Source organism: Pseudophryne corroboree, chromosome 3 (assembly GCF_028390025.1).
Source record: "Pseudophryne corroboree isolate aPseCor3 chromosome 3, aPseCor3.hap2, whole genome shotgun sequence".
Classification (NCBI taxonomy): domain Eukaryota; kingdom Metazoa; phylum Chordata; class Amphibia; order Anura; family Myobatrachidae; genus Pseudophryne; species Pseudophryne corroboree.
The window spans coordinates 805145922-805423840 of NC_086446.1; the positions used below are offsets into that span (position 1 = coordinate 805145922).

The following is a 277919-nucleotide window of genomic DNA, read 5'->3' on the forward strand; positions in this document are numbered from 1 at the left end:
CCACTGGATAAAATTCCAGCTCAAGTTCTCCACAGACCCGGACCTTTCCCTGTTTGCCATCTGGATCTTATTGCACGAGATACCTAGGAGGACTCCTTTACGGAAGCAAGTCTGGTAAAAATTTGCGTCATCAATTGACTTGTGAGCAATGTGGATTAGAGTCTTAGCCAGAAGCCGTGGACATTATATTTAGAAGGAAAATCAGTGGCACCTTACATTTTTAAACATATGAATTCTAGCAATTGCTATATTTTACCCTTTTGAGAAATGACATTACTGAAACTTGGTGGGACGAATCTCATGATTGGACAGTCAATATAGAGGGTTATACGCTGTTCAGAAGAGACATATTAAATAAACGGGGTGGAGGGGTGTGTCTTTACGTAAAGCCGTTTTTAAAACCTGATATACGGGTAGATATTCAGGAGGGGACTGTAAATTCTGTCGAGACGTTATGGATAGAAATTGCATGCGGGGATAAAGGAATAAAAAAGTTAGTATTGGGTGTATGCTATAGGCCGCCTGGTATTAATGTATCTGATGAGGAATTGTTACTGAAGCAAAGTGAAAGAGCAGCAGGAGTAGGAGACATAGTAGTGAGGGGGGACTTTAACTATCCAGAGATAAACTGGAAATTCAATTCATGTGACACTGCTAGGGGCAATAAGTTTTTAAACACACTAAATGATAACTTCTTAGTTCAACTAATCGAGGAACCAACCAGGTACAATGCAATCTTAGACCTGGTATTAACAAACAATGGGGAATTGGTATCAGATATTATAGTAGGGGAGCCCATAGGAAACAGCGACCACAATATGGTCACATTCAATATCTGTTTTCATAAGCAGTCATATACTGGCTCAACTAGGACTCTAAACTTTAGCAAAGCCAACTGTGACATGATGAAGGAAGCGTTAAGGGATATTGAATGGGAAATTTTGTTTCAAGGAAAAAATACTGCGGAGAAATGGGATGTATTAAAATCACTGTTAGTTAAAAATACTCTTAAATTTATTGCCACGAGCAGCAAAAAAAAGGAATAAAAATCCCAAACCAATGTGGCTTAACAAAAAGATAAAGGAACTTATGGGCAACAAAAAGGCGAGTATTCAAAAAATACAAATCTGAGGGGAATGCGGAGTCATTTCAGCACTATAGGGACTGTAACAAAATATGCAAAAAGAAATAAGAGCGGCTAAAGCAGAAACTGAAAAACTAGTAGCAAAGGAAAGCAAAGCGAAATCCCAAAAAATTATTTAAATACATCAACAGCAAGAGATTAAAGAAGTAGAGTATAGGCCCTTTAAAAGATAAGTTGGGAGTCTTAAAAATTATAATGACGTAGCAGACAAACTAAATGATTTTTTTTCAACTGTATTTACAAGAGAGGACCAAATTCAGGGACTAACACACAATCTTAATAATGATAATGTCCCACTGATAAGTGCTTATTTAAGTGAGAAGGTAGTCTGTGACCGATTAAAAAATGTAAAGATTAATAAGTCACCGGGTCCCGATGGAATTCACCCAAGGGTTCTTCTAATGGAGCTTCATTCTGAACTAGCAAGACCACTATTTTTGATCTTTAAAGATGCAGTTATATCAGGTATGGTTCCCAAAGACTGGCGTATAGTGGAAGTAGTGCCTACATTCAAAAAGGGAAGTAAAGTTGAACCGGGTAATTATAGACCAGTTAGTATTACGTCTATAGTGGGGAAAGTATTGGAAAGTATTCTAAGGAATAGTATTCAGAAGTTCATTGAAGCCAATAAGGTAATTAAAAGGAATCAACATGGATTTGTGAAGGACAGATATGTCAAACCAACTTACTTGGCTTTTATGAAACAGTACATGCGAACCTTGATCAGGTTAAGGAGGTGGATGTAATCTTTTTAGACTTTGCCAAAGCTTTCCACACTGTACCACACATGCAACTTATCTATAAGCTACAAGAAATAGGGCTATGGAGCACAATATGCACTTGGGTCAAAAATTGGTTAGATAATAGGGAACAGCGCGTTGTTGTTAATGGATCATTTTCAAATTGGACTGAAGTGCTAAGTGGTGTGCCGCAAGGGTCTGTACTAGGACCACTTTTGTTCAACATTTTCATTAACGACCTAACAGAAGGTCTAGAGAGTATGGTGTCAATTTTTGCAGACGATACCAAATTGTGTAAGGTTATAAATACGGAGGGGGATGCTGAGTCTCTTCAGAACGACTTAGTTAAACTAGAAGCATGGGCAGCCAAATGGACAATGCGCTTCAATACAGACAAGTGTAAGGTAATGCACTGTGGTAGCAAGAACAAAAATAACACCTACATAACAAATGGAGTAATATTAGGGTATTCTGTACTGTAAAAAGACTTAGGGGTTCACATAGATAGCAAACTAAGCAGAAGTACCCAAAGTAGGATTGCAGCAAAGAAGGCTAATAAGATATTAGCATGCATAAAACAGGGAATTGATGCAAGGGACGAGGGTGTTATACTCCCATTATATAAATCACTAGTGAGGCCACATCTTGAATACTGTGTACAATTTTGGGCACCATACTACAAAAAGTATATTCTGGATCTAGAAAAGGTTCAGAGGCGAGCGACCAAACTAATTAAGGGCATGAAAACGCTGGAATACGAGGAAAGGCTTGCAAGGCTAGGCATGTTTAAACTGGAAAAGAGGAGACTAAGAGAAGACTAAGAGGGGACACAATCAACATCCACAAATATATAAAGGGACAATATACAGAGCTTGTGTGGGACCTGTTTTTGGTAAGATCAGCATAGAGGACACGTGGACACTCGCTCAGGTTAGAGGAGAGGAGATTCCGCACAATGCGGCGTAAAGGTTTTTTCACAGTAAGGACAATACGTGTTTGGAATTCCCTGCCTGAGGGAGTTGTAATGGCCGACTCAGTCATCACCTTTAAGAATGGGTTAGATAAATTCCTAATGGATAAGGATATCTGGGGTTATGGAGCGTAGTCGCGCACTATGGTTACTATGAAAAGAGGAATAAAACACAACGGCCGACATCAGCATCAGACAAAATTTAGACCAAAATAATCCTGCATAGGAGACCACAAATAGGTTGAACTCGATGGACAAATTGTCTTTTTTCAATCTTAGATACTATGTTACTGTGTTAACACCCTATAACTCTATAACATTTTAACACCCTCTAACAAATGCAACCTATGATAAATGGGCCACTAACACTTTTGGGGGCCGATCAAGTGATGGCAGGGCGGTACCATACGCAGTGTGTGGTACCATACACTGGCGTTTCTATAATGGGTGCAGTGTGTGCGGTGCACACGGGCCCCTGAGACCAGAGGGGGCCCCCTTTGCACATGCACCCATTTTCTAAATACTCACCCCTCCGGAGTCTTGCACCGATGCTCACTGCGCCATTTTCACTGAGTTTTAGCACCACCGTAGACATTTTCAGAGTTCTGTGCATGCGCAGTACAAAAATCACTGAGAAAATGTCCGCTGCACCATTTTCCCGGAAATCTTTTCATGCGCAGTAGAGTCTGTGTGCTCTAGTGCTCAGACTCTCAGCGCTGCCGGCAAAGAGGAGGGGGTCCGAACGGAGGAGGCTGCTCCTGGGCCTCCTTCTCTCTTAAAGCTCCCCTGGTACCATACATACGGTGCAGATACACTATAGGCCCCATCCTGCTGGAGACCATGGTGGTCATTCCGAGTTGATCACTCGCTAGCAGTTTTTAGCAGCCGTGCAAACGCTAAGCCACCTCCCACTGGGAGTGTATTTTACTTATCAGAAATGCGAATGAAAGGATCACAGAGCGGCTACAAAATAATTTTGTGCAGTTTTAGAGTAGCTCTAAATAGAGATGAGCGGGTTCGGTTTCTCTGAATCCGAACCCGCACGAACTTCATGTTTTTTTCACGGGTCCGAGCAGACTCGGATCCTCCCGCCTTGCTCGGTTAACCCGAGCGCGCCCGAACGTCATCATGACGCTGTCGGATTCTCGCGAGACTCGGATTCTATATAAGGAGCCGCGCGTCGCCGCCATTTTCACACGTGCATTGAGATTGATAGGGAGAGGACGTGGCTGGCGTCCTCTCCATTTAGATTAGGGTTGAGAGAGAGAGAGAGAGATTGACCTGAGGCTGTGATACTGTAGAAGAGAGTGCAGAGTTTAGTGACTGACGACCACAGTGACCACCAGACAGTGCAGTTGTTTGTTTTATTTAATATATCCGTTCTCTGCCTGAAAAAAACGATACACACAGTGACTCAGTCACATACCATATCTGTGTGCACTGCTCAGCCCAGTGTGCTGCATCAATGTATATATATATCTGACTGTGCTCAGCTCACACAGCTTATAATTGTGGGGGAGACTGGGGAGCACTGCAGTGCCAGTTATAGGTTATAGCAGGAGCCAGGAGTACATAATATTATATTAAAATTAAACAGTGCACACTTTTGCTGCAGGAGTGCCACTGCCAGTGTGACTAGTGACCAGTGACCTGACCACCAGTATATATAATATTAGTAGTATACTATCTCTTTATCAACCAGTCTATATTAGCAGCAGACACAGTACAGTGCGGTAGTTCACGGCTGTGGCTACCTCTGTGTCGGCACTCGGCAGCCCGTCCATAATTGTATATACCACCTAACCGTGGTTTTTTTTTCTTTCTTTATAGTCATACTAGTTACGAGTATACTATCTCTTTATCAACCAGTCTATATTAGCAGCAGACACAGTACAGAGCGGTAGTTCACGGCTGTGGCTACCTCTGTGTCGGCACTCGGCAGCCCGTCCATAATTGTATATACCACCTAACCGTGGTTTTTTTTTCTTTCTTTATACATACATACTAGTTACGAGTATACTATCTCTTTATCAACCAGTCTATATTAGCAGCAGACACAGTACAGTGCGGTAGTTCACGGCTGTGGCTACCTCTGTGTCGGCACTCGGCAGCCCGTCCATAATTGTATATACCACCTAACCGTGGTTTTTTTTTCTTTCTTTATACATACATACTAGTTACGAGTATACTATCTCTTTATCAACCAGTCTATATATTAGCAGCAGACACAGTACAGTGCGGTAGTTCACGGCTGTGGCTACCTCTGTGTCGGCACTCGGCAGCCCGTCCATAATTGTATATACCACCTAACCGTGGTTTTTTTTTCTTTCTTTATAGTCATACTAGTTACGAGTATACTATCTCTTTATCAACCAGTCTATATTAGCAGCAGACACAGTACAGTGCGGTAGTTCACGGCTGTGGCTACCTCTGTGTCGGCACTCGGCAGCCCGTCCATAATTGTATATACCACCTAACCGTGGTTTTTTTTTCTTTCTTTATACATACATACTAGTTACGAGTATACTATCTCTTTATCAACCAGTCTATATATTAGCAGCAGACACAGTACAGGGCGGTAGTTCACGGCTGTGGCTACCTCTGTGTCGGCACTCGGCAGCCCGTCCATAATTGTATATACCACCTAACCGTGGTTTTTTTTTCTTTCTTTATACATACATACTAGTTACGAGTATACTATCTCTTTATCAACCAGTCTATATATTAGCAGCAGACACAGTACAGTGCGGTAGTTCACGGCTGTGGCTACCTCTGTGTCGGCACTCGGCAGCCCGTCCATAATTGTATATACCACCTAACCGTGGTTTTTTTTTCTTTCTTTATAGTCATACTAGTTACGAGTATACTATCTCTTTATCAACCAGTCTATATTAGCAGCAGACACAGTACAGTGCGGTAGTTCACGGCTGTGGCTACCTCTGTGTCGGCACTCGGCAGCCCGTCCATAATTGTATATACCACCTAACCGTGTTTTTTTTTTCTTTCTTTATACATACATACTAGTTACGAGTATACTATCTCTTTATCAACCAGTCTATATTAGCAGCAGACACAGTACAGTGCGGTAGTTCACGGCTGTGGCTACCTCTGTGTCGGCACTCGGCAGCCCGTCCATAATTGTATATACCACCTAACCGTGGTTTTTTTTTCTTTCTTTATACATACATACTAGTTACGAGTATACTATCTCTTTATCAACCAGTCTATATATTAGCAGCAGACACAGTACAGTGCGGTAGTTCACGGCTGTGGCTACCTCTGTGTCGGCACTCGGCAGCCCGTCCATAATTGTATATACCACCTAACCGTGGTTTTTTTTTCTTTCTTTATACATACATACTAGTTACGAGTATACTATCTCTTTATCAACCAGTCTATATATTAGCAGCAGACACAGTACAGTGCGGTAGTTCACGGCTGTGGCTACCTCTGTGTCGGCACTCGGCAGCCCGTCCATAATTGTATACTAGTATCCAATCCATCCATCTCCATTGTTTACCTGAGGTGCCTTTTAGTTGTGCCTATTAAAATATGGAGAACAAAAATGTTGAGGTTCCAAAATTAGGGAAAGATCAAGATCCACTTCCACCTCGTGCTGAAGCTGCTGCCACTAGTCATGGCCGAGACGATGAAATGCCAGCAACGTCGTCTGCCAAGGCCGATGCCCAATGTCATAGTACAGAGCATGTCAAATCCAAAACACCAAATATCAGTAAAAAAAGGACTCCAAAACCTAAAATAAAATTGTCGGAGGAGAAGCGTAAACTTGCCAATATGCCATTTACCACACGGAGTGGCAAGGAACGGCTGAGGCCCTGGCCTATGTTCATGGCTAGTGGTTCAGCTTCACATGAGGATGGAAGCACTCAGCCTCTCGCTAGAAAAATGAAAAGACTAAAGCTGGCAAAAGCAGTAGCACCGCAAAGAACTGTGCGTTCTTCGAAATCCCAAATCCACAAGGAGAGTCCGACTCCAATTGTGTCGGTTGCGATGCCTGACCTTCCCAACACTGGACGTGAAGAGCATGCGCCTTCCACCATTTGCACGCCCCCTGCAAGTGATGGAAGGAGCACCCGCAGTCCAGTTCCTGATAGTCAGATTGAAGATGTCAGTGTTGAAGTACACCAGGATGAGGAGGATATGGGTGTTGCTGGCGCTGGGGAGGAAATTGACCAGGAGGATTCTGATGGTGAGGTGGTTTGTTTAAGTCAGGCACCCGGGGAGACACCTGTTGTCCGTGGTAGGAATATGGCCGTTGACATGCCTGGTGAAAATACCAAAAAAATCAGCTCTTCGGTGTGGAAGTATTTCACCAGAAATGCGGACAACAGGTGTCAAGCCGTGTGTTCCCTTTGTCAAGCTGTAATAAGTAGGGGTAAGGACGTTAACCACCTCGGAACATCCTCCCTTATACGTCACCTGCAGCGCATTCATAATAAGTCAGTGACAAGTTCAAAAACTTTGGGTGACAGCGGAAGCAGTCCACTGACCAGTAAATCCCTTCCTCTTGTAACCAAGCTCACGCAAACCACCCCACCAACTCCCTCAGTGTCAATTTCCTCCTTCCCCAGGAATGCCAATAGTCCTGCAGGCAATGTCACTGGCAATTCTGACGAGTCCTCTCCTGCCTAGGATTCCTCCGATGCATCCTTGCGTGTAACGCCTACTGCTGCTGGCGCTGCTGTTGTTGCTGCTGGGAGTCGATGGTCATCCCAGAAGGGAAGTCGTAAGCACACTTTTACTACTTCCACCAAGCAATTGACTGTCCAACAGTCCTTTGCGAGGAAGATGAAATATCACAGCAGTCATCCTGTTGCAAAGCGGATAACTGAGGCCTTGACAACTATGTTGGTGTTAGACGTGCGTCCGGTATCCGCCGTTAGTTCACAGGGAACTAGACAATTTCTTGAGGTAGTGTGCCCCCGTTACCAAATACCATCTAGGTTCCACTTCTCTAGGCAGGCGATACCGAGAATGTACACGGACGTCAGAAAAAGACTCACCAGTGTCCTAAAAAATGCAGTTGTACCCAATGTCCACTTAACCACGGACATGTGGACAAGTGGAGCAGGGCAGGGTCAGGACTATATGACTGTGACAGCCCACTGGGTAGATGTATGGACTCCCGCCGCAAGAACAGCAGCGGCGGCACCAGTAGCAGCATCTCGCAAACGCCAACTCTTTCCTAGGCAGGCTACGCTTTGTATCACCGGTTTCCAGAATACGCACACAGCTGAAAACCTCTTACGGCAACTGAGGAAGATCATCGCGGAATGGCTTACCCCAATTGGACTCTCCTGTGGATTTGTGGCATCGGACAACGCCAGCAATATTGTGTGTGCATTAAATCTGGGCCAATTCCAGCACGTCCCATGTTTTGCACATACCTTGAATTTGGTGGTGCAGAATTTTTTAAAAAACGACAGGGGCGTGCATGAGATGCTGTCGGTGGCCAGAAGAATTGCGGGACACTTTCGGCGTACAGGCACCACGTACAGAAAACTGGAGCACCACCAAAAACTACTGAACCTGCCCTGCCATCATCTGAAGCAAGAAGTGGTAACGAGGTGGAATTCAACCCTGTATATGCTTCAGAGGTTGGAGGAGCAGCAAAAGGCCATTCAAGCCTATACAATTGAGCACGATATAGGAGGTGGGATGCACCTGTCTCAAGCGCAGTGGAGAATGATTTCAACGTTGTGCAAGGTTCTGATGCCCTTTGAACTTGCCACACGTGAAGTCAGTTCAGACACTGCCAGCCTGAGTCAGGTCATTCCCCTCATCAGGCTTTTGCAGAAGAAGCTGGAGACATTGAAGGAGGAGCTAACACGGAGCGATTCCGCTAGGCATGTGGGACTTGTGGATGGAGCCCTTAATTCGCTTAGCAAGGATTCACGGGTGGTCAATCTGTTGAAATCAGAGCACTACATTTTGGCCACCGTGCTCGATCCTAGATTTAAAGCCTACCTTGGATCTCTCTTTCCGGCAGACACAAGTCTGCTGGGGTTCAAACACCTGCTGGTGAGTAAATTGTCAAGTCAAGCGGAACGCGACCTGTCAACAACATCTCCTCCTTCACATTCTCCCGCAACTGGGGGTGCGAGGAAAAGGCTCAGAATTCCGAGCCCACCCGCTGGCGGTGATGCAGGGCAGTCTGGAGCGACTGCTGATGCTGACATCTGGTCCGGACTGAAGGACCTGACAACGATTACGGACATGTCGTCTACTGTCACTGCATATGATTCTCTCCCCATTGAAAGAATGGTGGAGGATTATATGAGTGACCGCATCCAAGTAGGCACGTCAGACAGTCCGTACTTATACTGGCAGGAAAAAGAGGCAATTTGGAGGCCCTTGCACAAACTGGCTTTATTCTACCTAAGTTGCCCTCCCACAAGTGTGTACTCCGAAAGAGTGTTTAGTGCCGCCGCTCACCTTGTCAGCAATCGGCGTACGAGGTTACATCCAGAAAATGTGGAGAAGATGATGTTCATTAAAATGAATTATAATCAATTCCTCCGTGGAGACATTGACCAGCAGCAATTGCCTCCACAAAGTACACAGGGAGCTGAGATGGTGGATTCCAGTGGGGACGAATTGATAATCTGTGAGGAGGGGGATGTACACGGTGATATATCGGAGGATGATGATGAGGTGGACATCTTGTCTCTGTAGAGCCAGTTTGTGCAAGGAGAGATTAATTGCTTCTTTTTTGGTGGGGGTCCAAACCAACCCGTCATATCAGTCACAGTCGTGTGGCAGACCCTGTCACTGAAATGATGGGTTGGTTAAAGTGTGCATGTCCTGTTTATACAACATAAGGGTGGGTGGGAGGGCCCAAGGACAATTCCATCTTGCACCTCTTTTTTCTTTTCTTTTTCTTTGCGTCATGTGCTGTTTGGGGAGGGTTTTTTGGAAGGGACATCCTGCGTGACACTGCAGTGCCACTCCTAGATGGGCCCGGTGTTTGTGTCGGCCACTAGGGTCGCTTATCTTACTCACACAGCTACCTCATTGCGCCTCTTTTTTTCTTTGCGTCATGTGCTGTTTGGGGAGGGTTTTTTGGAAGGGACATCCTGCGTGACACTGCAGTGACACTCCTAGATGGGCCCGGTGTTTGTGTCGGCCACTAGGGTCGCTTATCTTACTCACACAGCTACCTCATTGCGCCTCTTTTTTTCTTTGCGTCATGTGCTGTTTGGGGAGGGTTTTTTGGAAGGGACATCCTGCGTGACACTGCAGTGCCACTCCTAGATGGGCCCGGTGTTTGTGTCGGCCACTAGGGTCGCTAATCTTACTCACACAGCTACCTCATTGCGCCTCTTTTTTTCTTTGCGTCATGTGCTGTTTGGGGAGGGTTTTTTGGAAGGGCCATCCTGCGTGACACTGCAGTGCCACTCCTAGATGGGCCCGGTGTTTGTGTCGGCCACTATGGTCGCTTATCTTACTCACACAGCGACCTCGGTGCAAATTTTAGGACTAAAAATAATATTGTGAGGTGTGAGGTATTCAGAATAGACTGAAAATGAGTGGAAATTATGGTTTTTGAGGTTAATAATACTTTGGGATCAAAATGACCGCCAAATTCTATGATTTAAGCTGTTTTTTAGGTTTTTTGGAAAAAAACACCCGAATCCAAAACACACCCGAATCAGACAAAAAAAATTCGGTGAGGTTTTGCCAAAACGCGGTCGAACCCAAAACACGGCCGCGGAACCGAACCCAAAACCAAAACACAAAACCCGAAAAATTTCCGGCGCTCATCTCTAGCTCTAAACCTACTCAGCGCTTGCGATCACTTCAGACTGTTCAGTTCCTGTTTTGACGTCACGAACATGCCCTGCGTTCTCCCAGCCATGCCTGCGTTTGTCCTGGCACGCCTGCATTTTTCCGAGTTGTTCGCTCGTTATTTTTTTATCGCAACGGAGCGATTAGTCGCTAATACGCATGCGCAATGTCCGCAGTGCGACTGCGCCAAGTAAATTTTCTATGCAGTTTGGTATTTTACTCACGGCATTACGAGGTTTTTTCTTCGTTCTGATGATCGTAATGTGATTGACAGGAAGTGGGTGTTTCTGGGCGGAAACTGGCCGTTTTATGGGTGTGTGTGAAAAAACGCTACCGTTTCTGGGAAAAACGCGGGAGTGGCTGGAGAAACGGGGGAGTGTCTGAGCGAACGCTGGGTGTGTTTGTGACATCAAACCAGGAACGAAACTGACTGAACTGATCGCAGTGGCAGAGTAAGTGTCGAGCTACTCAGAAACTGCAAAGAAATTTCTAATCGCAATTTTGAGAATCTTTCGTTCGCAATTTTGATAAGCTAAGATTCACTCCCAGTAGGCGGCGGCTTAGCGTGTGCAAAGCTGCTAAAAGCAGCTTGCGAGCGAACAACTCGGAATGAGGGCCCATGTGCAGTGCAGGGGAGGCAGATGTAACATGTGCAGAGAGAGTTAGATTTGGGTGGGTTATATTGTTTCTGTGCAGGGTAAATATTGACTGCTTTATTTTTACACTGCAATTTAGATTTCAGTTTGAACACACCCCACCCAAATCTATCTCTCTCTGCACATGTTACATCTGCCCCCCCCCCCTGCAGTGCACATGGTTTTGTCCATTAGCTAACAAATTTGCTGCTGCGATCAGGTCTGAATTAGGCCCATTGACATGTATGTGTCATGCTGTGTGTCGGGCAGCGTAGTGCTCCGTTACTGGTACTGCGATGCTATTCTGACGTTTACAGCGGAGAGATATTGGTGGTCATTCCGAGTTGATCGCTCGTTATTTTTCTTCCGCAACGGAGCGATTAGTCGCTAATGCGCATGCGCAATGTCCGCAGTGCGACTGCGATAAGTACATTTGCTATGCAGTTAGGAATTTTACTCACGGCATTACAAGGTTTTTTCATCGTTCTGTTCTGGTGATCGGAGTGTGATTGACAGGAAGTGGGTGTTTCTGGGCGGAAACTGGTCGCTTTATGGGTGTGTGTGAAAAAACGCTACAGTTTCTGGGAAAAACGCGGGAGTGGTTGGAGAAACGGGGGAGTGTCTGGGCGAACGCTGGGTGTGTTTGTGACGTCAAACCAGGAACAAAACTGACTGAACTGATCGCAGATGCCGAGTAAGTCTGGAGCTACTCAGAAACTGCTAAGAAGTGTCTATTCGCAATTCTGCTAATCTTTCGTTCGCATTTTTACTATGCTAAGATTCACTCCCAGTAGGCGGCGGCTTAGCGTGTGCAAACCTGCTAAAAGCAGCTTGTGAGCGAACAACTCGGAATGAGGGCCATAGTGAAGAAGTCAAATTTATGTTCAATGTATGAAAAATACACTGATGTTTTGGGGCTCGCATGCCTCTACTTCTGGAGTGCCGCTTCTGTTTCCCCCCAGCAACGGGGGAACCACATACCTCCCTACATGAACCCTCTCCAGGAGGGAGAGTAAGCTCTGCTCCTGGACTTTTCTCTTAATTTATGATTGCTATCACCTATATATATTATACACACATAAGGAAGGCACCAGGGTAAGTATGATTCCGGCAGCACGGATAGCCACAGTGCTGGAATGATGCTGTGTGTAAAATAGGCACTACTGTGTGGCATAATGTGTGTAAGGGGCACTACTGTGTGGCATAATGTGTGTAAGGGGCACTACTGTGTGGCATAATGTGTGTAAGGGGCACTACTGTGTGGCATAATATGTGTAAGGGGCACTACTGTGTGCCATAATGTGTGTAAGGGGCACTACTGTGTGGCATAATGTGTGTAAGGGGCACTACTGTGTGGCATAATGTGTGTAAGGGGCACTACTGTGTGGCATAATGTGTGTAAGGGGCACTACTGTGTAGCATAACCTGAATAACAGACATTACTGTGCTGTGTAATGTGTGTAAGGGGCACTACTGTGTGGCATAATGTGTGTAAGGGGCACTACTGTGTGGCATAATATGTGTAAGGGGCACTACTGTGTGGCATAATGTGTGCAAGGGGCGCTACTCTGTGCCATAATGTGTGTAAGGGGCACTACTGTGTGGCATAATGTGTGTAAGGGGCACTACTGTGTGGCATAATGTGTATAAGGGGCACTACTGTGTAGCATAACCTGAATAACAGACATTACTGTGCTGTGTAATGTGAGTAAGGGACACTTCTGTGTAGTGTCATTTGAATTGAGGTACTATTGAGTGGCCACACCCCTTTTAATGACACACGCGCCTTCCCTATTTCAAATATGGGGGGATGCCGGCCCTTTACTTTGCCAGGGGCGCCAGGACCCGTAGATACACCGCTGCTCAGGAGGACTATGGCCCTCATTCCGAGTTGTTCGCTCGTTGCCGAGTTTTGCAATATTGTGATTAGTCGCTTACTGCTCATGCGCAAGGTTCGCAGAGCGCATGCGCTTAGTTATTTTACACAAAAGTTAGGTATTTTACTCACGGCATAACGAGGATTTTTCTTCGTTCTGGTGATCGTAATGTGATTGACAGGAAGTGGGTGTTTCTGGGCGGAAACTGGCCGTTTTATGGGTGTGTGCGAAAAAACGCTGCCGTTTCTGGGAAAATCGCGGGAGTGGCTGGAGAAACGGAGGAGTGTCTGGGCGAACGCTGGGTGTGTTTGTGACGTCAAACCAGGAACGACAAGCACTGAACTGAACGCACTGGAAGAGTAAGTCTCGAGCTACTCAGAAACTGCATAGAGAAGTCTTTTCGCAATATTGCGAATCTTTCGGTCGCTATTTTGATAAGCTAAGATTCACTCCCAGTAGGCGGCGGCTTAGCGTGTGCAAAGCTGCTAAAAGCAGCTTGCGAGCGAACAACTCGGAATGACCACCATTATATGAAGCAGTCGAGTTAAATAAATTCCTAAAAACTTAATATCAAATTATTGTCTGCAGGTGATGTATTTTGTATTGCACTGTGCTGTGAACTCACATTTTAGGTTATTCCTGATAACCTTTGTGACACTTAGAGACACTTAGAGCGAGCTGTAAGTGACAGAGGGATCCCGGCTTCTCCTCCTCCCCACCTGGATGTCTGGGTCCTGTGTAACTGTTATCTAATGAGGGTTTAGAGAGAGACACACACATGGGCCCTCATTCCGAGTTGTTGTCGCTGTGCAGACACAGGAGCACAGACACAGGAGCAGTGACCACAGGAGCACAGACACAGAAGCAGTGAACACAGGAGCACAGACACAGGAGCAGTGGACACAGGAGCACAGACACAGGAGCAGTGGACACAGGAGCACAGACACAGGAGCAGTGGACACAGGAGCACAGACACAGGAGCACAGACACAGGAGCACAGACACAGGAGCAGTGGACACAGGAGCACAGACACAGGAGCAGTGGACACAGGAGCACAGACACAGGAGCACAGACACAGGAGCACAGACACAGGAGCAGTGAACACAGGAGCACAGACACAGGAGCACAGACACAGGACCAGTGACCACAGGAGCACAGACACAGGAGCACAGACACAGGAGCACAGACACAGGAGCACAGACACAAGAGCACAGACACAGGAGCAGTGAACACAGGAGCACAGACACAGGAGCAGTGGACACAGAAGCACAGACACAGGAGCACAGACACAGAAGCAGTGAACACAGAGCACAGACACAGGAGCACAGACACAGGAGCAGTGGACACAGGAGCACAGACACAGGAGCACAGACACAGAAGCAGTGAACACAGGAGCACAGACACAGGAGCACAGACACAGGAGCAGTGGACACAGGAGCACAGACACAGGAGCAGTGGACACAGGAGCACAGACACAAGAGCACAGACACAGGAGCAGTGAACACAGGAGCACAGACACAGGAGCAGTGGACACAGAAGCACAGACACAGGAGCACAGACACAGAAGCAGTGAACACAGGAGCACAGACACAGGAGCACAGACACAGGAGCAGTGGACACAGGAGCACAGACACAGGAGCAGTGGACACAGAAGCACAGACACAGGAGCACAGACACAGGAGCACAGACACAGGAGCAGTGACCACAGGAGCACAGACACAGGAGCAGTGGACACAGGAGCACAGACACAGGAGCAGTGGACACAGGAACACAGACACAGGAGCACAGACACAGGAGCACAGACACAGGAGCACAGACACAGGAGCAGTGACCACAGGAGCACAGACACAGGAGCAGTGGACACAGGAGCACAGACACAGGAGCAGTGGACACAGGAACACAGACACAGGAGCACAGACACAGGAGCACAGACACAGGAGCACAGACACAGGAGCAGTGAACACAGGAGCACAGACACAGGAGCAGTGGACACAGGAACACAGACACAGGAGCACAGACACAGGAGCAGTGGACACAGGAGCATAGACACAGGAGCAGTGGACACAGGAGCACAGACACAGGAGCACAGACACAGGAGCACAGACAGGACCAGTGACCACAGGAGTACAGACACAGGAGCACAGACACAGGAGCAGTGACCACAGGAGCACAGACACAGGAGCACAGACACAAGAGCACAGACACAGGAGCAGTGAACACAGGAGCACAGACACAGGAGCAGTGGACACAGAAGCACAGACACAGGAGCACAGACACAGAAGCAGTGGACACAGGAGCACAGACACAGGAGCACAGACACAGAAGCAGTGAACACAGGAGCACAGACACAGGAGCACAGACACAGGAGCAGTGGACACAGGAGCACAGACACAGGAGCAGTGGACACAGAAGCACAGACACAGGAGCACAGACACAGGACCAGTGAACACAGGAGCACAGACACAGTAGCAGTGGACACAGGAGCAGTGGACACAGGAGCACAGACACAGGAGCACAGACACAAGAGCAGTGGACACAGGAGCACAGACACAGGAGCACAGACACAGGAGCAGTGGACACAGGAGCACAGACACAGGAGCACAGGCACAGGAGCAGTGGACACAGGAGCACAGACACAGGAGCACAGACACAGGAGCACAGACACAGGAGCAGTGACCACAGGAGCACAGACACAGGAGCACAGACACAGGAGCACAGACACAGGAGCAGTGAACACAGGAGCACAGACACAGGAGCACAGACACAGGAGTAGTGAACACAGGAGCACAGACACAGGAGCACAGACACAGGAGCACAGACACAGGAGCAGTGAACACAGGAGAACAGACACAGGAGCAGTGGACACAGGAGCACAGACACAGGAGCAGTGGACACAGAAGCACAGACACAGGAGCACAGACACAGGAGCACAGACACAGGAGCAGTGGACACAGGAGCTCAGACACAGGAGCACAGACACAGAAGCAGTGAACACAGAAGCACAGACACAGGAGCAGTGGACACAGGAGCAGTGGACACAGGAGCACAGACACAGGAGCAGTGGACACAGAAGCACAGACACAGGAGCACAGACACAGGAGCACAGACACAGGAGCAGTGAACACAGAAGCACAGACACAGGAGCAGTGGACATAGGAGCACAGACACAGGAGCACAGACACAGGAGCAGTGGACACAGGAGCACAGACACAGGAGCACAGGCACAGGAACAGTGGACACAGGAGCACAGACACAGGAGCACAGACACAGGAGCACAGGCACAGGAGCAGTGGACACAGGAGCACAGACACAGGAGCACAGACACAGGAGCAGTGACCACAGGAGCACAGACACAGGAGCACAGACACAGGTGCACAGACACAGGAGCAGTGAACACAGGAGCACAGACACAGGAGCACAGACACAGGAGCACAGACACAGGAGCACAGACACAGGAGCAGTGGACACAGGAGCAGTGGACACAGAAGCACAGACACAGGAGCACAGACACAGGAGCAAAGACACAGGAGCAGTGGACACAGGAGCACAGACACAGGAGCAGTGGACACAGGAGCACAGACACAGGAGCACAGACACAGGAGCAGTGGACACAGGAGCACAGACACAGGAGCACAGACACAGGAGCAGTGGACACAGGAGCACAGACACAGGAGCAGTGGACACAGGAGCAGTGGACACAGGAGCACAGACACAGGAGCAGTGGACACAGGAGCACAGACACAGGAGCACAGACACAGGAGCAGTGGACACAGGAGCACAGACACAGGAGCAGTGGACACAGGAGCAGTGGACACAGGAGCACAGACACAGGAGCAGTGGACACAGGAGCACAGACACAGGAGCACAGACACAGGAGCAGTGACCACAGGAGCAGTGACCACAGGAGCACAGACACAGGAGCACAGACACAGGAGCACAGACACAGGAGCAGTGAACACAGGAGCACAGACACAGGAGCACAGGCACAGGAGCAGTGGACACAGGAGCACAGACACAGGAGCACAGACACAGGAGCACAGACACAGGAGCAGTGAACACAGCAGCAGTGAGCACAGAAGCTGTGGACACAGGAGCAGTGGACACAGGAGCACAGACACAGGAGCACAGACACAGGAGCAGTAGGCACAGAAGCACAGATACAGGAGCACAGACACAGGAGCAGTGAGCACAGGAGCACAGACACAGGAGCAGTAGGCACAGAAGCACAGATACAGGAGCACAGACACAGGAGCACAGACACAGGAGCACAGACACAGGAGCAGTGAACACAGGAGCACAGACACAGGAGCAGTGGACACAGGAGCACAGACACAGGAGCAGTGGACACAGGAGCACAGACACAGGAGCAGTGGACACAGGAGCAGTGGACACAGGAGCACAGACACAGGAGCACAGGCACAGGAGCAGTGGACACAGGAGCACAGACACAGGAGCACAGACACAGGAGCAGTGAACACAGGAGCACAGACACAGGAGCACAGGCACAGGAGCAGTGGACACAGGAGCACAGACACAGGAGCACAGACACAGGAGCACAGACACAGGAGCAGTGAACACAGCAGCAGTGAGCACAGAAGCTGTGGACACAGGAGCAGTGGACACAGGAGCACAGACACAGGAGCACAGACACAGGAGCAGTAGGCACAGAAGCACAGATACAGGAGCACAGACACAGGAGCAGTGAGCACAGGAGCACAGACACAGGAGCAGTAGGCACAGAAGCACAGATACAGGAGCAGTGAGCACAGGAGCACAGACACAGGAGCACAGACACAGGAGCACAGACACAGGAGCAGTGAACACAGGAGCACAGACACAGGAGCAGTAGGCACAGAAGCACAGATACAGGAGCAGTGAGCACAGGAGCACAGACACAGGAGCACAGACACAGGAGCACAGACACAGGAGCAGTGGACACAGGAGCACAGACACAGGAGCAGTGAACACAGGAGCACAGACACAGGAACACAGACACAGGAGCACAGACACAGGAGCAGTGGACACAGGAGCACAGACACAGGAGCAGTGAACACAGGAGCACAGACACAGGAACACAGACACAGGAGCACAGACACAGGAGCACAGACACAGGAGCACAGACACAGGAGCACAGACACAGGAGCAGTGGACACAGGAGCATAGACACAGGAGCAGTGGACACAGGAGCAGTGGACACAGGAGCACAGACACAGGAGCACAGGAGCACAGACACAGGAGCACAGACACAGGAGCACAGGCACAGGAGCACAGACACAGGAGCACAGACACAGGAGCAGTGGACACAGGAGCACAGACACAGGAGCAGTAGACACAGGAGCAGTGGACACAGGAGCAGTGGACACAGGAGCAGTAGACACAGGAGCAGTGAACACAGGAGCACAGACACAGGAGCACAGACACAGGAGCAGTAGACACAGGAGCACAGACACAGGAGCACAGACACAGGAGCACAGACACAGGAGCAGTAGACACAGGAGCACAGACACAGGAGCAGTAGACACAGGAGCACAGACACAGGAGCAGTAGACACAGGAGCACAGGCACAGAAGCAGTGAACACAGGAGCACAGACACAGGAGCACAGACTCAGGAGTAGTGGACACAGGAGCACAGACACAGGAGCAGTAGACACAGGAGCACAGACACAGGAGCAGTAGACACAGGAGCACAGACACAGGAGCAGTAGACACAGGAGCACAGGCACAGAAGCAGTGAACACAGGAGCACAGACACAGGAGCACAGACTCAGGAGTAGTGGACACAGGAGCACAGACACAGGAGCACAGACACAGGAGCAGTGAACACAGGAGCACAGACACAGGAACACAGACACAGGAGCAGTAGACACAGGAGCACAGGCACAGAAGCAGTGAACACAGGTATTCCCCCTCTCCTCTTTGCCGGTTTGGTGAGTCTGCATTGTTATGGGGGAGATTTATCACACAGAGATAAAATGGACAGAGATAAACTACCAGCCAATCAGCTCCTAACTGTCCTTTTACAACACTGCCTGTAACATGGCAGTGGGGAGCTGATTGGCCTATTGGCTGTATTATCTGACCAGCAAAGCTTTGAGGAAATAATCATCTTGTCTATTTGCAGGTCATTTTACAGCGGTACGACGTGAACTGCATCTGCGTGGACTGGAGCGGGGGATCCTATGCTCTCTATACGAAGGCGGCAAACAATGTCCAAGTCGTTGGGGCAGAGATTGCACATTTTATTAACGTTACCATGGTATGTACACAGGTGATGTGTTTGTATACTGGACATAAAGATCATATATACACATTAGAGGGACCGTGCGGCCAGAGCTGACAGCTCATTCCCAGCAGAAACATGTATATATGTCAGATGATCCCTGGCGAGGGGAGGGAAGAGGAGTGCAGGCAGAAGCGTCATCTACAAGGGTGTGTTAGCGTAAGTGCAGATCAGGTAGATGTGGCCGCAGGCAGGGCCGGACTGGCCATCTGTCACTACCGGCAAATGCCAGAGGAGCCAATTCCAGCCACCCAGAGAGCTGGCCTAGCAGCGTCACCTCCTGGTGCACTACTCGGCGGGCATGCAGAGAGACCAGGTGTGCCGCGAGGCCACGCCCCCTGGCAGCCCCAGTCTATCTCTGGCCGCAGGTACAGTATGCCTGTTAGAAGGTGAATCTGCTGCAGATGCTTCACACCGGGAGCAAAGATTTGTGCTGCTGCTACTGACCATGGCCCTCATTCCAAGTTGTTCGCTCGCTAGCTGCTTTTAGCAGCATTGCACACGCTAGGCCGCCGCCCTCTGGGAGTGTATCTTAGCTTAGCAGAATTGCTAACGAAAGATTAGCAGAATTGCTATAAATAAATTTCATGCAGTTTCTGAGTAGCTCCAGACCTACTCCTAACTTGCGCTCACTGCAGTCAGTTTAGTTCCTGGTTTGACGTCACAAACACGCCCTGCGTTCGGCCAGCCACTCCCCCGTTTCTCCAGCCACTTCTGCGTTTTTCCCTGGCACGCCTGCGTTTTTTAGCACACTCCCGGAAAACGCTGAGTTGCCGCCCAGAAACACCCACTTCCTGTCAAACAACGAACACTCGAGCGACTGAAAAACATTGCTCGAGCTTCAGTAAAACGACTAAGTTTTGTGTTAAATTACTTAGCGCATGCGTGCTGCGTACCATGCGCATGCGCATTTTCCACCTGATCGCTGCGCTGAGAAAAAAACGGCAGCAAGCGAACAACTCGGAATGAGGGCCCATGAGCACTGAGATCTGCAGTGATAATAATAATAATAATAATAATAATAATGATAATAGTAATAATAATAATAATAATAATAATGATAATAGTAATAATAATAATAATGATAATAGTAATAATAATAATTATTATTATTATTAATAATAATAATGAAGAAATCCTGGTAAGACAGGTTAGTCTCCTTTCCACACCTATCTAATACAGAGCGGCCTCACTCTGGTTAGGCTGGGTGAAAGCTGCTCTGATTGGTTAGGCTGGGTGAAAGCTGCTCTGGTTAGGCTGGGTGAAAGCTGCTCTAATTGGTTAGGCTGGGTGAAAGCTGCTCTGATTGGTTAGGCTGGGTGAAAGCTGCTCTGATTGGTTAGGTTCGGAGAACAACAATAACTCTGCATGCTTACTAATTGCTTTTATGCCTGGCAAGTGAAATACCACATTGATTGTGATGTAACAAAGTGGCTAACGTTTAACATCTTTTGGATACAGACTTTCAAAGCATCACAACTGATGCTTTGATTGTTTGTAGACCCCTCATGGAAAATCTCTCTTCTCTTAAGGGAAGCGTTGACACACATCCGGCCGCCATTGTGTGCGGTTTGCCCAAGGTCCGCTGGGTATGAAATGCCGACCGTCAGGATGCCGTTGGTCACATGACCAACCACGGCATCCTGACAGTGACATCCTGACATCAGAGGGGGTAAGTATTTTACCCCTCTCCCTTACCCCTACTCTAACCCTAACCCTTCAGGGGTGTCGGCAACGACTAACTCTCCGGGGGTCGGCTAAACCCCCTGTCTTAAGCCTGAAGGGGTTTACACCCTCAGGCTGCGAGGGACATTTAACAATGTGATTAATGGTGATGGAAGGCTGACAGGCTGTGTAGACCAATCAGGTGTCTCTGTAGAGGTGGACTGTGCAGAGAGGGTATTGAACGTGCTGTGTACTGAATTGGGGCCTCCCTCATGCTGACCCTCCCTCGCGGCTATATTGGTGGCTGTGCCTCTCCCTCTCTCCCTTGTGGCTATATTGGTGGCTGTGCCTCTTCCTCTCTCCCTCATGGCTATATTGGTGGCTGTGCCTCTCCCTCTCTCCCTCATGGCTATATTGGTGGCTGTGCCTCTCCCTCTCCCTCGTGGCTATATTGGTGGCTGTGCCTCTCCCTCTCTCCCTCTCTCCCTCGTGGCTATATTGGTGGCTGTGCCTCTCCCTCTCTCCCTCATGGCTATATTGGTGGCTGTGCCTCTCCCTCTCTCCCTCCTGGCTATATTGGTAGCTGTGACTCCCTTTCTCCCTCGTGGCTGTATTGGTGGCTGTGCCTCTCCCTCTCTCCCTCCTGGCTATATTGGTGGCTATGATTCTCCCTCTCTCCCTCATGGCTGTATTGGTGGCTGTGCCTCTCCCTCTCTCCCTTGTGGCTATATTGGTGGCTGTGACTCTCCCTCTCTCCCTCGTTACTATATTGGTGGTGTGCCTCTCCCTCTCTCCCTCATGGCTATATTGGTGGCTGTGCCTCTCCCTCTCTCCCTCGCGGCTATATTGGTGGCTGTGCCTCTCCCTTTCTCCCTCATGGCTATATTGGTGGCTGTGCCTCTCCCTCTCTCCCTCATGGATATATTGGTGGCTGTGACTCTCCCTCTCTCCCTCATGGCTGTATTTGTGGCTGTGCCTCTCCCTCTCTCCCTTGTGGCTATATTAGTGGCTGTGCCTCTCCCTCATGGCTATATTGGTGGCTGTGCCTCTCCCTCTCTCCCTCCTAGCAATATTGATAGCTGTGACTCCTTCTCTCCCTCGTGGCTGTATTGGCGGCTGTGCCTCTCCCTCTCTCCTTCCTGGCTATATTGGTGGCTGTGCCTGTTTTGGTTGTTCTCTTGGCTGGTAAGATCAGCGTAGCAGTGGCACACAGGTGCAGTAGTTGGCTATACTCTCCCTCTCTCCCTCGTGGCGGTATTGGTGGCTGGTCCTGTTCTGGTTGTTCTCTTGGCTGGTAAGATCAGCAGAGCTGTGGCACACAGGTGCAGTAGTTGACTGTACTCTCCGTCACAATAAGGGCTTCACTGATAACACCCTACCGGGGGCTGCGGCCTCACCCTTCTGGGTGGAATACAAATGGCGTGAATTGTTAGAGCAGCTGAAACCATGATGACAAAGGCACCTGGGGGCGACCTGCTGCCCCCTCTCCCGCCCTATGAAAGTACCATGGCCGATAGCTGGCTCTGATTCTGGACGCCCTTTCTTTGCCAGCTTACCTTTTGCTGCTGCTCCCCTCACCTGTAAGACACTGACCATTCCCATTTTAATGTTCTATCTCTTTAGACTAACTTGAGCTGCCCCCTGAACAATACAATCCTCATCGGGCACAGCCTGGGAGCTCATGCCGTCGGGGAAGCTGGAAAGAGAAGGCCGGGTGTGCCGGTGATATTTGGTAGGTTTTATTGGGGAATAATTTCAGTATTTGAGCATAAAGACACCCTTGCTAAATGTATAACATTGTTTCTTCATCAGGGTTCATAGGTTCGACGAGGAACATCAGGGTTGTAAGTGGTGAATGACAGTTAGGCACTAAACAGTTAAAGCTTTCGCGATCAGGCATACGAAGCTTTCCTAGTCGTAGGGAGGCACACAGAGCATTTGGCGTTACCTTTAAGTGTAATACCTGCAATCATCCACCAGATGTCGCTTATTAAAATCACCATTGCGCATGTGTGTGGTCTCCATTAAAATACAATACTGAACTACAGCGTAAGAACTACTTTACTGGTGCGTCTCATTACGCTACAATATGCTACAGTATGTCATACAGTATATTACAGTGTACAGATGCAAATACAGTAGTACAGTATTTAGATGCAAACTAACGTGATAAATCCACAGTATAGTCCATTGACGTTAGGAATATGTGAGCATCCAAGTCCCGAAATCAACACCTAAAAATAGTAGTGTACACAGACGCAAATGAACGTGTTACAGGTATGGTCTATTGATGTTAGTGATATATGAGCGTCCAAATCCCGTAGCGATTACGTTACAGGACTTGGACGCTCATATTGCAGAACACGGTACATACTTTTACGTCAATAAACTACATTAGTTGGGTCTGTTTGCTTTGTCTACGCTCACATACAGTAACATGGCAATGGATACAGTAAGAGTTTTAACACGTTCGTTTGCGTCCGTATAAACTATTTTATATATATATATATATATATATTGATTCTCAGTCTAGCCATTGGTCTGTGTGTACAGTATACAGTACATTAACATTACAGTCATCACTGACCATTTGCCAGAGCTTGCACTGTACATCAATCCACCGCTATTCACTCTAAAGTACTGGATTAGTGGAGCATTAGCCACCCAGTGGTGGAGATGTGTATTGCATGCTGAGTATGTAGTCGTGCCTCAACTCGCCTGTCCGTGCATAAACTCAGCAACCTAAGCTATCGCCTAGGTGTGACTAAACCTCCATTTAGGCGGAGAAACAGCAAAGATAACGGAGACTCCATCTGTAAAGTCTACCATACTGTAACTCTCCTTTTCTAATAAATGAAACATTTGTGACAGTGATGATCTATGGCGGCTTTGGCAGGATTCTGGATATGTCTAATGAGAGATTTAATGTTTGTGATACATTTGTAATGAACCAATGAAAACCTCTAGAATAAAATTCCACTACACACAGACTTTGGGCCTGATTCAGACAGAGATGGATGAAAATGAAATGCTACTTGCAGTGGCTTTGAATTTCCATCTGATTTGAAGGAGGCACATTCAGGAGACATCTCGGTAGAACAGACGTCTCTTGAATGTAGCTGCAATGTCAGCGCTGTGGCCGATGTCGAAAGCTGGGATCCAACATTGCGCCTATCAGTAAGCCTCCGTTTACACAGCTGACCAATGGAAGGGGGATCTATGAGGCCAGGAAGTCTGACACAAAGACCGTTTGCTCTCCCATCCCAGAAGACGGGGGCAGCGCCCTCGTATACAGGAAAGCAGGTCACCCCCCCCCCCCCTTCCTTACCCAGCCCTCAGCGCCGCTGCCTTTCACTCAGGAAGTGGGGCAGGAAAATTACGAGCGACATTGCGATGTCCATTTTGTGCACATGCAGAACGGAACTTGTGCAGATGCTGATTCCCGATAATCAGAGATTTGCGTGATGCGGTATTTCTACGTTTATCTCTGAATCAGGCCCTCTGTAAGCTGTTATAGTCATGCTGTAAATTAAAGGTCTATAACGCAGTCATAAAGAGAATTTAGGATTAATCAGGGAGGCCACAACAATTTATTAGTTCATCTATTTATTAACCGTTTCTTATATAGCGCAGCAAATTCCATTGCACTTTACAACCGGACATAATTAGAAGACAAAACTGGGTAAAAACAAACAGTCATTGAGGTAGGAGGGCCCTGCTCGCAAGTTTACACTCTACAGGGAAATAGCACCTATCCTTGTGTATCCATGCCAATCTATTGCATAGTTGTCAAACAGATTGCAAAGGTTTTAGGTGAGCTTAATGATATCACATCACAGCAATGATGAACCAGGGTCAGGAGCAGGGGTTAAAGGGTTAAAGTGGGAGGGAACGAGGTGGAACTGGGTTCCATCACCTTTAATAGTAGGGGGAACTAGTTCCACCTCCTTCATTGCCTTGCACAGTAATTCCAACAGAAAAGCCTACCTCATCACCTACGTCTATAGATAATGGTGGTACTGACGAGCTGCAGCCACCTCCCCCTTCCTCAGGTCCTGGTGGCTCCATGTTCCTCCTCCATCTACAGCCCACCCCTCATGGTACTCACACACGCTGTGTCTGCTGGACAGCATTCATCCCCTCCTCAGGTCCCAGTGGCTCCCTTTTTCTGGCATGCCGTATGTGATGTCATGCTGTCACCCCTGCTGAAGTGAAGAAGAGCCATGAAGAGGAGAAGGCTGTGTGCATTTTGAAGACAAGATGAGAGTGGGCTGGAGGGACATGAGAGGTGGGAAAGCTGCTGGAGGGATACAGGACATGGAGCTGCTGGAGTGACAGAGGCAGAGATGTGCATAATGAGCACTACTGTGGGCATTATGTGTATAAGCAGCACTTCTATGGTCATTATGTGTAAGGGGCACTACTGTAGTCATTCTGTATATAAGTGACACTACTACTATGGGCATTTTGCATATAAGCGGCACTATATGTGGTCATTATGTGTAAAGCCATTACAGCTGTGGCCATTATGTGTAAGGGGCACTACTGCTGTGGGAGTAGAATATAAGGGTCACCACTGTGTGGCATAACATGTATAAAGAGTACCATTGTGTAGCACAATGTGAATAAAGGGAACTACTGAGTGGCATAACCTGAATAAGGGGTATTACTATGTTGTGTAATATGAATCACTGCTAGCAGTGTAATGTGAATAATATTGTGCTACTGTGTGGTGTAACTTGAACTGTTGTGTGACCACGCTGCTTCTTTGTGAAATCCCTTTTTAAAGTATGGGAATTAGGGCACTAATTTATAGTTTGCAGGGGGGTGCCAAAAACAGTAGCACTGGCCCTGACGCTGCTTCAGACCTGATCGCTAGCAGGCGATTTTTGCACTGTTGCGATCAGATAGTCACCGCCTACAAGGGGAGGGTATTTTCGCTTTGCAAGTGTGTTTAGCAGAGCTGTACAAACTGATATTGTGCAGTCTCTGCGCAGCCCAGGACTTACTCAGCCGCTGCCATCACATCAGCCTATCCGGGACTGGAATTGATGTCAGACACCCGCCCTGCAAACGCTTGGAGACGCCTGTGTTTTTCCAAACACTCCCAGAAAATGGTCAGTTGACACCCACAAACGCCCTCTTCCAGTCAATCTCTTTGCGATCGCCAGTGCGAATGGATCCATCACACAAACTCTTCGCTGAGCTGTGCATTCTCATCATGGTGCATACGCATGCACAGCTTGTACCTGATCGCCCGAAGGGTGAAAACGCACATCAGCAATTAGGTCTGAATTACACCCCATGTGAGTGGGGTTGGTGTGGGGTGTGGTAGGTGCCAGAGTGAGTTCCACCACCTCTGCGGGACCACTTTAAGCCCTGGTCAGGAGGAAGGGAGAGTGAAGAAAGAAAATATGTGAAGATATGTGTGGACTGTACAGAGAGGGTGTAAACGGATAGGAAAGCTTATGGAGATTATGTGGGCGGTTCTGGGATGTGATAAGCTGTCTGAAGAGGGGAGTTTTCAGGGAAGGCTCGAAGGTTTGGAGACTAGAGGTAAGTCTTATTGTGCATGGGAGGGCATTCCACAGAGTGGGTGCAGCCAGAAGAAAGTCCTGCAATCGTGCATGGGAGCGAGTAATAGGTGTGGATGAGAGACGTAGATCTTGTGTAGAGCGGAGAGGTCGGGTTGGGAGATATTATGAGATGAGAGAAGTGATGTACGTTGGTGCAGTTTGGTTAATGGCCTTGTATGTAAGTAACAGTATCTTATATGGAATACGGTAGAATACCGGTAACCAATGGAGGGACTGACAGAGCGGATCTGCAGACGATTAACGTCTAGCGAGGAAACTTACAACAAACCACGTAACTGTGATAATTTATACCTATAACTGAGGCCCCAGGTTTTTGAAAGTGGTGATCACCAAATGAATTGGTATAATTTAGATTACCGTGAGAATAATATATCAGAGGGCCTGCTGCAATATACACCACACCACAAGAGCCATACGTAGGTAGATATTTGTATCTTGAAGGTCAATTAACACATATTTTAATAGACAACATTATAATGTATTTACAACAAAATAAATACACAACACGATAAGGTTAATAATTCACTTTTAATAAACTTAATAAAAGTTATATTTTAATATATGCCACAGTCGCTAATGTGCCCCACACTTTCCTTTCCCTGATATATATTATTATAGGGTGCACTCTTCAGAAAGACTAAGATCCCAGAATAGAGAATCTCTATAGTATTGTATATCCTGGGTGACGGTGGAACAATAATATTTATATACAGTATTTCTACTAGTGTGGATAGAAACATAGAACATGACTGCAGATAAGAACCACTTGGCCCATCTAGTCTGCCCCTTTTTACCATATCCTCAAACCTTATTTGATATTTATTTCTGTGTAAGGAGATGCTTACGTCTATCCCATGCATGCTTACGTCTATCCTCTACTGTCTCAGCCTCTACCACCTCTGATGGGAGCCTATTCCACTTGTCCACTACCCTTTCTGTGAAGTAATTTTTCATCAAATTTCCACTGAACCTCCCCCCTCCAGCCTCAGTGCATGTCCTCGTGTCCTATTGTTTCTCTTCATTTGGAGAATGTTTCCCTCCTGGACTTTGTTAAAACCCTTGATATATGTGACAGTTTCTATCATGTCCCCCCTTTCCCTTCTCTGCTCCATACTATACATGTTGAGATTTCTTAGTCTTTCCGGGTAAGTTTTGTGATGTAGGCCATGCACCATTTTAGTTGCCCTCCTTTGTACAGTCTCTAATGTATTAATGTCCTTTTGAAGACATGGCCTCCAGAACTACATACAGTATTCTAGATGAGGCCGTACTAATGACCTATACAGTGGCATTATTACTTCTTTCTTTCTGCTGCTGATTCCACTCCCTATGCAGCCAAGCATCTGACTAGCCTTCCTCATTGCTGTGTTACATTGCTTACCTGCCTTTATGTCACCTGAGATAGTGACTCCTAGATCCCTTTCCTCCTCAGTAGTGTCCAGTATAGTGCCATTAATACTATATTTATCCTTTATGTCACCTGAAATAGTGATTCCTAGATCCCTTTCCTCCTCAGTAGTTTCCAGTATAGTGCCATTAATACTATATTTATCCTTTATGTAACCTGAAATAGTGACTCCTAGATCCCTTTCCTCCTCAGTAGTTTCCAGTATAGTGCCATTAATACTACATTTATCCTTTATGTCACCTGAGATAGTTACTCCTAGATCCCTTTCCTCCTCAGTAGCTCCCAGTATAGTGCCATTAATACTATATTTATCCTTTATGTCACCTGAAATAGTGACTCCTAGATCCCTTTCCTCCTCAGTAGTTTCCAGTATAGTGCCATTAATACTATATTTATCCTTTATGTCACCTGAGGTAGTGACTCCTAGATCCCTTTCCTCCTCAGTAGTTCCCAGTATAGTGCCATTAATACTATATTTATCCTTTATGTCACCTGAAATAGTGAATGCTAGATCCCTTTCCTCCTCAGTAGTTTCCAGTATAGTGCCATTAATACAATATTTATCCTTTATGTCACCTGAAATAGTGACTCCTAGATCCCTTTCCTCCTCAGTAGTTTCCAGTATAGTGCCATTAATACTAGATTTATCCTTTATGTCACCTGAAATAGTGACTCCTAGATCCCTTTCCTCCTCAGTAGTTTCCAGTATAGTACATTAATACTATATTTATTCTTAATGTCACCTGAAATAGTGACTCCTAGATCCCTTTCCTCCTCAGTAGTTCCCAGTATAGTGCCATTAATACTATATTTATCCTTTATGTCACCTGAAATAGTGACTCCTAGATCCCTTTCCTCCTCAGTAGTTTCCAGTATAGTACATTAATACTATAATTATACTTAATGTCACCAGAAATAGTGACTCCTAGATCCCTTTCCTCCTCAGTAGTTCCCAGTATAGTGCCATTAATACTACATTTATCCTTTATGTCACCTGAAATAGTGACTCCTAGATCCCTTTCATCCTCAGTAGTTTCCAGTACAGTGCCATTAATACTACATTTATCCTTTATGTCACCTGAGATAGTGACTCCTAGATCCCTTTCCTCCTCAGTAGCTCCCAGTATAGTGCCATTAATACTATATTTATCCTTTATGTCACCTGAAATAGTGAATCCTAGATCACTTTCCTCTTCAGTAGTTTCCAGTATAGTGCCATTAATACTATATTTATCCTTTATGTCACCTGAAATAGTGATTCCTAGATCCCTTTCCTCCTCAGTAGTTTCCAGTATAGTGCCATTAATACTATATTTATCCTTTATGTCACCTGAAATAGTGATTCCTAGATCCCTTTCCTCCTCAGTAGTTTCCAGTATAGTGCCATTAATACTATATTTATCCTTTGTCACCTGAAATAGTGATTCCTAGATCCCTTTCTTCCTCAGTAGTTTCCAGTAAAGTGCCATTAATACTATATGTATCCTTTATGTCACTTGAAATAGTGACTCCTAGATCCCTTTCCTCCTCAGTAGTTTCCAGTATAGTACATTAATACTATATGTATCCTTTATGTCACCTGAAATAGTGACTCCTAGATCCCTTTCCTCCTCAGTAGTTTCCAGTATAGTACATTAATACTATATTTATCCTTTATGTCACCTGAAATAGTGACTCCTAGATCCCTTTCCTCCTCAGTAGTTTCCAGTATAGTGCCATTAATACTATATTTATCCTTTATGTCTCCTGAAATAGTGACTCCTAGATCCCTTTCCTCCTCAGTAGTTTCCAGTATAGTGCCATTAATACTATATTTATCCTTTATATCACCTGAAATAGTGACTCCTAGATCCCTTTCCCCCTCAGTAGTTTCCAGTATAGTGCCATTAATACTATATTTATCCTTTATGTCACCTGAAATAGTGACTCCTAGATCCCTTTCATCCTCAGTAGTTCCCAGTATAGTACCATTAATACTATATTTATCCATTATGTCACCTGAGATAGTCACTCCTAGATCCCTTTCCTCCTCAGTAGTTTCCATTTAAGTGCCATTAATACTATATTTATCCTTTATGTCACCTGAAATAGTGATTCCTAGATCCCTTTCCTCCTCAGTAGTTTCCAGTATAGTGCCATTAATACTATATTTATCCTTTATATCACCTGAAATAGTGACTCCTAGATCCCTTTCCCCCTCAGTAGTTTCCAGTATAGTGCCATTAATACTATATTTATCCTTTATGTCACCTGAAATAGTGAATCCTAGATCCCTTTCCTCCTCAGTAGTTTCCAGTATAGTGCCATTAATACTATATTTATCCTTTATGTCACCTGAAATAGTGACTCCTAGATCCCTTTCCTCCTCAGTAGTTTCCAGTATAGTACATTAATACTATATTTATCCTTAATGTCACCTGAAATAGTGACTCCTAGATCCCTTTCCTCCTAAGTAGTTCCCAGTATAGTGCCAATAATACTGTATTTATCCTTTATGTCAACTGAAATAGTGACTCCTAGATCCCTTTCCTCCTCAGTAGTTTCCAGTATAGTGCCATTAATACTACATTTATCCTTTATGTCACCTGAGATAGTGACTCCTAGATCCATTTCCTCCTCAGTAGCTCCCAGTATAGTGCCATTAATACTATATTTATCCTTTATGTCACCTGAAATAGTGACTCCTAGATCCCTTTCCTCCTCCGTAGTTCCCAATATAGTGCCATTAATACTATATTTATCCTTTATGTCACCTGAAATAGTAATTCCTAGATCCCTTTCCTGCTCAGTAGTTTCCAGTATAGTGCCATAATTTAATACTATATTTATCCTTTATGTCACCTGACATAGTGACTCCTAGATCCCTTTCCTCCTCAGTAGTTTCCAGTATTGTGCCATTAATACTTTATTTATCCTTTGTCACCTGAAATAGTGATTCCTAGATCCCTTTCCTCCTCAGTAGTTTCCAGTATAGTGCCATTAATACTATATTTATCCTTTATGTCACCTGAAATAGTGACTCCTAGATCCCTATCCTCCTCAGTAGTTCCCAGTATAGTGCCATTAATACTGTATTTATCCTTTATGTCACCTGAAATAGTGACTCCTAGATCCCTTTCCTCCTCAGTAATTCCCAGTATAGTGCCATTAATACTGTATTTATCCTTTATATCACCTGAAATAGTGACTCCTAGATCCCTTTCCCCCTCAGTAGTTTCCAGTATAGTGCCATAATTTAATACTATATTTATCCTTTATGTCACCTGAAATAGTGACTCCTAGATCCCTTTCCTCCTCAGTAGTTTCCAGTATAGTGCCATTAATACTATATTTATCCTTTATGTCACCTGAAATAGTGATTCCTAGAACCCTTTCCTCCTCAGTAGTTTCCAGTATAGTGCCATTAATACTATATTTATCCTTTATGTCACCTGAAATAGTGACTCCTAGATCCTTTTCCTCCTCAGTAGTTTCCAGTATAGTACATTAATACTATATTTATCCTTAATGTAACCTGAAATAGTGACTCCTAAATCCCTTTTCTCCTTAGTAGTTTCCAGTATAGTGCCATTAATACTATATTTATCCTTTATGTCACTTGAAATAGTGACTCCTAGATTCCTATCCTCCTCAGTAGTTCCCAGTATAGTGCCATTAATACTGTATTTATCCTTTATGTCACCTGAAATAGTGACTCCTAGATCCCTTTCCTCCTCAGTAGTTTCCAGTATAGTGCCATTAATACTATATTTATCCTTTATGTCTCATGAAATAGTGACTACTAGATCCCTTTCCTCCTCAGTAGTTTCCAGTATAGTGCCATTAATACTATATTTATCCTTTATGTCACCTGAAATAGTGACTCCTAGATCCCTTTCCTCCTCAGTATTTTCCAGTATAGTGCCATTTATACTATATTTATCCTTTATGTCACCTGAAATAGTGACTTCTAGATCCCTTTCCTCCTCAGTATTTTCCAGTATAGTGCCATTAATACTATATTTATCCTTTATGTCACCTGAAATAGTGACTCCTAGATCCCTTTCCTCCTCAGTAGTTTCCAGTATAGTGACATTATACTATATTTATCCTTTATGCACCTGAAATAGTGACTCCTAGATCCCTATCCTCCTCAGTAGTTCCCAGTATAGTGCCATTAATACTGTATTTATCCTTTATGTCACCTGAAATAGTGACTCCTAGATCCCTTTCCTCCTCAGTAGTTTCCAGTATAGTGACATTAATACTATATTTATCCTTAATGTAACCTGAAATAGTGACTCCTAGATCCCTTTTCTCCTCAGTAGTTTCCAGTATAGTGCCATTAATACTATATTTATCCTTTATGTCACCTGAAATAGTGACTCCTAGATCCCTTTCCTCCTCAGTAGTTTCCAGTATAGTACATTAATACTATATTTATCCTTAATGTAACCTGAAATAGTGACTCCTAGATCCCTTTTCTCCTCAGTAGTTTCCAGTATAGTGCCATTAATACTATATTTATCCTTTATGTCACTTGAAATAGTGACTCCTAGATTCCTATCCTCCTCAGTTGTTCCCAGTATAGTGCCATTAATACTATATTTATCCTTTATGTCACCTGAAATAGTGACTCCTAGATCCCTTTCCTCCTCAGTAGTTCCCAGTATAGTGCCATTAATACTGTATTTATCCTTTATGTCACCTGAAATAGTGACTCCTAGATCCCTTTCCTCCTCAGTAGTTTCCAGTATAGTGCCATTAATACTATATTTATCCTTTATGTCTCCTGAAATAGTGACTCCTAGATCCCTTTCCTCCTCAGTAGTTTCCAGTGTAGTGCCATTAATACTACATTTATCCTTTATGTCACCTGAGATAGTGACTCCTAGATCCCTTTCCTCCTCAGTAGTTTCCAGTATAGTGCCATTAATACTATATTTATCCTTTATATCACCTGAAATAGTGACCCCTAGATACCTTTCCTCCTCAGTAGTTCCCAGTATAGTGCTATTAATACTATATTTATCCTTTATGTCACCTGAAATAGTGACTCCTAGATCCCTTTCCCCCTCAGTAGTTTCCAGTATAGTGCCATTAATACTATATTTATCCTTTATGTCACCTGAAATAGTGACTACTAGATCCGTTTCCTCCTCAGTAGTTTCCAGTATATTGCCATTAATACTATATTTATCCTTTATGTCACCTGAAATAGTGACTCCTAGATCCCTTTACTCCTCAGTATTTTCCAGAATAGTGCCATTTATACTATATTTATCCTTTATGTCACCTGAAATAGTGACTTCTAGATCCCTTTCCTCCTCAGTATTTTCCAGTATAGTGCCATTAATACTATATTTATCCTTTATGTCACCTGAAATAGTGACTCCTAGATCCCTTTCCTCCTCGGTAGTTCCCAGTATAGTGCCATTAATACTATATTTATCCTTTATGTCACCTGAAATAGTGACTCCTAGATCCCTTTCCTCCTCAGTAGTTTCCAGTATAGTGACATTATACTATATTTATCCTTTATGTCACCTGAAATAGTGACTCCTAGATCCCTATCCTCCTCAGAAGTTCCCATTATAGTGCCATTAATACTGTATTTATCCTTTATGTCACCTGAAATAGTGACTCCTAGATCCCTTTCCTCCTCAGTAGTTTCCAGTATAGTGACATTATACTATATTTATCCTTTATGTCACCTGAAATAGTGACTCCTAGATCCCTATCCTCCTCAGTAGTTCCCAGTATAGTGCCATTAATACTGTATTTATCCTTTATGTTACCTGAAATAGTGACTCCTAGATCCCTTTCCTCCTCAGTAGTTTCCAGTATAGTGCCATAATTTAATACTATATTTATCCTTTATGTCATCTGTAATAGTGACTCCTAGATCCCTTTCCTCCTCAGTATTTCCCAGTATAGTGCCATTTATACTATATTTATCCTTTATGTCACCTGAAATAGTGACTCCTAGATCCCGTTCCTCCTCAGTAGTATCCAGTATAGTGCCATTAATACTATATTTATCCTTTATTTCACCTGAAATAGTGACTCCTAGATCCCTTTCCTCCTCAGTTGTTCCCAGTATAGTGCCATTAATACTATATTTATCCTTTATGTCACCTGAAATAGTGACTTCTAGATCCCTTTCCTCCTCAGTAGTTTCCAGTATGGAACCATTAATACTATATTTATCCTTTATGTCACCTGAAATAGTGATTCCTAGATCCCTTTCCTCCTCAGTAGTACCCAGTATAGTGCCATTAATACTATATTTAGACTTTATGTCACCAGAAATAGTGACTCCTAGATCCCTTTCCTCCTCAGTAGTTTCCAGTATGCAACCATTAATACTATATTTATCCTTTATGTCACCTGAAATAGTGATTCCTAGATCCCTTTCCTCCTCAGTAGTACCCAGTATAGTGCCATTAATACTATATTTAGCCTTTATGTCACCTGAAATAGTGACTCCTAGATCCCTTTCCTCCTAAGTAGTTCCCAGTATAGTGCCATTAATACTATATTTATCCTTTATGTCACCTGAAATAGTGACTCCTAGATCCCTTTCCTCCTCAGTAGTACCCAGTATAGTGCCATTAATACTATATTTAGCCTTTATGTCACCTGAAATAGTGACTCCTAGATCCCTTTCCTCCTAAGTAGTTCCCAGTATAGTGCCATTAATACCATATTTATCCTTTATGTCACCTGAAGTAGTGCCTCCTAGATCCCTTTCCTCCTCAGTAGTTTCCAGTATAGTGCCATTAATACTATATTTATCCTTTATGTCACCTTAGATAGTGACTCCTAGATCCCTTTCCTCCTCAGTAGTTTCCAGTATAGTGCCATTAATACTATATTTATCCTTTATGTCACCTGAGATAGTGACTCCTAGATCCCTTTCCTCCTCAGCAGTTTCCAGTATAGTGCCATTAATACTATATTTATCCTTTATGTCACCTGAAATAGTGACTCCTAGATCCCTTTCCTCCTCAGTAGTCCCCAGTATAGTGCCATTAATACTGTATTTATCCTTTATGTCACCTGAAATAGTGACTCCTAGATCCCTTTCCTCCTCAGTAGTTCCCAGTATAGTGCCATTAATACTATATTTATCCTTTATGTCACCTGAAATAGTGACTCCTATATCCCTCTCCTCCTCAGTAGTCTCCAGTAAAGTGCCATAAATACTATATTTATCCTTTATCTCACCTGAAATAGTGACTCCTAGATCCCTTTCCTCCTCAGTAGTTTCCAGTATAGTGCCATTAATACTATATTTATCCTTTATGTCACCTGAAATAGTGACTCCTAGATCCCTTTCCTCCTCAGTAGTTTCCAGTATAGTGCCATTAATACTATATTTATCCTTTATGTCACCTAAAATAGTGACTCCTACATCCCTTTCCTCCTCAGTAGTTTCCAGTATAGTGTCATTAATACTATATTTATCCTTTATCTCACCTGAAATAGTGACTCCTAGATTCCTTTCCTCCTCAGTAGTTTCCAGTATAGTGCCATTAATACTATATTCATCCTTTATGTCACCTGAAATAGTGACTCCTAGATCCCTTTCCTCCTCAGTAGTTTCCAGTATAGTGCCATTAATACTATATTTATCCTTTATGTCACCTGAAATAGTGACTCCTAGATCCCTTTCCTCCTCAGTAGTTTTCAGTATAGTGCCATTAATACTATATTTATCCTTTATGTCACCTGAAATAGTGACTCCTAGATCCCTTTCCTCCTTAGTAGTTCCCAGTATAGTGCCATTAATACTATATTTATCCTTTGTCACCTGAAATAGTGACTCCTAGATCCCTTTCCTCCTCAGCAGTTTCCAGTATAGCGCCATTATACTATATTTATCCTTTATGTCACCTGAAATAGTGACTCCTAGATCCCTTTCCTCCTCAGTAGTCTCCAGTATAGTGCCATTAATACTAGATTTATCCTTTATGTCACCTGAAATAGAGACTCCTAGATCCCTTTCCTCCTCAGTAGTTCCCAGTATAGTGCCATTAATACTATATTATCCTTTATGTCACCTGAAATAGTGACTTCTAGATCCCTTTCCTCCTCAGTAGTTTCCAGTATAGTGCCATTAATACTATATTTATCCTTTATGTCACCTGAAATAGTGACTCCTAGATCCCTTTCCTCCTCAGTAGTTCCCAGTATAGTGCCATTAATACTATATTTATCCTTTATGTCACTTGAAATAGTGACTCCTAGATTCCTATCCTCCTCAGTAGTTCCCAGTATAGTGCCATTAATACTATATTTTACCTTTATGTCACCTGAAATAGTGACTCCTAGATCCCTTTCCTCCTCAGTAGTTCCCAGTATAGTGCCATTAATACTGTATTTATCCTTTATGTCACCTGAAATAGTGACTCCTAGATCCCTTTCCTCCTCAGTAGTTTCCAGTATAGTGCCATTAATACTATATTTATCCTTTATGTCTCCTGAAATAGTGACTCCTTGATCCCTTTCCTCCTCAGTAGTTTCCAGTGTAGTGCCATTAATACTACATTTATCCTTTATGTCACCTGAGATAGTGACTCCTAGATCCCTTTCCTCCTCAGTAGTTTCCAGTATAGTGCCATTAATACTACATTTATCCTTTATGTCACCTGAAATAGTGACTCCTAGATCCCTTTCCCCCTCAGTAGTTTCCAGTATAGTGCCATTAATACTATATTTATCCTTTATGTCACCTGAAATAGTGACTACTAGATCCCTTTCCTCCTCAGTAGTTTCCAGTATAGTGCCATTAATACTGTATTTATCCTTTATGTCACCTGAAATAGTGACTCCTAGATCCCTTTCCTCCTCAGTAGTTTCCAGTATAGTGACATTATACTATATTTATCCTTTATGTCACCTTAGATAGTGACTCCTAGATCCCTTTCCTCCTCAGTAGTTTCCAGTATAGTGCCATTAATACTATATTTATCCTTTATGTCACCTGAGATAGTGACTCCTAGATCCCTTTCCTCCTCAGTAGTACCCAGTATAGTGCCATTAATACTATATTTAGCCTTTATGTCACCTGAAATAGTGACTCCTAGATCCCTTTCCTCCTAAGTAGTTCCCAGTATAGTGCCATTAATACTATATTTATCCTTTATGTCACCTGAAATAGTGACTCCTAGATCCCTTTCCTCCTCAGTAGTTTCCAGTATAGTGCCATTAATACTATATTTATCCTTTTTGTCACCTGAAATAGTGACTCCTAGATCCCTTTCCTCCTCAGTAGTTTCCAGTATAGTGCCTTTAATACCATATTTATCCTTTATGTCACCTGAAGTAGTGCCTCCTAGATCCCTTTCCTCCTCAGTAGTTTCCAGTATAGTGCCATTAATACTATATTTATCCTTTATGTCACCTTAGATAGTGACTCCTAGATCCCTTTCCTCCTCAATAGTTTCCAGTATAGTGCCATTAATACTATATTTATCCTTTATGTCACCTGAGATAGTGACTCCTAGATCCCTTTCCTCCTCAGCAGTTTCCAGTATAGTGCCATTAATACTATATTTATCCTTTATGTCACCTGAAATAGTGACTCCTAGATCCCTTTCCTCCTCAGTAGTCCCCAGTATAGTGCCATTAATACTGTATTTATCCTTTATGTGACCTGAAATAGTGACTCCTAGATCCCTTTCCTCCTCAGTAGTTCCCAGTATAGTGCCATTAATACTATATTTATCCTTTATGTCACCTGAAATAGTGACTCCTATATCCCTTTCCTCCTCAGTAGTCTCCAGTAAAGTGCCATAAATACTATATTTATCCTTTATCTCACCTGAAATAGTGACTCCTAGATCCCTTTCCTCCTCAGTAGTTTCCAGTATAGTGCCATTAATACTATATTTATCCTTTATGTCACCTGAAATAGTGACTCCTAGATCCCTTTCCTCCTCAGTAGTTTCCAGTATAGTGCCATTAATACTATATTTATCCTTTATGTCACCTGAAATAGTGACTCCTACATCCCTTTCCTCCTCAGTAGTTTCCAGTATAGTGTCATTAATACTATATTTATCCTTTATCTCACCTGAAATAGTGACTCCTAGATTCCTTTCCTCCTCAGTAGTTTCCAGTATAGTGCCATTAATACTATATTCATCCTTTATGTCACCTGAAATAGTGACTCCTAGATCCCTTTCCTCCTCAGTAGTTTCCAGTATAGTGCCATTAATACTATATTTATCCTTTATGTCACCTGAAATAGTGACTCCTAGATCCCTTTCCTCCTCAGTAGTTTCCAGTATAGTGCCATTAATACTATATTTATCCTTTATGTCACCTGAAATAGTGACTCCTAGATCCCTTTCCTCCTCAGTAGTTCCCAGTATAGTGCCATTAATACTATATTTATCCTTTGTCACCTGAAATAGTGACTCCTAGATCCCTTTCCTCCTCAGCAGTTTCCAGTATAGCGCCATTATACTATATTTATCCTTTATGTCACCTGAAATAGTGACTCCTAGATCCCTTTCCTTCTCAGTAGTTTCCAGTATAGTGCCATTAATACTAGATTTATCCTTTATGTCACCTGAAATAGAGACTCCTAGATCCCTTTCCTCCTCAGTAGTTCCCAGTATAGTGCCATTAATACTATATTATCCTTTATGTCACCTGAAATAGTGACTTCTAGATCCCTTTCCTCCTCAGTAGTTTCCAGTATAGTGCCATTAATACTATATTTATCCTTTATGTCACCTGAAATAGTGACTCCTAGATCCCTTTCCTCCTCAGTAGTTCCCAGTATAGTGCCATTAATACTATATTTATCCTTTATGTCACTTGAAATAGTGACTCCTAGATTCCTATCCTCCTCAATAGTTCCCAGTATAGTGCCATTAATACTATATTTATCCTTTATGTCACCTGAAATAGTGACTCCTAGATCCCTTTCCTCCTCAGTAGTTCCTAGTATAGTGCCATTAATACTGTATTTATCCTTTATGTCACCTGAAATAGTGACTCCTAGATCCCTTTCCTCCTCAGTAGTTTCCAGTATAGTGCCATTAATACTATATTTATCCTTTATGTCTCCTGAAATAGTGACTCCTAGATCCCTTTCCTCCTCAGTAGTTTCCAGTGTAGTGCCATTAATACTACATTTATCCTTTATGTCACCTGAGATAGTGACTCCTAGATCCCTTTCCTCCTCAGTAGTTTCCAGTATAGTGCCATTAATACTACATTTATCCTTTATGTCACCTGAAATAGTGACTCCTAGATCCCTTTCCCCCTCAGTAGTTTCGAGTATAGTGCCATTAATACTATATTTATCCTTTATGTCACCTGAAATAGTGACTACTAGATCCCTTTCCTCCGCAGTAGTTTCCAGTATAGTGCCATTAATACTGTATTTATCCTTTATGTCACCTGAAATAGTGACTCCTAGATCCCTTTCCTCCTCAGTAGTTTCCAGTATAGTGACATTATACTATATTTATCCTTTATGTCACCTTAGATAGTGACTCCTAGATCCCTTTCCTCCTCAGTAGTTTCCAGTATAGTGCCATTAATACTATATTTATCCTTTATGTCACCTGAGATAGTGACTCCTAGATCCCTTTCCTCCTCAGTAGTACCCAGTATAGTGCCATTACTACTATATTTAGCCTTTATGTCACCTGAAATAGTGACTCCTAGATCCCTTTCCTCCTAAGTAGTTCCCAGTATAATGCCATTAATACTATATTTATCCTTTATGTCACCTGAAATAGTGACTCCTAGATCCCTTTCCTCCTCAGTAGTTTCCAGTATAGTGCGATTAATACTATATTTATCCTTTATGTCACCTGAAATAGTGACTCCTAGATCCCTTTCCTCCTCAGTAGTTTCCAGTATAGTGCCTTTAATACCATATTTATCCTTTATGTCACCTGAAGTAGTGCCTCCTAGATCCCTTTCCTCCTCAGTAGTTTCCAGTATAGTGCCATTAATACTATATTTATCCTTTATGTCACCTTAGATAGTGACTCCTAGATCCCTTTCCTCCTCAGTAGTTTCCAGTATAGTGCCATTAATACTATATTTATCCTTTATGTCACCTGAGATAGTGACTCCTAGATCCCTTTCCTCCTCAGCAGTTTCCAGTATAGTGCCATTAATACTATATTTATCCTTTATGTCACCTAAAATAGTGACTCCTAGATCCCTTTCCTCCTCAGTAGTCCCCAGTATAGTGCCATTAATACTGTATTTATCCTTTATGTCACCTGAAATAGTGACTCCTAGATCCCTTTCCTCCTCAGTAGTTCCCAGTATAGTGCCATTAATACTATATTTATCCTTTATGTCACCTGAAATAGTGACTCCTATATCCCTTTCCTTCTCAGTAGTCTCCAGTAAAGTGCCATAAATACTATATTTATCCTTTATCTCACCTGAAATAGTGACTCCTAGATCCCTTTCCTCCTCTGTAGTTTCCAGTATAGTGCCATTAATACTATATTTATCCTTTATGTCACCTGAAATAGTGACTCCTAGATCCCTTTCCTCCTCAGTAGTTTCCAGTATAGTGCCATTAATACTATATTTATCCTTTATGTCACCTGAAATAGTGACTCCTACATCCCTTTCCTCCTCAGTAGTTTCCAGTATAGTGTCATTAATACTATATTTATCCTTTATCTCACCTGAAATAGTGACTCCTAGATTCCTTTCCTCCTCAGTAGTTTCCAGTATAGTGCCATTAATACTATATTCATCCTTTATGTCACCTGAAATAGTGACTCCTAGATCCCTTTCCTCCTTAGTAGTTTCCAGTATAGTGCCATTAATACTATATTTATCCTTTATGTCACCTGAAATAGTGACTCCTAGATCCCTTTCCTCCTCAGTAGTTTCCAGTATAGTGCCATTAATACTATATTTATCCTTTATATCACCTGAAATAGTGACTCCTAGATCCCTTTCCTCCTCAGTAGTTCCCAGTATAGTGCCATTAATACTATATTTATCCTTTGTCACCTGAAATAGTGACTCCTAGATCCCTTTCCTCCTCAGCAGTTTCCAGTATAGCGCCATTATACTATATTTATCCTTTATGTCACCTGAAATAGTGACTCCTAGATCCCTTTCCTTCTCAGTAGTTTCCAGTATAGTGCCATTAATACTAGATTTATCCTTTATGTCACCTGAAATAGAGACTCCTAGATCCCTTTCCTCCTCAGTAGTTCCCAGTATAGTGCGATTAATACTATATTATCCTTTATGTCACCTGAAATAGTGACTTCTAGATCCCTTTCCTCCTCAGTAGTTTCCAGTATAGTGCCATTAATACTATATTTATCCTTTATGTCACCTGAAATAGTGACTCCTAGATCCCTTTCCTCCTCAGTAGTTCCCAGTATAGTGCCATTAATACTATATTTATCCTTTATGTCACTTGAAATAGTGACTCCTAGATTCCTATCCTCCTCAGTAGTTCCCAGTATAGTGCCATTAATACTATATTTATCCTTTATGTCACCTGAAATAGTGACTCCTAGATCCCTTTCCTCCTCAGTAGTTCCCAGTATAGTGCCATTAATACTGTATTTATCCTTTATGTCACCTGAAATAGTGACTCCTAGATCCCTTTCCTCCTCAGTAGTTTCCAGTATAGTGCCATTAATACTATATTTATCCTTTATGTCTCCTGAAATAGTGACTCCTAGATCCCTTTCCTCCTCAGTAGTTTCCAGTGTAGTGCCATTAATACTACATTTATCCTTTATGTCACCTGAGATAGTGACTCCTAGATCCCTTTCCTCCTCAGTAGTTTCCAGTATAGTGCCATTAATACTACATTTATCCTTTATCTCACCTGAAATAGTGACTCCTAGATCCCTTTCCCCCTCAGTAGTTTCCAGTATAGTGCCATTAATACTATATTTATCCTTTATGTCACCTGAAATAGTGACTACTAGATCCCTTTCCTCCTCAGTAGTTTCCAGTATAGTGCCATTAATACTGTATTTATCCTTTATGTCACCTGAAATAGTGACTCCTAGATCCCTTTCCTCCTCAGTAGTTTCCAGTATAGTGACATTATACTATATTTATCCTTTATGTCACCTGAAATAGTGACTCCTAGATCCCTTTCCTCCTCAGTAGTTTCCAGTGTAGTGCCATTAATACTACATTTATCCTTTATGTCACCTGAGATAGTGACTCCTAGATCCCTTTCCTCCTCAGTAGTTTCCAGTATAGTGCCATTAATACTATATTTATCCTTTATATCACCTGAAATAGTGACCCCTAGATACCTTTCCTCCTCAGTAGTTCCCAGTATAGTGCTATTAATACTATATTTATCCTTTATGTCACCTGAAATAGTGACTCCTAGATCCCTTTCCCCCTCAGTAGTTTCCAGTATAGTGCCATTAATACTATATTTATCCTTTATGTCACCTGAACTAGTGACTACTAGATCCCTTTCCTCCTCAGTAGTTTCCAGTATAGTGCCATTAATACTATATTTATCCTTTATGTCACCTGAAATAGTGACTCCTAGATCCCTTTACTCCTCAGTATTTTCCAGAATAGTGCCATTGATACTATATTTATCCTTTATGTCACCTGAAATAGTGACTTCTAGATCCCTTTCCTCCTCAGTATTTTCCAGTATAGTGCCATTAATACTATATTTATCCTTTATGTCACCTGAAATAGTGACTCCTAGATCCCTTTCCTCCTCGGTAGTTCCCAGTATAGTGCCATTAATACTATATTTATCCTTTATGTCACCTGAAATAGTGACTCCTAGATCCCTTTCCTCCTCAGTAGTTTCCAGTATAGTGACATTATACTATATTTATCCTTTATGTCACCTGAAATAGTGACTCCTAGATCCCTATCCTCCTCAGAAGTTTCCATTATAGTGCCATTAATACTGTATTTATCCTTTATGTCACCTGAAATAGTGACTCCTAGATCCCTTTCCTCCTCAGTAGTTTCCAGTATAGTGACATTATACTATATTTATCCTTTATGTCACCTGAAATAGTGACTCCTAGATCCCTTTCCTCCTCAGTAGTTTCCAGTATAGTGCCATTAATACTGTATTTATCCTTTATGTCACCTGAAATAGTGACTCCTAGATCCCTTTCCTCCTCAGTAGTTTCCTGTATAGTGCCATAATTTAATACTATATTTATCCTTTATGTCATCTGTAATAGTGACTCCTAGATCCCTTTCCTCCTCAGTATTTCCCAGTATAGTGCCATTTATACTATATTTATCCTTTATGTCACCTGAAATAGTGACTCCTAGATCCCTTTCCTCCTCAGTAGTTTTCAGTATAGTGCCATTAATACTATATTTATCCTTTATGTCACCTGAAATAGTGACTCCTAGATCCCTTTCCTCCTCAGTAGTTTCCAGTATAGTGCCATTAATACTATATTTATCCTTTATGTCACCTGAAATAGTGACTCCTAGATCCCTTTACTCCTCAGTATTTTCCAGAATAGTGCCATTTATACTATATTTATCCTTTATGTCACCTGAAATAGTGACTTCTAGATCCCTTTCCTCCTCAGTATTTTCCAGTATAGTGCCATTAATACTATATTTATCCTTTATGTCACCTCAAATAGTGACTCCTAGATCCCTTTCCTCCTCGGTAGTTCCCAGTATAGTGCCATTAATACTATATTTATCCTTAATGTCACCTGAAATAGTGACTCCTAGATCCCTTTCCTCCTCAGTAGTTTCCAGTATAGTGACATTATACTATATTTATCCTTTATGTCACCTGAAATAGTGACTCCTAGATCCCTATCCTCCTCAGAAGTTCCCATTATAGTGCCATTAATACTGTATTTATCCTTTATGTCACCTGAAATAGTGACTCCTAGATCCCTTTCCTCCTCAGTAGTTTCCAGTATAGTGACATTATACTATATTTATCCTTTATGTCACCTGAAATAGTGACTCCTAGATCCCTATCCTCCTCAGTAGTTCCCAGTATAGTGCCATTAATACTGTATTTATCCTTTATGTCACCTGAAATAGTGACTCCTAGATCCCTTTCCTCCTCAGTAGTTTCCAGTATAGTGCCATAATTTAATACTATATTTATCCTTTATGTCATCTGTAATAGTGACTCCTAGATCCCTTTCCTCCTCAGTATTTCCCAGTATAGTGCCATTTATACTATATTTATCCTTTATGTCACCTGAAATAGTGACTCCTAGATCCCTTTCCTCCTCAGTAGTTTCCAGTATAGTGCCATTAATACTATATTTATCCTTTATGTCACCTGAAATAGTGACTCCTAGATCCCTTTCCTCCTCAGTAGTATCCAGTATAGTGCCATTAATACTATATTTATCCTTTATGTCACCTGAAATAGTGACTCCTAGATCCCTTTCCTCCTCAGTTGTTCCCAGTATAGTGCCATTAATACTATATTTATCCTTTATGTCACCTGAAATAGTGACTTCTAGATCCCTTTCCTCCTCAGTAGTTTCCAGTATGGAACCATTAATACTATATTTATCCTTTATGTCACCTGAAATAGTGATTCCTAGATCCCTCTCCTCCTCAGTAGTACCCAGTATAGTGCCATTAATACTATATTTAGACTTTATGTCACCTGAAATAGTGACTCCTAGATCCCTTTCCTCCTCAGTAGTTTCCAGTATGCAACCATTAATACTATATTTATCCTTTATGTCACCTGAAATAGTGATTCCTAGATCCCTTTCCTCCTCAGTAGTACCCAGTATAGTGCCATTAATACTATATTTAGCCTTTATGTCACCTGAAATAGTGACTCCTAGATCCCTTTCCTCCTAAGTAGTTCCCAGTATAGTGCCATTAATACTATATTTATCCTTTATGTCACCTGAAATAGTGACTCCTAGATCCCTTTCCTCCTCAGTAGTACCCAGTATAGTGCCATTAATACTATATTTAGCCTTTATGTCACCTGAAATAGTGACTCCTAGATCCCTTTCCTCCTAAGTAGTTCCCAGTATAGTGCCATTAATACTATATTTATCCTTTATGTCACCTGAAATAGTGACTCCTAGATCCCTTTCCTCCTCAGTAGTTTCCAGTATAGTGCCATTAATACTATATTTATCCTTTATGTCACCTGAAATAGTGACTCCTAGATCCCTTTCCTCCTCAGTAGTTTCCAGTATAGTGCCTTTAATACCATATTTATCCTTTATGTCACCTGAAGTAGTGCCTCCTAGATCCCTTTCCTCCTCAGTAGTTTCCAGTATAGTGCCATTAATACTATATTTATCCTTTATGTCACCTTAGATAGTGACTCCTAGATCCCTTTCCTCCTCAGTAGTTTCCAGTATAGTGCCATTAATACTATATTTATCCTTTATGTCACCTGAGATAGTGACTCCTAGATCCCTTTCCTCCTCAGCAGTTTCCAGTATAGTGCCATTAATACTATATTTATCCTTTATGTCACCTGAAATAGTGACTCCTAGATCCCTTTCCTCCTAAGTAGTCCCCAGTATAGTGCCATTAATACTGTATTTATCCTTTATGTCACCTGAAATAGTGACTCCTAGATCCCTTTCCTCCTCAGTAGTTCCCAGTATAGTGCCATTAATACTATATTTATCCTTTATGTCACCTGAAATAGTGACTCCTATATCCCTTTCCTCCTCAGTAGTCTCCAGTAAAGTGCCATAAATACTATATTTATCCTTTATCTCACCTGAAATAGTGACTCCTAGATCCCTTTCCTCCTCAGTAGTTTCCAGTATAGTGCCATTAATACTATATTTATCCTTTATGTCACCTGAAATAGTGACTCCTAGATCCCTTTCCTCCTCAGTAGTTTCCAGTATAGTGCCATTAATACTATATTTATCCTTTATGTCACCAGAAATAGTGACTCCTACATCCCTTTCCTCCTCAGTAGTTTCCAGTATAGTGTCATTAATACTATATTTATCCTTTATCTCACCTGAAATAGTGACTCCTAGATTCCTTTCCTCCTCAGTAGTTTCAAGTATAGTGCCATTAATACTATATTCATCCTTTATGTCACCTGAAATAGTGACTCCTAGATCCGTTTCCTCCTCAGTAGTTTCCAGTATAGTGCCATTAATACTATATTTATCCTTTATGTCACCTGAAATAGTGACTCCTAGATCCCTTTCCTCCTCAGTAGTTTCCAGTATAGTGCCATTAATACTATATTTATCCTTTATGTCACCTGAAATAGTGACTCCTAGATCCCTTTCCTCCTCAGTAGTTCCCAGTATAGTGCCATTAATACTATATTTATCCTTTGTCACCTGAAATAGTGACTCCTAGATCCCTTTCCTCCTCATCAGTTTCCAGTATAGCGCCATTATACTATATTTATCCTTTATGTCACCTGAAATAGTGACTCCTAGATCCCTTTCCTTCTCAGTAGTTTCCAGTATAGTGCCATTAATACTAGATTTATCCTTTATGTCACCTGAAATAGAGACTCCTAGATCCCTTTCCTCCTCAGTAGTTCCCAGTATAGTGCCATTAATACTATATTATCCTTTATGTCACCTGAAATAGTGACTTCTAGATCCCTTTCCTCCTCAGTAGTTTCCAGTATAGTGCCATTAATACTATATTTATCCTTTATGTCACCTGAAATAGTGACTCCTAGATCCCTTTCCTCCTCAGTAGTTCCCAGTATAGTGCCATTAATACTATATTTATCCTTTATGTCACTTGAAATAGTGACTCCTAGATTCCTATCCTCCTCAGTAGTTCCCAGTATAGTGCCATTAATACTATATTTATCCTTTATGTCACCTGAAATAGTGACTCCTAGATCCCTTTCCTCCTCAGTAGTTCCCAGTATAGTGCCATTAATACTGTATTTATCCTTTATGTCACCTGAAATAGTGACTCCTAGATCCCTTTCCTCCTCAGTAGTTTCCAGTATAGTGCCATTAATACTATATTTATCCTTTATGTCTCCTGAAATAGTGACTCCTAGATCCCTTTCCTCCTCAGTAGTTTCCAGTGTAGTGCCATTAATACTACATTTATCCTTTATGTCACCTGAGATAGTGACTCCTAGATCCCTTTCCTCCTCAGTAGTTTCCAGTATAGTGCCATTAATATTACATTTATCCTTTATGTCACCTGAAATAGTGACTCCTAGATCCCTTTCCCCCTCAGTAGTTTCCAGTATAGTGCCATTAATACTATATTTATCCTTTATGTCACCTGAAATAGTGACTCCTAGATCCCTTTACTCCTCAGTATTTTCCAGAATAGTGCCATTTATACTATATTTATCCTTTATGTCACCTGAAATAGTGACTTCTAGATCCCTTTCCTCCTCAGTATTTTCCAGTATAGTGCCATTAATACTATATTTATCCTTTATGTCACCTGAAATAGTGACTCCTAGATCCCTTTCCTCCTCGGTAGTTCCCAGTATAGTGCCATTAATACTATATTTATCCTTTATGTCACCTGAAATAGTGACTCCTAGATCCCTTTCCTCCTCAGTAGTTTCCAGTATAGTGACATTATACTATATTTGTCCTTTATGTCACCTGAAATAGTGACTCCTAGATCCCTATCCTCCTCAGTAGTTCCCATTATAGTGCCATTAATACTGTATTTATCCTTTATGTCACCTGAAATAGTGACTCCTAGATCCCTTTCCTCCTCAGTAGTTTCCAGTATAGTGACATTATACTATATTTATACTTTATGTCACCTGAAATAGTGACTCCTAGATCCCTATCCTCCTCAGTAGTTCCCAGTATAGTGCCATTAATACTGTATTTATCCTTTATGTCACCTGAAATAGTGACTCCTAGATCCCTTTCCTCCTCAGTAGTTTCCAGTATAGTGCCATAATTTAATACTATATTTATCCTTTATGTCATCTGTAATAGTGACTCCTAGATCCCTTTCCTCCTCAGTATTTCCCAGTATAGTGCCATTTATACTATATTTATCCTTTATGTCACCTGAAATAGTGATTCCTAGATCCCTTTCCTCCTCAGTAGTTTCCAGTATAGTGCCATTAATACTATATTTATCCTTTATGTCACCTGAAATAGTGACTCCTAGATCCCTTTCCTCCTCAGTTGTTCCCAGTATAGTGCCATTAATACTATATTTATCCTTTATGTCACCTGAAATAGTGACTTCTAGATCACTTTCCTCCTCAGTAGTTTCCAGTATGGATCCATTAATACTATATTTATCCTTTATATCACCTGAAATAGTGATTCCTAGATCCCTTTCCTCCTCAGTAGTACCCAGTATAGTGCCATTAATACTATATTTAGACTTTATGTCACCTGAAATAGTGACTCCTAGATCCCTTTCCTCCTCAGTAGTTTCCAGTATGCAACCATTAATACTATATTTATCCTTTATGTCACCTGAAATAGTGATTCCTAGATCCCTTTCCTCCTCAGTAGTACCCAGTATAGTGCCATTAATACTATATTTAGCCTTTATGTCACCTGAAATAGTGACTCCTAGATCCCTTTCCTCCTAAGTAGTTCCCAGTATAGTGCCATTAATACTCTATTTATCCTTTATGTCACCTGAAATAGTGACTCCTAGATCCCTTTCCTCCTCAGTAGTACCCAGTATAGTGCCATTAATACTATATTTAGCCTTTATGTCACCTGAAATAGTGACTCCTAGATCCCTTTCCTCCTAAGTAGTTCCCAGTATAGTGCCATTAATACTATATTTATCCTTTATGTCACCTGAAATAGTGACTCCTAGATCCCTTTCCTCCTCAGTAGTTTCCAGTATAGTGCCATTAATACTATATTTATCCTTTATGTCACCTGAAATAGTGACTCCTAGATCCCTTTCCTCCTCAGTAGTTTCCAGTATAGTGCCTTTAATACCAAATTTATCCTTTATGTCACCTGAAGTAGTGCCTCCTAGATCCCTTTCCTCCTCAGTAGTTTCCAGTATAGTGCCATTAATACTATATTTATCCTTTATGTCACCTTAGATAGTGACTCCTAGATCCCTTTCCTCCTCAGTAGTTTCCAGTATAGTGCCATTAATACTATATTTATCCTTTATGTCACCTGAGATAGTGACTCCTAGATCCCTTTCCTCCTCAGCAGTTTCCAGTATAGTGCCATTAATACTATATTTATCCTTTATGTCACCTGAAATAGTGACTCCTAGATCCCTTTCCTCCTCAGTAGTCCCCAGTATAGTGCCATTAATACTGTATTTATCCTTTATGTCACCTGAAATAGTGACTCCTAGATCCCTTTCCTCCTCAGTAGTTCCCAGTATAGTGCCATTAATACTATATTTATCCTTTATGTCACCTGAAATAGTGACTCCTAGATCCCTTTCCTCCTCAGTAGTCTCCAGTAAAGTGCCATAAATACTATATTTATCCTTTATCTCACCTGAAATAGTGACTCCTAGATACCTCCATTAATACTGTATTTATCCTTTATGTCACCTGAAATAGTGAATCCTAGATCCCTTTCCTCCTCAGTAGTTCCCAGTATAGTGCCATTAATACTATATTTATCCTTTATGTCACCTGAAATAGTGACTCCTAGATCCCTTTCCTCCTCAGTAGTCTCCAGTAAAGTGCCATAAATACTATATTTATTTTTTATCTCACCTGAAATAGTGACTCCTAGATCCCTTTCCTCCTCAGTAGTTTCCAGTATAGTGCCATTAATACTATATTTATCCTTTATGTCACCGGAAATAGTGACTCCTAGATCCCTTTCCTCCTCAGTAGTTTCCAGTATAGTGCCATTAATACTATATTTATCCTTTATGTCACCTGAAATAGTGACTCCTACATCCCTTTCCTCCTCAGTAGTTTCCAGTATAGTGTCATTAATACTATATTTATCCTTTATCTCACCTGAAATAGTGACTCCTAGATTCCTTTCCTCCTCAGTAGTTTCCAGTATAGTGCCATTAATACTATATTCATCCTTTATGTCACCTGAAATAGTGACTCCTAGATCCCTTTCCTCCTCAGTAGTTTCCAGTATAGTGCCATTAATACTATATTTATCCTTTATGTCACCTGAAATAGTGACTCCTAGATCCCTTTCCTCCTCAGTAGTTTCCAGTATAGTGCCATTAATACTATATTTATCCTTTATGTCACCTGAAATAGTGACTCCTAGATCCCTTTCCTCCTCAGTAGTTCCCAGTATAGTGCCATTAATACTATATTTATCCTTTGTCACCTGAAATAGTGACTCCTAGATCCCTTTCCTCCTCAGCAGTTTCCAGTATAGCGCCATTATACTATATTTATCCTTTATGTCACCTGAAATAGTGACTTCTAGATCCCCTTTCTCCTCAATAGTCCCCAGTGTAGTGCCATTAATATGATATTTATCCTTTATGTCACCTGAAATAGTGACTCCTAGATCCCTTTCCTTCTCAGTAGTTTCCAGTATAGTGCCATTAATACTAGATTTATCCTTTATGTCACCTGAAATAGAGACTCCTAGATCCCTTTCCTCCTCAGTAGTTCCCAGTATAGTGCCATTAATACTATATTATCCTTTATGTCACCTGAAATAGTGACTTCTAGATCCCTTTCCTCCTCAGTAGTTTCCAGTATAGTGCCATTAATACTATATTTATCCTTTATGTCACCTGAAATAGTGACTCCTAGATCCCTTTCCTCCTCAGTAGTTCCCAGTATAGTGCCATTAATACTATATTTATCCTTTATGTCACCTGAAATAGTGACTCCTAGATCCCTTTCCTCCTCAGTAGTTTCCAGTATAGTGACATTATACTATATTTATCGTTTATGTCTCCTGAAATAGTGACTCCTAGATCCCTTTCCTCCTCAGTAGTTCCCAGTATAGTGCCATTAATACTTTATTTAACCTTTATATCCGGAGCCGGCCGTAACCAATATGATGCCCTTGGCAAGATTTTGACTGATGCCCCCTAGCAGCACCGCTGGTTCTGCCTCTGACCTTGCACCTCTTTCCGAGCACCATCACCCCTCACCCATAGCAGTCCTTATTTTGGTGTTTGTACCCCTTATATTTTAAATAGGAACAGTTTGCACATTTGGCGCACAGCCCAAGAAGGGGTGTGTTTTTGCTTGCAAGGGGCATGGCCACACAATAGTAACCCCAATTCCAATTACGCCACACAATACTGCAACTTTATTCACATTTGAATATGCGATAGTGTCCATATTTCATATTACATCCCACAGTAGTATCACTTTACCTTATAAACGTTACTCCTCACAGTAGAGCCCCTTATTCACATTACATTACACTGAATTGCTCCTTATTCACATTACACCACACCCTATTGCTCTTTATTCACATCAGACGACACAGTAATGCCCTTTCTATATGCAACACCACATAGTAGAGCAGCTTATACACATAATGCCACACATTAGTAATGCATTTATACACATAATTCCACACAGTAATGCCCCTTACACTTATGAGACACATTATTAATGTCTTTATAAAAATACTGCGCATTATACATTGACAACCTTTATTAATGCCCTTATACACATAATGTCCCTTACACATATGCCACACATTATTAATGCCTTTATACACATAATGACACACATAGTGCCCCCTACACTTTTGCTGCACATTATTAGTGCCCCTATACACATAATGACACACATACAGTAGTACCCTGTTACACATATGCCGCACATTATTAATGTCCTTATACACATAATGACACATAGTGCCCCCTACACATTATTAATGCTCTTATACACATAATGACACACATAGTGCCCCTTACACATATGTTGCACATTATTAATGCATTTTTACATGACACGCATAATGCTCCTTACATATATTCCGAATACTACTGCACAACCAACCCACTCACATGCACACAGCACTCACACTGCCACTAACACTGTGACCTCTGCCTCTGCTTGGATACAGATGTGTCCTTATAAATCTTGCCTCAATGCTAACGTCGGACAGATTTTTTTATGAAAATGCATCTTATTTGCATTGCTATGTGGCTAGGATACACAAGCAGCTTCTGCTGATTAAAATGATATGCAGCATGCCAATATACTGTGTGAGACTGTGGCTGTATCTGCATATGAAATGCTACATACAGAATATAGGCATGCCACATAGCATTTTAATCAGCAGAAGCTACTGTTGCCCCTCGGCATACCAAATGCCCTAGGCAATTGCCTAGTTTGCCTATGCCTATGGCCGGCTCTGTTTATATCACCTGTAATAGTGACTCCTAGATCCCTTTCCTCAGTAGGTTCCAGTATAGTGCCATTAATACTATTTAGCCTTTATATCACCCGTAATAGTGACTCCAAGATCCCTTACCTCCTCAGTAGTTTCCAGTATAGTGCCATTAATACTATATTTATCCTTTATGTCACCTGAAATAGTGACTCCTAGATCCCTTTCCTCCTCAGTAGTTTCCAGTATAGTGACAATAATACTATATTTATCCTTTATGTCACCTGAAATAGTGACTTCTAGATCCCCTTCCTCCTCAGTAGTTTCCAGTATGGAACCATTAATACTATATTTATCCTTTATATCACCTGAGATAGTGATTCCTAGATTCCTTTCCTCCTCAGTAGTACCCAGTATAGTGCCATTAATACTATATTTATCCTTTATGTCACCTGAAATAGTGACTCCTAGATCCCTTTCCTCCTCAGTAGTTCCCAGTATAGTGCCATTTATACTATATTTATCCTTTATGTCACCTGAAATAGTGACTCCTAGATCCCTTTCCTCCTCAGTAGCTTCCAGTATAGTGCCATTAATACTATATTTATCCTTTATGTCAAATGAGATAGTGACTCGTAGATCCCTTTCCTCCTCAGTAGTTTCCAGTATAGTGCCATTAATACTATTTAGCCTTTATATCACCCGTAATAGTGACTCCAAGATCCCTTTCCTCCTCAGTAGAGTCTAGTATAGTGCCATTAATACTATATTTATCCTTTATGTCACCTGAAATAGTGACTTCTAGATCCCCTTCCTCCTCAGTAGTTTCCAGTATGGAACCATTAATACTATATTTATCCTTTATGTCACCTGAGATAGTGATTCCTAGATACCTTTCCTCCTCAGTAGTACCCAGTATAGTGCCATTAATACTATATTTAGCCTTTATGTCACCTGAAATAGTGACTCCTAGATCCCTTTCCTCCTCTGTAGTTTCCAGTATAGTGCCATTAATACTATATTTATCCTTTATGTCACCTGAAATAGTGACTCCTAGATCCCTTTCCTCCTCAGTAGTTCCCAGTATAGTGCCATTTATACTATATTGATCATTTATGTCACCTGAAATAGTGACTCCTAGATCCCTTTCCTCCTCAGTAGTTTCCAGTATAGTGCCATTAATACTATATTTATCCTTTATGTCAAATGAGATAGTGACTCGTAGATCCCTTTCCTCCTCAGTAGTTTCCAGTATAGTGACATTAATACTATATTTATCCTTTATGTCAAATGAGATAGTGACTCGTAGATCTCTTTCCTCCTCAGTAGTTTCCAGTATAGTGCCATTAATACTATATTTATCCTTTATGTCATCTGAAATAGTGACTCCTAGATGCCTTTACTCCTCAGTAGTTTCCAGTATAGTGCCATTAATACTATATTTATCCTTTATGTCACCTGAAATAGTGACTTCTAGATCCCCTTCCTCCTCAGTAGTTTCCAGTATGGAACCATTAATACTATATTTATCCTTTATGTCACCTGAGATAGTGACTCCTATATTCCTTTCCTCCTCAGTAGTACCCAGTATAGTGCCATTAATACTATATTTAGCCTTTATGTCACCTGAAATAGTTACTCCTAGATCCCTTTCCTCCTCAGTAGTTTCCAGTATAGTGCCATTAATACTATATTTATCCTTTATGTCACCTGAAATAGTGACTCCTAGATCCCTTTCCTCCTCAGTAGTTTCCAGTATAGTGCCATTAATACTATATTTATCCTTTATGTCACCTGAGATAGTGACTACTAGATCCCTTTCCTCCTCAGTAGTTTCCAGGATAGTACCATTAATGCTATATTTATTCTTTATGCCACCTGAAATAGTGACTCCTAGATCCCTTTCCTCCTCAGTAGTTTCCAGTATAGTGCCATTAATACTATATTTAGCCTTTATGTCACCTGAAATAGTGACTCCTAGATCTCTTTCCTCCTCAATAGTTTCCAGTATAGTGCCATTAATACTATATTTATCCTTTATGTCACCTGAAATAGTGACTCCTAGATCCCTTTCCTCCTCAGTAGTTTCCAGTATAGTGCCATTAATACTGTATTTATCCTTTATGTCACCTGAAATAGTGACTCCTAGATACCTTTCCTCCTCAGTAGTTTCCTGTATAGTGCCATTAATACTATATTTATCCTTTATGTCACCTGAAATAGTGACTCCTAGATCCCTTTCCTCCTCAGTAGTTCCCAGTATAGTGCCATTAATACTATATTTATCCTTTATGTCACCTGAAATAGTGACTCCTAGATCCCTTTCCTCCTCAGTAATTTCCAGTATCGTGCCATTAATACTGTATTTATCCTTTATGTCACCTGAAATAGTGACTACTATATACCTTTCCTCCTCAGTAGTTTCCTGTATAGTGCCATTAATACTATATTTATCCTTTATGTCACCTGAAATAGTGACTCCTAGATACCTTTCCTCCTCAGTAGTTTCCAGTATAGTGCCATTAATACTATATTTAGCCTTTATGTCACCTGAAATAGTGACTCCTAGATCCCTTTCCTCCCCAGTAGTTTCCAGTAAAGTGCCATTAATACTATATTTATCCTTTATGTCACCTGAAGTAGTGACTCCTAGATCCCTTTCCTCCTCAGTAGTTTCCAGTATAGTGCCATTAGTACTGTATTCTTCCTTTATGTCACCTGAAATAGTGACTCCTAGATACCTTTCCTCCTCAGTAGTTTCCTGTACAGTGCCATTAATACTGTATTTATCCTTTATGTAACCTGAAATAGTGACTCCTAGATCCCTTTCCTTCTCAGTAGTTTCCAGTATAGTGCCATTAATACTATATTTATCCTTTATGTCACCTGAAATAGTGACTCCTAGATCCCTTTCCTCCTCAGTAGTTCCCAGTATAGTGCCATTAATGCTATATTTATCCTTTATGTCACCTGAAATAGTGACTCCTAGATCCCTTTCCTCCTCAGTAGTTTCCAGTATAGTGACATTATACTATATTTATCCTTTATGTCACCTGAAATAGTGACTCCTAGATCCTTTTCCTCCTCAGTAGTTTCCAGTATAGTGCCATTAATACTATATTTATCCTTTGTCACCTGAAATAGTGACTCCTAGATCCCTTTCCTCCTCAGTAGTTCCCAGTATAGTGCCATTTATACTATATTTATCCTTTATGTCACCTGAAATAGTGACTCCTAGATCCCTTTCCTCCTCAGTAGTTTCCAGTATAGCTCCATTATTACTATATTTAGCCTTTATGTCACCTGAAATAGTTACTCCTAGATCCCTTTCCTCCTCAGTAGTTTCCAGTATAGTGCCATTAATACTATATTTATCCTTTATGTCACCTGAAATAGTGACTCCTAGATCCCTTTCCTCCTCAGTAGTTTCCAGTATAGTGCCATTAATACTATATTTATCCTTTATGTCACCTGAGATAGTGACTACTAGATCCCTTTCCTCCTCAGTAGTTTCCAGGATAGTACCATTAATGCTATATTTATTCTTTATGCCACCTGAAATAGTGACTCCTAGATCCCTTTCCTCCTCAGTAGTTTCCAGTATAGTGCCATTAATACTATATTTAGCCTTTATGTCACCTGAAATAGTGACTCCTAGATCTCTTTCCTCCTCAATAGTTTCCAGTATAGTGCCATTAATACTATATTTATCCTTTATGTCACCTGAAATAGTGACTCCTAGATCCCTTTCCTCCTCAGTAGTTTCCAGTATAGTGCCATTAATACTGTATTTATCCTTTATGTCACCTGAAATAGTGACTCCTAGATACCTTTCCTCCTCAGTAGTTTCCTGTATAGTGCCATTAATACTATATTTATCCTTTATGTCACCTGAAATAGTGACTCCTAGATCCCTTTCCTCCTCAGTAGTTCCCAGTATAGTGCCATTAATACTATATTTATCCTTTATGTCACCTGAAATAGTGACTCCTAGATCCCTTTCCTCCTCAGTAATTTCCAGTATCGTGCCATTAATACTGTATTTATCCTTTATGTCACCTGAAATAGTGACTACTATATACCTTTCCTCCTCAGTAGTTTCCTGTATAGTGCCATTAATACTATATTTATCCTTTATGTCACCTGAAATAGTGACTCCTAGATACCTTTCCTCCTCAGTAGTTTCCAGTATAGTGCCATTAATACTATATTTAGCCTTTATGTCACCTGAAATAGTGACTCCTAGATCCCTTTCCTCCCCAGTAGTTTCCAGTAAAGTGCCATTAATACTATATTTATCCTTTATGTCACCTGAAGTAGTGACTCCTAGATCCCTTTCCTCCTCAGTAGTTTCCAGTATAGTGCCATTAGTACTGTATTCTTCCTTTATGTCACCTGAAATAGTGACTCCTAGATACCTTTCCTCCTCAGTAGTTTCCTGTACAGTGCCATTAATACTGTATTTATCCTTTATGTAACCTGAAATAGTGACTCCTAGATCCCTTTCCTTCTCAGTAGTTTCCAGTATAGTGCCATTAATACTATATTTATCCTTTATGTCACCTGAAATAGTGACTCCTAGATCCCTTTCCTCCTCAGTAGTTCCCAGTATAGTGCCATTAATGCTATATTTATCCTTTATGTCACCTGAAATAGTGACTCCTAGATCCCTTTCCTCCTCAGTAGTTTCCAGTATAGTGACATTATACTATATTTATCCTTTATGTCACCTGAAATAGTGACTCCTAGATCCTTTTCCTCCTCAGTAGTTTCCAGTATAGTGCCATTAATACTATATTTATCCTTTGTCACCTGAAATAGTGACTCCTAGATCCCTTTCCTCCTCAGTAGTTCCCAGTATAGTGCCATTTATACTATATTTATCCTTTATGTCACCTGAAATAGTGACTCCTAGATCCCTTTCCTCCTCAGTAGTTTCCAGTATAGCTCCATTATTACTATATTTAGCCTTTATGTCACCTGAAATAGTGACTCCTAGATCCCTTTCCTCCCCAGTAGTTTCCAGTAAAGTGCCATTAATACTATATTTATCCTTTATGTCACCTGAGATAGTGACTCCAAGATCCCTTTCCTCCTCAGTAGTTTCCAGTATAGTGCCATTAATACTATATTTATCCTTTATGTCACCTGAAATAGTGACTCCTAGATCCCTTTCCTCCTCAGTAGTTCCCAGTATAGTGCCATTTATACTATATTTATCATTTATGTCACCTGAAATAGTGACTCCTAGATCCCTTTCCTCCTCAGTAGTTTCCAGTATAGCTCCAATAATACTATATTTAGCCTTTATGTCACCTGAAATAGTGACTCCTAGATCCCTTTCCTCCCCAGTAGTTTCCAGTAAAGTGCCATTAATACTATATTTATCCTTTATGTCACCTGAAGTAGTGACTCCTAGATCCCTTTCCTCCCCAGTAGTTTCCAGTATAGTGCCATTAATACTGTATTCTTCCTTTATGTCACCTGAAGTAGTGACTCCTAGATCCCTTTCCTCCTCAGTAGTTTCCAGTATAGTGCCATTAATACTGTATTCTTCCTTTATGTAACCTGAAATAATGACTCCTAGATACCTTTCCTCCTCAGTAGTTTCCTGTACAGTGCCATTAATACTGTATTTATCCTTTATGTCCCCTGAAATAGTGACTCCTATATCCCTTTCCTTCTCAGTAGTTTCCAGTATAGTGCCATTAATACTATATTTATCCTTTATGTCACCTGAGATAGTGACTCCTAGATCCCTTTCTTCCTCAGTAGTTTCCAGTATAGTGCCATTAATACTATATTTATCCTTTATGTCACCTGAAAAAGTGACTCCTAGATCCCTTTCCTCCTCAGTAGTTTCCAGTATAGTGCCATTAATACTATATTTATCCTTTATGTCACCTGAAATAGTGACTCCTAGATCCCTTTCCTCCTCAGTAATTTCCAGTATAGTGCCATTAATACTGTATTTATCCTTTATGTCACCTGAAATAGTGACTACTATATACCTTTCCTCCTCAGTAGTTTCCTGTATAGTGCCATTAATACTATATTCATCCTTTATGTCACCTGAAATAGTGACTCCTAGATACCTTTCCTCCTCAGTAGTTTCCAGTATAGTGCCATTAATACTATATTTAGCCTTTATGTCACCTGAAATAGTGACTCCTAGATCCCTTTCCTCCCCAGTAGTTTCCAGTAAAGTGCCATTAATACTATATTTATCCTTTATGTCACCTGAAGTAGTGACTCCTAGATCCCTTTCCTCCCCAGTAGTTTCCAGTATAGTGCCATTAATACTGTATTCTTCCTTTATGTCACCTGAAGTAGTGACTCCTAGATCCCTTTCCTCCTCAGTAGTTTCCAGTATAGTGCCATTAATACTGTATTCTTCCTTTATGTAACCTGAAATAATGACTCCTAGATACCTTTCCTCCTCAGTAGTTTCCTGTACAGTGCCATTAATACTGTATTTATCCTTTATGTCCCCTGAAATAGTGACTCCTAGATCCCTTTCCTCCTCAGTAGTTTCCAGTATAGTGACATTAATACTATATTTATCCTTTATGTCAAATGAGATAGTGACTCGTAGATCTCTTTCCTCCTCAGTAGTTTCCAGTATAGTGCCATTAATACTATATTTATCCTTTATGTCATCTGAAATAGTGACTCCTAGATGCCTTTACTCCTCAGTAGTTTCCAGTATAGTGCCATTAATACTGTATTCTTCCTTTATGTCACCTGAAGTAGTGACTCCTAGATCCCTTTCCTCCTCAGTAGTTTCCAGTATAGTGCCATTAATACTGTATTCTTCCTTTATGTAACCTGAAATAATGACTCCTAGATACCTTTCCTCCTCAGTAGTTTCCTGTACAGTGCCATTAATACTGTATTTATCCTTTATGTCCCCTGAAATAGTGACTCCTAGATCCCTTTCCTCCTCAGTAGTTTCCAGTATAGTGACATTAATACTATATTTATCCTTTATGTCAAATGAGATAGTGACTCGTAGATCTCTTTCCTCCTCAGTAGTTTCCAGTATAGTGCCATTAATACTATATTTATCCTTTATGTCATCTGAAATAGTGACTCCTAGATGCCTTTACTCCTCAGTAGTTTCCAGTATAGTGCCATTAATACTATATTTATCCTTTATGTCACCTGAAATAGTGACTTCTAGATCCCCTTCCTCCTCAGTAGTTTCCAGTATGGAACCATTAATACTATATTTATCCTTTATGTCACCTGAGATAGTGACTCCTATATTCCTTTCCTCCTCAGTAGTACCCAGTATAGTGCCATTAATACTATATTTAGCCTTTATGTCACCTGAAATAGTTACTCCTAGATCCCTTTCCTCCTCAGTAGTTTCCAGTATAGTGCCATTAATACTATATTTATCCTTTATGTCACCTGAAATAGTGACTCCTAGATCCCTTTCCTCCTCAGTAGTTTCCAGTATAGTGCCATTAATACTATATTTATCCTTTATGTCACCTGAGATAGTGACTACTAGATCCCTTTCCTCCTCAGTAGTTTCCAGGATAGTACCATTAATGCTATATTTATTCTTTATGCCACCTGAAATAGTGACTCCTAGATCCCTTTCCTCCTCAGTAGTTTCCAGTATAGTGCCATTAATACTATATTTAGCCTTTATGTCACCTGAAATAGTGACTCCTAGATCTCTTTCCTCCTCAATAGTTTCCAGTATAGTGCCATTAATACTATATTTATCCTTTATGTCACCTGAAATAGTGACTCCTAGATCCCTTTCCTCCTCAGTAGTTTCCAGTATAGTGCCATTAATACTGTATTTATCCTTTATGTCACCTGAAATAGTGACTCCTAGATACCTTTCCTCCTCAGTAGTTTCCTGTATAGTGCCATTAATACTATATTTATCCTTTATGTCACCTGAAATAGTGACTCCTAGATCCCTTTCCTCCTCAGTAGTTCCCAGTATAGTGCCATTAATACTATATTTATCCTTTATGTCACCTGAAATAGTGACTCCTAGATCCCTTTCCTCCTCAGTAATTTCCAGTATCGTGCCATTAATACTGTATTTATCCTTTATGTCACCTGAAATAGTGACTACTATATACCTTTCCTCCTCAGTAGTTTCCTGTATAGTGCCATTAATACTATATTTATCCTTTATGTCACCTGAAATAGTGACTCCTAGATACCTTTCCTCCTCAGTAGTTTCCAGTATAGTGCCATTAATACTATATTTAGCCTTTATGTCACCTGAAATAGTGACTCCTAGATCCCTTTCCTCCCCAGTAGTTTCCAGTAAAGTGCCATTAATACTATATTTATCCTTTATGTCACCTGAAGTAGTGACTCCTAGATCCCTTTCCTCCTCAGTAGTTTCCAGTATAGTGCCATTAGTACTGTATTCTTCCTTTATGTCACCTGAAATAGTGACTCCTAGATACCTTTCCTCCTCAGTAGTTTCCTGTACAGTGCCATTAATACTGTATTTATCCTTTATGTAACCTGAAATAGTGACTCCTAGATCCCTTTCCTTCTCAGTAGTTTCCAGTATAGTGCCATTAATACTATATTTATCCTTTATGTCACCTGAAATAGTGACTCCTAGATCCCTTTCCTCCTCAGTAGTTCCCAGTATAGTGCCATTAATGCTATATTTATCCTTTATGTCACCTGAAATAGTGACTCCTAGATCCCTTTCCTCCTCAGTAGTTTCCAGTATAGTGACATTATACTATATTTATCCTTTATGTCACCTGAAATAGTGACTCCTAGATCCTTTTCCTCCTCAGTAGTTTCCAGTATAGTGCCATTAATACTATATTTATCCTTTGTCACCTGAAATAGTGACTCCTAGATCCCTTTCCTCCTCAGTAGTTCCCAGTATAGTGCCATTTATACTATATTTATCCTTTATGTCACCTGAAATAGTGACTCCTAGATCCCTTTCCTCCTCAGTAGTTTCCAGTATAGCTCCATTATTACTATATTTAGCCTTTATGTCACCTGAAATAGTGACTCCTAGATCCCTTTCCTCCCCAGTAGTTTCCAGTAAAGTGCCATTAATACTATATTTATCCTTTATGTCACCTGAGATAGTGACTCCAAGATCCCTTTCCTCCTCAGTAGTTTCCAGTATAGTGCCATTAATACTATATTTATCCTTTATGTCACCTGAAATAGTGACTCCTAGATCCCTTTCCTCCTCAGTAGTTCCCAGTATAGTGCCATTTATACTATATTTATCATTTATGTCACCTGAAATAGTGACTCCTAGATCCCTTTCCTCCTCAGTAGTTTCCAGTATAGCTCCATTAATACTATATTTAGCCTTTATGTCACCTGAAATAGTGACTCCTAGATCCCTTTCCTCCCCAGTAGTTTCCAGTAAAGTGCCATTAATACTATATTTATCCTTTATGTCACCTGAAGTAGTGACTCCTAGATCCCTTTCCTCCCCAGTAGTTTCCAGTATAGTGCCATTAATACTGTATTCTTCCTTTATGTCACCTGAAGTAGTGACTCCTAGATCCCTTTCCTCCTCAGTAGTTTCCAGTATAGTGCCATTAATACTGTATTCTTCCTTTATGTAACCTGAAATAATGACTCCTAGATACCTTTCCTCCTCAGTAGTTTCCTGTACAGTGCCATTAATACTGTATTTATCCTTTATGTCCCCTGAAATAGTGACTCCTATATCCCTTTCCTTCTCAGTAGTTTCCAGTATAGTGCCATTAATACTATATTTATCCTTTATGTCACCTGAAAAAGTGACTCCTAGATCCCTTTCCTCCTCAGTAGTTTCCAGTATAGTGCCATTAATACTATATTTATCCTTTATGTCACCTGAAATAGTGACTCCTAGATCCCTTTCCTCCTCAGTAGTTTCCTGTACAGTGCCATTAATACTGTATTTATCCTTTATGTCCCCTGAGATAGTGACTCCTAGATCCCTTTCTTCCTCAGTAGTTTCCAGTATAGTGCCATTAATACTATATTTATCCTTTATGTCACCTGAAAAAGTGACTCCTAGATCCCTTTCCTCCTCAGTAGTTTCCAGTATAGTGCCATTAATACTATATTTATCCTTTATGTCACCTGAAATAGTGACTCCTAGATCCCTTTCCTCCTCAGTAATTTCCAGTATAGTGCCATTAATACTGTATTTATCCTTTATGTCACCTGAAATAGTGACTACTATATACCTTTCCTCCTCAGTAGTTTCCTGTATAGTGCCATTAATACTATATTCATCCTTTATGTCACCTGAAATAGTGACTCCTAGATACCTTTCCTCCTCAGTAGTTTCCAGTATAGTGCCATTAATACTATATTTAGCCTTTATGTCACCTGAAATATTGACTCCTAGATCCCTTTCCTCCCCAGTAGTTTCCAGTAAAGTGCCATTAATACTATATTTATCCTTTATGTCACCTGAAGTAGTGACTCCAAGATCCCTTTCCTCCTCAGTAGTTTCCAGTATAGTGCCATTAGTACTGTATTCTTCCTTTATGTCACCTGAAATAGTGACTCCTAGATACCTTTCCTCCTCAGTAGTTTCCTGTACAGTGCCATTAATACTGTATTTATCCTTTATGTCACCTGAAATAGTGACTCCTAGATCCCTTTCCTTCTCAGTAGTTTCCAGTATAGTGCCATTAATACTATATTTATCCTTTATGTCACCTGAGATAGTAACTCCTAGATCCCTTTCTTCCTCAGTAGTTTCCAGTATAGTGCCATTAATACTATATTTATCCTTTATGTCACCTGAAATAGTGACTCCTAGATCCCTTTCCTCCTCAGTAGTTCCCAGTATAGTGCCATTAATACTATATTTATCCTTTATGTCACCTGAAATAGTGACTCCTAGATCCCTTTCCTCCTCAGTAGTTTCCAGTATAGTGACATTATACTATATTTATCCTTTATGTCACCTGAAATAGTGACTCCTAGATCCTTTTCCTCCTCAGTAGTTTCCAGTATAGTGCCATTAATACTATATTTATCCTTTATGTCACCTGAAATAGTGACTCCTAGATCCCTTTCCTCCTCAGTAGTTCCCAGTATAGTGCCATTAATACTATATTTATCCTTTATGTCACCTGAAATAGTGACTCCTAGATCCCTTTCCTCCTCAGTAGTTTCCAGTATAGCTCCATTAATACTATATTTAGCCTTTATGTCACCTGAAATAGTGACTCCTAGATCCCTTTCCTCCCCAGAAGTTTCCAGTAAAGTGCCATTAATACTATATTTATCCTTTATGTCACCTGAGATAGTGACTCCTAGATCCCTTTCCTCCTCAGTAGTTTCCAGTATAGTGCCATTAATACTATATTTATCCGTTATGTCACCTGAAATAGTGACTCCTAGATCCCTTTCCTCCTCAGTAGTTCCCAGTATAGTGCCATTTATACTATATTTATCCTTTATGTCACCTGAAATAGTGACTCCTAGATCCCTTTCCTCCTCAGTAGTTTCCAGTATAGCTCCATTAATACTATATTTAGCCTTTATGTCACCTGAAATAGTGACTCCTAGATCACTTTCCTCCCCAATAGTTTCCAGTAAAGTGCCATTAATACTATATTTATCCTTTATGTCACCTGAAGTAGTGACTCCTAGATCCCTTTCCTCCTCAGTAGTTTCCAGTATAGTGCCATTAATACTATATTTAGCCTTTATGTCACCTGAAATAGTGACTCCTAGATCTCTTTCCTCCTCAATAGTTTCCAGTATAGTGCCATTAATACTATATTTATCCTTTATGTCACCTGAAATAGTGACTCCTAGATCCCTTTCCTCCTCAGTAGTTTCCAGTATAGTGCCATTAATACTGTATTTATCCTTTATGTCACCTGAAATAGTGACTCCTAGATACCTTTCCTCCTCAGTAGTTTCCTGTATAGTGCCATTAATACTATATTTATCCTTTATGTCACCTGAAATAGTGACTCCTAGATCCCTTTCCTCCTCAGTAGTTCCCAGTATAGTGCCATTAATACTATATTTATCCTTTATGTCACCTGAAATAGTGACTCCTAGATCCCTTTCCTCCTCAGTAATTTCCAGTATAGTGCCATTAATACTGTATTTATCCTTTATGTCACCTGAAATAGTGACTACTATATACCTTTCCTCCTCAGTAGTTTCCTGTATAGTGCCATTAATACTATATTTATCCTTTATGTCACCTGAAATAGTGACTCCTAGATCCCTTTCCTCCTCAGTAGTTTCCAGTATAGTGACATTATACTATATTTATCCTTTATGTCACCTGAAATAGTGACTCCTAGATCCTTTTCCTCCTCAGTAGTTTCCAGTATAGTGCCATTAATACTATATTTATCCTTTATGTCACCTGAAATAGTGACTCCTAGATCCCTTTCCTCCTCAGTAGTTCCCAGTATAGTGCCATTTATACTATATTTATCCTTTATGTCACCTGAAATAGTGACTCCTAGATCCCTTTCCTCCTCAGTAGTTTCCAGTATAGCTCCATTAATACTATATTTAGCCTTTATGTCACCTGAAATAGTGACTCCTAGATCCCTTTCCTCCCCAATAGTTTCCAGTAAAGTGCCATTAATACTATATTTATCCTTTATGTCACCTGAAGTAGTGACTCCTAGATCCCTTTCCTCCTCAGTAGTTTCCAGTATAGTGCCATTAATACTATATTTATCCTTTATGTCACCTGAAATAGTGACTCCTAGATCCCTTTCCTCCTCAGTAGTTTCCAGTATAGTGCCATTAATACTGTATTTATCCTTTATGTCACCTGAAATAGTGACTCCTAGATACCTTTCCTCCTCAGTAGTTTCCTGTATAGTGCCATTAATACTATATTTATCCTTTATGTCACCTGAAATAGTGACTCCTAGATCCCTTTCCTCCTCAGTAGTTCCCAGTATAGTGCCATTAATACTATATTTATCCTTTATGTCACCTGAAATAGTGACTCCTAGATCCCTTTCCTCCTCAGTAATTTCCAGTATAGTGCATTTAATACTGTATTTATCCTTTATGTCACCTGAAATAGTGACTACTATATACCTTTCCTCCTCAGTAGTTTCCTGTATAGTGCCATTAATACTATATTTATCCTTTATGTCACCTCAAATAGTGACTCCTAGATACCTTTCCTCCTCAGTAGTTTCCAGTATAGTGCCATTAATACTATATTTAGCCTTTATGTCACCTGAAATAGTGACTCCTAGATCCCTTTCCTCCCCAGTAGTTTCCAGTAAAGTGCCATTAATACTATATTTATCCTTTATGTCACCTGAAGTAGTGACTCCTAGATCCCTTTCCTCCTCAGTAGTTTCCAGTATAGTGCCATTAGTACTGTATTCTTCCTTTATGTCACCTGAAATAGTGACTCCTAGATACCTTTCCTCCTCAGTAGTTTCCTGTACAGTGCCATTAATACTGTATTTATCCTTTATGTCACCTGAAATAGTGACTCCTAGATCCCTTTCCTCCTCAGTAGTTTCCAGTATAGTGCCATTAATACTATATTTATCCTTTATGTCACCTGAAATAGTGACTCCTAGATCCCTTTCCTCCTCAGTAGTTCCCAGTATAGTGCCATTAATACTATATTTATCCTTTATGTCACCTGAAATAGTGACTCCTAGATCCCTTTCCTCCTCAGTAATTTCCAGTATAGTGCCATTAATACTGTATTTATCCTTTATGTCACCTGAAATAGTGACTACTATATACCTTTCCTCCTCAGTAGTTTCCTGTATAGTGCCATTAATACTATATTTATCCTTTATGTCACCTGAAATAGTGACTCCTAGATACCTTTCCTCCTCAGTAGTTTCCAGTATAGTGCCATTAATACTATATTTAGCCTTTATGTCACCTGAAATAGTGACTCCTAGATCCCTTTCCTCCCCAGTAGTTTCCAGTAAAGTGCCATTAATACTATATTTATCCTTTATGTCACCTGAAGTAGTGACTCCTAGATCCCTTTCCTCCTCAGTAGTTTCCAGTATAGTGCCATTAGTACTGTATTCTTCCTTTATGTCACCTGAAATAGTGACTCCTAGATACCTTTCCTCCTCAGTAGTTTCCTGTACAGTGCCATTAATACTGTATTTATCCTTTATGTCACCTGAAATAGTGACTCCTAGATCCCTTTCCTTCTCAGTAGTTTCCAGTATAGTGCCATTAATACTATATTTATCCTTTATGTCACCTGAAATAGTGACTCCTAGATCCCTTTCCTCCTCAGTAGTTCCCAGTATAGTGCCATTAATGCTATATTTATCCTTTATGTCACCTGAAATAGTGACTCCTAGATCCCTTTCCTCCTCAGTAGTTTCCAGTATAGTGACATTATACTATATTTATCCTTTATGTCACCTGAAATAGTGACTCCTAGATCCTTTTCCTCCTCAGTAGTTTCCAGTATAGTGCCATTAATACTATATTTATCCTTTGTCACCTGAAATAGTGACTCCTAGATCCCTTTCCTCCTCAGTAGTTCCCAGTATAGTGCCATTTATACTATATTTATCCTTTATGTCACCTGAAATAGTGACTCCTAGATCCCTTTCCTCCTCAGTAGTTTCCAGTATAGCTCCATTATTACTATATTTAGCCTTTATGTCACCTGAAATAGTGACTCCTAGATCCCTTTCCTCCCCAGTAGTTTCCAGTAAAGTGCCATTAATACTATATTTATCCTTTATGTCACCTGAGATAGTGACTCCAAGATCCCTTTCCTCCTCAGTAGTTTCCAGTATAGTGCCATTAATACTATATTTATCCTTTATGTCACCTGAAATAGTGACTCCTAGATCCCTTTCCTCCTCAGTAGTTCCCAGTATAGTGCCATTTATACTATATTTATCATTTATGTCACCTGAAATAGTGACTCCTAGATCCCTTTCCTCCTCAGTAGTTTCCAGTATAGCTCCATTAATACTATATTTAGCCTTTATGTCACCTGAAATAGTGACTCCTAGATCCCTTTCCTCCCCAGTAGTTTCCAGTAAAGTGCCATTAATACTATATTTATCCTTTATGTCACCTGAAGTAGTGACTCCTAGATCCCTTTCCTCCTCAGTAGTTTCCAGTATAGTGCCATTAATACTGTATTCTTCCTTTATGTCACCTGAAGTAGTGACTCCTAGATCCCTTTCCTCCTCAGTAGTTTCCAGTATAGTGCCATTAATACTGTATTCTTCCTTTATGTAACCTGAAATAATGACTCCTAGATACCTTTCCTCCTCAGTAGTTTCCTGTACAGTGCCATTAATACTGTATTTATCCTTTATGTCCCCTGAAATAGTGACTCCTATATCCCTTTCCTTCTCAGTAATTTCCAGTATAGTGCCATTAATACTATATTTATCCTTTATGTCACCTGAGATAGTGACTCCTAGATCCCTTTCTTCCTCAGTAGTTTCCAGTATAGTGCCATTAATACTATATTTATCCTTTATGTCACCTGAAAAAGTGACTCCTAGATCCTTTTCCTCCTCAGTAGTTCCCAGTATAGTGCCATTAATGCTATATTTATCCTTTATGTCACCTGAAATAGTGACTCCTAGATCCCTTTCCTCCTCAGTAGTTTCCAGTATAGTGACATTATACTATATTTATCCTTTATGTCACCTGAAATAGTGACTCCTAGATCCTTTTCCTCCTCAGTAGTTTCCAGTATAGTGCCATTAATACTATATTTATCCTTTGTCACCTGAAATAGTGACTCCTAGATCCCTTTCCTCCTCAGTAGTTCCCAGTATAGTGCCATTTATACTATATTTATCCTTTATGTCACCTGAAATAGTGACTCCTAGATCCCTTTCCTCCTCAGTAGTTTCCAGTATAGCTCCATTATTACTATATTTAGCCTTTATGTCACCTGAAATAGTGACTCCTAGATCCCTTTCCTCCCCAGTAGTTTCCAGTAAAGTGCCATTAATACTATATTTATCCTTTATGTCACCTGAGATAGTGACTCCAAGATCCCTTTCCTCCTCAGTAGTTTCCAGTATAGTGCCATTAATACTATATTTATCCTTTATGTCACCTGAAATAGTGACTCCTAGATCCCTTTCCTCCTCAGTAGTTCCCAGTATAGTGCCATTTATACTATATTTATCATTTATGTCACCTGAAATAGTGACTCCTAGATCCCTTTCCTCCTCAGTAGTTTCCAGTATAGCTCCATTAATACTATATTTAGCCTTTATGTCACCTGAAATAGTGACTCCTAGATCCCTTTCCTCCCCAGTAGTTTCCAGTAAAGTGCCATTAATACTATATTTATCCTTTATGTCACCTGAAGTAGTGACTCCTAGATCCCTTTCCTCCTCAGTAGTTTCCAGTATAGTGCCATTAATACTGTATTCTTCCTTTATGTCACCTGAAGTAGTGACTCCTAGATCCCTTTCCTCCTCAGTAGTTTCCAGTATAGTGCCATTAATACTGTATTCTTCCTTTATGTAACCTGAAATAATGACTCCTAGATACCTTTCCTCCTCAGTAGTTTCCTGTACAGTGCCATTAATACTGTATTTATCCTTTATGTCCCCTGAAATAGTGACTCCTATATCCCTTTCCTTCTCAGTAATTTCCAGTATAGTGCCATTAATACTATATTTATCCTTTATGTCACCTGAGATAGTGACTCCTAGATCCCTTTCTTCCTCAGTAGTTTCCAGTATAGTGCCATTAATACTATATTTATCCTTTATGTCACCTGAAAAAGTGACTCCTAGATCCTTTTCCTCCTCAGTAGTTTCCAGTATAGTGCCATTAATACTATATTTATCCTTTATGTCACCTGAAATAGTGACTCCTAGATCCCTTTCCTCCTCAGTAATTTCCAGTATAGTGCCATTAATACTGTATTTATCCTTTATGTCACCTGAAATAGTGACTACTATATACCTTTCCTCCTCAGTAGTTTCCTGTATAGTGCCATTAATACTATATTCATCCTTTATGTCACCTGAAATAGTGACTCCTAGATACCTTTCCTCCTCAGTAGTTTCCAGTATAGTGCCATTAATACTATATTTAGCCTTTATGTCACCTGAAATATTGACTCCTAGATCCCTTTCCTCCCCAGTAGTTTCCAGTAAAGTGCCATTAATACTATATTTATCCTTTATGTCACCTGAAGTAGTGACTCCAAGATCCCTTTCCTCCTCAGTAGTTTCCAGTATAGTGCCATTAGTACTGTATTCTTCCTTTATGTCACCTGAAATAGTGACTCCTAGATACCTTTCCTCCTCAGTAGTTTCCTGTACAGTGCCATTAATACTGTATTTATCCTTTATGTCACCTGAAATAGTGACTCCTAGATCCCTTTCCTTCTCAGTAGTTTCCAGTATAGTGCCATTAATACTATATTTATCCTTTATGTCACCTGAGATAGTAACTCCTAGATCCCTTTCTTCCTCAGTAGTTTCCAGTATAGTGCCATTAATACTATATTTATCCTTTATGTCACCTGAAATAGTGACTCCTAGATCCCTTTCCTCCTCAGTAGTTCCCAGTATAGTGCCATTAATACTATATTTATCCTTTATGTCACCTGAAATAGTGACTCCTAGATCCCTTTCCTCCTCAGTAGTTTCCAGTATAGTGACATTATACTATATTTATCCTTTATGTCACCTGAAATAGTGACTCCTAGATCCTTTTCCTCCTCAGTAGTTTCCAGTATAGTGCCATTAATACTATATTTATCCTTTATGTCACCTGAAATAGTGACTCCTAGATCCCTTTCCTCCTCAGTAGTTCCCAGTATAGTGCCATTTATACTATATTTATCCTTTATGTCACCTGAAATAGTGACTCCTAGATCCCTTTCCTCCTCAGTAGTTTCCAGTATAGCTCCATTAATACTATATTTAGCCTTTATGTCACCTGAAATAGTGACTCCTAGATCCCTTTCCTCCCCAGAAGTTTCCAGTAAAGTGCCATTAATACTATATTTATCCTTTATGTCACCTGAGGTAGTGACTCCTAGATCCCTTTCCTCCTCAGTAGTTTCCAGTATAGTGCCATTTATACTATATTTATCCTTTATGTCACCTGAAATAGTGACTCCTAGATCCCTTTCCTCCTCAGTAGTTTCCAGTATAGCTCCATTAATACTATATTTAGCCTTTATGTCACCTGAAATAGTGACTCCTAGATCCCTTTCCTCCCCAATAGTTTCCAGTAAAGTGCCATTAATACTATATTTATCCTTTATGTCACCTGAAGTAGTGACTCCTAGATCCCTTTCCTCCTCAGTAGTTTCCAGTATAGTGCCATTAATACTATATTTAGCCTTTATGTCACCTGAAATAGTGACTCCTAGATCTCTTTCCTCCTCAATAGTTTCCAGTATAGTGCCATTAATACTATATTTATCCTTTATGTCACCTGAAATAGTGACTCCTAGATCCCTTTCCTCCTCAGTAGTTTCCAGTATAGTGCCATTAATACTGTATTTATCCTTTATGTCACCTGAAATAGTGACTACTATATACCTTTCCTCCTCAGTAGTTTCCTGTATAGTGCCATTAATACTATATTTATCCTTTATGTCACCTCAAATAGTGACTCCTAGATACCTTTCCTCCTCAGTAGTTTCCAGTATAGTGCCATTAATACTATATTTAGCCTTTATGTCACCTGAAATAGTGACTCCTAGATCCCTTTCCTCCCCAGTAGTTTCCAGTAAAGTGCCATTAATACTATATTTATCCTTTATGTCACCTGAAGTAGTGACTCCTAGATCCCTTTCCTCCTCAGTAGTTTCCAGTATAGTGCCATTAGTACTGTATTCTTCCTTTATGTCACCTGAAATAGTGACTCCTAGATACCTTTCCTCCTCAGTAGTTTCCTGTACAGTGCCATTAATACTGTATTTATCCTTTATGTCACCTGAAATAGTGACTCCTAGATCCCTTTCCTTCTCAGTAGTTTCCAGTATAGTGCCATTAATACTATATTTATCCTTTATGTCACCTGAAATAGTGACTCCTAGATCCCTTTCCTCCTCAGTAGTTCCCAGTATAGTGCCATTAATGCTATATTTATCCTTTATGTCACCTGAAATAGTGACTCCTAGATCCCTTTCCTCCTCAGTAGTTTCCAGTATAGTGACATTATACTATATTTATCCTTTATGTCACCTGAAATAGTGACTCCTAGATCCTTTTCCTCCTCAGTAGTTTCCAGTATAGTGCCATTAATACTATATTTATCCTTTGTCACCTGAAATAGTGACTCCTAGATCCCTTTCCTCCTCAGTAGTTCCCAGTATAGTGCCATTTATACTATATTTATCCTTTATGTCACCTGAAATAGTGACTCCTAGATCCCTTTCCTCCTCAGTAGTTTCCAGTATAGCTCCATTATTACTATATTTAGCCTTTATGTCACCTGAAATAGTGACTCCTAGATCCCTTTCCTCCCCAGTAGTTTCCAGTAAAGTGCCATTAATACTATATTTATCCTTTATGTCACCTGAGATAGTGACTCCAAGATCCCTTTCCTCCTCAGTAGTTTCCAGTATAGTGCCATTAATACTATATTTATCCTTTATGTCACCTGAAATAGTGACTCCTAGATCCCTTTCCTCCTCAGTAGTTCCCAGTATAGTGCCATTTATACTATATTTATCATTTATGTCACCTGAAATAGTGACTCCTAGATCCCTTTCCTCCTCAGTAGTTTCCAGTATAGCTCCATTAATACTATATTTAGCCTTTATGTCACCTGAAATAGTGACTCCTAGATCCCTTTCCTCCCCAGTAGTTTCCAGTAAAGTGCCATTAATACTATATTTATCCTTTATGTCACCTGAAGTAGTGACTCCTAGATCCCTTTCCTCCTCAGTAGTTTCCAGTATAGTGCCATTAATACTGTATTCTTCCTTTATGTAACCTGAAATAATGACTCCTAGATACCTTTCCTCCTCAGTAGTTTCCTGTACAGTGCCATTAATACTGTATTTATCCTTTATGTCCCCTGAAATAGTGACTCCTATATCCCTTTCCTTCTCAGTAGTTTCCAGTATAGTGCCATTAATACTATATTTATCCTTTATGTCACCTGAGATAGTGACTCCTAGATCCCTTTCTTCCTCAGTAGTTTCCAGTATAGTGCCATTAATACTATATTTATCCTTTATGTCACCTGAAAAAGTGACTCCTAGATCCTTTTCCTCCTCAGTAGTTTCCAGTATAGTGCCATTAATACTATATTTATCCTTTATGTCACCTGAAATAGTGACTCCTAGATCCCTTTCCTCCCCAGAAGTTTCCAGTAAAGTGCCATTAATACTATATTTATCCTTTATGTCACCTGAGATAGTGACTCCTAGATCCCTTTCCTCCTCAGTAGTTTCCAGTATAGTGCCATTAATACTATATTTATCCGTTATGTCACCTGAAATAGTGACTCCTAGATCCCTTTCCTCCTCAGTAGTTCCCAGTATAGTGCCATTTATACTATATTTATCCTTTATGTCACCTGAAATAGTGACTCCTAGATCCCTTTCCTCCTCAGTAGTTTCCAGTATAGCTCCATTAATACTATATTTAGCCTTTATGTCACCTGAAATAGTGACTCCTAGATCCCTTTCCTCCCCAATAGTTTCCAGTAAAGTGCCATTAATACTATATTTATCCTTTATGTCACCTGAAGTAGTGACTCCTAGATCCCTTTCCTCCTCAGTAGTTTCCAGTATAGTGCCATTAATACTATATTTAGCCTTTATGTCACCTGAAATAGTGACTCCTAGATCTCTTTCCTCCTCAATAGTTTCCAGTATAGTGCCATTAATACTATATTTATCCTTTATGTCACCTGAAATAGTGACTCCTAGATCCCTTTCCTCCTCAGTAGTTTCCAGTATAGTGCCATTAATACTGTATTTATCCTTTATGTCACCTGAAATAGTGACTCCTAGATACCTTTCCTCCTCAGTAGTTTCCTGTATAGTGCCATTAATACTATATTTATCCTTTATGTCACCTGAAATAGTGACTCCTAGATCCCTCTCCTCCTCAGTAGTTCCCAGTATAGTGCCATTAATACTATATTTATCCTTTATGTCACCTGAAATAGTGACTCCTAGATCCCTTTCCTCCTCAGTAATTTCCAGTATAGTGCCATTAATACTGTATTTATCCTTTATGTCACCTGAAATAGTGACTACTATATACCTTTCCTCCTCAGTAGTTTCCTGTATAGTGCCATTAATACTATATTTATCCTTTATGTCACCTCAAATAGTGACTCCTAGATACCTTTCCTCCTCAGTAGTTTCCAGTATAGTGCCATTAATACTATATTTAGCCTTTATGTCACCTGAAATAGTGACTCCTAGATCCCTTTCCTCCCCAGTAGTTTCCAGTAAAGTGCCATTAATACTATATTTATCCTTTATGTCACCTGAAGTAGTGACTCCTAGATCCCTTTCCTCCTCAGTAGTTTCCAGTATAGTGCCATTAGTACTGTATTCTTCCTTTATGTCACCTGAAATAGTGACTCCTAGATACCTTTCCTCCTCAGTAGTTTCCTGTACAGTGCCATTAATACTGTATTTATCCTTTATGTCACCTGAAATAGTGACTCCTAGATCCCTTTCCTTCTCAGTAGTTTCCAGTATAGTGCCATTAATACTATATTTATCCTTTATGTCACCTGAAATAGTGACTCCTAGATCCCTTTCCTCCTCAGTAGTTCCCAGTATAGTGCCATTAATACTATATTTATCCTTTATGTCACCTGAAATAGTGACTCCTAGATCCCTTTCCTCCTCAGTAATTTCCAGTATAGTGCCATTAATACTGTATTTATCCTTTATGTCACCTGAAATAGTGACTACTATATACCTTTCCTCCTCAGTAGTTTCCTGTATAGTGCCATTAATACTATATTTATCCTTTATGTCACCTGAAATAGTGACTCCTAGATACCTTTCCTCCTCAGTAGTTTCCAGTATAGTGCCATTAATACTATATTTAGCCTTTATGTCACCTGAAATAGTGACTCCTAGATCCCTTTCCTCCCCAGTAGTTTCCAGTAAAGTGCCATTAATACTATATTTATCCTTTATGTCACCTGAAGTAGTAACTCCTAGATCCCTTTCCTCCTCAGTAGTTTCCAGTATAGTGCCATTAGTACTGTATTCTTCCTTTATGTCACCTGAAATAGTGACTCCTAGATACCTTTCCTCCTCAGTAGTTTCCTGTACAGTGCCATTAATACTGTATTTATCCTTTATGTCACCTGAAATAGTGACTCCTAGATCCCTTTCCTTCTCAGTAGTTTCCAGTATAGTGCCATTGATACTATATTTATCCTTTATGTCACCTGAAATAGTGACTCCTAGATCCCTTTCCTCCTCAGTAGTTCCCAGTATAGTGCCATTAATGCTATATTTATCCTTTATGTCACCTGAAATAGTGACTCCTAGATCCCTTTCCTCCTCAGTAGTTTCCAGTATAGTGACATTATACTATATTTATCCTTTATGTCACCTGAAATAGTGACTCCTAGATCCTTTTCCTCCTCAGTAGTTTCCAGTATAGTGCCATTAATACTATATTTATCCTTTGTCACCTGAAATAGTGACTCCTAGATCCCTTTCCTCCTCAGTAGTTCCCAGTATAGTGCCATTTATACTATATTTATCCTTTATGTCACCTGAAATAGTGACTCCTAGATCCCTTTCCTCCTCAGTAGTTTCCAGTATAGCTCCATTATTACTATATTTAGCCTTTATGTCACCTGAAATAGTGACTCCTAGATCCCTTTCCTCCCCAGTAGTTTCCAGTAAAGTGCCATTAATACTATATTTATCCTTTATGTCACCTGAGATAGTGACTCCAAGATCCCTTTCCTCCTCAGTAGTTTCCAGTATAGTGCCATTAATACTATATTTATCCTTTATGTCACCTGAAATAGTGACTCCTAGATCCCTTTCCTCCTCAGTATTTCCCAGTATAGTGCCATTTATACTATATGTATCATTTATGTCACCTGAAATAGTGACTCCTAGATCCCTTTCCTCCTCAGTAGTTTCCAGTATAGCTCCATTAATACTATATTTAGCCTTTATGTCACCTGAAATAGTGACTCCTAGATCCCTTTCCTCCCCAGTAGTTTCCAGTAAAGTGCCATTAATACTATATTTATCCTTTATGTCACCTGAAGTAGTGACTCCTAGATCCCTTTCCTCCTCAGTAGTTTCCAGTATAGTGCCATTAATACTGTATTCTTCCTTTATGTCACCTGAAGTAGTGACTCCTAGATCCCTTTCCTCCTCAGTAGTTTCCAGTATAGTGCCATTAATACTGTATTCTTCCTTTATGTAACCTGAAATAATGACTCCTAGATACCTTTCCTCCTCAGTAGTTTCCTGTACAGTGCCATTAATACTGTATTTATCCTTTATGTCCCCTGAAATAGTGACTCCTATATCCCTTTCCTTCTCAGTAGTTTCCAGTATAGTGCCATTAATACTATATTTATCCTTTATGTCACCTGAGATAGTGACTCCTAGATCCCTTTCTTCCTCAGTAGTTTCCAGTATAGTGCCATTAAAACTATATTTATCCTTTATGTCACCTGAAAAAGTGACTCCTAGATCCTTTTCCTCCTCAGTAGTTTCCAGTATAGTGCCATTAATACTATATTTATCCTTTATGTCACCTGAAATAGTGACTCCTAGATCCCTTTCCTCCTCAGTAATTTCCAGTATAGTGCCATTAATACTGTATTTATCCTTTATGTCACCTGAAATAGTGACTACTATATACCTTTCCTCCTCAGTAGTTTCCTGTATAGTGCCATTAATACTATATTCATCCTTTATGTCACCTGAAATAGTGACTCCTAGATACCTTTCCTCCTCAGTAGTTTCCAGTATAGTGCCATTAATACTATATTTAGCCTTTATGTCACCTGAAATATTGACTCCTAGATCCCTTTCCTCCCCAGTAGTTTCCAGTAAAGTGCCATTAATACTATATTTATCCTTTATGTCACCTGAAGTAGTGACTCCAAGATCCCTTTCCTCCTCAGTAGTTTCCAGTATAGTGCCATTAGTACTGTATTCTTCCTTTATGTCACCTGAAATAGTGACTCCTAGATACCTTTCCTCCTCAGTAGTTTCCTGTACAGTGCCATTAATACTGTATTTATCCTTTATGTCACCTGAAATAGTGACTCCTAGATCCCTTTCCTTCTCAGTAGTTTCCAGTATAGTGCCATTAATACTATATTTATCCTTTATGTCACCTGAGATAGTAACTCCTAGATCCCTTTCTTCCTCAGTAGTTTCCAGTATAGTGCCATTAATACTATATTTATCCTTTATGTCACCTGAAATAGTGACTCCTAGATCCCTTTCCTCCTCAGTAGTTCCCAGTATAGTGCCATTAATACTATATTTATCCTTTATGTCACCTGAAATAGTGACTCCTAGATCCCTTTCCTCCTCAGTAGTTTCCAGTATAGTGACATTATACTATATTTATCCTTTATGTCACCTGAAATAGTGACTCCTAGATCCTTTTCCTCCTCAGTAGTTTCCAGTATAGTGCCATTAATACTATATTTATCCTTTATGTCACCTGAAATAGTGACTCCTAGATCCCTTTCCTCCTCAGTAGTTCCCAGTATAGTGCCATTTATACTATATTTATCCTTTATGTCACCTGAAATAGTGACTCCTAGATCCCTTTCCTCCTCAGTAGTTTCCAGTATAGCTCCATTAATACTATATTTAGCCTTTATGTCACCTGAAATAGTGACTCCTAGATCCCTTTCCTCCCCAGAAGTTTCCAGTAAAGTGCCATTAATACTATATTTATCCTTTATGTCACCTGAGATAGTGACTCCTAGATCCCTTTCCTCCTCAGTAGTTTCCAGTATAGTGCCACTAATACTATATTTATCCGTTATGTCACCTGAAATAGTGACTCCTAGATCCCTTTCCTCCTCAGTAGTTCCCAGTATAGTGCCATTTATACTATATTTATCCTTTATGTCACCTGAAATAGTGACTCCTAGATCCCTTTCCTCCTCAGTAGTTTCCAGTATAGCTCCATTAATACTATATTTAGCCTTTATGTCACCTGAAATAGTGACTCCTAGATCCCTTTCCTCCCCAATAGTTTCCAGTAAAGTGCCATTAATACTATATTTATCCTTTATGTCACCTGAAGTAGTGACTCCTAGATCCCTTTCCTCCTCAGTAGTTTCCAGTATAGTGCCATTAATACTATATTTAGCCTTTATGTCACCTGAAATAGTGACTCCTAGATCTCTTTCCTCCTCAATAGTTTCCAGTATAGTGCCATTAATACTATATTTATCCTTTATGTCACCTGAAATAGTGACTCCTAGATCCCTTTCCTCCTCAGTAGTTTCCAGTATAGTGCCATTAATACTGTATTTATCCTTTATGTCACCTGAAATAGTGACTCCTAGATACCTTTCCTCCTCAGTAGTTTCCTGTATAGTGCCATTAATACTATATTTATCCTTTATGTCACCTGAAATAGTGACTCCTAGATCCCTTTCCTCCTCAGTAGTTCCCAGTATAGTGCCATTAATACTATATTTATCCTTTATGTCACCTGAAATAGTGACTCCTAGATCCCTTTCCTCCTCAGTAATTTCCAGTATAGTGCCATTAATACTGTATTTATCCTTTATGTCACCTGAAATAGTGACTACTATATACCTTTCCTCCTCAGTAGTTTCCTGTATAGTGCCATTAATACTATATTTATCCTTTATGTCACCTCAAATAGTGACTCCTAGATACCTTTCCTCCTCAGTAGTTTCCAGTATAGTGCCATTAATACTATATTTAGCCTTTATGTCACCTGAAATAGTGACTCCTAGATCCCTTTCCTCCCCAGTAGTTTCCAGTAAAGTGCCATTAATACTATATTTATCCTTTATGTCACCTGAAGTAGTGACTCCTAGATCCCTTTCCTCCTCAGTAGTTTCCAGTATAGTGCCATTAGTACTGTATTCTTCCTTTATGTCACCTGAAATAGTGACTCCTAGATACCTTTCCTCCTCAGTAGTTTCCTGTACAGTGCCATTAATACTGTATTTATCCTTTATGTCACCTGAAATAGTGACTCCTAGATCCCTTTCCTTCTCAGTAGTTTCCAGTATAGTGCCATTAATACTATATTTATCCTTTATGTCACCTGAAATAGTGACTCCTAGATCCCTTTCCTCCTCAGTAGTTCCCAGTATAGTGCCATTAATGCTATATTTATCCTTTATGTCACCTGAAATAGTGACTCCTAGATCCCTTTCCTCCTCAGTAGTTTCCAGTATAGTGACATTATACTATATTTATCCTTTATGTCACCTGAAATAGTGACTCCTAGATCCTTTTCCTCCTCAGTAGTTTCCAGTATAGTGCCATTAATACTATATTTATCCTTTGTCACCTGAAATAGTGACTCCTAGATCCCTTTCCTCCTCAGTAGTTCCCAGTATAGTGCCATTTATACTATATTTATCCTTTATGTCACCTGAAATAGTGACTCCTAGATCCCTTTCCTCCTCAGTAGTTTCCAGTATAGCTCCATTATTACTATATTTAGCCTTTATGTCACCTGAAATAGTGACTCCTAGATCCCTTTTCTCCCCAGTAGTTTCCAGTAAAGTGCCATTAATACTATATTTATCCTTTATGTCACCTGAGATAGTGACTCCAAGATCCCTTTCCTCCTCAGTAGTTTCCAGTATAGTGCCATTAATACTATATTTATCCTTTATGTCACCTGAAATAGTGACTCCTAGATCCCTTTCCTCCTCAGTAGTTCCCAGTATAGTGCCATTTATACTATATTTATCCTTTATGTCACCTGAAATAGTGACTCCTAGATCCCTTTCCTCCTCAGTAGTTTCCAGTATAGCTCCATTAATACTATATTTAGCCTTTATGTCACCTGAAATAGTGACTCCTAGATCCCTTTCCTCCCCAGTAGTTTCCAGTAAAGTGCCATTAATACTATATTTATCCTTTATGTCACCTGAAGTAGTGACTCCTAGATCCCTTTCCTCCTCAGTAGTTTCCAGTATAGTGCCATTAATACTGTATTCTTCCTTTATGTCACCTGAAGTAGTGACTCCTAGATCCCTTTCCTCCTCAGTAGTTTCCAGTATAGTGCCATTAATACTGTATTCTTCCTTTATGTAACCTGAAATAATGACTCCTAGATACCTTTCCTCCTCAGTAGTTTCCTGTACAGTGCCATTAATACTGTATTTATCCTTTATGTCCCCTGAAATAGTGACTCCTATATCCCTTTCCTTCTCAGTAGTTTCCAGTATAGTGCCATTAATACTATATTTATCCTTTATGTCACCTGAGATAGTGACTCCTAGATCCCTTTCTTCCTCAGTAGTTTCCAGTATAGTGCCATTAATACTATATTTATCCTTTATGTCACCTGAAAAAGTGACTCCTAGATCCTTTTCCTCCTCAGTAGTTTCCAGTATAGTGCCATTAATACTATATTTATCCTTTATGTCACCTGAAATAGTGACTCCTAGATCCCTTTCCTCCTCAGTAATTTCCAGTATAGTGCCATTAATACTGTATTTATCCTTTATGTCACCTGAAATAGTGACTACTATATACCTTTCCTCCTCAGTAGTTTCCTGTATAGTGCCATTAATACTATATTCATCCTTTATGTCACCTGAAATAGTGACTCCTAGATACCTTTCCTCCTCAGTAGTTTCCAGTATAGTGCCATTAATACTATATTTAGCCTTTATGTCACCTGAAATATTGACTCCTAGATCCCTTTCCTCCCCAGTAGTTTCCAGTAAAGTGCCATTAATACTATATTTATCCTTTATGTCACCTGAAGTAGTGACTCCTAGATCCCTTTCCTCCTCAGTAGTTTCCAGTATAGTGCCATTAGTACTGTATTCTTCCTTTATGTCACCTGAAATAGTGACTCCTAGATACCTTTCCTCCTCAGTAGTTTCCTGTACAGTGCCATTAATACTGTATTTATCCTTTATGTCACCTGAAATAGTGACTCCTAGATCCCTTTCCTTCTCAGTAGTTTCCAGTATAGTGCCATTAATACTATATGTATCCTTTATGTCACCTGAGATAGTAACTCCTAGATCCCTTTCTTCCTCAGTAGTTTCCAGTATAGTGCCATTAATACTATATTTATCCTTTATGTCACCTGAAATAGTGACTCCTAGATCCCTTTCCTCCTCAGTAGTTCCCAGTATAGTGCCATTAATACTATATTTATCCTTTATGTCACCTGAAATAGTGACTCCTAGATCCCTTTCCTCCTCAGTAGTTTCCAGTATAGTGACATTATACTATATTTATACTTTATGTCACCTGAAATAGTGACTCCTAGATCCTTTTCCTCCTCAGTAGTTTCCAGTATAGTGCCATTAATACTATATTTATCCTTTATGTCACCTGAAATAGTGACTCCTAGATCCCTTTCCTCCTCAGTAGTTCCCAGTATAGTGCCATTTATACTATATTTATCCTTTATGTCACCTGAAATAGTGACTCCTAGATCCCTTTCCTCCTCAGTAGTTTCCAGTATAGCTCCATTAATACTATATTTAGCCTTTATGTCACCTGAAATAGTGACTCCTAGATCCCTTTCCTCCCCAGAAGTTTCCAGTAAAGTGCCATTAATACTATATTTATCCTTTATGTCACCTGAGATAGTGACTCCTAGATCCCTTTCCTCCTCAGTAGTTTCCAGTATAGTGCCATTAATACTATATTTATCCGTTATGTCACCTGAAATAGTGACTCCTAGATCCCTTTCCTCCTCAGTAGTTCCCAGTATAGTGCCATTTATACTATATTTATCCTTTATGTCACCTGAAATAGTGACTCCTAGATCCCTTTCCTCCTCAGTAGTTTCCAGTATAGCTCCATTAATACTATATTTAGCCTTTATGTCACCTGAAATAGTGACTCCTAGATCCCTTTCCTCCCCAATAGTTTCCAGTAAAGTGCCATTAATACTATATTTATCCTTTATGTCACCTGAAGTAGTGACTCCTAGATCCCTTTCCTCCTCAGTAGTTTCCAGTATAGTGCCATTAGTACTGTATTCTTCCTTTATGTCACCTGAAATAGTGACTCCTAGATACCTTTCCTCCTCAGTAGTTTCCTGTACAGTGCCATTAATACTGTATTTATCCTTTATGTCTCCTGAAATAGTGACTCCTAGATCCCTTTCCTTCTCAGTAGTTTCCAGTATAGTGCCATTAATACTATATTTATCCTTTATGTCACCTGAGATAGTAACTCCTAGATCCCTTTCTTCCTCAGTAGTTTCCAGTATAGTGCCATTAATACTATATTTATCCTTTATGTCACCTGAAATAGTGACTCCTAGATCCCTTTCCTCCTCAGTAGTTCCCAGTATAGTGCCATTAATACTATATTTATCCTTTATGTCACCTGAAATAGTGACTCCTAGATCCCTTTCCTCCTCAGTAGTTTCCAGTATAGTGACATTATACTATATTTATCCTTTATGTCACCTGAAATAGTGACTCCTAGATCCTTTTCCTCCTCAGTAGTTTCCAGTATAGTGCCATTAATACTATATTTATCCTTTATGTCACCTGAAATAGTGACTCCTAGATCCCTTTCCTCCTCAGTAGTTCCCAGTATAGTGCCATTTATACTATATTTATCCTTTATGTCACCTGAAATAGTGACTCCTAGATCCCTTTCCTCCTCAGTAGTTTCCAGTATAGCTCCATTAATACTATATTTAGCCTTTATGTCACCTGAAATAGTGACTCCTAGATCCCTTTCCTCCCCAGAAGTTTCCAGTAAAGTGCCATTAATACTATATTTATCCTTTATGTCACCTGAGATAGTGACTCCTAGATCCCTTTCCTCCTCAGTAGTTTCCAGTATAGTGCCATTAATACTATATTTATCCTTTATGTCACCTGAAATAGTGACTCCTAGATCCCTTTCCTCCTCAGTAGTTCCCAGTATAGTGCCATTTATAGTATATTTATCCTTTATGTCACCTGAAATAGTGACTCCTAGATCCCTTTCCTCCTCAGTAGTTTCCAGTATAGCTCCATTAATACTATATTTAGCCTTTATGTCACCTGAAATAGTGACTCCTAGATCCCTTTCCTCCCCAGTAGTTTCCAGTAAAGTGCCATTAATACTATATTTATCCTTTATGTCACCTGAAGTAGTGACTCCTAGATCCCTTTCCTCCTCAGTAGTTTCCAGTATAGTGCCATTAATACTGTATTCTTCCTTTATGTCACCTGAAGTAGTGACTCCTAGATCCCTTTCCTCCTCAGTAGTTTCCTGTATAGTGCCATTAATACTGTATTCTTCCTTTATGTCACCTGAAATAGTGACTCCTAGATACCTTTCCTCCTCAGTAGTTTCCTGTACAGTGCCATTAATACTGTATTTATCCTTTATGTCACCTGAAATAGTGACTCCTATATCCCTTTCCTTCTCAGTAGTTTCCAGTATAGTGCCATTAATACTATATTTATCCTTTATGTCACCTGAGATAGTGACTCCTAGATCCCTTTCTTCCTCAGTAGTTTCCAGTATAGTGCCATTAATACTATATTTATCCTTTATGTCACCTGAAATAGTGACTCCTAGATCCCTTTCCTCCTCAGTAGTTCCCAGTATAGTGCCATTAATACTATATTTATCCTTTATGTCACCTGAAATAGTGACTCCTAGATCCCTTTCCTCCTCAGTAGTTTCCAGTATAGTGACATTATACTATATTTATCCTTCATGTCACCTGAAATAGTGACTCCTAGATCCTTTTCCTCCTCAGTAGTTTCCAGTATAGTGCCATTAATACTATATTTATCCTTTGTCACCTGAAATAGTGACTCCTAGATCCCTTTCCTCCTCAGTAGTTTCCAGTATAGCTCCATTAATACTATATTTATCCTTTATGTCACCTGAGATAGTGACTCCTAGATCCCTTTCCTCCTCAGTAGTTTCCAGTATAGTGCCATTAATACTATATTTATCCTTTATGTCACCTGAAATAGTGACTCCTAGATCCCTTTCCTCCTCAGTAGTTCCCAGTATAGTGCAATTTATACTATATTTATCCTTTATGTCACCTGAAATAGTGACTCCTAGATCCCTTTCCTCCTCAGTAGCTTCCAGTATAGTGCCATTAATACTATATCCTTTATGTCAAATGAGATAGTGACTCGTAGATCCCTTTCCTCCTCAGTAGTTTCCAGTATAGTGCCATTAATACTATTTAGCCTTTATATCACCCGTAATAGTGACTCCAAGATCCCTTTCCTACTCAGTAGTTTCCAGTATAGTGCCATTAATACTATATTTATCCTTTATGTCACCTGAAATAGTGACTCCTAGATCCCTTTCCTCCTCAGTAGTTTCCAGTATAGTGCCATAATACTATATTTATCCTTTATGTCACCTGAAATAGTGACTTCTAGATCCCCTTCCTCCTCAGTAGTTTCCAGTATGGAACCATTAATACTATATTTATCCTTTATGTCACCTGAGATTGTGATTCCTAGATTCCTTTCCTCCTCAGTAGTACCCAGTATAGTGCCATTAATACTATATTTAGCCTTTATGTCACCTGAAATAGTGACTCCTAGATCCCTTTCCTCCTCAGTAGTTTCCAGTATAGTGCCATTAATACTATATTTATCCTTTATGTCACCTGAAATAGTGACTCCTAGATCCCTTTCCTCCTCAGTAGTTCCCAGTATAGTGCCATTTATACTATATTTATCCTTTATGTCACCTGAAATAGTGACTCCTAGATCCCTTTCCTCCTCAGTAGTTTCCAGTATAGTGCCATTAATACTATATTTATCCTTTATGTCAAATGAGATAGTGACTCGTAGATCCCTTTCCTCCTCAGTAGTTTCCAGTATAGTGCCATTAATACTATATTTATCCTTTATGTCATCTGAAATAGTGACTCCTAGATGCCTTTACTCCTCAGTAGTTTCCAGTATAGTGCCATTAATACTATATTTATCCTTTATGTCACCTGAAATAGTGACTTCTAGATCCCCTTCCTCCTCAGTCGTTTCCAGTATGGAACCATTAATACTATATTTATCCTTTATGTCACCTGAGATAGTGACTCATATATTCCTTTCCTCCTCAGTAGTACCCAGTATAGTGCCTTAATACTATATTTAGCCTTTATGTCACCTGAAATAGTGACTCCTAGATCCCTTCCCTCCTCAGTAGTTTCCAGTATAGTGCCATTAATACTATATTTATCCTTTATGTCACCTGAAATAGTTACTCCTAGATCCCTTTCCTCCTCAGAAGTTTCCAGTATAGTGCCATTAATACTATATTCATCCTTTATGTCACCTGAGATAGTGACTCCTAGATCCCTTTCCTCCTCAGTAGTTTCCAGGATAGTGCCATTAATGCTATATTTATCCTTTATGTCACCTGAAATAGTGACTCCTAGATCCCTTTCCTCCTCAGTAGTTTCCAGTATAGTGCCATTAATACTATATTTAGCCTTTATGTCACCTGAAATAGTGACTCCTAGATCTCTTTCCTCCTCAATAGTTTCCAGTATAGTGCCATTAATACTATATTTATCCTTTATGTCACCTGAAATAGTGACTCCTAGATCCCTTTCCTCCTCAGTAGTTTCCAGTATAGTGCCATTAATACTGTATTTATCCTTTATGTCACCTTAAATAGTGACTCCTAGATACCTTTCGTCCTCAGTAGTTTCCTGTATAGTGCCATTAATACTATATTTATCCTTTATGTCACCTGAAATAGTGACTCCTAGATCCCTTTCCTCCTCAGTAGTTCCCAGTATAGTGCCATTAATACTATATTTATCCTTTATGTCACCTGAAATAGTGACTCCTAGATCCCTTTCCTCCTCAGTAATTTCCAGTATAGTGCCATTAATACTGTATTTATCCTTTATGTCACCTGAAATAGTGACTTCTAGATCCCTTTCCTCCTCAGTAGTATCCAGTATAGTGCCATTAATACTATATTTATCTTTATGTCACCTGAAATAGTGACACCTAGATACCTTTCCTCCTCAGTAGTTTCCTGTATAGTGCCATTAATACTATATTTATCCTTTATGTCACCTGAAATAGTGACTCCTAGATCCCTTTCCTCCTCAGTAGTTCCCAGTATAGTGCCATTAATACTATATTTATCCTTTATGTCACCTGAAATAGTGACTCCTAGATCCCTTTCCTCCTCAGTAATTTCCAGTATAGTGCCATTAATACTGTATTTATCCTTTATGTCACCTGAAATAGTGACTACTATATACCTTTCCTCCTCAGTAGTTTCCTGTATAGTGCCATTAATACTATATTTATCCTTTATGTCACCTGAAATAGTGACTCCTAGATACCTTTCCTCCTCAGTAGTTTCCAGTATAGTGCCATTAATACTATATTTAGCCTTTATGTCACCTGAAATAGTGACTCCTAGATCCCTTTCCTCCCCAGTAGTTTCCAGTAAAGTGCCATTAATACTATATTTATCCTTTATGTCACCTGAAGTAGTGACTCCTAGATCCCTTTCCTCCTCAGTAGTTTCCAGTATAGTGCCATTAGTACTGTATTCTTCCTTTATGTCACCTGAAATAGTGACTCCTAGATACCTTTCCTCCTCAGTAGTTTCCTGTACAGTGCCATTAATACTGTATTTATCCTTTATGTCACCTGAAATAGTGACTCCTAGATCCCTTTCCTTCTCAGTAGTTTCCAGTATAGTGCCATTAATACTATATTTATCCTTTATGTCACCTGAAATAGTGACTCCTAGATCCCTTTCCTCCTCAGTAGTTCCCAGTATAGTGCCATTAATGCTATATTTATCCTTTATGTCACCTGAAATAGTGACTCCTAGATACCTTTCCTCCTCAGTAGTTTCCAGTATAGTGACATTATACTATATTTATCCTTTATGTCACCTGAAATAGTGACTCCTAGATCCTTTTCCTCCTCAGTAGTTTCCAGTATAGTGCCATTAATACTATATTTATCCTTTGTCACCTGAAATAGTGACTCCTAGATCCCTTTCCTCCTCAGTAGTTCCCAGTATAGTGCCATTTATACTATATTTATCCTTTATGTCACCTGAAATAGTGACTCCTAGATCCCTTTCCTCCTCAGTAGTTTCCAGTATAGCTCCATTATTACTATATTTAGCCTTTATGTCACCTGAAATAGTGACTCCTAGATCCCTTTCCTCCCCAGTAGTTTCCAGTAAAGTGCCATTAATACTATATTTATCCTTTATGTCACCTGAGATAGTGACTCCAAGATCCCTTTCCTCCTCAGTAGTTTCCAGTATAGTGCCATTAATACTATATTTATCCTTTATGTCACCTGAAATAGTGACTCCTAGATCCCTTTCCTCCTCAGTAGTTCCCAGTATAGTGCCATTTATACTATATTTATCCTTTATGTCACCTGAAATAGTGACTCCTAGATCCCTTTCCTCCTCAGTAGTTTCCAGTATAGCTCCATTAATACTATATTTAGCCTTTATGTCACCTGAAATAGTGACTCCTAGATCCCTTTCCTCCCCAGTAGTTTCCAGTAAAGTGCCATTAATACTATATTTATCCTTTATGTCACCTGAAGTAGTGACTCCTAGATCCCTTTCCTCCTCAGTAGTTTCCAGTATAGTGCCATTAATACTGTATTCTTCCTTTATGTCACCTGAAGTAGTGACTCCTAGATCCCTTTCCTCCTCAGTAGTTTCCAGTATAGTGCCATTAATACTGTATTCTTCCTTTATGTAACCTGAAATAATGACTCCTAGATACCTTTCCTCCTCAGTAGTTTCCTGTACAGTGCCATTAATACTGTATTTATCCTTTATGTCACCTGAAATAGTGACTCCTATATCCCTTTCCTTCTCAGTAGTTTCCAGTATAGTGCCATTAATACTATATTTATCCTTTATGTCACCTGAGATAGTGACTCCTAGATCCCTTTCTTCCTCAGTAGTTTCCAGTATAGTGCCATTAATACTATATTTATCCTTTATGTCACCTGAAAAAGTGACTCCTAGATCCTTTTCCTCCTCAGTAGTTTCCAGTATAGTGCCATTAATACTATATTTATCCTTTATGTCACCTGAAATAGTGACTCCTAGATCCCTTTCCTCCTTAGTAATTTCCAGTATAGTGCCATTAATACTGTATTTATCCTTTATGTCACCTGAAATAGTGACTACTATATACCTTTCCTCCTCAGTAGTTTCCTGTATAGTGCCATTAATACTATATTCATCCTTTATGTCACCTGAAATAGTGAATCCTAGATACCTTTCCTCCTCAGTAGTTTCCAGTATAGTGCCATTAATACTATATTTAGCCTTTATGTCACCTGAAATAGTGACTCCTAGATCCCTTTCCTCCCCAGTAGTTTCCAGTAAAGTGCCATTAATACTATATTTATCCTTTATGTCACCTGAAGTAGTGACTCCTAGATCCCTTTCCTCCTCAGTAGTTTCCAGTATAGTGCCATTAGTACTGTATTCTTCCTTTATGTCACCTGAAATAGTGACTCCTAGATACCTTTCCTCCTCAGTAGTTTCCTGTACAGTGCCATTAATACTGTATTTATCCTTTATGTCACCTGAAATAGTGACTCCTAGATCCCTTTCCTTCTCAGTAGTTTCCAGTATAGTGCCATTAATACTATATTTATCCTTTATGTCACCTGAGATAGTAACTCCTAGATCCCTTTCTTCCTCAGTAGTTTCCAGTATAGTGCCATTAATACTATATTTATCCTTTATGTCACCTGAAATAGTGACTCCTAGATCCCTTTCCTCCTCAGTAGTTCCCAGTATAGTGCCATTAATACTATATTTATCCTTTATGTCACCTGAAATAGTGACTCCTAGATCCCTTTCCTCCTCAGTAGTTTCCAGTATAGTGACATTATACTATATTTATCCTTTATGTCACCTGAAATAGTGACTCCTAGATCCTTTTCCTCCTCAGTAGTTTCCAGTATAGTGCCATTAATACTATATTTATCCTTTATGTCACCTGAAATAGTGACTCCTAGATCCCTTTCCTCCTCAGTAGTTCCCAGTATAGTGCCATTTATACTATATTTATCCTTTATGTCACCTGAAATAGTGACTCCTAGATCCCTTTCCTCCTCAGTAGTTTCCAGTATAGCTCCATTAATACTATATTTAGCCTTTATGTCACCTGAAATAGTGACTCCTAGATCCCTTTCCTCATTAGAAGTTTCCAGTAAAGTGCCATTAATACTATATTTATCCTTTATGTCACCTGAGATAGTGACTCCTAGATCCCTTTCCTCCTCAGTAGTTTCCAGTATAGTGCCATTAATACTATATTTATCCTTTATGTCACCTGAAATAGTGACTCCTAGATCCCTTTCCTCCTCAGTAGTTCCCAGTATAGTGCCATTTATACTATATTTATCCTTTATGTCACCTGAAATAGTGACTCCTAGATCCCTTTCCTCCTCAGTAGTTTCCAGTATAGCTCCATTAATACTATATTTAGCCTTTATGTCACCTGAAATAGTGACTCCTAGATCCCTTTCCTCCCCAATAGTTTCCAGTAAAGTGCCATTAATACTATATTTATCCTTTATGTCACCTGAAGTAGTGACTCCTAGATCCCTTTCCTCCTCAGTAGTTTCCAGTATAGTGCCATTAGTACTGTATTCTTCCTTTATGTCACCTGAAATAGTGACTCCTAGATACCTTTCCTCCTCAGTAGTTTCCTGTACAGTGCCATTAATACTGTATTTATCCTTTATGTCACCTGAAATAGTGACTCCTAGATCCCTTTCCTTCTCAGTAGTTTCCAGTATAGTGCCATTAATACTATATTTATCCTTTATGTCACCTGAGATAGTAACTCCTAGATCCCTTTCTTCCTCAGTAGTTTCCAGTATAGTGCCATTAATACTATATTTATCCTTTATGTCACCTGAAATAGTGACTCCTAGATCCCTTTCCTCCTCAGTAGTTCCCAGTATAGTGCCATTAATACTATATTTATCCTTTATGTCACCTGAAATAGTGACTCCTAGATCCCTTTCCTCCTCAGTAGTTTCCAGTATAGTGACATTATACTATATTTATCCTTTATGTCACCTGAAATAGTGACTCCTAGATCCTTTTCCTCCCCAGAAGTTTCCAGTAAAGTGCCATTAATACTATATTTATCCTTTATGTCACCTGAGATAGTGACTCCTAGATCCCTTTCCTCCTCAGTAGTTTCCAGTATAGTGCCATTAATACTATATTTATCCTTTATGTCACCTGAAATAGTGACTCCTAGATCCCTTTCCTCCTCAGTAGTTCCCAGTATAGTGCCATTTATACTATATTTATCCTTTATGTCACCTGAAATAGTGACTCCTAGATCCCTTTCCTCCTCAGTAGTTTCCAGTATAGCTCCATTAATACTATATTTAGCCTTTATGTCACCTGAAATAGTGACTCCTAGATCCCTTTCCTCCCCAGTAGTTTCCAGTAAAGTGCCATTAATACTATATTTATCCTTTATGTCACCTGAAGTAGTGACTCCTAGATCCCTTTCCTCCTCAGTAGTTTCCAGTATAGTGCCATTAATACTGTATTCTTCCTTTATGTCACCTGAAGTAGTGACTCCTAGATCCCTTTCCTCCTCAGTAGTTTCCTGTATAGTGCCATTAATACTGTATTCTTCCTTTATGTCACCTGAAATAGTGACTCCTAGATACCTTTCCTCCTCAGTAGTTTCCTGTACAGTGCCATTAATACTGTATTTATCCTTTATGTCACCTGAAATTGTGACTCCTATATCCCTTTCCTTCTCAGTAGTTTCCAGTATAGTGCCATTAATACTATATTTATCCTTTATGTCACCTGAGATAGTGACTCCTAGATCCCTTTCTTCCTCAGTAGTTTCCAGTATAGTGCCATTAATACTATATTTATCCTTTATGTCACCTGAAATAGTGACTCCTAGATCCCTTTCCTCCTCAGTAGTTCCCAGTATAGTGCCATTAATACTATATTTATCCTTTATGTCACCTGAAATAGTGACTCCTAGATCCCTTTCCTCCTCAGTAGTTTCCAGTATAGTGACATTATACTATATTTATCCTTCATGTCACCTGAAATAGTGACTCCTAGATCCTTTTCCTCCTCAGTAGTTTCCAGTATAGTGCCATTAATACTATATTTATCCTTTGTCACCTGAAATAGTGACTCCTACAGGTAGATCCCTTTCCTCCTCAGTAGTTTCCAGTATAGCTCCATTAATACTATATTTATCCTTTATGTCACCTGAGATAGTGACTCCTAGATCCCTTGCCTCCTCAGTAGTTTCCAGTATAGTGCCATTAATACTATATTTATCCTTTATGTCACCTGAAATAGTGACTCCTAGATCCCTTTCCTCCTCAGTAGTTCCCAGTATAGTGCAATTTATACTATATTTATCCTTTATGTCACCTGAAATAGTGACTCCTAGATCCCTTTCCTCCTCAGTAGCTTCCAGTATAGTGCCATTAATACTATATCCTTTATGTCAAATGAGATAGTGACTCGTAGATCCCTTTCCTCCTCAGTAGTTTCCAGTATAGTGCCATTAATACTATTTAGCCTTTATATCACCCGTAATAGTGACTCCAAGATCCCTTTCCTACTCAGTAGTTTCCAGTATAGTGCCATTAATACTATATTTATCCTTTATGTCACCTGAAATAGTGACTCCTAGATCCCTTTCCTCCTCAGTAGTTTCCAGTATAGTGCCATAATACTATATTTATCCTTTATGTCACCTGAAATAGTGACTTCTAGATCCCCTTCCTCCTCAGTAGTTTCCAGTATGGAACCATTAATACTATATTTATCCTTTATGTCACCTGAGATTGTGATTCCTAGATTCCTTTCCTCCTCAGTAGTACCCAGTATAGTGCCATTAATACTATATTTAGCCTTTATGTCACCTGAAATAGTGACTCCTAGATACCTTTCCTCCCCAGTAGTTTCCAGTAAAGTGCCATTAATACTATATTTATCCTTTATGTCACCTGAAGTAGTGACTCCTAGATCCCTTTCCTCCTCAGTAGTTTCCAGTATAGTGCCATTAATACTGTATTCTTCCTTTATGTCACCTGAAGTAGTGACTCCTAGATCCCTTTCCTCCTCAGTAGTTTCCTGTATAGTGCCATTAATACTGTATTCTTCCTTTATGGCACCTGAAATAGTGACTCCTAGATACCTTTCCTCCTCAGTAGTTTCCTGTACAGTGCCATTAATACTGTATTTATCCTTTATGTCACCTGAAATAGTGACTCCTATATCCCTTTCCTTCTCAGTAGTTTCCAGTATAGTGCCATTAATACTATATTTATCCTTTATGTCACCTGAGATAGTGACTCCTAGATCCCTTTCTTCCTCAGTAGTTTCCAGTATAGTGCCATTAATACTATATTTATCCTTTATGTCACCTGAAATAGTGACTCCTAGATCCCTTTCCTCCTCAGTAGTTCCCAGTATAGTGCCATTAATACTATATTTATCCTTTATGTCACCTGAAATAGTGACTCCTAGATCCCTTTCCTCCTCAGTAGTTCCCAGTATAGTGCCATTAATACTATATTTATCCTTTATGTCACCTGAGATAGTGACTCCTAGATCCCTTTCCTCCTCAGTAGTTTCCAGTATAGTGCCATTAATACTATATTTATCCTTTATGTCACCTGAAATAGTGACTCCTAGATCCCTTTCCTCCTCAGTAGTTCCCAGTATAGTGCCATTTATACTATATTTATCCTTTATGTCACCTGAAATAGTGACTCCTAGATCCCTTTCCTCCTCAGTAGTTTCCAGTATAGCTCCATTAATACTATATTTAGCCTTTATGTCACCTGAAATAGTGACTCCTAGATCCCTTTCCTCCCCAATAGTTTCCAGTAAAGTGCCATTAATACTATATTTATCCTTTATGTCACCTGAAGTAGTGACTCCTAGATCCCTTTCCTCCTCAGTAGTTTCCAGTATAGTGCCATTAGTACTGTATTCTTCCTTTATGTCACCTGAAATAGTGACTCCTAGATACCTTTCCTCCTCAGTAGTTTCCTGTACAGTGCCATTAATACTGTATTTATCCTTTATGTCACCTGAAATAGTGACTCCTAGATCCCTTTCCTTCTCAGTAGTTTCCAGTATAGTGCCATTAATACTATATTTATCCTTTATGTCACCTGAGATAGTAACTCCTAGATCCCTTTCTTCCTCAGTAGTTTCCAGTATAGTGCCATTAATACTATATTTATCCTTTATGTCACCTGAAATAGTGACTCCTAGATCCCTTTCCTCCTCAGTAGTTCCCAGTATAGTGCCATTAATACTATATTTATCCTTTATGTCACCTGAAATAGTGACTCCTAGATCCCTTTCCTCCTCAGTAGTTTCCAGTATAGTGACATTATACTATATTTATCCTTTATGTCACCTGAAATAGTGACTCCTAGATCCTTTTCCTCCCCAGAAGTTTCCAGTAAAGTGCCATTAATACTATATTTATCCTTTATGTCACCTGAGATAGTGACTCCTAGATCCCTTTCCTCCTCAGTAGTTTCCAGTATAGTGCCATTAATACTATATTTATCCTTTATGTCACCTGAAATAGTGACTCCTAGATCCCTTTCCTCCTCAGTAGTTCCCAGTATAGTGCCATTTATACTATATTTATCCTTTATGTCACCTGAAATAGTGACTCCTAGATCCCTTTCCTCCTCAGTAGTTTCCAGTATAGCTCCATTAATACTATATTTAGCCTTTATGTCACCTGAAATAGTGACTCCTAGATCCCTTTCCTCCCCAGTAGTTTCCAGTAAAGTGCCATTAATACTATATTTATCCTTTATGTCACCTGAAGTAGTGACTCCTAGATCCCTTTCCTCCTCAGTAGTTTCCAGTATAGTGCCATTAATACTGTATTCTTCCTTTATGTCACCTGAAGTAGTGACTCCTAGATCCCTTTCCTCCTCAGTAGTTTCCTGTATAGTGCCATTAATACTGTATTCTTCCTTTATGTCACCTGAAATAGTGACTCCTAGATACCTTTCCTCCTCAGTAGTTTCCTGTACAGTGCCATTAATACTGTATTTATCCTTTATGTCACCTGAAATTGTGACTCCTATATCCCTTTCCTTCTCAGTAGTTTCCAGTATAGTGCCATTAATACTATATTTATCCTTTATGTCACCTGAGATAGTGACTCCTAGATCCCTTTCTTCCTCAGTAGTTTCCAGTATAGTGCCATTAATACTATATTTATCCTTTATGTCACCTGAAATAGTGACTCCTAGATCCCTTTCCTCCTCAGTAGTTCCCAGTATAGTGCCATTAATACTATATTTATCCTTTATGTCACCTGAAATAGTGACTCCTAGATCCCTTTCCTCCTCAGTAGTTTCCAGTATAGTGACATTATACTATATTTATCCTTCATGTCACCTGAAATAGTGACTCCTAGATCCTTTTCCTCCTCAGTAGTTTCCAGTATAGTGCCATTAATACTATATTTATCCTTTGTCACCTGAAATAGTGACTCCTACAGGTAGATCCCTTTCCTCCTCAGTAGTTTCCAGTATAGCTCCATTAATACTATATTTATCCTTTATGTCACCTGAGATAGTGACTCCTAGATCCCTTGCCTCCTCAGTAGTTTCCAGTATAGTGCCATTAATACTATATTTATCCTTTATGTCACCTGAAATAGTGACTCCTAGATCCCTTTCCTCCTCAGTAGTTCCCAGTATAGTGCAATTTATACTATATTTATCCTTTATGTCACCTGAAATAGTGACTCCTAGATCCCTTTCCTCCTCAGTAGCTTCCAGTATAGTGCCATTAATACTATATCCTTTATGTCAAATGAGATAGTGACTCGTAGATCCCTTTCCTCCTCAGTAGTTTCCAGTATAGTGCCATTAATACTATTTAGCCTTTATATCACCCGTAATAGTGACTCCAAGATCCCTTTCCTACTCAGTAGTTTCCAGTATAGTGCCATTAATACTATATTTATCCTTTATGTCACCTGAAATAGTGACTCCTAGATCCCTTTCCTCCTCAGTAGTTTCCAGTATAGTGCCATAATACTATATTTATCCTTTATGTCACCTGAAATAGTGACTTCTAGATCCCCTTCCTCCTCAGTAGTTTCCAGTATGGAACCATTAATACTATATTTATCCTTTATGTCACCTGAGATTGTGATTCCTAGATTCCTTTCCTCCTCAGTAGTACCCAGTATAGTGCCATTAATACTATATTTAGCCTTTATGTCACCTGAAATAGTGACTCCTAGATACCTTTCCTCCCCAGTAGTTTCCAGTAAAGTGCCATTAATACTATATTTATCCTTTATGTCACCTGAAGTAGTGACTCCTAGATCCCTTTCCTCCTCAGTAGTTTCCAGTATAGTGCCATTAATACTGTATTCTTCCTTTATGTCACCTGAAGTAGTGACTCCTAGATCCCTTTCCTCCTCAGTAGTTTCCTGTATAGTGCCATTAATACTGTATTCTTCCTTTATGGCACCTGAAATAGTGACTCCTAGATACCTTTCCTCCTCAGTAGTTTCCTGTACAGTGCCATTAATACTGTATTTATCCTTTATGTCACCTGAAATAGTGACTCCTATATCCCTTTCCTTCTCAGTAGTTTCCAGTATAGTGCCATTAATACTATATTTATCCTTTATGTCACCTGAGATAGTGACTCCTAGATCCCTTTCTTCCTCAGTAGTTTCCAGTATAGTGCCATTAATACTATATTTATCCTTTATGTCACCTGAAATAGTGACTCCTAGATCCCTTTCCTCCTCAGTAGTTCCCAGTATAGTGCCATTAATACTATATTTATCCTTTATGTCACCTGAAATAGTGACTCCTAGATCCCTTTCCTCCTCAGTAGTTTCCAGTATAGTGACATTATACTATATTTATCCTTCATGTCACCTGAAATAGTGACTCCTAGATCCTTTTCCTCCTCAGTAGTTTCCAGTATAGTGCCATTAATACTATATTTATCCTTTGTCACCTGAAATAGTGACTCCTACAGGTAGATCCCTTTCCTCCTCAGTAGTTTCCAGTATAGCTCCATTAATACTATATTTATCCTTTATGTCACCTGAGATAGTGACTCCTAGATCCCTTTCCTCCTCAGTAGTTTCCAGTATAGTGCCATTAATACTATATTTATCCTTTATGTCACCTGAAATAGTGACTCCTAGATCCCTTTCCTCCTCAGTAGTTCCCAGTATAGTGCAATTTATACTATATTTATCCTTTATGTCACCTGAAATAGTGACTCCTAGATCCCTTTCCTCCTCAGTAGCTTCCAGTATAGTGCCATTAATACTATATCCTTTATGTCAAATGAGATAGTGACTCGTAGATCCCTTTCCTCCTCAGTAGTTTCCAGTATAGTGCCATTAATACTATTTAGCCTTTATATCACCCGTAATAGTGACTCCAAGATCCCTTTCCTACTCAGTAGTTTCCAGTATAGTGCCATTAATACTATATTTATCCTTTATGTCACCTGAAATAGTGACTCCTAGATCCCTTTCCTCCTCAGTAGTTTCCAGTATAGTGCCATAATACTATATTTATCCTTTATGTCACCTGAAATAGTGACTTCTAGATCCCCTTCCTCCTCAGTAGTTTCCAGTAAGGAACCATTAATACTATATTTATCCTTTATGTCACCTGAGATTGTGATTCCTAGATTCCTTTCCTCCTCAGTAGTACCCAGTATAGTGCCATTAATACTATATTTAGCCTTTATGTCACCTGAAATAGTGACTCCTAGATAACTTTCCTCCTCAGTAGTTTCCAGTATAGTGCCATTAATACTATATTTATCCTTTATGTCACCTGAAATAGTGACTCCTAGATCCCTTTCCTCCTCAGTAGTTCCCAGTATAGTGTCATTTATACTATATTTATCCTTTATGTCACCTGAAATAGTGACTCCTAGATCCCTTTCCTCCTCAGTAGTTTCCAGTATAGTGCCATTAATACTATATTTATCCTTTATGTCATCTGAAATAGTGACTCCTAGATGCCTTTACTCCTCAGTAGTTTCCAGTATAGTGCCATTAATACTATATTTATCCTTTATGTCACCTGAAATAGTGACTTCTAGATCCCCTTCCTCCTCAGTCGTTTCCAGTATGGAACCATTAATACTATATTTATCCTTTATGTCACCTGAGATAGTGACTCCTATATTCCTTTCCTCCTCAGTAGTACCCAGTATAGTGCCTTAATACTATATTTAGCCTTTATGTCACCTGAAATAGTGACTCCTAGATCCCTTCCCTCCTCAGTAGTTTCCAGTATAGTGCCATTAATACTATATTTATCCTTTATGTCACCTGAAATAGTTACTCCTAGATCCCTTTCCTCCTCAGTAGTTTCCAGTATAGTGCCATTAATACTATATTCATCCTTTATGTCACCTGAGATAGTGACTCCTAGATCCCTTTCCTCCTCAGTAGTTTCCAGGATAGTGCCATTAATGCTATATTTATCCTTTATGTCACCTGAAATAGTGACTCCTAGATCCCTTTCCTCCTCAGTAGTTTCCAGTATAGTGCCATTAATACTATATTTATCCTTTATGTCAAATGAGATAGTGACTCGTAGATCCCTTTCCTCCTCAGTAGTTTCCAGTATAGTGCCATTAATACTATATTTATCCTTTATGTCATCTGAAATAGTGACTCCTAGATGCCTTTACTCCTCAGTAGTTTCCAGTATAGTGCCATTAATACTATATTTATCCTTTATGTCACCTGAAATAGTGACTTCTAGATCCCCTTCCTCCTCAGTCGTTTCCAGTATGGAACCATTAATACTATATTTATCCTTTATGTCACCTGAGATAGTGACTCATATATTCCTTTCCTCCTCAGTAGTACCCAGTATAGTGCCTTAATACTATATTTAGCCTTTATGTCACCTGAAATAGTGACTCCTAGATCCCTTCCCTCCTCAGTAGTTTCCAGTATAGTGCCATTAATACTATATTTATCCTTTATGTCACCTGAAATAGTTACTCCTAGATCCCTTTCCTCCTCAGAAGTTTCCAGTATAGTGCCATTAATACTATATTCATCCTTTATGTCACCTGAGATAGTGACTCCTAGATCCCTTTCCTCCTCAGTAGTTTCCAGGATAGTGCCATTAATGCTATATTTATCCTTTATGTCACCTGAAATAGTGACTCCTAGATCCCTTTCCTCCTCAGTAGTTTCCAGTATAGTGCCATTAATACTATATTTAGCCTTTATGTCACCTGAAATAGTGACTCCTAGATCTCTTTCCTCCTCAATAGTTTCCAGTATAGTGCCATTAATACTATATTTATCCTTTATGTCACCTGAAATAGTGACTCCTAGATCCCTTTCCTCCTCAGTAGTTTCCAGTATAGTGCCATTAATACTGTATTTATCCTTTATGTCACCTTAAATAGTGACTCCTAGATACCTTTCGTCCTCAGTAGTTTCCTGTATAGTGCCATTAATACTATATTTATCCTTTATGTCACCTGAAATAGTGACTCCTAGATCCCTTTCCTCCTCAGTAGTTCCCAGTATAGTGCCATTAATACTATATTTATCCTTTATGTCACCTGAAATAGTGACTCCTAGATCCCTTTCCTCCTCAGTAATTTCCAGTATAGTGCCATTAATACTGTATTTATCCTTTATGTCACCTGAAATAGTGACTTCTAGATCCCTTTCCTCCTCAGTAGTATCCAGTATAGTGCCATTAATACTATATTTATCTTTATGTCACCTGAAATAGTGACACCTAGATACCTTTCCTCCTCAGTAGTTTCCTGTATAGTGCCATTAATACTATATTTATCCTTTATGTCACCTGAAATAGTGACTCCTAGATCCCTTTCCTCCTCAGTAGTTCCCAGTATAGTGCCATTAATACTATATTTATCCTTTATGTCACCTGAAATAGTGACTCCTAGATCCCTTTCCTCCTCAGTAATTTCCAGTATAGTGCCATTAATACTGTATTTATCCTTTATGTCACCTGAAATAGTGACTACTATATACCTTTCCTCCTCAGTAGTTTCCTGTATAGTGCCATTAATACTATATTTATCCTTTATGTCACCTGAAATAGTGACTCCTAGATACCTTTCCTCCTCAGTAGTTTCCAGTATAGTGCCATTAATACTATATTTAGCCTTTATGTCACCTGAAATAGTGACTCCTAGATCCCTTTCCTCCCCAGTAGTTTCCAGTAAAGTGCCATTAATACTATATTTATCCTTTATGTCACCTGAAGTAGTGACTCCTAGATCCCTTTCCTCCTCAGTAGTTTCCAGTATAGTGCCATTAGTACTGTATTCTTCCTTTATGTCACCTGAAATAGTGACTCCTAGATACCTTTCCTCCTCAGTAGTTTCCTGTACAGTGCCATTAATACTGTATTTATCCTTTATGTCACCTGAAATAGTGACTCCTAGATCCCTTTCCTTCTCAGTAGTTTCCAGTATAGTGCCATTAATACTATATTTATCCTTTATGTCACCTGAAATAGTGACTCCTAGATCCCTTTCCTCCTCAGTAGTTCCCAGTATAGTGCCATTAATGCTATATTTATCCTTTATGTCACCTGAAATAGTGACTCCTAGATACCTTTCCTCCTCAGTAGTTTCCAGTATAGTGACATTATACTATATTTATCCTTTATGTCACCTGAAATAGTGACTCCTAGATCCTTTTCCTCCTCAGTAGTTTCCAGTATAGTGCCATTAATACTATATTTATCCTTTGTTACCTGAAATAGTGACTCCTAGATCCCTTTCCTCCTCAGTAGTTCCCAGTATAGTGCCATTTATACTATATTTATCCTTTATGTCACCTGAAATAGTGACTCCTAGATCCCTTTCCTCCTCAGTAGTTTCCAGTATAGCTCCATTATTACTATATTTAGCCTTTATGTCACCTGAAATAGTGACTCCTAGATCCCTTTCCTCCCCAGTAGTTTCCAGTAAAGTGCCATTAATACTATATTTATCCTTTATGTCACCTGAGATAGTGACTCCAAGATCCCTTTCCTCCTCAGTAGTTTCCAGTATAGTGCCATTAATACTATATTTATCCTTTATGTCACCTGAAATAGTGACTCCTAGATCCCTTTCCTCCTCAGTAGTTCCCAGTATAGTGCCATTTATACTATATTTATCCTTTATGTCACCTGAAATAGTGACTCCTAGATCCCTTTCCTCCTCAGTAGTTTCCAGTATAGCTCCATTAATACTATATTTAGCCTTTATGTCACCTGAAATAGAGACTCCTAGATCCCTTTCCTCCCCAGTAGTTTCCAGTAAAGTGCCATTAATACTATATTTATCCTTTATGTCACCTGAAGTAGTGACTCCTAGATCCCTTTCCTCCTCAGTAGTTTCCAGTATAGTGCCATTAATACTGTATTCTTCCTTTATGTCACCTGAAGTAGTGACTCCTAGATCCCTTTCCTCCTCAGTAGTTTCCAGTATAGTGCCATTAATACTGTATTCTTCCTTTATGTAACCTGAAATAATGACTCCTAGATACCTTTCCTCCTCAGTAGTTTCCTGTACAGTGCCATTAATACTGTATTTATCCTTTATGTCACCTGAAATAGTGACTCCTATATCCCTTTCCTTCTCAGTAGTTTCCAGTATAGTGCCATTAATACTATATTTATCCTTTATGTCACCTGAGATAGTGACTCCTAGATCCCTTTCTTCCTCAGTAGTTTCCAGTATAGTGCCATTAATACTATATTTATCCTTTATGTCACCTGAAAAAGTGACTCCTAGATCCTTTTCCTCCTCAGTAGTTTCCAGTATAGTGCCATTAATACTATATTTATCCTTTATGTCACCTGAAATAGTGACTCCTAGATCCCTTTCCTCCTTAGTAATTTCCAGTATAGTGCCATTAATACTGTATTTATCCTTTATGTCACCTGAAATAGTGACTACTATATACCTTTCCTCCTCAGTAGTTTCCTGTATAGTGCCATTAATACTATATTCATCCTTTATGTCACCTGAAATAGTGACTCCTAGATACCTTTCCTCCTCAGTAGTTTCCAGTATAGTGCCATTAATACTATATTTAGCCTTTATGTCACCTGAAATAGTGACTCCTAGATCCCTTTCCTCCCCAGTAGTTTCCAGTAAAGTGCCATTAATACTATATTTATCCTTTATGTCACCTGAAGTAGTGACTCCTAGATCCCTTTCCTCCTCAGTAGTTTCCAGTATAGTGCCATTAGTACTGTATTCTTCCTTTATGTCACCTGAAATAGTGACTCCTAGATACCTTTCCTCCTCAGTAGTTTCCTGTACAGTGCCATTAATACTGTATTTATCCTTTATGTCACCTGAAATAGTGACTCCTAGATCCCTTTCCTTCTCAGTAGTTTCCAGTATAGTGCCATTAATACTATATTTATCCTTTATGTCACCTGAGATAGTAACTCCTAGATCCCTTTCTTCCTCAGTAGTTTCCAGTATAGTGCCATTAATACTATATTTATCCTTTATGTCACCTGAAATAGTGACTCCTAGATCCCTTTCCTCCTCAGTAGTTCCCAGTATAGTGCCATTAATACTATATTTATCCTTTATGTCACCTGAAATAGTGACTCCTAGATCCCTTTCCTCCTCAGTAGTTTCCAGTATAGTGACATTATACTATATTTATCCTTTATGTCACCTGAAATAGTGACTCCTAGATCCTTTTCCTCCTCAGTAGTTTCCAGTATAGTGCCATTAATACTATATTTATCCTTTATGTCACCTGAAATAGTGACTCCTAGATCCCTTTCCTCCTCAGTAGTTCCCAGTATAGTGCCATTTATACTATATTTATCCTTTATGTCACCTGAAATAGTGACTCCTAGATCCCTTTCCTCCTCAGTAGTTTCCAGTATAGCTCCATTAATACTATATTTAGCCTTTATGTCACCTGAAATAGTGACTCCTAGATCCCTTTCCTCATTAGAAGTTTCCAGTAAAGTGCCATTAATACTATATTTATCCTTTATGTCACCTGAGATAGTGACTCCTAGATCCCTTTCCTCCTCAGTAGTTTCCAGTATAGTGCCATTAATACTATATTTATCCTTTATGTCACCTGAAATAGTGACTCCTAGATCCCTTTCCTCCTCAGTAGTTCCCAGTATAGTGCCATTTATACTATATTTATCCTTTATGTCACCTGAAATAGTGACTCCTAGATCCCTTTCCTCCTCAGTAGTTTCCAGTATAGCTCCATTAATACTATATTTAGCCTTTATGTCACCTGAAATAGTGACTCCTAGATCCCTTTCCTCCCCAATAGTTTCCAGTAAAGTGCCATTAATACTATATTTATCCTTTATGTCACCTGAAGTAGTGACTCCTAGATCCCTTTCCTCCTCAGTAGTTTCCAGTATAGTGCCATTAGTACTGTATTCTTCCTTTATGTCACCTGAAATAGTGACTCCTAGATACCTTTCCTCCTCAGTAGTTTCCTGTACAGTGCCATTAATACTGTATTTATCCTTTATGTCACCTGAAATAGTGACTCCTAGATCCCTTTCCTTCTCAGTAGTTTCCAGTATAGTGCCATTAATACTATATTTATCCTTTATGTCACCTGAGATAGTAACTCCTAGATCCCTTTCTTCCTCAGTAGTTTCCAGTATAGTGCCATTAATACTATATTTATCCTTTATGTCACCTGAAATAGTGACTCCTAGATCCCTTTCCTCCTCAGTAGTTCCCAGTATAGTGCCATTAATACTATATTTATCCTTTATGTCACCTGAAATAGTGACTCCTAGATCCCTTTCCTCCTCAGTAGTTTCCAGTATAGTGACATTATACTATATTTATCCTTTATGTCACCTGAAATAGTGACTCCTAGATCCTTTTCCTCCCCAGAAGTTTCCAGTAAAGTGCCATTAATACTATATTTATCCTTTATGTCACCTGAGATAGTGACTCCTAGATCCCTTTCCTCCTCAGTAGTTTCCAGTATAGTGCCATTAATACTATATTTATCCTTTATGTCACCTGAAATAGTGACTCCTAGATCCCTTTCCTCCTCAGTAGTTCCCAGTATAGTGCCATTTATACTATATTTATCCTTTATGTCACCTGAAATAGTGACTCCTAGATCCCTTTCCTCCTCAGTAGTTTCCAGTATAGCTCCATTAATACTATATTTAGCCTTTATGTCACCTGAAATAGTGACTCCTAGATCCCTTTCCTCCCCAGTAGTTTCCAGTAAAGTGCCATTAATACTATATTTATCCTTTATGTCACCTGAAGTAGTGACTCCTAGATCCCTTTCCTCCTCAGTAGTTTCCAGTATAGTGCCATTAATACTGTATTCTTCCTTTATGTCACCTGAAGTAGTGACTCCTAGATCCCTTTCCTCCTCAGTAGTTTCCTGTATAGTGCCATTAATACTGTATTCTTCCTTTATGTCACCTGAAATAGTGACTCCTAGATACCTTTCCTCCTCAGTAGTTTCCTGTACAGTGCCATTAATACTGTATTTATCCTTTATGTCACCTGAAATTGTGACTCCTATATCCCTTTCCTTCTCAGTAGTTTCCAGTATAGTGCCATTAATACTATATTTATCCTTTATGTCACCTGAGATAGTGACTCCTAGATCCCTTTCTTCCTCAGTAGTTTCCAGTATAGTGCCATTAATACTATATTTATCCTTTATGTCACCTGAAATAGTGACTCCTAGATCCCTTTCCTCCTCAGTAGTTCCCAGTATAGTGCCATTAATACTATATTTATCCTTTATGTCACCTGAAATAGTGACTCCTAGATCCCTTTCCTCCTCAGTAGTTTCCAGTATAGTGACATTATACTATATTTATCCTTCATGTCACCTGAAATAGTGACTCCTAGATCCTTTTCCTCCTCAGTAGTTTCCAGTATAGTGCCATTAATACTATATTTATCCTTTGTCACCTGAAATAGTGACTCCTACAGGTAGATCCCTTTCCTCCTCAGTAGTTTCCAGTATAGCTCCATTAATACTATATTTATCCTTTATGTCACCTGAGATAGTGACTCCTAGATCCCTTGCCTCCTCAGTAGTTTCCAGTATAGTGCCATTAATACTATATTTATCCTTTATGTCACCTGAAATAGTGACTCCTAGATCCCTTTCCTCCTCAGTAGTTCCCAGTATAGTGCAATTTATACTATATTTATCCTTTATGTCACCTGAAATAGTGACTCCTAGATCCCTTTCCTCCTCAGTAGCTTCCAGTATAGTGCCATTAATACTATATCCTTTATGTCAAATGAGATAGTGACTCGTAGATCCCTTTCCTCCTCAGTAGTTTCCAGTATAGTGCCATTAATACTATTTAGCCTTTATATCACCCGTAATAGTGACTCCAAGATCCCTTTCCTACTCAGTAGTTTCCAGTATAGTGCCATTAATACTATATTTATCCTTTATGTCACCTGAAATAGTGACTCCTAGATCCCTTTCCTCCTCAGTAGTTTCCAGTATAGTGCCATAATACTATATTTATCCTTTATGTCACCTGAAATAGTGACTTCTAGATCCCCTTCCTCCTCAGTAGTTTCCAGTATGGAACCATTAATACTATATTTATCCTTTATGTCACCTGAGATTGTGATTCCTAGATTCCTTTCCTCCTCAGTAGTACCCAGTATAGTGCCATTAATACTATATTTAGCCTTTATGTCACCTGAAATAGTGACTCCTAGATACCTTTCCTCCCCAGTAGTTTCCAGTAAAGTGCCATTAATACTATATTTATCCTTTATGTCACCTGAAGTAGTGACTCCTAGATCCCTTTCCTCCTCAGTAGTTTCCAGTATAGTGCCATTAATACTGTATTCTTCCTTTATGTCACCTGAAGTAGTGACTCCTAGATCCCTTTCCTCCTCAGTAGTTTCCTGTATAGTGCCATTAATACTGTATTCTTCCTTTATGGCACCTGAAATAGTGACTCCTAGATACCTTTCCTCCTCAGTAGTTTCCTGTACAGTGCCATTAATACTGTATTTATCCTTTATGTCACCTGAAATAGTGACTCCTATATCCCTTTCCTTCTCAGTAGTTTCCAGTATAGTGCCATTAATACTATATTTATCCTTTATGTCACCTGAGATAGTGACTCCTAGATCCCTTTCTTCCTCAGTAGTTTCCAGTATAGTGCCATTAATACTATATTTATCCTTTATGTCACCTGAAATAGTGACTCCTAGATCCCTTTCCTCCTCAGTAGTTCCCAGTATAGTGCCATTAATACTATATTTATCCTTTATGTCACCTGAAATAGTGACTCCTAGATCCCTTTCCTCCTCAGTAGTTTCCAGTATAGTGACATTATACTATATTTATCCTTCATGTCACCTGAAATAGTGACTCCTAGATCCTTTTCCTCCTCAGTAGTTTCCAGTATAGTGCCATTAATACTATATTTATCCTTTGTCACCTGAAATAGTGACTCCTACAGGTAGATCCCTTTCCTCCTCAGTAGTTTCCAGTATAGCTCCATTAATACTATATTTATCCTTTATGTCACCTGAGATAGTGACTCCTAGATCCCTTTCCTCCTCAGTAGTTTCCAGTATAGTGCCATTAATACTATATTTATCCTTTATGTCACCTGAAATAGTGACTCCTAGATCCCTTTCCTCCTCAGTAGTTCCCAGTATAGTGCAATTTATACTATATTTATCCTTTATGTCACCTGAAATAGTGACTCCTAGATCCCTTTCCTCCTCAGTAGCTTCCAGTATAGTGCCATTAATACTATATCCTTTATGTCAAATGAGATAGTGACTCGTAGATCCCTTTCCTCCTCAGTAGTTTCCAGTATAGTGCCATTAATACTATTTAGCCTTTATATCACCCGTAATAGTGACTCCAAGATCCCTTTCCTACTCAGTAGTTTCCAGTATAGTGCCATTAATACTATATTTATCCTTTATGTCACCTGAAATAGTGACTCCTAGATCCCTTTCCTCCTCAGTAGTTTCCAGTATAGTGCCATAATACTATATTTATCCTTTATGTCACCTGAAATAGTGACTTCTAGATCCCCTTCCTCCTCAGTAGTTTCCAGTAAGGAACCATTAATACTATATTTATCCTTTATGTCACCTGAGATTGTGATTCCTAGATTCCTTTCCTCCTCAGTAGTACCCAGTATAGTGCCATTAATACTATATTTAGCCTTTATGTCACCTGAAATAGTGACTCCTAGATAACTTTCCTCCTCAGTAGTTTCCAGTATAGTGCCATTAATACTATATTTATCCTTTATGTCACCTGAAATAGTGACTCCTAGATCCCTTTCCTCCTCAGTAGTTCCCAGTATAGTGTCATTTATACTATATTTATCCTTTATGTCACCTGAAATAGTGACTCCTAGATCCCTTTCCTCCTCAGTAGTTTCCAGTATAGTGCCATTAATACTATATTTATCCTTTATGTCATCTGAAATAGTGACTCCTAGATGCCTTTACTCCTCAGTAGTTTCCAGTATAGTGCCATTAATACTATATTTATCCTTTATGTCACCTGAAATAGTGACTTCTAGATCCCCTTCCTCCTCAGTCGTTTCCAGTATGGAACCATTAATACTATATTTATCCTTTATGTCACCTGAGATAGTGACTCCTATATTCCTTTCCTCCTCAGTAGTACCCAGTATAGTGCCTTAATACTATATTTAGCCTTTATGTCACCTGAAATAGTGACTCCTAGATCCCTTCCCTCCTCAGTAGTTTCCAGTATAGTGCCATTAATACTATATTTATCCTTTATGTCACCTGAAATAGTTACTCCTAGATCCCTTTCCTCCTCAGTAGTTTCCAGTATAGTGCCATTAATACTATATTCATCCTTTATGTCACCTGAGATAGTGACTCCTAGATCCCTTTCCTCCTCAGTAGTTTCCAGGATAGTGCCATTAATGCTATATTTATCCTTTATGTCACCTGAAATAGTGACTCCTAGATCCCTTTCCTCCTCAGTAGTTTCCAGTATAGTGCCATTAATACTATATTTAGCCTTTATGTCACCTGAAATAGTGACTCCTAGATCTCTTTCCTCCTCAATAGTTTCCAGTATAGTGCCATTAATACTATATTTATCCTTTATGTCACCTGAAATAGTGACTCCTAGATCCCTTTCCTCCTCAGTAGTTTCCAGTATAGTGCCATTAATACTGTATTTATCCTTTATGTCACCTTAAATAGTGACTCCTAGATCCCTTTCCTCCTCAGTAGTTTCCTGTATAGTGCCATTAATACTGTATTCTTCCTTTATGTCACCTGAAATAGTGACTCCTAGATACCTTTCCTCCTCAGTAGTTTCCTGTACAGTGCCATTAATACTGTATTTATCCTTTATGTCACCTGAAATTGTGACTCCTATATCCCTTTCCTTCTCAGTAGTTTCCAGTATAGTGCCATTAATACTATATTTATCCTTTATGTCACCTGAGATAGTGACTCCTAGATCCCTTTCTTCCTCAGTAGTTTCCAGTATAGTGCCATTAATACTATATTTATCCTTTATGTCACCTGAAATAGTGACTCCTAGATCCCTTTCCTCCTCAGTAGTTCCCAGTATAGTGCCATTAATACTATATTTATCCTTTATGTCACCTGAAATAGTGACTCCTAGATCCCTTTCCTCCTCAGTAGTTTCCAGTATAGTGACATTATACTATATTTATCCTTCATGTCACCTGAAATAGTGACTCCTAGATCCTTTTCCTCCTCAGTAGTTTCCAGTATAGTGCCATTAATACTATATTTATCCTTTGTCACCTGAAATAGTGACTCCTACAGGTAGATCCCTTTCCTCCTCAGTAGTTTCCAGTATAGCTCCATTAATACTATATTTATCCTTTATGTCACCTGAGATAGTGACTCCTAGATCCCTTGCCTCCTCAGTAGTTTCCAGTATAGTGCCATTAATACTATATTTATCCTTTATGTCACCTGAAATAGTGACTCCTAGATCCCTTTCCTCCTCAGTAGTTCCCAGTATAGTGCAATTTATACTATATTTATCCTTTATGTCACCTGAAATAGTGACTCCTAGATCCCTTTCCTCCTCAGTAGCTTCCAGTATAGTGCCATTAATACTATATCCTTTATGTCAAATGAGATAGTGACTCGTAGATCCCTTTCCTCCTCAGTAGTTTCCAGTATAGTGCCATTAATACTATTTAGCCTTTATATCACCCGTAATAGTGACTCCAAGATCCCTTTCCTCCTCAGTAGTTTCCAGTATAGTGCCATAATACTATATTTATCCTTTATGTCACCTGAAATAGTGACTTCTAGATCCCCTTCCTCCTCAGTAGTTTCCAGTATGGAACCATTAATACTATATTTATCCTTTATGTCACCTGAGATTGTGATTCCTAGATTCCTTTCCTCCTCAGTAGTACCCAGTATAGTGCCATTAATACTATATTTAGCCTTTATGTCACCTGAAATAGTGACTCCTAGATACCTTTCCTCCCCAGTAGTTTCCAGTAAAGTGCCATTAATACTATATTTATCCTTTATGTCACCTGAAGTAGTGACTCCTAGATCCCTTTCCTCCTCAGTAGTTTCCAGTATAGTGCCATTAATACTGTATTCTTCCTTTATGTCACCTGAAGTAGTGACTCCTAGATCCCTTTCCTCCTCAGTAGTTTCCTGTATAGTGCCATTAATACTGTATTCTTCCTTTATGTCACCTGAAATAGTGACTCCTAGATACCTTTCCTCCTCAGTAGTTTCCTGTACAGTGCCATTAATACTGTATTTATCCTTTATGTCACCTGAAATAGTGACTCCTATATCCCTTTCCTTCTCAGTAGTTTCCAGTATAGTGCCATTAATACTATATTTATCCTTTATGTCACCTGAAATAGTGACTCCTAGATCCCTTTCCTCCTCAGTAGTTCCCAGTATAGTGCCATTAATACTATATTTATCCTTTATGTCACCTGAAATAGTGACTCCTAGATCCCTTTCCTCCTCAGTAGTTTCCAGTATAGTGACATTATACTATATTTATCCTTTATGTCACCTGAAATAGTGACTCCTAGATCCTTTTCCTCCCCAGAAGTTTCCAGTAAAGTGCCATTAATACTATATTTATCCTTTATGTCACCTGAGATAGTGACTCCTAGATCCCTTTCCTCCTCAGTAGTTTCCAGTATAGTGCCATTAATACTATATTTATCCTTTATGTCACCTGAAATAGTGACTCCTAGATCCCTTTCCTCCTCAGTAGTTCCCAGTATAGTGCCATTTATACTATATTTATCCTTTATGTCACCTGAAATAGTGACTCCTAGATCCCTTTCCTCCTCAGTAGTTTCCAGTATAGCTCCATTAATACTATATTTAGCCTTTATGTCACCTGAAATAGTGACTCCTAGATCCCTTTCCTCCCCAGTAGTTTCCAGTAAAGTGCCATTAATACTATATTTATCCTTTATGTCACCTGAAGTAGTGACTCCTAGATCCCTTTCCTCCTCAGTAGTTTCCAGTATAGTGCCATTAATACTGTATTCTTCCTTTATGTCACCTGAAGTAGTGACTCCTAGATCCCTTTCCTCCTCAGTAGTTTCCTGTATAGTGCCATTAATACTGTATTCTTCCTTTATGTCACCTGAAATAGTGACTCCTAGATACCTTTCCTCCTCAGTAGTTTCCTGTACAGTGCCATTAATACTGTATTTATCCTTTATGTCACCTGAAATTGTGACTCCTATATCCCTTTCCTTCTCAGTAGTTTCCAGTATAGTGCCATTAATACTATATTTATCCTTTATGTCACCTGAGATAGTGACTCCTAGATCCCTTTCTTCCTCAGTAGTTTCCAGTATAGTGCCATTAATACTATATTTATCCTTTATGTCACCTGAAATAGTGACTCCTAGATCCCTTTCCTCCTCAGTAGTTCCCAGTATAGTGCCATTAATACTATATTTATCCTTTATGTCACCTGAAATAGTGACTCCTAGATCCCTTTCCTCCTCAGTAGTTTCCAGTATAGTGACATTATACTATATTTATCCTTCATGTCACCTGAAATAGTGACTCCTAGATCCTTTTCCTCCTCAGTAGTTTCCAGTATAGTGCCATTAATACTATATTTATCCTTTGTCACCTGAAATAGTGACTCCTACAGGTAGATCCCTTTCCTCCTCAGTAGTTTCCAGTATAGCTCCATTAATACTATATTTATCCTTTATGTCACCTGAGATAGTGACTCCTAGATCCCTTGCCTCCTCAGTAGTTTCCAGTATAGTGCCATTAATACTATATTTATCCTTTATGTCACCTGAAATAGTGACTCCTAGATCCCTTTCCTCCTCAGTAGTTCCCAGTATAGTGCAATTTATACTATATTTATCCTTTATGTCACCTGAAATAGTGACTCCTAGATCCCTTTCCTCCTCAGTAGCTTCCAGTATAGTGCCATTAATACTATATCCTTTATGTCAAATGAGATAGTGACTCGTAGATCCCTTTCCTCCTCAGTAGTTTCCAGTATAGTGCCATTAATACTATTTAGCCTTTATATCACCCGTAATAGTGACTCCAAGATCCCTTTCCTACTCAGTAGTTTCCAGTATAGTGCCATTAATACTATATTTATCCTTTATGTCACCTGAAATAGTGACTCCTAGATCCCTTTCCTCCTCAGTAGTTTCCAGTATAGTGCCATAATACTATATTTATCCTTTATGTCACCTGAAATAGTGACTTCTAGATCCCCTTCCTCCTCAGTAGTTTCCAGTATGGAACCATTAATACTATATTTATCCTTTATGTCACCTGAGATTGTGATTCCTAGATTCCTTTCCTCCTCAGTAGTACCCAGTATAGTGCCATTAATACTATATTTAGCCTTTATGTCACCTGAAATAGTGACTCCTAGATACCTTTCCTCCCCAGTAGTTTCCAGTAAAGTGCCATTAATACTATATTTATCCTTTATGTCACCTGAAGTAGTGACTCCTAGATCCCTTTCCTCCTCAGTAGTTTCCAGTATAGTGCCATTAATACTGTATTCTTCCTTTATGTCACCTGAAGTAGTGACTCCTAGATCCCTTTCCTCCTCAGTAGTTTCCTGTATAGTGCCATTAATACTGTATTCTTCCTTTATGGCACCTGAAATAGTGACTCCTAGATACCTTTCCTCCTCAGTAGTTTCCTGTACAGTGCCATTAATACTGTATTTATCCTTTATGTCACCTGAAATAGTGACTCCTATATCCCTTTCCTTCTCAGTAGTTTCCAGTATAGTGCCATTAATACTATATTTATCCTTTATGTCACCTGAGATAGTGACTCCTAGATCCCTTTCTTCCTCAGTAGTTTCCAGTATAGTGCCATTAATACTATATTTATCCTTTATGTCACCTGAAATAGTGACTCCTAGATCCCTTTCCTCCTCAGTAGTTCCCAGTATAGTGCCATTAATACTATATTTATCCTTTATGTCACCTGAAATAGTGACTCCTAGATCCCTTTCCTCCTCAGTAGTTTCCAGTATAGTGACATTATACTATATTTATCCTTCATGTCACCTGAAATAGTGACTCCTAGATCCTTTTCCTCCTCAGTAGTTTCCAGTATAGTGCCATTAATACTATATTTATCCTTTGTCACCTGAAATAGTGACTCCTACAGGTAGATCCCTTTCCTCCTCAGTAGTTTCCAGTATAGCTCCATTAATACTATATTTATCCTTTATGTCACCTGAGATAGTGACTCCTAGATCCCTTTCCTCCTCAGTAGTTTCCAGTATAGTGCCATTAATACTATATTTATCCTTTATGTCACCTGAAATAGTGACTCCTAGATCCCTTTCCTCCTCAGTAGTTCCCAGTATAGTGCAATTTATACTATATTTATCCTTTATGTCACCTGAAATAGTGACTCCTAGATCCCTTTCCTCCTCAGTAGCTTCCAGTATAGTGCCATTAATACTATATCCTTTATGTCAAATGAGATAGTGACTCGTAGATCCCTTTCCTCCTCAGTAGTTTCCAGTATAGTGCCATTAATACTATTTAGCCTTTATATCACCCGTAATAGTGACTCCAAGATCCCTTTCCTACTCAGTAGTTTCCAGTATAGTGCCATTAATACTATATTTATCCTTTATGTCACCTGAAATAGTGACTCCTAGATCCCTTTCCTCCTCAGTAGTTTCCAGTATAGTGCCATAATACTATATTTATCCTTTATGTCACCTGAAATAGTGACTTCTAGATCCCCTTCCTCCTCAGTAGTTTCCAGTAAGGAACCATTAATACTATATTTATCCTTTATGTCACCTGAGATTGTGATTCCTAGATTCCTTTCCTCCTCAGTAGTACCCAGTATAGTGCCATTAATACTATATTTAGCCTTTATGTCACCTGAAATAGTGACTCCTAGATAACTTTCCTCCTCAGTAGTTTCCAGTATAGTGCCATTAATACTATATTTATCCTTTATGTCACCTGAAATAGTGACTCCTAGATCCCTTTCCTCCTCAGTAGTTCCCAGTATAGTGTCATTTATACTATATTTATCCTTTATGTCACCTGAAATAGTGACTCCTAGATCCCTTTCCTCCTCAGTAGTTTCCAGTATAGTGCCATTAATACTATATTTATCCTTTATGTCATCTGAAATAGTGACTCCTAGATGCCTTTACTCCTCAGTAGTTTCCAGTATAGTGCCATTAATACTATATTTATCCTTTATGTCACCTGAAATAGTGACTTCTAGATCCCCTTCCTCCTCAGTCGTTTCCAGTATGGAACCATTAATACTATATTTATCCTTTATGTCACCTGAGATAGTGACTCCTATATTCCTTTCCTCCTCAGTAGTACCCAGTATAGTGCCTTAATACTATATTTAGCCTTTATGTCACCTGAAATAGTGACTCCTAGATCCCTTCCCTCCTCAGTAGTTTCCAGTATAGTGCCATTAATACTATATTTATCCTTTATGTCACCTGAAATAGTTACTCCTAGATCCCTTTCCTCCTCAGTAGTTTCCAGTATAGTGCCATTAATACTATATTCATCCTTTATGTCACCTGAGATAGTGACTCCTAGATCCCTTTCCTCCTCAGTAGTTTCCAGGATAGTGCCATTAATGCTATATTTATCCTTTATGTCACCTGAAATAGTGACTCCTAGATCCCTTTCCTCCTCAGTAGTTTCCAGTATAGTGCCATTAATACTATATTTAGCCTTTATGTCACCTGAAATAGTGACTCCTAGATCTCTTTCCTCCTCAATAGTTTCCAGTATAGTGCCATTAATACTATATTTATCCTTTATGTCACCTGAAATAGTGACTCCTAGATCCCTTTCCTCCTCAGTAGTTTCCAGTATAGTGCCATTAATACTGTATTTATCCTTTATGTCACCTTAAATAGTGACTCCTAGATCCCTTTCCTCCTCAGTAGTTTCCTGTATAGTGCCATTAATACTGTATTCTTCCTTTATGTCACCTGAAATAGTGACTCCTAGATACCTTTCCTCCTCAGTAGTTTCCTGTACAGTGCCATTAATACTGTATTTATCCTTTATGTCACCTGAAATTGTGACTCCTATATCCCTTTCCTTCTCAGTAGTTTCCAGTATAGTGCCATTAATACTATATTTATCCTTTATGTCACCTGAGATAGTGACTCCTAGATCCCTTTCTTCCTCAGTAGTTTCCAGTATAGTGCCATTAATACTATATTTATCCTTTATGTCACCTGAAATAGTGACTCCTAGATCCCTTTCCTCCTCAGTAGTTCCCAGTATAGTGCCATTAATACTATATTTATCCTTTATGTCACCTGAAATAGTGACTCCTAGATCCCTTTCCTCCTCAGTAGTTTCCAGTATAGTGACATTATACTATATTTATCCTTCATGTCACCTGAAATAGTGACTCCTAGATCCTTTTCCTCCTCAGTAGTTTCCAGTATAGTGCCATTAATACTATATTTATCCTTTGTCACCTGAAATAGTGACTCCTACAGGTAGATCCCTTTCCTCCTCAGTAGTTTCCAGTATAGCTCCATTAATACTATATTTATCCTTTATGTCACCTGAGATAGTGACTCCTAGATCCCTTGCCTCCTCAGTAGTTTCCAGTATAGTGCCATTAATACTATATTTATCCTTTATGTCACCTGAAATAGTGACTCCTAGATCCCTTTCCTCCTCAGTAGTTCCCAGTATAGTGCAATTTATACTATATTTATCCTTTATGTCACCTGAAATAGTGACTCCTAGATCCCTTTCCTCCTCAGTAGCTTCCAGTATAGTGCCATTAATACTATATCCTTTATGTCAAATGAGATAGTGACTCGTAGATCCCTTTCCTCCTCAGTAGTTTCCAGTATAGTGCCATTAATACTATTTAGCCTTTATATCACCCGTAATAGTGACTCCAAGATCCCTTTCCTCCTCAGTAGTTTCCAGTATAGTGCCATAATACTATATTTATCCTTTATGTCACCTGAAATAGTGACTTCTAGATCCCCTTCCTCCTCAGTAGTTTCCAGTATGGAACCATTAATACTATATTTATCCTTTATGTCACCTGAGATTGTGATTCCTAGATTCCTTTCCTCCTCAGTAGTACCCAGTATAGTGCCATTAATACTATATTTAGCCTTTATGTCACCTGAAATAGTGACTCCTAGATACCTTTCCTCCCCAGTAGTTTCCAGTAAAGTGCCATTAATACTATATTTATCCTTTATGTCACCTGAAGTAGTGACTCCTAGATCCCTTTCCTCCTCAGTAGTTTCCAGTATAGTGCCATTAATACTGTATTCTTCCTTTATGTCACCTGAAGTAGTGACTCCTAGATCCCTTTCCTCCTCAGTAGTTTCCTGTATAGTGCCATTAATACTGTATTCTTCCTTTATGTCACCTGAAATAGTGACTCCTAGATACCTTTCCTCCTCAGTAGTTTCCTGTACAGTGCCATTAATACTGTATTTATCCTTTATGTCACCTGAAATAGTGACTCCTATATCCCTTTCCTTCTCAGTAGTTTCCAGTATAGTGCCATTAATACTATATTTATCCTTTATGTCACCTGAGATAGTGACTCCTAGATCCCTTTCTTCCTCAGTAGTTTCCAGTATAGTGCCATTAATACTATATTTATCCTTTATGTCACCTGAAATAGTGACTCCTAGATCCCTTTCCTCCTCAGTAGTTCCCAGTATAGTGCCATTAATACTATATTTATCCTTTATGTCACCTGAAATAGTGACTCCTAGATCCCTTTCCTCCTCAGTAGTTTCCAGTATAGTGACATTATACTATATTTATCCTTCATGTCACCTGAAATAGTGACTCCTAGATCCTTTTCCTCCTCAGTAGTTTCCAGTATAGTGCCATTAATACTATATTTATCCTTTGTCACCTGAAATAGTGACTCCTACAGGTAGATCCCTTTCCTCCTCAGTAGTTTCCAGTATAGCTCCATTAATACTATATTTATCCTTTATGTCACCTGAGATAGTGACTCCTAGATCCCTTTCCTCCTCAGTAGTTTCCAGTATAGTGCCATTAATACTATATTTATCCTTTATGTCACCTGAAATAGTGACTCCTAGATCCCTTTCCTCCTCAGTAGTTCCCAGTATAGTGCAATTTATACTATATTTATCCTTTATGTCACCTGAAATAGTGACTCCTAGATCCCTTTCCTCCTCAGTAGCTTCCAGTATAGTGCCATTAATACTATATCCTTTATGTCAAATGAGATAGTGACTCGTAGATCCCTTTCCTCCTCAGTAGTTTCCAGTATAGTGCCATTAATACTATTTAGCCTTTATATCACCCGTAATAGTGACTCCAAGATCCCTTTCCTACTCAGTAGTTTCCAGTATAGTGCCATTAATACTATATTTATCCTTTATGTCACCTGAAATAGTGACTCCTAGATCCCTTTCCTCCTCAGTAGTTTCCAGTATAGTGCCATAATACTATATTTATCCTTTATGTCACCTGAAATAGTGACTTCTAGATCCCCTTCCTCCTCAGTAGTTTCCAGTATGGAACCATTAATACTATATTTATCCTTTATGTCACCTGAGATTGTGATTCCTAGATTCCTTTCCTCCTCAGTAGTACCCAGTATAGTGCCATTAATACTATATTTAGCCTTTATGTCACCTGAAATAGTGACTCCTAGATAACTTTCCTCCTCAGTAGTTTCCAGTATAGTGCCATTAATACTATATTTATCCTTTATGTCACCTGAAATAGTGACTCCTAGATCCCTTTCCTCCTCAGTAGTTCCCAGTATAGTGTCATTTATACTATATTTATCCTTTATGTCACCTGAAATAGTGACTCCTAGATCCCTTTCCTCCTCAGTAGTTTCCAGTATAGTGCCATTAATACTATATTTATCCTTTATGTCATCTGAAATAGTGACTCCTAGATGCCTTTACTCCTCAGTAGTTTCCAGTATAGTGCCATTAATACTATATTTATCCTTTATGTCACCTGAAATAGTGACTTCTAGATCCCCTTCCTCCTCAGTCGTTTCCAGTATGGAACCATTAATACTATATTTATCCTTTATGTCACCTGAGATAGTGACTCCTATATTCCTTTCCTCCTCAGTAGTACCCAGTATAGTGCCTTAATACTATATTTAGCCTTTATGTCACCTGAAATAGTGACTCCTAGATCCCTTTCCTCCTCAGTAGTTTCCAGGATAGTGCCATTAATGCTATATTTATCCTTTATGTCACCTGAAATAGTGACTCCTAGATCCCTTTCCTCCTCAGTAGTTTCCAGTATAGTGCCATTAATACTATATTTAGCCTTTATGTCACCTGAAATAGTGACTCCTAGATCCCTTTCCTCCTCAGTAGTTTCCAGTATAGTGCCATTAATACTATATTTAGCCTTTATGTCACCTGAAATAGTGACTCCTAGATCTCTTTCCTCCTCAATAGTTTCCAGTATAGTGCCATTAATACTATATTTATCCTTTATGTCACCTGAAATAGTGACTCCTAGATCCCTTTCCTCCTCAGTAGTTTCCAGTATAGTGCCATTAATACTGTATTTATCCTTTATGTCACCTTAAATAGTGACTCCTAGATACCTTTCGTCCTCAGTAGTTTCCTGTATAGTGCCATTAATACTATATTTATCCTTTATGTCACCTGAAATAGTGACTCCTAGATCCCTTTCCTCCTCAGTAGTTCCCAGTATAGTGCCATTAATACTATATTTATCCTTTATGTCACCTGAAATAGTGACTCCTAGATCCCTTTCCTCCTCAGTAATTTCCAGTATAGTGCCATTAATACTGTATTTATCCTTTATGTCACCTGAAATAGTGACTTCTAGATCCCTTTCCTCCTCAGTAGTATCCAGTATAGTGCCATTAATACTATATTTATCTTTATGTCACCTGAAATAGTGACACCTAGATACCTTTCCTCCTCAGTAGTTTTCAGTATAGTGCCATTAATACTATATTTAGCCTTTATGTCACCTGAAATAGTGACTCCTAGATACCTTTCCTCCCCAGTAGTTTCCAGTAAAGTGCCATTAATACTATATTTATCCTTTATGTCACCTGAAGTGGTGACTCCTAGATCCCTTTCCTCCTCAGTAGTTTCCAGTATAGTGCCATTAATACTGTATTCTTCCTTTATGTCACCTGAAATAGTGACTCCTAGATACCTTTCCTCCTCAGTAGTTTCCTGTATAGTGCCATTAATACTATATTTATCCTTTATGTCACCTGAAATAGTGACTCCTAGATCCCTTTCCTTCTCAGTAGTTTCCAGTATAGTGCCATTAATACTATATTTATCCTTTATGTCACCTGAGATAGTGACTCCTAGATCCCTTTCCTCCTCAGTAGTTTCCAGTATAGTACCATTAATACTATATTTATCCTTTATGTCACCTGAAATAGTGACTCCTAGATCCCTTTCCTCCTCAGTAGTTCCCAGTATAGTGCCATTAATACTATATTTATCCTTTATGTCACCTGAAATATTGACTCCTAGATCCCTTTCCTCCTCAGTAGTTTCCAGTATAGTGACATTATACTATATTTATCCTTTATGTCACCTGAAATAGTGACTCCTAGATCCTTTTCCTCCTCAGTAGTTTCCAGTATAGTGCCATTAATACTATATTTATCCTTTATGTCACCTGAAATAGTGACTCCTAGATCCCTTTCCTCCTCAGTAGTTTCCAGTATAGCGCCATTAATACTATATTTATCCTTTATGTCACCTGAGATAGTGACTCCTAGATCCCTTTCCTCTTCAGTGACACCCAGACTGCAGGGCTGCATTAGTAAAAATAAAAGCAAGTGTAGAATAAGGTTTAAAGTAGAGATGAGCGGGTTCGGTTCTCCGAGATCCGAACCCACCCGAACTTCACCTATTTTATACGGCTCCGAGGCAGCCTCGGATCTTCCCGCCTTGCTCGGTTAACCTGAACGTGCCCGAACATCATCATCACGCGAGATTCGTATTCTATATAAAGAGCCGCGCGTCGCCGCCATTTTCACTCGTGCATTGGAGATTGAACGGAGAGGACGTGGCTGCGTTCTCTCCCTGAAAAGCTCAGTAATCTGTGCTCAGTGTGCTGCAAATATCTGTGCTCAGTGTGCTTCATTTTGGTGACCAACAGTATATAGTTGTACAGTACAGTAGGCCATTGCTGTATCTTGCAGCTCTGTGTCACTGCAAGTATCCATTCCATATCTGTGCTGCATTTTTGTGAGCAGTATATATAGTAGTACAGTGCAGCATTTTGGTGACCAGAAGTATACATATATAGTACAGTACAGTAGGCCACTGCTATTGATATATTACTGGCATATAATTCCACACATTAAAAAATGGAGAACAAAAATTTGGAGGGTAAAATAGGGAAAGATCAAGATCCACTTCCACCACGTGCTGAAGCTGCTGCCACTAGTCATGGCCGAGACGATGAAATGCCATCAACGTCGTCTGCCAAGGCCGATGCCCAATGTCATAGTAGAGAGCATGTAAAATCCAAAAAACAAAAGTTCAGTAAAATGACCCAAAAATCAAAAGCGTCTGAGGAGAAGCGTAAACTTGCCAATATGCCATTTACAACACGGAGAGTCAAATTGTGTCGTTTGCGATGCCTGACCTTCCCAACACTGGACAGGAAGAGGTGGCGCCTTCCACCACTTGCACGCCCCCTGCAAGTGCTGGAAGGAGCACCCTCAGTCCAGTTCCTGATAGTCAAATTGAAGATGTCAGTGTTGAAGTACACCAGGATGAGGATATGGGTGTTGCTGGTGCTGAGGAGGAAATTGACAAGGAGGATTCTGATGGTGAGGTGGTTTGTTTAAGTCAGGCACCCGGGGAGACACCTGTTGTCCGTGGGACGAATATGGCCATTGACATGCCTGGTCAAAATACAAAAAAATCACCTCTTCGGTGTGGAATTATTTTAACAGAAATGCGAACAACAGGTGTCAAGCCGTGTGTTGCCTTTGTCAAGCTGTAATAAGAAGGGGTAAGGACGTTAACCACCTAGGAACATCCTCCCTTATACGTCACCTGGACCGCATTCATCAGAAGTCATTGACAAGTTCAAAAACTTTGGGTGACAGCGGAAGCAGTCTACTGACAACTAAATCCCTTCTTCCTCTTGTAACCAAGCTCCTGCAAACCACACCACCAACTCCCTCAGTGCCAATTTCCTCCTTAGACAGGAACGCCAATAGTCCTGCAGGCCATGTCACTGGCAAGTCTGACGAGTAATCTCCTGCCTGGGATTCCTCCGATGGATCCTTGAGTGGAACGCCTACTGCTGCTGGCGCTGCTGTTGTTGCTGCTGGGAGTCGATTGTCATCCCAGAGGGGAAGTCGAAAGACCACTTGTACTACTTCCAGTAAGCAATTGACTGTCCAACAGTCCTTTGCGAGGAAGATGAAATATCACAGCAGTCATCCTGCTGCAAAGCGGATAACTCAGGCCTTGGCAGCTGTGTTGGTGTTAAACGTGTGTCCGGTATCCACCGTTAATTCACAGGGAATTAGAGAATATCTTGAGGTAGTGTGTCCCCGGTACCAAATACCATCTAGGTTCCACTTCTCTAGGCAGGCGATACCGAGAATGTACACAGACGTCAGAAAAAGAGTCACCAGTGTCCTAAAAAATGCAGTTGTACCCAATGTCCACTTAACCACGGACATGTGGACAAGTGGAGCAGGGCAGACTCAGGACTATATGCCTGTGACAGCCCACTGGGTAGATGTATTGCCTCCCGCAGCCAGAACAGCAGCGGCGGCAGCATCTCACAAACGCCAACTCGTTCCTAGGCAGGCTACGCTTTGTATCACCGCTTTCCATAAGAGGCACAAAGCTCACAACCTCTTACGGAAACCGAGGAACATCATCGCAGAATTGCTTACCCCAATTGGACTCTCCTGGGGATTTGTGACATCGGACAACGCCACCAATATTGTGCGTGCATTACGTGTGGGCAAATTCCAGCACGTCCCATGTTTTGCACATACATTGAATTTGGTGGTGCAGATTTTTTTTTAAAAATGACAGGGGCGTGCAAGAGATGCTGTCGGTGGCCCGAAGTATTGCGGGCCACTTTCGGCATTCAGCCACCGCGTGCCGAAGACTGGAGCACCAGCAAACACTCCTGAACCTGCCCCGCCATCAGCTGAAGCAAGAGGTGGTAACGAGGTGGAATTCAACCCTCTATATGCTTCAGAGGATGGAGGAGCAGCAAAAGGCCATTCAAGCCTATACATCTGCCTACGATATAGGCAAAGGAGGGGGAATGGCACCTGACTCAAGCGCAGTGGAGAATGATTTCAATGTTGTGCAAGGTTCTGCAACCCTTTGAACTTGCCACACGTGAAGTCAGTTCAGACACTGCCAGCCTGAGTCAGGTCATTCCCCTCATTAGGCTTTTGCAGAAGCAGCTGGAGAGATTGAGGGAGGAGCTAAAACGGAGCTATTCTGCTAGGCATGTGGGACTTGTGGATGGAGCCCTTAATTCGCTTAACCAGGATTCACGGGTGGTCAATCTGTTGAAATCAGAGAACTACATTTTGGCCACTGTGCTCGATCCTAGGTTTAAAGCCTACGTTGTATCTCTATTTCCGGCAGACACAAGTCTACACATGTTCAAAGACCTGCTGGTTAGACACTTGTCAAGTCAAGCGGAACGTGATCCGTCAATCAACAGCTCCTTCTTCACATTCTCCCGCAACTGGGGCTGCGAGGAAAAGGCTACAAATTCCGAGCCCACCGCTGGCGGTGATGCAGGGCAGTCTGGAGCGAGTGCTGACATCTGGTCCGGACTGAAGGACCTGCCAACGATTACTGACATGTCGTCTACTGTCACTGCATATGATTCTGTCACCATTGAAAGAATGGTGGAGGATTATATGAGTGACCGCATCCAAGTAGGCACGTCAGACAGTCCGTACGTATACTGGCAAGTAAAAGAGGCAATTTGGAGGCCCTTGCACAAACTGGCTTTATTTTACCTAAGTTGCCCCCCCTCCAGTGTGTACTCCGAAAGAGTGTTTAGTGCAGCCGCTCACCTTGTCAGCGATCGGCGTACGAGGCTACTTCTAGCAAATGTGGAGAAGATGATGTTCATCAAAATGAATTATAATCAATTCCTCCGTGGAGACATTTACCAGCAATTGCCTCCAGAAAGTACACAGGGACCTGTGATGGTGGATTCCAGTGGGGACGAATTAATACTCTGTGAGGAGGGGGATGTACACAGTGAAAGGGGTGATGAATCGGAGGATGATGATGATGAGGTGGACATCTTGCCTCTGTAGAGCCAGTTTGTGCAAGGAGAGATTGATTGCTTCTTTTTTGGTGGGGGCCCAAACCAACCAGTCATTTCAGCCACAGTTGTGTGGCAGACCCTGTGGCTGAAATTATGGGTTTGTTAAAGTGTGCATGTCCTGTTTATACAACATAAGGGTGGGTGGGAGGACCCAAGGACAATTCCATTTTGCATCTCTTTTTTTTTTTTTTTTGCATCATGTGATGTTTGGGGTTATTTTTTGAAGTGCCATCCTGTCTGACACTGCAGTGCCACTCCTAGATGGGCCAGGTGTTTGTGCCGCCCACTTGGGTCACTTAGCTTAGTTATACAGCCACCTCAGTGCAAATTTTAGGACTAAAAATAATATTGTGAGGTGTGAGGTATTCAGAATAGACTGGAAATGAGTGTAAATTATGGTTATTGAGGTTAATAATACTATGGGATCACAATTACCCCCAAATTCTATGATTTATGCTGTTATTCAGGGGTTTTTGAAAAAAAACACCCGAATACAAAACACACCCGAATCCGACAAAAAATTTTTAGGGAGGTTTTGCCAAAACGCGTCCGAATCCAAAATACGGCAGCGGAACCGAATCCAAAACCAAAACACAAAACCTGAAAAATTTCCGGTGCACATCTCTAGTTTAAAATAAACTGTAAGAAAGTAAAATAACATATATGTGCAGTTCTGAGCCGGGATCATAGGTTCTGAGTGCAGTGCTGCGGTGGTTAAAGCCTGGTGCAGGACACCAGGCACAAAGTATGTATTTTAAATGTATTTAAAGAAAAATGCACTTACTCTCTTCCCTGGCGGTCTAGGGGGAATCTGGAGCTCTCTGGGCTGCTGAGTCCCTCAGCCCTGCTTCCTGGTAAATAGAATGTCTTACACTGTAGCCTCCCTCAGTAAAGTGGCAGGAGGACATAGAGAGAGCTGGCCACTACAGCCACAAAATCTTTCCCTGTAGCTCCAAAGACCTTCCACTCCGTGGCCAGTAGACTCTGCCTGGGGACCTGATTTGCTGATCTCTGGAGCTCGGATTCAGGATAGAGGTGTCAGGCTTGGTCCCTTAGCAGCATCCAGGAAGTAAGTATTGGAGGGAAACCAACCCCCACTCTAGACGTGTCGGCACTTGGGCGGCGACTATCACTTCAGGTGGGCTCATGCACAGAGGAGAGGCCAAGGTGTAAATTCCTCGTTCATGCCAGGCACATGCACTTAACTTGATTGGATAAAAACCACTGGACGGAATTTCCCCTGTGGTATTGTGTGTTGGATTAGGAGAAAAAGAGGCCTGCGGTTACTGTCGGCAACAAGGGATCCCCTATTGGCCCAGGTCCTATGGGATCAAATAAGTGTGTGATGGCCTGGTGCAGCGTGGTGCACCCGGTCACACAATCTATTAATAAACCAACTCTGACTTTTATCCAGTTGTGTTTTCTAACATTTTATCCTATTCCTCCAAATGACAGAATCAGTGCTATACCTCTCTGATGTAAAGGTAGCGACGGAGCAGAGAGAATTGCATCCTGTTACTAAGCAAACGCCACTTTCCTTTCTCTGACGTCCTAGTGGATGCTGGGTACTCCGTAAGGACCATGGGGAATAGACGGGCTCCGCAGGAGACTGGGCACTCTTAAAAGAAAGATTAGGTACTATATCTGGTGTGCACTGGCTCCTCCCTCTATGCCCCTCCTCCAGACCTCAGTTAGAATCTGTGCCCGGCCAGAGCTGGATGCACCCTAGGGGCTCTCCTGAGCTCACTAGAAAAGAAAGTATTTGTTAGGTTTTTTATTTTCAGTGAGATCTGCTGGCAACAGACTCACTGCTACGTGGGACTGAGGGGAGAGAAGCAAACCTACCTGCTTGCAGCTAGCTTGTGCTTCTAAGGCTACTGGACACCATTAGCTCCAGAGGGACCGAACACAGGGCCCGACCTCGATCGTCCGTTCTCGGAGCCGCGCCGCCGTCCCCTTTGCAGAGCCAGAAGACGGAAGAACCAGGAGAAAATCGGCGGCTGAAGACTCCGGTCTTCAATAAGGTAGCGCACAGCACTGCAGCTGTGCGCCATTGCTCCCACAGCACACCACACCACACGCTCCGGTCACTGGTGGGTGCAGGGCGCTGGGGGGGGGGGGCGCCCTGGGCTGCAATATGTATACCTTCTTGGCAAAATGCACATAATACAGTTATAAACTGTATATGTGTCTAATCCCCCGCCATAAATATTATTAAAAAAGCGGGAGAAGCCCGCCGCTGAAGGGGCGGGGCTATCTTCCTCAGCACAGCCAGCGCCATTTTCTCTTCACAGCTCCGCTGGAAGGACGCTCCCCAGGCTCTCCCCTGCAGTATACACTACGAGAAGGGTAAAAAAGAGAGGGGGGGCACATAAATTTAGGCGCAAAAGGTGATATAAGCAGCTATTGGGGGGAAAATTCACTTTGTATTAGTGTAAATCCCTCTGTTATATAGCGCTCTGGTGTGTGCTGGCATACTCTCTCTCTCTGTCTCCCCAAAGGACTTTGTGGGGTCCTGTCCTCAGTCAGAGCATTCCCTGTGTGTGTGTGCGGTGTGTCGGTATGGCTGTGTCGACATGTTTGATGAGGACGCTTACGTGGAGGCGGAGCAGGAGCCGATAAGTGTGATGTCGCCCCCTGCGGGGCCGACACCAGAGTGGATGGATATGTGGAAGGTATTAACCGACAGTGTCAACTCCTTGCATAAAAGGTTCGATGACGTAACAGCTTTGGGACAGCCGGCATCTCAGCCCGCGCCTGCCCAGGCGTCTCAGAGGCCATCAGCGGCTCAAAAACGCCCGCTACCTCAGATGGCAGACACAGATGTCGACACGGAGTCTGACTCCAGTGTAGACGAGCATGAGACTAATGTACAATCCACAAGGGCCATCAGATGCATGATTACGGCAATGTAAAATGTGTTGCACATTTCTGACATTAACCCGGTTACCACTAAAAAGGGTATTATGTTTGGGGAGAAAAAGCAGCCAGTGACTTTTCCCCCATCTGATGAGTTAAATGAATTGTGTGAAGAAGCGTGGTGTTCCCCAGATAAGAAATTAGTGATTTCTAAGAGGTTACTAATGGCGTACCCTTTCCCGCCAATGGACAGGTTGCGTTGGGAAACATCCCCTAGGGTGGACAAGGCGCTCACACGCTTATCAAAAAAGGTGGCACTGCCGTCTCAGGATACGGCCGCCTTAAAGGAGCCTGCAGATAGAAAGCAGGAGGCTATCCTGAAGTCTGTGTATACACACTCAGGTACTATACTGAGACCTGCTATTGCGTCAGCATGGATGTGTAGTGCTGCAGCAGCATGGTCTGATTCCCTGTCAGATAACATTGATTCCCTTGACAGGGATACTATTTTGCTAACCATAGAGCATATTAAAGACGTAGTCTTGTATATGAGGGATGCACAGAGGGGCATTTGCCGGCTGGCATCTAGAATTAATGCAATGTCCATTTCTGCCAGGAGAGTATTATGGACTCGGCAGTGGACAGGTGATGCTGATTCTAAAAGGCACATGGAAGTTTTGCCTTATAAAGGTGAGGAATTGTTTGGAGACGGTCTCTCAGACCTCGTACCCACAGCAACAGCTGGGAAGTCGACTTTTTTACCTCAGGTTCCCTCACAGAAAACACCGTATTATCAAGTACAGTCCTTTCGGCCTCAGAAAGGCAAGCGGGTCAGAGGCGCGTCCTTTCTGCCCAGAGGCAGGGGTAGAGGGAAAAAGCTGCACCAGACAGCCAGTTCCCAAGAACAAAAATCCTCCCCTGCTTCCTCTAAGTCCACCGCATGACGCTGGGGCTCCACAGGTGGAGCCAGGTGCGGTGGGGGCCCGTCTCCGGAACTTCAGCGACCAGTGGGTTCGCTCACAGATCTCTGGGTTCTACAAGTGGTATCTCAGGGATACAAGCTGGAGTTCGAGGCATCTCCCCCTCAAATCAGCCTTGCCAGCTACTCCCAAGGAAAGGGAGGTAGTACTGGCGGCAATTCACAAGCTGTTCCTTCAGCAGGTGATAATCAAATTTCCCCTCCTTCAACAGGGACGGGGTTACTATTCCACAATGTTTGTGGTACCAAAACCAGACGGTTCGGTGAGACCCATTCTAAATTTGAAATCCTTGAACACTTGTATAAGGAAGTTCAAGTTCAAAATGGAATTGCTCAGGGCGGTTGTTGCAAGCCTGGAAGAGGGGGATTTTATGGTGTCACTGGACATCAAGGATGCTTACCTACATGTCCCCATTTACCCACCTCACCAGGAGTACCTCAGGTTTGTGGTACAGGACTGCCATTACCAATTCCAGACGTTGCCGTTTGGTCTGTCCACGGCACCGAGGGTATTTACCAAGGTAATGGCCGAAATGATGATACTCCTTCGAAAGAAGGGAGTTATAATTATCCCGTACTTGGACGATCTTCTTATAAAGGCAAGGTCCAAGGAGCAGTTGTTGGTCGGAGTAGCACTATCTCGGGAAGTGCTACAACAGCACGGCTGGATTCTGAATATCCCAAAGTCGCAGCTGGTTCCTACGACTCGTCTGCTGTTCTTAGGCATGATTCTGGACACAGAACAGAAGAAGGTGTTTCTCCCGGAGGAGAAGGCCAAGGAGTTGTCATCTCTGGTCAGAGACCTCCTGAAACCAAAACAGGTGTCGGTGCATCACTGCACGCGAGTCCTGGGAAAGATGGTAGCTTCTTATGAAGCAATTCCCTTCGGCAGGTTCCATGCAAGGATCTTTCAGTGGGATCTGTTAGACAAGTGGTCCGGATCGCATCTTCAGATGCATCGGCTGATCACCCTGTCCCCGAGGGCCAGGGTGTCTCTGCTGTGGTGGCTGCAGAGTGCTCATCTTCTCGAGGGCCGCAGATTCGGCATTCAGGACTGGGTCCTGGTGACCACGGATGCAAGCCTCCGAGGTTGGGGAGCAGTCACTCAGGGAAGAAACTTCCAAGGACAATGGTCGAGTCAGGAGACTTCCCTACACATAAATATTCTGGAACTAAGGGCCATTTACAATGCCCTAAGTCAAGCAGAACCCCTGCTTCAAAACCAGCCGGTGCTGATTCAGTCAGACAACATCACGGCTCTCGCCCACGTAAACCGACAGGGCGGCACAAGAAGCAGGATGGCGATGGCAGAAGCCACAAGGATTCTCCGATGGGCGGAGAATGACGTGCTAGCACTGTCAGCAGTGTTCATTCCGGGTGTGGACAACTGGGAAGCAGACTTCCTCAGCAGGCACGACCTCCACCCGGGAGAGTGGGGACTTCATCCAGAAGTCTTCCAGCTGATTGTAAATCGTTGGGAAAGGCCACAGGTGGACATGATGGCGTCCCGCCTCAACAAAAAGCTAAAAAGATATTGCGCCAGGTCAAGGGACCCTCAGGCGATAGCTGTGGACGCTCTAGTGACACCGTGGGTGTACCAGTCGGTTTATGTGTTCCCTCCTCTTCCTCTCATACCAAAGGTACTGAGGATAATAAGAAAGAGAGGAGTAAGAACTATACTCATCGTTCCGGATTGGCCAAGAAGAACTTGGTACCCGGAACTACAAGAAATGATCTCAGAGGACCCTTGGCCTCTGCCGCTCCGACAGGACCTGCTACAGCAGGGGCCCTGTCTGTTCCAAGACTTACCGCGGCTGCGTTTGACAGCATGGCGGTTGAACGCCGGATCCTAATGGAAAAGGGCATTCCAGTTGAAGTCATTCCTACGCTGATAAAAGCTAGGAAGGATGTGACAGCAAAACATTATCACCGCATATGGCGAAAATATGTTGCTTGGTGTGAGGCCATGAAGGCCCCAACAGAGGAATTTCAGCTGGGTCGATTTCTGCACTTCCTACAGTCAGGAGTGACTATGGACCTAAAATTGGGATCCATTAAAGTCCAGATTTCGGCCCTGTCTATTTTCTTTCAAAAATAACTGGCTTCACTGCCTGAGGTTCAGACATTTGTTAAGGGAGTGCTGCATATTCAGCCCCCTTTTGTGCCTCCAGTGGCACCTTGGGATCTCAACGTAGTGTTGGATTTCCTAAAATCACATTGGTTTGAGCCACTTCAGACCGTGGAGTTGAAGTATCTCACGTGGAAGGTAGTCATGCTGTTGGCCTTGGCCTCAGCTAGGCGTGTGTCAGAATTGGCGGCTTTGTCCTGTAAAAGCCCATATCTGATTTTCCATATGGACAGGGCAGAATTGAGGACTCGTCCCCAATTTCTCCCAAAGGTGGTATCAGCGTTTCATTTGAACCAACCTATTGTGGTACCTGCGGCTACTCGGGACTTGGAGGATTCCAAGTTGCTGGACGTAGTCCGGGCCCTGAAAATCTATGTTTCCAGGACGGCTAGAGTCATAAAAACTGACTCGCTGTTTATCCTGCATGCACCCAACAAGCTGGGTGCTCCTGCTTCAAAGCAGACTATTGCTCGCTGGATCTGTAGCACGATTCAACTTGCACATTCTGCGGCTGGACTGCCGCATCCTAAATCAGTAAAAGCCCATTCCAGGAGGAAGGTGGGCTCTTCTTGGGCGGCTGCCCGAGGGGTCTCGGCTTTACAACTTTGCCGAGCTGCTACTTGGTCGGGATAAAACACTTTTAAAAAATTCTACAAGTTTGATACCCTGGCTGAGGAGGACCTTGAGTTTGCTCATTCGGTGCTGCAGAGTCATCCGCACTCTCCCGCCCGTTTGGGAGCTTTGGTATAATCCCCATGGTCCTTACGGAGTACCCAGCATCCACTAGGACGTCAGAGAAAATAAGAATTTACTCACCGGTAATTCTATTTCTCGTAGTCCGTAGTGGATGCTGGGAGCCCGTCCCAAGTGCGGATTTTCTGCAATACTTGTATATAGTTATTGCTTAACTAAGGGTTATTGTTCTGAGCCATCTGTTGAATGAGGCTCAGTTGTTATTCATACTGTTAACTGGGAATAGTTATCACAAGTTGTACGGTGTGATTGGTGTGGCTGGTATGAGTCTTACCCTGGATTCCAAATCCTTTCCTAGTAATGTCAGCTCTTCCGGGCACAGTTTCCCTAACTAAGGTCTGGAGGAGGGGCATAGAGGGAGGAGCCAGTGCACACCAGATATAGTACCTAATCTTTCTTTTAAGAGTGCCCAGTCTCCTGCGGAGCCCGTCTATTCCCCATGGTCCTTACGGAGTACCCAGCATCCACTACAGACTACGAGAAATAGAATTACTGGTGAGTAAATTCTTATTTTCTTCTCCATATTTATTATTCTTATGTTTATTGTTATCTTTAATTGATAATGTGCCACAAAGGCTTTGTCAGCGCCATATAAATAGCCGTAATCATATTATATATCTGACAAATGGAGGTTACTGGTTACAGGTCTGGACCCCGCTGGACCATTCTTCCAGGATACTGCACTGGTGGTTCGTCTTGACCCCACGGATGGTCTACGTGTTTGCGCTATCCACACAAATAGAGGTGCAGTATTTATCTATGTAGCAGGAATGTCATTCATTGCATGGACTGTTACCTGTACTGTGGGCTTAATTCATGTTGTATGGAATTGCACAGCCACAAGGAAGCGCAGGGAAGCGGCTGCGCAATTCTGTGTCATTGTAATGCAGCAGGAGGCGTCTGTAGGCGATAGACTTGCGAGTTTCGAGTGCTACATCTGTGGAGGCAGCCTCAGATCATCGTCGCAACCATCATTGTCGATTCACCGTGCTAGACAGTGGTCAGCCTCCGTAAGCTGAAGCTTACTCAGGATGGCCGTCAGATCCGGACACCCGGGCCCAGTAAGTCTACATCTGACAATACACACCTTGGACCCGTCACGCCTTCTAAACGGGAACGACACGCCCCTGTTTTGAAGAATAGTGTCAGGTGATGGCCCTGTTCTGCCCCCCAAACATTGCAGCATGTCAAGAGAGGGCTGCCAGCAATATCACAAGACCGGTTCTGTACATGCGCACCATCAGGATTACATGCAAATCTGAATTAGGCCCTGTGTTCACTTTTCTACAATGGTAAAATAGTTCTATTTGTCAGAAGTTGCTCACTACTCATTGCCATATGCAAAATCAAAGACAAATAATGAATGTAGATAAATAGGTCAATTTGTGAGCAGTGGTTCCCAGCACCTGCGGCATTACATACGAGGTGTGGCCATTAAATAACAAAACTGATGCTGTAATTTACGTTTAATTACTTGAAGAACATTATATCTCTGTTTCCCTTCTATGCACTCCCCTCCTGCATCCACCCCCCCCCCCCCGCATCCACACACCGCTGCACTCTTATTTCCCATTGGTCAGAGCCGTGCTGTCGCTCATTATTTGTCGGCTGTCTCACAGCTCCGTTGTCTTTCCCTCAGTAACTGATGCAGAACGTGGTTTCCTGAGCACAGATGTGACTTTGGGGTGAGTATGGGGGGTATCTAGCACTGCAATCTGTTCCCCGGCCAAACACGGTGTCGCAGAGAGCGCTATGTGGGCTGGTGCGATATCCTGATGGAGGATGAAACCGTTTCCCACAGCTCTGGCCTCTTCCTTCTGATTCTTTCCTCGCAAAGGTTCTAGAACATTTTTGTAGTAATGCGGAGTCCTTGCTGCACCTTCTGGTCCTCAGTCTGCCAAATAACCCCCTGATATCAGAGAAAACAGTAACAAGGCTTTGGATTTGCTGTTACGCTTTCATGATGGTGTTTCCTGTGCATGGCCTGGCGTTGTGTCTCCAGATCACGCAGGAAGATCATCACAGGTAATAACTTTATCTAGAAAAGGTGAATCCAGTTGAATTTGTTCCACAAGGTCTGTACAAATTCACTTTTGCTTTCCTTTCTGCTCGGCAGTGAGAAGCCTCAGAACCATCTTAGTGCAAACTTTTGTGATGTTATGATCTTGATGCAAAACTTGCCTCACAGTTTCTGTGTCAACGTTTCCCATTTCTGCCGTCATTCTGATGCTGAGTCGGCAGGTCAATTCACGCAATTTTCAAAAACAATTTTCAAATTTTTCATTGTTTTTGATGTGCGAAGCGTTCCGGAGTGTTCATCATCTTCCACATCCTCACGTCCATCACTAAATCCTTTGTGCCACTCATACACACGTGCACGTGGCATATAATCGGTCCCGTAAGCCTCGGCTAGTCTAGGGAAAGATTCGGTGGGTGCATTGTTCAATTTAACCATAATGGTTAAGTTACCACGTTGCTCTACACTTGCTCTAAATATTTTTATGATGCTCGGGAAAAACAACTTCTTCCAGCGCTGTGTGGCAGCACACTACCTGTGCGAGATGGGGGGGGACTTGCAAAACCGTTTTGGGATAGACCAAAGTCAATGTTCCCCCCTCCCCTGTAACTGACGCAGTATGGTGTCTTGTTATTTAATAGCCGCACCTCGTATGTCGGTACAGCAGCTGACACAGAGTAACGTCCGGGTGTCCTGACAGTATTTGCTGTATGTGATTGTCAGATATAAGCAGAGGGTTACTTTTGTATTTCATTCAGTGTAAAGTGTTATTTGTTACTACTTACACACCATGACATAGACCCTGCATGTATTCATGTCATAGCAATATACTGTGTGTCATCTGTATTTCAGGTGTTTTTGGGATAGACCAATCAGTGGGACACCAAGATTTCAATGTAAATGGAGGACGCAATCAGCCGGGGTGTAGCATACTGCAGACTACTCTTGACCTCCTTAACCTTCAAGTTTCCAACTTGAGCGCTGGTAATTGCGGAATGTTTTACCTTAAAGTGTGCAGCAAGCTAATTCAAATGCAAACATGCACTTTTTCTATGGGAAAACAATGTATCAGACATAAAGACAATATGAAGCAGGAACAGACCAAGGGTCCGGGGGTGGGGGACACCGTGATATTGAGATACACAGACGGACAGATAGATAGATTGGCTGGTACTTTATCTCCAGCAACTTTATTTCCATCCAAAGCTTAGTGAATAGACCCCTTAGGGGGATATTTATTAAGCCTTGGACGGAGACAAAGTACCAGCCAATCAGCTCCTAACTGTCATTTTTCAAACCCATGAAAAACACAAGCGAGAAAAGAAAAACTTGAAAAATTAATAGACGATAAAATATAACTTTTAATAATATAAAATATGGTGTGACTAACGATGGATAAGTAATAGAAATCCAATAAACAGTAAATAGTTTTTTAGGTGAAAATGTTAATATTGTGTGTAATAGCAGGAGTAGCCTTAAGTATGAATAACATCAGTAAATATATATAAAAGGCTTACTACCCCCTGAATGGTATCCCGTATAATGATATTAGCACTGTTAAGTAATGGTCCTTAGGTGTCCAAAGAGGACAATTTGTTGCCTGATTGGGTAGTAGTCCACCTTCTGTTATGAGATCTAGCAGAGGTGTCCCCATAGGCTTTTTAATTCAGCAGACTATACAAAGTGTATATATTGTGTTAAATGATAATTATCAAAAGTATCAAGGTTTTCACGGTGAGAATAAATGTATATAACACCGTTGGAATACTAAGTCAACTTGAAGACTGTTCTTAAGTGTGTACCTCTTGGCTCTTTAAGTATAGAATAGCATTAAGATAGATAATTAATGGAAGTGTGAGGAAGAGGAAAAAATTGAGAGGAATTCTTCCTTCTGCTTTCCAGCAAAAAAGTTTACTGCACCTGGTATTCCTTGGCAGTCTCCTAAGCAAGTACTGACCAGGCCTTCCAGAGATTCGCTTCCAAGATGGGACGAGATTGGGCGTCTCCTGTGGAGTTTGGCAGTAAACTTCTGGATTAGAGAGTACTCACTCCTTATGAATAGAAAGTGTGCTTCTGCTGTCCAGATTTGAGAAAAATCCACATTGATTTCTCTCCAAACAATGGAGATGGGGATTGGATGAGAGGGCACACATGCACAGATGTGCGTGGATAGAATGAGAAGGGATATATGGCTACCGTAGAGTGCCAATCGGTATGGATGGAATATAGAGTAGAAAAATGAGATATGTAGAATGGAAGAAAAGTTAATTGTGCAGATTGCACAGTAAATATCACAAATGGACTATTATAGTGATCATCAAGCTAGGTACAGTTCGTAGTAAATGTTTGCACTAAGTACATCGATTGTTATAAAGAGAACACCTGCTGGTTGTTCATAAGCCCTAATCATAACAGACGTGTAGTCTCTTGGCCACACATCTGAAAAGCCATCATTAAAGTGACCATAAATATCAATGCTAGTGTTGTAGCACAGTTTAAGCCAAAAAGGAAATCTTCTATCAATGTCTAAGACAGATTTTGAAGCCAAACGTTACCCATGAGGCTAACAGCAATGTATATTCCTTTTATAAGGAAACCATGTCAATCTGTCACCAGTCCAGACAACAGTGCATATAGGTGGTCATTCCGAGTTGTTCGCTCGCTGCTATTTTTAGCAGAATTGCTAATAGGTTAAGATTCGTCAGTTCTGCGCATGCGTATGCACAGCAGGGTGCACGCGCTAAGCAATTTTACACAAAACTATGCTATTTTACTCACGGGCGAACAAAGCTTTTCAATCGCTCTGCTGATCGTAGTGTGATTGACAGGAAGTGGGTGTTTCTGGGCGTAAACTGGCCCTTTTCAGGGAGTGTGCTAAAAAACACAGGCGTGCCAGGTAAAAACGCAGGAGTGGCTGGAGAAACGGAGGAGTGGCTTACCGGACGCTGGGCGTGTTTGTGACGTCAAACCAGGAACTAAACGGACTGAGGTGATCGCAATCTAGGAGTAGGTCTGGAGCTGCTCAGAAACTGCAAGGAAATACTTAATAGCAGAATTGCTAATCTTTCGTTCACTATTCTGCTATGCTAAGATACACTCCCAGAGGGCGGAGGCTTTGCGTTTGCATTTCTGCTAAAAGTAGCTAGCGAGTGAACAATTCGGAATGACCACCATAGATAGTAGCAATCAAAGTAAAAAATTAGAAAGAATTTAGCAGCAGTACATGTTCTTTTTAAAAGAGAGCCATGTGGTTTATTAACTGTCACAAGTTTTATGTTGACAATACATTTGGACAGTCACAATAAGACCAGCTGTCATCCAAAGGATTTTAACACATTTGCATACAGTGAATGTTTGCACTAAGTACATTGATTGTTATGAAGAAAACACCTGCTGGTTATTCATAAACCCTAATGATAACAGACGTGTAGTCTCTTGGCCACACATCTGAAAAGCCAAAATTAATGTGACCATAAATATCAGTGCTTATTAGAGATGAGCAGGTTCGGTTCTCCAAGATCCGAACCCCCCCGAACTCCACGTGGTTTGCACGGGTCCAAGGCAGCCTTGGTTCTTCCCGCCTGATTCGGAAAACCCGAACGAGGCAAAATGTCGTCATTCCGCTGTCGGATTCTCGCGAGATTTGGATTCCATATAAAGAGCCGCGCATCGCCGCCATTTTCACTCGTGCATTGTCGAGATAGCGAGAGGACGTGGCTACGTTCTCTGAGTGGAAAGCTCAATATCAGCTCAATATCAGTGCTAATTTTCTGTGCTGCATTGTGATGACCAGTATACTACAGTACAATAGTCCAGTGCTGTTCTCGCAGCCCAGTGTCAGTTCTAGTATCCTCATCGGTGCTCATTGTCTTGCTGCTGCATTGTGGTGACCAGTATACTACAGTACAATAGTCCAGTGCTGTTCTCGCTGCCCAGCATCAGTTCTAGTATCCTCATCAGTGCTCATTGTCTTGCTGCTGCATTGTGGTGACCAGTATACTACAGTACAATAGTCCAGTGCTGTTCTCACTGCCCAGTGTCAGTTCTAGTATCCTCATCAGTGCTCATTGTCTTGCTGCTGTATTGTGGTGACCAGTATACTACTACAGTACAATAGTTCAGTGCTGTTCTCGCTGCCCAGCATCAGTTCTAGTATCCTCATCAGTGCTCATTGTCTTGCTGCTGTATTGTGGTGACCAGTATACTACTACAGTACAATAGACCAGTGCTGTTCTCGCTGCCCAGTGTCAGTTCTAGTATCCTCATCAGTGCTCATTGTCTTGCTGCTGCATTGTGGTGACCAGTATACTACTACAGTACAATAGTTCAGTGCTGTTCTCGCTGCCCAGCATCAGTTCTAGTATCCTCATCAGTGCTCATTGTCTTGCTGCTGTATTGTGGTGACCAGTATACTACTACAGTACAATAGACCAGTGCTGTTCTCGCTGCCCAGTGTCAGTTCTAGTATCCTCATCAGTGCTCATTGTCCTGTTGCTGCATTGTGGTGACCAGTATACTACAGTACAATAGTCCAGTGCTGTTCTCGCTGCCCAGTGTCAGTTCTAGTATCCTCATCAGTGCTCATTATCTGTGGTGCATTGTGGTGACCAGTATATTACAGTACAATAGTCCAGTGCTGTTCTCGCTGCCCAGTGTCAGTTCTGGTATCCTCATCAGTGCTCATTGTCTTGCTGCTGCATTGTGGTGACCAGTTTATTACAGTACAATAGTCCAGTGCTGTTCTCGCTGCCCAGTGTCAGTTCTGGTATCCTCATCAGTGCTCATTGTCTTGTGCTGCATTGTGGTGACCAGTATACTACAGTACAATAGTCCAGTGCTGTTCTCGCTGCCCAGTGTCAGTTCTAGTATCCTCATAGTGCTCAGTATCACTACTCATTGTCTTGTGCTGCATTGTGGTGCTCAGTATACTACAGTACATTACTAATAGTCCAGTGCTGTTCTCGCTGCCCAGTGTCAGTTCTAGTATCCTCATCAGTGCTCAGTATCAGTGCTGCATTGTGGTGACTAAAAGTCCAGTGTCTTGTGCTGCATCTTGCTGCTGTAGGGTGCTGTGGTAGTGTCCTGTCACTGTGCATAGGTCATCATCATTCCAGTCACAGTGGTATCTGGTATCTATCTAGTGGTATCTAATTCCAGACATTACTGCCGTCTAATTCCAGATATATTACTGGCACATAATTCCACACATGGAGAACAAAAATTTGGAGGGTAAAATAGGTAAAGATCAAGATCCACTTCCACCTCGTGCTGAAGCTGCTGCCACTAGTCATGGCAGAGATGATGAAATGCCATCAATGTCATCTGCCAAGACTGATGCCCAATGTCATAGTAGAGAGCATGTAAAATCCAAAAAGCAAGTTAAATAAAATGATGACCCAAAAATCTAAATTAAAATCGTCTGAGGAGAAGCGTAAACTTGCCAATATGCCATTTACCACACGGAGTGGCAAGGAACGGCTGAGGCCCTGGCCTACGTTCATGGCTAGTGGTTCAGCTTCACATGAGGATGGAAGCACTCATCCTCCCGCTAGAAAAATGAAAAGAGTTAAGCAGGCAAAAGCACAGCAAAGAACTGTGCGTTCTTCTGAATCACAAATACCCAAGGAGAGTCCAATTGTGTCGGTTGCGATGCCTGACCTTCCCAACACTGGACGGGAAGAGGTGGCTCCTTCCACCATTTGCACGCCCCCTGCAAGTGCTGGAAGGAGCACTCACAGTCCAGTTCCTGATAGTCAAATTGAAGATGTCACTGTTGAAGTACATCAGGATGAGGATATGGGTGTTGCTGGCGCTGAGGAGGAAATTGACAAGGAGGATTCTGATGGTGAGGTGGTTTGTTTAAGTCAGGCACCTGGAGAGACACCTGTTGTCCGTGGGATGAATAAGGCTATTGACATGCCTTGTCAAAATACCCAAAAAATCACCTCTTCGGTGTGGAATTATTTTAACAGAAATGCGAACAACAGGTGTCATGCCATGTGTTGCCTTTGTCAAGCTGTAATAAGTAGGGATAAGGACGTTAACCGCCTAGGAACATCCTCCCTTATACGTCACCTGGACCGCATTCATCAAAAGTCATTGACAAGTTCAAAAACTTTGGGTGACAGCGGAAGCAGTCCACTGACAACTAAATCCCGTCTTCCTCTTGTACCCAAGCTCCTGCAAACCACACCACCAACTCCCTCAATGTCAATTTCCTCCTTAGACAGGAACGCCAATAGTCCTGCAGGCCATGTCACTGGCAAGTCTGACGAGTCCTCTCCTAACTGGGATTCCTCCGATGGATCCTTGAGTGTAACGCCTACTGCTGCTGGCGCTGCCGTTGTTGCTGCTGGGAGTCGATCGTCATCCCAGAGGGGAAGTCAGAAGACCACTTGTACTACTTCCAGTAAGCAATTGACTGTCCAACAGTCCTTTCCGAGGAAGATGAAGTATCACAGCAGTCATCCTGCTGCAAAGCGGATAACTCAGGCCTTGGCAACTATGTTGGTGTTAGACGTGCGTCCGGTATCCGCCGTTAGTTCACAGGGACTTAGAGAATTGCTTGAGGTAGTGTGTCCCCGGTACCAAATACCATCTAGGTTCCACTTCTCTAGGCAGGCGATACCGAGAATGTACACAGACGTCAGAAAAAGACTCACCAGTGTCCTAAAAAATGCAGTTGTACCCACTGTCCACTTAAAAACGGACATGTGGACAAGTGGAGCAGGGCAGACTCAGGAATATATGACTGTGACAGCCCACTGGGTAGATGTATTGCCTCCCGCAGCAAGAACAGCAGCGGCGGCACCAGTAGCAGCATCTCGCAAACGCCAACTCGTTCCTAGGCAGGCTACGCTTTGTATCACCGCTTTCCAGAATACGCACACAGCTGACAACCTCTTACGGAAACTGAGGAAGATCATCGCAGAATGGCTTACCTTAATTGGACTCTCCTGGGGATTTCTGACATCAGACAACGCCACCAAAATTGTGTGTGCATTACATGTGGGCAAATTCCAGCACGTCCCATGTTTTGCACATACAATGAATTTGGTGGTGCAGAATTTTAAAAAAAACGACAGGAGCATAATGGAGATGCTGTCGGTGGCCCGAAGAACTGCGGGCCACTTTCGGCATTCAGCCACCGCATGCCGAAGACTGGAGCAACAGCAAACACTCATGAACATGCCCTGCCATCAGCTGAAGCAAGAGGCGGTAACGAGGTGGAATTCAACCCTCTATATGCTTCAGAGGATGGAGAAGCAGCAAAAGTCCATTCAAGCCTATACATCTGCTTACGATACAGGCAAAGGAGGGGGAATGCACCTGACTCAAGCGCAGTGGAGAATGATTTCAACATTGTGCAAGGTTCTCCAACCCTTTGAACTTGCCAAACGTGAAGTCAGTTCAGACACTGCCAGCCTAAGTCAGGTCATTCCCCTCATCAGGCTTTTTCAGAAGCAGCTGGAGAGATTGAAGGAGCTAAAACGGAGCTATTCTGCTAGGCATGTGGGACTTGTGGATGGAGCCCTTAATTCGCTTAACCAGGATTCACGGGTGGTCAATCTGTTGAAATCAGAGCACTACATTTTGGCCACCATGCTCGATCCTAGGTTTAAAGCCTACGTTGTATCTCTCTTTCCGGCAGACACAAGTCTGCAGATGTTCAAAGACCTGCTGGTGAGACACTTGTCAAGTCAAGCGGAACGTGACCCGCCAACAGCTCCTCCTTCATTTTCTACCGCAACTGGAGCTGCCAGGAAAAGGATCACATTTCCAAAACCACCCGCTGGCGGTAATGCAGGGCAGTCAGGAGCAAGTGCTGACATCTGGTCCGGACTGAAGGACCTGCCAACGATTACTGACATGTCGTCTACTGTCACTGCATATGATTCTGTCACCATTGAAAGAATGGTGGAGGATTATATGAGTGACAGGATCCAAGTAGGCATGTCAGACAGTCCGTACGTATACTGGCAGGAAAAAGAGCCAATTTGGAGGCCCTTGCACAAACTGGCTTTATTTTACCTAAGTTTCCCCTCCTCCAGTGTGTTCTCCGAAAGAGTGTTTAGTGCAGCCGGTCACCTTGTCAGCGATCGGCGTAGGAGGTTACTTCCAGAAAATGTGGAGAAGATGATGTTCATCAAAATGAATTATAATACATTCCTCCGTGGAGACATTTACCAGCAATTGCCTCCAGAAAGTACACAGGGACCTGTGATGGTGGATTCCAGTGGGGATGAATTAATACTCTGCAAGGAGGGGGATGTACACAGTGAAAGGGGTGAGGAATCGGACGATGAGGAGGAGGTGGACATCTTGCCTCTGTAGAGCCAGTTTGTGCAAGGAGAGATTGATTGCTTCTTTTTTGGTGGGGGCCCAAATGAACCAGTCATTTCAGGCACAGTCGTGTGGCAGACCCTGCCGCTGAAATGATGGGTTTGTTAAAGTGTGCATGTCCTGTTTATACAACATAAGGGTGGGTGGGAGGGCCCAAGGACAATTCCATCTTGCACCTCTTTTTTTATTATTTATCTTTGCATCATGTGCTGTTTGGGTCCTTTTAATTATATATCTGCCATTCTGTCTGACACTGCAGTGCCACTCCTAGATGGGCCAGGTGTTTGTGCCACCCACTTGGGCCGCTTAGCTTAGTCATGCAGCTACCTCGGTGCAAATTTTAGGACTAAAAATAATATTGTGAGGTGTTCAGAATAGACTGGAAATTAGTGGAAATTATGGTTATTGAGGTTAATAATACTATAGGATCAAATTTACCCCCAAATTCTATGATTTAAGCTGTTTTTGAGGGTTTAAAAAAACAAAAAACACGACAGCGGAACCGAAACCAAAACACAAAACCCCAAAAATGTCCGGTGCGCATCTCTAATGCTTATCAGTGTTGTAGCACAGTTTGAGCTAAAAATAAACTCTTTTATCAATATCTAAGACAGATTTTGAAGCCAAACATTGGCCGTGGGGCTAACAGCAATATATATTCCTTTTATAGGAAAAACATGTTAGTCTGTCACCAGTCCAGACAACTGTGCATAATGGCCCTCATTCCGAGTTGATCGCTAGCTGCCGTTGTTCGCAGCGCAGCGATCAGGCTAAAAATCGGCACTTTTGCGTATGCGGCTCAATGCGCACACGCGACGTACTTTCACAAAAGCCGATGCAGTTTTACAAAAGCTCTAGCAACGCTTTTAGTCGCACTGCTGGCCGCAGAGTGATTGACAGGAAGTGGGTGTTTCTGGGAGGTAACTGCCGTTTTCGAGGAGTGTGTGTAAAAACGCAGGCGTGTCAGATAAAAACGCAGGAGTGGCTGGGGAAACGCAGGTGTGGCTGGCCGAACGCAGGGCGTGTTCATGACGTCAAAACAGGAACTAAACAGGGGGTGTGGCATGGCTGCTGTGGGGGGTAGCTGTGTATCTCCCCAGCTCCTGCAAGCACTGCTACTAATCAATCTAATATACCCTCCCAATTGATGCCTGACTGTCCCAGGCACCCCTCAGTGGCTTCAGTTACCCTGCTGCTGGTGTCTGGGGGGACCCGCGGAGTCGGGGAGCACTTTTAAGTGCTCCTGCGGATTGCGGACTTCCCCCAGAGTGAAGCCGGGGCCTGGAGTTGGGAGGCGGCCCGGATCGACCGTTGGAGCCTTGACGCGGACTGGCCCCTGGGAGTTCCCCCCGGCACACTGCCGCCCTGCTCGGATCCCCTGTGCCCTCCCTGGTGGCTGGAGAATCGGGCCCCGACGTGTGGGTGAGTCCGCTCCGTGCGCGGGGCTTCCCGCCGGCCGCCGCGCCCGCCGTCCTCCGTACCCGCTGAGGCCGCTGGACGCGCCTTACCTCCCCTGCCACTCACGTCCTCTTGGTGCCCTGGATGGCGGGGAGCTGCGTGGCCGGCCGCCCGGACTCCACAGGTTGCTGCACAGAGCCCTGCTTTTCTCCCGCCCCCCTATGCTGCAGATTCAAGAGGCCTACTGACATCCACCAGACAGGGGCCCTCATTCCGAGTTGTTCGCTCGGTAAATTTCATCGCATCGCAGCGATTTTCCGCTTAGTGCGCATGCGCAATGTCCGCACTGCGACTGCGCCAAGTAAATTTGCTATGAAGATAGGATTTTTACTCACGGCTTTTTCTTCGCTCCGGCGATCGTAGTGTGATTGACAGGAAATGGGTGTTACTGGGCGGAAACAGGCCGTTTTATGGGCGTGTGGATAAAAACGCTACCGTTTCCGGAAAAAACGCAGGAGTGGCCGGAGGAACGGGGGAGTGTCTGGGCGAACGCTGGGTGTGTTTGTGACGTCAAACCAGGAACGTCAAGCACTGAACTGATCGCAGATGCCGAGTAAGTCTGGAGCTACTCTGAAACTGCTACGAGGTGTGTAATCGCAATATTGCGAATACATCGTTCGCAATTTTAAGAAGCTAAGATTCACTCCCAGTAGGTGGCGGCTTAGCATGAGCAAATCTGCTAAAATTCACTTGCGAGCGAACAACTCGGAATGAGGGCCCGGGGCCTATATTACACCCCCGGGCCGGCGAGCGCTTCCGGGGTCTAAGGAGGGAATCGCACACCGCTCCCCTGCCCTCTGAAGCTCTACTTATCAAGGGAACAGCTGGGGGTGCGTCTCCTGTTGCTGCCGACTTCTGTGGGAGCCCGGGATCGCTGGCACCGCCTGGGGCTGGTGGAGCTGAGGGGGGCCCGGTGACCATCTTGGAGGGGGCCCTCAGCCGGCGCCGGGACCCGGGGACGCACAGTGGGGCCCGCAGCGGAACACCTAGGAGCTACATCTCTAAGCTAAGCGAGTTGCTGCCAGAAGACATCAGGGGCACCCCCTCACCACCTCACACGGCGAACCGGCCTCTGCCCTCCCCCGAGCCGGGACACCACTGCTGGCCCCTGCCTCTGCACACCGGTCTGCCGGGGGGTTGCGGAGTTGCCATTGGCTCCTGACACTATTCGCTGGTTGCTGGACATTCCGTCCGGCTTCGCCCTGACCCCGGTGATGCCGGCTCTTGTCCCCGGCGAGACTCTACTCACACCTGACTTGCCTTGACGGCCCCGCTGCCTGGCCTGCTTTAATACCCAGGATTCTTACTCCTCAAACCGCAACGGCGGAGGTACCCTTGACCAGGGGACTCCCTCCTACCTCTGACGTGGAGTCCTCACTGCCGGCATTTCCGCAATACCAGCCCCCGGCACCATGACCACCTGACAGTGAGGAGCGTGGTCCCCCCCTGGGTGTCTCCCCCCCCTTTTTTTTTTTTTACTTTTTGCCTCCCTTGTCGGATCATATTTCATAGTATAATACCCTACACTGGTCCGGTCCACATGCAGAAATCTTCGTCCAAGACTCCTAAACAAGGGGGTGCTGATATCTCTCAACACTTTACCAGAGGCACCAAGAATACTCAACAAAGGGGTCCCTCCCCTCCCCACGATTCTATGGATAACTCCGCCACACCGCCATCTGCTCCGTCCACCAAGGATGATATCTTAGCTCTTCGCTCTCTTATTTCGGACTTTAAGGACTCCCTGGAGTCCAAACTGGACAAGGCGGTGGCCTCCATTAAGACGGACATCTCTTCCCTCGCTTCCAGAGCCTCGAAAATGGAATCTCGTAAGGACCATTTTCAGAAAGCTCTAAACGATACGGGTCGTGACTTGGACCACATTGTCTCAGAACTGTCAGAACTTCACACTAAAAACGAGGATCTTGAGAACCGCGAACGCAGATCCAATCTCATTCGCAACATCCCTGAATCCGTCAGTATGGATTACCTCGAACCCTATCTCCACGACCTCTTCCCCTTCCTGATTCCGGACCTGGGGGCTGTACAGTTTCCTCTGGAGAGGGCTCATCGTGCCCTTCGTCCTAAGCCTAGGGATGGTGAGCCTCCTCGCGATGTGGTCCTCCGCTTTCTCAAGTTTAAGGATAAAGAATGGGTCCTCAATTCCACCCGTGGAAAGCCTCATGTACTCTACAATTCATCTAAACTACAGTTCTTCCAAGATCTGGCCCCTCTAACCATAGCTAAACGGAGAGAACTCCGTGATCTAACAGGCACTACGGGACAGGAACATCCGATACCGATGGGGTTTCCCCTTCAAGCTAATCGTTGACATTCAGGGAAAGACGGTCATCATCAGAGATCCCCGTGAGGGCAAGGACTTGCTTTCGCATATAGAGGAAGCTAGACCCCCCGTTGGAGCAGACCACTCAACTTAAAATTTGATTGTGCGTTAGGATGGATGTTCTCCAACGAGCCGTTTTTCCTATCCGTCAATAACTTCATCAGCCCTTGAATAATCTGCACCACTAAGCTTACTTCCCCCCTCAGACATTTGTATAACTTTTCATTTACTGTTTGTTGTCGGGGGATCACCCCCTGTTATACGATTATACGACTGTAAGGATTTCAATGTTATGTTCACCCCCCCCCTTTTTTTTTCAACCCTTCCCCCTCCCCCCTTCCCCACCCCATGATGCCTTTTGTTCTTTTTCTGGAACTATCTCGAGGTCACTCTCTGTAGCAGCTCAAACTCACTAAACTCCATGGGGTATATTTACTAACATTCGTAATTTTCGGAAAAAGGTCAAAGTTCAATCACGAATGACATCGAAAGTGTAAAACTGCAACATTTTGAATTTATTACGACTAATTTACTAAGCTGTCGTATTCGGATTTTTCATTTGTTCCGATGTCGATGTCATTCGTGTTTTTTTTACCTTTTTTACGGCAGTGATTAGCAAAACACTGCCGACTTTTTCAAAATGAATCTCGGCCGGATCTGTGTGATCCGTGCTGGGGTTCCTTTTTTTTTTTTTTTTAATAAACACTGTAAAACGGAGAAAAAAAATGCGTGGGGTCCCCCTCCTAAGCATAACCAGCCTCTGGCTCTTTGTGCCGACCCTGGTTGCAGAAATATGGGGAAAAAAATGACAGGGGTTCCCCCATATTTAAGCAACCAGCATCGGGCTCTGCGCCTGGTCCTGGTTCCAAAAATACGGGGGACAAAAAGAGTAGGGGTCCCGCGTATTTCTAAAACCAGCACCGGGCTCCACTAGCTGGACAGATAATGCCACAGCCGGGGGTCACTTTTATATAGTGCCCTGCGGCCGTGGCATCAAAAATCCAACTAGTCACCCCTGGCCGGGGTACCCTGGGGGAGTGGGGACCCCTTCAATCAAGGGGTCCCCCCCCCAGCCACCCAAGGGCCAGGGGTGAAGCCCGAGGCTGTCCCCCCCATCCAATTGGCTGCGGATGGGGGGCTGATAGCCTTTTGTGAAAATGAAAAGATATTGTTTTTAGTAGCAGTACTACAAGGCCCAGCAAGCCTCCACCGCAAGCTGGTACTTGGAGAACCACAAGTACCAGCATGCGGCGGAAAAACGGGCCCGCTGGTACCTGTAGTACTACTACTAAAAAAATACCCAAAAAAAGACAAGACACACACACCTTGAAAGTAAAGATTTATTACATACATCCACACAAACATACAAACATACTTACCTATGGCCCCACGCAGGTCGGTCCTCTTCTCCAGTAGAATCCAAGGGGTACCTGTTGAATAAATTATACTCACCAGCTCCAGGGTCCCAGGCTCCTCGTAGCATCCATTTGTAATCCACGTACTTGAATAAAATAAAAAAACGGACACCCGAGCCACGCACTGAAAGGGGACCCATGTTTGCACATGGGTCCCCTTTCCCCGACTGCCAGAAACCCACTCTGACTTCTTTCTAAGTGGGTTTCTTCAGCCAATCAGGGAGCGCCACGTTGTAGCACCCTCCTGATCGGCTGTGTGCTCCTGTACTGACTGACAGGCAGCACGCGGCAGTGTTACAATGTAGCGCCTATGCGCTCCATTGTAACCAATGGTGGGAACTTTCTGCCCTGCGGTTGACCGAAAGTGACCTCACCGCTGAGCAGAAAGTTCCCACCATTGGTTACAATGGAGCGCATAGGCGCTACATTGTAACACTGCCGTGTGCCGCCTGTCAGTCAGTACAGGAGCACACAGCCGATCAGGAGGGTGCTACAACGTGGCGCTCCCTGATTGGCTGAAGAAACCCACTTAGACAGAAGTCAGAGTGGGTTTCTGGCAGTCGGGGAAAGGGGACCCATGTGCAAACATGGGTCCCCTTTCAGTGCGTGGCTCGGGTGTCCGTTTTTTTATTTTATTCAAGTACGTGGATTACAAATGGATGCTACGAGGAGCCTGGGACCCTGGAGCTGGTGAGTATAATTTATTCAACAGGTACCCCTTGGATTCTACTGGAGAAGAGGACCGACCTGCATGGGGCCATAGGTAAGTATGTTTGTATGTTTGTGTGGATGTATGTAATAAATCTTTACTTTCAAGGTGTGTGTGTCTTGTCTTTTTTGGGGTATTTTTTTTTAGTAGTAGTACTACAGGTACCAGCGGGCCCGTTTTTCCGCCGCATGCTGGTACTTGTGGTTCTCCAAGTACCAGCATGCGGGGGAGGCTTGCTGGGTCTTGTAGTACTGCTACTAAAAACAATATCTTTTCATTTTCACAAAAGGCTATCAGCCCCCCATCCGCAGCCAATTGAATGGGGGGGGACAGCCTCGGGCTTCACCCCTGGCCCTTGGGTGGCTGGGGGGGGGACCCCTTGATTGAAGGGGTCCCCACTCCCCCAGGGTACCCCGGCCAGGGGTGACTAGTTGGATTTTTGATGCCACGGCCGCAGGCACTATATAAAAGTGACCCCCGGCTGTGGCATTATCTGTCCAGCTAGTGGAGCCCGGTGCTGGTTTTAGAAATACGGGGGACCCCTACTCTTTTTGTCCCCCGTATTTTTGGAACCAGGACCAGGCGCAGAGCCGATGCTGGTTACTTAATTATGGGGGAACCCCTGTCATTTTTTTTACCATATTTCTGCAACCAGGGTCGGCTCAAAGAGCCCGAGGCTGGTTATGCTTAGGAGGGGGGACCCCACGCATTTTTTTCCCCGAAAATAACCACTTTCCCACCCCTTCCCACTGATATACATGCACGGATCTCATGGATCCGTGCATGCCTATCCAATCACGGGAAAAAAAAGCAGGTCTGGTTTTTTTTAGCACTTTTTTACGAGTTGTAATTTTTCACGGCAGTGTTTTTTTTTTTTTTGCTTTGCACTTCTTAGTAAATTACCGAGATTCATACTTAAACAGCCGCGTTTTGACCGATGGTGTATTCATTCGTAATTTTTTTCTTGGACTTCCAAAAAATTACGAATGCCCTCATCACTGCCGTGATTTGAGTTTAGTAAATTACCGAGATGACACTTTGAAGAAAAAACGGCATCTCGGTCAAAATCGGGACCTTAGTAAATATACCCCAATATGTTTACAGTAGCCTAGGTGGCCAAATTTCGGTTTCTAGCAATCGCCCCTAGCCTTGCATGCTACTTCCAACCGCGGTTTGATTTTATCGTCCCCCTACGCTACATTTTGCCTCCCATTGTTAGTTTGTTCCCAGTTCAGGGACTTAATGTTTCTCTTAGATGCTCACAGTAATATTTACAGCACCATGCATTATTAGGTCTTTTCTCTCCTGCTGTCCTAACGTTTACAAGTTTTATTTGTTTTGGATTGTGGCGTGGTACACGGGCACAGGGGTCTCACATATTTAGCCAGCTTCTCCGTTGGCTCCCTCCTAGACTCCACAAGCTGCACTGTGGGCCCCCTGTGCCGGTCGCCCCGGCAGGTTTTAACAAGTGTGTATCCTTGTATTCCGTAAAGTTTCTGGTATCTCCAGACGATAAGTACTCAATGTAGTTTCTGGCGACGATTGTTCCCCCTCCCCACACACACACACATACACATGTTTTTTTTTTCTTTTTCTCCCCCCCCCCCCCACCCCTTGTCTCTCTCCCTCTACCTGGGGATACCGTTCCACCTCTTGTCTCCTACACACTAGTGCCCGTTTTGTTTGACGCATTACCCCTTCTCTTCTCAGGTTGTGCGTATACTCTCTGTTCTCCTCCCTGCATGTGATATTTCTCAACTCATTTAGATCTCCACCACCCCCCAATTTTATTTATTTTTTACTCCCTTTTGGCGACACGGAACTTTGGTTCCCTCGCCTTTCTGGACCACTAAGACCTAACTACAGGAGTACCAATCTCCTTTGTATTGAGTAACCTGCTCTTTCTCTTTCTCTTTTTCTTACCCGTCTCTATTTTGCTCAATCCGAATTGGGTACTCTGCTCGTTTAACACCCACCTCCGCTCTTCTTTTCTTTTCTCCCTCCTGAGCGAGTTGGCCCTTTTCCTTTAATCCCCCTTTTCAATACCTCATCCATACTCCCCCTGCTCTCAGCATCATGTCCTTCACCATTGTCTCTATGAATGTCCGGGGCCTTAACATGCCCCATAAACGCTCTCATTTGTTCCGTACAATCCGCACCCTACGTGCAGACTTAGGTCTACTTCAAGAAACACATTTCAAGCGAATTGGCCACCCCACCTTATCTTCCAGACGATTCTCCACTGTGTTGTACTCCTCAAGTGAATCTAAACACAACGGAGTCGCTATCCTGATACGCAACAAACTCCCCTTCACTCAAAGCTCGGTTCATGTTGACACAGAGGGGAGGTATATCATTCTGTTTGGCAAGCTGGGGCACCTGGAAGTGAATACAGCCAACCTATATGCACACAACACGGGCCAACAACGATTTTTGAGATCCTTTTTCAAAGCTCTCCAGAAACACAGAGTGGGTTATGTATTCCTGGGAGGGGACTTTAACGCAGTTCTAGACCCTCTACTGGATAAATCTGCTCCCAGAAGCACCCCCGCACCTGTCATATATCCAATACTTTCTCTAAACTTATTAAAGAAGCATGTCTCTTCGATACTTGGCGTGCTCTTAACCCATCCTCCAAGGACTATACTTTTTTTTCCAGCCCCCATCAGTCTTATTCCAGACTTCACTATCTCTTCTGCAGCCCCCCGGCCTCTAACCACATTTTGTCCTCTTCGATTATCCCCAATGTCTGGTCGGATCACTCCTCCGTCGCATCCGCATTTGATCTGTTGGATGCCCCAACTTCCCGCCCATCTTGGCGCCTGAACGAGACACTTCTTAAAATTCCCTCCTTCAAATCCAAGATAGCCTGACTGCTCACGGAATACTTTTCTCTTAACAATCCTGAATCAGGATGTTCCCCATTATTCTGGGAGGCCCACAAAGCTGTCCTCAGAGGCCATGTAATTAGCTATGCATCTCATCGCAATAGGGAACACAAAGCAATATTCAGGAATCTCACTGATCAGGTCCAAAACCTAGATTCTCTTCATAAACATAGTCCCACAGACTCGAACTACAAACAGCTTATGGCAGCTAGGGCAGCTCTCAATGCACTAATCACAGAAAAGATAGATAAATCCCTACGTTGGCTGAACCAGCGATTTTATGAGAAAAGCAACAAGGCTGATGCCCTCTTGGCAAATATATTAAAAGCACGAAAAGCCCTCTCTTCTATAGTCTCACTTAAGGACTCTAACGGTAATACACACTATAATCCCTCAGACATCAACTCTATCTTTAAGGAATACTACACCCGTTTGTATAACTCCCCAGGCAGTACATCATCCCTACCTGACTCAAACACGCGTATTTCCGACTTCCTGACCTCATGCTCCCTCCCGCAGTTGGATGCTCCCTCAGCCACTGCATTATGTAAGCCTATAACTGAGGAGGAAGTATCGGCTGCTCTTAAACTTCAGAAACCCTCTAAGGCTCCGGGACCGGACGGCCTACCCTTCGCGTACTATAAAACATTCGAGAGTTCTTTAGTCCCTCACTTGACGTCTACTTTTAATAAAATCCTTAATGGGGAACTCTTTCACAACAAAACTACTAAAGCACTAATCACTGTTATTCCCAAACCTGGTAAAGATCACCAGCAGGTCTCTAATTACCGCCCTATATCCCTTCTCAACACCGACTTGAAACTTTTAGCAAAAATTCTGGCCTTACGCCTGAATCCTCTTCTTCCGTCTCTTATACATCCCGACCAAGTCGGATTTGTCCCTACACGTCAAGCTCTAGATAATACCAGACGCACCATCAACCTGATTCATCATGCTAACTCAGTCAAACTCCCCTCTCTTTTATTGGCATTAGACGCGGAGAAAGCCTTCGATAGGGTTTCATGGGCCTTTCTCGATCAAATACTCCGCAGCTTTGGTGTCCGCGGGGAATTTCTCCAAGCAATCTCAGCACTCTATCACAACCCCTCCACTTCTGTTCTAACAAACGGAATTCTTTCAGACTCCTTCGCCATCACCAATGGTACGCGACAGGGATGCCCCCTGTCGCCTCTCATCTTCGCTCTGATAATTGAACCTCTCGCTTGCCGCATCCGTCTTAATCCGGACATTACGGGCTTTTCTATCAAAGACTCACACTACAAACTTTCCCTTTTTGTGGATGACGTCCTCCTCACACTCACTAGCCCGTTAATTTCCCTACCCAATCTTTTCAAAGAATTATCTCTCTACGGGGACCTCTCTGGATATAGGGTGAACAACGACAAGTCAGAGGCTCTCCCACTACACATCTCTCTCAACACGCTGAATCTTCTGAAATCCAACTTCCCTTTTGCATGGCGTCATACCTCCATTAAATATTTGGGGGTGCAAATCACCAAATCTTACCATTCTCTCTATGACGCTAACTTCCCCCCCTTATTTAAGGAAATATCTCAAAACATCTTAGGATGGAAAAAACAATTAATTTCTTGGATCGGCAGGATTAATGCCATTAAGATGAACGTCATCCCCAAGATATTATACCTCTTCCAGACTCTCCCTGTCCCGGTCCCTCTCCGGATTCTATCCTCCCTCCAGACCCAATATGGTAAATTCATATGGAATGATAAGAAGCCGCGATTGCGTAGGGAGACCCTCCAGCAGAGCTCTCTGTGTGGTGGTCTAGGCCTTCCCTCGCTATCAAGATACTACTACGCCACGGCACTCAGTCAACTTGTCGCCTGGCATTCTCCACGGCACACAAGGAGATGGGTGGACTTGGAGAGCGACTTGGCTCAGGTCGATTCGGTTTCTCATCTCCCATGGCTCCCCCGTCCGCACAGACCTAAAACCATTCAGCCAGTGCCAACAATATCCCTAACTCTATCGGTGTGGGACTCGCTAAAATCTAAACTTTTACTCCACACAATTCCCTCTCCCCTAACCCCCATCTGGAACAACCCCTCCTTCTCACCGGGCCGATCCCATCAATTTGCTTCCAACTGGACCAGTGCAGGCGTCTCCCGCTTTCATCATCTACTTCAAAACAATGTACCGTACTCATTCGCAGACCTTCAAACAAAGCACTCTCTCCCGACTTCATATTTTTATCAATACCTTCAAATTCGAAATTTCGTGATGTCCTCAACTAGGACAACGCCTATCCCTAATGTCCTGACTCCGATGGAGCGCCTATGCATGTATCGTCCCACGGATCGAGGCACTATTTCTAATCTATATCACTCCATTTTGTCTCCAGTTACGCCCCCCCGCACAGCACATGAACTTGCTTGGGAAACTGACTTGGGGACTTCCCTGGATGATGACGTGTGGGAATCTGTCCGACTGAATATCTCTAAATGTTCTATTAGCGTCTCCATCAAGGAGAACTCCTACAAAGTCTATACGCGATGGTACTTGGTTCCCGAACGCTTACACCAAATATATCCGAACACTTCTAACCTCTGTTGGCGTCAATGTGGTCAAGTAGGCTCGTATTTTCACATCTGGTGGAGCTGCCCGAGGATAGCCTCTTTCTGGTTAATGGTCCGTATCCTTATCCAGTCGCTTATTCCGGACTGCCCCCCCTGTCCCCTGAGACGCTGCTCCTGTGTGCCCCAGCCTGTCAGCTATCCAAGCCGGAAAACAAACTGGTTATGCTTATAGCCTGTGCAGCTAAACTCCAGATTGCTAAATCATGGAAACTTTCCACCCCTCCAACCCGTCCTGAACTTATGAACCGCGTTTGGTTTGTAGCAAAGATGGAATATCTTTCCTCCTTGATGAACAACACAGTGGATAAATTCCACGGTGTCTGGACACCTTGGTACACTAAATTTCAAGTAGCTCTCCCAGGCCTCTCCTAGCTCACCTTACCCTTTTTCCCCACACTACTTTTCTCCCGACTCGCTCTCCCCCTGTCCGTGACTTGTTTCTGCTTTTTACACTCTTTATATCTCTTCACTCTCTCCTCTCCTTAATTTTTAATTCCACTCTTGCTTCTTTTTCCCTCTGACTCTCTCGGTAATCTCCTACAAGCCCTTCCAAGGATCCCACTGATTGACCCTTTGGAATATTCTACACTGTTTTCTAATTTTGTTCCTAACTCCTGATTGTTTTTGGATTTGTTTAAAATAAAGAATACAACAAGTAGAGGAGAGGAAGAGAAAAAAAAAAAAAGGGAAAAATATATATAAAATAACAGATAACGTAGGGACAAACTCTTGCACTTAATTTTCTAGTCTATGTATTCTAGTTTTCTTGTGCTCTGAGTATGTCAATTACATTCATTTGTCATTGTTTTTCTCCTGTCAATAAACTTTTGTGATTTAAAAAAACCAAACAGGAACTAAACAGTCTGAAGTGATCGCTAGCTAGGAGTAGGTCTGGAGCTACTCAGAAACTGCACAATCTTTTTTTGTAGCCGCTGTGCGATCCTTTCGTTTGCACTTCTGCTAAGCTAAGATACACTCCCAGAGGGCGGCGGCTTAGCGTTTGCATGGCTGCTAAAAGCATCTAGCGAGCGAACAACTCGGAATGAGGGCCATAGATAGCAATCAAAACAAAAGATTTAGAAAGAATTTAGCAGTAGTACATGTTCTTTTTTTAAAAAGAGAGACATGTGGTTTATAAGCTGTCACAAGTTTTAGGTCAACAATGCATAAGACCAGCTGTTATCTAAAGGATTTTAAAACAAATGCATTCTCATTGAGAAAGAAAAGGCACACAGGTCTCAATCTGTCACTAATAAAGAATTCACAGTGCTAAGAGATTAATAAAGTAAGCTTGCTTATTTAGTAATGAGTCTGCCCAGGTGAGCGCTTACATGACCGGGATACCACAAGAAGATAAGGGCTGCGTGCTGCCCTATATCTCCACCACCAGACGGACCGTTTCACCTATACTAGGCTTGTTTAAACCCAGCCTGTGACATATCAGTTTGGAGCCGATTGGCTGGGACTTTATCTCCGTCGACTTTCTCTCCATCCAAGTCTTTGTAAATAGACCCCTTAGTGTCCTAAGCATAGGATTCTGTACCAGGACACAGTCCCCTAGTGCCCTCAGGCAACTAGGATGGTGTATCAGGACACAGTCCCCCAATGCCCTCAGGCAGCTAGGATGCTGCACCAGTACACAGTCCCCCAATGCCCTCAGGCAGCTAGTATGCTGTACCAGGACACAGTCCCTTAGTGCCCTCAGGAAGCTAGAATGTTGTACCAGGACACAGTACCCCAATGCCCTCAGGCAGCTAGAATGGTGTACCAGGACACAGTCCCCCAATGCTCTCAGGCAGCTAGGATGCTGCACCAGTACACAGTACCCCAATGCCCTCAGGCAGCTAGGATGGTGTTTAAGGACACAGTCCCCCAATGCCCTCAGGCAGCTAGAATGGTGTACCAGGACACAGTCCCCCAATGCTCTCAGGCAGCTAGAATGGTGTACCAGGACACAGTCCCCCAATGCTCTCAGGCAGCTAGTATGCTGTACCAGGACACAGTCCCTTAGTGCCCTCAGGAAGCTAGAATGTTGTACCAGGACACAGTACCCCAATGCCCTCAGGCAGCTAGGATGGTGTTTAAGGACACAGTCCCCCAATGCCCTCAGGCAGCTAGAATGGTGTTCCAGCACACAGTCCCACAATGCACTCAGGCAGATAGGATGGTGCACCAGGACACAGTCCCCCAATGCCCTCAGGAAGCTAGGATGCTGTACTAGGACACAGTCCCCCAATGCCCTCAGGCATCTAAAATGGTGTACCAGGACACAGCCCCCTAGTGCCCTCAGGAAGCTAGGATGGTGTAACAGGACACAGTCCCTTAGTGCCCTCAGGAATCTAGGATGGTGTACCAGGATACAGTCCCCTAATGCCCTCAGGAATCTACGATGCTGTATCAGGACACAGTCCCCGAATGCCCTCAGGCAGCTAGGACGGTGTTCCAGGACACAGTCCCCCAATGCCCTCAGGCAGCTAGGATGGTGCACCAGGACACAGTCCCCCAATGCCCTCAGGAAGCTAGGATGCTGTACCAGGATACAGTCCCCCAATGCCCTCAGGAAGCTAGGATGGTGCTCCAGGACACAGTCCCCCAATGCCCTCAGGCAGCTAGGATGGTGTTCCAGGACACAGTCCCCCAATGCCCCCATGCATCTAAAATGTTGTACCAGGACCGAGTCCCCCAATGCCCTCAGGCAGCTAGGATAGTGCTCCAGGACACAGTCCCCCAATGTCCTCAGGCAGCTAGGATGGTGTACTAGGACACAGTCCCCCAATGCCCTCAGGCAGCTAGGATGCTGCACCAGGACACAGTCTCTTAGTGCCCTCAGGAAGCTAGAATATTGTACCAGGACACAGTACCCCAATGCCCTCAGGCAGCTAGGATGATGTAACAGGAAACAGTCCCCCAATGCCCACAGGCAGCTAGGATGGTGTACCAGGACACAGTCCCCCAATGCCCTCAGGAAGCTAGGATGCTGTACCAGGACACAGTCCCCCAATGCCCTCAGGAAGCTAGGATGCTGTACCAGGACACAGTCCCACAATTCCCTCAGGAAGCTAGGATGCTGTGCCAGGACACATTCCCCCAATGCCCTCAGGAAGCTAGGATGCTGTACCAGGACACAATCCCCCAATTCCCTCAGGAAGATAGGATGCTGTACCAGGACACAGTCCCCCAATGCCCTCAGGAAGCTAGGATGGTGATCCAGGACACAGTCCCCCAATGTCCTCACGCAACTAGGATGGTGTTCCAGGACACAGTCCCCCAAAGCACCCATGCATCTAGGATGCTGTACCAGGACAGAGTCCCCCAATGCCCTCAGGCAGCGTAGGATGGTGCTCAAGGACACAGTCCCCCAATGACCTCAGGCAGCTAGGATGTTGTACCAGGACACAGTCCCCAAGTGACCTCAAGCAGCTAGGATGCTGTACCAGGACACAGTCCCCCCAATGCCCCAGGAAGCTAGGATGGTGTACCATGACACAGTAACCCAATGCCCTCAGTAAGCTAGGATGGTGTTCCAGAACACAGTCCCCCAATGCCCTCAGGAAGCTAGGATGCTGTACCAGGACACAGTCCCCCAAGGCCTTAGGCAGCTAGGATGGTGTTCCAGAACACAGTCCCCCAATGCCCTCAGGCATCTAGGATGGGGTACCAGGACACAGCCCCCTACTGCCCTCAGGAAGCTAGGATGGTGCACCAGGAAACAGTACCTTAGTGCCCTCAGGAATCTAGGATGGTGTACCAGGACACAGTCCCCTAGTGCCCTCAGGAAGCTTGGATGCTGTAGCAGGACACAGTCCCCCAATGCCCTCTGGAAGCTAGGATCCTGTACCAGGACACAGTCCCCAATGCCCTCAGGCAGCTAGGGTGGTGTTCCAGGACACAGTCCTCCAATGCTCTCAGGCAGCTAGGATGTTGTACCAGGACACAGTCCCCCAATTCCCTCAGGAAGATAGGATGCTGTGCCAGGACACAGTCCCCCAATGCCCTCAGGAAGCTAGGATGGTGATCGAGGACACAGTCCCCCAATGCCCTCACGCAGCTAGGATGGTGTTCCAGGACACAGTCCCCCAAAGCACCCATGCACCTAGGATGCTGTACCAGGACAGAGTCCCCCAATGCCCTCAGGCAGCGTAGGATGGTGCTCAAGGACACAGTCCCCCAAAGACCTCAGGCAGCTAGGATGTTGTACCAGGACACAGTCCCCAAGTGTCCTCAAGCAGCTAGGATGCTGTACCAGGACACAATCCCCCCAATGCCCTCAGGAAGCTAGGATGGTGTACCATGACACAGTCACCCAATGCCCTCAGTAAGCTAGGATGGTGTTCCAGAACACAGTCCCCCAATGCCCTCAGGAAGCTAGGATGCTGTACCTGGACACAGTCCCCCAAGCCCTCAGGAAGCTAGGATGGTGTTCCAGAACACAGTCCACCAATGCCCTCAGGCACCTAGGAAGCTATACCAGGACACAGTCCCTCAATGCATTCAGGAAACTAGAACGGTGCTCCAGGACACAGTCCCCCAATGCCCTCAGGAAGCTAGGATGGTATTCCAGGACACAGTCCCCCAATGCCCCAAGTTACCTAGGATGTTGTACCAGGACACAGTACCCCAATGCCCTCAGGCACCAAGGATGGTGCTCCAGGACACAGTCCCCCAATGCCCTCAGGCACCTAGGATGCTGTACCAGGACACAGTCCCCCAATGCCCTCAGGCAGCTAGGATGGTGCACCAGGACACAGTCCCCCAATGCCCTCAGGAAGCTAGGATGCTGTACCGGGACACAGTCCCCAATGCCCTCAGGCATCTAGGATGGTGTACCAGGACACAGCCCCCTAATGCCCTCAGGAAGATAGAATGGTGTACCAGGACACAGCCCCTTAGTGCCCTCAGGAATCTAGAATGGTGTACCAGGGCACAGTCTCCTAGTGCCTCAGGAAGCTAGAATGCTGTACCAGGACACAGTCCCCCAATTCCCTCAGAAAGCTAGGATGCTGTACCAGGACACACTCCCCCAATGTCCTCAGGAAGCTAGGATGGTGCTCCAGGACACTGTCCCCCAATGCCCTCAGGCAGCTAGGATGGTGTTCCAGGACACAGTCCCCCAATGCCCCCATGCACCTAGGATGCTGTACCAGGACAGAGTCCCCCAATGCCCTCAGGCAGCTAGGATGGTGCTCCAGGAGACAGGCCCCAAATGCCCTCAGGCAGCTAGGCTGTTGTACCAGGACACAGTCCCCAAGTGACCTCAAGCAGCTAGGATGCTGTACCAGGACACAGTCCCCCCAATGCCCTCAGGAAGCTAGGATGGTGTACCAGGACACAGTCACCCAATGCCCTCAGTAAGCTAGAATGGTGTTCCAGAACACAGTCCCCCAATGCCCTCAGGATGCTAGGATGCTGTACCAGGACACAGTCCCCAATTCCCTCAGGCAGCTAGGATGGTGTTCCAGAACACTGTCCCCCAATGCCCTCAGGCACCTAGGAAGCTATACCAGGACACAGTCTCTCAATACCCTCTGGAAACTAGGATGGTGCTCCAGGACACAGTCCCCCAATGCCCTCAGGAAGCTAGGATGGTGTTTCAGGACACAGTCCCCCAATGCCCCAAGTAACCTAGGATTCTGTACTAGGACACAGTCCCCCATTGCCCTCAGGCACCAAGGATGGTGCTCCAGGACACAGTCCCCCAATGCCCCCATGCACCTAAAATGTTGTACCAGGACAGAGTCCCCCAATGCCCTCAGGCAGCTAGGATAGTGCTCCAGGACACAGTCCCCCAATGTCCTCAGGCAGCTAGGATGGTGTACTAGGACACAGTCCCCCAATGCCCTCAGGCAGCTAGGATGCTGCACCAGGACACAGTCCCTTAGTGCCCTCAGGAAGCTAGAATGTTGTACCAGGACACAGTACCCCAATGCCCTCAGGCAGCTAGGATGATGTAACAGGAAACAGTCCCCCGATGCCAACAGGCAGCTAGGATGGTGTACCAGGACACAGTCCCCCAATGCCCTCAGGAAGCTAGGATGCTGTACCAGGACACAGTCCCCCAATGCCCTCAGGAAGCTAGGATGCTGTACCAGGACACAGTCCCACAATTACCTCACAAAGCTAGGATGCTGTACCAGGACACATTCCCCCAATGCCCTAAGGAAGCTAGGATGCTGTACCAGGACACAATCCCCCAATTCCCTCAGGAAGATAGGATGCTGTACTAGGACACAGTCCCCCAATGCCCTCAGGAAGCTAGGATGGTGATCCAGGACACAGTCCCCCAATGCCCTCACGCAACTAGGATGGTGTTCCAGGACACAGTCCCCCAAAGCACCCATGCACCTAGGATGCTGTACCAGGACAGAGTCCCCCAATGCCCTCAGGCAGCGTAGGATGGTGCTCAAGGACACAGTCCCCCAATGACCTCAGGCAGCTAGGATGTTGTACCAGGACACAGTCCCCAAGTGACCTCAAGCAGCTAGGATACTGTACCAGGACACAGTCCCCCCAATGCCCCAGGAAGCTAGGATGGTGTACCATGACACAGTCCCCCAATGCTCTCAGGAAGCTAGGATGCTGTACCAGGACACAGTCCCCCAAGGCCTTAGGCAGCTAGGATGGTGTTCCAGAACACAGTCCACCAATGCCCTCAGGCACCTAGGAAGCTATACCAGGACACAGTCCCCCAATGCCCTCATGCATCTAGGATGGGGTACCAGTACACAGCCCCCTACTGCCCTCAGGAAGTTAGGATGGTGCACCAGGACACAGTACCTTAGTGCCCTCAGGAATCTAGGATGGTGTACCAGGACACAGTCCCCTAGTGCCCTCAGGAAGCTTGGATGTTGTAGCAGGACACAGTCCCCCAATGCCCTCAGGAAGCTAGGATGCTGTACCAGGACACAGTCCCCAATGCCCTCAGGCAGCTAGGGTGGTGTTCCAGGATACAGTCCTCCAATGCTCTCAGGAATCTAGGATGTTGTACCAGGACACAGTCCCCCAATTCCCTCAGGAAGATAGAATGCTGTGCCAGGACACAGTCCCCCAATGCCCTCAGGAAGCTAGGATGGTGATCCAGGACACAGTCCCCCAATGCCCTCACGCAGCTAGGATGGTGTTCCAGGACACAGTCCCCCAAAGCACCCATGCACCTAGGATGCTGTACCAGGACAGAGTCCCCCAATGCCCTCAGGCAGCGTAGGATGGTGCTCAAGGACACAGTCCCCCAATGACCTCAGGCAGCTAGGATGTTGTACCAGGACACAGTCCCCAAGTGACCTCAAGCAGCTAGGATGCTGTACCAGGACACAGTCCCCAATTCCCTCAGGCAGCTAGGATGGTGTTCCAGAACACAGTCCCCCAATGCCCTCAGGCACCTAGGAAGCTATACCAGGACACAGTCTCTCAATGCCCTCAGGAAACTAGGATGGTGCTCCAGGACACAGTCTCTCAATGCCCTCAGGAAACTAGGATGGTGCTCCAGGACACAGTCCCCCAATGCCCTCAGGAAGCTAGGATGGTGCTCCAGGACATAGTCCCCCAATGCCCCCAAAATGTTGTACCAGGACAGAGTCCCCCAATGCCCTCAGGCAGCTAGGATAGTGCTCCAGGACACAGTCCCCCAATGTCCTCAGGCAGCTAGGATGGTGTACTAGGACACAGTCCCCCAATGCCCTCAGGCAGCTAGGATGCTGCACCAGGACACAGTCCCTTAGTGCCCTCAGGAAGCTAGAATGTTGTACCAGGACACAGTACCCCAATGCCCTCAGGCAGCTAGGATGATGTAACAGGAAACAGTCCCCCAATGCCCACAGGCAGCTAGGATGGTGTACCAGGACACATTCCCCCAATGCCCTCAGGAAGCTAGGATGCTGTACCAGGACACAATCCCCCAATTCCCTCAGGAAGATAGGATGCTGTACCAGGACACAGTCCCCCAATGCCCTCAGGAAGCTAGGATGGTGATCCAGGACACAGTCCCCCAATGCTCTCACGCAACTAGGATGGTGTTCCAGGACACAGTCCCCCAAAGCACCCATGCACCTAGGATGCTGTACCAGGACACAATCCCCCAATTCCCTCAGGAAGATAGGATGCTGTACCAGGACACAGTCCCCCAATGCCCTCAGGCAGCGTAGGATGGTGCTCAAGGACACAGTCCCCCAATGACCTCAGGCAGCTAGGATGTTGTACCAGGACACAGTCCCCAAGTGACCTCAAGCAGCTAGGATGCTGTACCAGGACACAGTCCCCCCAATGCCCCAGGAAGCTAGGATGGTGTACCATGACACAGTCACCCAATGCCCTCAGTAAGCTAGGATGGTGTTCCAGAACACAGTCCCCCAATGCCCTCAGGAAGCTAGGATGCTGTACCAGGACACAGTCCCCCAAGGCCTTAGGCAGCTAGGATGGTGTTCCAGAACACAGTCCACCAATGCCCTCAGGCACCTAGAAAGCTATACCAGGACACAGTCCCCCAATGCCCACAGGCATCTAGGATGGGGTACCAGGACACAGCCCCCTACTGCCCTCAGGAAGCTAGGATAGTGCACCAGGACACAGTACCTTAGTGCCCTCAGGAATCTAGGATGGTGTACCAGGACACAGTCCCCTAGTGCCCTCAGGAAGCTTGGATGCTGTAGCAGGACACAGTCCCCCAATGCCCTCAGAAAGCTAGGATGCTGTACCAGGACACAGTCCCCAATGCCCTCAGGCAGCTAGGGTGGTGTTCCAGGACACAGTCCTCCAATGCTCTCAGGCAGCTAGGATGTTGTACCAGGACACAGTCCCCCAATTCCCTCAGGAAGATAGGATGCTGTGCCAGGACACAGTCCCCCAATGCCCTCAGGAAGCTAGGATGGTGATCCAGGACACAGTCCCCCAATGCCCTCACGCAGCTAGGATGGTGTTCCAGGACACAGTCCCCCAAAGCACCCATGCACCTAGGATGCTGTACCAGGACAGAGTCCCCCAATGCCCTCAGGCAGCGTAGGATGGTGCTCAAGGAGACAGTCCCCCAATGACCTCAGGCAGCTAGGATGTTGTATCAGGACACAGTCCCCAAGTGACCTCAAGCAGCTAGGATGCTGTACCAGGACACAGTCCCCCCAATGCCCTCAGGAAGCTAGGATGGTGTACCATGACACAGTCACCCAATGCCCTCAGTAAGCTAGGATGGTGTTCCAGAACACAGTCCCCCAATGCCCTCAGGAAGCTAGGATGCTGTACCAGGACACAGTCCCCCAAGCCCTCAGGCAGCTAGGATGGTGTTCCAGAACACAGTCCACCAATGCCCTCAGGCACCTAGGAAGCTATACCAGGACACAGTCCCTCAATGCCTTCAGGAAACTAGAACGGTGCTCCAGGACACAGTCCCCCAATGCCCTCAGGAAGCTAGGATGGTATTCCAGGACACAGTCCCCCAATGCCCCAAGTTACCAAGGATGCTGTACCAGGACACAGTACCCCAATGTCCTCAGGCACCAAGGATGGTGCTCCAGGACACAGTCCCCCAATGCCCTCAGGCAGCGAGGATGGTGTTCCAGGAGATAGTCTCCCAATGACCCCCATGCACCTATGATGCTGCTCCAGGACACAGTCACCCAATGCCCTCAGGCACCTAGGATGCTGTACCAGGACACAGTCCCCCAATGCCCTCAGGCAGCTAGGATGGTGCACCAGGACACAGTTCCCCAATGCCCTCAGGAAGCTAGGATGCTGTACCAGGACACAGTCCCCCAATGCCCTCAGGCATCTAGGATGGTGTACCAGGACACAGCCTCCTAATGCCCTCAGGAAGATAGAATGGTGTACCAGGACACAGTCCCTTAGTGCCCTCAGGAATCTATAATGGTGTACCTGGACACAGTTCCCCAATTCCCTCAGAAAGCTAGGATGCTGTACCAGGACACAGTCCCCCAATGCCCTCAGGAAGCTAGGATGGTGCTCCAGGACACTGTCCCCCAATGCCCTCAGGCAGCTAGGATGGTGTTCCAGGACACAGTCCCCCAATGCCCCCATGCACCTAGGATGCTGTACCAGGACAGAGTCCCCCAATGCCCTCAGGCAGCTAGGATGGTGCTCCAGGAGACAGTCCCCCAATGCCCTCAGGCAGCTAGGATGTTGTACCAGGACACAGTCCCCAAGTGACCTCAAGCAGCTAGGATGCTGTACCAGGACACAGTTCCCCAATGCCCTCAGGAAGCTAGGATGGTGTACCAGGACACAGTCACCCAATGCCCTCAGTAAGCTAGAATGGTGTTCCAGAACACAGTCCCCCAATGCCCTCAGGATGCTAGGATGCTGTACCAGGACACAGTCCCCAATTCCCTCAGGCAGCTAGGATGGTGTTCCAGAACACAGTCCCCCAATGCCCTCAGGCACCTAGGAAGCTATACCAGGACACAGTCTCTCAATGCCCTCAGGAAACTAGGATGGTGCTCCAGGACACAGTCCCCCAATGCCCTCAGGAAGCTAGGATGGTGTTTCAGGACACAGTCCCCCAATGCCCCAAGTAACCTAGGATGCTGTACTAGGACACAGTCCCCCAATGCCCTCAGGCACCTAGGATGCTGTACCAGGACACAGTCCCCCAAAGCCCTCAGGCAGCTAGGATGGTGCACCAGGACACAGTCCCCCAATGCCCTCAGGAAGCTAGGATGCTGTACCAGGACACAGTCCCCCAATGCCCACAGGCATCTAGGATGGGGTACCAGGACACAGCCCCCTAGTGCCCTCAGGAAGCTAAAATGGTGTACCAGGACACAGTCCATTAGTGCCCTCAGGAATCTAGGATGGTGTACCAGGACACAGTCCCCCAATTCCCTCAGGAAGCTAGGATGCTGTACCAGGACACAGTCCCCCAATGCCCTCAGGAAGCTAGGATGGGGCTCCAGGACACAGTCCCCCAATGCCCCCATGCACCTAGGATGCTGTACCAGGACAGAGTCCCCTAATGCCCTCAGGCAGCTAGGAGGGTGCTCCAGGACACAGTCCCCCAATGCCCTCAGGAAGCTAGGATGTTGTACCAGGACAGTCCTCAAGTGACCTCAAGCAGCTAGGATGCTGTACCAGGACACAGTCCCACAATGCCCTCAGGAAGCTAGGATGGTCTACCAGGACACAGTCACCCAATGCCCTCAGTAAGCTAGGATGGTGTTCCAGAACACAGTCCCCCAATGCCCTCAGGAAGCTAGGATGCTGTACCAGGACACAGTCCCCCAATGCCCTCAGGCAGCTAGGATGGTGTTCCAGAACACAGTCCCCCAATGCCCTCAGGCACCTAGGAAGCTATACCAGGACACAGTCCCTCAGTGCCTTCACGAAACTAGGATGGTGCTCCAGGACACAGTTCCCCAATGCCCTCAGGAAGCTAGGATGGTGTTCCAGGACACAGTCCCCCAATGCCCTCATGCACCTAGGATGCTGTACCAGGACACAGTCCCCCAATGCCCTCAGGCAGATAGGATGGTGCATCAGGACACAGTACCCTAATGTCCTCAGGAAGCTAGGATGCTGTACCAGGACATAGTCCCCCAATGCCCTCAGGCAGCTAGGATGGTGTCCCAGAACACAGTTCCCCAATGCCCTCAGGAAGCTAGGATGGTGTTCCAGAACACAGTCCCCCAATGCCCTCAGGCACCTAGGAAGCTATACCAGTACACAGTCCCTCAATGCCTTCAGGAAGCTAGGATGGTGCTCCAGGATACAGTCCCCCAATGCCCTCAGGAAGCTAGGATGGTGTTCCAGGACACAGTCCCCCAATGCCCAAGTCACCTAGGATGCTGTACCAGGACACAGTCAACAAATGCCCTCAGGCACCAAGGATGTTGCTCCAGGACACAGTCCCCCAATGCCCTCAGGCAGCAAGGATGGTGTACCAGGACACAGTCCCTTAGTGCCCTCATGAAGCTAGGATGCTGTACCAGGACACAGTCCCCCAATGCCCTCAGGAAGCTAGGATGTTGTACCAGGACACATTCCCCAATGTCCTCAGGAAGCTAGGATGGTGTCCCAGAACACAGTCCCCCAATGCCCTCAGGAAGCTAGGATGGTGTTCCAGAACACAGTCCCCCAATTCCCTCAGGCACCTAGGAAGCTATACCAGTACACAGTCCCCCAATGCCTTCAGGAAGCTAGGATGGTGCTCCAGGATACAGTCCCCCAATGCCCTCAGGAAGCTAGGATGGTGTTCCAGGACACAGTCCCCCAATGCCCTCATGAAGTTAGGATGCTGTAACAGGACACAGTCCCCCAATGCCCTCAGGCAGCAAAGATGGTGTACCAGGACACAGTCCCTTAGTGCCCTCATGAAGCTAGGATGCTGTACCAGGACACAGTCCCCCAATGCCCTCAGGAAGCTAGGATGTTGTACAAGGACACATTCCCCAATGTCCTCAGGAAGCTAGGATGCTTAACCAGGACACAGTCCCACAATGCCATCAGACAGCTAGGATGCTGTACCAGGACGCTGTCCCCCAATGCCCTCAGGCAGCTAGGATGATGTTCCAGTATGCAGTCCCCCAATGCCCTCAGGCAGCTGGGATGCTGTTCCAGAACATTGTCCCCCAATGCCCTCAGGCAGCTAGGATGGTGCACCAGGACACAGTACCCCAATACCCTTAGGAAGCTAGGATGCTGTACCAGGACGCTGTCCCCCAATGCCCTCAGGCAGCTAGGATGATGTTCCAGGATACAGTCCCCCAATGCCCTCAGGCAGCTAGGATGCTGTTCGAGAACATAGTCCCCCAATGCCCTCAGGCAGATAGGATGGTGCACCAAGACTCAGTACCCCAATACCCTTAGGAAGCTAGAATGCTGTTCGAGAACATAGTCCCCCAATGCCCTCAGGCAGCTAGGATGGTGCACCAAGACTCAGTACCCCAATACCCTTAGGAAGCTAGGATGCTGTACCAGGACACAGTCCCCCAATGCCCTCAGGCAGTTAGGATGGTGTACCAGGACACAGTCCTCCAATGCCCCCAGGAAGCTAGGATGCTGTACAGGGACACAGTCCCCCAATGCCCTCGGGAAGTGAGGATGCTGCACTAGAACACAGTCCCCCAATGCCCTAAGGCAGCTAGGATGCTGTACCAGTACACATTCCCTCAATGCCCTCAGGCAGCTAGGAAGCTGTAGCAGGACACAGTCCCCCAATGCCCTCAGTCAGCAAGGAAGCTGTACCAGGACACTGTCCCCCAATGTCCTCAGGCAGCTAGGATGGTGCTCCAGACACAGTCCCTCAATGCCCTCAGGCAGCTAGGATGGTACACCAGGACACAGTCCCCCAATGAACTCAGGAAGCTAGTATGGTGTACCAGGACAAAGTCCCCCAATGCCCTCAGGCAGCTAGGATGCTGTACTAGAACACAGTCCCCCAATGTGCTCAATAAGCTAGGATGCTGTACCAGGACACAGTCCACCAATGCCCTCAGGCAGCTAGGATGCTGTACCTGGACGCAGTCCCCAAATGCCCCCAATGACCTCAGGAAGCTAGGATGCTGTACCAGGACATAGTCCCCCAAAACCCTCAGGCAGCTAGGATGGTTCTCCAGGACACAGTCCCCCAATGCCCTCAGATAGGCCTGTTCTGCTACTGCACCACCGTATGTACAATGCATTGTGTCATTAGCATCCATGGATTCTATGTTTTTTCTCTTCTCTCTCTTTGCCCCTCAAGAGGCTTTGAATATTCTTTTGTGCAGCCATGTCGCCAGTGTCAAGATGTTCACAGAATCAGTCATCAACCCTGGTGGTTTCATGGCCTACTGTGCCGACGACTATCCCTCATTCACGGATGTAAGTACCAAGCAGTCAGGGAATAACTCTCTTCAGCACATATCAGTGGTAAATCTGTTGCTCTTCCCACCTCAGGGTGCTGGATTCCCTTGTCCCAACGGTAGCTGCACACTAATGGGCTACAATACAAGCGACGACGGTGCAGCATCCTGCCAGAACTATTATCTGAATACTGGACCTGAACATGACTATGAACGTGAGTTACATTTGGATATCCTGATTTACGAGACAAGTATAATGTTGTATGGAAGACCACTACCAACCTGCAGGAGCTGAGTGTTATGCAGATTCCGATGTGCTGATTAGAAATGGAAGATGGCGCCCGTAGCTAGATGTGCAGATGATGTAAGGTGCCATAGAGCCATTTCCTCCCACACCTACACTCAGAGGCGTCACCGGGTGTGGTGAGACCCGGTGCGCGCCCCTGATCTCCTGCCGCGATTGTGGCAAAAAGGGCATGGCCTTGTACTTAGGGGGCGTGGCTTTGCGGGGATCCCGGAATCGTCACTCTGGGGGGGTGCCCAGCATCTCCGGGGATGCTGGGCTTCCCCCAGAGACAGTCTCCGTCCGCTGTCGGATCCTCTTCTGTGACAGGATCCGGGTGCTGTAGGAGACTTTCTCACTGCAGCAACTGGTTCCTGTCAGTGCGGAGGAGCTGACATTTGGTGTCACCCTCCTCCAGGCGTCACACCCGGGTGCGGGCCGCACCCCCCGCACCCGCCTTGTGACGCCACTGCCTACACTAGACCAAAGTACTAAGGGGTGTCATGCACTGTATATGGAGATGAGTACCAGCCTCTGCCATCACTGAGGGGTGTCATGTATGTGGAGATGAGTACCAGCATCTGCCGTCATTTAGGGGTGTCATGTATGTGGAGATGGCTACCAGGATCTGCCGTCACTGAGGGGTGTCATGTATGTGGAGATGGCTACCAGCATCTGCCGTCACTGAGGGGTGTCATGTATATGGAGATGGCTACCAGCATCTGCCGTCACTTAGGGGTGTCATGCATGTGGAGATGGCTACCAGGATCTGCCATCACTGAGGGGTGTCATGTATGTGGAGATGGCTACCAGGATCTGCCGTCACTGAGGGGTGTCATGTATGTGGAGATGAGTACCAGCATCTGCCGTCACTGAGGGGTTTCATGTATGTGGAGATGGCTACCAGAATCTGCCGTCACTGAGGGGTGTCATGTATGAGGGGATGGCTACCAGCATCTGCTGTCACTGAGGGGTATCATGTATGTGGAGATGAGTACCAGCATCTGCCGTCATTGAGGGAAGTCATGAATGTGGAGATGAGTACCAGCATCTGCCATCACTGAGGGGTGTCATGTATGTGGATATGAGTACCAGCATCTGCCGTCACTGAGGGGTGTCATGTATGAGGGGATGGCTACTAGCATCTCCAGTCACTGAGGGGTGTCATGTATGTGGAGATGAGTACCAGCATCTGCCATCACTGAGGGGTAACATGTATGTGGAGATGAGTACCAGCATCTGCCACCACTGAAGGGTGTCATGTATGTGGAGATGGCTACCAGCATCTGCCGTCACTGAGGGGTTTCATGTCTGAGGAGATGAGTACCAGCATCTGCCGTCACTGAGGGGTGTCATGTATGTGGAGATGGCTACCAGCATCTGCAGTCACTGAGGGGTTTCATGTCTTAGGAGATGAGTACCAGCATCTGCAGTCACAAAGGAGTGTCATGTATGTGGAGATGAGTATCAGCATCTGCCGTCACTGAGGGTTGTTATGTATGAGGGAATGGCTACCAGCATCTGCCGTCACTGAGGGGTTTCATGTATGTGGAGATGACTACCAGCATCTGCCGTCACTGAGGTTTGTCATGTATTAGGGGAAGGCTACCAGCATCTGCAGCCACTGAGGGGTGTCATGTATGTGGAGATGGCTACCAGAATTTGCCGTCACTGAGGGGTGTCATGTATGTGGAGATGACTACCAGCATCTGCCGTCACTGAGGGGTGTCATGTATGTGGAGATGAGTACCAGCATCTGCCGTCACTGAGGGGTGTCATGTATGTGGAGATGACTACCAGCATCTGCCGTCACTGAGGGGTGTCATGTGTGTGGAGATGGCTACCAGCATCTGCCGTCACTGACGGGTGTCATGTATGTGGAGATGACTACCAGCATTTGCCATCACTGACGTGTGTCATGTATGTGGAGATGACTACCAGCATCTGCCATTACTGAGGGGTTTCATGTATGAGGAGATGAGTACCAGCATCTGCTGTCACTGAGGGGTTTCATGTATATGGAGATGGGTACCAGCATCTGATGTCACTGAGGGGTGTCATGTATGTGGAGATGGCTACCAGCATCTGCCGTCACTGAGGGGTGTCATGTATGTGGAGATGAGTACCAGCATCTGCCATCACTGAGGGGTGACATGTATGTGGAGATGAGTACCAGCATTTGCCACCACTGAGGGGTGTCATGTATGTGGAGATGACTACCAGCATCTGCTGTCACTGAGGGGTGTCATGTATGTGGAGATGGCTACCAGCACCTGCCGTCACTGAGGGGTTTCATGTCTGAGGAGATGAGTACCAGCATCTGCAGTCACTGAGGGGTTTCATGTATGTGGAGATAGCTACCAGCATCTGCCGTCACTGAGGGGTGTCATGTATGTGGAGATGAGTACCAGCATCTGCCATCACTGAGGGGTGACATGTATGTGGAGATGAGTACCAGCATTTGCCACCACTGAGGGGTGTCATGTATGTGGAGATGACTACCAGCATCTGCTGTCACTGAGGGGTGTCATGTATGTGGAGATGGCTACCAGCACCTGCCGTCACTGAGGGGTTTCATGTATGTGGAGATGACTACCAGCATCTGCCGTCACTGAGGTTTGTCATGTATTAGGGGAAGGCTACCAGCATCTGCAGCCACTGAGGGGTGTCATGTATGTGGAGATGGCTACCAGAATTTGCCGTCACTGAGGGGTGTCATGTATGTGGAGATGACTACCAGCATCTGCCGTCACTGAGGGGTGTCATGTATGTGGAGATGAGTACCAGCATCTGCCGTCACTGAGGGGTGTCATGTATGTGGAGATGACTACCAGCATCTGCCGTCACTGAGGGGTGTCATGTGTGTGGAGATGGCTACCAGCATCTGCCGTCACTGACGGGTGTCATGTATGTGGAGATGACTACCAGCATCTGCCATCACTGACGTGTGTCATGTATGTGGAGATGACTACCAGCATCTGCCATTACTGAGGGGTTTCATGTATGAGGAGATGAGTACCAGCATCTGCTGTCACTGAGGGGTTTCATGTATATGGAGATGGGTACCAGCATCTGATGTCACTGAGGGGTGTCATGTATGTGGAGATGGCTACCAGCATCTGCCGTCACTGAGGGGTGTCATGTATGTGGAGATGAGTACCAGCATCTGCCATCACTGAGGGGTGACATGTATGTGGAGATGAGTACCAGCATTTGCCACCACTGAGGGGTGTCATGTATGTGGAGATGACTACCAGCATCTGCTGTCACTGAGGGGTGTCATGTATGTGGAGATGGCTACCAGCACCTGCCGTCACTGAGGGGTTTCATGTCTGAGGAGATGAGTACCAGCATCTGCAGTCACTGAGGGGTTTCATGTATGTGGAGATAGCTACCAGCATCTGCCGTCACTGATGGGTGTCATATATGTGGAGATGACTACCAGCATCTGCCATCACTGAAGGGTGTCATGTATGAGGGGATGGCTACCAGCATCTGCAGTCACTAAGGAGTGTCATGTATGTGGAGAGGAGTATCAGCATCTGCCGTCACTGAGGGGTGTCATGTATGTGGAGATGAGTATCAGCATCTGCAGTCGCTAAGGGGTGTCATGTATGTGGAGATGGCTACCAGAATTTGCCGTCACTGAGGGGTGTCATGTATGTGGAGATGACTACCAGCATCTGCCGTCACTGAGGGGTGTCATGTATGTGGAGATGAGTACCAGCATTTGCCGTCACTGAGGGGTGTCATGTATGTGGAGATGACTACCAGCATCTGCCGTCACTGACGGGTGTCATGTATGTGGAGATGGCTACCAGCATCTGCCATCACTGACGTGTGTCATGTATGTGGAGATGACTACCAGCATCTGCCATTACTGAGGGGTTTCATGTATGAGGAGATGAGTACCAGCATCTGCTGTCACTGAGGGGTTTCATGTATGTAGAGATGGATACCAGCATCTGCAGTAACTGAGGGGTGTCATGTATGTGGAGATGGGTACCAGTATCTGCCATCACTGAGGGGTGTCATGTATGTGAAGATGGCTACCAGCATCTGCCATCGCTGAGGGTTGTCATGCATGTGCAGATGGCTACCAGCATCTGCCGTCACTGAGGGGTGTCATGTATGTGGAGATGGCTACCAGCATCTGCCGTCGCTGAGGGGTGTCATGTTTGTGGAGATGAGTACCAGCATCTGCCGTCACTGAGGGGTGTCATGTATGTGGAGATGAGTACCAGCGTCTGCCATCACTGAGGGGTGTCATGTATGTGGAGATGAGTACCAGCGTCTGCTGTCACTGAGGGGTGTCATGTATGTGGAGATGGCTACCAGCATCTGCCATCACTGAGGGGAGGCAGAGAATGAACGGTCAGAGATGTAGGAGGACAGCCAGGAGAGGAGGCAGAGAATGAACGGTCAGAGATGTAGGAGGACAGCCAGGAGAGGAGGCAGAGAATGAACGGTCAGAGAGGTAAGAGGACAGCCAGGAGAGGAGGCAGTGAAGGAATAGTCAGAGATGTAGGAGGACAGCCAGGAGAGGAGGAAGAGAATGAACGGTCAGAGAGTTAGGAGGACAGCCAGGAGAGGAGGCAGAGAAGGAGCGGTCAGAGAGGTAGGTGGACAGCCAGGAGAGGAGACAGAGAATGAATGGTTAGAGATGTAAGAGGACAGCCAAGAGAGGAGGCAGAGAAGGAACAATCAGAGAGGTAGGAGGACAGCCAGGAGATTAGGCAGAGAATGAATGGTCAGAGATGTAGGAGGACAGCCAGAAGAGGAGGCAGAGAATGAATGGTTAGAGAGATAGGAGGACAGCCAGGAGAGGAGGCAGAGAATGAACGGTCAGAGAGGTAGGAGGACAGCCAGGAGAGGAGGCAGAGAAGGAGCGGTCAGAGATGTAGGAGGACAGCCAGGAGAGGAGGCAGAGAAGGAGCGGTCAGAGATGTAGGAGGACAGCCAGGAGAGGACACAGAGAATGAACAGTCAGAGATGTAGGAGGACAGGCAGGAGAGGAGACAGAGAATGAACGGTCAGAGAGGTAGGAGGACAGCCAGGAGAGGAGGCAGAGAAGGAGCGGTCAGAGATGTAGGAGGACAGACAGGAGAGGAGACAGAGAATGAACAGTCAGAGATGTAGGAGGACAGCCAGGAGAGGAGGCAGAGAAGGAGCGGTCAGAGATATAGGAGGACAGCCAGGAGAGGACACAGAGAATGAACAGTCAGAGATGTAGGAGGACAGCCAAGAAAGGAGGCAGAGAAGGAGCAGTCAGAGAGATAGTAGGACAGCCAGGAGAGGAGACAGAGAATGAACAGTCAGAGAGGCAGGAGGACAGCCAGGAGAGGAGGCAGAGAAGGAGCAGTCAGAGATGTAGGAGGAAAGCCAGGAGAGGAGGCAGAGAATGAACGGTCAGAGATGTAAGAGGACAGCCAGGAGAGGAGGCAGAGAAGGAGCGGTCAGAGATGTAGGAGGACAGCCAGGAGAGGACACAGAGAATGAACGGTCAGAGATGTAGGAGGACAGCCAGGAGAGGAGACAGAGAAGGAACGGTCAGAGAGGTAGGAGGAAAGCCAGACGAGGAGGCAGAGAAGGAACGGTCAGAGATGTAGGAGGACAGCCAGGAGAGGAGGCAGAGAATGAACGGTCAGAGATGTAGGAGGACAGCCAGGAGAGGAGACAGAGAATGAACGGTCAGAGATGTAGGATGACAGCCAGGAGAGGAGGAAGAGAATGAAAGGTCAGAGAGTTAGGAGGACAGCCAGGAGAGGAGGCAGAGAAGGAGCGGTCAGAGAGGTAGGTGGACAGCCAGGAGAGGAGACAGAGAATGAATGGTTAGAGATGTAAGAGGACAGCCAGGAGAGGAGGCAGAGAAGGAACAATCAGAGAGGTAGGAGGACAGCCAGGAGATTAGGCAGAGAATGAATGGTCAGAGATGTAGGAGGACAGCCAGAAGAGGAGGCAGAGAATGAATGGTCAGAGAGATAGGAAGACAGTCAGGAGAGGAGGCAGAGAATGAATGGTTAGAGAGGTAAGAGGACAGCCAGGAGAGGAGGCAGATAATGAATGGTCAAAGAGGTAGGAGGACAGCCAGGAGAGGAGGAAGAGAAGGAACGGTCAGAGATGTAGGAGGACAGCCAGGAGAGGAGACAGAGAATGAACAGTCAGAGATGTAGGAGGACAGCCAGGAGAGGAGGCAGAGAAGGAGCGGTCAGAGATATAGGAGGACAGCCAGGAGAGGACACAGAGAATGAACAGTCAGAGATGTAGGAGGACAGCCAAGAAAGGAGGCAGAGAAGGAGCAGTCAGAGAGATAGTAGGACAGCCAGGAGAGGAGACAGAGAATGAACAGTCAGAGAGGCAGGAGGACAGCCAGGAGAGGAGGCAGAGAAGGAGCAGTCAGAGATGTAGGAGGAAAGCCAGGAGAGGAGGCAGAGAATGAACGGTCAGAGATGTAAGAGGACAGCCAGGAGAGGAGGCAGAGAAGGAGCGGTCAGAGATGTAGGAGGACAGCCAGGAGAGGACACAGAGAATGAACGGTCAGAGATGTAGGAGGACAGCCAGGAGAGGAGACAGAGAAGGAACGGTCAGAGAGGTAGGAGGACAGCCAGACGAGGAGGCAGAGAAGGAACGGTCAGAGATGTAGGAGGACAGCCAGGAGAGGAGGCAGAGAATGAACGGTCAGAGATGTAGGAGGACAGCCAGGAGAGGAGACAGAGAATGAACGGTCAGAGATGTAGGATGACAGCCAGGAGAGGAGGAAGAGAATGAAAGGTCAGAGAGTTAGGAGGACAGCCAGGAGAGGAGGCAGAGAAGGAGCGGTCAGAGAGGTAGGTGGACAGCCAGGAGAGGAGACAGAGAATGAATGGTTAGAGATGTAAGAGGACAGCCAGGAGAGGAGGCAGAGAAGGAACAATCAGAGAGGTAGGAGGACAGCCAGGAGATTAGGCAGAGAATGAATGGTCAGAGATGTAGGAGGACAGCCAGAAGAGGAGGCAGAGAATGAATGGTCAGAGAGATAGGAGGACAGTCAGGAGAGGAGGCAGAGAACGAATGGTTAGAGAGGTAAGAGGACAGCCAGGAGAGGAGGCAGATAATGAATGGTCAAAGAGGTAGGAGGACAGCCAGGAGAGGAGGAAGAGAAGGAACGGTCAGAGATGTAGGAGGACAGCCAGGAGAGGAGACAGAGAATGAATGGTCAGAGAGGTAAGAGGACAGCCAGGAGAGGAGACAGAGAATGAATGGTCAGAGATGTAGGAGGACAGCCAGGAGAGGAGGCAGAGAAGGAACAGTCAGAGATGTAGGAGGACAGCCAGGAGAAGAGACAGAGAAGAAGCGGTCAGAGATGTAGGAGGACAGCCAGGAGAGGAGGCAGAGAATGAATGGTCAGAGAGGTAGGAGGACAGCCAGGAGAGGAGGCAGAGAATGAACGGTCAGAGATGTAAGAGGACAGCCAGGAGAGGAGACAGAGAATGAATGGTCAGAAATGTAGGAGGACAGCCAGGACAGGAGACAGAGAATGAATAGTCAGAGATGTAGGAGGACAGCCAGGAGAGGAGACAGAGAAGAAGCGGTCAGAGATGTAGGAGGACAGCCAGGAGAGGAGGCAGAGAATGAATGATCAGAGAGGTAGGAGGACAGCCAGGAGAGGAGGCAGAGAATGAGCGGTCAGAGATGTAAGAGGACAGCCAGGAGAGGAGGCAGAGAATGAATGGTCAGAGAGGTAAGAGGACAGCCAGGAGAGGAGGCAGAGAATGAATGGTCAAAGAGGTAGGATGACAGCCAGGAGAGGAGGAAGAGACGGGACGGTCAGAGAGGTAGGAGGACAGCCAGGAGAGGAGACAGAGAATGAATGGTCAGAGAGGTAAGAGGACAATAGGAGAGGAGACAGAGAATAAATGGTCAGAGATGTAGGAGGACAGCCAGGAGAGGAGACAGAGAATGAATGGTCAGAGAATTAGGAGGACAGCCAGGAGAGGAGACAGAGAATGAATGGTCAGAGAGGTAAGAGGACAGCCAGGAGAGGAGGCAGAGAAGGAACGGTCAGAGATGTAGGAGGACAGCCAGGAGAGTAGGCAGAGAAGGAACGGTCAGAGAGGTAGGAGGACAGCCAGGAGAGGAGACAGAGAAGGAACGGTCAGAGAGGTAAGAGGACAGCCAGGAGAGGAGGCAGAGAATGAATGGTCAAAGAGGTAGGAGGACAGCCAGGAGAGGAGGAAGAGAAGGAACGGTCAGAGAGGTAGGAGGACAGCCAGGAGAGGAGACAGAGAATGAATGGTCAGAGAGGTAAGAGGACAGCCAGGAGAGGAGACAGAGAGTGAATGGTCAGAGATGTAGGAGGACAGCCAGGAGAGGAGACAGAGAATGAATGGTCAGAGAGGTAAGAGGACAGCCAGGAGAGGAGACAGAGAATGAATGGTCAGAGATGTAGGAGGACAGCCAGGAGAGGAGACAGAGAATGCATGGTCAGAGAGGTAAGAGGACAGCCAGGAAAGGAGGCAGAGAATGAACGGTCAGAGATGTAGGAGGACAGCCAGGAGAGGAGGCAGAGAAGGAACAGTCAGAGATGTAGGAGGACAGCCAGGAGAGGAGGCAGAGAATGAATGGTCATAGAGGTAGGAGGACAGCCAGGAGAGGAGGCAGAGAATGAATGGTCAGAGAGGTAGGAGGACAGCCAGGAGAGGAGGTAGTGAATGAATGGTCAGAGAGGTAGGAGGACAGCCAGGAGAGGAGGCAGAGAATGAATGGTCAGAGAGGTAGGAGGACAGCCAGGAGAGGAGGTAGTGAATGAATGGTCATAGAGGTAGGAGGACAGCCAGGAGAGGAGGCAGAGAATGAATGGTCAGAGAGGTAGGAGGACAGCCAGGAGAGGAGGCAGAGAATGAATGGTCAGAGAGGTAGGAGGACAGCCAGGAGAGGAGGTAGTGAATGAATGGTCAGAGATGTAGGAGGACAGCCAGGAGAGGAGGCAGAGAATGAATGGTCAGAGAGGTAGGAGGACAGCCAGGAGAGGAGACAGAGAATGAATGGTTAGAGAGGTAGGAGGACAGCCAGGAGAAGAGACAGAGAATGAATGGTCAGAGAGGTAGGAGGACAGCCAGGAGAGGGCAGGATCACGCAGACCAAGGAAGTGAAGGATTTGCAGGAGGTGCGGGCGGTCCACAATGTCAGAGGCAGGAGAGAGGACGAGGAGAATAAGTTACATTTCCTGTGTTGTCCTGCAGGCTGGAGATGCAATGTCACCCTTCAGATCACCGGTAGCGCAGTCCTCGGATCTCTACAAGTCACTCTGTGTAATCCATCCAATTGCTCGGAGAACTATGAGATATACAGGTACATACACATCTGCCTTATTTATAGTCATTGCCTGTTATTGTGACTTCTCTGTATGAGCAGCTGGTGCAATTCTCTTCCATGTGTAACCGAGAACCTTTCAGGACCTGACGTCATTCTTTTTAACTGAAAATAATATATTCCATAAGTACTGGCTGCAATTCTGAAAACTTTCCGTACATTGTATATCTGTACAGTGAACGTCTTTACCTATATGTGCTGTGTGTAATTCTTATTAACTGTCTTTTCCTTATATGTATAGACAGCTGCACAGTGCCACTTCCCCTGTTCTGCATGCTGGGTATAATTCTCATTTATCTATCCTTTTACTGTACGTATGGATATCTGCACAGTGCCACTTACCCTGTTCTGCATGCTGGGTATAATTCTCATTAACTGTCTTTTCCCTATATGTATAGACAACTGCACAGTGCCACTTCCCCTGCTATGCATGCTGGGTGTAATTCTCATTATCTATCCTTTTACTGTACGTATGGACAGCTGCACAGTACCACTTCCCATGTTCTACATGCTGGGTGTAATTCTCATTATCTATCCTTTTACTGTACATATGGACAGCTGCACAGTGCCACTTCCCCTGTTCTGCATGCTGGGTGTAATTGTCATTATCTATCCTGTTCCTGAACATATGGACAGCTGCACAGTGCCACTTCCCATGCTCTGCATGCTGGGTGTAATTCTCATTATCTGTCCTTTTCCTGTACGTATGGATAGCTGCACAGTGCCACTTCCCCTGTTCTGCATGCTGGGTGTAATTCTCATTATCTATCCTTTTCCTGTACGTATGGACAGCTGCACAGTGCCACTTCCCTGTTCTACATGCTGGGTGTAATTCTCATTATCTATCCTTTTCCTGTATGTATGGACAGCTGCACAGTGCCACTTCCCCTGTTCTACATGCTGGGTTTAATTTTCCTTATCTATCCTTTCCTGGTATAATTGGATAGCTGCACAGTGCCACTTCCTCTGTTCTGCATGCTGGGTGTAATTCTCATTATCTATCCATTTCCTGTACGTATGGAAAGCTGCACAGTGCCACTTCCCCTGTTCTGCATGCTGGATGTAATTCTCATTATATATCCTTTTCCTGTACGTATGGAACGCTGCACAGTGTCACTTCCCCTGTTCTGCATGCTGGGTGTAATTCTCATTATCTATCCTTTTCCTGTACGTATGGATAGCTGCACAGTGCCACTTCCCCTGTTCTGCATGCTGGGTGTAATTCTCATTATCTATCCTTTTCCTGTACGTATGGACAGCTGCACAGTGCCACTTCCCTGTTCTACATGCTGGGTGTAATTCTCATTATCTATCCTTTTCCTGTATGTATGGACAGCTGCACAGTGCCACTTCCCCTGTTCTACATGCTGGGTTTAATTTTCCTTATCTATCCTTTCCTGGTATAATTGGATAGCTGCACAGTGCCACTTCCTCTGTTCTGCATGCTGGGTGTAATTCTCATTATCTATCCATTTCCTGTATGTATGGAAAGCTGCACAGTGCCACTTCCCCTGTTCTGCATGCTGGATGTAATTCTCATTATATATCCTTTTCCTGTACGTATGAAACGCTGCACAGTGTCACTTCCCCTGTTCTGCATGCTGGATGTAATTCTCATTATATAGCCTTTTCCTGTACGTATGGACAGCTGCACAGTGCCACTTCCCCTGTTCTGCATGCTGGGTGTAATTCTCATTATCTATCCTTTTCCTGTACGTATGGAACGCTGCACAGTGTCACTTCCCCTGTTCTGCATGCTGGATGTAATTCTCATTATATATTCTTTTCCTGTACGTATGGACTGCTGCACAGTGCCACTTCCCCTGTTCTGCATGCTGGGTGTAATTCTCATTATCTATCCTTTTCCTGAACGTATGGAACACTGCACAGTGTCCTTAGGTGTGCGCAGGGGGGGTGCCTGGTGCGCACAGGCACCCCCTAATGTCTGGCACCCCGATCTCACATGCCTGATGCAGCGATCTCCGAGCAGGCTGATTACTGTCCGCTCTGCACTGCACCCTGTCAGGACTGTATTACTGACCAGACGCCTGGGTTAATCAAGGGTGCCACTGTCACCAGCTTTCAGATTTCCTGCTCCACTTCCATGTACAAAAACAGCGTGATGTGAAGTGATTACGTCATGCTGCTCACACGCCCACCTCACTCCTTTTATGCTATGCCAATGCCAGCCACTGATGAGGAGCAAGAGAAGTTATACCAAATGGTAGTTAAGGCGCTGATGTGGTTTGCTTCTACCTAGCGTCTGCTGAGTGGAGATAGTCAGTCTCCGTAATACAACAAATACAATAACCTAAACCAGCGCTTATGTGAATACACAATTCTGGTATAAATTATTAACACAATTTAATATTATTAAAAGCCATTACATATTGCACATCATTTGTTAAATAAAATGACTTTAAAAACAAGGATCTCACCCTCTGAAATGTGATAATACACAGATTTAGTCAATCCTATATGCCTGTTCCTAAATTGCTCTCGGTAGATTGGTGCCCTTAGTATTTCCACTTTATACTGTGGTTTTTCACCTTATAATTAGGTGCTACAGTTCCAAGACAAATGGATTTTGGAGGTTTGTTCTTGTGCTCACCGCCCAAGGAAAAAATGCCAGGCTGAGGAGGAGGAGTGTAATTGCAGTGAGTGCCATCAGGGGTGTTTGTTTGGTGCACACCACAACATCTGACAATGGGGTATATTTACTAAAATTCGTATTTTTCTGAATGAGGTTAAAGTTCAAACACGAATGACATCGAAAGTGTAAATTTGCAACTTTTTGAATTTATTACGACTAATTTACTAAGCTGTCGTATTCTGCATTTTCGTATTTACCGATGTCGATGTCATTCGTATTTTTTGGCAGTGTTTTACGGGAGTGAATTGTAAAACACTGCCGACTTTAACACAATGAATGTCGGCCGGATCTGTGAGATCCGTGCTGGGCTTCATTGCGCACCTTTTCGTAAAAATTAAAACATTGTTAAAATTTAAAAAAAAAAATACGTAGGGTCCCCCCTCCTAAGCAAAACCAGCCTCGGGCTCTTTGAGCCGATCATGGTTGAAAAAATATGGGGGAAAAAGTGACAGGGGCTCCCCCATATTTAATCAACCAGCACCGGGCTCTGCACCTGGTCCTGGTTCCAAAAATACGGGGGACAAAAAGCGTAGGGGTCCCCTGTATTTGTAAAACCAGCACCGGGCTCCACTAGCCAGGTACATAATGCCACAGCCAGGGGACACTTTTATATTGGTCCCTGCGGCCCTGGCATTACATACCCAACTAGTCACCCCTGGCCGGGGTACCCTGGAGGAGTGGGGACCCCTTCAATCAAGGGGTCCCCCCCCTCCAGCCACCCAAGGACCAGGGGTGAAGCCCGAGGCTGTCCCCCCCATCCAAGGGCGGCGGATGGGGGGCTGATAGCCTTTTTGTCAAAATTTGAATATTGTTTTTAGTAGCAGTACTACAAGTCCCAGCAAGCCTCCCCCGCAAGCTGGTACTTGGAGAACCACAAGTACCAGCATGCGGAGGAAAACCGGGCCCGCTGGTACCTGTAGTACTACTACTAAAAAAATACCCCAATAAAAACAGGACACACACACCTTGGAAGTAAAAGTTTATTACATACATCCACACCTCCATATACACATACTTACCTATGTTCACACGAGGGTCGGTCCTCTTCTCCATGTAGAATCCATGGGGTACCTGTTGAACAAATTATACTCACATAATCCAGTGTAGATCGGTCCTCTTCTGTTCTTTGTAATCCACGTACTTTGCAAAATAAAAAAACGAACACCCGACCACGCACTGAAAGGGGCCCCATGTTTTCACATGGGACCCCTTTCCGCGAATGCCAGGAACCCCCCCTGACTTCTGTCTAAGAGGGTTCCTTCAGCCAATCAGGGAGCGCCACGTCGTGGCACCCTCCTGATTGGCTGTGTGCTCCTGTAGTGTCTGTCAGGCAGCACACGGCAGCAGGGCCGTAACTAGGTGTGTGCTAATGGTGCCTTGCCCACAGCGCAAATGCACTGTGGGCGCACCATCTGGCAGCACAACCAGCACGGCCGCTGTATGTCACTCAAATCCCGCTGTCTGCCGCCCGTCACTTTTGCACTGCCTGTGGTGTGCGCTCAGCTCCTCAGCTGCTGCGCGCACCCACACACTAAACCAGGCAGCTCTGGTAGAAGGAGGAGGCAGCAGCAGACCAGCGCATGGGGGCGGGGCTAAGGTAAGGCTTTCAATTAAATAAATAGAAAATTAAGGAGGCAGAGGGAGGGAGATTGGGGGACAGTGGCGTAATTACCATTGGTGCCGGGGATGCGTCAGAGAAGCCGGTGGGGTCCCGCCGCTCTCCGCCACCCGGCAGACCACTGCATCTGAACACTTCTTGTTTTTTTGTATTCCACCGCCGCCGCGCCCCCCCCGCAGATGACCCGCACTTCCAGCCGAGCACACATGTAAACAGCCGCAGCGGTAGCACAGCAGGCTGCTTCTCTCCCCTTACTCATGGAGGGGGAGCTCTCTTCCTATCTGCGGGCAGCCTTGTGTTTCCGGCCCAGCTACTTCTGAACTCCGGTGCAGTGACAGTGGGCTTGGGGGCGAGTATGAGTTGTGCAGTGACAGCGGGCTTGGGGGTGGTGTATGAGTTGTGCAGTGACTGTGGGCATGGGGGTAATTGGTGACGGCGCCGCTGCAGCAGTCCCTCTCCTTCCACATAGGCCGGCCGCCGTTCCTGTGAATGCTGGGATGCGCCTCCCTCATCCCAGCATTCACAGAGGTGGCCAGCCAATGCGGAAGGAGAGGGACAGCTGCAGCAGCGCCGCCGGCAATTACAGTGCGCTGCTGCAGCTCCAGAGTCCCCCTCCCTCCTCTTCCTTCTCCCCTGCCTCCGGAGCTGCCGGCACCGAGGAGCCTGACTGCCTGAGCCAGCAGAGAGACGGTAAGTATCATCTATTCTGTCTGTCTACCTAATGTGTAAAAAGGGGATGCTGTCTGCCGTAATGTGTAAAAAGGGGATGCTGCCTGCCGTAATGTGTAAAAGGGGATGCTGTCTGCAGTAATGTGTAAAAAGGGGACGCTGTCTGCCGTTATGTGTAAAAGGGGATGCTGTTTGCCGTAAGGTGTAAAATGGGGGACGCTGTCTGCCGTAATGTGTAAAAAGGGGACGCTGTCTGCCGTAATGTGTCAAAAGGGGACGCTGTCTGCAGTATTGTGTAAAAAGTGGACTCTGTCTGCCGTAATGTGTAAGAGGGGCTGTACCTGGTGTAGTGGCGCTACTGTGCGACGTAATTTGAATAACAGCGGCTACTATAATATGTAATATGAACTGGTATTATTTTGTGGCCACACCCCTTCCCCATGAAGCCAGGCCCCTATATATTTTGCCCCAGTTTTACATAGGGGGGGGGCGCTGATGCCCTATCTTGCACACAGCGCTAAAATGTCTAGTTACGGCACTGCACGGCAGTGATACAATGTAGCGCCTATGCGCTCCATTGTATCCAATGGTGGGAAATTTGTGGTCAGCGTTGAGGTTACTTTCGGTCAACAGCTGACCACAAAGTTCCCACCATTGGTTACAATGGAGCGCATAGGCGCTACATTGTATCACTGCCGTGTGCTGCCTGACAGACACTACAGGAGCACACAGCCAATCAGGAGGGTGCCACGACGTGGCGCTCCCTGATTGGCTGAAGAAACCCTCTTAGACAGAAGTCAGGGGGGGTTCCTGGCATTCGGGGAAAGGGGTCCCATGTGAAAACATGGGGCCCCTTTCAGTGCGTGGTCGGGTGTTCGTTTTTTTATTTTGCAAAGTACGTGGATTACAAAGAACAGAAGAGGACCGATCTACACTGGATTATGTGAGTATAATTTTTCCAACAGGTACCCCATGGATTCTACATGGAGAAGAGGACCGACCCTCGTGTGAACATAGGTAAGTATGTGTATATGGAGGTGTGGATGTATGTAATAAACATTTACTTTCAAGGTGTGTGTGTCCTGTTTTTATTGGGGTATTTTTTTAGTAGTAGTACTACAGGTACCAGCAGGCCCGGTTTTCCTCCGCATGCTGGTACTTGTGGTTCTCCAAGTACCAGCTTGCGGGGGAGGCTTGCTGGGACTTGTAGTACTGCTACTAAAAACAATATTCAAATTTTGACAAAAAGGCTATCAGCCCCACATCCGCCGCCCATATTACACACAGCAGCTCATTACATTACACCCCCCATATTACAGACAGTAGCACATTACATTACACCCCCTCATATTACACACAGCAGCACATTACATTACACCTCCCCCCATATTACATACAGCAGCAGATTACACCCCCCCATATTACACACAGTAGCACATTACATTACTACCCCCATATTACACACAGCAGCACATTACATTACGCCCCCCATATTACACACAGCAGCACATTACATTACACCCTCCCATATTACACACAGTAGCACATTACATTACTACCCCCCATATTACATACAGCAGCACATTACATTACACCCCCCCCACATTACACACAGTAGCACATTACATTACTACCCCCCATATTACACACAGCAGCACATTATATTACACCCCCCCCATATTACACACAGTAGCACATTACATTACACCCCCCATATTACACACAGCAGCACATTACATTACACCCCCCATATTACACACACAGTAGCACATTACATTACACCCCCCATATTACACATAGTAGCACATTACATTACACCCCCCATATTACACATAGTGGCACATTACATTACACCCCCCCATATTACACACAGTAGCACATTACATTACACCCCCCCCCCATATTACACACAGTAGCACATTACATTACACCCCCCCATATTACACACAGTAGCACATTACATTACACCCCTCCCATATTACACACAGTAGCACATTACATTACACCCCCCATATTACACACAGTAGCACATTACATTACACCCCCCCCCATATTACACACAGTAGCACATTACATTACACCCCCCATATTACACACAGTAGCACATTACATTACACCCCCCATATTACACACAGTGGCACATTACATTACACCCCCCCATATTACACACAGTAGCACATTACATTACACCCCCCCATATTACACACAGTATCACATTACATTACACCCCCCATATTACACACAGCAGCACATTACACTACACCCACATATTACACTCAGTAGCACATTACATTACACCCCCCATATTACACACAGCAGCACATTACATTACACCCCCCATATTACACACACAGTAGCACATTACATTACACCCCCCATATTACACACACAGTAGCACATTACATTACACCCCCCCCCCATATTACACACAGTAGCACATTACATTACACCCCTCCATATTACACACAGTGGCACATTACACTACACTCCCCCCCATATTACACACAGCAGCACCTTACACTACCCCCCCATATTACACACAGCAGCACCTTACACTACCCCCCCATATTACACTTAGTGCAGTGGCAAACGCAGGATTTGCATGGGGGGGGGTTTCCAGAACTGGGTGGAGCCAATCACGGGGGTGGGGACTGAGGTGACCCAGTATATGCTGGGTCCGTAAAACTAGTGAGTCTGTGTGTATATATATATATATATATATATACATACACACATATCTACACACACACACACACACACACACACACACACATATATATATATATATACCTTATATACACCTATATATATATATATATATATATATACATACACATATACATAGCATATTAAATATGCATATATATATATATATATCCAAGAAGAGTACAGACACTCACCACTTCCCTGATGATAATGAATTTATTATACCTCACAGGTGTATCTCACATAGAGAGGAACGACAGCATGTCAGCAAAAATTTCGACGTTTCGGCTCCATCAGAGCCTTTGTCAAGACAGACAAAATCACATCAGGCTACTGGGTGTTAACTAGAGATGTGCACTTGAAATTTTTCGGGTTTTGTGTTTTGGTTTTGGGTTCGGTTCCGCGGCCGTGTTTTGGGTTCGACCGCGTTTTGGCAAAACCTCACCGAATTTTTTTTGTCGGATTCGGGTGTGTTTTGGATTTGGGTGTTTTTTTCAAAAAACACTAAAAAACAGCTTAAATCATAGAATTTGGGGGTCATTTTGATCCCAAAGTATTATTAACCTCAAAAACCATAATTTCCACTCATTTTCAGTCTATTCTGAATACCTCACACCTCACAATATTATTTTAAGTCCTAAAATTTGCACCGAGGTCGCTGGATGACTAAGCTAAGCGACCCTAGTGGCCGACACAAACACCGGGCCCATCTAGGAGTGGCACTGCAGTGTCACGCAGGATGGCCCTTCCAAAAAACACTCCCCAAACAGCACATGACGCAAAGAAAAAAAGAGGCGCAATGAGGTAGCTGTGTGAGTAAGATAAGCGACCCTAGTGGCCGACACAAACACCGGGCCCATCTAGGAGTGGCAATGCAGTGTCACTCAGGATGGCCCTTCCAAAAAACACTCCCCAAACAGCACATGACGCAAAGAAGAAAAAAAGAGGCGCAATGAGGTAGCTGTGTGAGTAAGATAAGCGACCCTAGTGGCCGACACAAACACCTGGCCCATCTAGGAGTGGCACTGCAGTGTCACGCAGGATGGCCCTTCCAAAAAACACTCCCCAAACAGCACATGACGCAAAGAAGAAAAAAAGAGGCGCAATGAGGTAGCTGTGTGAGTAAGATAAGCGACCCTAGTGGCCGACACAAACACCTGGCCCATCTAGGAGTGGCACTGCAGTGTCACGCAGGATGGCCCTTCCAAAAAACACTCCCCAAACAGCACATGACGCAAAGAAGAAAAAAAGAGGCGCAATGAGGTAGCTGTGTGAGTAAGATAAGCGACCCTAGTGGCCGACACAAACACCTGGCCCATCTAGGAGTGGCACTGCAGTGTCACGCAGGATGGCCCTTCCAAAAAACACTCCCCAAACAGCACATGACGCAAATAAAAATGAAAGAAAAAAGAGGTGCAAGATGGAATTGTCCTTGGGCCCTCCCACCCACCCTTATGTTGTATAAACAGGACATGCACACTTTAACCAACCCATCATTTCAGTGACAGGGTCTGCCACACGACTGTGACTGAAATGACGGGTTGGTTTGGACCCCCACCGAAAAAGAAGCAATTAATCTCTCCTTGCACAAACTGGCTCTACAGAGGCAAGATGTCCACCTCATCATCATCCTCCGATATATCACCGTGTACATCCCGCTCCTCACAGATTATCAATTCGTCCCCACTGGAATCCACCGTCTCAGCTCCCTGTGTACTTTGTGGAGGCAATTGCTGCTGGTCAATGTCTCCACGGAGGAATTGATTATAATTCATTTTAATGAACATCATCTTCTCCACATTTTCTGGAAGTAACCTCGTACGCCGATTGCTGACAAGGTGAGCGTCGGCACTAAACACTCTTTCGGAGTACACACTTGTGGGAGGGCAACTTAGGTAGAATAAAGCCAGTTTGTGCAAGGGCATCCAAATTGCCTCTTTTTCCTGCCAGTATAAGTACGGACTGTCTGACGTGCCTACTTGGATGCGGACACTCATATAATCCTCCACCATTCTTTCAATGGTGAGAGAATCATATGCAGTGACAGTAGACGACATGTCCGTAATCGTTGTCAGGTCCTTCAGTCCGGACCAGATGTCAGCATCAGCAGTCGCTCCAGACTGCCCTGCATCACCGCCAGCGGGTGGGCTCGGAATTCTGAGCCTTTTCCTCGCACCCCCAGTTGCGGGAGAATGTGAAGGAGGAGATGTTGACAGGTCGCGTTCCGCTTGACTTGACAATTTTGTCACCAGCAGGTCTTTGAACCCCAGCAGACTTGTGTCTGCCGGAAAGAGAGATCCAAGGTAGGTTTTAAATCTAGGATCGAGCACGGTGGCCAAAATGTAGTGCTCTGATTTCAACAGATTGACCACCTGTGAATCCTTGTTAAGCGAATTAAGGGCTCCATCCACAAGTCCCACATGCCTAGCGGAATCGCTCCCTTTTAGCTCCTCCTTCAATGCCTCCAGCTTCTTCTGCAAAAGCCTGATGAGGGGAATGACCTGACTCAGGCTGGCAGTGTCTGAACTGACTTCACGTGTGGCAAGTTCAAAAGGTTGCAGAACCTTGCACAACGTTGAAATCATTCTCCACTGCGCTTGAGACAGGTACATTCCACCTCCTATATCGTGCTCAATTGTATAGGCTTGAATGGCCTTTTGCTGCTCCTCCAACCTCTGAAGCATATAGAGGGTTGAATTCCACCTCGTTACCACTTCTTGCTTCAGATGATGGCAGGGCAGGTTCAGGCGTTTTTGGTGGTGCTCCAGTCTTCTGTACGTGGTGCCTGTACACCGAAAGTGTCCCACAATTCTTCTGGCCACCGACAGCATCTCTTGCACGCCCCTGTCGTTTTTTAAAAAATTCTGCACCACCAAATTCAAGGTATGTGCAAAACATGGGACGTGCTGGAATTTGCCCATATTTAATGCACACACAATATTGCTGGCGTTGTCCGATGCCACAAATCCACAGGAGAGTCCAATTGGGGTAAGCCATTCCGCGATGATCTTCCTCAGTTGCCGTAAGAGGTTTTCAGCTGTGTGCGTATTCTGGAAACCGGTGATACAAAGCGTAGCCTGCCTAGGAAAGAGTTGGCGTTTGCGAGATGCTGCTACTGGTGCCGCCGCTGCTGTTCTTGCGGCGGGAGTCCATACATCTACCCAGTGGGCTGTCACAGTCATATAGTCCTGACCCTGCCCTGCTCCACTTGTCCACATGTCCGTGGTTAAGTGGACATTGGGTACAACTGCATTTTTTAGGACACTGGTGAGTCTTTTTCTGACGTCCGTGTACATTTTCGGTATCGCCTGCCTAGAGAAGTGGAACCTAGATGGTATTTGGTAACGGGGGCACACTACCTCAAGAAATTGTCTAGTTCCCTGTGAACTAACGGCGGATACCGGACGCACGTCTAACACCAACATAGTTGTCAAGGCCTCAGTTATCCGCTTTGCAGCAGGATGACTGCTGTGATATTTCATCTTCCTCGCAAAGGACTGTTGGACAGTCAATTGCTTGGTGGAAGTAGTAAAAGTGGGCTTACGACTTCCCCTCTGGGATGACCATCGACTCCCAGCAGCAACAACAGCAGCGCCAGCAGCAGTAGGCGTTACACGCAAGGATGCATCGGAGGAATCCCAGGCAGGAGAGGACTCGTCAGAATTGCCAGTGACATGGCCTGCAGGACTATTGGCATTCCTGGGGAAGGAGGAAATTGACACTGAGGGAGTTGGTGGGGTGGTTTGCGTGAGCTTGGTTACAAGAGGAAGGGATTTACTGGTCAGTGGACTGCTTCCGCTGTCGCCCAAAGTTTTTGAACTTGTCACTGACTTATTATGAATGCGCTGCAGGTGACGTATAAGGGAGGATGTTCCGAGGTGGTTAACATCCTTACCCCTACTTATTACAGCTTGACAAAGGCAACACACGGCTTGACAAATGTTGTCCGCATTTCTGGTGAAATACTTCCACACCGAAGAGCTGATTTTTTTGGTATTTTCACCAGGCATGTCAACGGCCCTATTCCTCCCACGGACAACAGGTGTCTCCCCGGGTGCCTGACTTAAACAAACCACCTCACCATCAGAATCCTCCTTGTCAATTTCCTCCCCAGCGCCAGCAACACCCATATCCTCCTCATCCTGGTGTACTTCAACACTGACATCTTCAATCTGACTATCAGGAACTGGACTGCGGGTGCTCCTTCCAGCACTTGCAGGGGGCGTGCAAATGGTGGAAGGCGCATGCTCTTCACGTCCAGTGTTGGGAAGGTCAGGCATCGCAACCGACACAATTGGACTCTCCTTGTGGATTTGGGATTTCGAAGAACGCACAGTTCTTTGCGGTGCTTTTGCCAGCTTGAGTCTTTTTATTTTTCTAGCGAGAGGCTGAGTGCTTCCATCCTCATGTGAAGCTGAACCACTAGCCATGAACATAGGCCAGGGCCTCAGCCGTTCCTTGCCACTCCGTGTGGTAAATGGCATATTGGCAAGTTTACGCTTCTCCTCCGACAATTTTATTTTAGATTTTGGAGTCCTTTTTTTACTGATATTTGGTGTTTTGGATTTTACATGCTCTGTTGTCAGGTCAGGTCTTGTCTGTGTCCCCAGAGGGGGCGCTAGTGGGTCAGTGGAGGTAGATGGGAGAAAACGAGGAGGCTGGATGATGTTTCTGCGCATGAGCGCAATGGTATTTATTATACAGATGATAAATAATACGGCAGCAGAAATAATAATAAATGCAAGTGTCAATTATGCAGCGTGATAGCTGAAAGTCTATTGGAACAGAATGGATAATGACTTGAAGAAATGATAACCGGTAAAGATGATAAACAGATGAGAAGGTAACTTGTAGGAATTATTCTGGTATAGAAACCAGTGCAGGTTAAATCATGGAACTTAGCTGTGATGTTGAAGTATGGCAAACCTGATAGCAGAGGCAGGAGTCTGACTGTGTCCACAGTGCAGGTGGTGAAGCACTGACAGCGAGCAAGCTGTATCACAGGTGAGAGATGGAACACACCTGGAGTCAGTCTCTACTGCTAGGCTGAAGCACACCAGGTAATGATGGGTGTGAAGCCCAATGATGAATGCAGGTATTGCTGGGACTTGAAGTTCCACGGAGCTGAGTGAAGTAACCAGGAGTACAAAGTCTCTTGAGAATCGCCAGGTACACGGAGGAGACAGGAACCAGATCCTTTCACATGAGTCTCAGGAGTGACACAAAGTCCAGGATGCCTGCAGACTGGACCTGCAGCTACATATATACCCCTTGGTTAACAGTCATTGGTGGAGTGAGGAAAAGTGGGTGCGGCCAAGCACCGGATTGGCCGCCGTATGCTGAGTACTGGAAGCTGTCATGGCGGCGCCCATGCCGCGGCCCAGCGGGAACGCGGCGCGCTACACGCCGCCGTCACAGGGGCGCTCTCAGACCCATAATGGCGTCCGATGGCAGGGACGTGGATGACAGGTGACCGCAGGGAGCCAGGACGGAGTCCGCAGCGGCGGACAGATGTTAGCTTGGTGAGTCGATTCCTGACAGTACCCCTCCCCTTAAGGGTGGGCACCGAACACCCACGTGGCTTGGAAGGATGAGTGTTGTGGAAGACACGGACCAACCTTGGAGCATGGACATCCAACGAATTCACCCAACTTCTCTCCTCTGGGCCATAACCGGACCAATCGACAAGATATTGAAGTCGTCCGTACCGGCAACGGGAATCCAGAATCTTTCCAATCTCGAATTCCACGCCCCGCTGAGTTCGAATTTTGGGACCAACTGGAAGAGCTCTCTGGAAACGATTTAGGACTAAAGGTCTGAGGAGAGAAACATGAAAAGCATTAGGTATTCGCAGAGAAGATGGTAATTTCAGTTTGTAGGCCACAGGGTTGATGACTCTTTCGACAGGAAAGGGGCCAATGAAACGTGGTGCAAATTTCATAGACGGGACCCTAAGACGGAGGTTCCGGGTAGACAGCCAAACCTTGTCCCCAGGTTTTAAGCAAGGAACTGCACGTCTTTTGCGATCAGCAAAGTGTTTATACCGACTGGAGGCCTTTTTGAGAGAAGTGTGGATCTTCCTCCAGATGGAAGAAAACTGACTCAGAGCAGAAGTGGCGGCAGGAACATCCATGTTAGGAAGCTCTTGGAAGTCTGGGACACGAGGATGTTGTCCATACACTGCAAAGAATGGAGTCGTCTCAGTAGCAGTGTGGTAGCGGAAGTTGTGGGCAAACTCGGCCCATGGGAGCAGATCAAACCAGTCATCCTGGGAAGATGAAACATACAACCTTAAAAATGTCTCTAGTTCTTGGTTTACCCTTTCTGTCTGCCCATTCGTCTGCGGGTGGTAAGATGACGAAAACTTCAGTTTGACTTGCATTGCAGAACAGAGAGCCCTCCAAAACCTCGCTACAAACTGTACACCTCTATCGGATATTATTTCTGAGGGTAGACCATGTAAGCGGAAAATCTCCCGTAGGAAGATTTGGGCAAGTTTTGGGGCAGAAGGGAGACCCTGGAGAGGAACAAAATGGGCCATCTTGGTAAATCTGTCCACTACAACCCAGATGGTATTGTATCCTTGAGAAGGAGGAAGGTCGGAGATAAAGTCCATGGACAGGTGCGACCAGGGGCGACTAGGAACAGACAATGGTTGTAACTGACCTGCTGGAGACTGACGAGGAGTCTTATGCTGCACACACTTAGGACAGGATGCCACGAAATCCTTGATGTCAGCTTTCATCTTTGGCCACCAGTATGTCTCAGAGAGGAACTTGAAGGTTTTCAGAACCCCGGGATGACCAGTGAACTTGGATTGATGGGCCCAAGACAGCAACTTGGGACGGAGTTCTGGGGAAACAAAAGTCTTACCAGGAGGAGGAGTTGGGGAGACTTGAGTTGCAGCAAATACCACAGGACTCAGAATGGAATGTGGAACTGAGTCAGGCGTTTCCTCTTCGGATTCCATAGACCGGGATAAGGCGTCAGCTTTAACATTCTGCGAACCTGGACGGAAATGAAGCTTAAAGTTAAAACGTGAGAAAAACATAGACCACCTGGACTGGCGAGGATTAAGGCACTGGGCTGCCTTTAAATACAGCAGATTTTTATGATCCGTGTAGATGTTGAACGGATGTTTGGCCCCTTCCAGGAGATACCTCCATTCCTCGAGGGCCAGCTTAATCGCCAGTAGTTCTTGATCTCCAATGGAATAGTTAGCTTCTGCAGGGAGGAATTTACGAGAATAAAATCCACAGGGGTGAATCTTCCCATCAGTTCCCTTCTGGGAGAGAACCGCTCCAACTCCCACTGTAGAGGCATCCACCTCTAACTCGAACGGTCTGTCTACATCTGGCTGGGACAGAACTGGAGCAGACATAAAGGCCAGCTTGATCTTCTGGAAGGCCGCTAAAGCCTCTTCAGGCCAGTTGGAATGGTTTGCCCCTTTCCGAGTTAGGTTGGTAATAGGAGCGATGAGAGTGGAGAATCCCCGAATAAATTTCCTATAGTAGTTGGCAAATCCCAGGAATCGCTGAATAGACTTGAGAGAGTTTGGAATGGACCAATTGGCAATGGCTTCCAATTTTGTCGGGTCCATCTGAAGATCCGATCCGGAAATTATATATCCCAGGAAGGGTATAGAGGAAACTTCAAAGGTACACTTGGATAGTTTACCGTAGAGCCGGTTCTCACGAAGACGTCGGAGAACTTCACGGACTTGTAGACGATGAGAGGGAAGATCTTGGGAGAAGATGAGGATATCATCCAGATAAACTACAAGGTATTTATACAGAACATCACGAAAGATTTCGTTCACAAAGTGCTGGAACACTGCTGGGGCATTACTCAACCCGAATGGCATTACCAGGTACTCGTAATGACCATCTCGAGTGTTAAAAGCTGTCTTCCATTCATCACCACTCCGGATTCTGATGAGGTTGTAGGCACCGCGAAGATCTAACTTGGTGAAGATGCGGGCTCCTTTAACTCTGTCAAATAATTTGGTGATGAGTGGTAATGGGTAACTATTTTTAATGGTAATGTCATTAAGACCCCGGTAGTCAATGCATGGACGCAGTCCTCCATCCTTCTTTTTGACAAAGAAGAAGCCTGCACCAGCTGGTGATGATGAAGGACGGATGAATCCCTTCTGTAAATTTTCCCTGATGTAATCGCTCATCGCTTCCGTTTCGGGAACAGATAGTGGATAGGTACGCCCCCTAGGTGGCTTCTTGCCGGGAAGGAGATCGATGGGACAATCCCATTCTCTATGGGGCGGCAGGACATCTGCGGCTTTTTCACTGAAGACATCTGAGAAATCTTGATAAACCGCAGGAAGACTTGACTGTGTTTTGACTTCAGTAGACTTTACAGGACAGATTTGGGCTAGACAGGACTGATGGCAATGTGAACCCCAAGAAGAGAGTTGTAACGTTGGCCAGTCAAACTGTGGGTTGTGTAGCTGGAGCCAGGGCATGCCCAACACGATCTCTTGGGTGGCTTGAGGAATGACTAGGAACTTAATTAATTCAGAGTGTAAGATCCCAACTCCCAAAACCACTGGTACAGTCTGGTGAGAGATATTCCCCTTGGGGATTCGGCTACCATCCACGGCGGTAATATAGACTGGGGAAGAAAGTTCACATACAGGCAAACAAAATTTATTTACCGCAGCTTGGGTGATGAAGTTTCCTGCAGCTCCACAGTCCACTAAAGCAGATACAGATTGAAGCCCAACTGAAGTCTCTAAAGTCACAGGAAGGATAAGATCTTGACTAGAAGGAGCTTGACTAGAAGATCCCAACTTGACTCCTCCTTTGCAAGTTAGGATCTGGCGTTTCCCGAACGCACTGTGCAGGAGTTAATCTGGTGGCCTGCAGCCGCACAATATAGACATAGTCTCTCTCTCATTCTTCTTGACCGCTCCTCAGGAGTTAGGCGGGACCTATTTATTTGCATAGGCTCATCAGAAGGTGGAGACTGGAGCTGTACGGAAGGTATCATCCTTAATCTGCGGGGCTCACTCCGGGCACGTTCATTATTGCGTTCGCGGATGCGAGAGTCCAACTTGATACACAAAGAAATTAAATCAGACAACTGCTCAGGGAGATCACGGGTCGCCAGTTCATCCTTGATCCGATCCGAGAGTCCATGCCAGAAAGCTGCTACCAGAGCTTGGTTGTTCCACTGAATCTCTGCAGCCAACGTCTGGAACTGGATGACATATTGTCCCATGCTTCGGGTACCTTGACGAAGTTGGATCAGGTCTGCCGAAGCTGATGTTGCACGACCAGGCTCGTCAAAGATCCGTCTGAAGGTTGACACGAATTCTGCATAGTTGTTAATCAGAGGGTCGGCACGTTCCCACAGAGGAGACACCCAACTCAAAGCAGATCCGGAAAGTAGAGAGATGATGTAAGCAACCTTGGATCTAGACGTGGGGAAATTATGTGACAACAATTCAAATTGGATTTCACATTGGTTAAGAAACCCGCGACACAACTTTGGACTGCCATCATACTTGCTTGGCACGGGCAGGTGCAGACGTGACACTGGAGCTGATGCAGCCGGCATAGGAGAACTCACAGTACTGGCAGGTGCTGGAGTAACAGGAACAGAAGAAGTGTGTGCACTAGGCAGGGATTGCTGTAGTGTATCTATCCGGGAGGACATCCCTTGCAGGAATTGGAACATCTGCTGCTGCGCAGCCTCTTGACCATCTAGACGGGAGACCAGGTTTTGCAAGGCCTCTGACCCCACACTCCGTCCACCATCCGAGTCCATCGATCCTGGACTTACTGTCAGGTCAGGTCTTGTCTGTGTCCCCAGAGGGGGCGCTAGTGGGTCAGTGGAGGTAGATGGGAGAAAACGAGGAGGCTGGATGATGTTTCTGCGCATGAGCGCAATGGTATTTATTATACAGATGATAAATAATACGGCAGCAGAAATAATAATAAATGCAAGTGTCAATTATGCAGCGTGATAGCTGAAAGTCTATTGGAACAGAATGGATAATGACTTGAAGAAATGATAACCGGTAAAGATGATAAACAGATGAGAAGGTAACTTGTAGGAATTATTCTGGTATAGAAACCAGTGCAGGTTAAATCATGGAACTTAGCTGTGATGTTGAAGTATGGCAAACCTGATAGCAGAGGCAGGAGTCTGACTGTGTCCACAGTGCAGGTGGTGAAGCACTGACAGCGAGCAAGCTGTATCACAGGTGAGAGATGGAACACACCTGGAGTCAGTCTCTACTGCTAGGCTGAAGCACACCAGGTAATGATGGGTGTGAAGCCCAATGATGAATGCAGGTATTGCTGGGACTTGAAGTTCCACGGAGCTGAGTGAAGTAACCAGGAGTACAAAGTCTCTTGAGAATCGCCAGGTACACGGAGGAGACAGGAACCAGATCCTTTCACATGAGTCTCAGGAGTGACACAAAGTCCAGGATGCCTGCAGACTGGACCTGCAGCTACATATATACCCCTTGGTTAACAGTCATTGGTGGAGTGAGGAAAAGTGGGTGCGGCCAAGCACCGGATTGGCCGCCGTATGCTGAGTACTGGAAGCTGTCATGGCGGCGCCCATGCCGCGGCCCAGCGGGAACGCGGCGCGCTACACGCCGCCGTCACAGGGGCGCTCTCAGACCCATAATGGCGTCCGATGGCAGGGACGTGGATGACAGGTGACCGCAGGGAGCCAGGACGGAGTCCGCAGCGGCGGACAGATGTTAGCTTGGTGAGTCGATTCCTGACATCTGTACTATGACATTGGGCATCGGCCTTGGCAGACGACGTTGCTGGCATTTCATCGTCTCGGCCATGACTAGTGGCAGCAGCTTCAGCACGAGGTGGAAGTGGATCTTGATCTTTCCCTAATTTTGGAACCTCAACATTTTTGTTCTCCATATTTTAATAGGCACAACTAAAAGGCACCTCAGGTAAACAATGGAGATGGATGGATACTAGTATACTTATAGATGGACGAGCGACTGCCGACACAGAGGTAGCTACAGCCGTGGACTACCGTACTGTGTCTGCTGCTAATATAGACTGGATGATAATGAGATGAAATTAATATATATATATATATATATAATATCACTAGTACTGCAGCCGGACAGGTATATATATTTATTATGTAATGACTGATGACGGACCTGCTGGACACTGTCAGCTCAGCAGCACCGCAGACTGCTAAAGTAAGCTACTATAGTAGTATGTATCAAGAAGAAAGAAAAAAAAAAAACCACGGGTAGGTGGTATACAATTATGGATGGACCAGCGACTGCCGACACAGAGGTAGCTACAGCCGTGGACTACCGTACTGTGTCTGCTGCTAATATAGACTGGATGATAATGAGATTAAATTAATATATATATATATATAATATCACTAGTACTGCAGCCAGACAGGTATATATATTTATTATGTAATGACTGATGACGGACCTGCTGGACACTGTCAGCTCAGCAGCACCGCAGACTGCTACAGTAAGCTACTATAGTAGTATGTATCAAGAAGAAAAAAAAAAAAAAAAACCACGGGTAGGTGGTATACAATTATGGATGGACCAGCGACTGCCGACACAGAGGTAGCTACAGCCGTGGACCACCGTACTGTGTCTGCTGCTAATATAGACTGGATGATAATGAGATGAAATTAATATATATATATATATATATATATATATATATAATATCACTAGTACTGCAGCCGGACAGGTATATATATTTATTATGTAATGACTGATGACGGACCTGCTGGACACTGTCAGCTCAGCAGCACCGCAGACTGCTACAGTAAGCTACTATAGTAGTATGTATCAAGAAGAAAGAAAAAAAAAACCACGGGTAGGTGGTATACAATTATGGATGGACCAGCGACTGCCGACACAGAGGTAGCTACAGCCGTGGACTACCGTACTGTGTCTGCTGCTAATATAGACTGGATGATAATGAGATGAAATTAATATATATATATATAATATCACTAGTACTGCAGCCGGACAGGTATATATATTTATTATGTAATGACTGATGACGGACCTGCTGGACACTGTCAGCTCAGCAGCACCGCAGACTGCTACAGTAAGCTACTATAGTAGTATGTATCAAGAAGAAAGAAAAAAAAAACCACGGGTAGGTGGTATACAATTATGGATGGACCAGCGACTGCCGACACAGAGGTAGCTACAGCCGTGGACTACCGTACTGTGTCTGCTGCTAATATAGACTGGATGATAATGAGATGAAATTAATATATATATATATAATATCACTAGTACTGCAGCCGGACAGGTATATATATTTATTATGTAATGACTGATGACGGACCTGCTGGACACTGTCAGCTCAGCAGCACCGCAGACTGCTACAGTAAGCTACTATAGTAGTATGTATCAAGAAGAAAGAAAAAAAAAAAACCACGGGTAGGTGGTATACAATTATGGATGGAACCAGCGACTGCCGACACAGAGGTAGCTACAGCCGTGGACTACCGTACTGTGTCTGCTGCTAATATAGACTGGATGATAATGAGATTAAATTAATATATATATATATATATATATATATATATATAATATCACTAGTACTGCAGCCGGACAGGTATATATATTTATTATGTAATGACTGATGACGGACCTGCTGGACACTGTCAGCTCAGCAGCACCGCAGACTGCTACAGTAAGCTACTATAGTAGTATGTATCAAGAAGAAAGAAAAGAAAAAAACCACGGGTAGGTGGTATACAATTATGGATGGACCAGCGACTGCCGACACAGAGGTAGCTACAGCCGTGGACTACCGTACTGTGTCTGCTGCTAATATAGACTGGATGATAATGAGATGAAATTAATATATATATATATAATATCACTAGTACTGCAGCCGGACAGGTATATATATTTATTATGTAATGACTGATGACGGACCTGCTGGACACTGTCAGCTCAGCAGCACCGCAGACTGCTACAGTAAGCTACTATAGTAGTATGTATCAAGAAGAAAGAAAAAAAAAAAACCACGGGTAGGTGGTATACAATTATGGATGGACCAGCGACTGCCGACACAGAGGTAGCTACAGCCGTGGACTACCGTACTGTGTCTGCTGCTAATATAGACTGGATGATAATGAGATTAAATTAATATATATATATATATATATATATATATATATATAATATCACTAGTACTGCAGCCGGACAGGTATATATATTTATTATGTAATGACTGATGACGGACCTGCTGGACACTGTCAGCTCAGCAGCACCGCAGACTGCTACAGTAAGCTACTATAGTAGTATGTATCAAGAAGAAAGAGAAAAAAAAAACCACGGGTAGGTGGTATACATATACAATTATATATATATTATATACAATTATATATATATATATATATATATATTAAACTGGTGGTGATTAATTAAACTGGTGGTCAGGTCACTGGTCACACTATCAGCAACTTGCAAGTAGTACTCCTAAGCAGACAATCACAATATATATTATACTGGTGGTCAGTGTGGTCACAATGGCAGTGTGGCACTCTGGCAGCAAAAGTGTGCACTGTACGTTATATGTACTCCTGAGTCCTGCTCTCAGACTCTAACTGCTCCCCACTGTCAGTGTCTCCCCCACAAGTCAGATATACATTATACAGTCACACTATCTATCTATCACTTCAGCAAGTAGTAGTACTCCTCCTAATGCTCCCCAAAATTACTAAAGTAAATAATACTGTGTCTCTCTCTACTCTAGTAGTCTCACTCTCTATAAACGGAGAGGACGCCAGCCACGTCCTCTCCCTATGAATCTCAATGCACGTGTGAAAATGGCGGCGATGCGCGGCTCCTTATATAGAATCCGAGTCTCGCGATAGAATCCGAGCCTCGCGAGAATCCGACAGCGGGATGATGACGTTCGGGCGCGCTCGGGTTAACCGAGCAAGGCGGGAAGATCCGAGTCGCTCGGACCCGTGTAAAAAAAACTGAAGTTCGGGTGGGTTCGGATTCCGAGGAACCGAACCCGCTCATCTCTAGTGTTAACCTGATGTGATTTTGTCTGTCTTGACAAAGGCTCGGATGGAGCCGAAACGTGAACATTTTTGCTGACATGGCTGTCGTTCCTCTCTATGTGAGAAACACCTGTGAGGTATAATAAATTCATTATCATCAGGGAAGTGGTGAGTGTCTGTACTATTCTTGGATATATTTTGGACTATTTGAGAGCCCTTTATGGAGCACCGCCCCTGATGTCATTTGCAGCAGTGAGTGTGGATTCATTGGATATAGATATATATATATATATACACACACACACACACACACACACACACACACACACACACACAGTACACGCATATATATACACATGTATATATATCATATGTGTGTGTGTTTATATGTATGTATGTATGTATGTATATATATACATGTGTATATATATGCATGCACATGGATATATACTGTATGTACTATAATTAAAATAAAGTAAACTTTTATTAAGCACTTACAAGTGCCACCAGGAAGACAGCAGGCTGCAGAGGACGATAGACAGCCATTAATAATACTCATGCAGCAAAAAAAATATATATTTATTTTTTTTTTGGGTGGAGGGGGGTTTCTGGGTGCTCGGAAACCCCCCCTGGGTGCGCCACTGCAGTGGCACATTACACTACCCCCCCATATTACACTCAGTGGCACATTACACTACCCCCCTATATTACACTCAGTGGCACATTACACTACCCCCCCATATTACACGCAGTAGCACATTATATTACATTACACCCCTCCATATTACACACAGTGGCTCATTACACTAAACCCCCCAATATTACACACAGCAGCACATTACATTACACCCCCCCATATTACACACAGTAGCACATTACATTACACCCCCCCATATTACACACAGCACCACATTACATTACATTACCCCCCCCATATTACACACACAGTAGCACATTACATTACAGCCCCCATATTACACACACACAGTAGCACATTACATTACACCCGCCCCCATATAACACACAGTAGCACATTACATTACACCCCTCCATATTACACACAGTGGCACATTACATTACACCCCCCCATATTACACACAGCACCACATTACATTACATTACCCCCCCCATATTACACACACAGTAGCACATTACATTACAGCCCCCATATTACACACACACAGTAGCACATTACATTACACCCCCCCCCATATAACACACAGTAGCACATTACATTACACCCCTCCATATTACACACAGTAGCACATTACATTACACCCCCCCCATATTACACACAGCACCACATTACATTACATTACCCCCCCATATTACACACACAGTAGCACATTACATTACAGCCCCCATATTACACACACACAGTAGCACATTACATTACACCCCCCCCCATATAACACACAGTAGCACATTACATTACACCCCTCCATATTACACACAGTGGCACATTACACTACACCCCACCCTCCCCATATTACACACAGCAGCACATTACACTACCCCCCCATATTACACTCAGTGGCACATTACACTACACCCCCATATTACACTCAGTGGCACATTACACTACACCCCCATATTACACTCAGTGGCACATTACACTACACCCCCATATTACACTCAGTGGCACATTACATTACACCCCCCCCCATATTACACACAGCAGCACATTACACTACACCCCCATATTACACTCAGTGGCACATTACATTACACCCCCCCATATTACACACAGTAGCACATTACATTACACCCCCCCATATTACACACACAGTAGCACATTACATTACACCCCCCCATATTACACACAGTAGCACATTACATTACACCCCTCCATATTACACACAGTGGCACATTACACTACACCCCCCCCCCCCATATTACACACAGCAGCACATTACACTACCCCCCATATTACACTCAGCAGCACATTACATTACACCCCCATATTACACGCAGTAGCACATTACATTACACCCCTCCATATTACACACAGTAGCACATTACATTACACCCCCCCATATTACACACAGTGGCACATTACATTACACCCCTCCATATTACACACAGTGGCACATTACACTACAACCCTCATATTACACACAGCAGCACATTACATTACACCCCCCATATTACACACAGTAGCACATTACATTACACCCCCCCCCCATATTACACACAGTAGCACATTACAGTACACCTCTCGATATTACACACAGTGGCACATTACACTACACCCCCCCATATTACACACAGCAGCACATTACACTACCCCCCCATATTACACTCAGTGGCACATTACACTACACCCCCATTATACACTCAGTGGAACATTACACTACACCCCCATATTACACTCAGTGGCACATTACACTACACCCCCATATTACACTCAGTGGCACATTACACTACTCCCCCATATTACACACAGCAGCACATTACACTACCCCCCCATATTACACTCAGTGGCACATTACACTACCCCCCATATTACACTCAGTGGCACATTACACTACCCCCCATATTACACTCAGTGGCACATTACACTACCCCCCATATTACACTCAGTGGCACATTACACTACCCTCCCATATTACACTCAGTGGCACATTACACCCCCCCCCCCCATATTACACTCAGTGGCACATTACACTACCCCCCCATATTACACTCAGTGGCACATTACACTACACCCCCATATTATACTCAGTGGCACATTACACTACCCCCCCATATTACACTCAGTGGCACATTACACTACCCCCCCCCCCCCCATATTACACTCAGTGGCACATTACACTACCCCCCCATATTACACTCAGTGGCACATTACACTACCCCCCATATTACACTCAGTGGCACATTACACAACCCCCCCATATTACACTCAGTGGCACATTACACTACACCCCCATATTACACTCAGTGGCACATTACACTACCCCCCCATATTACACTCAGTGGCACATTACACTACCCCCCCATATTACACTCAGTGGTACATTACACTACTCCCCCATATTACACTCAGTGGCACATTACACTACCCCCCCATATTACACTCAGTGGCACATTACACTACACCCCCATATTACACTCAGTGGCACATTACACTACTCCCCCATATTACACACAGCAGCACATTACACTACCCCCCCATATTACACACAGTGGCACATTACACTACACCCCTCATATTACACACAGCAGCACATTACATTACACCCCCCATATTACACACAGTAGCACATTACATTACACCCCCCCCATATTACACACAGTAGCACATTACAGTACACCTCTCGATATTACACACAGTGGCACATTACACTACACCCCCCCATATTACACACAGCAGCACATTACACTACCCCCCCATATTACACTCAGTGGCACATTACACTACACCCCCATTATACACTCAGTGGCACATTACACTACCCCCCATATTACACTCAGTGGCACATTACACTACCCCCCCATATTACACTCAGTGGCACATTACACTACCCCCCCCCATATTACACTCAGTGGCACATTACACTACCCCCCCCCATATTACACTCAGTGGCACATTACACAACCCCCCCATATTACACTCAGTGGCACATTACACTACACCCCCATATTACACTCAGTGGCACATTACACTACCCCCCCATATTACACTCAGTGGCACATTACACTACCCCCCCATATTACACTCAGTGGCACATTACACTACCCCCCCATATTACACTCAGTGGCACATTACACTACCCCCCATATTACACTCAGTGGCACATTACACTACCCCCCCATATTACACTCAGTGGCACATTACACTACCCCCCATATTACACTCAGTGGCACATTACACTACCCCCCCATATTACACTCAGTGGCGCATTACACTACCCCCCCATATTACACTCAGTGGCACATTACACTACACCCCCATATTACACTCAGTGGCACATTACACTACCCCCCCATATTACACTCAGTGGCGCATTACACTACCCCCCCATATTACACTCAGTGGCACATTACACTACCCCCCCCCCATATTACACTCAGTGGCACATTACACTACCTCCCATATTACACTCAGTGGCACATTACACTACCCCCCCATATTACACTCAGTGGCACATTACACTACCCCCCCATATTACACTCAGTGGCACATTACACTACCCCCCATATTACACTCAGTGGCACATTACACTACCCCCCCCCCCATATTACACTCAGTGGCACATTACACTACCCCCCCATATTACACTCAGTGGCACATTACACTACACCCCCATATTACACTCAGTGGCACATTACACTACCCCCCCATATTACACTCAGTGGCACATTACACTACCCCCCCATATTACACTCAGTGGCACATTACACTACACCCCCATATTACACTCAGTGGCACATTACACTACCCCCCCATATTACACTCAGTGGCACATTACACTACCCCCCCATATTACACTCAGTGGCACATTACACTACACCCCCATATTACACTCAGTGGCACATTACACTACCCCCCCATATTACACTCAGTGGCACATTACACTACCCCCCCATATTACACTCAGTGGCACATTACACTACCCCCCCATATTACACTCAGTGGCACATTACAATAGCTGGGAGGGAGCTCCTGGTGCTATTCAATTCAGAGCAATGCTGTCACTGACTAGAGGTTTTCTTCTTGCATCCTTCTAAGGGCGCGAGCCGAAATTCAACAAACCTAGGTCCGCAATGCTGCTTTGTGACCTAACGCTGTGCAAACAGCACCACGGCGAGGCAGTTTAGCCGGAGAATGTCCGTTCTCGCGACTTAACACCTTATTTAGTCCGGGAATACAGGTATTCTCAGACTTAGCATCGTGCTGCATTGAATAGCTCCAGAAGCTCCCTCCAGGTGCTATCCAATCCGCGTTGAATTGAATTAACCCCTTAGTCTATCTCCCCCACTAAGTCCATCTTCTGCATATGTTTGGTCTCTTAGTCCATCTTCTGCGTGCGTCTCCTCCAACCTCTCAGCCCATCTCCTGCATGTTTCTCCCAGACTCTCTTTTCTCATTTTCACACCTATATAATTTTCCCTTATGCATGTTACCTTCTGTCTATTCACTGACCGCCTTCTGCCTTTCTCCTTCTGCACAGTTTCTGCCTCTCTCCCCTTTTATCTGCCAAGCTTCGGCCAGTCACTTGATGCAGGGCTTCTGCGCCAATGGGACAGCCACAATTGGAAGCACGCAGCCACCCTGTTTAAATAGGGGGCACAGCTTACTGCTGTACCACCTGACCCTACCTTTACTGCATCTCCACTGGGTGAACAATTCTGAGCAATTCGCTTCCCTATGCTTTGCCAGTTGTTCCACTTTCTGCTGTCTGTTCCCCATGTGTGTATGTATGCCTTCATCTATCAATCACCTGCCTGTCTTTCACCTTCTGTTAGCCTTCTTGTCTCCAGTTGCGTGTATACAGTTTCTTCCCCATTCCCCTCCTCTTTGTGTGTTGTCTGTCCCTACCAGGGCTTAAACTGGTTCTGGAGAGGTGGTGGAACTCATTTCCCCCGCCACCGACTCCCCTCCCATTAAGCAGAGGCCGAGGCGATGGTAGGGTGTTAGCGCCCCCCCCCCCCCCTGTAAACTACAAATTTGTGCCCTAACCCCCATACTGCCTAAAGGAACAGTGCGCACAGAAGGCGCATGTCACAAAAAAGGTGTGCGGCTTCACATGGAAAGGGCGTGGCCACACAATAGTACCCCCAATACAAATTATGCAACACAATAGCACACTCTTAGGGGGATATTCAATTGTAAAAGTCAGTTGGGTGTCTGTCTGGGTGTCGGTTCTTTCCTATCTTAAGGTGGGTACAGACTAGTAGATATATCTGCCAATCAATTGATCTGCAGATATATCTATGGACGGATCGGGCAGTGTGTCGAGCATACACACTGCCCAATCCGTCGGGGACTGACGTCATGAACTGGGCGGGCGTGTACACACGCCCGCCCAGTTCAACTGTCAATCACATACGGCCGCCGCGGCATGTGTACGGGAGGTTGGCCGACCGCCGTACACACACAGTGACGCGCCAATATATCGGTAGATATATAGGCCGTCGGCTGTGCTGCGGGGCCGACGCAATACGTCTGTGAACGACAGAGTTCACAGACATATCGGCCGTACACACTGGCCGACGGACCCATATATTGGCCAGTGTGTACGGGCCTTAAGAGACAGGAAAAAAACAGACACCCAACCGACTTTTCAAACATTTGAATTTCCCTCTTATTGTCATTACACTGGGGGTCATTCCGAGTTGTTCGCTCGGTAAAAATCTTCGCATCGCAGCGATTTTCCGCTTAATGCGCATGCGCAATGTCCGCACTGCGACTGCGCCAAGTAAATTTGCTATGCAGTTAGGAATTTTACTCACGGCTTTTTTATCGTTCTGGCGATCGTAATGTGATTGACAGGAAATGGGTGTTACTGGGCGGAAACAGGCCGTTTTATGGGCGTGTGGGAAAAAACGCTACAGTTTCCGGAAAAAAACGCAGGAGTGGCCGGAGAAACGGAGGAGTGTCTGTGCGAACGCTGGGTGTGTTTGTGACGTCAAACCAGGAACGACAAGCACTGAAATGATCGCAGATGCCGAGTAAGTCTGGAGCTACTCAGAAACTGCAACGAGGTGTGTAATCGCAATATTGCGAATACATCGTTCGCAATTTTAAGATGCTAAGATTCACTCCCAGTAGGCGGCGGCTTAGCATAAGCAAATCTGCTAAAATCCGCTTGCGAGCGAACAACTCGGAATGACCCCCAATGTACATAGTGCCTCTATTTCATATTACACCACAGAGTAGTGCCCCATATTCACGCTATGCTACACAGTAGCGCCCCTTATACACATGCCCACAGTATCAGTGCCGCTTATACACATAATAATGGCCATTGTAGCAGTGCTGCTTATACACATATCCACGGAAGCAATGCCCCTTTTACACATAATAATGGCCATTGTAGCAGTGCTGCTTATACACATAATAATGGCCATTGTAGCAGTGCTACTTATACACATAATAATGGCCATTGTAGCAGTGCTGCTTATACACATAATAATGGCCATTGTAGCAGTGCTGCTTATACACATAATAATGGCCATTGTAGCAGTGCTGCTTATACACATAATGCCCACGGTAACAGTGCTGCTTTTACACATAATAATGCCCACGGTAGCAGTGCCGCTTATACACATAATAATGGCCAGTGTAGCAGTGCTGCTTATACACATAATAATGGCCATTGTAGCAGTGCTGCTTATACACATAATAATGGCCATTGTAGCAGTGCTGCTTATACACATAATAATGGCCATTGTAGCAGTGCTGCTTATACACATAATGCCCACGGTAGCAGTGCTGCTTATATACATAATAATGGCCATTGTAGCAGTGCTGCTTATACACATAATAATGGCCATTGTAGCAGTGCTGCTTATACACATAATAATGGCCACTGTAGCAGTGCTGCTTATACACATAATAATGGCCATTGTAGCAGTGCTGCTTATACACATAATAATGGCCATTGTAGCAGTGCTGCTTATACACATGTCCACGGAAGCAATGCCCCTTTTACACATAATAAATGTCACCCCCACCCCACTTGCCTCATCTCTCAGTGGTGTCTGCTCTCAGTGCGCCACCAGCTCCTTATTCCCTCCGCAGTCCAGCACCATTGGAGGGGGACTGGGGGAGGTGGGCTAAGGGTATAAGTCTAGCGCCGCCCGCCCACCGTCCCTTCTATTTTTGTAGGAGCTGCAGCTACACTGCAGCGCTGCACTAAAGAATTCTCATGGCCGGGCAAAGTGGGCTGGAGGAAATTGAACTGAGAGTATTCCTCTTCTGCATACTGTTACACCCCCCCCCCCCCCCCATCCAGATCTCCATGTTACACTGGCACTGCAGCTCTCAATCTTTAAAAAAATGTCCTACAAACTGCAGTACCTGATAGTGGTAGATGGAGATCTGTCTGACTGCTGCAATCAGGGCAGGCTCCATGTCACCATTTCTTCCAGCTTCTTTACCCTCCCTGCAGACAGGCTGGCATTACAGTCTGGTGGTGGCCGGGAGCGCAGTGCAGGCAGAGGTCAGAGCAGACTTATACCAGTGGCGGATCTAGACTTTACTTATAGGGGCAGGGCTTCTGCATGGTGCATGTGAGGCAGGTTGACCCTCGTGGCGTGGAGGGGTGAGGCTCCTGTACCAGTGCCGTAAGTAGACATTTTAGCGCTGTATGCAAAAAAACAGCATCGGCGCTCCCTCCCCCCAAGTATAAAACTGGGCCAATGCGCGCAGTAGGCATGCGCCAAAATATAGGAGTGTGGCTTTATGGGGAAGGGGCGTGTCCACATAGCTACCTTTTACACAGTACGGCATGTAGAGTCCCCTTTTACACATTAGGCAGGTATTTTACACAGTACGGCACGTAGAGTACCATTTTACACATTATAGCAGCAGAGTTACCCTTTGTTACATATTACAGCAACAGAGAGTGAGAGTGTGTTTGTGTGTGTGTGTGTGTGTGTGTGTGTGTGTGTGTGTGTGTGTGTGTGTGTGTCTCAAGTTACCTGTTTGGGCGATGCGGCATCCAGGACTACCAGGCGCAGACACTCATTTACTGGCGCTCACAGTCCCCTCTCCAATGCTCAGGCTGCGGCGGGTGTCACAGTAGAGGCAGCGGCGGCTCGTATACGGGACCAGGTGGCTGAAGGAGCGCTCCCTCTCCACTTCAGAGATGGCGGCGGAGCTCACAGCCAGATTACCACACGATGGGTAACACCAAATGGTGTGCTCCCCGTCGCTTACAGAGGCAGGCACCGGCAGACAGCAGAAATGTCAGTACTCCATCACTGAATAAAACAGCCGTAGGTAGGGGTGTGCTGCCACATGGTGCACCTTCACTGCACTTGTGCTGTGGGCAAGGCACCATCAGCACACACCTAGTTACGGCCCTGACCTGTACAGACACGGAACACAGACGGGGGGGTGACACATTGACAGCGACAGAACACACAGAGGTGGGTATGACACAGTGAGAGAACACAGAGGGGGTGACAAAGTGACAGAACACTGGGCGGGGTGACACTAACATAACACTGGGGGGGGGCGGTGACACTTCATAGAACACTGGGGGGGGGGCGGTGACACTTCACAGAACACGGGGGGGGTGACACTTCACAGAACACTGGGGGGTGACATTTCACAGAACATGGGGGGGGGACACACTTCACAGAACACGGGGGGGTGACACTTCACAGAACACTGGGGGGGTGACACTTCACAGAACACTGGGGGGTGACACTTCGCAGAACACGGGGGGGGTGACACTTCACAGAACACTGGGGGGGTGACACTTCACAGAACACTGGGGGGTGACACTTCACAGAACACTGGGGGGGTGACACTTCACAGAACACTGGGGGGTGACACTTCACAGAACACTGGGGGGGGTGACACTTCACAGAACACAGGGGGGGGGGTGACACTTCACAGAACACTGGGGGGGTGACACTTCACAGAACACGGGGGGGGGTGACACTTCACAGAACACTGGGGGGGTGACACTTCACAGAACACTGGGGGGGGTGACACTTCACAGAACATGGGGGGGTGACACTTCACAGAACACTGGGGGGTGACACTTCACAGAACACGGGGGGGTGACACTTCACAGAACACTGGGGGGGTGACACTTCACAGAACATGGGGGGGTGACACTTCACAGAACACTGGGGGGGTGACACTTCACAGAACACGGGGGGGTGACACTTCACAGAACACTGGGCGGTGACACTTCACAGAACACTGGGGGGGGGCGGTGACACTTCACAGAACACTGGGGGGGTGACACTTCACAGAACACTGGGGGGGGTTGACACTTCACAGAACACTGGGGGGGTGACACTTCACAGAACACTGGGGGGGGTTGACACTTCACAGAACACTGGGGGGGTGACACTTCACAGAACACTATAAATGACATGCAGGGTGGAACGGGCACGTGTCTGTGTGCATCCGCCCCCCTGGATCTGACAGTGCCTCCTGTCACCTCACACACAGCCTGCTCCCGCCATCCACCCCCCCCCCATCCCCCGTCACCACACACACACAGCCTGTTACATCCCAGTCACCACACACACACAGCATGCTACATCCCAGTCACCTCACATACACAGCCTGTTACCCACCAAGTCACCACACACACAGCCTGTTACATCCCATTCACCACACACACCCACCCACCCCCTGTTCCCTGGAGTCACCACCCTCCACACAAGCCCATATATCATACAGTGGCGGTTCTTGCCACTGGCAAGCGGTACTTTTGCCTGGGGCGCCGCCTTCCGGAGGGCGCCGGCGCCATCCGGAGGGCGCCGCACCAGGGCAAGATCCGCCACTGTGCCCCCCGTAGTGCCCTGCTGTGCCCCCCCGCTTTGAAGGGAACCAGACGCGTAGCGTCTAGTTTCCCTTCATGGAGAGGACCTTAGTTGTGCGGTGCGCGATGACGTCATCGCGCACCGCACAGCAAAGGTCCTCTCCATGAAGGGAAACTAGACGCTACGGTCTAGTTTCCCTTCGTCTAGAGGACCTTTGCTGTGCGATGCTCGATGACGTCATCGCGCACCGCACAGCATAGTGGCACAGACACTAGGGGTCATAATTGACCTCTAGTGTCTATGCTGTTCTATGGGAGAGACGTAATAACGTCTCTCCCATAGATCGAAGAGAACAGAAGAGAGGAGGAGAGGAGAAGAGCGGCGCCGCCGGCGGAGGGGGTCTGGATCAGGAACGGGGATGGTAAGTATACTTTTTATTTAATTTTTTTTATTTTTTTCAGCGCGCTGACCACGCCCCCAATCGAAGCCACGCCCCCCATATTTTGCCCGGGCGCCACATATCATAGAACCGGCCCTGATATCATACCTCCCAACTGTCCCGATTTTCGCGGGACAGTCACGCTTTTTAGGGACTGTCCCGCTGTCCCACCCGCGGGCCGCAGTGTCCCGCGGTGGGGGGGTGGCAGTTGGGAGGCTCCGTCTCTCGCTGCCCTGCTTAGCAGAGCAGCGGTGTATAGACGCTGTGCGCATGCGCATAGCGTCTATTCAGTGCAGACAGAGGGAGAGAGGGCATGCCAGCATCTCACAGAGCGCTGGGCATGCCCCCTCAGTGACGAAAATGGGGGCGTGGCTCGCGATCGAGGGTCCTCCGAGAAGCCACGCCCCTTTTACTTAGGTCACACCCCTTTTCGTGAGCGCGCTCGTGTGTCCCTCTTTGTAAGTATGCAAACTTGGGAGGTATGATATATGTATGTATGAATGCATACATACAACATATGAGTCAAATGTTACCTCCAGGTCCCCACAGCACAGAGGGAGGGAGGCAGGCAGCTACCAGGCAAGGGTACGGGACACACAGATGATCACTTGACGCCAGGCAAAGTTGGGGGCGTGGCCTAATCACGGAGCCCCCCGTGGCCACGCCCCCTTTTTAAAACCCCATCGCAAGCTACAGACTGTAGCTCGGGAGAGGAGGTGGTGGCGCTGGAGTAATGATATGCCCACTGTGCCCAGCACCAGCAGAAGTCAAAGTCGGCCCCAGTTTGCGTTATGGCTGGGGCCGGCTCTGCTGCAGGACGCGGGGCTACACAGTCTCTCCTGCTGGCCTCCGCCTCCACAGTTAGGGCCTGTGCTCCCTACAGCTGCTGGTGGCCGCGGCGCAGCGTGACACGTGGGAGGCGGAGCCACATATGAGAGGCTGCCCCACATGCCACTCGGCCCACCGGGGACCTCCCCGGTAAGAGCACTGGCCAATCCGTCCCTGCACACAGCAGCACATTACATTACACCCCCCTCATATTACACACAGCAGCACATTACATTACACCCCCCCCCCATATTACACACAGTAGCACATTACATTACACCCCCCTCATATTACACACAGCAGCACATTACATTACACCCCCCTCATATTACATACCCTCCAACATTTTACACACAAAAATCGGTACAAATTAGAAAAAGGGGCGTGTCCACGGGTAGAGGGGGGCGTGGTCACGCCCCTTTTCCTATACTTTCAATGGAAGTTTGGAGAGCCAAAAATAGGTACAGACCATAAAAAAAAGGTACTGTACCTATTAAAAAGGTACAGTTGGAGGGTATGATATTACACACAGCAGCACATTACATTACACCCCCCCCCCCATATTACACACAGCAGCACATTACATTACACCCCCCCTCATATTACACGCAGTAGCACATTACATTACACTCCCATATTACACACAGTAGCACATTACATTACACCCCCCATATTACACACAGTAGCACATTACATTACACCCCCCATATTACACACAGTAGCACATTACATTACACCCCCCTCATATTACACACAGCAGCACATTACATTACACCCCCCCTCATATTACACACAGTAGCACATTACATTACACCCCCCATATTACACACAGTAGCACATTACATTACACCCCCCATATTACACACAGCAGCACATTAGATTACACCCCCCCTCATATTACACACAGCAGCACATTACATTACACCCCCCCATATTACACACAGTAGCACATTACATTACACCCCCATATTACACACAGTAGCACATTACATTACACCCCCCATATTACACACAGTAGCACATTACATTACACCCCCCACATTACACACAGTAGCACATTACATTACACCCCCCCTCATATTACACACAGTAGCACATTAGATTACACCCCCCTCATATTACACACAGTAGCACATTACATTACACCCCCCCTCATATTACACGCAGTAGCACATTACATTACACCCTCATATTACACACAGTAGCACATTACATTACACCCCCCCCCATATTACACACAGTAGCACATTACATTACACCCCCCATATTACACACAGTAGCACATTACACTACACCCCCCATATTACACGCAGTAGCACATTACATTACACCCCCCATATTACACGCAGTAGCGCATTACACCCCCCATATTACACGCAGTAGCACATTACATTACACCCCCATATTACACACAGTAGCACATTACATTACACCCCCATATTACACACAGTAGCACATTACATTACACCCCCCATATTACACACAGTAGCACATTACATTACACCCCCCACATTACACACAGTAGCACATTACATTACACCCCCCCCCCATATTACACACAGTAGCACATTACATTACACCCCCCTCATATTACACGCAGTAGCACATTACATTACACCCCCCCCCCCATATTACACACAGCAGCACATTAGATTACACCCCCCTCATATTACACACAGCAGCACATTACATTACACCCCCCCTCATATTACACGCAGTAGCACATTACATTACACCCCCATATTACACACAGTAGCACATTACATTACACCCCCCATATTACACACAGTAGCACATTACATTACACCCCCCACATTACACACAGTAGCACATTACATTACACCCCCCCCATATTACACACAGTAGCACATTACATTACACCCCCCTCATATTACACACAGCAGCACATTACATTACACCCCCCCATATTACACACAGTAGCACATTACATTACACCCCCATATTACACACAGTAGCACATTACATTACACCCCCCATATTACACACAGTAGCACATTACATTACACCCCCCACATTACACACAGTAGCACATTACATTACACCCCCCCCATATTACACACAGTAGCACATTACATTACACCCCCCTCATATTACACGCAGTAGCACATTACATTACACCCCCCCCATATTACACACAGCAGCACATTAGATTACACCCCCCTCATATTACACACAGTAGCACATTACATTACACCCCCCTCATATTACACGCAGTAGCACATTACATTACACTCCCCATATTACACACAGTAGCACATTACACTACACACCCCATATTACACGCAGTAGCACATTACATTACACCCCCCATATTACACGCAGTAGCGCATTACACCCCCCATATTACACGCAGTAGCACATTACACTACACCCCCCCATATTACACGCAGTAGCACATTACATTACACCCCCCATATTACACGCAGTAGCACATTACATTACACCCCCCCCCATATTACACGCAGTAGCACATTACATTACACCCCCCATATTACACGCAGTAGCGCATTACACCCCCCATATTACACGCAGTAGCACATTACACTACACCCCCCCATATTACACGCAGTAGCACATTACATTACACCCCCCCATATTACACACAGTAGCACATTACATTACACCCCCCCATATTACACGCAGTAGCACATTACATTACACCCCCCATATTACACGCAGTAGCGCATTACACCCCCCATATTACACGCAGTAGCACATTACACTACACCCCCCCATATTACACGCAGTAGCACATTACATTACACCCCCCCCATATTACACGCAGTAGCACATTACATTACACCCCCCATATTACACGCAGTAGCACATTACATTACACCCCCCCATATTACACACAGTAGCACATTACATTACACCCCCCCCATATTACACATAGTAGCACATTACATTACACCCCCCATATTACACACAGTAGCACATTACATTACACCCCCCATATTACACACAGCAGCACATTACATTACACCCCCCCATATTACACATAGTAGCACATTACATTACAACCCCCATATTACACACAGCAGCACATTACATTACACCCCCCATATTACACACAGCAGCACATTACATTACACCCCCCATATTACACACAGCAGCACGTTACATTACACCCCCCCATATTACACACAGCAGCACATTACATTACACCCCCCATATTACACACAGTAGCACATTACATTACACCCCCCATATTACACACAGCAGCACATTACATTACACCCCCCATATTACACACAGTAGCACATTACATTACACCCCCCATATTACACACAGCAGCACGTTACATTACACCCCCCCATATTACACACAGTAGCACATTACATTACACCCCCCATATTACACACAGTAGCACATTACATTACACCCCCCCCATATTACACATAGTAGCACATTACATTACACCCCCCATATTACACACAGCAGCACATTACATTACACCCCCCATATTACACACAGCAGCACATTACATTACACCCCCCATATTACACACAGCAGCACGTTTCATTACACCCCCCCATATTACACACAGTAGCACATTACATTACACCCCCCCCATATTACACACAGTAGCACATTACATTGCACCCCCCATATTACACACAGTGGCACATTACAGTACACCCCTCCATATTACACACAGCAGCACATTACATTACACCCCCATATTACACACAGCGGCACATTACATCACACACCCCCATATTACACATAGTAGCACGTTACATTACACCCCCCCATATTACACACAGTAGCACATTACATTACACCCCCCCATATTACACACAGTGGCACATTACATTACACCCCCCCATATTACACACAGCAGCACGTTACATTACACCCCCCCATATTACACACAGTAGCACATTACATTACACCCCCCCCATATTACACACAGCAGCACATTACATTACACCCCCCATATTACACACAGCAGCACATTACATTACACCCCCATATTACACGCAGTAGCACATTACACTACACCCCCCATATTACACACAGCAGCACATTACACCCCCCCATATTACACGCAGTAGCACATTACATTACGCCCCCCCATATTACACACAGTAGCACATTACATTACACCCCCCCATATTACACACAGCAGCACATTACATTTCACCCCCATATTTCACGCAGTAGCACATTACACTACACCCCCCATATTACACACAGCAGCACATTACATTACATTCCCATATTACACGCAGTAGCACATTACATTACACCCCCATATTACACACAGTAGCACATTGCATTACACCCCCCATATTACACACAGTAGCACATTACATTACATTACACCCCCCATATTACACACAGTAGCACATTACATTACACCCCCCATATTACACACAGTAGCACATTACATTACACCCCCCCTATATTACACACAGTAGCACATTACATTACACCCCCCATATTCCACACAGTAGCACATTACATTACACCCCCCCATATTACACACAGTAGCACATTACATTACACCTTCCCCCCATATTACACACAGTAGCACATTACATTACACCCCCCATATTACACACAGTGGCACATTACATTACACCCCCCATATTACACACAGTAGCACATTACATTACACCCCCCATATTACACACAGCAGCACATTACATTACACCCCCATATTACACACAGTAGCACATTACATTACACCCTCCCATATTACACACAGTAGCACATTACATTACACCCCCCATATTACACACAGTAGCACATTACATTACATTACATTACACCTTCCCCCCATATTACACACAGTAGCACATTACATTACACCCCCCCATATTACACACAGTAGCACATTACATTACACGTTCCCCCCATATTACACACAGTAGCACATTACATTACACCCCCCATATTACACACAGTGGCACATTACATTACACCCCCCATATTACACACAGTAGCACATTACATTACATTATACCCCCCATATTACACACAGTAGCACATTACATTACACCCCCCATATTACAAACAGTAGCACATTACATTACACCCCCCCCCATATTACACACAGTAGCACATTACATTACATTACACCCCCCCCATATTACACACAGTAGCACATTACATTACATCCCTCCATATTACACACAGTAGCACATTACATTACACCCCCCATATTACACAGTAGCACATTACATTACACCCCCCCATATTACACACAGTAGCACATTACATTACATCCCTCCATATTACACACAGCAGCACATTACATTACACCCCCCCATATTACACACAGTGGCACATTACATTACACCCCCCATATTACACACAGCAGCACATTACACCCCCCCATATTACACACACACAGTAGCACATTACATTACACCCCCCATATTACACACAGTAGCACATTACATTACATCCCTCCATATTACACACAGTAGCACATTACATTACACCCCCCCATATTACACTCAGTAACACATTACATTACACCCCCCCATATTACACACAGTAGCACATTACATTACATCCCTCCATATTACACACAGTATCACATTACATTACACCCCACATATTACACGCAGCAGCACATTACATTACACCCCACATATTACACACAGTAGCACATTACATTACATTACACCCCCCATATTATACACAGTAGCACATTACATTACATTACACCCCCCATATTACACACAGTACCACATTACATTACACCCCCCATATTACACACAGTAGCACATTACATTACACCCCCCCATATTACACGCAATAGCACATTACATTACATTACACCCCCCATATTACACGCAGTAGCACATTACATTACACCCCCCATATTACACACAGTAGTACATTACACTACCCCCCATATTACACACAGTAGCACATTACATTACATTACACCCCCCATATTACACACAGTGGCACATTACATTACACCCCCCATATTACACACAGTAGCACATTACATTACATTACACCCCCCATATTACACACAGTAGCACATTACATTACACCCCCCATATTACACACACAGTAGCACATTACATTACACCCCCCATATTACACACAGCAGCACATTACATTACACCCCCCCATATTACAAAAAGCAGCACATTACATTACACCCCCCATATTACACACAGCAGCACATTACACCCCCCATATTACACACAGTAGCACATTACACTACGCACCCATATTACACACAGTAGCACATTACATTACATTACACCCCCCATATTACACAAAGTAGCACATTACATTACATTACACCCCCCATATTACACACAGCAGCACATTACACCCCCCATATTACACACAGCAGCACATTACACTACCCCTCCCCCCATATTACACACAGCAGTATATTACACTACCCCCCATATTACACACAGTAACACATTACACTACCCCCCCCCCATATTACACTCAGTGGCACATTACATTACACCCCCCATACTACACACAGCAGCACATTACACTACCCCCCCCATATTACACGCAGTAGAACATTACATTACACCCCCCATATTACACACAGTAGCACATTACATTACACCCCCCATATTACACACAGCAGCACATTACACTACCCCCCCATATTACACGCAGTAGCACATTACATTACACCCCCCATATTACACACAGTAGCACATTACATTACACCCCCCCATATTACACACAGTAGCACATTACATTACACCCACCCATATTACACACAGTAGCACATTACATTACACCCCCCCATATTACACACAGTAGCACATTACATTACATTACACCCCCGATATTACACGCAGTAGCACATTACATTACACTCCCCCATATTACACACAGTAGCACATTACACCCCCCCATATTACACACAGTAGCACATTATATTACACCCCCCATATTACACACAGTAGCACATTACACCCCCCCATATTACACACAGTAGCACATTACACTACACCCCCCATATTACACACAGTAGCACATTACATTACACCCCCATATTACACACAGTAGCACATTACATTACACCCCCATATTACACACAGTAGCACATTACACTACACTCCCCCATATTACACACAGCAGCACATTACATTACACCCCCCCATATTACACACAGTAGCACATTACATTACACCCCCCATATTACACACAGTAGCACATTACATTACACCCCCCACATTACACACAGTAGCACATTACATTACACCCCCCCCCCATATTACACACAGTAGCACATTACATTACACCCCCCTCATATTACACGCAGTAGCACATTACATTACACCCCCCCATATTACACACAGCAGCACATTAGATTACACCCCCCTCATATTACACACAGCAGCACATTACATTACACCCCCCCTCATATTACACGCAGTAGCACATTACATTACACCCCCATATTACACACAGTAGCACATTACATTACACCCCCCATATTACACACAGTAGCACATTACATTACACCCCCCACATTACACACAGTAGCACATTACATTACACCCCCCCCCCCCATATTACACACAGTAGCACATTACATTACACCCCCCTCATATTACACACAGCAGCACATTACATTACGCCCCCCCATATTACACACAGTAGCACATTACATTACACCCCCATATTACACACAGTAGCACATTACATTACACCCCCCATATTACACACAGTAGCACATTACATTACACCCCCCACATTACACACAGTAGCACATTACATTACACCCCCCCCATATTACACACAGTAGCACATTACATTACACCCCCCTCATATTACACGCAGTAGCACATTACATTACACCCCCCCCATATTACACACAGCAGCACATTAGATTACACCCCCCTCATATTACACACAGTAGCACATTACATTACACCCCCCTCATATTACACGCAGTAGCACATTACACTACACCCCCCATATTACACGCAGTAGCGCATTACACCCCCCATATTACACGCAGTAGCACATTACACTACACCCCCCCATATTACACGCAGTAGCACATTACATTACACCCCCCATATTACACGCAGTAGCACATTACATTACACCCCCCCCATATTACACGCAGTAGCACATTACATTACACCCCCCATATTACACGCAGTAGCGCATTACACCCCCCATATTACACGCAGTAGCACATTACACTACACCCCCCCATATTACACGCAGTAGCACATTACATTACACCCCCCCATATTACACACAGTAGCACATTACATTACACCCCCCCATATTACACGCAGTAGCACATTACATTACACCCCCCATATTACACGCAGTAGCGCATTACACCCCCCATATTACACGCAGTAGCACATTACACTACACCCCCCCATATTACACGCAGTAGCACATTACATTACACCCCCCCCCATATTACACGCAGTAGCACATTACATTACACCCCCCATATTACACGCAGTAGCACATTACATTACACCCCCCCATATTACACACAGTAGCACATTACATTACACCCCCCCCCCATATTACACATAGTAGCACATTACATTACACCCCCCATATTACACACAGTAGCACATTACATTACACCCCCCATATTACACACAGCAGCACATTACATTACACCCCCCCCATATTACACATAGTAGCACATTACATTACAACCCCCATATTACACACAGCAGCACATTACATTACACCCCCCATATTACACACAGCAGCACATTACATTACACCCCCCATATTACACACAGCAGCACGTTACATTACACCCCCCCATATTACACACAGCAGCACATTACATTACACCCCCCATATTACACACAGTAGCACATTACATTACACCCCCCATATTACACACAGCAGCACATTACATTACACCCCCCATATTACACACAGTAGCACATTACATTACACCCCCCATATTACACACAGCAGCACGTTACATTACACCCCCCCATATTACACACAGTAGCACATTACATTACACCCCCCATATTACACACAGTAGCACATTACATTACACCCCCCCCATATTACACATAGTAGCACATTACATTACACCCCCCATATTACACATAGCAGCACATTACATTACACCCCCCATATTACACACAGCAGCACATTACATTACACCCCCCATATTACACACAGCAGCACGTTTCATTACACCCCCCCATATTACACACAGTAGCACATTACATTACACCCCCCCATATTACACACAGTAGCACATTACATTGCACCCCCCATATTACACAGAGTGGCACATTACAGTACACCCCTCCATATTACACACAGCAGCACATTACATTACACCCCCATATTACACACAGCGGCACATTACATCACACACCCCCATATTACACATAGTAGCACGTTACATTACACCCCCCCATATTACACACAGTAGCACATTACATTACACCCCCCCATATTACACACAGTAGCACATTACATTACACCCCCCCCCCCATATTACACATAGTAGCACATTACATTACACCCCCCATATTACACACAGTGGCACATTACATTACACCCCCCCATATTACACACAGCAGCACGTTACATTACACCCCCCCATATTACACACAGTAGCACATTACATTACACCCCCCCATATGACACACAGCAGCACATTACATTACACCCCCCATATTACACACAGCAGCACATTACATTACACCCCCATATTACACGCAGTAGCACATTACACTACACCCCCCATATTACACACAGCAGCACATTACACCCCCCCATATTACACGCAGTAGCACATTACATTACACCCCCCCATATTACACACAGTAGCACATTACATTACACCCCCCCATATTACACACAGCAGCATATTACATTTCACCCCCATATTTCACGCAGTAGCACATTACACTACACCCCCCATATTACACACAGCAGCACATTACATTACATTCCCATATTACACGCAGTAGCACATTACATTACACCCCCATATTACACACAGTAGCACATTGCATTACACCCCCCATATTACACACAGTAGCACATTACATTACATTACACCCCCCATATTACACACAGCAGCACATTACATTACACCCCCCATATTACACACAGCAGCACATTACATTACACCCCCCATATTACACACAGCAGCACGTTTCATTACACCCCCCCATATTACACACAGTAGCACATTACATTACACCCCCCCATATTACACACAGTAGCACATTACATTGCACCCCCCATATTACACACAGTGGCACATTACAGTACACCCCTCCATATTACACACAGCAGCACATTACATTACACCCCCATATTACACACAGCGGCACATTACATCACACACCCCCATATTACACATAGTAGCACGTTACATTACACCCCCCCATATTACACACAGTAGCACATTACATTACACCCCCCCCATATTACACACAGTAGCACATTACATTACACCCCCCCCCCATATTACACATAGTAGCACATTACATTACACCCCCCATATTACACACAGTGGCACATTACATTACACCCCCCCATATTACACACAGCAGCACGTTACATTACACCCCCCCATATTACACACAGTAGCACATTACATTACACCCCCCCATATTACACACAGCAGCACATTACATTACACCCCCCATATTACACACAGCAGCACATTACATTACACCCCCATATTACACGCAGTAGCACATTACACTACACCCCCCATATTACACACAGCAGCACATTACACCCCCCCCATATTACACGCAGTAGCACATTACATTACACCCCCCCATATTACACACAGTAGCACATTACATTACACCCCCCCATATTACACACAGCAGCACATTACATTTCACCCCCATATTTCACGCAGTAGCACATTACACTACACCCCCCATATTACACACAGCAGCACATTACATTACATTCCCATATTACACGCAGTAGCACATTACATTACACCCCCATATTACACACAGTAGCACATTGCATTACACCCCCCATATTACACACAGTAGCACATTACATTACATTACACCCCCCATATTACACACAGTAGCACATTACATTACACCCCCCATATTACACACAGTAGCACATTACATTACACCCCCCCTATATTAACACAGTAGCACATTACATTACACCCCCCATATTACACACAGTAGCACATTACATTACACCCCCCCATATTACACACAGTAGCACATTACATTACACCTTCCCCCCATATTACACACAGTAGCACATTACATTACACCCCCCATATTACACACAGTGGCACATTACATTACACCCCCCATATTACACACAGTAGCACATTACATTACACCCCCCATATTACACACAGCAGCACATTACATTACACCCCCATATTACACACAGTAGCACATTACATTACACCCTCCCATATTACACACAGTAGCACATTACATTACACCCCCCATATTACACACAGTAGCACATTACATTACATTACATTACACCTTCCCCCCATATTACACACAGTAGCACATTACATTACACCCCCCCATATTACACACAGTAGCACATTACATTACACGTTCCCCCCATATTACACACAGTAGCACATTACATTACACCCCCCATATTACACACAGTGGCACATTACATTACACCCCCCATATTACACACAGTAGCACATTACATTACATTACACCCCCCATATTACACACAGTAGCACATTACATTACACCCCCCATATTACAAACAGTAGCACATTACATTACACCCCCCCCATATTACACACAGTAGCACATTACATTACATTACACCCCCCCATATTACACACAGTAGCACATTACATTACATCCCTCCATATTACACACAGTAGCACATTACATTACACCCCCCATATTACACAGTAGCACATTACATTACACTCCCCCATATTACACACAGTAGCACATTACATTACATCCCTCCATATTACACACAGCAGCACATTACATTACACCCCCCCATATTACACACAGTGGCACATTACATTACACCCCCCATATTACACACAGCAGCACATTACACCCCCCCATATTACACACACACAGTAGCACATTACATTACACCCCCCATATTACACACAGTAGCACATTACATTACATCCCTCCATATTACACACAGTAGCACATTACATTACACCCCCCCATATTACACTCAGTAACACATTACATTACACCCCCCCATATTACACACAGTAGCACATTACATTACATCCCTCCATATTACACACAGTATCACATTACATTACACCCCACATATTACACGCAGCAGCACATTACATTACACCCCACATATTACACACAGTAGCACATTACATTACATTACACCCCCCATATTATACACAGTAGCACATTACATTACATTACACCCCCCATATTACACACAGTACCACATTACATTACACCCCCCATATTACACACAGTAGCACATTACATTACACCCCCCCATATTACACGCAATAGCACATTACATTACATTACACCCCCCATATTACACGCAGTAGCACATTACATTACACCCCCCATATTACACACAGTAGTACATTACACTACCCCCCATATTACACACAGTAGCACATTACATTACATTACACCCCCCATATTACACACAGTGGCACATTACATTACACCCCCCATATTACACACAGTAGCACATTACATTACATTACACCCCCCATATTACACACAGTAGCACATTACATTACACCCCCCATATTACACACACAGTAGCACATTACATTACACCCCCCATATTACACACAGCAGCACATTACATTACACCCCCCCATATTACAAAAAGCAGCACATTACATTACACCCCCCATATTACACACAGCAGCACATTACACCCCCCATATTACACACAGTAGCACATTACACTACGCACCCATATTACACACAGTAGCACATTACATTACATTACACCCCCCATATTACACAAAGTAGCACATTACATTACATTACACCCCCCATATTACACACAGCAGCACATTACACCCCCCATATTACACACAGCAGCACATTACACTACCCCTCCCCCCATATTACACACAGCAGCATATTACACTACCCCCCATATTACACACAGTAACACATTACACTACCCCCCCCCCCCCCATATTACACTCAGTGGCACATTACATTACACCCCCCATACTACACACAGCAGCACATTACACTACCCCCCCATATTACACGCAGTAGAACATTACATTACACCCCCCATATTACACACAGTAGCACATTACATTACACCCCCCATATTACACACAGCAGCACATTACACTACCCCCCCATATTACACGCAGTAGCACATTACATTACACCCCCCCATATTACACACAGTAGCACATTACATTACATTACACCCCCGATATTACACGCAGTAGCACATTACATTACACTCCCCCATATTACACACAGTAGCACATTACACCCCCCCATATTACACACAGTAGCACATTACATTACACCCCCCATATTACACACAGTAGCACATTACACCCCCCCATATTACACACAGTAGCACATTACACTACACCCCCCATATTACACACAGTAGCACATTACATTACACCCCCATATTACACACAGTAGCACATTACATTACACCCCCATATTACACACAGCAGCACATTACATTACACCCCCCATATTACACACAGTAGCACATTACACTACACTCCCCCATATTACACACAGCAGCACATTACATTACACCCCCCCATATTACACACAGTAGCACATTACATTACACCCGCCATATTACACACAGCAGCACATTACATTACACCCCCCTATATTACACTCAGTGGCACATTACATTACACCCCCCCATATTACACACAGCAGCACATTACATTACACCCCCCCATATTACACACAGTAGCACATTACATTGCACCCCACATATTACACACAGTGGCAGATTACATTACACCCCTCCATATTACACACAGCAGCACATTACATTACACCCCCATATTACACACAGCAGCACATTACATCACACCCCCCTATATTACACACATCAGCATATTACATAACACCCCTCCATATTACACACAGCAGCACATTACATTATACCCCCATATTACACACAGTAGCACATTACATTACACCCCCCCATATTACACACAGCAGCACATTACAATTCACCCCCCCATATTACACACAGTAGCACATTACACCCCCTTATATTACACACAGTAGCACATTACATTACACCCCCCCATATTACACACAGTGGCACATTACATTACACCCCCCCATATTACACACAGCAGCACATTACATTACACCCCCCCCATATTACACACAGTGGCACATTACATTACACCCCCCCATATTACACACAGTAGCACATTACATTACACCCCACATATTACACACAGTAGCACATTACATTACACCCCCCCATATTACACACAGCAGCACATTACATTACACCCCCCATATTGCACACAGCAGCACATTACACCCCCCATATTACACACAGTAGCACATTACACTACACCCCCCATATTACACACAGTAGCACATTACATTACACCCCCCATATTACACACAGTAGCACATTACATTACACCCCCCTCATATTACACACAGTGGCACATTACATTACACCCCCATATTACACACAGTAGCACATTACATTACACCCCCCTCATATTACACACAGCAGCACATTACATTACATCCCTCCATATTACACACAGCAGCACATTACACTACCCCTCCCCCCCATATTACACACAGCAGCACATTACACTACCCCTCCCCCATATTACACACAGCAGCACCTTACACTACCCATCACCCCCATATTACACACAGTGGCACATTACATTACTGATAAAGCTAACTATTTATCTTATAACATTCACAATAATGGGTAAGAGACACAGTACGCAATTGGCGTATGGGGTACCGTAAGGGTTCGCACTTAGCGTAGCATACGCTCAGCCGTGATCGAGACGCACATGCGACACGCTCGTTCACAGCTTAATGCGTGGTGTCGAGCACGCTATAGGCGGTTGACTACCGTAATGCTACGCTACAAGCGTAGCAGACGCTCGAGACCACGAGGAGATCACGAGCGGCGCAGACGCTCACAGGATGACAATCAGTAAACCTTGAATGTAACACACAGAAAGGATACTCTTATGCTGTAAATCTTGTACTGAAATACTGTAGCGATATAACGCTGCTTAACCTTGTTTATGCTAAAGCTGCTTGAGCGATCGAGACGCTCCTATTACCTTCTGCAATATAATAAACACACGATACCTTGCTAAGGTTCCAACACCTTTACTAACAAGCTTTCAGTTATATTGAAAAGGGGAAACAGTTACAAGTCATACACTACAAGCTAACATATCATTCTAACAGAATATCTAGACAGAAATACACAATAGCGTCACAAACTTATACTATAACAGAGAGAGAGGGAATGGCCAATACAAACAGAATAAGTTGGTTTGCAGAGAATTACTTACACACACTGGGAATGATCGCTGCACAGCTTTCTGGTACCAGCTCCGAGTTAGTCAAGATGAAAACCGTTTGTGGAGAGTAAGAGAGCTGCCCAGGCTGGCTGATCTTATATACACTGAGTACAGTATACTACAAAGGGACCTATAATCTCATTGTTCATTGGACACAGGAATGTCTCCTCGCATCATAACAAAAGGTCACAGGTTAGTTTGAACAGGTGGGCTGCGACTATATCAAACTGCTCAGGTGGGAGGGAATCTGAAGATTCCCGCCGCATGGGTAATGAATCGCAAATATAGTAAATGTCCAGAAAATAATAATGGCCATATCTATACGCAGGAGCGATTAATCTTTACCTAACCAGCACCGGATTGTTTCTAATAAAATGTTCTTTAGTTAGGTACCAGACACAGCTGTTCAAACCCTGTCTGACCCTTCGTACCATACAAAGAGGAATTCCTCTGTCCAGCGACCATTTACATTAAACAAACTTACAGTCATTATTAAGGGGAACATTATCTATAAAACATACTATTTGGTTTTATTATTTAACGATTGAGTCGCCCGCTAGACGCACACAATCTCTACCGTAAATGCACATACCACGTGCTCGAGGGCATGGCCGAGGCGCCATCACGCAGCTGCGAGTATCCGCACGCACGGGAGAGAATGTGCACGTGCAGCAGGCACTCGCATGAGGTGAATATATGGCAACGTGTAGCATGATATTTTTCAGACTTTGACAGTCCACCCTTTGGCAGTCATCAATAACTGCCACTTCCTAAAACAGTTCAAAAAGAGAAAAATATATGTCATGTATAAATACATTTCTATGATTAAGTAAGGGAGAAGAGGATCAGGTGGGAAAAAAAGTATGACCTAGTGAGATAGTAGAAGCATGTGTGTATGAATCCATGTTTGAGGGGTCATGTATCATCGTGCCATACGTGTTTTAGATCAAGCTTCGAGGTATTGCGAAGTATACATTTGAATTCCTTCTTATCCCGTATTACGGGTCTGTGGATGGGCTGTCAAACTTTACCGAGCTCTTTTCGGCTTTTAGCTGTAACAAAATGGGGGAGCACATTTTAGTTGATGATACATGATTGGGGGGATATGTGAGTGCTGATATCTGTGCCTATATTCCCTATTGACTATGTGTGTCATTACCTGAAGGTTATAGAAATGAAGATAAGAAGCAGTTATGGTAAATGCAGTCATAAACTATGTGAGTTTAATATACATTTGCCGATTGAGGTCTTGTCTTGTGTCTTGTCTCGATGTACATGTTGACTGTAGTCTCCCGATGCTTTTGCTATATGTGGTGAGCAAAAAGCTTTCTCAATGTCCATAGACTTACAATCTTTAAAGTTTTGGGCTATCGTGAAAGTTAAAGTCACTAGGGAAAATGGGGGTCTATGGCATTGTCCATCAGTGGTCTGTATAAAAGAGGTTGTCAAATTCTTCTTCCAAGCGGATGTCTTTGTACCTTGGAGGAAAACAAAGGAGAAACGGGTGAAAGAAACGGACCGTGGAATCACATTTTCATCACAACATTGTCTCTATCGTTGGGTCATACATCAAATTAGTTGTTGTTAGTACAGTGTCCTCGCTCCTTAGACTCATCATCCTGGTATTACTTTTACGCTTCGCTAAAACCCGAACGCATCTAAATAACAGGCCAACCAATATGGTGACTCCCAGAATACACAAAAGAAATTTCCCTACATCCATAATAATACCTTGGGCCCATTCTCCTAAGCCCGAGAACCAATTTCGTGGGTTCAACCATGACACCCAACTGGTCAGCTCATTACCCACAGCAGCGAGTGTGAGATTGTGTTTCCTTTGAAACTCCCATTTTAATTGTAAAATGTCATCCATCTTTTGGTCTATGACCTCGGCTGGGTCCTCCGTGCTGTTTGTAATGTACGTGCAGCACTTGATTCCATATTGAGTTGCCAGGGTAACACAATACCCGCCTGTCACAGCCGTGAGATAATTGAGAATCATCCTATGCTGAACCAGTTCTGTTTTGTAGGCTTGTAACTCTTTCCCAGTGTACCTGAATGTGTCGTCATACATTTCGGTGATATTGTCTAATAAATTTGCAAGCGCAGATATATATTTATAATTTATCACTCCTCTGGCGGTACGAGTGATATCTAACGCGATTAGGAATTGAATCCCGGTGGATTCATGGATCAGGTCAGAGGCCGGATGCTCTGTTCTCTCTATCAGGTGCCGTTTAACGACGTGCTCGTAATGAGTGTGAGTATAAGGAGCTTGGGCACTGCGGTGAATATCTTTCATTTTGTTATGGGTTACAGTCATTACTTCAGGCAGTACTTTTCCAATATAGCACAATCCCTCTGAGTTTGGGGCAAGCCACTTATACGCCTTCCTCCCGCATATGAAATATGCATCATCGGGGAGAACGTATGGGACGGAGTATGACATTATCATGTTACAAATTTTCCATGTGAAATCTCCTAACCCTAATTCTCCCATCTGTTTAGTACACGTATCAGTTTGTACGATCTGTGCACAGTATCCTGGTGATACCTCTCCAACTCGCATGGTCCTACTTCCTAAGCTGTACCTATACCGGAAAAATTTCCCATGGTCGGCTATCTGGCGTATAAGTTCTGTGTCTATGGGCATTCTGTCGGGTCTGTATGAAAAGGTCATGGTTTGATTACTCCATGACACTTTCCAATTTCCCGGCTTTCGGGGATTGGAAATGTTAAAGCATACTAAAGACCTATCCACATGATATTGGTGGAGCTTCAAACTAGGAGGACTAGAGATATTAAACCTCTTGTCCACCGGCCTCCCACCACTTAGCTCAAGTACCTCTCCTACAGTTAATGGGAATGGTACTAGTCCTGATTTGCTATGGCCTTGAGGTACTTGAGAGCATACCCAACAGTCTGTCTGATTTAACACTTTACCCACTAAGGAGTGATAGCCACTCAATGGATGCCGGTCCATGTGGACATTAAAACTGGACTGACATTTCTTTATGCACCCATCCTCAACTATATTGTCACAATGCCTACAGATGCAGTTCTCTTCAGCTAACAATCCTTCACAATTCCTTCTATTGTCAATGCTACCAGATCGTTTTCTGATACTCGCCTTTACTCGGAGATTATGTTGTTCTTGGAAATCTACGCCTGCATCCTGGTCATCAGAACCCATTCCTGATCCTTTCTCGACCTCCATGGTACTCTCACCGAAACAGACTGCTCTGGTCAACATCATGGTCAACAGGAAAATCCGGATCACAGTCTCTTGGGGCAAGTCCATCTTTGAGGAGTAAAAGGAGAAAAATAAGAAGGGGGAAAGGAAATAGGAGGGGGTGGGAACTGGAGAAAATAACAAATGGGAAAAAGAAATCTGGCTCGACAAGCTTCCGGTCTTGTTATTCTCAGCGCTCAGGTGTCGTCTCAATCCTCCCTGAACAGACACTCTAGTGATACAACCTCTACCGTCTGTTCTTTATCACGGGACCTCTCTGGGTCAGTGACCTTTTTACAATGAGACGAATGGACCCAAGTCTCTCTCTCAGCAACCTTCAAAGCAGTTGTGCTGGTCAATAAGACTTGATATGGTCCTTCCCATCTGTCAATAAGGCAACCTGAGCGTAGAAAATTCCGTATCATTACATAATCCCCAGGTTCAATGTCATGACAATTACTGTCTGGCAAATCAGGAATCACCAACTTTAGATTATCATTCTGATTCCTCAATTGTTTACTCATCTTAACCAAGTACTTTACGGTTACTTCATTGTTACATTTCAAATCATCCTGGGGGTTAATCATAACATGGGGTTGTCGACCAAACAGAATTTCAAAAGGAGACAGATTAAGAGGGGACCTGGGAGTGGTTCTGATGCTGTATAGTACGATTGGCAAAGCTTCAGGCCATAACAGTCCTGTTTCAGTCATTACTGTACCTTGCTCAATTTATTTTTAATAGTGCTGTTTACTCTTTCCACCTTCGCGCTCGCCTGGGGGCGGTACGGAGTATGCTACTATTATTTCCCATCAACTTACACATTGTTTGAAATACTTCACCTGTGAAATGGGTACCCCTATCACTTTCAATTATTCTAGGGATGCCGTACCTACACACAAATTCCTGCACAATTTTCTTTGCAGTAAATACAGCGGTATTTGTGGCCGCGGGAAATGCTTCAACCCAATTTGAGAACACATCAATACAGACCAAAACATACTTTAAATTTCTACAAGGTGGCAATTGTATGAAATCAATCTGTATTACCTGGAAAGGGCCATCTGTCGGAGGGATATGGGATGGCTCTGTCGGTATTGCCTTTCCGATATTCTTCCTCAAGCAGGTGAGACATGTCATCGCTCTTTTACCCGCATGGGAAGAAAACCCTGGGGCGCACCAATAAGCTCTTACTAGCTTACACATTCCTTCTTTGCCTAGATGAGTCAACCCGTGTGCTGCTTCCGCTAGACTTGGAAGGTATGCTCTGGGTGCCACTGGTTTACCATGTCCATCTGTCCAGAGTCCTGAGGACTCCTGGCCATATCCTTTTGACCTCCAAACTGCCTTTTCCTGCGGGGAACACAAATTTTGCATTTCACACAATTTCTGTGTGTTTACAGTATTAAATACCATCAGTCATGTACTATCTGTTTGTATGGGGTTACTAGCTGCTGATTTAGCAGCTTCATCTGCTCGGCTGTTACCAAGTGATACCGGGTCTTGGCTATATGTGTGAGCTTTACACTTGATAACAGCCACTCTGTCGGGTTCCTGTATTGCTGTTAGAAGTCTTTTGATATGGGCTGCATGCGCTACGGGTGTGCCAGCTGCCGTCATGAAATTTCTGAGGCGCCATAAGGCTCCGAAATCATGGACTACTCCGAAGGCGTACCTAGAATCTGTGTAAATATTGGCTGACTTGCCCTTAACCAATTCACATGCTCTGGTTAGGGCAACCAGTTCAGCAACTTGTGCTGAGTGTGGTGGGCCTAGCGGTTCTGCTTCTATGGTACCTTGGTCATCTACGACTGCGTATCCAGTACACAAGTCTCCCGAGTCCGTCTGTCTGTGACAACTACCGTCAGTGTAGAAAGTAAAATCTACATCTTCCAGTGGGTTGTCACTGATGTCAGGCCTTGCAGTGAAATTTTGGGTCAAATATTTCATACAATCATGCGTGTCATCCCCTGTATTAAATCCTCCTTCGCCATCACTCTCATCCTCCACCCTTTGTGCCTGTCCAGGCACACCTGGGAGATACGTTGCAGGATTTAATGCACTGCATCTCCTTATGGTGATGTTTACGGGGGCCATCAATGCCAATTCCCATCTTGTAAACCGCGCTGATGAGACGTGTCTGGTTTGGGCAGAATTCAGTAAGGCTGACACTGCATGTGGTGTATGAATTGTGAGGTTGTGTCCTAGCACTACATCTTCGCTTTTTGTGACTAGCAATGCTATTGCTGCAACACTTCGCAAGCATGTGGGGAGGGATCGCGCTACCGTATCTAGCTGAGCGCTATAGTAGGCTACCGGCCTGCTGGCATCACCATGCTTCTGGGTTAAGACACCTGCTGCGCACCCAGCACTCTCTGTTCCGTACAGCTCAAAGGGTTTCCCATAGTCTGGCATACCTAATGCTGGTGCCTGCGTTAGGCACTGTTTAAGTCTCTCAAATGCCATTTCAGATTCGTCTGTGTGCGAAATCCGATCAGGTTTGCTTGATGAGACCATCTCCTGCAAAGGTAAGGCCAGAATGGAAAAACCTGGGATCCAGTTACGGCAATACCCACACATTCCTAAAAACGTTCTAATCTGTTGCTGGGTTTGTGGCAGGGTCATGTCACGAATTGCTTGAATTCTATCAGCGGTAAGGTGTCTCAGTCCTTGTGTTAGACAGTGTCCCAAATACTTCACACGGGTCTGGCATAATTGTAACTTGTCTTTGGAAACCTTGTGTCCTGTGTCTGAAAGATGAAACAGGAGCTGTTTCGTATCTCTCAGGGATGCTTCCAGTAAATCTGAACACAGTAGTAAATCGTCCACGTACTGTATCAATATTGATCCACTCTCTGGTTGGAAAGACTGTAAACAATCATGCAGAGCTTGTGAGAAAATACTTGGACTGTCTATGAAACCTTGTGGTAATCGAGTCCAAGTGTACTGAACTCCTCTGTATGTGAATGCGAATAAGTATTGACTGTCAGGGTGCAGAGGTACCGAGAAGAAAGCGGAGCAGAGGTCAATCACAGTGAAAAATTTGGCAGTGGGAGGGATTTGCATAAGGATGACAGCTGGATTTGGTACTACGGGGAATTGACTCTCAACTATTTTGTTGATCCCTCTTAGATCCTGCACTAATCGGTAACCCCTCCCCCCACTCTTTTTAACAGGGAAGATGGGACTATTTGCAGTGCTGGACGTCCTTACCAGAATGCCCTGTTGTAGCAAGCGCTCTATTACAGGGAAAACTCCTAACTCCACCTCTGGCTTCAGAGGATATTGTGGGATCTTTGGAGCTATCCTACCATCTTTTACTTGCACAACTACTGGGGCTACGTTTGCCATCAATCCAGTGTCTTGTCCATCCTTGGTCCAAAGTGATTCCGGTATCTGGGAAATCATTTCCTCTACCTTGGACGGACACCTATTTACAACAACAGTGTGTGACATTAATCTTGTTGGGGAGTCTAGCATATCCTGCGCTTCCTGAGCGTGGTTTTTGGGTATATCCAAGAACACACCTTCAGGAGTACAGTATATGACGCATCCCATTTTGCACAGTAAATCTCTCCCTAGGAGATTAGTCGGGGCCGATGCAGCCAGCAGGAAAGAATGCTTGGTATGCAAAGGCCCTATCGTAATCTCTGCAGGTTTGCTTAAAGGGTAGTGCTGTACTACTCCTGTTACTCCCATGGCTGAATTGTTTTACCAGTGGTTCTCATGCCCACAGTCGAATTTATCACTGACTTGGCCGCCCCCGTATCTACAAGGAAATTTAGAGATTTACCAGCTACATCAATTGTGACCTCGGGTTCACTTCCAAGGTTCACAATTAATTTCACTGGCTGCAGATTACAGGTGTGGCCTCGCCCCTATGGTGCGTGGTGGCCTCCCTGCATTGCGCTGGCAGCTATTACCTGTGAGGGGGGTAAATGGGATCTATCAGTGACTTGCCAGTCTCTTTTTGGGGGATACCTTTTTGTTTCCCCTGCGTGTGGCTCATAACTCCGTCTCTGCGGTCCTTGATCCCAATTTCGTGTGTCATGTCGTTGTCTAGGGGGTTGATATGATTTTTGTGCATTCTTTGATCTACAGTCTCGTGCATAGTGTCCCTCTCTATGACAGTAATAACAAGTTACCACATTTGACTTACCCACAGGGGTCTGAGATTTATACTGAGGTGGCCTTGTGGTCAGGGCCTGTATACTTACGGCCATTAACTTATCACTCTGCGACTCCCTGTGTCTGGTGATATTCCGATCATGATCAATAGCGGCCTCTCTCAAAGTAGCCACCGACAGACCTCGCCAACATGGTTGGGTGGTCTGTACCCTCGTCCTCAATACTTCCTTTAAACCATCCATTAACACAGATACTGCTACTTCTCTATGATTCACATTTGTCTTAATGTCTTCTATGCCTGTATACTTAGCCATATCCTGTAGTGCCCGATGAAAATAATCAGCTGCTGTTTTTCCCTATTTCTGTTTGATGGAGAAAATTTTGTTCCATTTGACAACAGCTGGAAAATACTCTTTTAACTGTAAATGTATTCTCTTTACATTATCTTGGTTGTACACATCCGTAAGGGGTACATCCTCATCTAATTTACAGTCAGCTAAAAATTTTGCTGAGTCGACATTGGAGGGTAAACATGCCCTCAGCAATATCTGCCAGTCTTTGTTATTGGGCTCCACAGTATTTCCTAGCTCTCTAATGTATTCCTGGCTTGCAACTAGATCTTCCTAGGATCAGGGAATTCAGACACCATTGATCTTAATTCCATTCGGGAAAAGGGGCAGTGCATGGCAATGTGTCTGAGAGGAGTGACTCCTGAAGTGTCAGTTTTCCCATTTGGCACTGCAATTACCCTAACGGGATTAAGTCCAGTAACATCATTCTGAGTAGATTCTACAGCATGTGGTGAAATGGTTTCAGCATATTGTATGGTGCCGTACTTACCAGTTGATACGATCTCACTTGTCCCTCCACTAGGGGCCTTTGATACTAATCTTACGGGTTGGGCCGTGCCCACTGTTGTTTCTGCTATGGTGGCTGCTAGAGAGAGTGCCGATATTGTTGTTGGTTCATCCTCTTGGTCACAATCCTGGGGAAAGTTTAAAACAGGGTACAGCTTGCACGGGTTAACATTAGCATCAACAATCTTGGTTACATTAGTCTTAACATTTATACAGTTACTAAGTGCATGTTTATCATTCACCAGTGTGCCATTCTCTGCAACCACCTTCTCTCCCGTTATGTATGGTGGTGGTGGCGCGGTGGCTATCAGTTTTCTGATAGGGTTAGATCCACCCGCTTGAGCCAATTCTCTTTGTATTTCACCTTCCTGTTGCCATAACTGTAAATAATCATAATGTTTGATTCGTCTCTTTGCAGATTTAATGAGACATATCCTTCTCCTTAGATTCTGTAACACCTCGGGACTAAAACTGCCTACCCGTGGGAACTTTTCCCCATCGTGCACAGTCATTCTTTCCCATTCATCGCACAAAACTTCTGTGTGTGAACCGTATTTCTCACACATTACATACCTTGCCGACCCGATTGGTCGGTTTACTAAATCAACCCGAACCGAGGTTGATCGCCCCCTACCTGAACAACTGGCCCCCATCTTTGCAGGTGTTGCTTTCACTACCTCTGACCTTCAAATCAGGGTCTTCAGCGAACCCTTACAAAAACCAAGATGTCCGGGGTAGGCCGGCGGCGAAAGTTTACCGAGTACTCCACTCACTCGCCCACGTCGACCAATACGCCCACACACTGCTCTAGCGCTGGCGTACTCGACCTAGGGCCCCTGCGACCTGAACCTCTATTTACTGGAACATGTGGGTGTGATCCGAATAGCACTTAACCCTTTCCAGTAACTATTGGTTGTTGGATAGTTCCCAAGTGACCAGCGAACTTCCCTTAAAATAAAAAAATTACACAAATCACGTTAGAATGTACAAATAGCGTTTATGACCCCTCTAGCGTACGCAAATGGTACTGGGTCAAGTTACTAACTAATGCACACAATTACGTGCGGTACAATCGTTCTGCACATAAGCAACTAATCTTATGTGCGGAGCGACCAGTGGAATCGAAAATTGCGGCTGCGAATTCCTTCAGCCTGAGCTTAATGGCCTATATGGGTACCGCACCAACCCTTTCTGGTGTTGTGCTCTTTTACTCTTTATCTATAGCGGACTTCTTAGTCTGCTGTACCTGGACCTCCTGGTCTGTCTGGACCTCCTGGTCTGTGCTACAGTAGACCTCCTGGTCCGCTATACTCTAATGCTCTTTTTTAAATGTTTAACAAGGGATGCCTCCCAAGCCACCATGCAGTCACTTACACGTATGTACCTTCACGAGAACTCGATGATTTCCTTTGGTTCAACCCCAAAAATTAGAAACATATATATGTATACACACTCTTTCACCTCATATACTCTTTACTTTCGTTTCTGCGCAGAAATCCCTTTCATTCAGTATCACAGGCTAATCCCGAGGAGTTACAACTAGAGAAGGATCTATTAGCTTAAAATTTTGGACACTGAGATCGATTTGCGCTATTATCGCGTTGCCTCCTTATCGCCTAACTAAAACAATACTATCGTGTGATTTGTATTATGTGGGCATACCCAGACGCTCCGTTGCGTAATATACGCTCCGTGCGTTGGCCCTTGCGTCGCGTACACTAGTCCTGCCCTTTGTTAGAGACACATGTACGCCAGCCAGGTATATCCACAGAAATACAATTAACACGTTTTATATCAATGTAGATGATCTTTAACTGTAATCATCTACTGAACACCACACCAAACTTCCTTGTATCTTAGGCAAGCCGTGCGCGTGTGTTACAAATTACTCCTTAACGTATTATCTTTACTCTTTAACTACCAATAGCAACAAATCTTTCTCAGCACATTATCAATTGTGAAATGGCAACCAGGAAAGTGATATGTGAAAATACACAAATGAAAAGAAATACAGGTGTGTGCGTGCGTGTGTACGCAAAACAGAAATAAACAGTTTTAAAAGACACTAGCGTATTGTTCTTACCTCCGGTTCCGGATTCCACCAGCACTCCTTCAACGTAGCGAAACAGACGCTTATCTAGCCAGCACTACTGTATCCCGATACGAAGGGATACTGCCTTCCCGCCCTTGCTGACAGATAAAGTCTGTGTTCGCTAGTGCGGATATGTGGAGGACGGACGAGCCGCCAATTGATAAAGCTAACTATTTATCTTATAACATTCACAATAATGGGTAAGAGACACAGTACGCAATTGGCGTATGGGGTACCGTAAGGGTACGCACTTAGCATAGCATACGCTCAGCCGTGATCGAGACGCACATGCGACACGCTCGTTCACAGCTTAATGCGTGGTGTCGAGCACGCTATAGGCGGTTGACTACCGTAATGCTACGCTACAAGCGTAGCGGACGCTCGAGACCACGAGGAGATCACGAGCGGCGCAGACGCTCACAGGATGACAATCAGTAAACCTTGAATGTAACACACAGAAACGATACTCTTATGCTGTAAACCTTGTACTGAAATACTGTAGCGATATAACGCTGCTTAACCTTGTTTATGCTAAAGCTGCTTGAGCGATCGAGACGCTCCTATTACCTTCTGCAATATAATAAACACACGATACCTTGCTAAGGTTCCAACACCTTTACTAACAAGCTTTCAGTTATATTGAAAAGGGGAAACAGTTACAAGTCATACACTACAAGCTAACATATAATTCTAACAGAATATCTAGACAGAAATACACAATAGCGTCACAAACTTATACTATAACAGAGAGAGAGGGAATGGCCAATACAAACAGAATAAGTTGGTTTGCAGAGAATTACTTACACACACTGGGAATGATCGCTGCACAGCTTTCTGGTACCAGCTCCGAGTTAGTCAAGATGAAAACCGTTTGTGGAGAGTAAGAGAGCTGCCCAGGCTGGCTGATCTTATATACACTGCGTACAGTATACTACAAAGGGACCTATAATCTCATTGTTCATTGGACACAGGAATGTCTCCTCGCATCATAACGAAAGGTCATAGGTTAGTTTGAACAGGTGGGCTGCGACTATATCAAACTGCTCAGGTGGGAGGAAATCTGAAGATTCCCGCCGCATGGGTAATGAATCGCAAATATAGTAAATGTCCAGAAAATAATAATGGCCATATCTATACGCAGGAGTGATTAATCTTTACCTAACCAGCACCGGATTGTTTCTAATAAAATGTTCTTTAGTTAGGTACCAGACACAGCTGTTCAAACCCTGTCTGACCCTTCGTACCATACAAAGAGGAATTCCTCTGTCCAGCGACCATTTACATTAAACAAACTTACAGTCATTATTAAGGGGAACATTATCTATAAAACATACTATTTGGTTTTATTATTTAACGATTGAGTCGCCCGCTAGACGCACACAAACTCTACCGTAAATGCACATACCACGCGCTCGAGCGCATGGCCGAGGCGCCATCACACGGCTGCGAGTATCCGCACGCACGGGAGAGAATGTGCACGTGCAGCAGGCACGCGCATGAGGTGAATATATGGCATCGTGTAGCATGATATTTTTCTGACTTTGACATTACACACCCCCATATTACACACAGCAGCACATTACACTACCCCCCCCCCTATATTACACACAGTAGCACATTATACTACCCCCCCATATTACACTCAGTGGCACATTACATTACACCCCCCATATTACACACAGTAGCACATTACACTACCCCACCATATTACACACAGCAGCACATTACACTACCCCCCATATTACACACAGCAGCACATGACACTGCCCCTCCCCCCCATATTACACACAGCAGCACATTACACTACCCCTCCCCCCCATATTACACACAGTAGCACATTACACTACCCCCCCCATATTACACACAGTAGCACATTACATTACTCCCCCCCCCCCTCCCCCGAATAGCCCCCAGCAGACAGTACACACCTGGAGGTATATTTACAAAGATTCGTGTTTTTGCCGTTTTTAAGGGTGTTTGAACTCGAATGGTATCGGTTGCATTTTACTGCAACTTTTAGAATCCAGATACGATCATTCACTAAGCTGCCGAGTTTTGCCCATTCGTTTTTTCCGATGTCGATGTGATTCGTAATGTCAGGCAGTGTTTTACGGGAGTGATGAGTAAAACACTGCCTGACAAAACACAAGGAATCCCGGCCGGATCTGTGAGATCCATGCAGGGCTTCATTGTGCACCTTTTAAAAATATTAAAGTGTTAAAAAACAAGAAAAAAATTGCGTGGGGTCCCCCCTCCTAAGCACAACCAGCCTCGGGCTCTTTGAGACGGTCCTGGTTGCAAAAATATGGGGAAAAAATTGACAGGGGTTCCCCCATATTTTAACAACCAACACCGGGCTCTGCGCCTGGTGCCAAAAATACGGGGGACAAAAAGTGTAGGGGTCCCCCATATTTTTGGAACCAGCACCGGGCTCCACTAGTCAGAGAGATAATGCCACAGCCGGGGGACACTTTTATCTAGGTCCCTGCGGCCCTGGCATTAAATCACTAACTAGTCACCCCTGGCCTGGGTACCCTGGAGGAGTGGGAACCCCTTAAATCAAGGGGTCCCCCTCCCCCTCCAGGGACCCAAGGGCCAGGGGTGAAGCCCGAGGCTGTCCCCCCCATCCAAGGGCTGCGGATGGGGGGCTGATAGCCTTGTGTAAAAAATAGAATATAGTTTTTTGTAGCAGTACTACAAGTCCCAGCAAGCCTCCCCCGCAAGCTGGTACTTGGAGAACCACAAGTACCAGCATGTGGTGGAAAAACGGGCCCGCTGGTACCTGTAGTACTACTACAAAAAAAATACCCAAATAAAAACAGAACTCATACACCTTGAAAGTAAAACTTTATTACATACATGCACACCTACATTCACACATACTTACCTATGTTCACACAAGGGTCGCTACACTTCTCCAAGTAGAATCCATGGGTTACCTGAAAATAAAATTATACTCACAAAAATCCAGTGTAGATCGGTCCTCTTCTGAGTTTGTAATCCACGTACTTGGCAAAAAAACAAACCGAAAACCCTGAACCACGCACTGAATGGGGTCCCATCTTTACACATGGGACCCCTTTCCCCGACTGCCGGGACCCCCCGTGACTCCTGTCACAGAGAGTCCCTTCAGCCAATCAGGGAGCGCCACGTCGTGGCACTCTCCTGATTGCCTGTGCGCTTCTGAGCTGTCAGTCAGGCTGCGCACGGCAGAGATACAATGTAGCGCATAGGCGCTCCATTGTATCCAATGGTGGGAACCTTGCGGTCAGCGGGTGACCGTGAGTAAGAGGTCTATGTACTAAGCGCCTAATTCAGGTTGGATCGCAGTGTGCAATCCAACTGCAAATTTTGAGAAAAAATGTGGGCGCAGAAAATACAATCGCCTCTGCCTGTCAAGCAGGCAGAGTCAGTTGCGGGGCAGGCAACCCTACGTTTCCAGGGAGGAGACGTAGCGCTGCTGGGGCGGTTCAGCGCGAACAGGGGGCTGAGCCGGACAAATGGGGGCGTGATCATGGCGGCTGCATGACGTCGCATGCAGCCGCCACGATCGAGAACATGGTGGCGGGACTCCTGCGGGCGCAACTAAGCTTCTGCAGTCTCTGCTAACAAGTTGAAGTGGGGGAGGCGCCGGTCAGCATGCTACGCGGCTTTGCCCAGCTATGGCAGAATTAGCAGAATTTGCAATCCTTACTGAATTAGGCCCTAAGCCTTGAAAAGAGATAAAATGGAGAGAGATAAAGTACCGACCAATCAACTCCTGTCATGTCACAGTCTGTTTCTGAAAAATGAGAGTTAGGAGCTGATTGGCTGATACTGTATCTCTCTCCAATTTATCTCTTTCCAAGTCTATGTATAACCACATGCATTTGATCCCCCGGCTGATCGGGTTAAACGCTCCTGATCAGCCGAGCGGTGTGTGTTAAGCCGTGACCCCTGTGAGGCAGCGGCGACAGTAGCGCGGGGGGAGGAGTTTTAGCGGCTCCTGTATGAGGATCGGGACACAAGATGCGACCTCCCAGTCCTGACTGTTGCAGAAGCGTTCGGGTACAAGCGGTTTATTGACTACCGCTCCGGCATCGGCACAGCGCACACACACATATACAGCGGACGGCCCGGCGATTGTGTAGGTGTGTACCCAGCTTACTCCTCTGCTGCGTGTTCCCACATTAGGAAGTTTTCTTCAGCTGAGCACAGAGTTATACAAACGTCCTACAAGCATAATGTCCATGAATCCGCGCCGTAACAGGGTGATTATCCGCCCTGCGCCGGCCCCGCACCAGGAAGAAGATACTACCTGGAGCGTCCTAGAGATGTTCTGGGCGACACTACCGACTGCAGAGCGCTATTACAGGAACCCTGTAATCCCAACGCAGGTGCCCTGGGGTAGTGACTGTGACTGGCAATGGGCAGGGGCATGAAAGGTCATTTTCTGATCAAACCTACGAAAATCTGGCCACATTCCCACATACACCGAGCTCCAGAAGGCGATACAATGCGATCCATTCCAGAGCTTGGACCCGGCAGGTAAGGACACCTGCAGATGGCGTTACCCAGTAGAAGCCTATGGGCTTCTTTAATGTGTATTGCACTGAGAGCGATCCAATCAGATCTCTCCCAGTGTCCCCTGCGGCGCACGTGTCACAAACCCAGAAGACCCCACATCACAAGGGACAGCTGTTACGGGGGAGATCTGTCCTTCGCATGCATACGGCGTTAATAGATGCAGATATGCATGCGATCATTGGGAGGGATGCGGCAATCTATTCCGCTAATGTGCGGGTTACACCCAGGAGCGCAGCAAGTGACTACACTGTAACCGCAGAGTCTATGTGATCGCTCACCCACAGGGGAGATTCCGCAGAGTTCATGGGAAGAGAACGTCCCCTATATACCAGCGCTGCAGTGTGATGTCCTCTCCCTGCACTGTCACATACAGTGGGAGAGACCAGCATTGGGGAAAGAGTCCGGAGCCCGGGTCCAGTGATATTATTACTACAGCACAGAAAGGGGCTCTGTCCAGGGGCGCAGCAATGCGATGCGGGTGATCTGGCAGCTGCCAGTTGGGGGTCTAGCTCCCCCACACTGCTTCCACGCGGGTGCATTGGGTGCGCAGGTGCCTGTCTGCATTGTCACTGTGCACCGTATTATGGCCCTCATTCCGAGTTGTTCGCTCGCAAGCTGCTTTTAGCAGCATTACACACGCTAAGCCGCCGCCTACTGGGAGTGAATCTTAGCTTAGCAGAATTGCGAACAAAAGATTCTCAAAATTGCGAATAGAAATTTCTAAGCAGTTTCTGAGTAGCTGGAGACTTACTCTGCCACTGCAATCAGTTCAGTCAGTTTCGTTCCTGGTTTGACGTCACAAACACACCCAGCGTTCGGCCAGACACTCCCCCGTTTCTCCAGCCACTCCCGCGTTTTCCCAGAAACGGCAGCGTTTTTTCACACACACCCATAAAACGGCCAGTTTCCGCCCAGAAACACCCACTTCCTGTCAATCACACTCCGATCACCAGAACGAAGAAAAAACCTCGTAATGCCGTGAGTAAAATACCAAACTTCTTAGCAAATTTACTTGTCGCAGCCGCAGTGCGAACATTGCACATGCGCAGTTTGCGGAAAATCGCTGCGATGCGATGAAAAATAACGAGCGAACAACTCGGAATGAGGGCCTATGTCCCTTCTGTATTATGGGGTCTATTGATGAAGAAGTGAAAAGAGTGGAGAAGTGAGCCTGTGGAGAAGTTGCCCATGGGAACCAATCAGCCGCTCCGTACAATTGTATAGTATACAAATTATAAATGTTTTTTTCAATGCTGATTGGTTGCCATTGGCAACTTCTCCACTGGCTGACTTCTCCATACTTTTCACTGCTTCATGAATAGACCCCAATGTTGTTTGTATTTATACTGTATTTGTGACTTAAAGGAACCATTTTCTTCTCCCTTTACTCCCACAGCGGGATTATTGCAGGTGGCACATACTCAAAGTTCATTGATGCCAGAATTCCCGGTCCTGTCACTAACGTTACATTTATCTGGACAACATTAGCTAATCTCTTGAATCAAAAGCTGGGAGCGCAATCTGTGACCGTACAGGACGGAAATGGAACAGTGTATGTATGACTCAGATACGTCTCATAGATGGAAGATGCCTGTAATTCTGTCTGTCAGGAGGTCAGAACCACTCCTCAGGTGTACAGTGAAGATGAGGCTTCTCCACGTGTCCTATCAGTCTGCATGTTATACTATCTGCAACGTATCATCAGGCATTCATGAAGTGTCAGATTACTGCATTGCTGGGGATTCAATATATAATATACAATTTTGCCTCATCTCCCCCTACACCTCCAGCCTCATTACCTCACATACTCCCTGTCACAGACCTGCTGGTCCCTTCTCCAGATAAGGCCAATCTGAGAATAGCCGCCTGTGACGTGGTGGTCACTTTGGACACACGGGGTTATATAAACACATTCGCTGCCACAATCAAAAGATTATTTAAGTGCTATGTGCAAGGTACGCTTTTGCTTTTACCTGCAAACACACTGCAATACTTAGAAAAAATAGGTAGACGTGGGCCACACGAGGTCTTGAGTTTTAGGAAGCACAGAATCAAGAAGTAGAATTTAGATTTTAATTCCAAGAATACTTCAGAGTTTTAGTTACAAAAAGTTACAAAAATTATTAAGAATATTTTAAGAATAAACACAGAGTACAGTACAATCTCAAACAAAAATAAAAGGAGATAATAATTCAGAAGCCTAAAGTTACACACAAATTTAGGATCCAGCTGTGGAGATGACACAGGTGAGTTCATCGGGTGACTTCTAGCTGCAGCTACATCCCGTGAAAATGAACACGCATATTACTGAGAGAGTAATAGTTATACCCTCAGCTGCACTCCCCCCCTCCGACCCCTGTAGTTTTTAACCAGCTCAATGTTGGATTGCTGGACACTCCTAAAGGTATCATACACCCTCTTCACCTAGTTGTCTTGCAAGAGTTAGGGGAGGGGAACTAGCCCACATGGACACGGAAATTCCATGCCTCTTTACTTTATTATCTCATTACCTCACATGCTCCCTCCTACCCTCTTCATTCTACTAATGATTGCCACCTCACCCCCTCCGTACACCTCCAGCCTCATTACTCTATGTTTACTGGTGTAGTTATGCTTAGCTGCCCTGTACTTGTCCTATATTGTATTCAACTGTAAGTCACTGTTTTCCTATTTTTTATGTGCATTTGTACTCTGTAATCGGGCGCTGCGGAACCCTTGTGGCGCCATATAAATAAAGGATAATAATAATAATAATTACCTCTCATGCTCCATTCTACCCTCTTCTTTCTGCAAATGATTGCCACCTTTCCTCCTCCTTACACCTCCAGCCTCATTACCTCACATACTCCCTCACGCCGTCTTCACTTTACTAATGATTGCAGCCTCCCCTCCTCCCTATACCTCCAGCCTCATTACCGAACATACCCCCTCCTAACCTGTTGAAATCTGTCCTTCATTTCATTAGCGTTTCATTCAAACTTCCAGCCCTCCGATGTGTTCTTATAACTCATTTTGTACTCTAGCCGTGTACCCCTACTCCTACCTCTCCAGCACATGCCTTCCCTTACTCTGTACTCTAGCCGTGTACCCCTACTCCTACCTCTCCAGCTCATGCCTTCCCTTACTCTGTACTCTAGCCGTATACCCCTACCCGTAACTCTCCAGCTCATGCCTTCCCTTACTCTGTACTCCAGCCGTGTACATCTACCTCTCCAGCTCATGCCTTCCCTTACTCTGTACTCCAGCCGTGTACCCCTACCTCTCTAGCTCATGCCTTCCCTTACTCTGTACTCTAGCCGTGTACCCCTACTCCTACCTCTCCAGCTCATGCCTTCCCTTACTCTGTACTCTAGCCGTGTACCCCTACTCCTACCTCTCCAGCTCATGCCTTTCCTTACTCTGTACTCTAGCCGTATACCCCTACCCGTAACTCTCCAGCTCAAGCCTTCCCTTACTCTGTACTCCAGCCGTGTACCCCTACCTCTCTAGCTCATGCCTTCCCTTACTCTGTACTCTAGCCGTGTACCCCTACTCCTACCTCTCCAGCTCATGCCTTTCCTTACTCTGTACTCTAGCCGTATACCCCTACCCGTAACTCTCCAGCTCATGCCTTCCCTTACTCTGTACTCCAGCCGTGTACCCCTACCTCTCTAGCTCATGCCTTCTCTTACTCTGTACTCTAGCCATGTACCCATAATCGTAACTCTCCAGCTCATGCCTTCCCGTACTATGTACTCAAGCCGTATACCCCTACTCCCACTTCTCCAGCTCATGCCTTCCCTTACTCTGTACTCTAGCCGTGTACCCTTCTCGTAAATCTCCAGCACATGCTTTCCCTTACTTTGTACTCTGGCCATGTACCCCTACTCCTACCTCTCCAGCTCATGACTTTTTTTACTCTGTACTCTTCCGTGTACCCCTACTCCTACCTCTCCAGCTCATGTCTACCCTTACTCTGAAATCTTCTCCATATCCTGTCCACCCTATCCTTTATAAGCTTGAGCGAGCAGCGCCATCTTCAGGAGAGGTTTAGGAGAGGAGTGGGTTAAGGTCTCCAGCTCTTGCCTTCCATTACTAAATTCTCATGCCTTCCCTAACTCTGTACTCTAGCCGTGTACCCCTACTCCTCTCTCTCTAGCTCATGCCTTCCCTTACTCTGTACTCTAGCCGTATACCCCTACTCCAACCTCTCCAGCTCATGCCTTCCCTTATTCTATACTCTAGCCGTGTACCCCTACTCCAACCTCTCCAGCTCATGCCTTCCCTTACTCTGTACACTTCTCCATACCCTGTCCACCCTATCCTTTATAAGCTTCAGCGAGCAGCACCATCTTCAGGAGCAGTTTAAGAGAGGTGTGGGCCCATTCGCAGGCTCTGTGCGGGCCCCATTGTGCCACAGTCTACCTCGCATGCCCAGGTCTCCAGAACATGGCACCCGCACCTAGTTCCCAGAGACCTCTCTAATGATCATGCTGCCGCATCATTTTCATGGATTGGGGGCTTAAAATGGCCTCACATGGGCAGCACTAAAGGTATAACATACCAGGTAGGCAGAGTAGCTGCCCCCCCCTCCCCCTTCCCAATAAGCTCTAGGGCCAATCCTCCCCTGGATGTATACATGAAAGATTCTGCACTTGTTTGTATTAGTCTGTACTCATGTAACTAATGTCAGTTTTATTCCCATTGTACGAGGCTGAGGAACCCTTCTGGTGCCTTATAACCAATAGATAATAATAACATAAAATTATGTTTCAGAAATACATAATACAAAAGCCAACATGAAAGTAAATGTTTTGCCCTGTTACCCTTATGCCCCAACCCGCAGGCCCACAGAGGCAATCGCATGGCCTCAATTGCTGCCCCGAAAAACACTTTTATTCTAATCACCATTCTTCAGTGCCACGTGGAGTGTCCAAAGGACCCGCCAGGTACGCACATCGCAGCATGCAGCTCTGCACTACGGCCCTAATTCAGCATGAGTTGTAGTTTTGTGAGAAATCGCACAACTACAACTCCTTTCTCTAGCACGCGGTGGTCGCCTAGCACAAGGCAAGGTCCTCACTCCCCACTAAAATGCGAGCGCATCGCTAAACAGCATAGGCAGTTGCCATGCCGCCATGTTTTGGCTCACAGCCGCTACATGTAATGTCACACAGCCACCGCGGCCCACCCTACAAAAAGGTCTGGACATGCCTCAGTTATCCGGAACGCGACCCCTTAAGGCAACAACGCTGCCCATAAAATGATGCAACATCACCTCCCCCCTGGACTTAGATTGCGAGAATGTGCGATTGCAATCTAAGTCATCGCGCATAGCGATTTCCGCATTTCTACAACTGAAGCTGAATCAGGCTCTATGTCCAGACATCACATGTTCGGGGGCAGCGCACGGCTCTGCTAGTGGGAGTTCAGGGTTAAATAATACATCATTATCTCAAATTCACCTTTAAGAGGAGTCTCTATTGTATGAGCTAAGGGGGCATATTTATCAATTACTGGGTAGTACACCAAATCATTGTAATGTCTTATTGCCCATTTATCATGACAGTAAGAAATGAAGTTCACCCAGGAGGACGGGTGCTGCAACAATGTGTGAGACGTCACTAATGCAGTCACTTCCCTTCACCGGCGCGGCCCAGGCGTGCTACTGCGCATTCTGCCTGCTATATATTGCCTGGTCCTGGTATGAATGGTCGACCATCTTAAGGTTGACCACTATTGGTCGACATTGACATGGACAAATAGTCGACACATGAAAATGGTCAACGCGGGACAGGTCAACACATGAAAAGGTTGACATGGATTTTTGAACTGTGTTTGGTGTAATTTTTTCCGTAGCATGACCAGGAACCCCAATTAGTGAACCGCGTCCCCATGCATGGCGAGCGAAGAGTAAGGTGCCTCGCTGCGCTACCGCTGCACTCAGCACAGGTTACTATTCCCAATCGTAGTCCACGTGGATGGTAAAGTATGAAAAAGTAAAAATCTATTATTATTATTTTAAAGACGTGTCGACATTTTCATGTGTTGACCTTTACTGTGTCAACAGTTTACCCATGTCGACCATGTCAGTGCTGACCAATAGTGGTCGATCTAGTGACTGTTGACTTAAGTAGGGTTAACCTGCCAAACAGATACCATATTGCCTATAGGCTACAATGGCTGACCCCATCTAATTCTGGATCTTGGTAACATCTGGAATTGAGAAAAAAATCTACAGGAGCTGAACGCTGAATTGCTGTAATATTTCCCCAAAATGGACGGGGGCTGTACCCCAAATATATGTTGATAATAGGCCCCTCAGAGAAGAGAATGGAGAACTCTGGATAATAAGTAGATTAATGTTCCCTCTATCGATATTTACACTCCCTCTGTATTTATTCCAGGTACAAGTTCTGCGGTAATGCGATCACGAGAGACGGCGTTCCTCAGACTCTCAACCATTGTCCATAATCCTCACCGGCATCACTCTGCTCAGGGCGACAGTAATAAAGTGATAATGGTGTAACCGTGTCTCCCGCCTCCTTCTTCTCCTGTGTCCTCCCGACCTCTGGACGCTTCCTGGCCATGCAGCAGTTTGGGTTCTAGACTCGTCTATTCAATGCAAATGTAAGATGTAATATAGTCCAAGTTCACCCGGCGTGCAGGATTTTGGCCAAACCCGGACGTTTTTCTTAACGGGGCAATCATTTACAACTCATAACCACGCCTTGTAAATGATTGCCCCTTTAAAACAACATCTGCGTTCAGCCGCCATCCCGCCCGTCGGGAGAACTCTGACTCTGTTACATCCTGCCCTATACAGTATATCAAAAGAAAATGGGTCAGTGGTCATAAAACATTCTATAGTCATACTCATTGGTTCCGAAAAACACAGGTGGTATCAGATGTTGTTTGGAGAAAAGTTACTGCTTAGGAATACACCAAGCAATGGATTTGTACACCAAGGGGTTAATGTACTTTTGTTTCACTTAAACTCTGATCCACCATTAATGCCCATCAGTTTTGAAGTAACCGCTGCAAAATCCCCGGACTGATGCTTAGTAAATTTATCCAAAAATTCATACCCTTAGCTTGTGAGTCCTCAGTGATAATTGTAGTGAGATCCCTGTGTACAGTATTTAGGACACACATTGCTCAGAATGTAGTGGGTTGAACACCCAACCTCATACACCACCGGCAGACACTTAATGCAGGCGCTATATGCTTTGTAACTCTGAGTACGTGAAGCGCAGATGAGCGCTTCATTTCTCCTGCAATCTGAATGCAGACGAATTTTGGGTACTGAGTCATATTGAGGCATGCCTCATTTTCTACCACCAAATTCAAGTCACATCAAGTCATAACATTACTAGAGATGTGCGGCGGGCACTTCTCGTGTTGTGATTTTGGTAGAGATGAGCGCCGGAAATTTTTCGGGTTTTGTGTTTTGGTTTTGGGTTCGGTTCCGCGGCCGTGTTTTGGGTTCGACCGCGTTTTGGCAAAACCTCACCGAATTTTTTTTGTCGGATTCGGGTGTGTTTTGGATTCGGGTGTTTTTTTCCAAAAAACCTAAAAAACAGCTTAAATCATAGAATTTGGCGGTCATTTTGATCCCAAAGTATTATTAACCTCAAAAACCATAATTTCCACTCATTTTCAGTCTATTCTGAATACCTCACACCTCACAATATTATTTTTAGTCCTAAAATTTGCACCGAGGTCGCTGTGTGAGTAAGATAAGCGACCCTAGTGGCCGACACAAACACCGGGCCCATCTAGGAGTGGCACTGCAGTGTCACGCAGGATGGCCCTTCCAAAAAACCCTCCCCAAACAGCACATGACGCAAAGAAAAAAAGAGGCGCAATGAGGTAGCTGTGTGAGTAAGATTAGCGACCCTAGTGGCCGACACAAACACCGGGCCCATCTAGGAGTGGCACTGCAGTGTCACGCAGGATGTCCCTTCCAAAAAACCCTCCCCAAACAGCACATGACGCAAAGAAAAAAAGAGGCGCAATGAGGTAGCTGTGTGAGTAAGATTAGCGACCCTAGTGGCCGACACAAACACCGGGCCCATCTAGGAGTGTCACTGCAGTGTCACGCAGGATGTCCCTTCCAAAAAACCCTCCCCAAACAGCACATGACGCAAAGAAAAAGAAAAGAAAAAAGAGGTGCAAGATGGAATTGTCCTTGGGCCCTCCCACCCACCCTTATGTTGTATAAACAAAACAGGACATGCACACTTTAACCAACCCATCATTTCAGTGACAGGGTCTGCCACACGACTGTGACTGATATGACGGGTTGGTTTGGACCCCCCCCAAAAAAGAAGCAATTAATCTCTCCTTGCACAAACTGGCTCTACAGAGGCAAGATGTCCACCTCATCATCACCCTCCAATATATCACCGTGTACATCCCCCTCCTCACAGATTATCAATTCGTCCCCACTGGAATCCACCATCTCAGCTCCCTGTGTACTTTGTGGAGGCAATTGCTGCTGGTCAATGTCTCCGCGGAGGAATTGATTATAATTCATTTTATTGAACATCATCTTCTCCACATTTTCTGGATGTAACCTCGTACGCCGATTGCTGACAAGGTGAGCGGCGGCACTAAACACTCTTTCGGAGTACACACTTGTGGGAGGGCAACTTAGGTAGAATAAAGCCAGTTTGTGCAAGGGCCTCCAAATTGCCTCTTTTTCCTGCCAGTATAAGTACGGACTGTGTGACGTGCCTCATATCATATATGGATGCGGTCACTCATATAATACTCCACCATTCTATCAATGTTGAGAGAATCATATGCAGTGACAGTAGACGACATGTCCGTAATCGTTGTCAGGTCCTTCAGTCCGGACCAGATGTCAGCATCAGCAGTCGCTCCAGACTGCCCTGCATCACCGCCAGCGGGTGGGCTCGGAATTCTGAGCCTTTTCCTCGCACCCCCAGTTGCGGGAGAATGTGAAGGAGGAGATGTTGACAGGTCGCGTTCCGCTTGACTTGACAATTTTGTCACCAGCAGGTCTTTCAACCCCAGCAGACTTGTGTCTGCCGGAAAGAGAGATCCAAGGTAGGCTTTAAATCTAGGATCGAGCACGGTGGCCAAAATGTAGTGCTCTGATTTCAACAGATTGACCACCCGTGAATCCTTGTTAAGCGAATTAAGGGCTCCATCCACAAGTCCCACATGCCTAGCGGAATCGCTCCGTGTTAGCTCCTCCTTCAATGTCTCCAGCTTCTTCTGCAAAAGCCTGATGAGGGGAATGACCTGACTCAGGCTGGCAGTGTCTGAACTGACTTCACGTGTGGCAAGTTCAAAGGGCATCAGAACCTTGCACAACGTTGAAATCATTCTCCACTGCGCTTGAGACAGGTGCATTCCACCTACTATATCGTGCTCAATTGTATAGGCTTGAATGGCCTTTTGCTGCTCCTCCAACCTCTGAAGCATATAGAGGGTTGAATTCCACCTCGTTACCACTTCTTGCTTCAGATGATGGCAGGGCAGGTTCAGTAGTTTTTGGTGGTGCTCCAGTCTTCTGTACGTGGTGCCTGTACGCCGAAAGTGTCCCGCAATTCTTCTGGCCACCGACAGCATCTCTTGCACGCCCCTGTCGTTTTTTAAAAAATTCTGCACCACCAAATTCAAGGTATGTGCAAAACATGGGACGTGCTGGAATTTGCCCATATTTAATGCACACACAATATTGCTGGCGTTGTCCGATGCCACAAATCCACAGGAGAGTCCAATTGGGGTAAGCCATTCCGCGATGATCTTCCTCAGTTGCCGTAAGAGGTTTTCAGCTGTGTGCGTATTCTGGAAAGCGGTGATACAAAGCGTAGCCTGCCTAGGAAAGAGTTGGCGTTTGCGAGATGCTGCTACTGGTGCCGCCGCTGCTGTTCTTGCGGCGGGAGTCCATACATCTACCCAGTGGGCTGTCACAGTCATATAGTCCTGACCCTGCCCTGCTCCACTTGTCCACATGTCCGTGGTTAAGTGGACATTGGGTACAACTGCATTTTTTAGGAAACTGGTGAGTCTTTTTCTGACGTCCGTGTACATTCTCGGTATCGCCTGCCTAGAGAAGTGGAACCTAGATGGTATTTGGTAACGGGGGCACACTGCCTCAATAAATTGTCTAGTTCCCTGTGAACTAACGGCGGATACCGGACGCACGTCTAACACCAACATAGTTGTCAAGGCCTCAGTTATCCGCTTTGCAACAGGATGACTGCTGTGATATTTCATCTTCCTCGCAAAGGACTGTTGAACAGTCAATTGCTTACTGGAAGTAGTACAAGTGGGCTTACGACTTCCCCTCTGGGATGACCATCGACTCCCAGCAGCAACAACAGCAGCGCCAGCAGCAGTAGGCGTTACACGCAAGGATGCATCGGAGGAATCCCAGGCAGGAGAGGACTCGTCAGAATTGCCAGTGACATTGCCTGCAGGACTATTGGCATTCCTGGGGAAGGAGGAAATTGACACTGAGGGAGTTGGTGGGGTGGTTTGCGTGAGCTTGGTTACAAGAGGAAGGGATTTACTGGTCAGTGGACTGCTTCCGCTGTCACCCAAAGTTTTTGAACTTGTCACTGACTTATTATGAATGCGCTGCAGGTGACATATAAGGGAGGATGTTCCGAGGTGGTTAACGTCCTTACCCCTACTTATTACAGCTTGACAAAGGGAACACACGGCTTGACACCTGTTGTCCGCATTTCTGGTGAAATACTTCCACACCGAAGAGCTGATTTTTTTGGTATTTTCACCTGGCATGTCAACGGCCATATTCCTACCACGGACAACAGGTGTCTCCCCGGGTGCCTGACTTAAACAAACCACCTCACCATCAGAATCCTCCTGGTCAATTTCCTCCCCAGCGCCAGCAACACCCATATCCTCCTCATCCTGGTGTACTTCAACACTGACATCTTCAATCTGACTATCAGGAACTGGACTGCGGGTGCTCCTTCCATCACTTGCAGGGGGCGTGCAAATGGTGGAAGGCGCATGCTCTTCACGTCCAGTGTTGGGAAGGTCAGGCATCGCAACCGACACAATTGGAGTCGGACTCTCCTTGTGGATTTGGGATTTCGAAGAACGCACAGTTCTTTGCGGTGCTACTGCTTTTGCCAGCTTTAGTCTTTTCATTTTTCTAGCGAGAGGCTGAGTGCTTCCATCCTCATGTGAAGCTGAACCACTAGCCATGAACATAGGCCAGGGCCTCAGCCGTTCCTTGCCACTCCGTGTGGTAAATGGCATATTGGCAAGTTTACGCTTCTCCTCCGACAATTTTATTTTAGGTTTTGGAGTCCTTTTTTTACTGATATTTGGTGTTTTGGATTTGACATGCTCTGTACTATGACATTGGGCATCGGCCTTGGCAGACGACGTTGCTGGCATTTCATCGTCTCGGCCATGACTAGTGGCAGCAGCTTCAGCACGAGGTGGAAGTGGATCTTGATCTTTCCCTAATTTTGGAACCTCAACATTTTTGTTCTCCATATTTTAATAGGCACAACTAAAAGGCACCTCAGGTAAACAATGGAGATGGATGGATTGGATACTAGTATACAATTATGGACGGGCTGCCGAGTGCCGACACAGAGGTAGCCACAGCCGTGAACTACCGCACTGTACTGTGTCTGCTGCTAATATATAGACTGGTTGATAAAGAGATAGTATACTCGTAACTAGTATGTATGTATAAAGAAAGAAAAAAAAACCACGGTTAGGTGGTATATACACTTATGGACGGGCTGCCGAGTGCCGACACAGAGGTAGCCACAGCCGTGAACTACCGCACTGTACTGTGTCTGCTGCTAATATATAGACTGGTTGATAAAGAGATAGTATACTCGTAACTAGTATGTATGTATAAAGAAAGAAAAAAAAACCACGGTTAGGTGGTATATACAATTATGGACGGGCTGCCGAGTGCCGACACAGAGGTAGCCACAGCCGTGAACTACCGCACTGTACTGTGTCTGCTGCTAATATATAGACTGGTTGATAAAGAGATAGTATACTCGTAACTAGTATGTATGTATAAAGAAAGAAAAAAAAACCACGGTTAGGTGGTATATACAATTATGGACGGGCTGCCGAGTGCCGACACAGAGGTAGCCACAGCCGTGAACTACCGCACTGTACTGTGTCTGCTGCTAATATAGACTGGTTGATAAAGAGATAGTATACTCGTAACTAGTATGTATGTATAAAGAAAGAAAAAAAAAACACGGTTAGGTGGTATATACAATTATGGACGGGCTGCCGAGTGCCGACACAGAGGTAGCCACAGCCGTGAACTACCGCACTGTACTGTGTCTGCTGCTAATATAGACTGGTTGATAAAGAGATAGTATACTCGTAACTAGTATGTATGTATAAAGAAAGAAAAAAAAACCACGGTTAGGTGGTATATACAATTATGGACGGGCTGCCGAGTGCCGACACAGAGGTAGCCACAGCCGTGAACTACCGCACTGTACTGTGTCTGCTGCTAATATAGACTGGTTGATAAAGAGATAGTATACTCGTAACTAGTATGTATGTATAAAGAAAGAAAAAAAAACCACGGTTAGGTGGTATATACAATTATGGACGGGCTGCCGAGTGCCGACACAGAGGTAGCCACAGCCGTGAACTACCGCACTGTACTGTGTCTGCTGCTAATATAGACTGGTTGATAAAGAGATAGTATACTCGTAACTAGTATGACTATAAAGAAAGAAAAAAAAACCACGGTTAGGTGGTATATACAATTATGGACGGGCTGCCGAGTGCCGACACAGAGGTAGCCACAGCCGTGAACTACCGCACTGTACTGTGTCTGCTGCTAATATAGACTGGTTGATAAAGAGATAGTATACTACTAATATTATATATACTGGTGGTCAGGTCACTGGTCACTAGTCACACTGGCAGTGGCACTCCTGCAGCAAAAGTGTGCACTGTTTAATTTTAATATAATATTATGTACTCCTGGCTCCTGCTATAACCTATAACTGGCACTGCAGTGCTCCCCAGTCTCCCCCACAATTATAAGCTGTGTGAGCTGAGCACAGTCAGATATATATATACATTGATGCAGCACACTGGGCTGAGCAGTGCACACAGATATGGTATGTGACTGAGTCACTGTGTGTATCGTTTTTTTCAGGCAGAGAACGGATATATTAAATAAAACAAACAACTGCACTGTCTGGTGGTCACTGTGGTCGTCAGTCACTAAACTCTGCACTCTCTTCTACAGTATCACAGCCTCAGGTCAATCTCTCTCTCTCTCTCTCAACCCTAATCTAAATGGAGAGGACGCCAGCCACGTCCTCTCCCTATCAATCTCAATGCACGTGTGAAAATGGCGGCGACGCGCGGCTCCTTATATAGAATCCGAGTCTCGCGATAGAATCCGAGCCTCGCGAGAATCCGACAGCGTCATGATGACGTTCGGGCGCGCTCGGGTTAACCGAGCAAGGCGGGAAGATCCGAGTCGCTCGGACCCGTGAAAAAAAACATGAAGTTCGGGCGGGTTCGGATTCAGAGAAACCGAACCCGCTCATCTCTAGATTTTGGATCTGGATTCCGGCTCGTGTTTTGGATCTGGATTGGTTTTACCAAAACCACCCTTTCGGGTTTTGGTTTGGATCTGGATGATTTAAAAAAAAAACATAAAAACAGCTAAAATCACAGAATTTGGGAGTAATTTTGATCCTACTGTATTATTAACCCCAATAACATTCATTTCCAGTCATTTCCAGTCTATTCTGAACACCTCACACCTCACAATATTGTTTTTAGGCCAAAAGGTTGCACTGAGGTCGCTGGGTGACTAAGCTACACAAGTGTGCGGCACAAACACCTGGCCCATCTAGGAGTGGAACTGCCGTGGCAGACAGGATGGCAGTATTAAAAACTAGGCCCCAAACAGCACATACTTGACATTGTACTTCACTTTAATTTAATTGTCACTTGACAATGACTTATGATGAATGCGCTGCAGGTGACGTATAAGGGAGGGGTGGCCTTCAGTATGCCGACTGACAGGATCCCGGAGCACAGTATACCGGCGCCGGAATCCCGACAGCCAGCATACCGACACTTATTCTCTCTCGTGGGGGTCCACGACCCCCCTGGAGGGAGAATAAAATAGCGTGGCGCGCAAGGGGCTCATTTGCGCTCGCCACACTGTCGGTAAGCCAGCGGTCGGGCTCCCGGCGCCGGTATGCTGGTCGCCGGGAGCCCGACCGCCAGCATACAATACTGAACCCATAAGGGAGGATGTTCCTAGGTGGTTAACGTCCTTACCCCTACTTATTACGGATTGACGAAGGCAACAGATGGCTTGACACCTGTTGTCCGTATTTGTGGAGAAATAATTCCACACCGAAGAGTTGGCTTTTTTGGTATTTTGCCCAGGCATGACAATGGGCTTTCTCATCCCACGGACAACTGTCTCCACTGGTGCCTTATTAAAACAAACCACATCACCATCAGAATCCTCATCATCAACTTCCTCTGCAGCACCAGCTACACCCATATCATCCTCATCCTGGTGCACTTCTACAGTGACATCCTCAATCTCAATATCAGCAACTGAACTGGCGGTGCTCCTCCCAGCACTTGCAGGGGGCGTATAAATGGTGGTAGGAGCCTACTCTTCCCATACAGTGTTGTGAAGGTCAAGCATCGCAACCGCAAACAGTGCCAGCACCCCTGTGTTTTCACAACACCCCTGTAATTTTACAGCATACAAGACAGGGCGAGTGTACATTGATTTTCACTGCACCCTAGAATTTTTATAGCATACAGGGCTAGTGTAATGTTATTCGAACAGCAACACCCCTATATTTTACAGCATACAGCAGTGTGCTTTTAATTTTTAACAACTGCACCCCTGAATTATAATAGACGGGGCCAGTGTAATGTTATTAAGACATCAGCACCCCGATATTTAACAGCATACAGGTGCAGTGTGCTTTTAATTTGTAAGAACTGCACCCCTGAATTTTTATAGCAGACAAGGTCAGTGTAATGTTATTAAGACATCAGCAGCACCCCTATATTTCACAGTGCCCCTGCCCCCTGTACAACACAGCGACAGCCAGGACAGCAACACCCATGTACAGCTGAAGCACCCGGCGGTAACACCAGTGACAGCCAGGACAGCAACACCCATGTACAGCTGCAGCACCCGGCGGTAACACCAGTGACAGCCAGGACAGCAACACCCATGTACAGCTGCAGCACCTGGCGGTAACACCAATGACAGCCAGAACAGCACCCCAAACACAGCACAGATACACCACAGTGACTGCAGCAGCACCCCTACATAGCACACACTAACCCCACCCCACGCCACCACCCACAGACAGGTCTATCTCCCTCACTCTTCAAGTCCGGAGTGAAAATGGCGGCGACGCGCGCCTGTTTATATGGGATCCAAAGCCCTCGAGAATCCGATAGCAGGATGATGACGTTTTGCCTCGTTCTGCTTTCCGAGTCTGGCGGGAAGTCCCAAGCCGGACTCGGATCTGGACTTGGAGCGTGAAGTTCAGGGGGGTTTGGTTCTCAGGGAACCCGAACCCACTCTACTCTAAACTAGAGATGAGCGGGTTCGGTTCGTCGAAATCCGAACCCCCCCAAACGTCACGTAGTTTACACGGGTCCGAGGCAGCCTCGGTTCTTCCCGCCTTACATGCAAAACCTGAACAGGGTAATAAAGCCTATTCTTTACCTTATAACATTCACTATATATTTGTACCAGACTCAGTACGCAATTGGCGTATGAAGTACCGTAATGGTACGCTTATAGCGTAGCAGACGCTGTGCCCACGAGAACACGAGCGGCGCAGACGCTCACAGAATGACACTCAGTAAACCTTGCTAGCAACACACTGAAAGGATATGCTTATGCTGTAAACCTTATTACTGTAATATTACCACAATGCAATGCTGATTAACCCTTATCATATGAAAGCTGTTGGAGCGATTATGATGCTCAGAAACCCTATATAATAACTAGTAAAACACACACTCCTTGCTAAGGTTCCAACACCTTTACTAGATGATATTAGTAAGTAAAAAGGGAAAAAGTACAGTTAACAGCTTATACACTACAAAACTAACATTAATATCTAAACAGAATAACTAGACATGAATATACAATAGCGGCACAATCGCTAACAATGACAGAGAGAAAGAGTAAATGGCTAACACAGAAGGGGAACAAGATGGTCACAATTGCATACATACAGAGTAACGAAATGGCCACAGAGAACTTACACACGTGGGAATGACTTCGCCGGCGCAACCTGGACCAGGGACCCAGCCTTCAGTGTGAAAACCTTGCAGAGTCTTGTGTGACCAAGCCTATTGCAAGCTATATTTATTTACTAACTCAAGACATACTACAATAGATACTGTGTGCTCTCTTTCCATTGGTTAGGGGGTGGGACATGTACTGCACCGGTGATCATTGGTTAGTTCAAGGAGTGGGCGATGGCTAGGACTTGTTAGTATTCTAAATTCCTCTTTGTCTGGTTATATTGAGGAAAGCTATTGTTCTGGATCTTCCAAACAAACTCTGTATCTGGGCTTTGTTCACCCCACTGTCCCCTCCTTCAGTTGAGACAATTGACAACTCAGCCCTCATTATTCTGGAGAGAAACCTGGTTCTATTCATAAACAAAGGTGTAAGCCCTCTTCATAGAATCTCAAAGCTTAGTGTAAATAAGGCTATTGTATTCAGTCTGTGGGAAAGAAATGACTGAATTCCATTCACCTACCCTGCACTTATGTGTAATTTATTCGGAATACAATTAATCTTATTTTCTACTTCTGTGCATAACTGTGCGTAAGAACATGTGAATCCCTCCCAACTATCATAGGCACAACACCCCTTCAATACCCCACAGCTGGACACCAAACACTACCCTCCAACCTTTGTCTGAGCCCTCCCAGCATGCAAAGAGGAATCTCTCTGTCCAAGAAGTTTTAAACTTACCATACTTGCTGACATTGTTAAGGGGAATATTAACTATAATATATTATAACGCTATTTGGGTTAAATATGTCACGATCGAGTCGCACGCTACAAGCTCACAAACTCCGCCGTATTTACACATCCCATGTGCACGAGATGCTGGAGCGTCCCTTACAAAATCTGCGGGGATGTGTACGCACGGGGGACCAGGCGACGAGCAGCATGCGCACACATTAGGGGTTAATACAAGGCATATGAATCATGATATTTTTCGACTCTGACAGTCCAGCCTTTGGCAGTCAACAATAACTGCCACTATCTAAATAATCCAAACAGAAAAATATATGTCATCATGTAAATACCTTTTTATGATTGGGTAAAGGGAGGAGAGGAGAAGGTGGGAAAGATATGACCTAGTGAGATAGTAAAAGCGTGTGTATATGAATCCATGTCTGAGGGGTCATGTATCATCGTGCCGTACGTGTTTTAAATCAAGCTTCGAGGTATTGCGAAGTATACATTGGAATCCTTCTTATCCCGTATTAAGGGTCTGTGGATGGGCTGTCAAACTCTACCGAGCTCTTTTCGGCTTTTGGTTGCAACAAATGGGGTGCACATTAGTTGATGATACATGAAGGGGGGTAGTATGTGGATGCTAATATGTGAGAATCACCTGTCGACTATGTGGGATACTACCTGGAGGGTGTAGAGATGAAGATAAGAAACAAGCGTTATAAATGCAGTCATATAACTATGTGAGATTTAGTATACAGTCGCCGATTGAGGTCTTGTTGATGTCTTGTCTGATGTACATGTTGTCTGATGTCTCGCGGTGCTTTTGCTGTAAGTGGTGAGCAAAAGCTTTTCCAGTGTCCATAAAATTACAGTCTCTAAAGTATTGGGTTTCCAGTAGATAGTTAAAGTCACTAAAAGTCATCAATGGTCGGTATAAAAGAGGTTGTCAAATTCTTCTTCCAAGTGGATGTCCTTGTACCTTGGTGGAAAACAAAGGAGAAACGGGTGAAAGAAACGGACCATGGAATCACATTTTCATCACAACATTGTCTCAATTGACGGATCATAAATTAAATTAGTTGTTGTTATTACAGTGTCCTCGCTCCTCAGACTCATCACTCTGGTACTACGTTTACACTTCGTTAAAGTCTGAACGCATCTAAATATCAGACTAATCAATATGACGACTCCAAGAATACACAAGAGAAATTTCCCTACATCCATGATAATGCCTTGGGCCCATTCTCCTAAACCAGAGAACCAATTTCGTGGGTTCAACCATGACACCCAGCCGGTCTGTTCATTACCCACAGCAGCGAGAGTAAGATTATGTCTCCTTCGGAACTCCCACTTTAATTGCAAAATGTCATCCATCTTTTGGTCTATGACCTCGGCCGGGTCCTCAGTGCTGTTTGTAATATACGTGCAGCACTTTACACCATACTGAGTTGCTAGGGTAACACAATACCCGCCTGTCACTGCTGTGAGGTAATTGAGAATCATCCTATGCTGAACCAGCTCTGTTTTGTAGGCTTGTAGCTCTCTCCCAGTATACCTGAACGTGTTGTCATACATTTCGGTGATATTGTCTATCAGGTTCGCAAGAGCGTTTATATACCTAAAGTTTATCACTCCTCTGGCGGTACGAGTGATATCTGACGCGAGTAGGAATTGAATCCCGGTGGATTCATGGATCAGATCAGAGGCCGGATGCTCTGTCCTCTCTATCAGGTGCCGTTTAACGACATGCTCGTAGTGAGTGTGAGTATAAGGAGCTTGGGTACCGCGGTGAATGTCTTTCATTTTGATATGGGATACAGTCATTACTTCAGGCAGTACTTTTCCAATGTAACATAATCCCTCTGAGTTTGGGGCAAGCCACTTATACGCCTTCCTCCCGCATATGAAATATGCATCATCGGGGAGAACATATGGGACGGAGTATGACATAACCATGTTACAAACTTTCCATGTGAAATCTCCTAACCCTAATTCTCCCATCTGTCTAGTACATGTATCTGGTTGTACGATATGTGCACAGTATCCTGGTGATACTTCTCCAACTCGCATGGTCCTACTTCCTAGAGTGTACCTATACCGGAAATATTTTCCACTGTTGGCTATCTGGCGTATACGCTCTGAATCTGTTATGATTCCAGCACTCTGGTCAGAGGAGATCTTATGGCAAGGACCGGAGCACTGGAACGGAATGCTGGGGAAGGGAGCAGGACAGGAAAATAGCCCCTGGCGCCCTAACTCTGTTGTCTCACCCGTGTTGTCAGAAATCCCCTGCGAGACTATGGTTTCTTGAGCCCTTGGCAGCCGCGTTTGAAGGGCGGATTATGTCTGCCCAACTTCGATGCCCCCCGGTCTTAATGAGAGACAAAGGGAAACCCGAGACAGGGTGATAACAAGAGGCCCTCTAACTAAACAACCAGGCCAGGGGCTAAGCAAACTCAAAACTATAATATGTGCGGAGAAACCGCCAGGGAAAAGGACAACCAAAATATCCACTTGTCCAATTCTCCTACCCGGCACCGCCGAGTACCAGAGAGGACTTGTGGAAGCGGAACCCTCCGCAAATGCTCCAAACACAAAATATAAAAGGTAAAGCGGCTGAGCCGCAACACACGGCAGAGCCGCAACTCACGAACACCACTGGATATAAAACGGACTCCAGGGAACCAAACGACCTCTTGGGATGAGATGACAACTCCCGAATACCGGACTTCTGAGGACTGGAATGACCGGATACAGCAGGACTGGAAACAGACTCTCAGCAAACAAAGGCAGCATGCAGGAAGCTATTACCGGCGTCTGTGAGAAGCCCTGGGAGTGTATTTAACAAGGAGCCCTCCAATCAGCTGCTAAAGGCTGATTAGAATAAATGCCGTGCAGCTGCCTTGCTCCACGGCCAGAGAGCAGGTGAATATCTTAATTTCCTAAAGCCTAGCAACGGGGAACGCGGTCCGCCAGTGGCGTCCCCGTTGCTAGGGTCCGTGCGGCTCAGCACGCCCGGCATCTAGCGTTGCTAGGGAGCCGGCGGCTGTACGTGCACGGCGTCTCTAGTTGCTAGGCGCCGGGCCGCGCAGACCATCAAGCGGACCCCGGCGCCTAACAGTACCCCCCCCCCCCCTTGAGGAGGGGTCAAGGAACCCCTAAAGCCGGGTTTCTGAGGAAATTCCCGAAAAAATGCCCTCTTGAGCCTCGGGGCATGAAGATCCTTATCCAGGACCCAAGACCTTTCCTCCGGACCATAGCCTTTCCAGTGAACCAGAAAATACAGCCGATCCCGGGACAATTTGGAATCGAGAACCTTCTCTACCAAGAACTCCTGTTGTCCCTGTACATCCACTGGAGATCTACCCTGAGAGATCTTCCGAGGAAATCTACTGGAAGAAACGTATTGTTTCAACAGGGAACAATGAAACGTATTTCCAATCCTGAGAGATCTTGGTAAACGTAACCGAAAGGCAACTGGGTTAACTCTTTTAATAATAAGAAATGGCCCAATAAATTTGGGTCCCAGTCTAGCCGAGGATTGTCGAAGCCTGATGTTGCGAGTCGACAACCACACCCTATCTCCCACCTTAAAAGTGCAAGGACGTCGGAGCCTGTCAGAAAATTTCTTCTCTCGAAAGGCCGCTTTTCTGAGAGCAAGGTGCACCTTTTTCCAAATGGCTCTGAGATGGGAGGTTAAGGTAAGCGAGGAGACTGAAGAATGATGAAAAAAAGAATTAGCTCTGGGGTGAAAACCAAAAACTGAAAAGAATGGAGACTCTTTAGTGGAGGAATGACAAGAATTATTGTAAGCAAATTCAGCCAACGGAAGAAACTCGGACCAATCATTCTGGAGTTTGGCTGAATACAAGCGCAAATATTGTTTCAATGATTGGTTAACTCGTTCGGTTTGCCCGTTGGATTGTGGGTGGTTACCGGATGTTAACGACAATTTCATCTTCAATGAGGCACAAAAACATTTCCAGAATTGTGCGATGAATTGTGGACCCCGATCAGAAACAATATCAGTAGGCAACCCATGAAGCCTGAATACATGGCGGAGAAACAAAACTGCCAACTCTTGGGCAGAAGGCAATCGGGGAAGAGCAATAAAATGAGCCATTTTACTAAAACGGTCCACTACCACCCATATGACTCGGAATCCGGCTGAAAGGGGAAGTTCAACCACAAAATCCATGGAAATATGAGACCACGGCCTGAGAGGAACATTTAAGGGCATAAGTTGCCCGATGGGCAAGGAACGGGGAACCTTATGCTGTGCACAAACCTGACATGAATAAACAAATTCCTTGACGTCTTTAGAAAGACCAGGCCACCATACTGAGCGAGAGACTAACTCCAATGTCTTAGAGACTCCTGGATGCCCTGAAACTTTGTTATCATGGAATTCCGTTAAAACAGTAGCTCTCAAAAACTCAGGGACGTAAAGACGACCAGCAGGAGTAATTCTAGGAGCTTGGTGTTGAAGCTGTTTTAACTGGGTAAATAAATCTTGTGTGAGGCCCGCCCAGATGACCGAAGATGGAAGTATGGGGGTAACAGGATTGTTATTGTGAACCGGAAGAAAGCTACGTGACAGGGCATCAGCCTTAGTATTCTTGGAACCAGGCCTGAAAGTGGTTATAAATTTGAAACGCGTAAAAAATAATGCCCAACGTGCCTGCCGGGCATTAAGCCGCTTAGCCGATTCAATGTATTGCAGGTTCTTATGGTCAGTCAATACCGAAATAGTATGTTTTGCTCCCTCCAGCCAATGCCTCCACTCCTCGAAAGCCCCCTTTACTGCCAGTAACTCCCGATTACCAACGTCATAGTTGGATTCAGCGGAGGAGAATTTCCTGGACATAAAGGCACAAGGATGTAACTCCAGAGACTCCGGATCCTTTTGAGAAAGGATAGCCCCCACTCCAACCTCCGAGGCATCAACCTCCACCACAAAGGGCAATTCCGGATTAGGATGTCTGAGGACTGGAGCCGAGACAAAGGCTTGTTTCAAGGCCCGGAAGGACAACTCAGCTTCACGCGACCAGTTGGTAGGATCCGCTCCTTTCTTTGTCAGAGCTACAATGGGAGCAACCAGGTCAGAAAAAGAATGAATGAACCTCCTATAATAATTCGCAAACCCTAAAAAGCGCTGAATTGCTTTTAAATTGGTGGGTTGCGCCCAACTAAGGATGGCCTGGAGTTTCTTTGGTTCCATGGAAAATCCCTGAGGGGAAATTATGTACCCTAAAAAAGATACTTCCGTGACATGAAACTCACACTTCTCCAGCTTGGCATATAAATGATTCTCACGTAACTTTTGAAGAACCAGACGCACCTGGGTAACATGTTGTTCCATTGATTCAGAAAAAATCAGGATGTCGTCTAAGTAAACGACCACGAATTTCCCTAGGAAGTCACGGAGCACATCGTTAATGAGGTCTTGAAAAACTGCCGGAGCATTGGACAGGCCGAACGGCATCACCAGGTATTCGTAGTGACCCGACTGAGTACTGAAGGCCGTTTTCCACTCATCTCCAGATTTAATTCGGATGAGGTTATATGCTCCCCTCAGGTCAATTTTAGAAAAAATCACAGCAGAATGTAACTGATCAAAGAGTACAGAAATCAACGGCAAAGGATAGGTGTTTTTAACTGAGATCTTATTCAGGGCTCTAAAATCATTGCAAGGTCTAAGCGAGCCATCCTTTTTCTCCACAAAGAAGAAGCCTGCACTTAAAGGAGATTTTGATGGTCTAATAAATCCTTTCTCAAGGCTCTCCTTTACATAATCATTCATAGCCGCAGTTTCTGGCCCGGATAATGCATATAATCTTCCCTTTGGCAATGCGGCACCAGGAATTAACTCAATAGCACAATCATAAGGCCGATGGGGAGGCAGAATGTCCGCATTGCCTTTGGAGAAAACATCAGCAAACTCCTGGTATTCCACCGGAATGAGTTCTGGAATGATAGCTGCTACTCTGACTGGAAACGTGATACATTCCTTATCACAAAAAGTACCCCAATGTGAAATCTCCCCCGACCGCCAATCAATGGTGGGATTATGAAAGGCCAGCCAAGGGTGACCCAGAACAACTGGAACTGCTGGGCAATGCGTAAGAAAGAACTCGATTTTCTCGGAATGTAGAGCTCCTACTGTAAGTAGTACAGGGGGTGTACGGAGAGAAATAATCCCATTAGACAGCGGACTCCCATCTAAGCCATGCATGGTGACACACCTACCCAAAGGTAACTGAGGAATACCTAAGGCCTTAGCCCAAGTTAAATCCATAAAGTTTCCTGCAGCTCCACTGTCAACAAAAGCCGACACCGAAGAACTGAGGCTGCCATAGGAAACTTTAACTGGGACTAAAAGGGAGTTATTCGAGGAGATAAGCTGCAGACCTAGGTGAACCCCCTCACAATTCACCTGGTCAAAGCGTTTCCCGACTTGTTCGGACAATTACGAGCAAAATGTCCCTTACCCCCACAGTACAGACAAAGACCAGAATTTTGCCTTCTGGCTCTTTCTTCAGGAGACAGCCGGGAGAGACCCATCTGCATGGGCTCCTCTACGTCTTCAGGAATGGAATATACACACGGACTTGACCTTACAGGTGCTCCTTTTTCAGCTCTCTGAGACGACGATCAATCTTAATAGAAAGCTCCATGAGTTTATCGAGAGTCTCAGGAGCGGGGTACTGAAGGAGACTGTCTTTTATAGACTCTGATAAGCCGAGGCGAAACTGACTGCGCAGGGCTGGGTCATTCCAGCCACAGTCGTTCGACCAACGGCGAAACTCCGTACAATAAACCTCCGCAGGATTTCTACCCTGTCTGAGAGCGCGCAACTGACTTTCAGCGGACGCCTCTCTATCAGGGTCATCATACAAGAGCCCTAAAGACTCAAAAAAAGCGTCAACTGACAACAATGCCGGATCCTCTGCTCTTAAACCAAATGCCCAGGTCTGAGGATCCCCCTGGAGCAAAGAAATAATAAACCCGACCCGCTGAGATTCAGTACCCGAGGAAGTCGGTCTTAAACGAAAATAAAGTTTACAGGATTCTTTAAAATTAAAAAACTCTTTTCTATCACCAGAAAAACGGTCAGGCAAATGCATCTTTGGTTCAGGGACTACCCTTGGGGAAGCTCGCAAAAGATCTTCCTGCGACTTCACCCAAAGAGAAAGATCCTGAACCATCTGAGTAAGTTCTTGAATCTGGCTGACTAAGAGCTGACCAGGATTTGGCCCTAAACCTGTTGGATTCATGAGGCCGATAAACTCTCACAAAACTGAATGAGAAAAAATTAAACCCCGGTTAATTTTAAGTTTTGGTATGGCCGGTAATAATGTTATGATTCCAGCACTCTGGTCAGAGGAGATCTTATGGCAAGGACCGGAGCACTGGAACGGAATGCTGGGGAAGGGAGCAGGACAGGAAAATAGCCCCTGGCGCCCTAACTCGTGTTGTCAGAAATCCCCTGCGAGACTATGGTTTCTTGAGCCCTTGGCAGCCGCGTTTGAAGGGCGGATTATGTCTGCCCAACTTTGATGCCCCCCGGTCTTAATGAGAGACAAAGGGAAACCCGAGACAGGGTGATAACAAGAGGCCCTCTAACTAAACAACCAGGCCAGGGGCTAAGCAAACTCAAAACTATAATATGTGCGGAGAAACCGCCAGGGAAAAGGACAACCAAAATATCCACTTGTCCAATTCTCCTACCCGGCACCGCCGAGTACCAGAGAGGACTTGTGGAAGCGGAACCCTCCGCAAATGCTCCAAACACAAAATATAAAAGGCAAAGCGGCTGAGCCGCAACACACGGACACCACTGGATATAAAACGGCGATCAGTCAGGACTCCAGGGAACCAAACGACCTCTTGGGATGAGATGACAACTCCCGAATACCGGACTTCTGAGGACTGGAATGACCGGATACAGCAGGACTGGAAACAGACTCTCAGCAAACAAAGGCAGCATGCAGGAAGCTATTACCGGCGTCTGTGAGAAGCCCTGGGAGTGTATTTAACAAGGAGTCCTCCAATCAGCTGCTAAAGGCTGATTAGAATAAATGCCGTGCAGCTGCCTTGCTGCACGGCCAGAGAGCAGGTGAATATCTTAATTTCCTAAAGCCTAGCAACGGGGAACGCGGTCCGCCAGTGGCGTCCCCGTTGCTAGGGTCCGTGCGGCTCAGCGCGCCCGGCATCTAGCGTTGCTAGGGAGCCGGCGGCTGTACGTGCACGGCGTCTCTAGTTGCTAGGCGCCGGGCCGCGCAGACCATCAAGCGGACCCCGGCGCCTAACAGAATCTATGGGCATTCTATCGGCTCTATGTGAAAATGTCATGGTTTGATTACTCCATGACACTTCCCAATTTCCCGGCTTTCGGGGATTGGAAATGTTAAAGCATACTAAGGGACCTATCTACGTGGTATTGTTGGAGCTTCAAACTAGGAGGACTAGAAATATTAAATCTCTTGTCCACCGGTCTCCCACCCTTTAACTCAAGTACCTCTTCTACCGTTAAAGGATATGGCACTAGTCCTGACTTTCTATGACCTTTAGGTACTTGTGAGCATACCCAACAGTCTGTCTGATTTAACACTTTACCCACCAATGAGTGATAGTCACTCAATGGATGCCGGTCCATGTTGACACCAAAACTGGACTGACATTTCTTGATGCACCCATCCTCAACTATGTTGTCACAATGCCTACAGATGCAGTTCTCTTCAGCTAACAATCCTTCACAATTCCTTCTATGGTCAATGCTACCAGATCGTTTTCTGATACTCGCCTTTACTTGGTGAATATGTTGCTCTTGGAATCCTACGAGCCCGTCCTTGTCATCAGAACCCATTCCAGATCCTTTCTCGACCTCCATGGTACTCTCACCGAAACAGACTGCTCTGGTCAACAATAGGGTCAACAGGAAAATCCCGATCACAGTCTCTTGGGGTAAGTCCATCTTATAGGAGGAAAAAGAGAAATTTGTAATGGGGGTACAGAAAATAATTTAGGGGAAAGAAAAATGTTACGATGTCTTCTAGTCTTGTTGTTCTTCTTGCTCTGTCGTCATCTAAAAGGTGCTGTCTCTCAGTCTTCCAAACGAACATCCCGGTGATGCATTATTCTTTCCGACTCAGCGATCTTTCTGTAAGGAGCAAAAATCTTGCATTACTATTTGTCTAACTGATGTGTGACATACCATCTGTAAAGCATGAGAACATGAGAAAAAAAACTAAAGAGAGAGAGAACAATATATATATGTTACATAAGACACAACACACAAAAAAAACATTGTCAGATCTTCCGTTCACCATCAGGCTGTCATTTCAACACGTCCATTGGTATCTTTGCACAGTCTCCCCCACCAGTATTTCCACACTCCACCCTTTTGTGCCTGGCCAGGACACAACGATGCTGGTAGGACATACTGGGGTTGGGTATATCTCTGAAAAGACCAAGTAGTCATGTGACGTTGGAGCTGTCTTGGTGAACGTCAGAGATGGGAAAAAGAAACATTTACTGATAAATTACAAAGCTTACCCGGCCGTCCCTGTGTTTACAAGGAATGATCTCCCAATTACATTGACTGTAACCTCAGGTTTACTATAAAGGTTAATGACCAACTTTCCTGATCATAAATTATAGGTGTAGCTCAAATTTTTTTTACATAGGTGGTACCTGATTACAATTTCATTTTTCATGTCGTTGCCTAGGGGTTTTATATGACTTTTGTATATCTCTCAATCTACAATCTCTTGCAAAATGTCCCTTTTTGTGACAGTTATAACAAGCTAACACATTTGAATTACTCACAGGGGTTTGGGGCTTAAGCTGGTGTGGCTTCGTTGTCAGGGCTTGTCTACTGATTGTCATTTGCTTACTGCTCTGTGACTCCAGGTGTCTTTTGATGTTCCATTCATGGTCAATAGCAGACTCTCTCAAAACAGCCACCGAGATACCTCTCCAGTTAGGTAGAGAGGTTTGTACCCTTGTTCTCAACACTTCCTTTAAACCATCCTTAACCGCTATATCTCTATGCTGTGCATTTTTCTCAATGTGCGTGATCCCAGTGTCTCTAGCCATTACTTGCAGTGCTCTATTGAAATAATTAGAAGTACTTTCCCCCTCTATTTGTCTTATGGAGAAGATTTTGTTCCACTCGACAACGGCTGGGAAATATACTCCTAACTGTAGGTTGATCTGCTTAATATTTTCCTGATTGTATTCCTCCGTACGAGGTACTTCTGTGTCTAATTTACAATCAGTAATAAATTTCGCAGGGTCAACACTGGAGGGCAAACATGCCCTCAGCACTGTCCGCCAACCTTTGTTGGTGGGTTCGGCGGAGTTTCCTAGTTCTTTAATAAACCTCTGACATGCGGCTAGATCTCTCCTAGGATCAGGAAATTCAGACATAATTGTCCTTAATTCTGTCCGGGACCAGGGGCAGGGCATTGCACTGTTCCTGGCGGGAATGATTCCCTGAGCGTCAGTCTTCCCATTGGGGACTGTGATCACCCTGACAGGATTAAATTCAACCACATCATCTTGTGTTGGTTCTACAATATGAGGTACATTTGTTTGTGCGTGATATATAACACCGTACTTACCTGTGGACACAACCTCACCTGACCCTCCGTTAAGGGGTTTGACTACTGCCTTTACCGATTGGGTCGCGTCCACCTGGATGTCTTGTATGATGGCTGCTGGAAAAGGTGCTGACATCGTGCTGGGCTCACTTTCTTGCTTGTAATCCTGAGGGAAGTTTAACATGGGGTGCAACTTGCACGGGTTAGAATTTGTACATTTATCAATTTTACTTTTATCATTGTTACATTTACTACTACCATAATTATTAATACAGTTGCTAAGTGCATTTTTATCATATACCAGTGTGCCATTCTCTGAAGCCATTTGTTCTCCTGTTGCCATATTTTTCTTACCAAAGTGAGAGTCAGCTGTGTAAGCTAATCCTCCTTGTATCTCACCTTCCCGTTGCCATAACTGTAAACAATCATAATGCCTAATCCTCTGTTTTGCAGATGTTATTAGACATATCCTTTTCTTTAAATTTTGTAACACCTCAGGACTAAAACTGCCTACTCTTGGGGACTTTTCCCCGTTATGCACAGTTACTCTTTCCCATTCATTGAAAACCTCTGTGTGTGATCCATTTCGGACCTCCTGGTCTGTATCACACGTTATATACCTTGCCGACCTTATGGGCCGGTTTACTAAATCAACCTGAACCAGGGTTGATCGCCCCCTACCTGAACAACTGGCCCCCATCTTTGCAGGTGTTGCTTTCACTACCTCTGACCTTCAAATCAGGGTCTTCAGCGAACCCTTACAAAAACCAAGTTGTCCGGGGTAGGCCGACGGTGAAAGTTTACCGAGTACCTTCACACACTCGCCCACGTCGACCAATATGCCCACACGCTGCCTTAGCGCTGGCGTACTCAACCTAGGGCCCCTGCAACCTGAACCTCTATTTACTGGAACGTGTGGGTGTGATCCGTAGAGCACTTACCCTTCCCAGTAAATATCAGTTCCTGGAGAATTCCTGAGTGATCAGCAAACCTCCCTTAAAATAAAAAAAATTACACAAATCACGTTAGAATGTACAAATAGCGTTTATGACCCCACTAGCGTACGCAAATGGTACTGGGTCAAGTTACAAACTAATGCACACAATTACATGCGGTACAGTCGCACTGTGTATAAATAACTATTATTTATACACCTTACGACCAGCGGAATCGATAATTGCGGCTGCAAATTCCTTTCAGCCTGAGCTTGATGGCCTATATGGATATACTCTATCTATAGCGGACTTCCTAGTCTGCTGTACCTAGACCTCCTGGTCTGTCTCTCTGAACCTCCTGGTCTGTGACCTCCTGGTCTATGTCTACAGTAGACCTCCTAATCTGCTATACTCTAATGCTCTTATTACAAGACTAACAAGGGATGCCTCCCAAGCCACCACTTGCTATCACTCGCACGGATGTACCTCTACGAGAACTCGATTTCCTAGGTTCCAACCAAAATGAGAAACTTATATATATGCACACACTCTTTCACCTCATATACTCTTTACTTTCTTTTCTGTACCGAAAATTCCTTTCATGCAGTAACACAGGCTAGTCCCAGAGGAGTTGCAACTAGAGAAGGATTTAAAATTTTGGACACTGAGATTAACTTGCTCCGTATCGCCTACTAAAACAATACTATCGTGTGATTTGTATTAAGTGGGCGTACCCATACGCTCCGTTGCGTAATATACGCTACGTGTATCGACCTTTGCGTCGCGTACGCTTGTCCCGCCCTTTGTTAGGGACACGTGTACACAGGCCAGACACGTCCACAGTAACACAAGTAACACGTTTCTATCAATGTAAATGATATTTAACTGTAATAATTTACCGAGCACCACACAGATCTCCCTTGTATCTTAGGCAAAGCCGTGTGCGTGTTTTACAAATTACTCCCTTACGTATTAATATTACTTTTAACTACCAATAGCAACAAATCTTTCTCAGCACGTTATCAATGATAAATGGCAAACAGGAAAGTGAGATGTGAAAATACACAAATGAAAAATGCAGGTGTGTGCGTGTATTTCGTACGCAATGTGTATCAAACAGAAATAAACAGTTTTAAAAGACAATAGCGTACTGTTCTTACCTTCCGGTTCCGGATTCCACCAGCACTCCTACAACTAAGCGAAGCAGACGCTTATCTGATCAGCACTACCGTATCCCCAACCACCAACACGGATACAAAGGGATACTACCTTCCCGCCCTTTGCTGACAGATAAAGTCTGCTTGTGTTCGCTAGTGCGGATATGTGGAGGACGGACGAGCCCCCAATTGATAAAGCCTATTCTTTACCTTATAACATTCACTATATATTTGTACCAGACTCAGTACACAATTGGCGTATGAAGTACCGTAATGGTACGCTTATAGCGTAGCAGACGCTGTGCCCACGAGAACACGAGCGGCGCAGATGCTCACAGAATGACACTCAGTAAACCTTGCTAGCAACACACTGAAAGGATATGCTTATGCTGTAAACCTTATTACTGTAATATTACCACAATGCAACGCTGATTAACCCTTATCATATGAAAGCTGTTGGAGCGATTATGATGCTCAGAAACCCTATATAATAACTAGTAAAACACACACTCCTTGCTAAGGTTCCAACAACTTTACTAGATGATATTAGTAAGTAAAAAGGGAAAAAGTACAGTTAACAGCTTATACACTACAAAACTAACATTAATATCTAAACAGAATAACTAGACATGAATATACAATAGCGGCACAATCGCTAACAATGACAGAGAGAAAGAGTAAATGGCTAACACAGAAGGAGAACAAGATGGTCACAATTGCATACATACAGAGTAACGAAATGGCCACAGAGAACTTACACACATGGGAATGACTTCGCCGGCGCAACCTGGACCAGGGACCCAGCCTTCAGTGTGAAAACCTTGCAGAGTCTTGTGTGACCAAGCCTATTGCAAGCTATATTTATTTACTAACTCAAGACATACTACAATAGATACTGTGTGCTCTATTTCCATTGGTTAGGGGGTGGGACATGTACTACACCGGGGATCATTGGTTAGTTCAAGGAGTGGGCGATGGCTAGGACTTGTTAGTATTCTAAATTCCTCTTTGTCTGGTTATATTGAGGAAAGTTATTGTTCTGGATCTTCCAAACAAACTCTGTATCTGGGCTTTGTTCACCCCACTGTCCCCTCCTTCAGTTGAGACAATTGACAACTCAGCCCTCATTATTCTGGAGAGGAACCTGGTTCTATTCATAAACAAAGGTGTAAGCCCTCTTCATAGAATCTCAAAGCTTAGTGTAAATAAGGCTATTGTATTCAGTCTGTGGGAAAGAAATGACTGAATTCCATTCACCTACCCTGCACTTATGTGTAATTTATTCGGAATACAATTAATCTTATTTTCTACTTCTGTGCATAACTGTGCGTAAGAACATGTGAATCCCTCCCAACTATCATAGGCACAACACCCCTTCAATACCCCACAGCTGGACACCAAACACTACCCTCCAACCTTTGTCTGAGCCCTCCCAGCATGCAAAGAGGAATCTCTCTGTCCAAGAAGTTTTAAACTTACCATACTTGCTGACATTGTTAAGGGGAATATTAACTATAATATATTATTACACTATTTGGGTTAAATATGTCACGATCGAGTCGCACGCTACAAGCTCACAAACTCCGCCGTATTTACACATCCCATGTGCACGAGACGCTGGAGCGTCCCTTACAAAATCTGCGGGGATGTGTACGCACGGGGGACCAGGTGACGAGCAGCATGCGCACACATTAGGGGTTAATACAAGGCATATGAATCATGATATTTTTCAACTCTGACAGGGGGAAAACGTCATCATCCCGCTATTGGATTCTCGCGAGATTCGGATTCCATATAAAGAGCCGTGCGTCGCCGCCATTTTCACTCATGCATTGTCGAGATAGCGAGAGGACGTGGCTACGTTCTCTGCCTGAATAGCCCAATATCAGCTAAATATCAGTTCAATATCTGTGCTCAGTATCAGTGCTGCATTGTGGTGACCAGTATATATATAGTAGTATAGTACAGTAGTGCATTGCTGTATTTTGCTGTTCCGTGTCAGTTCTATTAACCTGAACAGTGCTCAGTATCTGTGCTCATTATTATCATTGCTGTATTGTAGTGACCACTGACCAGTATATAGTAGTACAGTACAGTAGTCCAGTGCTGTTCTCGCTGCCCAGTGTCATTTCTATTATCCTGAACAGTGCTCAGTATCTGTGCTCATTATTATCATTGCTGCATTGTGGTGACCAGTATATAGTAGTACAGTACAGTAGTCCATTGCTGTATTTTGCTGCCCAGTGTCATTTCTATTATCCTGAATAGTGCTCAGTATCTGTGCTCATTATTATCATTGCTGCATTGTGGTGACCACTGACCAGTATATAGTAGTACAGTACAGTAGTCCAGTGCTGTTCTCGCTGCCCAGTGTCATTTCTATTATCCTGAACAGTGCTCAGTATCTGTGCTCATTATTATCATTGCTGCATTGTGGTGACCAGTATATAGTAGTACAGTACAGTAGTCCATTGCTGTATTTTTCTGCCCAGTGTCATTTCTATTATCCTGAATAGTGCTCAGTATCTGTGCTCATTATTATCATTGCTGCATTGTGGTGACCACTGACCAGTATATAGTAGTACTGTACAGTAGTCCATTGCTGTTCTCGCTGCCCAGTGTCAGTTCTATTATCCTGAACAGTGCTCAGTTTCTGTGCTCATTATTATTATTGCTTCATTGTGGTGACCACTGACCAGTATATAGTAGTACAGTACAGTAGTCCAGTGCTGTTCTCGCTGCCCAGTGTCAGTTCTATTATCCTGAACAGTGCTCAATATCTGTGCTCATTATTATCATTGCTGCATTGTGGTGACCAGTATATGGTAGTATAGTACAGTAGCCCATTGTTGTATCTTGCTGCTCCGTGTCACTTCTAGTATCCTGAACAGTGCTCAGTATCACTGGTCAGTGTCATGTCAGAAAAAAATGTTTTGGAGGTTGTGGAGGTGTCTGTACCAGGTACTCAGGATTGCCTTGAGTGGTTTCATGCCATTAGGATGGAGACAGAATGGCTGGATAGCCTAGGAAATAAGATTCCTCAGAGTTCATTAGGGCATACTCTATTAAGTTGCTGGAAAAAAGCTACGAAAAATGCTCTAGATATGGATCAGTTCATTTCATCTAGGACCCCCTCAGCTCCTGATACACAGGTCTTGCAGGCCAACGCGGACATCGATGCCGACACAGGGATCGACACAGAAGTTAGAGAGGGGCACTATGATAGATTGGAATATAAAATTCAGCAATTTATCAATGCCATTAGGGATGTGTTAGAAATACCTATACAAATAGAGGAAAATTCTTGTATGCTAACTGCAAAATCATTAGGGACATTCCCGGTTTCGGGAGAGTTGAATACCCTATTTGAAAGATCCTGGTTAAACCCAGAAGAGGTTTTTCACATCCCCAATAAAGTACTTAAGACATATCCCTTTCCTGAGGAGGATAGAAAGAGATGGGAGATTCCTCCCATAATGGACATTTCGGTGTCCAGGCCATCAGGGGTAATTACATTACCTGTACCAGGCTCGGCCTCGTTAACGGAGCCGACTGACCGCAAGATAGAGACAACTCTAAAATCCATTTACACGGCTACTGGAGCCGCCCTTAGGCCCACTATTGCATGCACTTGGGTAGCTAGGGCTATGTTAAAATGGTCAGACAATTTAATAGAAGACCTTGATACAATCCATAGGGACGATGTTGTCTTGATTCTAGGTCACATAAAGGATTCGGCAAAATTCATGGTGAAAGCCATGAGGGACATTGGGCTGATGAATTCTAGAGCATCCTCCATGGCAGTAGCGTATCGCAGAGGTCTCTGGATCCGCCAATTGAACGCAGACGTCGAATCCAAGAGGTACCTCCCCTTCGCAGGTTAGACACCGCTTGCGGACACTCTGAATACAAATCCTTCCGCAGCACCACCTCTGATGCAGTCCCCTTGGACTGCCAGATCGCGAAAATTCGGGAGGGCCTACTTCTGCACGAGGCTAGGCCATAGAAAGAGCAGAAAGTCTGCACCCTCTACAGGTGCACGGGTTCAGAGGTTGGATTCTACTCCCTTAGCGTCCTCAGCGTGACGCGGAAGGACTCCCACGTGGGGGTCCACCGGGGGGGGGGGGGAGATCTCATCTACATCACTACAGGGGAGCCTTAGTGATTATTATTATATCCCAGGTAATAAAAATTATTACCCAGGGTTAGAAACTGGATTCAGGAGTTTCCCACTGGCTGTTTGTTTAATCAGCCCTGCCAATTGTTAGGACAGTGGGTTTGTCCCTGTCATATAAAAAAAAATAAGATTTTAATTACCGGTAAATCTATTTCTCGTAGTCCATAGTGGATGCTGGGGACTCCGTAAGGACCATGGGGAATAGACGGGCTCCGCAGGAGACATGGGCACTTTAAGAAAGAATTTAGATTCTGGTGTGCTCTGGCTCCTCCCTCTATGTCCCTCCTCCAGACCTCAGTTAGAGAAACTGTGCCTGGAAGAGCTGACAGTACAAGGAAAGGATTTTGGAAATCCAGGGCAAGACTCATACCAGCCACACCAATCACACCGTATAACTTGTGATAAACTTACCCAGTCAACAGTATGAACAACAACAGAGCATCAGTTCAACCCTGATGCAACAATAACATAGCCCTTATTGCAGCAACAACTATATACAAGTATTGCAGAAGAAGTCCGCACTTGGGACGGGCGCCCAGCATCCACTACGGACTACGAGAAATAGATTTACCGGTAAGTAAAATCTTATTTTCTCTAACGTCCTAGTGGATGCTGGGGACTCCGTAAGTACCATGGGGATTATACCAAAGCTCCCAAACGGGCGGGAGAGTGTGGATGACTCTGCAGCACCGAATGAGCAAACACAAGGTCCTCCTCAGCCAGGGTATCAAACTTGTAGAACTTTGCAAAAGTGTTTGAACCTGACCAAGTAGCCGCTCGGCACAGCTGTAATGCCGAGACTCCTTGGGCAGCCGCCCAAGAAGAGCCCACCTTCCTAGTGGAATGGCCTTAACTGATTTTGGCAGCGGCAATCCAGCCGCAGAATGAGCCTGCTGAATCATATTACAGGAAGCAGGAGCACCAAGCTTGTTGGAAGCATACAGGATAAACAAGGATTCTGTTTTCCTGACCCTAGCCGTTCTGGCTACATAAACCTTCAAAGCCCTGACCACATCAAGTAACTCGGAATCCTCCAAGTCAGTAGTAGCCACAGGCACCACAATGGGTTGGTTTATATGAAAGGATGAAACCATTTTTGGCAGAAATTGTGGACGGGTCCGCAATTCTGCTCTATCCGCATGGAAAACCAGATAGGGGCTTTTATGTGACAAAGCCGCTAATTCTGACAGACGCCTAGCCGAAGCCAATGCTAGTAGCATGACCACCTTCCACGTGAGATATTTCAATTCCACCTTTTTGAGTGGTTCAAACCAGTGGGATTTCAGGAAACTCAACACCACGTTAAGATCCCAAGGTGCCATCGGGGGCACAAAAGGGGGCTGAATACGCAGCACTCCCTTCACAAACGTCTGAACTTCAGGTAGAGAAGCCAGCTCTTTTTGAAAGAAAATGGATAGGGCCGAAATCTGGACCTTAATGGAACCCAATTTTAGGCCCAAAGTCACTCCTGACTGTAGGAAGTGAAGGAAACGGCCCAGCTGGAATTCCTCCGTAGGGGCATTTCTGGCCTCACACCAAGCAACAGATTTTCGCCATATACGGTGATAATGTTGAGCTGTCACGTCCTTCATAGCCTTTATCAGCGTAGGAATGACCTCATCTGGAATGCCTTTTACCACTAGGATCCGGCGTTCAACTGCCATGCCGTCAAACGCAGCCCCGGTAATTCTTGGAACAGACAGGGCCCTTGTTGCAACAAGTCCTGTCTTAGAGGAAGAGGCCACGGGTCCTCTGTGAGCATTTCTTGCAGATCTGGATACCAAGTCCTTCTTGGCCAATCCGGAACCATGAGTATTGTTCTCACTCCTCTTTTTCTTATGGGTATGAGAGGAAGAGGAGAAAATACATAGACCGATTGGAACACCCACGGTGTCACCAGGGCGTCTACAGCTATCGCCTGAGGGTCTCATGACCTGGCGCAATACCTCTGTAGCTTTTTGTTGAGGCGGGATGCCATCATGTCCACCTGTGGCAGTTCCCACCGACTTGCAATCTGCATGAATACTTCTTGATGAAGTCCCCACTCTCCCGGGTGGAGGTCGTGCCTGCTGAGGAAGTCTGCTTCCCAGTTGTCCACTCCCGGGATGAACACTGCTGACAGTGCGCTTACGTGATTCTCTGCCCAGCGAAGAATTCTGGTGGCTTCTGACTGAATCAGAACCGGTTGGTCGCGAAGCAGGGTCTCCGCTTGACGTAGGGCGTTGTATACGGCCCTTAGTTCCAGGATGTTGATGTGAAGGCAAGTCTCCTGACTTGACCACAGACCTTGGAAATTTCTTCCCTGTGTGACTGCTCCCCACCCTCGGAGGCTTGCATCCGTGGTCACCAGGACCCAGTCCTGAATGCCGAATCTGCGGCCCTCGAGAAGGTGAGCACTCTGCAGCCACCACAGGAGAGACACCCTGGCCCTGGGGGATAGGGTGATTAACCGATGCATCTGAAGATGTGATCCGGACCACTTGTCCAGTAAGTCCCATTGAAAGGTCCTTGCATGGAACCTGCCGAAGGGAATGGCCTCGTATGATGCCACCATCCTTCCCAGGACTCGAGTGCAGTGATGCACTGACACCTGTTTTGGTTTTAATAGGTTCCTGACCAGTGTCATGAGCTCCTGAGCTCTCTCTATCGGGAGATAAACCCTTTTCTGGTCTGTGTCTAGAATCATGCCTAGGAAAGGCAGATGAGCGGTAGGAACCCACTGCGACTTTGGAATATTTAGAATCCAGCCGTGTTGCCGTTACACTTCCAGAGAAAGTGATACGCTGTTCAGCAACTGCTCTCTTGATCTCGCTTTTATGAGGAGATCGTCCAAGTACGGGATAATTGTGACACCTTGCTTCCGCAGGAGCACCATCATTTCCGCCATTACCTTGGTGAAGATTCTCGGGGCCGTGGAGAGACCAAACGGCAACGTCTGAAATTGGTAATGACAATCCTGTACCGCAAATCTGAGGTACGCCTGATGAGGTGGATAAATTGGAACATGAAGGTATGCATCCTTTATGTCCAGAGACACCATAAAATCTCCCCCTTTCAGGCTTGCGATGACCGCTCTTAGCGATTCCATCTTGAACTTGAACCTTATCAGGTATATGTTCAGGGATTTTAAATTCAATATGGGTCTGACCGAACCGTCCGGTTTCGGGACTACAACATGGTCGAATAATAACCCCCTCCTTGTTGAAGGAGGGGAACCTTGACCACCACCTGTTGAAGATACAATTTGTGAATTGCAGTTAACACTATTTCCCTCTCGTGGGGGGAAGCCGGCAGGGCCGTCGGTGAGGGGGCATCTCCTCAAAGTCCAGCTTGTATCCCTGAGACACAGTATCTATTGCCCAGGGATCCAACAGGGAGTGAACCCACTTGTGGCTGAAATTACGAAAACGTGCCCCCACCGGGCCTAGCTCCGCCTGTGGAGCCCCAGCGACATGTGGTGGATTTTGTAGAGGCCGGGGAGGACTTCTGTTCCTGGGAACTAGCTGTGTTGTGCAGCTTCTTTCCTCTGCCCCTGCCTCTGGCAAGAAAGGACGCACCTCGGACTTTCTTGTTTCTTTGTGATCGAAAGGCTGCATTTGATAATGTCGTGCTTTCCTAGGCTGTGCAGGAATATAAGGCAAAAGATCAGAATTACCAGCTATAGCTGTGGAGACCAGGTCCGAGATCCCTTCTCCACACAATCCTCAGCCTTCCATATGCCTCTTAAGTCGGCATCACCTGTCCGTTGCATATTCTACAGGACACGTCAAGCAGAAATCGACATATCGTTGACTCTAGAACCCAGTAGACTAATGTCTCTTTGGGCATGTTTTTTTTTTTTTTTTTATATATATATATCTTAAGACAGCATCTTTAATATATATATCTATATATATATATACATATAGTAAATATTCGGCACTCACTTCAACATGAACAAACAGCATGCCCGGTGCTATCCAAAGTGAAGTTTCACAGAATAAACAGGACAAGGATAGGCGGCACTCACGGACTTTTCAGAAGCTAAATGACCACAAGAGCCTTCTAGCGCTTTACGTTTCGGTTTATTCAAACCTTCATCAGAAGCAATATACATCTTACAAAAAAACATACCTTTATACACATACAAATCACCACACGTGCATAATCTCCGGAGCCCCGGAAGCGGATATCCGGTTACGTCATCTCACACTGACAAGCCTGCCCAGATGATGACGCTTCCCGGCCACTGTGTACACCATCACCATGGAAACATCTACAAAGTACATGAAGAGTTACGGATTCAATGTTAAGATATCATGAAGCATAATACATATCGGCATATATTGAATACTTTCCTGCCATTTTGGCTGTAACTTTGCATTATCGTAGTCGACACTGGAGTCAGACTCCGTGTCGATATCAGTGTCTATTATTTTGGATAGTGAGCATTGAGAGACTCTGAAGGTCTCTGCGACATAGGGACAGACATGGGTAGATTTCCTGTCTGTTCTCTAATCTTTTGTGCAATAAATTCACCTTAGCACTTAATTACACATATCCAAACAGGTGTCGGCGTTGTCGACGGAGACACCCCTCACACACACATTTGCTCCATCTCCTCCTTAGGGGAGCCTTTTACCTCAGACATGTCGACACACACGTACCGACACACCACACACTCAGGGAATGCTCATCTGAAGACAATTCCCCCACAAGGCCCTTTGGAGAGACAGAGAGAGAGTATGCCAGCACACACCCCAGCGCTATATGACCCAGGAATCACACAGTAACTTAATGTTAACCCAGTAGCTGCTGTTTATATTGATTTTTGCGCCTAATTATGTGCCCCCCCTCTCTTTTTACCGTCTTCTACCGTGTATCTGCAGGGGAGAGGCTGGGGAGCTTCCTCTCAGCGGTGCTGTGGAGAAAAAACATGGCGCTGGTGAGTGCTGAGGAAGAAGCCCCGAACCCTCGACGCCGGGCTTCTGTCCCGCTTAAATATAATTTGTTTTGGCGGGGGCTCATACATATATACAGTGCCCAACTGTATATATGTGTACTTTTGCCAAAAGAGGTCCATATGCTGCCCAGGGCGCCCCCCCCTGCGCCCTGCACCCTTACAGTGACCGGAGTATGTGAGGTGTGTGGGAGCAATGGCGCACAGCTTCAGTGCTGTGCGTTACCTCCAGTGAAGACTGGAGTCTTCTGCCGCCGATTTCGAAGTCTTCTTGCTTCTCATACTCACCCGGCTTCTGTCTTCCGGCTCTGCAAGGGGGGCGGTGGCGCGGCTCTGGGATCGGACGACGAGGGTGAGATCCTGTGTACGATCCCTCTGGAGCTAATGGTGTCCAGTAGCCTAAGAAGCAGGACCTAGCTTCAGAGAGTAGGGCTGCTTCTCTCCCCTCAGTCCCACGATGCAGGGAGTCTGTTGCCAGCAGAGCTCCCTGAAAATAAAAAAACTAACAAAATACTTTCTTACAGCAAGCTCAGGAGAGCTCACTGAACAGCACCCAGCTCGTCCGGGCACAGATTCAAACTGAGGTCTGGAGGAGGGACATAGAGGGAGGAGCCAGAGCACACCAGAATCCAAATTCTTTCTTAAAGTGCCCATGTCTCCTGCAGAGCCCGTCTATTCCCCATGGTCCTTACGGAGTCCCCAGCATCCACTAGGACGTTAGAGAAAAAGTTTTTATTAAAGTGCCATCATGTCTGACACTTCCGTAAATATCCAGTGGTACTGCCATTTTATTCCCAACATTACTGCCATTTAATTCCAGTGATTTTGTCATTTTCTTCCAGTGATTTGGACCAATAATACCATTGATTAGAACGAATAATTCCTGAGGTGTTTGTGTCGCTTAGCTTAGCCATCCAGCGACCTTGGTGCACCTCTTTTTTTCTTTGCATCATGTGCTGTTTGGGGACTATTTTTTTGAAGTGCCATCCTGTCTGACACTGCAGTGCCACTCCTAGATGGGCCAGGTGTTTGTGTCGGCCACTTGTGTCGCTTAGCTTAGCCATCCAGCGATCTTGGTGCACCTCTTTTTTTCTTTGCATCATGTGCTGTTTGGGGACTATTTTTTTGAAGTGCCATCCTGTCTGACACTGCAGTGCCACTCCTAGATGGGCCAGGTGTTTGTGCCGCCCTCTTTGGTCGCTTAGCTTAGCCATCCAGCGACCTCGGTGCAAATTTTAGGACTAAAAATAATATTGTGAGGTGTGAGGTGTTCAGAATAGACTGGAAATGAGTGGAAATTATGGTTATTGATGCTAATAATACTATGGGATCAAAATGACCCCCAAACTCTATGATTTAAGCTGTTTTTGAGGGTTTTTTGTAAAAAAACACCCGAATCCGACAAAAAAATTTCAGGGAGGTTTTGCCAAAACGCGTCCGAACCCAAAACACGGCCGCGGAACCGAATCCAAAACCAAAACACAAAACCCGAAAAACATCTCTACTCTAAACATTACTCCTGCCAAATTCATAGTCCACATGAGGGGGAGGGGGGTAATTGATAAGAAAGGTGTTTCACCACAGGTGATGGCAATCATACATTACCAGGAAAGTCCAGGAACAGAGCATTTTCTCCCTCATGGAGAAGGTCAGGTAGGCAAGTATGACCTACAGTCCAATGCTGCAAACAGGCTGCCTACAGCTCTGCTGGGCCCTGGTACTCAGGGGCAGATCCTGGGGGTTCCCGCTGTCCTCTGCGGGGAGAAAGGACTGACTACAGCCAGTGGTGCTGAGAGGGGTCTGGGACGCGGTATCGATGTAGTGTTGGCAGACAGCACTTTGATCGGCAGCGCTAGATAGACAGACTGTTTAGGTCGACATGTACAAGATAGACTTGGGTTTAAAGTCGATGTCATTTTAGTCGACAAACACATTAGTACGACGTGTAACTAATCGATTCATAAAGTTAGACATACCATTGTGTTCGGCATACGCATCCTAGACGGAACATATATCGACATTGAGAAGTCCGACAATATAAATAGTATGACAACTAAAAGATCGA

General features: G+C 44.5%; 1 protein-coding gene across 1 annotated transcript; it reads left to right on the forward strand.

Annotated features, from left to right (window-relative positions):
- The first annotated feature begins 19300 nt into the window (after window positions 1-19300).
- LOC135056919 (pancreatic triacylglycerol lipase-like) lies at window positions 19301-243554 on the forward strand. The gene is made up of 9 exons (XM_063962696.1): window positions 19301-19432; window positions 22745-22853; window positions 128706-128804; window positions 130930-131061; window positions 163528-163646; window positions 163722-163842; window positions 173132-173240; window positions 238452-238607; window positions 243442-243554. The coding sequence occupies exons 1-9, from the start codon at window positions 19430-19432 to the stop codon at window positions 243506-243508; spliced, it is 915 nt and encodes a 304-aa protein (XP_063818766.1). The 5' UTR covers window positions 19301-19429; the 3' UTR covers window positions 243509-243554.
- Window positions 243555-277919: the final 34365 nt, after the last annotated feature.

Coding starts and splice junctions, on each gene's coding strand:
- LOC135056919 (XM_063962696.1), top strand. Junction 128,805..130,929: donor CGCTATCCACACAAATAGAG/GTGCAGTATTTA, acceptor TCTGTATTTCAG/GTGTTTTTGGGATAGACCAA. Junction 163,843..173,131: donor ACCTGAACATGACTATGAAC/GTGAGTTACATT, acceptor GTTGTCCTGCAG/GCTGGAGATGCAATGTCACC.